This window comes from Gopherus evgoodei, chromosome 14, assembly GCF_007399415.2.
Source record: "Gopherus evgoodei ecotype Sinaloan lineage chromosome 14, rGopEvg1_v1.p, whole genome shotgun sequence".
NCBI lineage: Eukaryota > Metazoa > Chordata > Testudines > Testudinidae > Gopherus > Gopherus evgoodei.
Window position 1 is genome coordinate 11197443 of NC_044335.1, and position 288358 is coordinate 11485800.

Sequence of the window (288358 nt, forward strand, 5' to 3'; positions counted from 1 at the left end):
AACATTTTCATAAAAATATATTCTTCAGTGAACACAGTCAACTTGAAACCTAGTCAGTTTCAAGAGAGTTCTGGAAGTGGTTCTGGATCCCACACCTCCCCTTACATCCCCTTCCCCAATTTTAGTGGTTTTTCTCTCTGGTTGCTGTGTTAAAGACCCACACAACGCAACAGGATATCGATCAGGGAAGAGTGGAGCTGGCTCCCACAAAGCATTCCTGAATGCACCAAGAAACAGAAAGGGAGGCGTGTTTTCCTCTAATCTCCTTCAGTCAGAGATCTGGGGTGTCCCCTGGGGCAGCAGTAGGTGAAGCAGAGTTCAGACAGAAGGGGTGGGGGGGTATGTTAACGGTGCCCACGCGGGGTTATCCTGTTCCCACAACCTAGTCAGGGCTGTTGAGGTGGACTGAGCGGGGCTTGGGCTGCCCCACTCGGGGCTAGCGCTGGGTGCAAACCCCGCGCTGCTTTGGCAGCACCGCGGTGGCTGGCTCAGCCTGAGGGAGATTTCAGCCCCCAAGGCAAGGGGCTGCCTGCAGGGCCTCCGCACGCGCCATGGGGCCGTACTGGGCCGGCGGTGCCACAGCGGCCACTGGTTGGCTATGAGCGCGAACCCGCCTCTTCCCCGCTCCGCGCCGCGGCCAACCCCTGCAGCAAGCGGGGTGGGGGCGGTGCCAGGTCACTCCGCACTCTGATTGGCGGCACGGAGGAATCGGGTTGCGATTGGTGGGAGCAGTTAATTCGCTGCGATTGGCCGAGTTCCTTGAGGGGAGATAACCTTTGATTGGCGAAATGGGACGGTTTCCGATTGGTTAGTGGCGGGCGCTTCGGCCTTGTTGCGGTGCGCGCTGACCTTGGCGCCTGGGGGTCCCGGAACCGCAGCCATGGTGGCGTACTGGAGACAGGCCGGGCTCAGGTACCGGCTGCTCGCGGCTGGCCGCGCCTGCCTTATGCCCGTCTCTTGCCGGGGAGCCTGGCTCGGAGCTGCCTCAGACGCTGCTCGGGCAGCGGCGCCTCCGTGGCCCTGAGCGGAGGCTCTCAGTAGCCCGGGCGAAGGTGTGCGGTGTGGCCCTGGGCTGTAGCCGCCTGGGGGCCAGGCACGGCGGGGAGGAGGCCCCTGGGGAGCCGAGGTTGGGAGCCGACCTGGCCGCTGCCAGGCTGGGGAGCGGTCCCGGCTCGTGGCACTGGAACAAATTCCATGGCGAGGTGCTGGAAGCCATTGAACGGAACTAAACCCTCTGTGTGATGGAAACAATTTCAAGCACCTGGTTTCAGCACCCTGGTCTCGTGGGGCCAAGGGCGGGAGCCTGTTTCGGCCGTGCGATCGCACCCAGGGTTGTGGCTCAGCGGGCAGGAGGGTGCCTCGCTGGGAAGGGCGCTCTGCTGCAGGCCCTCACGTAGGGAACTGCCTAGAAACATGGCAGTACAGTTCTTGGCAGCACCTTCGCCCGCTCCCAGCAGACCTAGAGTCCCTGGAGCGGATTATGTTAATTCTTGGGGGTCCACCTGTTTTTCATCCTGTTTGTTTCCTCTTTTTCAGCTACATCCGCTATTCCCAGATCTGTGCCAGTGCTGTCAGAGCAGCGATGAAACCACAATACAAAGCTGAGGCAGAAAAAGCTGCTGTGGCCACAATAAAAATAGTGAAACCTAAAAAGGAGTAAGATGTAAGTAAATAGCATGGGAAGGGTTTTTTGGATCCCTTATTATAGGTTCTTAACTTCTTCTCACGGTGGTATTGAGGATCTTCTCATATTACCTTTCAGGTTAACAACAATCTAAAACCTGCAGGTAGTTTGTGCAGAAAGTGTAGCCCAGATCTTGGTGCATAAGACTGGTTGCATAGGCTGTTCAGTAATATGTTGGAGGTGTCTGTAGATTTCTCGGACTACCGGTTGGCTCAGTGATAGGAAGAAACTTTAATTTCAGCTCAGTAAAATGAGATCCTCTCGGCCTTCAAACAAGAGCTTAGGTTGTGGGGACTTTTAGCTCTATATGTGTCTGGTTGGGTTAAACTGTTACAGGCGACTTAAAAGCTTTTAGCTTGAATAGCAGTCTTTTTTTTTTTTTTTTCCTTGTTTCTCCAGTTCATTTGAACAAGACCAAGCTATTGATTTGGTCCCTGAACTCTGCCACCCCACACTGCTACCCAACCTAGCACACAGAGCCAAAGTTCATTCCTAAATAACTCTTCCCCAGATGGTTATCAGGCAGCTTAATCTCATCTACATTGTTTTTCTGTTGAGGAAATGTTTTGGGCTTGTGAAAGGTGGCTCTATTTGTCTCTTCACTTATAAGGACACACACTGCAAGCAATTAAAGAATTCTGAGTTTTTCTAGATATCTATGGACTGGAATGACTATGGATAAGAAATCTGATGTGTACCTGTTGGTTTAGCCTGGCTAGTCAAAACAGACCAAAGACTATGTGAAGTCGTGTCTAGAACTGCAGTCTGATGGGGATATCTATCTTTCTCAGTAAAGATGCCATGTTTTTCTCAGCATCATGGCCAAAACTCCCATTGTATTTATGTTGATAGGAACCATGTCTGCATAGTGTCATTCTTCAAGAAGTTGGAGCAATATTTTCTAAAAATTTGCAGATAAAGGTAAAAACTGAAATACAAACAGCTGAATTAGGATCATCTGTTACAAATGTTGACAAAGTAAATAACTTCAGTAGTCTGTGTTTCTCTCCTCTGAACACACAGGGCTAGATTTACAAATGGGGGCACTCACTTGGGAGGTGGGATCTCCTAGTTTGAATCCCTGAATTGGAGTGGGATTTGAACAGGTGAGTGTCCTAACCACTCAGCTGTCAGATATCCATGGGTGGGTCTCTTTATGTTGAAGCTGTTCCATGTTGAATAAGTCATTGTTCATTGAGCCAGTGAGAGAGAGAGTGACTCTCTAATTCAGTGGTTAAGGCATTTAATGGGATGTTGGAGAGTCATGTTCAAGTCCCTGCTTCAAATCAGGGGTTCAAACCTGGATCTCACCTCCCAAGTGAGATAATTTATCAGTCAGCCCCCAAAATTGCTGTCCCTTTGTGAATGTAGCCTGCAGTAATTTCTCAGGGGCCCTTCTGTGTAGTCTTTCTCTACCACAGGGATGACCACTGGGTCAGGAGGCTTAGCAGTTCTAAAAATACAGGGCAGAACTTTTGCACTTGAACTGAGAACTCTTTTCCCACTCCCATTATGAATAAATACTACCCTTTCGTTTAGAAACAAACGGCAAAAACTAACATCCTGTCTCCTTACAGCAAATGACTTATTACATTCTTTAAATCTCTCATAGGATTGTCCCCGTGATGAAGTGTATGGACAAAATATCAAGTGAAGACAAGGTCATGGGTCTGAAGATGTGCAGTGTAGTCTCTTCATGTTAGCTATAAAATCTTCCTGCATGTGTAAGTCAACATGCTAATAAACAGCTTCTAGTTCACCATGACCATAACAGCTACTGTGGTTTCTCTTTGAAAGCATGAGTTACTATCTTCGTCTGGGGCATTTACTTTTACTTTTGTGTGAGAGACAAATTGTTAGATTTTTTTCTTAAAGGAAATTTGAGTAGCTTTTATATTGGAAATTCATGCACCATCTAGTCTAGATGGCTTAATTACTGCAAAATGAGTAAAATAGTGAATTTGAGGAGTTTAATAAAAGCTGAGAGGGGAAGAGTGAGTTTGTTTTTTTTAAGTTGGACTACTCAACTACTTACTTTCTGTGACTAATGAACATCTTGGAGACTGGTATTCAGTCTTTACAAAAAGGCATCTGTCTCCTTTGAGGTGCTCACAATAAATTTGTTCTGTGATACGCCTTCACTCCCAACAAGTCTACTACCAAAGCCCAGGGATACCAAAGTTGACATTCCTGGTATTTTGAAAGTGAAAAAACCACAGGGAAAAAATAAAGGCACAAATCCAGGTTCTTCACAGGTTTCCTTTAAGAGGTGATGTTCCCAATTCACTGTAAGGATTAAACAAACTTCTACATTCAATAAATGGTACGTTTTTGGATAGATTAACAGTTCTAAAATGTGATAGCTAAAGACCAAATTTCCCTCTGAAGATTAGAGCTTACTTCAACTTAACACTTGCTACAGTCTTCTATTGACAAGTGTCATAGATGTGTATGGAGAGAAATGGAAACTATTCCATTAGGGTACTTTAGCTTCCCCTGAAGGGATTTCATATGTTGAACAATACTCTCATATCTTGGTCTGAAGGGAGCTCTCCTGTTTCTCTGGATTGTCCTAAAGGGTGTTCATAAGTAACAGTAACAGCATTACTGTTTTGGAGTTTGGCACCAGCAGGGTATCTGGAAAATTATGGGTATCTTGTACATGGTATTTTTTGCCATGCTTGCTGAGTCTTTCTTCAGGGTACATATGTTTTATGGGGCAGTGAGAAAGAGGCTATGGGGAGGAGGTTTCCATAGTGGTTGAGTGGCCCTACCATCTATCAGCCAACCTTTTCATTGTAGTTACAGGAAACAGTAAGAACCCACAGTGTTCCAGTAGAAGGTGACAAAACAAGAATTTGACTAAAAGTGCATCTCATGTTTTTTGTTACTGAAATCACAACTCTGACAACCCCAGTACTAAGTAAAGTGCCAGAGGTTTTTTGTACAATTCAGTTACTATCTCTTCCCCTAGTGTCTAGTTGTGTAGCCTCTAAAGGTACAAATATAAGTGTGTGTGCATATATATAAAAATGTAATAACATCTGATGCTCTGGTCCTATCTTTAATCCTTAAACATTTGTCAGCACTCTCACATTACTGTGTGGGCAGAATAACAGGAAGTTGGGGTACACATCACAACCAATTCTATGGGTCATTTCTTGTAAGTTAACAAAGTGTTACAACTGTCATTACTGTAGGTCAAAGGATAGGGTACTCAAATGTGTTCACCAAAAATAGAGCGGTATGGGAGTACAGGGAAAATAGCAAACAGCAAAGGAGTCTCACAGCTAGAATGTAGCTCTCCTGACTGCTGTGGACTGTATGGCCCACAACTTTGCTAACTTGTCTTAATTCAGATGAAGTAGATACAATCCATCTAAGATTCTGACTTCATTCAGCTATTCCTGTTCGCATAGAATGATAGGAAAATGGAAATAGCATAAGCAGTATTGTCACTGAGTAGAACAATTAGTTTTCATGAAACAGCAGCATCTTTAAAAGGAATTCACAGTGTCATTGAGGCTTTCATACTCCTAACTTGTTACTTATCTCTTTGCTACAGGAGTCCTTTCAAAGTTAATCATTCAGCAACAGAATGTGAGCTATGTAATATTGTCCAAGTTCAGTTATACAGAATAGCTGGTTCACTGGGTGTGTTCACTTAGAAAAGTTAATTATTTCATCTCCAAGCAAGTGGCAAAGTTAGAGTTTGAAAGGATGGGAAAGAAATGACCTAACAAATTTGTCTTTGCTTTTTATTTTAAATAATGCATAACTTCAAAAAGCTCAAATTTGGCTGGAGCATAAACATTTTTTGTATGAGATTTAACTTTTAATGAAGCACATTTGATAGACAAGGAATATTTTCAAAAAAGTTTTGTAAAGTTATTAGAAATTATTTGAGGAAAGTGTTACATATTCATTTAAAGTGAGGGAATGATTCAGGAAACATCAAAACACCACAGTAATAGTTGCTATATTATAAATAGTGTTGAATGGATAACATCACCGCAATGGCTAACAACAGGATGTGTCAGTGAGATGCATTGTTGTTTTTAACTTTCCTAAATTTTGTAAACTGAATTGTGACATTGGAGTTACATCTCAAACTAGCTGCAAACCATTCTATTTAGTTCACTGTGTGAAACAATAAGAGGGAAAGTTATAAATACCCTATATAAAGGGAGAAGGAGGGCACCAAAATAAACTTCTAGATAAAGTTCACAAAACTATGAGCTAATACAAACCACTCTAAACATTTAATATAAAAACTGTGAATATAAAAAAATCTTCCATAATATAAAACAAAAAGAAAGTGATGCTATTGGTTAATACTCTTTCAGTCTGTTAAGAAATGTTTTAGAAGGTACCTTCAAACTTTTTTCTACACTCCTTAACAAATACTGTTTCAACTTGATGGTTGGAGTGCAGAACAAAATAGGTACATACTGTTATATCCTGATAGATAAATACACATGTATGCTCCTAAAAATCACAAATTCCCAAATGTAAAGCCTATATCTGCATTTATCTGAGAATAAATAAATGTTATGACAGTTTAGAACATATTACACGAGCACTCATTGTCATGACTTTTGTCACACACAACACACTGTTACATTCAGACTCGGACTATACCATTCTAAAAGCTAGTAAATTGTGAAGATGGCTGACACAGTACAACTTGCTCTCATGGTTGTTATTTTTGTGGGGTTTGCTGTACTAGCCATTGTTTGAGGAAAAGGCACCATGGGTGTTAATTTCAGTGTCACTATACTTCATACTCATATACATGAGATATGCTTTGGTTTAATATAGAAAAAAGTAGATACTTTTAAGAGTTCTCCCTTCAGATATGTAGGTGAGTATTACTGCTTTTTTTTTAAATAGAGTGTCCTTGTATAGTGTTCTGATATTAAAAATCTTTTTCAAGTGTATCTTGTTCTTGGCTAACTTCCACTTCTACCTCTTCATATTCATCTACCTCTACTGTGGCATCCTGATACTGCTGGTACTCAGACACCAAGTCATTGGTGTTGCCTTCTGCTTCAGAAAACTCCATCTCATCCATCCCTTCTCCAGTATACCAGTGGAGAAATGCTTTCCGTCTGAACATAGCTGAGAACTGTTCAGAAACTCTAATGAAGAGCTCTTGAATGGCTGTGTTGTTGCCTATAAAGGTAGCTGCCATCTTCAGCCCTCGTGGTGGTATGTCACACACTGCCACTTTCACATTGTTAGGGATCCACTCCACAAAGTAGGCACTATTTTTGGTCTGGATAGCCAGCAACTGTTCATCCACTTCTCTGGTAGACATCTGGCCTCTGAAGATGCATGCCACAGTCAAATAGCGTCCGTGACGAGGGTCACAGGCTGCCATCATGTTCCGTGCATCAAACATTTGTTGGGTAAGCTCTGGGACCGAGAGGGCTCTGTATTGCTGACTGCCTCGAGCTGTCAGTGGAGCAAAGCCAGGCATAAAGAAGTGCAGGCGAGGGAAAGGCACCATGTTCACAGCCAGCTTCCTCAGATCTGCATTGAGTTGACCAGGAAAACGGAATGAGGTGGTGATGCCACTCATGGTCAGGGACACCAGATGGTTGAGGTCACCATAGGTGGGGCTGGGGAGCTTTAGGGTTCTAAAGCATATGTCATACAGAGCTTCATTGTCAATACAAAACGTTTCATCTGTGTTCTCTATCAGCTGGTGGATGGACAGTATGGCATTATATGGCTCTACAACTGTGTCTGATACTTTGGGTGAAGGCACTATGCTGAATGTATTCATAATCCTATCAGGGTATTCTTCTCTGATTTTGTTGATGAGGAGTGTGCCCATACCAGATCCTGTGCCTCCTCCAAGTGAGTGGATGAGCTGAAACCCTTGCAGACAATCACAGCTCTCACACTCATTCCTGACCACATCCATTACACTGTCAATCAGCTCAGCTCCTTCCGTGTAATGGCCTTTAGCCCAGTTGTTGCCAGCACCTGAATTACCTGTGAACGTAATTACAGAAAACCATCCACAAATTTATCAGGCCAAATGTAAAAAGACATTAATAAGAATGCTGCCAAATACTGACGTAGAAAAGCCATAGGACAAATGACATAGTGGAGAGACATCATAACTGCCCACAAATACAAAAAAAGATGTTCTAAGGAAGCCAGTGTCTAATTACTCCTTAGCTAATGGGAATGATGTGCATTTGCTGAATCTGGGAAAACTCAGGTTGGAAAAACTCTAAAATATGCAGTTGCACACCTATCTTTCACATTCAGTTCAGGAAAGAGTCAACAAACTGATTTGTTTCCTCCAAAATTGTTAAGAAGAAATGGAATTTCCTTATTTTGCTATTTTAACACAGTTCTGAGGTTAGTTGCTAAATTCATACAAAATTACTACCATTTTCAATAGTAACCACAATTCTTTATTACATGCTGCTTACACACTCAAAGTTTCCAGTAGCACTAGAACAAGTTGCTGCATTTCAAATACAGACAAAAAACAACTGGGAATTATAAAACTTTTTCAGATACAAAATATCTATGGCTCATCCCTTTTGTGAACCCGGAACAGTTCCAGGGTAAAACTCCTGTATCTTGATTTTCAATGACCCTCTAAACCTTTCCTTAATTGTAATACCCTAACTAACTGTGACTAAAAACATTAAGAATGTTACTTATTCCCCAGAATGTTATATTTTGACTATGGCTTTATTGGCATACTTTACAATTTAAAAAAAAAAAGGTTTTCTCTTCCATGTTGCTGTGAGAAAAGAAACCTACACACAACAGAGGAAATATGGACACTGACTATATACAAAGTGGTGTCAAATGCAAAAAGTTAACTGAGAAAAACAGAAATTTGTATCCACTTATCTCTTCCAGTCTTTGTAATTTTAGGTGTTAATTGCAACATTTTGCACACTATTTTCTAATTATTTGACTTCTTGACATTAGAAAGACCAATTCTGCCAAGATATTGAAAAACTTGTTTTGAATAGGATGTTTTGCTTAGCTTGGCAGCTGGGGTTTTAAAGACCCACTGGCATTTGTATGTGAAGGTACAATAAAAATGATTCCATGAAATATTTTGTTTTAAATTCCAGTGCAAAGTGCTCTGTATTTTTTTTGTTTGTTTTGTTGTGTTTTAACATTCCCAGGCATTTTAGGGACCCCAATCACTGCAGTATTGCACTAGCTGAAGAAGGCTGAAAAGTCAAATTGACTCATTTGTTTTAAATGAATTAAATGCATACAGTAAATCAGAATTATTAGTGAAGAGTGAATCAGATTTTAAAAATTCAGTTTTAACACTTTAAGTTCTTATTACTATCGCAGACACAAACTTAAAAAAAAATGTGTGGCTATAATCTGTCTCCCTCTAACACTATTGTAGCAATTGTGTTAAGAGTGAATACTTTTTTGCTTTATGTAGGGATGCTTTTAAAAACAAGCAAACAAACAAAACCAATATATTTTAGGGAACCCCTGTGTTTGGGATTCTGGGTCTGTCAACCTTCATAGTATCCCCATAATGTCTTATTTATATTATTAACAACATATTGCACATACCATGAATAAAATTGTCAGGTCGAAAAAGTGGGCCTATTTTGCTGGATCGTACACTGTCCATGGTTCCAGGTTCCAGGTCCACCAAGATAGAACGGGGCACAAACTTCTTGGCTGTGGCAAAAGAAAAGTAAGAATAAAGGGACAGGTAGCCAGGCAAAAATCTTACCCCCATCACATCACATTTCAGTTTAGCCATTTCAGTCAGCACATTCTACAAAAATTCTACATTCTACAATAGAGCAAAGTGCAATCCATGCTATTGAACTGATAGTCCCTTCAATAATTACAGATTGTCACAACCTGGAAAAACCCTCATTGTTCAAGCAACATTGGGCCCACTCCTGCAGTGCTTACAGGGAAAACTTTTGTTGATTTCAGTGGGAGTTTTGATTCGTAAGAACAAGTTAGGACTACATGATAGGAAGAGAAGATACAGGGTGGTATTTTCTAAAGCACCACAGTGACTTAGGAGAACAATTCCAATTGGAAGCAATGGGACTTGTGCTCCTAAAACACTGACTTTGAAAATCCCACGCCTCACAGTGTTTTTTATTTTAACTCTCTCATGTTGACTTTGTAATCTGCTCAGCCAACCCATTAAAGACCCTGAGCACTTACAATGAGCTTCGTTGAAGTACACATTAATTCTCTCAAGCTGCAGTGGTGAATCACCATGGTAGTTCCCAGTGACATCAATTCCATGTTCATCACTTATCACTTCCCAGAACTGAAAAAGGAAACAGGACTAAAGTAAGCACTTCTTCATCCCACCATTTACCTATAAACACTGCCACAAGGGGGAAAGCATCTTACCTAATACAAGCAGCCTAGTATGAAATGCATCAGAGACATTAATAGCAGAACCAATAAGTGCCACACAAAAAGTCAACAGATATGTGTTTACAGTTCTAGGGATCAACTGCGCAAGTTGCATAAAGAAGGGCATTATAGTCAATTGCAAGATTCCCATTGATTTTGAGGGAAGTAGCCGCAGGCCCAGCCTGTATGATCATACGCAGTAAGGGTCTTTTGAGGATTGGCCAGCACTGAAGTGAGTATGGAGGCATTCTAACTTACTCAGACAGGTTTACACGTTACAGCCAGAACGCTGTCACCCTTTCATTAGGTGTAGCTTGCATACTTCACAAGCCAGGCGGATGGGACCAGTTAGCTACATAAGTGATCATTTCCACAAGCAGTTGCACACACAGTCCAAGGAACTGTGCATGTGCATTAGGTCTGCAGTTGGGTTTGGGTTTTTCTGAAAATGCAGACGAGTAGAATAAGGAGTCTGGCATAGAAATTGACACAGATTCTGGGGCTGCAGAGGCAGAAAATGCATTCAAGAGTTCAAGCTTGAGTTTACATTCTGAGCCCTTTCACTTTTCCTAATGACGCATATTTAATTTTAGTAATGCAGGTTTAGCGATGCACATTTAAGAGTGTTTGGATCTGGAGTTTGCTTCTGGCCCATACCATTTAAAATAAACACAGCTTTCTTGTAAGAGGCAGTCTTGAAGGCAACATGCTCAAAGCATACAGGAACAGCTCATCAAAAACCAAAATTAGTAAAACTCCTATCTAGACCTCCATTCCTAGCTCCAGCCCTGGAGTCTCTTATCTAAGCAGCTCATTACAGCAGTGTTGATGCAGCCACACCCTCTGTCATGAGCAGGCTATTTTAATTTTAAAGGTCTCTTGCCTTTAGCACACAACTTCATTTTAAATTTACAACTATAACACATCTAGATGATGGCGCTTATGTAGTATGAGCATTTTGCACCAACATTACTAGAGACCAGCAGTTTGCAGAGCAAAGTTTCTGAGCATGTGTGTATGTGTGACAGAGAGAGAGAGAAAAGTGTATACACCTTTAAAAAGCCACATTGACTTTTTCATTCAGAAAATATTTCCTCTTGGGCTAGTCCTGCATTTCCCAGGGAAAGAAGTCAGTGGGCATTGTCGATGGGCGAGAAATCCAGGCCCAGGCTTTCTGTTTTGTCCATCTGCTAAAGAGCTCATTTTTCTGAATTGTCCCACGTCATTTTGATAGACTCCTACTAAAGCGAAAAACTCCTGCAAAAGTCATGCAGCACAAACAGTATTTCTCCCATTGCCTGTGCACACAATACATAATCATTTCCATCACAGCCTATGACATAGGTTTATGCTTAAATATTATTTCTTTCTTGACATACAAACAACATAAGTTACAGTCACAAGCAATGGCAAGAACCCTAACACTAAGTGATGACAAAATCACTTAAAGCCCCTTGGCAGTAAAACCAAGATACTTTGCAACCTCTTCATTAATATCATCCTCATCTAGATTGCTGCAAAGAGATGATCCCTGCCTATTCTGTCTACTTTTGATGCCATCTATCACTGCTGCATCTGCGCTAATGCTTGTATTTAATTAGAGGGGTAATTAAAGTATAACATTTTATGTGCAGGATATGAGACTCAACGGTTATTGAAAAATTAGCCATCTTATACCCTATAATATGCTTTAACAGCAATCTTTATGAAGCTATTTCCAGGTTATGTATCTCTATGTACACATGTATAATCTCAAAACTAGTTGAAACAGTTTATCTAAGGATTTTTTTAATTGCTTTTGATCTGAACTCTGTGGTGCTTGATGGAGTTGTTATGTAAATATAAATATACATTTATTTGTCTTTTGTAACAGGAGTTTTAGACTGGAACCTTAACTCCGCTTTCTGTCAACCTGGGAAAATTCTACTCACATGTTTATCCTGGTCAAGTAATTTTTTTTTATGGTCAAGTAAAATACCTTTTAAAATAAATTATTACAATCAGCAGCATATTGCATGTGGGAGTAATACATTATTTGTCTTGATTAGTACATCTGCATGGGAACTTTGCAAGACTGGTATAAATGTTTATTGGCAGGATTGAGTTCCCTTGAATGCTGATAATCTTCACAACCAAATCGTCACATAACTATTGCAGATGTTTTATGCTCAGCCCTTGCATTTGCCCGAAGAAGAAGCCCGTTGCTATTACATTAAAACCTACACCTTCACTTCTCATGCTTCTCAAGCTGCCTATGAACAGAACTCCATGATACTCCACATCAATCCGTATTTAATCACTCCTGTACTGACCATATGGGCCCAAGCCATTTGCCACTAATGATGGTTACTGAAAACAATTCTCACCTTAGCTCCAATTTGGTTTCCACATTGGCCAATCTGAAGATGCACAATTTCACGCATTTTATGTAGCCTGGAAAGTTCAGCAGCTACAGCCTGGCTCAGTCGCTGGAAGAAACCCTCTCTCTCCTGCAGTATCAGCTACAGCCACACTGGACTCATTTCAAAAAGGCCCTTTTTTATACTGATGACGCTGTCACTCAACCAAGCAGAGGAGTATCCACCCCCACACGTTATGCTCATCTCCGTATTAACAAAGCCTGCACACATATAGCCAAAACTCCCATTCACTGGGCTTTCTTCCTATGTATGGAATGTAAGATCAGACGTACGTTGCAGAGTATGTGAAGAGGAAGAATTTGCTTCTCCCTCAACTAACATTAAGTCTGTGTGGCATGTGGAATGTGTCTGTTCAGAAACAGAGGCACTAAAAGTGCATATATTCCATATTGAAGGAGTGCAACTCTCTTATCTTGTCTGCTTTAGACACAGAGGCAAACAAATTCAAGCCAAAGCCTCAGCTGTTTGTGAACTGAAGGTGTGATTGTTAAATGCCACAGCCTCTCATCAGTCTTCAAGCAAAACTCCCATGGATTTCACCAAGAGCTCCATGCATGGATTGATAGTGGGATATTGCCCATAACTCACTAAAATATAGTCCTAGCGCTACGATACAAATCCAATCCAAATATAAATACAAAATACAAGCCTGAGCAGCAATGAGGATGAAAGCTAAACATCTGCCAACACCAGTGCTATTTACATCCCTAAAATGATGTTCTGAATAGAACTAGTAGCCACGAGTTTATAGCAATATTCTGTTTAAGAGAAAGGGCTTGAGTCCATAAGACTTAGCTGCTTTCACCAGATGTTACACATAGGCCTCATAAAAATCATTGCCAACTTAGAAATGTGTGTGTGTTTCCTCACCACAATTAGTTCAGGCAACATTCACGACCAATAGTGACCTTCAAGCATTAGGCCTCTACTCTCACAACTCAGCCACACCAATTCAGTTCAACAACTTTATCAGCCTCAGGGCATAACACAAAGAACTGAAAAAAAACCACTTGGCAGTGCACACCCTTAACTCTGACCTTAATAATGTAATGAAGTTAGCTTAAAAATTACAGTTTTAGCCTCTTCATCTACTATACCAAGGCAGGGAAAGAACGGAAGTCAATTACATACTCAGCACTGCTCTATTTTTGCCTTCATTTCTTTTGCCTGCACCTCTCTCTCTCCACACACTCCACCCTGTCCCAGCAAGTATTTTATATTTTAACTTTGTAATTGTTGGTCACCCTATGAAGCACTTTGGGTTACAGGCTGAGGCAGCGCATGGGGTGTTTTGTTTTATTGTTATACCTTGGCTTGCTATAATCCATGTTACACTGCCATGAAGTGCTGAACATTTGTACGTCTGCTGCGAAAGCCTCCTTATAACACAGGGACATTATTGCTTCCCACGAGGAATTTGGCTAGGAAGAAAGACTAGTATGTACCGTGGAATCTACCATCAAAACAGAGGGAGAGAAAGCCTGGCCCCATTGCAGTTACTGATAAAATACAGTGTTCCCAAGGAACACTGGAAATGCTTCACTGCATCAAAGAACCAACATAACTCCAACCAGTCCCATGACATAGGGATGTCCCCTGCAGATAGACACAGGTCTGGTATCTCAGAGCACCAGATGGCCCAGCCAGGATGCTTTTGTGAGTTTAAGACGGCTTCATTATACATTAGGCACGTAGTGCACTTCAGTGACATGCTCCTTTCAGTCTCCAAGTAGGCCAGAGGAAAAGAACTGAAGACACATTAAGATGATTCCTTTAAATGTCTATTTTGAATAAACACAGAAGACCGGCATGGTGAAAGAACTTGGCTCATTGAATGAGGTTCTAGTAATTTGTTTTATCACATTATGGAGAACTATAAATAAAAAAAGCCAGTCTAGAGGCCGCCTGCCCCCACCTCCCCACAAAGGAATATCAGCCTAATCCAGACTTCCCCACCACAAAAGTAGTGTCACTCTTGCTAGCTGCTAAAGAAAGAGCCAACAGAAATAAGACACCGAGCCAAAAAATGCTCCCAGAACTACAATGTACAGGGAACAGAGCACAACTTCTATGTGCACACATCAGGCATAATGATCCTTTTGCCCGTAGAACAACCCTATCAACCTTCACATGCCTGAGAATTCTAATTCACCCAGCAATTACTAACGAGAGCAGTAAGAGGAAGAATGAACTCTTTCATTTGTTCTTTAGAATGGGGTAACTGCATCATTTTTCAGCTGCAGGCGATCCTCTAACCATTCTATTTTAACAGGCAAGGAAGTTGTAGCATGTTCACCTACTGCTTCGTGAGTATTTTCTATAGCTGGAAGAATGATGGAAAAATTATTGGTGAATTTTCTTTTGCATTGGAAAGCAAATTTGAATTTAGTATTATATATTTTCTGTTCACTTCCTGAAAACGTTCAAACATTCAACTTCTACTGCTAGGGTCGGGAGGGTCGGGACCATGGGGCGGGGGGGGGGTCACAAAGTTATTACATGGGGGGGGTCACAAGTGATCATCCTCCACCCCAAACCCTGCTTTGCCTCTACCATTTATAATGGTGGTAAATATATAAAAAAGTGTTTTTAATTTATTGGGGGGGGGGTTGCAATCAGAGGCTTGCTATGTGAATGGGGGTCACCAGTACAAAAGTTGGAGAACCACTGTGATAGGAATATTTGCAGTCAAGTCTCAAGTGGCGCTTAATTACAATCAGTCATCCAGTTAGGGCAAAGAATCAACACTGCCTGACCAATGCACTTAACTTACACGGCTGCATTGTAAATCATTACAATTGGCTAATGAGTGGCACCCAAGAATGAGTTGCTGAAGAAATTGGCAGAATGGGATTGAGTAACACACACATTTGAGAGTGTCACAATCTTTTTGAGAACAATTCCTGAGCAAAGAACAAAAAAAGTGAAAATAAATGATTCACTGCGACTCATTCAGCCATAGTAAATATATTTTTCGCTAAAGATACCTGCCTGACCCCCATTTGCCTTTTTTTAACAGCTTCGAAATACAGCTTGGATATGTTGTTGCCTAAGGCACAAAGTACCTTCATACCCTCAAATATGGAATCGTTTAAAATGCACTTTTCTGTAATTCTCCATCTTTAGACAAACAACTCTGGTTTTTACCCTGACATTCCTTGGCTGTTTGGCAATGTCAAGCCTGTTTAATAATCCTAAGGCATTCCTTATCTGCCAATGTCGTACATATGTTACCATTGATAAGCAGTGGATGTTTTCAAGTGCTCAGCAGCTCTAGCATGCGGGAACATGGCTGAAGTGTTGCGTCTCTGTAAATATATTGACTTAGTTTAAGTGAATGTAACAAAGCGCAGGGGAGCGCTGTATTGGGCATTAATATTATCAGCCCACTCCATGTTTCCACTCTCTTTAATATAAGTTACATAGTGACAAGGCATAAAGATGCCCCCCCCCTTCCCCTGGCCATCCCCAGCATTGTAATCATTAGGGTGCAGCCGTGAGTGCCAGCAAACAAGCTACTCTCTGGCCTCATCCTTGGCATGCCTGGATCACAACTGAGGAGCTGGAGAGGAGTGCACTATAATCTGGGAGGCTTCTTTAATCCTTGGTTTATTTCAGGGATCGGCAACCTTTGGCACGTGGCTCCTGGCCAATGGGGGGGGGGCCATGGGAAGCCATGGCCAGCATATCCTTCAGCCCACGCCACTTCCCGCGGCCAGGGCCGGCTTTAGGCCAATTCCACCAATTCCCCAGAATCAGGCCCCGTGCCTAAGAGGGCCCCGCACTCAGTGAGAATCCCTTCCCTGGCTAGAGGCGCCTTTTTGATTTTTACTCACCTGGCGGCGCTTTGGGTCTCCAGCGGCACTTTGGCAGCGGGTCCTTCACTTGCTCTGGGTCTTTGGTGGTACTTCGGTGGTGGGTCCTTCAGTGCTGCCAAAGACCTGGAGTGAGTGAAGGACCCACCGCCGAAGTGCCGCCGAAGACTCAGAGCACCGCCCGGTGAATACAAGCCCCACGTGTTTTTTTACAGGCGTCTTTTTGTTGTTGGTTTGGTGTTTTTTTTTTAGTCATCCCTGTCGGGGTCCCGTCGAAACTGTTCGAATTGGGCCCTGCACTTCCTAAAGCCGGCCCTGCCCGCCGCCCTCATTGGCCAGGAGCAGTGAAGCGCAGCCAGTGGGAGCTGTGATCGGCCAAACCTGTGGGCACGGCAGGTAAACAAACTGGCCCAGCTCGCCAGGGGACTTACCCTGGCGAGTCGCGTGCCAAAGCTTGCCGACCCCTGGTTTATTTGCTGAGACTGCCAATAAGAAAGTCGTTGAATAGTCATTCTTATGATGGTGTGTTGTTGGGGGGGAGGGCGGGGCTTTTTTATTTTATTGTGATGGGACTGGACGGAGGCCAGCAAATAATTTGCATTACAGGGCACAGAATGGCCACCAGCCTGTAACCAATTCTAGCCACACCTGAGAGGGGCCCTAATGCCATTCCTGGGACTGTTACAAACTGTATTCAGCCCTTCCATAGCGTGTGGCATCTTCAAAGCCTTTTACAATACCTATTGAAAGTCAAGCCACCATCTGTTCCACGTACAGAAAGCAGGTCATGCTGCACCACAGAAATGAAACTACTTGTTGCCAGCACAAGCTGTTTGCCTTTGAAGTTTCTCTCTCGCAATACAGTTGAGGTTAGAAGAACAGCCATTTACTTTTTCTGCAAAGTCTCCTCTCTTCAGTCAGGCTTAATGAAGGCATCAGCAGACTATGCCTTAGGGTAAGATGGGCCCTGCTTCCTCATGGACAGTTTTAAGGATCTCTTACCTTCACCCACATTTTGGGCTCTCAACAGGCATTTTCATTGTGGTGCACTAATTACATGACTGCCCGGTAAAATTTTAAAGAACATCTAAATAAACAAAGGGCCTAAAACCCACTTTCAATAGTGACATGAGCACACAGGAGCTCAGGGTCATATATTTAAAAGGATTCAGGTGCCTCCACAGGCAGCGTTTTGCCTACTGTGGGTGCCAATGACGTTTTCAATGCTGCAGCTCAGGCACCACCTCACCACCGCCCCCCCCCCTCCGGTGCCTCAGTACCCTAGATGCTTATGTTTCTGTTAGTTAATTGGCATTTTCAAAGCAGCCTCAGTGCTCCAGCCACCCCCAATGAGCTGCTCATAGCTGTAGCCCAAGCCCAAGACCCCGAGGCCCCGAAGCAGAGTTTTTTAAAAGAGGCAGGCAAATACCTATCTTGCCACTATCCAATCACAGGCATGCTCTCAACATGCCTTCAACCTGACACCTGTCTGACCTTGCAGCAGGCCACTGACTGGAGGGCACAGAGGCAGCATTAGCACCTGCACAAAAGACAGTCAGGGCACAGTGAAGCATAAGGCAAGCATTAGCGGGGTATTGTACATATGAGAGTGTTTTGGCTGCTAGGGCATGGCCTACTCAAGTGACTGACCTGACCAAGGTGGCATATAGAGTTTGCAGCTGAAGATCCTGAGCAGAGGGAGGAGCTTATTTCTGGTGTGTCAGGCACATTTACCAAATCAGTTATTTAGGCACCTAAATCCCTCTTCCCTTCTTTGGCATTTTAGATTAGATGGCTCTCCACTTAGCTGGCTGGCTTTTGAAAAGCCCTTTCTTAGGCACTTAATTGCCCCCTTGCACTCAACAGGCAGCTGCTTAACTCGGGGGGTGAAAATTCCAGTAGGCACCAGGTCACCTAGGGGATAGGCATTGTTCCACCTAGCCAAGCAATGCCAAAAGCCCTTTAAAAAACTGGCCCTCATTTGCTCGCAATTGGATTATGGCTTGTGATTGCTTGGCACTTTTGAAAACAGGAATTAGGCTTTTAAGTCATGGTAGGGCTTTTGCAACTTTTCCATATATATATATATATATATATAAACTCTCAGGCCTTCCTGTGCTAGTACGTATATCAGGCAGGCCCGAGTGGTTAAAGAAACCACATGGCTAACAAAACTGGACATGCCTGCGGTCATGCAGACTCTGGCTACAGTTTACCAATGTGGTGGTTTGTAGCTCTGTATTTCCAAGCATTTCCTGCATCGTTTCATACATGAGGGGGCCTTTTACCTGGAATTTGTCATCCCTTTAAAGCATTTGTCCTAAAGCAGCTGCATGTGTATCACAAGCCTTTGTGTTGGGTGCATCACAGCTGGTGACTCATCTCCGTATGCCACGTGTAGCAGATGCTATTTATTTTCAAAATCAGTTTTAGTTTTAAAGAAGTGTGATGTCCAGGCTGAGCTGTCAGGTATCAATCTTAATTAGACGGCAATAGAGGTGGATTTGTGAAAATTCTAGCAGAGCAGTTTAGATAGAGGCCAGAATGTCCCAGCTACCACGGGCTGAATGTGGGGAGTGGCTAGCACAGAGATCTGAGCGGTCTCACCAGTACGTTATCTGCTCAAAACTGGCACAAGAGAATGATGACCAAAAATTGTTACTATCTAATGGCTTTGGTGACTTATATGTAGTACATTTCACAACTCCTAGCACCTAATGGACAGGTTTCCATACCACCAAAGAACTGGGGAAAACCCACTACCACAATTGGCCCCCATGTTTGTCAGCTCAACAGACAGGACAAACACTGAACAGCCATGGAAATGGACCCCTCAGAGATGCTCACACCAGGTTAGCGTTAAGCCACATCAGGGCACTGGAGTGAGCTTGCACTGCCATTACCAGCCTACATTGTACCTGTTCTGTGGTTCAGCAGAGGATTTCAGTCTCCAGGGCTGGCAAGATGGCACTTTTCACTTAGAAAAATAATTGTTAGGCATTTGTGTTTGTACCACTGTGTGTCAGCAAAATGTGCAATTTAATTTAATTCTCCAGAAAGATGTGTCACGAGATGTAAAAGTTGCACAACAGTCAGAAATGCACATAAAAATTGCACAACTGATTTTGCTTCTGCTTTCGGTTCCCACCAAGAGCTTGGTCAGCACTATAAAGGTAAATCTAAACTGCACAAAACTCCCCCTCCCGCTGTGAGGTTCAGAGACTCAGTCTACAGACTGGGGCTTGTGGGTTATGCTATGGTGTTTTTAGCTGGAAATACCCTAGACGTTCCTGCTTGGGCTCCAACACCTCACCAGGAGGGGAGGCTCTCAGAGCCTGAGCTGAACATCTCTACACTGCCATGTTTAGTGCCACAGTGTGAACCTGAGTCTCCAGACCCGGGCTCTGAGACTTGCTGCCACAGGGTTTTTGGTTTGTTTTTTTTTCCCATGTAGACATGCCCTCTGTGATTTAGACCAGTACTGGGTCACAGACTGTAAGGCACTGGGTCATGGCGGCTCTGGTCAGCACCACCGATCGGCCATTAAAAGTCCCGTCGGCAGTGCTGCCCGGCTAAGGCAGGTTAGTTCCTACATGTTCTGACACCACGCTGCGCCCTGGAAGTGACCAGCAGCAAGTCTGGCTCCTAGACGTCGGGGTCATGGGGCTCCACGTGCTGCCCCTGCCCCAAGCACCAGCTCCATACTCCCATTGGTTGGTTCCCAGTCAATGGGAGCTGGGGTGCGGTGCCTGCAGGCGAGAACCCCGTGGAGCCGCTTGCGTCTCGGACTAGGAGCCAGACCTGCTGCTGGCTGCTTCCAGGGCGCAGTGTAGTCCGCCGTGCCAGGACAGCCACTCATCTGCTGACCAGTAGCCACCCAAGGTAGCCTGCACCCCAATCCCCTGCCCTGAGCCCCCACCAACCCAGAGCCCCTTCCTGCACCCCAAACCCCTCACACCTGGCCCACCCCAGACTCTGCACCCAGAGGCGTGACCCCCCCTCCTTCACCCCAACCCTTTGCCCTAGCCCTGAGCCCCCTCCCACACTCCAAACCCCTCATCCCCAAGTCCCTTGGGTTGTGGGCATCAAAAGTTTTCTTCAACTGGGTCGCCAGAAAAAAAGTTTGAAACCCCCCCGTGTTTGGACTACGATCCTGCGAAGATTTCAACAGCATTACTCTCAGTACATAAAATTAGGCACATGCACACTTCGTGCAGGATCAGGGCCTTAATGGAAATACCTCTTAAAGAACATAGTTAAGGACAGGGCTGGCTCCATGGGTTTTGCTGCCCCAAGCAGCGGGAAAGAAAAAAAAAGAAGCAGCCGCAATCAAGATCGGTGGCAGCTCTGCCGCGCTGCTTTATTCTTCTATGGCAATTCGGCGGCAGGTCCGTCCCTCTGAGAGGGACTGTACCCGCTCGCCCCTGCCAAATTCCGGGACATCCTGCGTTGGCGCCCCAGGGACCTGCTTGCTGCGCTGGTGCATGGAGCCAGCTCTGGTTAAGGAGTTACACAGGCAGGAGCCTCAGTGTTTCTGCAGGCAGCCTGGGGGCAACTGACCTTGCCAGTGAAGTCTGTACTCTGAAAAAACATCAGACCACAGCACAAGGCACTGTCTGGGCAGATCCCAAACACTCCTGCAAGTTTATTAAGAGACAGGCTCGCAGTATGATCACTGAAGGCGGGGGGAGGAGAGGGGGGACCCGGCTGCAGAGCTCTCAGGCCCCCATTCAAAAGGCCTGCAGGTGCCCGGAACTCCCGCAGGGGGCAGGCGCCTGGTTGAGCAATCGAACAGCGCCGAGATTGCGGGGGCGCCGGGCGGTGCTGCTGGGCTATCGGGGGTCGGGGATTAGCGGCGAGGCCAGCGCAGTGCCAGGCGCTAATCCCAGGCGAGCCACCGCCCCGGCCCCTCTTGCGACACGCGCTCGCAGCCCACTCCCGGCGGGCGGACCCCGGGCCCGGCGCTTCCTGCGCCGCGGGTTCTCGTCCCTCCCAGCCCGGGGCGCAGCTGGGGATCGGCAGAGCCCAGCCCCTGGCTGACTCAGGAGCCGCAACCTTCCCTTAAGTGCTGGCGCCGAGGCGGGGGGAACCGGCCCGGCCGCGCAGGAAGCAGCTGCAGCTCCAGGACCGCGGCGCTGAGCATGGCCAGGCTGCCCCAGCATCTCCTGCTGCTGCTCTGGGGCTGCCTCTGCCCGGCCTCCGACGCCGGCCTCTACTTCAGAGAAGGGCAGCACTGCTACAAGCCGGCCCCGCGCAAGCCGCCCGGGCTCAGGTGAGCGCTCGGCCCCGCCGCGGGGGGCGCCGGCTGGGTGGGGGCGAGGGGGCCACGTGCCACGAGAGGCGGCTCCTCGGAGCCGGGATCACGGAGAAGCCGCTGTCAGCCTCTCCCGTGCCGGGAACGGCCCAGGGGCGCTGCCCGAGCCAGCCAGGCAGAGCGCAGCAGCCGCCCGGAGGAATCAGCTGGGGGTGAAATCCTGGAATGTCATTGCGCACGTGCTGCCGAGACCACCCCGGCCCCTCATTACTGCACCCGCGGGCGTTGCCCGGCGCTGCCCGACCCGAAATGGCTCCTAGTAACAGCGGAGAACTCCACCAGCCCAATTAGTTTCGTTAACATCCGTGCTCATCCCATCCCTAGGGAGGTGGGGAAATGGGGAGTCTGCAATTAGCCCCCGTTTCAGCAGAAGGGCCAAGGCTTCTCTAGGGGCAAATGGCCAGGACCCAGCTCCTCAGAGGGAATTTGGTGCCTAAATACCTTTGAGGATGTGGGCACAGGGTGACTATTGAGGGGACAGGGATTTGCACTGCTGCCAAATTATTCCTTGATACAGGACTCCTGAGCATTGCAGAAGGGAGACAAGAAATCCATCCTTTTGGTTTTGAGAGTAGAACAAAAACAGCATGAAGCCTGGATTGTTTAGGGTGACCAGGCAGCAACTGTGAAAAATCAGGACAAGGGGTGGGGGATAACAGGAGCCTATGTAAGAGAAAGACCCGAAAATCAGGACTGTCCCTATAAAATCAGGATATCTGGTCACCCTAGGATTGTTTCATGTGAACTCCTGTGAAGGGCTGCATTGGCCAGGCCTCTCATTTCTGATGTTAATCCCAGCTGTCTAACTGATAGCTGTTTCTGAGCTAACACTAGTCACAAGACCATATATAGAAGGGCATTAAAGGTCATGGTGGCTAGAACTATCATGTGACCTCAAGCTAGGATGGAAATTCTCATACATCATTGTGAGACTGGAAGCTTTCCCCCCCCCCCTCTGAAAATATAAAAATCATCTCTGGGAAACAGGCTTAACTCTTACTACTTTGTTTCCATATAGAACCTACCCTCGACCTCACGAATACCTGGACATCGCTAAACTTCCCCCGAGCTGGGATTGGCGAAATGTAAACGGAACCAATTTTGCCAGTACCACTCAGAACCAGCACATTCCTCAGTACTGTGGGTCTTGTTGGGCTCATGGCAGCACCAGTGCCTTAGCAGGTACTTGTTACTGGGTATCTGTTGTTAGTGGGTACTGTTTCCTTGGCAGCCAGTCCATTTTCAGGATCCCTCGCATTCTGAATCTCTGATTTGGGGGAGGGAGGGTAATCTTCAATTTGCAGAATTATCAGCACTATTCGGGGTTGTCACTGCACAAGACAAAGGGCTTAACTCCTAAATAGCTTTGAGTATCTGGGCCAAGGTACCTGCCCTACATAAGACAGGGGAGAGGGTAAGGAAGATACTAAAGTGAAGGCAGGTTTGGTGGTAGCATATGTTGTGGGAATTCCCCAACTGGCAACTGAGGGGAACTTTTTTTCCTGGAGGAATGTTCCATTGTGGCAGGGGTGTCCTCCCTTGTTTAGAATTATACACAGATTAAAAAGGAAAAATTGGAGTGATTAAAACACATTTAGCAGAAGGGACATTGCTTGTGGGGTGGGAATGTCACACGCCTTTCACTGTACAGTTCTCTTCTCCCTCTTGCATTCAGTCACAGTTAAGCCCCAAAAGCCAGGAGAAGTAGGTAGATAAATTATTCTAGCAATACAGTGAAAACCGTGATATAACTGTAACTTCCCTTTTTGGGTGGGGGCAGCAGCTCAGCTGGAGTTTTGCTTTCGGTGGAGCAGTTTCTCTGTTGCCTCTTCAGGGCAACAGCAGCAGTGGGACAGATGCACGTGGGGCTGGGAGCACGTTACAGTAATTCCCCACTTAACATTGTTTTGATCTTACATCCCTGCTCAGTTACAGAACATGCTCCATTTAAAGTTGTGCAGTGTTTCACTATAACATCATTTGGCCACCTGCTTTGTCCACAGTTGGCAGCCTGCCCATCAGCTTCCCTACGCCGGTCCACACACAGCGCCTCCCACCCACCAGCAGATCCCACAGATTGACACCTTCCCTCTCCTCCTGCCCTTGGCAAGCAGCTGGCTTGGGGTATTCAGGAGGGAGGGAGGAGGAGCAGGAAGGACTTGGTGTGCAGGCTCCCCCTCCCTCCTCAGTACTGTAGTGTATGGCAAAAGAAAGGGGGCAGGGGGGAAAGAAGCAGGTTAAGGGTGGGGGTTTGGGGGAAGGGGTTGTGGGCAGGCCAAGGGTTGAGCCCTCCACCTCTGGGAAGCTGCTGCTGCACAATGTGCTTCTCCTAGCCTACAGCACCTTCAGCCTCCTCTTGCCTGCAGTGCCAGTGAGCTGTGCCTGTGTGGGGTAAGGCAGGGGCACCTCCCAACTATAGTAACTGTACTTTATGGCAAATTTTTCCCTGGAACTTAAACGTCCCCATTTACATTCATTCCTATGGGGAAATTGGATTTGCTTATCATTTCACGTGGTCACATTTTTCAGGAACCTAACTACAATGTTAAGTGAGAAGTTACTGTATACAGGTTGAGCGGACACACTGAAGAAGTGGAAGTCTCACTACCAGTCACTCAGGGAAACAGAAGTACAGGTTTAATTGCTGGTGTATATGATGCTCTACAAAACACATGCAGATGCCTGCAGAGTTTCTGTTAATCTGGATAGATATAATATATAACCAGTGTCTGAGGTGGAGAGTGGTACTAAGTATAAGGGAGGAACAGAGAGAGGTGCAGAACAGAAACTAGGTTGGAGGCAGTAGGAGCTGCTGGGGAAACTAGTTGGGGACAAAGATGGAGTTATGAAGAACCAGGATTTTAACTAATCCAAAAATGCAGATACCCAGGCAGGGCTTGGTGACCATGTAGATCAGAAAGCTGGACTTCAGTGTAAACACAACTGAAGTTTCTGACCATCTTTATTTACAGTTTTGAGAAAAATTAAAGATGCCCAGGACATTAAAAAAAATCAAATATATCAAAATTCCTTAACTTTAGTAACAGAAGGGGTGTCAAATCTCTGCTTCCTTGCTGTCACTGGCTGACTAGGGAAGTAGAGTGGAAGCTTTCTCAAGCCTCAGGTGAAGCAGTGGGAGCGTCTACTTTTCATAAAGAGCTCTTCTCACGCATCTGAGAAGAATTAGAATGATCATTCTGATTAGGTTGGCAGTATTACCTAAGGATCATGGCCTCATCATAGTAAGCATTGTACAAATGCTTCTTATAAAGTCCCTTCCCCTAAATAACTCAGTCTAGCAGACAAACAAGTGGGAGAGCAGAGAAAGCAAGGAGGTGAGAGAGCAAATAAGGGTAAACCAGGCAAGTACAATTGGGCATAAACTGTCAGAAAATTTGGCCCTTGGTCTCACTGCTGCCTAAATCTATGCAGACTTGAGATTTGAGAGCTTAGCAGAACATCCCATAGACCTGGGATCTACAGCCAGCGTTACTGGTGACCTGGGGCAAGTCACCTGACCTCTCCGTTTTTCCTTTATCTGTAAAATAGGGATGGTTATACTTCCAGGCTTTTGTAACGAGCTTTGAGATCTGTAGATGAAACATGGTATAGAAGAGCCAGGTATTATCATTAGTTACACGTGAGGGCTTTCATAACTGGTAGAGGATGTTAGGATTTATCTAATTAAGGACTGAAATGAAACATGTTCATCCATATATATCTGCCCCTGAAGCCAACTCTGAATGGAAAACATTGGCTGCACCTGCAAAACATACAGACACCATCATTTTGCCCACTCCGATTGGTTCATGGTGTGGGCACCTAGCCATTCTGTTAGCATGAACTACTGTAGGCTTTTGCACCCACATCTGTCTGCAGATATTTAACAGATGTAGCTAAGGAGACATAGCTGAAACATTTGGCCTGTAATGAGTTACAGACAACAGTAAAACTAACAAGCACTAATTATTTATTCTTTTGTTATTACCACAGACCGCATCAACATTAAGAGAAAAGGTGCTTGGCCTTCTGCCTACCTCTCTGTTCAGAATGTTATTGACTGTGCCAACGCAGGGTCCTGTGAAGGTGGAGACCACACAGGTGTTTGGATGTATGCTCATGACCATGGCATTCCAGATGAGACCTGTAACAACTACCAAGCCAAAGACCAAAGTATGGCAACAGATTGCAAACCTTCCTAGCTACGACTCACTCTTATTTGGCAGGGTTTGGTATTCGCTTTAAAGGAAATTAAATATAATTTAGCTAACACATCCATTTCTTTTTCTGCTTCTAGCTACTGCTGGCTGCTTGTGAAGCACCTGCTATCTAAGTAGGAGCAGCAGATTCCCTTAGAGAAGCTATGTTTGGGTTTTTTTGCACCAGAGTCAGACAGCATAGTGTGTTGCCATCATGTCTGAACAAGCATTCACCATGCAGGCTGCTAATCTGAACTCGCTAGGCACTGATGTGCATCGGTGCTTTCATGCAGTAATATTTAGAAGTGTCATCTTAAGTAACCAGAGCAGAACTTCAGTCTATTATACTTACTTGCAAACAAATCCCTTGAGTTGTTTCTGTAGCTCCACTGAAGCAATTTAATTATTTGTATACTGAGACACTTATCAGGAAGTAATTTTTATAACCTACAATTGAAAAGCATGTTTGAAGGCTGAAACAGATAAATAGCACATAACCTTGAAAGATTATTGACTGCGGAGGCCTTAATTAGCAATCTGAACTTGCAGCTTTATTTAACCTGAAGAAACAGTTTTCTCTGCTATATTTAATCTTATAATTATGGCCCCTCAAAAGGAATTAATTTTTTTACATTATTTCATTGAATAATTAAACTGTAAGAAGAAAAACACTAGCTTGCAATGTTAATCAAATGTCACTGCTTCTTTATAGCATGCAAGAAGTTTAACCAGTGTGGAACATGTGTTACCTTTGGGGAATGCCACGTGATAAAGAACTACACCCTCTGGAAAACTGCTGACTATGGCTCTGTCAGTGGGAGGGAAAAAATGATGGCAGAAATCTATGCCAATGGTCCAATCAGGTAAAGACAGTATCACAGGGTAAGAGTTATCCTGTTAATTTTCTTTTAGTTGTTCCCAGTTTATCCCATGAAGTTTGCAGAGCCTCCTTATGTAGCTCATTGAGCACTTCTTCACCAGAACAGGCCTTAGCTCTGAAGATTATGTGCTAAACTTTTGCAAGATATATTATGATATAGACCCACGTAGGTTAAGAACTTTTCATTTGAAGTGAAAAGTGGGTGATGGATACTGTTCTCCTTTAGTCTACTATACAATTATTTTTGAATGAGAAAGCTCTTTTTGCTTGTTACAGTTGTGGCATAATGGCTACTGCACAGCTGGATGCGTACACTGGAGGACTTTATGCTGAATACAACCCCTCTCCTATGGTGAATCACATTGTATCTGTGGCTGGCTGGGGTGTGGAAAATGGAACTGAATACTGGATTGTTCGTAACTCCTGGGGCGAACCATGGGTAAGGAAGAGACAGGAGGGATGTGCTCAAAATGATTGCAAAATGAAATGCATTTTTAAAAACTCCAGAAATTTCTATATCACAAGTTGTACAACTAGCTTGTTTATAAAAAACTAAGTTTCCCTCTTAGCCATAGGAGTTGTCTCAATCTATGATTTTTAATACAGCTGTCAACTAGGAAAAAAATCTAAACTGAATGTAATGCTACCCCACTACAAACACCACCACAATGCAATAGCAGGCCAGCCTCTGTGCGGTGTCAACTCCGCAAGTCCTAATGCTGCGCTGATATGTGTATGCAACTCCCATTGAAGCCAGTGGTAAATAGCTATTGGAACCATATCTCACAAAGCTATATTTGGCTCTGGATAGTAGCATATGGAAATGAATTCCTGGCTGGAAACAAATGAGTTTACCAGAGAACCGCTATTTCAAATAAGCTCGTTTTGTAAATCCCACTCAGACCCTTTGCAGGGATCTGCCTTCACCTCTAGTCACCCTTGCTCTGCCCAAAGTACACTGCTTATGAGACAGAAGTTACTGTGTTACTAATTTATAAACCTTTTGCCAATACTAATGAAAATTAATTTACTATAGGGTGAGCTGGGCTGGCTGAGGATTGTGACAAGCGCATATAAAGGTGGAAAAGGAGCCAAGTACAATCTCGCTATTGAAGAGGATTGTGCCTATGGGGATCCTGTATTACCTTGATTGTTTCTTGATTGGGGTACTTTCTGGCTTTGAAATTTTATTTCCCACCCCCCCCTCCATCAAGGTGTGTGTGTTTTTTGTTTTTTTTTTTAATTAAAAGGCAGTTTAACTATTCTGTAGTAAAGAATGACCAGGCAGTTAAGAGGAATTCGCTCAGATAACCATGATGTTTTAGAAGTGGAAAAACTGCCTCTAAATTTTTAACTTGCACTGCATATTTAAAAGCAGCTGTTAAGATAAATTTGCTTATCCTCTGCTTTGTGTGCCTGGTACTTACCAAACAACATATCAGAAGTTATAAGTACAAATCCTCTCATTGGAAAAATCATTCTCACTTGTCAATATTTAATCTGAAGAAATATATAAGATTTGTTTTACACTTGTAACAAAGGAGGTTTTCCTTCTAGTACAAACTTTAAAGTTTGCTCTAAGCAAGAGGTAGTGATTTCTTCTAAAAATTTGGGTTTAGACTTGCAAATTATATACACAAAGTAAATATCACTGAGCTACATAAATACAGAAACCGTACTGTTTTTTGTTCTCTATTTTAAAACTGTGTCCTGTAGTCATTCTATTGTTTCACTAGTGCATGTCTTGCACTGCAGATTGTCATTTTTATCTGATTGAAAATGATGCAACAGTAACCAAACCTCTTTAAAACTACCGGAAAATGTTTAATATAAGCACTGATTGTTATTGCCTGATACTTTCTTTACTCTAATTCTAGGCTTTGGTATTTGAATGGCTGTGCTATTTTTCTGTACAAGGACAATGACAGGTGTTTTTTTTAAAGGGGGGGGGAATGGGAATAGGGTTCTAATAAGATATAGCTTTTAACATGTGCTCTTACCATACAAGAAAAGATGGTATGTTATCTTCCTCTTTCTTGCTACTCAACCTTATGTGCCTAGTTCCCTAATGGTGTGAATTACAACCCAAACCATATCAACTATTAACTGAACCACAGTTATTAAAATGACATTGTTTCTTATGTGAAGTGATTAGAGGGTGCACAAATGGATTGTTAAGAGTTAAATGGAATTTGTTTCTCAGCATTAACTTAGTGTGACCTATGGCAGCCTCTCTTGGCAGGGCACAGACAAGGTTTAAACAGACTCTGTACTTTAATTAAATGCCAACATGAGGTGCCAACGAAGGATGGGTGAGAGAATAGAGCCACCTTCAATGATCACATATGTATATGAGTGAACTAAGGACACCTACAATTGCACAGAAAGTGAGTGCCCCATGTCACCAAGGGTCCTGCTCTTGGACTGAGATGCTAATCAACCACAACCTACTACATGTTGCAGTATGTACTGAAGGTCACATTTACCTAGAACAGAGATTAGGGTCTGCATTTCAGGTACTCTACAAGATAGCAGTGAGCTACAGACTTCTGTTTTCCATTTTGGCAAGTTAAGAAGAAACTGATCTTCCAATGTCTTAAAATATCTCTAATTTCAGGAGCCAGCTGCTTTTTTGTTTTAAATGAAAGTTTAATTGTTCATCTGTGACCTACAAGTGAGGAAGCATATTACTCATCTACAGTTGTTTCATTGTGACATGGGCTTTATTTTACAAATTATTAGCTCCATCACTGTCCCGCTGGTTTCTAACACCCGTGCTGCTGCTGCTTTGATAAAGTAACACCAGGTCCAGTCTTTACCTTCAATCTCAGAGGGAGAGTTTTAAGGAGGATAATGAGGTCATTATCCTGATGTTTACAGCAAGCCCCTCCCAATCACAAGGGGCAGGAGAGGACAATGTATGACAGTGCCTGCTTGGAAAGTTAAGAGGACAATGGAGGTCAGTCCAAGGCCGGAGTCAATGTCTCAATAGCAAATCAGAGATGGTAGTAGGGTGGCTATGAAAGGCTTTTAGAGTAAAGACAAACAGCTTTGTTTGGTGAGACAGAAAACCGAGAGCTTATGGAAGACTGCAAAGAGTTAAAGTTGGGTGTCCCTTCTACCTACAATACTCCCAGAGGTGCCTGAAGCCTTGTACTTTAAATGTTGACAAAGCACTTTGGAATGCTCTGGCACCAAGAACAAGGAAGCACTAGTTATGCAAAAGATTCACCACCTTTGAGCAATGGGCCAGTGTTATGGTAGTAATAAACTAGAGTTGCTGCAGCAGCACTGAGACTGATTCCCCCTTAGGAAGCACTGTCCCCCTTACTCAACTACTACAGATTACAGTCTGATAGAGAGTCCCACTTGTATTGGGAGAAAAGAAGGTTCTTGCAGTTCTGCAGAAGAGTCCACAAACAATGGCAAGTTATCTTGTGTATTAGTGCACCCATGCCTGCGGTATCTCATTACCAGAGACTCATGAACACATTTGGCTACTTTGAGGGCTTGGTTTCTTTTTATGAATGTCACTCTAAACAACAATTTTATGCCCCTTGTTAGTTACAAGTGCAATTTATCTGGGTGAAATTAGGGCATATAGATATCAACATTCCTTAAAATAGCATGGCAAGTTTGGCTTCTCTGTGCCCCCATTTTTTTCCTGCACATGTTTGTGTGCAAAATAACAGAACACCCCACACAGTTATGTTTTAAAAAAATCAGGCTAACCATATAAAGCATAAGAGAAGTCTCTGTCAAAGTACTGTTTATAAAAATATAAATTAGAATCTCAGTGTGTTTATTTCCACAGTTCGTCTCCACACTAAATTAGTAAATGCTAAAGTAATAAAAAAAGCTACACCAAGAATGTTTAGATATATTCAGATAATTTAGCTACAGTCCCAACTGTGACATGGTAATGAAACTTACCAGTAATGTTTAACACATCTATTAAAAAAAAAAAAAAGCTAGAATTCTGAACAAGGCTGCTTTTTGATTTGTCTCTCAGTACAGAACTAGCCTTGATTATTACAACTCAGTTTGTGTTCCACAACACACCTAGTTTTTCAGAAGGTAATTTTGTAGGATATTCAGAACACTCATCTGTGGAACGCAATGACGAGAAAAATCATCCTGGGTTCTCCGCAGCACAGGACTAATTGTGTGCTCATCAAATCACACGATCAAAGCCTGCATCATTCAGGGTTACAGTCACTAGAAAAGTGGTGTGCGCACACGCACGTGTGTGTGCGTATACACACACACATATATATATACACACACACACGATCAGTAGAAGAAACTTCTACAAGCTGTGAAAGTAACAAAACACATCCTTGAAATATGACTATTTCTCATGCTGCTCTTAGGCTGGCAAACTGATTTTTGTAATAAAAATATCCTGAAGTATTAATCCTTGTACGGACTGACCCTTTCCCAAAGATGCAACAGAAGATCTCCAGAACAAAGTTCAAAGTTACTGTGCAATATGAATCAGCAAGCATCTCTACACTTCTTCCTTGTTGGCTGCCACTGTATTATCCAACTAGAGAACCCTACTGGTGGTGGGCATAGCAAAGAAGTGATTGTCCATAACCTCAGTATTCATGGTGCTCTGCATTCTTGTTTTTATCGCTTCCTTAGTTCACCATAATGAAGTTAGATTTGCAATGAGCTTAAAAAAAAAAAGATTTAAAAAAATTGTTCAGCATGTTGTTTTAGTTATAACTGCTTTCATGTGCAATGTCTACATTATGTAATTGATTTGTGACAACTCACTAGGTTAAAGTCTAGGGAACAGATATACCCTTTTTGTTCTCAGGCGTGAGTGTGCTATAGAGGCAATAGGAAGGGACTTGCTCTGCTATGCAGCAGCCTCTCTAGAAGCACCAGTGAAGGACTTTCAAAGGAAGTCCCATCTAGCCATCCCTGATTAACAGAAAAATCTCTCCACATGGGTCTTTAAGAGGAAAGGGAAACTAGAATGTACACAATAGTGCCTGTATAATATATTCTATTAACTGTAATCCCCCTCCCAGAAATATCTTCAGAATGTAAGGGCGTACATAAGGGAGTGAGGGTAACAAACATCTTACCTATGAATTCTGTGACAGGGTCATGTTCACCTTCTGTTTTAATAGTGCCTGCAATGCTTTCATTCTCTAAGATTGGAAGGAAAAGCTGCACAAAGTCTGAGGTATATGGAGGAGCAATCACATCCAGTACCTGAGATGTCAGACAGAAAACTGGGGGTTACTTTTCCAGTTTGGTGATTGGCAGAGACAACTGATTTGTGTTACCCTCCTCCCTTAAATCAAACTGTTGGTATGTTACTAATTCACATTTCTTTCACACCACCTCTAGTCTCCAGCCATACTTCAGCCATGTGCTGCCTCTAGCTTGCTGATGTTGCAGACAAACCTGTTTAGATCACTACGGGAACTCCTGCCCTCTGAAAACAGTATGCCATGTCCTAGAGAGCGTCCAGTGTTAAGCATATATCTCAGAATCTGATGTGTCTTGAAATACGGGTATTTGTAAAAATCAGCAGTTTGGATTAGACTATTGGTAGAAATTACCAACGGATATAAAATCTATATTAAATCTCATCTGGTTGTGCGTTAGTTGTCCCTTTTCAAAGCAAAACCAACAAAAAAAGCTACATGAATAAAAGTGAGCAGCTGACCTCAGTAACAAAGTATCTAATGAGTGAGATGTCTGTGTCTAGTTTCTCCAGACATTTGCGGATATAACCGACGACAGGTAGGACATATCCTCGACTGAGTAAGTGAACCATTCTGTCCAGAAGGGTTTTCTTCAACTCCAGCTGAAAAGACGAGAGGAAAAAAAGCCATGCATATGAATCAGAATCACCTAAAAAAAGGTGTTATTGTTCATCCTTATCATTTCAGTCTGTCAAGTAACTTTTTATGATGACACTATATTCTTGAAGCAAGTTCCACTGGGAATGTTGGTGCAGCAAGATCAGTCATCATGAGTCTAACTAACAGATAAGGAGTAACATAAAGAACAAATCCTTTAAGTATCACCTGTTCCATGACATCAAGCTGGGAGTGTTCCGTTTCAAAAAGCTTGACAAGAAGTTGCAGAACTTGGGGGTGAAGCAGCTGATGGCATGTGCTGATCTGCAAACATGAGGCAGTGTTAGGATCACCAGTACTTCTACTTTAAAAGACAGTTATTCAAGCAGGCTTACCCTTATTTTCAGTTATTGATCCTGTGCTCAGTACAGAATTCTTCAGGATTGGAGGTGTACAACTGCTATTCATCCCTTTGCGGGCTAGAGTTGCCAACTCTGGGGGATTTGCTCCAGGAAATCCCATCTCATGGTACCAAGCAGTTAACTTGGGGTACTGAAATGGATTAATCTCAGTAAATTTACTGGGTTACAGTAAACTGACTGATGTAATCCAGTGTGAGACTTCAACGGACTTTGGATCAGGCCCTTAGAATCATTCCACTCACAAACCTAAATATTGCCATTATCATCACCACCCAGTAACATATCCCTTAAGGTCTTACCTCGTCTAGTAACGCCAGATGCACTGGAGTGTGATCAGTCTGAAGCTGAAAATATCGTGGTTCTGACACTGTCCAGTCCACCCACTTTAATACACCCATTGCCACCACAGGAAACCTAAACAGAATAAGCTCCATTAGACAAACTGATTTTAGATACTCCATCCTAAAGCGTGGTCTTAGTCTTGCCTACAATCAGCTGAAAGTTTCATATTTAACTTAGATTAGAATTAATACTCAGAGAGGAAAAGAAATACTCTTCCTGCTACCAGCATGTTCACAACAGGCTCCACTGACAAAATAGAAGGAAACACTCAGCCTAGAGAAATTCCATTTCCGTTCACAAGGATGCTCCTTCAGCAGAGAATGATATGTCCCATACACAGTGGGCAAGAAGAGCTTTCTCCACGTAATGTACTTTAAGGCTGAGCAGGCCCAAGAATGTTCCAGTCAGACTATTCAACATCAGCTGTCTAAGACTTGGGGAAGGACTGGTGTGTGTGTGTGTGTGTATGTGTGTAAGGATTGTTATGCTGAGAAAGATTCATTAGGTAGGAAAAAGTGACTCTGGTGTGACTCATCTCCTTCCAGCTGTACAAATGCAGAGTCTTCTACAGTACAGAACATTTCAGTTTGGGGAATGGAGTAATAAGATGGAGGTAGACCAAGCCGACTTGATTACAGGTTGATCCTGATGAGGTATATTTGAAGCCTCAATGTTGCTTACTCCTTGCAAATGTGGCCATGAGACAGATCTTTCACATATCTGCTCAGAATGATGATACTCCTAATACTGCCCACAAGGAAGCAACTGCTCCGGAAAAGTGAGCTGTGAATAGAAATGGAAATAACTTCCCAGTTCAACATTCCCAGAAAAAGTCTTTTTGGGCCTAGTTATCTATTCAGAATACAGCAATTATGTCAGGACTTATTACTGAGAAATACACCTTCCCAGGAACAGCAATTTTGAAGAATGAAGGAGTTTCATAAAAAATACGCAGCTATATTACATAATACAGAAAGGAAAGAGAAGCAAGAAAAAACAGACAGAAGCCAACATCTAAATAGCTATCCTCTGAAGCCAGGGACATGTCTAGCATTATGAATTACAAAACAGAGCGAGTTGCGGCTTTCACTATTTGCTGCCTTTATTACAATGTAAATTGTACTTCCTTGTTAACAGAAAGGAGTTTCAGCTTAGAAATAGACTTTCTACCTACCTGATGCACTGATAGAGGGTGCTCAGCTCTGCAACCAGTTCTGAAGCTCCTTTGTTTTCGTTGCAGCACAGATTGTGAACCGTTTCAACAGCTTTTGAAGTCGATTTGAGCTCGTCTTTGTTTATGCTCACTCTCTTGTTCTAAAATATTTCAGAATTAAGCTCTGAATGCAAGACTTGTGAATTTACAGGAAATCGTTGGCTGTTTAGGGAAAGACTTATTATATGATGCGTCTCACATAGCTTTACCTTTCTCAATGCTGAAATCTGTATATAATTTGTGAAGTTACCAAAGTACAGATGACTGTAAAGTACTAAAAATATTATTAAAACGATTATTTTCATAATTTTAAATTAATGCATTTGCTTCTAAAAGTAGAGTTCAGATTTTCTAGTACAGCACAGACCTGCATTGCTACTCTAAGATATAATGGCAAAAAACCTCAAACATCTAATTCCAAACTTTTACTGTACTGGCCTAATCTACAGAAGACCTGGAGTTCCCATTTTTTTCAGTTGGAGCTGGGGATATTTAACTCCTCCAAAAAATCAGGTGCACACAATTTCAGCCTAAGCAATGATGGAACTTAAAACAACAAGCCTGGATTTTCCTTAAGTATATTTACATTAATGCATTAACTTTAACTTCTACATAGTCAAAGAATCTGATATTACCTTTTTCCATGTCTCCACTACACTGGCTGCATATGCTAATATGTGGATATATTTGTGTTTATGGTCCTGATTGATCTTAGCACCTGGTTTAAATAGTGACTGCATGAAAAGGTCCAGAAAGGCAGGTACTCGAATCTGTGAAGGAAACACAGGGTATCATTAGTGCAACAGATTAAAAAGCACCACATAAATATCTGCATCTTGTGTACACACAGAGAATAGGATACAATAATGCATTATCTGCTTAGTGATAGACCAGACGGTTTAATGGGTCATATTTTTAAAGGGGCGCAAATCAAAGTGCTGGCACAAAGTGGAGGGTACAATGAGTAGCACTGAGAATACTATTTAGGTATCTAAATTTTCCTGTTTTTTTACTTGAACTCCATACATAATCAGGTAGTTAGAAATCTAAACAGTGTAATTGCACCTGTAATTAACTGTGCCCATAACAGACTGGGGACACAAAATTATGAGTCACTTTTTACACTCTGACCTAATAGATCTTTTCCATATTTAACTTTGGGGAAGTGTTGTAAAAGCATTCTTAATTAGATGCTACAAATAGCATGTTCACATTTCTGTATCCCTTAATGAGAGGAGTCTCCATAATGAGTAACAGTGCTAGCAAGGGGCAGCACTTATAACTCTCTTGTTTTGGTGCTTGTACAGCACCTTGTGCAATGGGGCCTGAAGCCCTGAGTAAGGCCTTGAGATGATTATGTTACAGAAATAAGAAGAAAAACTGAACAGTATAAAGAGGTAACTACGAACCAGTTCTACTGGAGGTGGGTCCATGCTTGTAAACATCTTGAACAGGACTGTGATGTCTGCTGGATTCAGAGCTCCTTTGGATAACATGGCACCGAGCGCTTGACATGCTCGAGGGTAGGAGGCTGCAGTACCCAGGGCTAGAGTGATCTGACTAGCATCGTGGCCTCTTGGTAAAGAGCAAGACACACATGGGCATTATATTTTTCTTAGGAAGAAACTGAAATGTTAATTTTAGCCTCAGAAACATATCGATAGAATAATCAGTGTTTGTCACCTAGTGTGCAGAAGACAGCCTTAAAGACTGAACCCTTTCCTCAGTGAGGCCTTGGCTACACTGGCGCTTTACAGCACTGCAACTTTCTCGCTCAGGGGTGTGAAAAAACACCCCCCTGAGCGCAGCAAGTTACAGCACTGTAAAGCGCCATTGTAAACAGTGCCCCAGCACTGGGAGCGTGGCTCCCAGCGCTGTAAACTTATCCCCTTGGGGAAGTGGAGTACCTGCAGCGCTGGGAGAGCTCTCTCCCAGTGCTGGCGCCGCAACCACACTTGAACTTCAAAGCGCTGCCACAAGAGTGCTCCCGCAGCAGCGCTTTGGAGTTTCAAGTGTAGCTAAGCGCTGAGATAATACTAATGTGGCTACAGTAGGAGATAAGAGATTTGCATAGGATATTTTAACACGTTTTACACAGTCAGAACATCGAAATTACTTAATTCTTTCATAATGGCTACTTCAGGTATCCCAACACAGGAAAAAGGGCTTGTTTGTTGCTCTGTCGATATTTGTTTATTGACCACACCTGAGCAGCTCTCTTACTGTGCAGCTTTATCCTACTATGAGCAGGATGAAGACATTTAGGAATTCTCTATTTCAATTTGTGACATCATACTTTTACCAATGAAATTCTGCTCATGTGAGAGAGACAAATTAACAAGGACTTACTTCTCGTGAGCAAATCGCTGAACCTCCTGAGCAATTCTGTGCACAGCAGACCCACCTTGCTCTTCTTGGGCTAATATGGACATCATAGACTGAGCAAAGAGATATGTGTGTTCTCCATGGCAAACCATTTTCTGTAAACACATTCAGGGAGATGTTATTCGCCAGTGTGAAAAATCTGGCTCACCCTTCAACAAATATATTGCCTTAATAGCAGCAGCAAGGGTTAGTTATGGTGCTAAATAACTAAGTAAGATGTAATGTAAATGGAAAGGTGATACCATAGAAAATCAAGTACAGAATGACATCCTTGTATGTGATGCTATTCCAGGACAAGCTACATCTAGAGTTCCTGCTTCACTTTATTACCCAACATAAAAGGTTTCTTAGAATTCTCTCTCCTTCACCTAACTGACAGATCTCCTGGATGTCCAGTGTTTCTCTTACTAAATTTAGAGAATGAATTAGCATTAAGCTATCCAAACCTCACATGCACTTGTCACAGTTCAGGACAACTGCATCTGTATTTTCCCTCAGTGGTACCCCAAGGGTACCCACCCTCAGGCATCCCACTCCGCATCTGTTGCCTCTCTTGGATGGACAGACATGTCTCTATCCCTTCTGACTGGGGTATTCCCAGGCCTCAGCTCCCTTGACTTTACTGTGTAATTCCTAGCACAGAAAGGTTGCCCTAGGGCACCTGCATGCTCTCTCTTCAGGACGGATAACAGTACAATTGCTTGAGATAAGTTACCGCACAGTTCTTTCTAAGCAAGCCTACTTTATTCTTAAGAGAATACCTATTAAAAACAATAAAAGACACACATGCTAATAAGATTACCAGAGTTCATCCCAACTTTCACATGGGCTTTGGCAAATGCAGTCTTTTAATACCCCATCCTAGGGGCATCCTTGTGGTTACAAGTTCATCAGAGCTTCAGCTCAGAACAAGCACACAGTCTTATGAGGCCCCAGTAGGCCAAGTCCTTCCAATCCTCCCCTAAGCACTGGGACCATCCATGAACCAGGGGTCCTGTCCATTTGCTGGAACAGGAAGAAGGCCTTGATGCAGATTACACCCCAGGCTTTTATCCAGAAGTATTTCCTTTGTCCATTGGTCCCTGAAGAATCCAGTATGAACTAGTATATTTATTTCTCTGCACGAGCGTAACTTCAAAGGGTTGATAATGGAGGAAGTATATGAACCCACCCTCCCTCCTACTAGGGAAGGTACATACACTGCCACAATACAAACACAACTGCATTTTACTACAATGTTCCCAAAGGTGTTAACCCTAATGAATGAAGTTTAATTTAGTAACAAAGCAACATCAGCAAATTCCCAGTCCCAGACTTTCCCCCAGAAACGTGCATCTTGTACTGCCCAGTCCTCCCCTGGACAACACAAATTCATATAACATCTACAATTTTATTAATAGAAAATGATATGCACAAATCCCAAATGGAGTTTCCCAAACACTTCAATCCAAGCACTGTTGGATGCTGAGGAATTTCTAAGAGTTGCTGCCTTGAGCACCTGCCTTACAACCAACATCCTTCTGGGTCTAGATTTTCCAGAGCACTACAGTTATGCCAGGTCCTGATACCCCCGCTGTGAACTGATAGCATGTCAATCAGGACACTGGTGATACTGCTGAAAGCATAATGGGTTCTAAAATTCCTGCTAGACTTCTGCACCTTCAAATTATTCAGATTAATAAACCTCAAGAAGTGTCATCTCAGTGGCCAATACAAACCTGGTGGTCAAGACTTTGAACGGTATAAAAGCTATTTTTGATGCATAACTCTTGGTCTACAGTTTTTTCTGGGGCCCCATAAACAAGGCTGCATAACTATTTCACAACATTTTGAAAATACACTGAAGTTTCTACACCATCACCAAGGAAGCAGAGAGATTCTTTCTGACAAAAGGTAAAAAGACACTTACCGCAAACTCTGGGAGGTTCTTCTCAAGGTTTTCTTCCCCTCCATCTAAAATTGTAGCCAGAGAAGTACGTAGCACTCGAGAAAAGACTTCTAATTGCTGACATGCTGTTGATACACTGGTTATTTCCCCTTGATAACCAGCATCAGATATAAGCTGTAAAAACAAACAGCACTTAGAATGATTTTTGTAGCTCAGCGCATCTTAGGAAGATTGGGTGAAAATACACCACACAGAATGTTAAATGAGTCTCTGCATACTCTCCATGGAATCCAGGTAATACAAATAAATAATCATCAGCATCTAGACACTGACTGAAAAATATGACGGTAACAGGACAGGTGGATAAACCCAAGTCATATAACATTCCCTGTACTTTCTGAAAGGGAAAAAGATAAAATGTCCAACACTTAATATAAAACAATGCCTTTCCGTTCCTTCTCAGAGAAGGGTTTTGCTAATGTCATCAGCTGTTAAAGCAAAGTTAAAGCAGTTCATATAAAATATAAGAAACACCATGAACTGAATTAAGCTTCTTAATTAAGTGTTCTCATCGCTATCTGGGACCACTAAGTTACCTGTAAAACCTTACACAAAAAAAGTTCACGGAGGCAAGTTCACACAGGCAAGCCAGGAGACTATCTACTTCTTGACACACTACAAAAAGAGGTTAACCCTTGGTCAGCTGTTCTATAGTCTACACGAAATGGGTTGATGGTCAGTCTCCCTTTATATCACAAAAATACACCATAACTGTTGGCATCCCTGCAAGTGGTTTAAAGGAGGAAATCAAGAATTGGTCACCTGATACTTAGTGATCCTTCTAAAAATAGGGTGAGATATGCTGTGATGAAACTTGTACTGAGGATATCTGTACAAATACCTGCTCTTCACCTAACCAGAATGCTATAGATTTCAGTACCTTATATTTCATATCACCAAGCTCACTTTAAAGAAGTACCACCACATGGCAGTCATAAGGAGGGTGGTTTAGGTTGCCTACAAATGAAATGTAACAAATTACTATTAAAAATGACACATGTATATTACTGTCTTTGATCCTTGATTTAGTTATGTCAAACTAAAAAAAATATTTTTAACATGCAGTCTGCAACATTCTTCCCATAGAAAATAGACTTTTAAAATGCACAGAGTTAACAATACAATAAATAGTATTAATATGAATGCCCAGAGACTGGGGAAGGTTACAGTTGGCATGTTATGGAAGAAGAATTAGAAATCATCGTTTCAGTAATAAGCTGTTTATTAGACTCCAGGATTGATTACCTTGACAGTAAAATTAAGCATCAGGCAGTCTGGATGGGCTTCAGCCAGTTTGTAAAAAAGATCTCTCCATGTAGGATGTGCTATCATTTGCTCAAGCCAGGCTGGAGTCTGCAAAAATTACAGTGACAGAAAGAAATACTGCTGTACAGTGCAATAAAAATCCTGAATTTAAACATTTATAGAATTCAACAGATTCCACTTCTTAAGCTTATCCAGAGTAAAATTTTTACATGAATTATTTCAAGAGTCTTGAAAGAGAAATAGCTAACTGGAACCTTGTAACAAAATAAAATGTATTCAGCTTTGAGCAGTTTCCACTGTCTAAGTGAACCTACAGGGCTTCTCAGATATGCAGAGTAATTTTAAGAGAGAGCTAGTTTTAGTAAAGTATTAAAGAGGAAGCTACAGCTTCCTTGCCCAGTATTTGAATCCAAGGGCCATATTTACCTTGGTCTAAAGAGATATAATCTCATAAAGCTGAGCTCAGAGACATTATGTCCAACAATTGCAACCCTGAGTTTGGCCACTGAGCAGCTGGTTTGTACTTGGCCAGGTGTATTCTATGTATTACCTCGCCTTCCTCTGTAAAGATGGAATCTGCTTTCCGAGGGTCAAAGTGTTTGATGAGTAAACTTTTCAAGTGGTTTTCTACAGTTTCCTGAACCTGCACTGGCTCAACACCTGCAAGGAAGAAAATGTCACTAGGTGGAATCTACACTGTCAGAGTAGTAGCAACTCCTTGTAGTTTCTCATGACTATTAGAATAATAGAACAGAAGTCATCTAACAAATTAACTAAGAGGCAAAAAGGGAGACAGTATTCAAAACCCAAAATAGGCATATCAAGCAATATTAGATCAGATATGAAGGATTTAGGATTTCTCTTTCCTAAACACAGACCTACCAGCTGTATTACACAGGTGCACACATGTGCAGGTTATACTAATCCTTTTCTCAACTTGTCTTCTCCACTCATGTGAGCAAGCTGGGCACTGACATTTAGAAGACAGCTAAATAGGCTAATAAGTATGTTTCAATATCTTGTCTGCTCACAAGAAAGCATATGGAGAATAGACAGTGAACCTACATAGCTACAAACTAAAAGACAGCTGCTTCCCATATGACAGATTCAAACACATGCCCACCAGCCTTCCAAGTACACCTCTACTCCAATATAACGCTGTCCTCAAGAGCCAAAAAGTCTTACCGTGTTATAGGTGAAACCGTCTTATATCGAACTTGCTTTGATCCGCTGCAGCGTGCAGCCCTGCTTCCCCCCCCCGAGCGCTGCTTTACCACGTTGTATCCAAATTCGTGTTATATCGGGTTGCGTTATATTGGGGTAGAGGTGTATCCTTTTGAATAATGTGTAATTAAGTAACCAATATCTGTACTGTAATTACAGTGATTTAAAAAATTTCTAACAGTGTGCATGTATTCTTTTCACACTAGTTACATTTGAATCTACCAAGATGTAGATTTCACCCCTTCACTACACCATGGCAAAGATCCAGCAAAAATTTACACTGTGAACTTGCCCCTTCAGAGGCAGAGCTGCAGAAATCCCAGAAGGTTTGACAGTAAAGAATTTCAGTCTCAATCAGTACTTTTGAGAACTACATTTACAAAACTGTATATTTAACTGAGCCACAAAAAGCAGACTGCAACTAAAATGTAGTTAAATCAATATTAATTATGTTATGCTATAATAAGATGTTAGGTATTTCTAGAGTATCTATCACAACACTATCTAAGCACTAGTCTCTTTACATGGGATTAAAATAATAGACGGAAAGCAGAAAGTCTAATATACAATAGCTCCTTTCATACTACAGTTTTAGTATTTTAGTGTTCATCACCACACTACCTCACTCATCCCTTGGGTACAATTGTGTTCTATTAGACAGCTGCCACATCATTACACAAAAGTGGAACTAAAAATATATTATCAGGTATATCAGGATTCAAAGCAAAAAAATGAATTTAGTCATATATTTAGGTATAGAATGGCAACTTGGACATCAACCACCTTTTGGGTATGATCAATGTTATATCTGCCAACAGTTCAGAAGTTTCTGATGTATAAAGCAAAACTACAGCCACATGACAATGTGAGACCACCGTAGCGTACCTGTTTGAATGAGCCACTCTGCCAGTAGATTTACAGTTTGTGCCACTGCAGTATAATTCTCTGACAGCAGTTGGATAACATTTTCTGGAGAGCCACCTGCCTGGAAATACCTGACAAAGGGATTAAAAGGGGGCAGGGGCAGTTATTTCAAAATTAACTGAAGAAACAGAAAGTATTCCACCCCTATGTAAAGGCAGAACAATGCACTCAGGCATCATTTTCAAACTCTCTGTTATATGCAACATATTATCATTACATATCAAAATCTTTTATACTCACCTTTTTAGAGTGTTAAATATAGAGGGCTCCATTATATAATCTCGAGTGGAAAATTTATGCAAACATTCTTGCTGGACTTCAGCATCATCTTCTCCTTCTCCATACTCATCATCCTGCTGTTTACAAACACAAAGTCAGAGTGGTTATTTCTCTTTTACATTTGCTTTTTTTCTACTGTGCTAGTTAACGTTTTAAATATCTTTCTTGTTGCCCATAAAGGTGCATATACATACCATGATTTCCTACAGCAAATGCCTTCTACAGCAGAAAGCACAACCTCTTAACAGAGTTTACTTCAACACCTACCACATTTAGGGGGGAAATGTATTTTTAGGGGGAAGCATGTATTTTTAGGAAAGTGAGCACAATCAAACCTTAAATAATAGTACAACTGTAGACTCAGGGCATTAAATTATAAATCTCTTGGAGCAAGACATATCTCTTTCCTTTATACATTTTTAGCGTCAACTGTGAAAAAAATCCAGGCACCAGAAGCAGCCATCAAGAATAGGAGTTTTTTAAATGTAACCCACATTTACAGTATTTGCCACGTGAAGGGGGACGGGCAGGGTCTAAAGATCAACCAAGGTTGCCTGGACCTCAACCCAAAGAAGACAGGGGCTCAAGAGCGCTCAGGTTTTGCCATCAAAAGGGAAACCATATATTTTTTTTTTAACTCCTGAAAATCACAGAGGGGAAGCGCTGTGCCTGCTCTGACCATGCCAATGGGCGAGCAAGCAGGAAGCAGGCAATCAGACACAGCTGGGGAACACCCAGGGCACAACAACACACCCTCAGCGTGGCAAGAGGGGAGAGCCTGTGCTGCTGTGCGCAACGGCAGCTGCTTTGGTGATGGAGCCGAGGGACAGGGCAAGGGGAGAGTCAGCCTCTGGGAACACTTCATACCGGGGGGGGGGGGGACAGAGCCCCCTAGCCAATTCCCGCCTCTGCTCCCCCTCCAGAAGGGATCTCCAGCCGCAACCCCTCAGCCAGGCTCCACCCCGCGCCCCCTCCAATCTTCGGTTCTGCCCCCCAGACTGCCCCCCCTCCTCATGCCTCCCCGGCTCGCCCTTCACCCCCCGCCCCCCCGCGACTCCGCCTCTCACCGCCCCGCCATCCGCATCGTCCCCCCACTCCGCCGCGCTGCCGCCAAAGTAGTCAGCGTCCTCCATGGGCTCCTTCGGCTGCGAGCCTCCTCCGCCTGAAACCCCGCCCTCCGCCGGCGGACCCAGGCCTGGCCCAGGAGGGGGCGGGTCCGGCTGGGCGGGGAGAAGCGGAGCAGGGCCTGGGCTGGGCCTGGCGGCGTTGGCTGAGGCGGGCGGGCCGGGGCTGCGCGCGGTGGGGGGCGGGGCTGTGCGGCCATGAGGAAGCCTCCTCGGCGCGGCGGGATCCCGGCGCTAGCGCCCGACGGTCGGGTCACCCGAGTGGCGCGGGCCCGGGGCGCCGCTTTCCGCAGCCATTGCTGGAAAGGGCCCCGCGCTGCTGGCGGGCGCAGACTCCATGCGGGGCGCTGAGTGCGCCACGCCGGGCCGGAAAGCTGCCGCCTCAGGGCAGCGCGCAGCCCACCCCCGGTGTCTCGGGAGGCCGTGGCCGCCCTGCCTGCCTGGGCCCGGGAGCCGGGGCGCCGCTGAGCCGGCACCGATTTCCTTTTCCGTGCAGGACGGAGCCCCAAGCTGGGGGACCCCACTGCTGGCCGAGCTGGTTCGTCAGCCGCCGGGTCCTGGTGGTTGGGACTCTAGCCAGCCCCGCGCGACGCGACGCGACGCGTATTTTAAAACATTGTCCCCCATTTATCCAGCTAAATGTTCCGAGTTGGGCAACCCCCAGCCTCAGCATTTCCTGACAGACATGTTCCCAGCTGCAGGAAGTTAGGGGGCGGAGGACAGACAGTGAGCTGCTGATAGAAAACCAGGGGGTCTCAACCTTCCCTGCAGTGCGGCTCCCCGTCTGACAACAAAAGCTACTAGGGGACAAACCCTGAACCCCACTGCCCCATGCAGCTACACGTGGGCCAGGCTTCAGCCTCGGGTGGGGGGCCTGTAACCTGAGCCCCACCACCCTGAGCGGTGGGGCATGGGCTTCAGCCCCAGGTCCCAGCAAATCTAATGCCAGCCCCGGTGACCCTGGGCCCAGGGTTTGAGAACTGCTGTAGTAGACATTAGATGATTCAAAAAGTTTAAAATTTACAACTGTTAAATGATCAATGTCACGTCAAAATATACAAAGTATGTATCTTTAAAATCAAGTAAGTTCTCGAGCAGCATTTTTCTTTCTTTGCCTTCCCATAGATGATGATCATCAATAGCAATATTTTCTCTTGTGTTCGTATGTGTACTGTGAAATTGATGTTTACCAACGTTCGCCCATAAAAACCAAATCCTTCCAAGCCTACATGCGGGGTTTGATGGAGCAAGCCACAGGTTAGTAAGCCACAGGTCTGTGAATATCATGAGAGTAAGTTTGGAAGATCAGCCATGAGCCCACTTCTCCAGGAATAACCTCTTGCCCAGGAGGTTCCCAGCACCTCACAGGCTCAGGTACCTGATCAGAGATTGTTCAAACAAAACCTGGGACCCCCTGCCCAGTGATCTTTGTCTCCCAGCCCACTGTTCCATTCTCCTGTGCCATGCCAGCTGTTTGTGTAGGTGGTGCTGCTATTATTCTCCAAGAGGTTGTGATCCAGGATTTACACCCAAAGAGAATTGTGGGTGGAGATTGTGTGTTAATAAGGAGGAAAGAGACTAGGATACAGTTGGACCAGATCCACAATAAAGGGAGGGAGACTCCAAATCTCAATGGTACTCATCCTCATGATTCACTTTCTACACCATGCATCACTGAAGATGGGTCCTTAACATCCTATTATCATTAGTGGGCTCAGGAGTCTCCTGCAGTTATAGATGTGGCAGCATGGTGTGAAGTGGCTCTAAGTCTTTACAACAAGCACAGAAGAAATTATGAAATAGGATAATTATTTTTTGAGAGGGGAGATATGGGTCTATGTCCTCCAGGGGGAATTAGAATTCATGTCCAGTGCAGATTTCTTTGCTTCCCCACAGAAAAATGACTCTGATAAGGAAGCAAAGGGAATCTGCAAGACTAGGCACACACTGCTCCCTAGCTGCGCAGGTACATCATGTCAGGAACCTGCAGCAACCAGCAGAAAGGTAAATCACTGCAGGGCTAGGGACATCTCAGCCAGTGACTCCTACCCTGAGCCGGGATCAGCTGCTAGTACTGGCTGGGCTGGAGGAAGGAGAGAACACGACTTCCTCTTTCCCTGCATGGGGTGGCTGGGGCTGTCAGACCCACTCCCAGAAACTTCCCCAGCTGCAGGAAGCCCAGCATCCTCCCCTGCTTCCTGCTCCCTTTGCTCCTCAGCTGCGGAGAGAAGGAGTCAGTGTATGGGGAGCTGCTCCCCATCTGCCCAACCCCCATGCATCTGGACCTCCCAGACCCAGACACCCTGAACCCCACTAGCCTTCCGTACCAAAATCCCACCCCACTGAACCTCAACCACAGAGCTCCCTGCACTCAAATCCCCACCCTGATGAGCCCACCCCCTGAGCCCCCACATCTAGACCCCCCCATGACACTGAGCCCCAATTAGTTCCACTCAGATCCCCACTCCACCAAGCCCCACTCCCCCAGCACCCATACCCCCTGCTGAGACCCCCACACTCAGACCCCTCTGCTGAACCCCAGCCACTTTCACCTGGAAGCCCCTGCAGAATCCCACTGCCCCTGCACCTGGAACCCTCCCAACAAGCCTCTGTGCATCCAGATCCCCCCTCACCTAGACCCCCCACTGAGCTTCCTGCACCGATTGTCCCACACAGAATCCTCTCACCCCACACTGAGCCTCTCCGCAGTTGGATCCTGCCTGCCCCACATCTGGTGCGCCTGGCACAAAGGAGCAGGGCCCCAGGGTGTTTCTGTGTCAGAGTTTGGTGCAGCCTCACCACTGAGTCCGCATCCCCAGAGTGGGGAGGCTGATAAGTGATCTCCCACCTTCGTGCAGCCAGTGACCTGTGCTCTCCACTGCGATGCTGGAGCCTCTGCATTTATTTATTGATAAATAAAACTTGCAGAATTTTGAAATATTGTGTGCAATTTTTTTTATTTTTTTGGCACATAGTGCCCTCTGGCATAATATACAGATGATTTATTTGTAAATATGAGTTGCATTGCATTTCTGCTGTCTTATTTATTCAGGGTTTCCTTTACTGGATACTATGTAAACATAGGTCTGCCTCTTTTCTTGAAAATATTTAAAATATTTCTATTTAAACCATAATTCCAGTTACCATATATTTAATAAAGGGGGAAAAGGAGCTTTGATGCATCTCTTCTACATAAAAAGTTCCTCATGTTGCTTTCCTGAAGTTCCAGTATTCACTGCCTCTATAATTAGCATTTGTTTTGCTTAGGGAATTGTGAATGTTTTACATACTTGCTGGAAACAAATGGTTTCTCTCTTTCTTGCTCTTTTAAGCATGTTTGTAAAAGCCACTAGTTGGTAAATTATGGGTGAGACCATTTTGAGCACAGGCAGATACAAATAAAATGTGAAAATGAAAGACTGGCACAGTAATGGCGTTTTCCAGTGTGGGGTGTGTTTGTTCTTTCTGTTCCAGTTTAAGTGATTTATCCCTGGTTACAGTTGCTACCAGAAATTGAAGGCTAAAGGCACAATAATATTAGCACCAAAAATTAAGCTAGATGTCAGTTAGAAGACAGGGGGGAAAGTAGATACACACTACAGCTGTGAGTTAGTAGCAACAGCTTCCTATTTACTGTTCTTTGAAATGCTGCAGTGAAATGGGAAAGCTAGTGATAAGTTTGTTATTAAATATTTATGTTGTGGTTGCATATAAACACTACACCAGGTTAGGGCCTAACATGTAAACAATTCTCCCCCCCCCCCCCTTTTTGTTAACATTAGGACATGCTCTATATGAAAGACATCCATTTGTATGATCTTATGGACATCAACTGTACATCTTGTTTACTAAATTAAAAAAAATACTTCCTGGTTTGTCCTGGTAGTAATAAATCATATTAAGACCAGAGATCATGTATTCTACAGCCATGGCACAGAATTGTGTTCCAGAGTCTGAGTCTCTTGTGTGTTTGCATGGTCTTTTTAAGGTATACTTCAAGTATTTCTGCATGTGAATAAGACCTTCCAAATGATAATCAAGTGGTAATTATTGCCTTCCTGGATGTATAGAGAGCCCAAAACTGTAGCTCTGAAATTGGAATTACTCTGCTCATTCATTTAATCTGATGTTACCTGTAAAGCCTACAGAGAACATCTTAAATGTCAACACTTATAACTGTTTCACTGCTCAAATTATCCTGCTATTGTGATCTCCTTTAGCCACGCAGAGCACCTACCTGTACAAGGTATGTATCCAGCAAATGTTTTACTCCCTCTCCATGCACACAGTAAACAGTGTAGATCAACCTTTGTGCTGACTCTTTGAACCCCTTATAGCCCATGTCAGAATTTGGCCCTCTGATGTTTAGTTCAGATGTACAACAGTTAATTGAATGAAGGTGATGTGGAGTGCTAACCTACAGAAATCGGCCAACAGTGATGCCAAAGTGAAGGGAAAAACTGGAACAGCTGCACCAGGAAGAGAATAAAAAGGCAGGGGGAGAAGGAAAGGAAGAGAACACAAAAACTGAGATGAAAACTAATCAAACTGTCTTTAAATAAGGCAAAGAGATGAGTATTATCAAAACTGAGAGCATGTGAGAGGGTATACAGAGTCCCTTTGTTCTAGTTCAGATTGACTTCCTTTCTTAAGTTGTATAAGAGCTTATATGTGAGACATAGGAGGATGAGGGTGTATTCTGGGGTTTGGAGGACAGCCCAGAGCATAGCTGATTAGTTAAAAAATTATTTATTCAGGTTCAGGTTCTCTTTAATAGGAGAGAAGGAAGTACACTCTCTTCCATGCTAGTCTCCATTTCATGAACTCATGTAGTGAAAGCAAAAGACCTGTCCATAATTATTTTTCAGTAGGACCCGCTAGAGATGCACTCCCTGAAATATCCAAGTGATGATAAACTGTGTTAGTTTATTCCATTTGCAATTTTGATTGGATGAAATAGTTGTTTGCATGTGCCCTTGAACTGGGTGTAGATTGGCCGTATGGCACTTCTCCACAAGCACAGCTGTGTTTTATTGGTGGGCATTTGCAAGAGTTTTGGGAACAAAAGTTCTAGATGAATATAGGGTAATATCTCCTGATCCTGCCAAGGAGGAAAAGAGACCTCTTCACAAACACAAGGACTGACAAGACTGAAGCAAAAGGAGAAAGGAGCAGGCCTGTGTGATACTGTTCTTCACTTGCGCTGACATTGCTGTCTTACTCTCCCGCAGCCAGGAAGCAAAGTAACAATTCAATTGTTAACGCAACACTGGCCATTTTTATGAGAAAAGATTGGGAGTAAAATGACAGAGAGACCCTGGAGGCCAATGGAAATCTCACTTTAGAATAAAGAGCATGTTCTACTCCTGAGGACACTCTGCACCAAAAACTTAAAAATTCTGTGTACAATATTTTAAAATTCTGCAAATTTTACTTGTCAGATAAATATGGAGGCTCCAGCATGGCACTGGGGAGAACAGTTCACTGGCTGCACAGAGGTGGAAGATCACTGTGCAGCTCCCACCCCGGGACGTGGACTCAGTGGTGAGGCTGCATCCAACCCTGACAGAGCGCAGGAACCTGGTCTGCCCCAGAAACACCCCAGGGCCCTACCCCTCCATGCCAGGTGCACCAAGTGTGGGCAGGCAGGCTCAGCAAGGATTCAAGTATGGAGGAGCTTAGTGTGGGGGAATCCAAGTGTGGGTTGAGAGGGTTCTGTGTGGGGCAATCTAGGTGTGGGCAACTCGGGGGGAATCCGGGTGCAGGCGGATCTGGATGCACAGGGGCTTGTTGGAGGGTTCTGGGTGCAATGGTAATGGGAGTCTGCATGGAAGTCCAGGTGTAGGTGGTTGGGGCTCAGTAGGGGGGAGGGTCTGGGGTGTGGAGGGGATAGAGCTCAGAGGGGGGTCTGAGTGTGGGGTCCAGATGCTGGGGGTGTAGGGCTCAGTGGGGTGGGGATCCGGGTGCAGATGGCTCATTGAGGTGGTCCAGGTACAGGGGGAGTGGTGCTCATGGGGGGCGGTTCTGAGTGCAGGGGGGGGAGGGGAGGCTCAGTGGGAGGGTCCGCATGCATGGGGATTGGGCAGATGGGGGAACAGCTCACTGTATAGGGATCCCTCCCCCTGCAGTTGAGGAGCAATGGGTGCAGGAACTGCGGGGAGTTTGCAGAGCTTCCTGGAGCCAGGGGAGAAATCTGTGGGTGGGTCTGACCCAGCCCTGGATGCCATGCAGGGGAAGAGGAAGTCCCATCCTCCCCAGCCCAGCTGGAACTAGCAGCTGAGCCCAGTGCAGGGTAGGAGTCCCCTGCCCCACAGTGATTTACCTCTCTTCCAGCTGCCCTGGGTACCCAAAACAACCTGCTGGGGAGGATGGCATGACAGCTCTCCTGGCTTCCCTTTACTTCCCCATCAGAAAGTCATTTTTCTGCAGGAAAGCAAAGAAATCTGTGGGGGAAATAAATTGTGTGTATGCGCAGTGGTGCAGAATTCCCCCAGGAGTAATGCTCAAACCACAGCTTTTGGTACATTTCCCTTTAGTCAGGTGGTAAGCGGCACCTGACAGCAGTGAAAGGAGAAGAATGTAGCACCCATCTAGTCACTGAGGTTAACAACATGGAACAATTCAACTTATGGGAGTGGCACTAAGCAGTGGGCAAATGGTACTTTGTTTTTTGGAAAATGGTATGGGTATATCAAGCCCAAGTTTTGTTTTCAGTCTACATATATTTTAGTTGGTGCAGCCCCAAGTAGTTAACAGAAGCAATATCTGTGCCATATTTGGGTTATCAGATTCTAATGCTACCAGTATCGCTGCTGAGCAGATTGCGCTGTTGTAACCAACTCCTGAGTGCTGAAATTCTGTGGGTAGAAAAGGCAAGTGCTAAGCAGCAATGCCATATGGTAGCACAGTTAGAAATGCCCCATTCAAGCTCAAGCAGAAGTGAGAACTCCAATTATATCTTCAGTTCTGGTGTGAGTCGTTTTAATTCTATCTCAAGGTACATGGCACACCTGAGCTGTATGGAATAGTTGACTTACAGTATAGAAATAAGACATTTCTATACTGCACCTGAAGCTACTCTAGCCAGGGCAAAGACAAGAGGCAGATCCTCCAAGAGTAACAAAAATGTATGTACCCCTCATGCTTCATCAGCTCACTTGCATGTTGTGTTTATAATCCAGAATGGTGTGCAAGGCTGCTAACTAGGACAAATTTTTGGAGGATGGTTGCAAGACAGCTACTATGCTGTCCCATCTAATGGAAGGTGCAGGAAAATCAAGACAAGTTATTCTGTACAAAAAAGGAAACCAAACACTAAGACTTCAAAGTTCAGCCTGATCAGTACTCACAAACAGAAAAAACCCCACTTCAGTGCCTATATACCACATGCATGTGTTTTATAAAAATTATTTAGATAAGGTAACACTGGTTCAGAATGGCTACAAGAAGGCTGCATTTTGCTGGTGGGTGAAGTGATCCCTGGATATATGTAATGAACCATAAAGCACTTTGCAGACTTTTTATCTTTAAGATATTCTCATTACTAGAAGACTTTCACTGCCTTAGCCTTTACTGTCTGATGTATTTCAATCAAGAATTCCAGGTGTTTCTCTGGGTTGTAACTAAGAGGTTTTTCCATACAAATGAGTAGCTGTTATGATACAAGTTATTTCTATTCAGGGCTGGCTCCAGGCACCAGCAAACCAAGCACGTGCTTGGGGCAGCACAATTGCAGGGGTGGCATTCTGGGGGCAGCAGTTGTGCTCTTGGAGGTTTTTTTTTTTTGCTTGGGGCAGCAAAAAACCTAGAGCTGGCATTGTTTCCGTCATCTGTATACACTGGATTTCAGTTAAAATATTACAGTCCTTTCACTATGAAGAGGAAACTTGGATCAATTATTAATTTATATAGAGACAAATTATTTGCATAGGCTCCTAACTTTGGCGTTTTACTGTGCGTCATGTTTCTTGCTTCAAACACACCATGCAAAGTAACATGATTATTTCTGTAGCTATTTGGAAGAGGTCCAGGCTGGCATTTTATTCCCACATGTTAAGTTTTCTGCTGTAGATTAGACAAAACGATAGAGGATAAGCAGCTGCTTAACTCTTTTGGTTACTGCAGATCAGTACCCAACACAATCTATGTGCTCTGAATACAAACAAAGCAAGTAGACACAGGGCCTGGATAGAAGCCATATAGATTTCAAAATACAATCTTTAACATTAGAATGCACTGTGCAACAATGACTTGCAAATTATGCCTGTATATTTCCACCCACAAATAATTGCAAATTATTTTATAGAACTCCAACATGTAAAATACTGCATCTTCAATGCTCTAAAAGACACATACAAAAATGGAAGGGATGGTTGGGGAGAAAGGGGCACACATGAAAGACCCTTTTTGAATCCGAGCCATGAGAGTGAAATTCTTCTTTCACTGATGTTAACGGGTTCCTGTGGCTTTGAAGATAACATTTACTCCTTACTATGCACAAAAGTTTGGTTTGTCCCCATTCTAGGCAGACATGGAAATTTACGAATGAACTTAAATGAAAATGTGGTCTGTATTCTTGGTCTGTGGTACTGAACATAGAGGATAAATTCATGGCTGAGCTCAATAATGCAGGAGTCAAGTTGGCAGCTGTTCGTGGAAGTTGCCTGCTGAGTCTGGAAGGAAGTAGGGGAAGGTGGAAGGACAGAGTGATTTACCTCACTGCACACCAACCACTCCGTCTAGTTAATTAGTAGCAATGACACTCTCATAAAGAAGGTTCTAGTCCTCCCTCAGCCAACAGGATAGTGGCAAGAAGGAAGTGGCTAAGAATTGGTGGTTATATATAAGGGAATAATAATGAGGGGGAAAGATGGTCCCAGAAAACCAATGAGGGAATGGAGACAGGATTGGAGAGAGGTATTGGGAAACAAAACAACAGTAAGTCCCAGTCCAATTGTCGAAAGTGGATGCATTTTAAAATGTGACTGTACTCTGACAAGTGACGCTACAATGTTAGCAGAAGGACTGTGTGAATCTTATTAATTCCATATATAAGTTCAGTATACAAGTAAAAATGTGTTTTCCTTTAAATGCCAGTCCTGCAAGGTAAGCTCAGTTATTTCTTGCTTCTATTGCATCACCATAAATAGACAAGAATTGTCTCACTAGAACAAACCAATTATCCATGTAGTGCAGTAGCCAGGAGCAGATGGCAAGGTTCAAGAAACCCAGAGACAGTACCTGAAAAACCCACTGAGAAGGGAAGTGTCTTCCTCACCCTTATCAGTTAGTATTGACATTTGCTTTGAAGCATGAGGGATGATCTTTTTCAGCCTATCTCATTTTAAACAAGTGTCTGGATTGTACTGAAGAGGTTTTTCCATGCAAATATGTAGCAGTTATGATACAAGTTATTTCTGTGGTAGTTACAGTCATCTGCAAACACTGGATTTCAGTTAAAATTTTTACAATCCTTTCACTTTGAAGAGGAAGTTTGCAGAGCCTTTATCAAATTCCACCAACCTCTTGGCCTCAATCATTTAATGTAGCAACGAAGTCCACAGGTTAGTCATGTGTGGTGCAAAAAGTTATTTCCAATAAATTAAGTTTTACAGGTCAAATTCCGCCCTTAGTTACACTTTTGCAATCTCTCTGTCTACAGAGGGCAGAATTAGGCTCTGCTAGTGGAACTTGGTTAACAATGCAGTTAATAATGCACAAACCAGAACAGAATCGGTTCTTTCTCCCACAGCTGTACTATTGTATTCTAATAGATTCCTGTGCCATCTTCAGCACCGTGTTATTAGGATTCCATAGCACCCAGGAGCCCCAGCCATGCACCAGGGCCCCCTTGTGCTAGGGTGCCGTACAAACACCCAAGCACCTTCCAGTAGTGCAACAAGTGACATGACTGAATATGTCACAGGTGCTTCCTTCTCTCATCCCCTCCTCGGGGAAGAATTGTGCGTGCAGTGCAATTTTGTGGTTTTTATTAAATGTGCATGCTGCTCTGCGTTTGTTAGAGAGAGGGCAGGTTGAAGAAATGAGCTTTGCTGTTGGGAGGTGGCAAGGTCTATGATGGCACTAGGTCTGCAATTCTGATGTTTATTATTTTACAGCACCTAAGAGTGTCTTGGGCATTTTGTAATAGAGAGAGAAAGACATAGCCACTGTCCCAGAGAGCTTACCGGCTTGTTGCAGACATGAGGCAATGAATGGGAGTAATAAAACAATACAGAGGGTTTGAAAAGGAAGGACTGGGAAGATGTCAGTGAAAGCTGTATCAACGTAAATAAACGGTCACTAAAATCTATATATGGCTTTGCTGGCTCATATCTTGGAGGTATAAATAATGTATATTTCACACACACAAACCATAGGTTTAGGACCAAATCTTCGTTCCCTACAGAAAGCCCAAATAAAGGGGCTTCGCACAGCAGATCTCAGATGTGTGTGCATGTGTGGGAATACCATTCCCCTTCTGCCCCCCCACAAATCTTGAGGTCCCTGATGTGTGCACCTCTTAAGTAGGGTGTTTGGCCAGTGGAGAGGTCTGTTATATTTAGAGCTTCACAGTCAACACACTCTGTTCATAGTCCCCATAAGCATTCCCAGTACAGGTTGAGAATTCACCCAATGACAATGATCAGGACTGCTGTCCTCTGGGGGTGACAATTACAGTCATGCTATAATACCTAAACTTATTACCTAGGCCTTGCAGGAGGATTCAATAGTCCACAGCAGCAAATGCCGTCACTAGATCCAATGTTAAGAATAAGTGACATGAGCACTTTCAATGACTGGATCTTAATATTAAAAGAAGTTTTTAACTCTTTATATATTTGTATTTCTTTATTTTGATTACAGTAACAGAAAATTAATTTTCACCTTTTTTTATATATAAGAATGAACAATACTCAAAGCATTTACTTCCAACGTTCCTAGAGAGGAAAACCAGGGACTGCACCAAAGTCAAACTTTAGCTGAGTGACCCTTTGCAGAAAAAACATCATCTCCAGGCTTTTTTCCCTTAGGTCAATAAAGAGCAGGCAAAGTGAGATAAGAAAGTCAGCCTCAGTGTATCAGTTAAATTGTTACTAAATATTCTGAGTTTACCAGAACCTGCAATTTGCCAACTATGCTTTTACAACTCTGAATAGAAATAATGTTGATGTCCCCTTGGCCTTATTGTACTTTCCCATATGCACTGGTGTTTTTCAAGGTTTCAGTGCAACGTTTAATGTTGCATTATAATGAATGCACTTAAATTTACCTGAATGTCCTCAAGAGTTTTAATTTTCCAGTAAATAAACAAACAGGACTTCCCCTCTTAATTGCACAGTTATTTACATTACCTTTCTTTCATAGTGAGGCTAACATGGTCCAGAGGAATAAGCTATGGGTGGACTGTCAAATGCCTGAGTTTGAATTCCGACCCTGCAACCAACTAGCTGTGTGGTCTTGAACAAGTTACCATACCTGCCAGCCTCAGACTTCCTACTTCACAGGACTGTTGTGAGGATTAATGTCTGTAAAGCACTATGCAAGTGCTAGGTATTGTATCAGAGAGCTGGATGGGAGTGTGACCAACCTGACTTCATGCAAGACTGGGAAATATTTTTTGCAAACTAAAGCTTATCAGGGAAATAAAAATAAAACAAAAAACAAACTCCAAGGAGAAGAGCTGATTTCATACCAAAGTTTGTCTTCCCTTTATATGTTTTCACACATTCCACCCTGGAATTGTTCTCTCTAACCTAATTACCCCTGCCCTCACCTCTCACCAAATTCATTTAGTAGAAGCTAGTATTTCAGTAATCAGTAGCCCTTTAAGACCCAGTCAATACATTCAAATAGACATAAGGTTCTAATAGCTTTCAGATCCACCAAGAAAATACAGCAGCATCAAGTTAGGCTAATAAGATGTGGCTGAAGGGCTCTTCCTCTTGGAAGAAAAGCTCAAGATTAAGCACTTTTTTGACTTTGAGATTCACAATTTAAGGGTAACACTGCAACATGAAGACAATTTGCTAGGTAACTGGGAAATATTTTAAAACAAGGAAGTGGGGGAAGAGAAAATGAGTGGCCACCGATTAGAGACGAAGCAGCACGATTATAATACCTCTTTAAAATGTTCAAGTTAACTATTGTTATATACTGTAAATTGCTAAACAACAGAACCTCACCATACACCCAGGTACTTTTCAAATTGAATCCATGTTACCTAATACCAGAGCAAGCACTAATCGATCTCTCTCTGTGTTAGCAACAAGCTTTCAACTTGGATATTTTGTGTTTTTCAGTCATGTTCCTTAGTTTAGGGCATCCTAATCTTTGTAATGAAATAGCCCCCATTGCCTTGGATAAGTTTTATAATGATCCAAACTTGAGAAATTTACACTGAGGAATTAAAAAATCCTCCCATTTTTTTTTCTGCCCCTGACAAGGGCATTAAATGCCTATTTAGCATTTTCTCCAATTCCTTTGATCCTTGATGGGGCTATCTCCTGTTGTCTTTCACAGCAACTGTGGAAAAGAAAGAGGCACAACCCATTGCTATTCCCAAGAGCAGAGCAGAGTAGAGGTCTATGGGGTACAATATTGAACCAAACAACCTGGTTGCGGTGGAACTCTAGGCACAGGTATGTTATTAACATGCTATTGTGCGTACGAGCACTGGGCTCGCAGAGCCTGTTACACGTGTAACTTTGCAGCCCAGCATGGCTCTAACCTGTGGGAATGGAAATCAGGGCAAACTCCAGAGCCTTTAATGTAATCTGTTCCTAAGACGCCCTTTTGGAGATGGTGCCTTCAAATAAACAGCAGAACTCAGATTATGACTACTGAGAACCATCAACTCTTCCCAAGATACCTGCATTGTTTCATAGAGTTCTAGGTTTATAAAAGGATTGAGGGGTCTTCATCCATCAGTCTCTACTGGGGTTTTATCACTTCCTTCCATGGAAATTCTCCTCGACTTGGCAAACCTAGGAGCGGTAACAGAGTGAAAATGAATTTGAATGGGAATCCCTTCAAAGGGCCCTCAATCCTGCGTTCGCAGGACTGAAGTGGTGCTCAGGATCCTGGTGGGACAAACTCGGTTCTCTGGCTGCTCCTCACTCTGGAATACTGCTTGTACAAATGATACAAGCGAATTCTTACATGAGACCAAGAGCGGGACAATTACAAAGAGAGAGAAATACCATACTTCATGTTTTATAGCCAAATGAAAGTCACCGGCCCACAAACATTTAGATTATATAACAAATCAACAAAACCAAACGAATTCAAAGCACCACTAGCCTGCGCTCAATCTGTCCTTATTCACGCCTTGATGAGGCATTGCAGAGGTTTGACATTAGCACAGGGTAGTTATTACAAGACATTTTTAATGCAAAAAGAACCAAAGTGAGTTAAGGAAGGAGAGGAGAAGTGTTCAAGCCTTAACTTTTGAAATTCTTTGCATTTGTTCCAGCCTCAGAGTGCAGTTAGCGCTATTTGATAATCTCACTCAACACATGTATTCTGGGTCACGTTTTCAGACTTTATTGACTGAAGTAAATTTTTGCTGCTTTTCATATGAGCAATGCAGAGCCAGTGGGACGGAAAGGGCTGTGGATTCTATTCTATCTTGTTCCTCAAGACAACTTGTTTACCAGCTTTCAGTCAACTACATCTCACTGCATAGGTGTCTCTCAACTTTTATCACTGGTGATTATGCACAAGATGGAAAGAACCGTGCTTGACTTCCAGAGCCCTGGCCAAATTTGCAGGGTTGGCAGACAAGTAAAAAGCCATTTTTCCTAAGTACCAAGCACATTTGATGCAGAAATCAGTGATAGACATGGACACAGAGCCCCACAATGTCACTCTTTGAAGGACTGTGCTTTAAACTGTGCCCATTTTAGAGTAATAGAAATGTAGTGCTGGAATGGACCTCAGGAGGTCATCTAGTTCAGCTCCCTGCACTGAAGCAGGACCACGCACGGGTGCCGCGTAATGGAGGCTAGGGGAGGCCAAGCCTCCCCAAACCTTGCACTGTCCGGGGAAGTAGGGGCAGTGGCAGATTACTGCATGGGCCTACAGGGCCCCAGCCAATTTGGAGCTCCCAGAAAAATCTCCCCTCACCATAGCTCCGGCCTGGAAGAGCTCTTGCTCCTCCAGCCAGGGATCTTTTCCAGTCTTTGGGTCACAGTGGGGGGATGACCCAAAGGAACAAGTAGAGGGCAGAGCTGTGGGGGAAGGTACGGAACGGGGGAGGGGCTGTGGGGGAAGGTACGGAACGGGGGAGGGGCTCTGGGCTTGGAGCTCCGGCAAGGTCTGATTCTCCGCCACAGTCCCTGCTGGGACCGAGAGCTAGACCTTAGACAAGTTCTCAGCCCCACTGCCCCCTCACTCATGGCCCTAACCGAGCTCTCAGCCACCCCCACCCCTGCCTTGGCTGGGGCCACGTGGGGGGGCTGAGAGCAGTGAGTGGGGGCCTGGCCTTGGCCAGAAGAGGGGGGACAGGGGGCTTCACCCACTACCCATGGGAGCCAGTAAACCTAGACCACCCTGACAAGTGTTTGTCTAACCTGTTCTTAAAAGCCTACAATGACAGAGATTCCAAAACATCTCTCAGTAACCAATTCCAGGACTCGTCTACCCTTATAGTTAGGTTTTCCCCAATATCTAACCTATATCTCCATTGTGCCCACTACTTCTTTTCCTACCCTTGGTGGACATGCAGGACAATTGATTACTGGCCTCTTTGTAAAACCTTTAACATTAGAAGACTGTAAGTCCACCCTCAGTCATCTCTCTTTTCAGTTTTTTCAGCCTTTCCTCATATGTCAGGTTTCCTAAACTTTTTATCATTTTTGCAGCTCTCCTCTGGACACCCTCCAATTTGTCTACAACTTTCTTAAAGTGTAGTGCTCAAAGCTGGACACAGCACTCCAGCTGAGGCCTCACCAGTGCTGAGTAGAGTGGGACAGTTATGACCGATGTCTTATATACACCACTCCTGTGAACAGGGCCGTCCCTACGGGGAGTGCATGGCCAGGGGGAAATCAGCCCCTGGCGACTTGGGTGCCCACTCTGCATCGGCGGCTGGGCTTAGCCTTTGGCATGCAGGGTAGCAGCCGAGAGCCTGGGGGTGCTGCAGCACCCCCTGCACCTCCCGTTTCTGTGCCTGTGTCCTCTAGGACCGACCTCACTGGCCAATCGCTCCTGCCCGCAGGGCCCCCCCAAAGCACAGGGTCCAGAGCGGTTGCCCCAAGTCGCCCTACCCAAGGGACCGCTCTGCCTGTTAATACATCCCAGAATGATATTAACTTTTTGACATTAGCCTGAATGACATTGTTGACTCATATTCAATTTGTTATTCATTGTCACCCCAAAATCCTTTTCAGTTTTGCTCAGCACATTAAAAGTAGACAGGATGAAAAGCAGTTTTCACCATTAATAAAGAAATTTAACTGAAAATACAATTATGTACAAGTTATTATGAGCCCAATACTGATGGCTGCCATTTACTGACCTGTGTATGACACTGACAGAAAGATACTCAAAAGCAGTTCCCATCCTGCTTTAACACTGACCTAGCTTTCATATTTAATACTCAAAACAAACCGATTAACTTCATTTTTGGATGGAAACTAGTTCTGTATGTTATGCTGGAACTCCCACCTTGCCAGGTCTCCAAATGAGGTCAGTTTTTGGTGTCAGGGCTTTCACCAACTGAGAAATCCCCTTTGTAACTTATTTTATTTTCAAAAATTTTTCTAAGTTTGTTAAAGCAGAAGAAGGTTCCTCCCCCTAACGCTGAATTTCAGAAACACCAAGCTGAGGAAGAGGGGTACAGTTTTCCTCTCTGAATGCAATGAAATTTTGCCTATAAATATATTTCATGGTGGTATAAACACAACATACCTTATGAAGAAACAAGGGTCTGGTTTCGTAAGTTGCTGACTGCCCTTGGCTGCCACTGATGCAACTCTATGTGCCTGATTCTGCTTTTTAAAGTTAACAGGAGTTTTGTCATTGACTTCACAGGAAAAAGGATTCAGTGCTAACACTGCCAACGTGGATAAAAACATGTATTGTACAAAAAAGCATAGAAGGGGGTTTCTCCTCCAATGTAAGTTGTATTATTTGATAGCTCGTAATTATTTTATCTACCTTCAGCATTTATATAGCACCAATAACCAATCGTTTCATTGTTAAGGCACTGAACTGGGACTCAGATGACCAGGGTTCCTAGCCCCAAATTTGCAACCAGCTTCCTCTGTGGTTTAGGTTAATCATTTCATTTCTCTGTACCTCATTTCTCCATTCGTAAAATAGGGATTTAATACAAACATCCCACTTCACAGGAATGTTCATGGTTATCAGATGCACAGATACTACCGTGATGAGCACCACAAAAACACCTATAAACAAATGATAAATCTATGCATAGATTTATTGGTTAAAAAATATTCTGCTGCAGGTACCAATTCTGAAAGTGTGCAGTGTGAGGCAACAGGAACTAGCTCCGGTTCCTCATGTTAGTCCCCATTCACACATTTTGGGGGAAATCCTGGCCCAGTGAAGTGAGTGGGTAAGAAAAAGACTCCCATGGACTTCTATCAGGCCAGGATGTCACCCTCTATTTAAAAAGGTCATTGTTGATGCTGTCTGAGCTATCTGGATTTGTAGGGTAAATCTTCCACAAATAGATTATTTCCCTTAACAGACCATAGAAAGCACCTCTGGAGACATGCCTATTGACTGTATCACACTGGCTGGTGCACATGGACACTAAGTCCACACTGCTAAAAGTCCTTGGGTTGAAATAAGTTACTGCAAATGCACAGTAGCTGATTTTGAAACCACAACACTGCTACAATTTATTATCATCATTTTTACAAAATACCCAAAGTGATCAGGTCATATGGTAGATTACTGACTTGCCAAAGGTTATGTTTTAAATCAAAACCGTTTGAATTATACAAGTGCCAAAAATATCTTGAACCAATCTTTTTTTTTTTTAAATCAACCCGTCCAATGAAACAGTTGTATAATTTAAAACAGAACCAAAAGTTTGTGTTGGAAATTGTTTAAAAACCAACCCTCCAAATCATGCTGGAGCAGAAGCCTTGTATGGCAAGATTTAGCCTGGGGCAATTTGGTGCCAAGGTATAGACTCCCCCTATGGGTTTATAATGGAAATACTGACACAACCTTAACTATAGTGATGCGAACATGCCCCTAAAACACTGTATTGGTTTTTATTAATAGAAGTGGTAGTGTTTACATTTGCAGGTATCTTACACTTCAGCATCAATGAATACTGAGTAGAACGAGCAAAGTCTTGGATGTAAGGGTCAGAAATGCCCAAACAGGTGAATGAGACAAAAGGTGAAAGTCCTCAATTATGAAAACAAGTTGTTCAAATAAATAAATGAGGGACGGGGAGAGAAAATAATAAAAGAAAATAAATGCAAGTGTTAAGTTGGAATGGTTCAAATAACTTCAGTTGATGGCTACTAAATTAGAGAGAGAAGAAAACACAGTTACTAATTAAATAGCAAGCATTAAAGCTTTATGGTTTTGTATTAAAAATAAAAACAAAACAAAAAAAAGAAAAGCTGTTAAAAATAAGACTTGCGTTTACTAGGCCACCAAACTGCATGGACTACTGAAGAAACTAATAAAAGGCAATACTGAAACATTAAGACACACACACACTCCATAAATGTGCAACCTGACTTTTCAGTACATTGCCTCTCTCTCGCTCTCGCTCAAAAAAAGCATCTCCTAAACATTTCCATTCATATAAAGCTTTATAGGAAAGTTTCTTAAAATGGTATTGTCTTAGTTACATATGCTTGTATATCCTTGTCATTGTCAGAGGAAGGAGTTTGACATAGTTTCTGTATTTTCAAGAGGAGGTGCTTTCTTTTTCTCAGCTCGGAGATTACATTCCTTACCATTAGATTCCCCCCCTCCCCATATATAAATTTGGTGCTTCCACTAACTCCCTCCAGGCATAAAAAGATAAGGGTTGGCACTAAACTTACAGATTTTGGCTTCTGTAACAAAAGTTAAGGCTCGTTTTATTTTATTTTCTTTTTCATCCCACTTTTACCTACCTACCTACCTGAAACCCCAACCCTTAACCTCCAGGTAGTGATTCCAATCTAAGAATGTGAGGGCTATTTTGGGTCAAGCTCTTCTACCGATTCACAAGGTTCAGATGGCAGCTTTCCAGATTGTGAACTGGACAGACAGGTTTTTCAAATCTCATTAGCAATTGCAGCCAAAGTTTCAAGACACCTTTGCGTCTTCTGAAGGATCACTAGTCATTTTGAACCAAGTGGGGAATGAGATATTGCCAACACTAAGTCCTTGCTTTCTGCATGTGTGAAAATGGATTAGGTGGTTAATTTCCTCATTAAATGAAGCCACAAAAGCAACAATAACAAAAAATTCTCAATTCTGCATGGTTACAGTTCGTAACATTAAAAAGGCATCCAGTACCTGCAGCAAATCTAGCCACACAGACATTGCTCACCACACCCTAGCATTAATTTAAACTGGACCTCTTCCCAAATAGAAATTAACGTCTTGTGAAAAAAGCTAGTGTGAAAGGAAAGATAATTTTTAAAAAATTCACTGCGTTAGATCCAGATTGGTTTGGGGGAGTAGGTGGGAGGGAGGGAGTGGAGAAGGGCATTTGAGTAATATATGCTAACACTGTTCTAGATGTGTTATTACAGCTGTAATTTTTGACTTTGTACAAATTGTACACGTAGGTTTAGACACATGAAAAAGTAATACACTCACAGAGACATAAAACACCTAGGTATAAAATATAAAGCAGTGTAGTAGTTACTAAAATTACATGCTCTCTTATTGCTACAGTGATTTTTGCTCTTTTTTCTTTTTACTGTACCACATGTTGTTCTAAGCATATAATTTGCATAAATTATTCAAGTTTAAGAAAAAATCCACACATCTTCACTTTAAGCTACTTATATAGTTAATATAAAATAAAAAGGTTCTAAGATATCTCTTTATTAAAAGAGAGATAAAAATGTCATTTGAAACTGGAATTCAGTGGCCAAATCCAAGGGCGGTGTACACCGTATCATTCTTGTAGTATTATGCCCATGCAGGATAGCGGAGTTTGGTGGGGTATTTGGCCCAGTCTACAGATGGTCACCAGACCTGCATGATACCTATGTGTTTGTTTTTGTTCTGCTTTTGCAAAAAGGACTATGAATGACCAAAGACTAACATTTATAATTTGTAGCAAAATTTGGTTTATGTAGAAACAAGCCATGTTTTGCATTTGGATAGAGATTTAAATGAATTAAAGCTAAAAATTAAAAAGCATGATGCTGCAACATCTGGTCACTTGTTGAAGACCTCACTTTTAAAGTGGTTAAGTTTGCACAATTTGTACTTTTTTTTTTGTTTTTTTGTTTTTTACTAAACAGTATTTTTCCTTCTTTTATAAACCAGAAAAACTAAACTACAGATAAATTTTCCCTACCTTGAGCTAATGCTGCAGATAGGGTTGACAAAGCTGTACAGCGCAATCAAACATACTTACATCTTAGCTCATTGTACAGGTACAGCCATAATCAAGGCACAAAGATCTTCTACAAGTTATTTTTTCAATAAAGTTGTACAAAATAATACATTTTACAGTCTGTACAAGAATAATAATCCAGCAGTAAAATAAAAAAATGAGGGCAGGGAGAAGAAAAAGAAGGGAAAGACCGTGAGGACTAAAGTCCAGATAATGATTTTTATAGCTGACAGGATCATCAGTGGACAAACAGAAAACAGTGTGTGGTTAACTCTTTCTGCAATCACAGGCCATACGCAGTTCAATTCTTAACGTCCATGGTCATCTTAAGACCACCAAGACTGGATTTAAAAATACCCTTCTGAAAGGTAGCGGTTAGTTTTTGCACTGTCTAGGTCTGTTGTAGAATTGTCAGTATTTCCGTTCAAAGCCACATTACAGTCAGAGAACCAAACTCAAGTGTCTGTCTTCAAACTTGGTCTGTGACTTGGCACCTTCTTTTGTCTGATGCAGTGAATGGATACAAAGTTGAGATCATGGGTTATATGATTATGCCCACAACAGTGCTAAATTACCTAAGGTTTTCTCTCCGCCCCCCTTTTTTTTTGTTAACTATTTTAATTTTATCCCCAATCCTTTCAGGTGCTCCACATTCAGAGCCTTTAATTAATTAATTAATTTAGTTAACAACAGTGTTAGGGAACCCCCCATGAAAATGGCCTTTAAATTTTAGGTGCCATTTCAAACTGTCTGAGGGGGACACAAGCAAGCTTAGAAGTGCTGCTATTGTCCAGCAAGGAGAAAAAGTTGAGGGGTGCAAATCAGAGGGAGACTGCAACAGTTCTCTTCCACCCTACGTGGGCAAGGGTTTTTTTTGTTTCTTTTTTGTTTTTCTTTTTTTTTTTTAATAAGGAATAAGGAGTCCAAAACACAGAAAAAAGTGCTCTCCATCACAACAACTCATATTGGCGAAGGTGCATCCGTTGAATAATGTCCCGACAGTCATTGAAAACCCTCCGGATGTTTTCTGTATCCACTGCACAGGTGAAGTGAGGATAGCAGTAATGTCTTCCATCTCCACTTGCTGTGCTGATTCTCTGTAGGAATAGTACAGAGAAATTGTGTGTCAAAATAAAACTGTCTGGAAAAATTATGCTCTCAAGCCTCAGCTGAATGTTTGTGAGGATATTATGTAAGTTCTGAGACAGGGGTTCTCAAACTTCAGTTGTGCCACGACCCCCTTCTGACAACAAAAGTTACTACACAACCACAGAAGGGGGCACTGAAGCCTGAGTCTGCCCTAGCCCCGCTGCCCTGGGCGGTGAGGGCCAAAGCTGAAGCCCAAGGGCTTCAGCCCCAGGGAGGGGGTCTGTAACGTGCCACTGCCCAGGCTTCAGCCCTGGACTGCAGCTAGTCTAAGTCAGCCCTGGCAACCCCATTAAAATGGGTTGCAACTCACTTTGAGAACTGCTGTTCTACGGTGAAATATGGACCGCAATGAAGTCAGTGGCAAAACTCCCATTGACTTCAGTGGGATCAGGTTTTCACCCCAAGGATTTAACTTGAGGGGAACTAGGTTGCATGTGGAAAAACTGAGTATTTGGGAACTGAAATGTAACTACAGAGAGAAGATAACTTCACCGATTCACATTAATGGGGAAATGTATGTGCAGGTGGGGGTGGGACTTGGCCCACACCACTCCCATAGTGAACTTCTCCCTGTGTGTGAATTTTGCCTGTGTGTGAATCTTCAGCTCCTCTTTACAAACTACACACAGTCTCTCAGTATTTTTTTGGTTCTGGTGTAGACGAGTCCCAATTTTTATTGCAATGCTCAGTATCCCTAATGACACCCAATTCAGGTACTTATTGTACAAATACTTAAGCAATTGTTACTAAAACTAATCAGCAGGCTAAAGAGATGATGGGAACGATGCAGGGAAATATTAATATTCAGCAGATAATATACTGATTTCAACCACAACTTCCTTTAGAAGTGACGTAGTGGATGAAATCTTGGCTCCCACTGAAGTCAAATGTGAGTTTTGCTACTGTTGTCAGCACCCGTTATCTCCCATTTGAGAATTATGGATTCTCAACAATTATTCTAATCATTTAACTGTGTATCTTGTTAAACAAATGAAAAGTAGCTAAAAAATCCAACACCTTTTAAACCTCTAATTGGGTGTATTCCATAGCACACAGGTTAAATATAAGCCACTGTAAGAACAGGAAAACAGTTCTGCAATATTAAAACACAGTTTAGCTTATGCTGGAAAAACGTACACAGAAAAAAGAAAATACTTACAAGAAATTCATCTCTAATAAAATACTTGGCCCTTGTAACTCTGGGATCCTCACCAGGCTCTGGTGTTGCTGGTTAATAATAATAATACAATAAGCATTTGTTAAAGTAGGAGTTTCATAGTAATGATTCTGAAAATCGTAACTTACCCACTGACCATCAACTTTATGAACTAGTCTTTGTTTTCTGTGCAATTGCAATTGAAACAATTTTCTTAACATAAAATATTATAGTGCTAGTCTTTAATATGGTATCTAAAGCAGTAAGACTCCAGGAAAGCAACAAAATATGATGGTATCCATAATGTCAGGAATGGGTCAGAATGTAAGGATATATTAGTGCAAACACAAGCTTTTGTGAGGAACTTACAGGTAACCTGCAACACCATATCACCTCTAATGCCATTGACTGGGTTAAGTTGTACTACTCTGGCTGCAGATAAAGGAAGGCTGATGGTCATTAAAATGAATGAATCTGTAACAGGTATATTTATTTTATAAGTAACCGCATAATATGAGATGGAAACTTCCTTAGAGAATCTCTTTAAAAAGAAAAAAAAAAGGATCATTAAAAAGTGCTGTCACACACAGAAAGGGTGTTCCCATGGAATCTTGAACCTCAAAGGACACTGCTGGATTCCAGCACTGCACTGAGTAGTCTAGCAACAAAGTGCGTAATAAAATGTTGAGATGCCTATGTGTATGTCGAACAGATAATGTCCTTTAACGGGACTGCAGAAATATTTAAATTACAATTTGTCTGAAAGATACTGAACATTCTTTCAACTTTAGAAATTTGCTTGTTTGAAAGTTTATCTGAAACGTCCAATAAATGTTACATACACAGTTAACATACACTATAGCCCAAGGAAGTGGTACTTCGATGATATAGGTTTATTAAAAAGATGAGAACAATGTTCTTACCATCCTCTGGTGTAGTGTAGCGAGCAAATTCTGGAAAGTAGTCTTCAATTTTAGATTTCCCTGCCAAAACTTTCTCTGCTAGCAAATCCTGTTTATTCAGGAAAAGAATTACTGAAATGGTCCGTAGCCACCTATAGAAAATTGAAGCCAAATATTGTTAGAATATATGGCTAAGCTTAAACATCAATAACAAAAAACATAACACACTACACTTTAGAGAAGTGGTTTTCAAATTATGGTCCGCAGACCTCCGCAGGTTCACAGACTATGTCTAAGATTTCCAAAGGGTCTGCACCTCAATTTGAAATATTTTAAGGATCTGCAAATGAAAAAAGGTTGAAAACCACTGCTTTAGAGAATATAGTCATATTCTGTACTATCATAGTTTCTCTTAAGCTTAGTTTATTTTTTCCCACTATTAGGACTACCATTTTCCCAATACTGTGTAGTTTTTTTCCATTAGATTTTAATACTGTGTGTTAGTATTCCATGTATCAGGTTTACAGTGGTGATCAAAGGTAATGATTGACTGGGCCATGTCAGAAATAGAAATGATGCACTTTATACCAAAGATTAACTTTATCAATATAACAGTGTTACTAATGCATGTGAAATGAATGATGAAACTTCAATTCATGGACCTGTTGTTCCAGATACTCTTGAAGAGGTTTAGTGCTTCTTGAAGCCGATTGGTCTGATTATCCTCTCGTATAACCATGTTGTAGCTACTGCTGGCCACCACAAATATGATCGCAGTCACATCTAAAGCAAGAAACAGCCAGTAGTTAACATCAAGATCCCGATAAAAATCTTCAAGAACCCCAGAGTTCTATGAAACTGTAAAGCTTCCAGCTTCACTGAGGTGGCGATGGGCTGGCCTAAAATGATTGCCTCCTGCTTTTTAGGTGTAAGAAATAAGAAAGAGGAGGAAGCATAACAGAGGCAAGTGGGAAGTCAGAGGACTGAAAGGGATGCAGGATACTGACGGGGAATGAAAAAATAGAAAAACTATAGAAAGAGAGGAAAGAACGATCAGAGACTGGAGAAAAGATTGAGAAAGAAGAAGTACAGAGAAAAAGGGAGTGAGTTTTAAAAGGAAAAGGAGAATGAAAAGAAAAGAGGGAATTAAAAAGCTAAAAATCAACTCTAGGGAGCCACTGGGAGAAGACAAAGCAAAGATGCCTTTGGCAATTGCTTCCATGGCAACAAAAGGCACAACCACTGAAATCACACTAGTATGGCCCCTTCTCAAAACCTTTTTCTAAAATGCTATTCCTTGGAGAGATGAGAGGAAAGATGACTGGAGTAAAGGTAAGGAAAGAAAACAGAAGGATGAAACAAGAGTCACTGTGAATTCATGGCTCCAGTCTTAATTCCTCCCACTGCATACTATACCTCTCAGAGGGACACTGCCTCTTTCCAGGGAGACATTCACAGAATCATAGAATCTGAGATTCTATGATTCTATGTGGCTGTGCTGCTCCAAACCCCTCATACTGACTTCCAAGCTCATCTGCCTCAGACATCAACAGCAGGAGAGATGAAGCAGATCGTAAGGAAACAGGAAGAGGACGGAGCAGAGGTGAAAACTGAACGGATCTTTTATTAGTAGGGCAAAAGGAAACATTGCACAGCAGTCCCATGCATATCCCATTGCTCAGATGATATTATGGCGGCAACTGTAGCTGAATAACAAGCAAGTAAACTATGTTCTCTCTATTTAGCATCTTCCCTCTTCTATGAGCTCATTAGCACTGATCTAAAAAGGGGGAGAGGAATTTTGTGAAATTAATTTTTTTAATGGGAAAAATGGAAGTCTGAAAATTTTTGACTAGATCTAGCTTTACAAAATTATGTGCACAAAAGAAATGCTTCACACACAACTGATATGCAGACACCTCTGGGGTAGAATGCAGCAGCTGTACAAAACTCACACATATTAGGTTCAGGACACAAAAAGGACTATGGACAATTTAAACTACCGGAGGAGTTTACGAAAGACTAGATTACTCAAAAGGGATTTTGGCCAGGACACAAAAAAATTGTTAACAGTCCAGCTCTTGCAAAAAGTGCATAGGACTTTTAAGTGCCATTTTGCTATGTTAGCATTCTAGAGGAAGGAGCTTACCAACAGTTTTTCCCAGCAAAGTGGTTAGAGTTTTCCTGGTCAATTTAGACAGGGCCTAACACATTCTATAGGATTATTTTAAAAGCTGTCCTACAGAAATACCTAAATGCCTAAAGTGCAACAATTTCAAAACTCAGTGGAAAACTATGAGCAGTGCCACTCTGGACCACAATTTTACAACTTATCCAAAAGCCAGAACCTCCAAAGGGCTCCCCAGCACCTGACTGCAGCAATGGTTCATTGTTAACTTGGAAGAGTGGCACCTACTAGGTCAGCAACATAGCTTCTCTTACACACAATAATGTGGCATTTTAATTTGATCACCCGTATTTATGCTACATGTAGCCCTTCACTTGTTAAGACAGAACAGACAGAGTTTGGAAATGAACTGTCATGTCTCGGGCAAATCACAAAAAGGAGAATTTATTAAATGACAGCCAGATGTTTGGGGCTGCAGAAAGTTTGGACAAACTATTTTAAGTTACCCAGCTTGCTTTCCTTCCCACCCAAATTTTCACTCAAGACATTCAAAACATTTACAATAGATTACACGATGATACAAATTCCAGCCAATCTGTCTGTTCAAAGAGACACCGTATGATTCCAGACAACTAAAGAGGACAGGAGTTAAATCTCCAGTGTTATTTACATTAAAATATTGCAATGAACTTTTATTTTTTAAATTTTGTAAAAAAAAGTCAATTCCAAATCTTACCATTGAAACATTGGATCCATTTTCGGCGTTCATCTCGCTGCCCTCCAACATCAAACATGCTAAAGAGGAAAAACCCTTAGTCATTTACTGTACAAAAACACCGCTGCTCTCCTGACTCTGACATACAGTATTTGAAGTAAGGGTAAACGCTGTTTGTGAACACAGCATGTAAACAACCCCAGGCCTCCCATTTTTCAGAACTTAATGAGACAAAGGACTGCCAGAATCTGCAGGCAGGAGTAAAACCCTATTCGCCAGTGCAAAGAGGCTTTCACCCCAAAACGTAATGTAGTACTTTTAGGGCCTGTCTACATGAAAAGTTAGTGTGTGGCAAGCTGGGGTGTAAATCTACGGCACACAAGACAACTGCACATTAACTGTCCGTGTGGATGGACCCTGCTACTGCGCACTAAAAGTTTTACAGTTCTGTTTGAAATAGCAGAATGTCACAGCACGCTAATGAACTTTTAATATGTGGTAGCAGGATCGCCCAGTGATTTAGTGTGCTATACATTCATACCCTGGCTTGCTGCTCACCAAGATTTCATATAGACAAGCCCATTCCCTCATTTGCACTAATAAGACAAGAAAAGCTAGAACTGCTGAAGCACATCACAGCGTTCTTATTTGTCCTCACTGATCAAAGAGACATTTAATAAAACTACTATGATGAGAGGTTTCCTCACAGAGATACTGTAGATCTAGGTTCAACAATATCAGATTGATATTTAAGAGTCAGCATTTTTGGGTCAGGGCCATCAAACAACCGTTAAGCACCACCTCCTTATAAAGTGGAAAAGGGAGGAAAGTGTGCATCTTCTGTTACTCTGATACACACCTAGATTTTGGACAGCTTGGTCAGTACATTGATTTTAAACTTTTATTAAATACAGAACACGACAGACCTGGAAGAAAAGAAGGCACGGAAGCAGTTCAAAGAAAAAAGTTTCTCTCTGTTCTTTTATATTTAGCTAAAACTAGTTGACAGACACTCTCCAAGAGACAATATGAAAGGCAACAGGAAGGAGAGGAAAAGAAAACTATAGGAAACCAAAACAGAATTAAAAAGGCAAGCAGAGTTACAGACCAACTCCAGAGTTCAAATGAGAGATTAGTTCATGACATGAAGAGATTTGGGAAAAGAATCTAGGTAACAGCTCAGATAGTGTTATCTGTGGGTATGTCTACACAGCACAAAAAGACCTATGGCAATGAGTCTCAGGGCCTGGGTCAGCTGACTTGGGCTTGCGAGGGCTTGAGCTGTGGCGCTAAGAACAGCGGTGTAGATATTTGGGCTTGGGCTGGAGCTCAGGCTCTGAAACCTGGTGAGGATCAGGGTCCCAGAGCTCAGGCTCCATTTTAAGCCTAAACATCTACACTGCAATTTTATGGCCCCGCAGCCTGAGCCCCAGTCAACTGATACAGGCCAGCCATGGGCATTTTATTGCAGTGTAGACATACTCTTAGTACTGAAGCAAATACAAGATCCCAGAGTACAATTTTAGGTCCCAATCTTAAAAGTGAGATATGTACATGTAGGCCCCATAGCCTACACCAAGTGCCACTGAAGTCAGGAGGGCTCCACTCAGATGCAGTGGCCTGTACAGATTGGGACCTAAGTGACTACTTTAAAAAACTGTGCTCTGTGGCGCAAATTGCATGCAGTTTCCACTGAGAACAATGAGAGCTGCAGATCGTTACGAGAGGGCAGAATTTATAGAATAAAGTGGTTTTTGTATACGCTTTCTTTTAAACGTGTGTGTGTACATATCTTCTCTTAACTCTACTGCTGAGCAATTACAAAAAAAAAACAACAGACATGGCCCCGTTATTTTAATATTATCCACAAAAGTGCATTCTCTGCTTCCTCTCCTGGCTTCGCATAATCAGAGAAGACGATCCAAATGCACAAGACAGGTATTTTGGAAAGCTAAAGTGCGATATACACATTTGTTGTCAACAAAACAGTATCCATTTTAATATCAGCTGCATTAAAACAGAAGAAAAGATGTTTGCCATTCAGAAAAAAAAAGAATCCGGAGGAAAGTTATTTTCAGGCTTATAGAAAGATAGAGTAAAGGAGAATAAAGTTATCAAAAAGCGTTATCAAAACATGTGGGAAAAAACCACCAGTTCTTTGGCATTAAATCAAAAGCATAAAAATGTCGGCCAATTTCCATGGTGTTTTTAAACCTTAAAATGTAAAGCTCCTAGACAGAAGTATCTGACAAATACTTGTTTTCCGTTAAGTGTTAAATTCAGCAATAATGAAGGAGGATACTTACTGAAAGTTTACTTTGTCCACCTGAAACTTGGTTTCAAAAATTCCTGATGTCAAAACTCTGCATCTCAGCAGGTCCTAGAGTACAAGAGAGAAAGTCATTTTATTCAAAGCAGTGATTTGATTATTCTTCAAACCTCCAAATTTGAAAAGAAAATATAATAATTTGCTGAGTGCTGCTCTTGTACTCAGTGCTGTAGAGAAAGGAAAATGTATGTGAAGTTGGGAGAAGGCCCCCAACCTAAAAATTTGTACACATGCTTAACAAGCATTTGCACAATCAGGATCCGAGTGCCAAATCCCTGAGAACCAATGAACATTTGCAAAATGGCAACTGCAGGTGCTGAGCACCTCTAAGGATGTGGCCTTCAGATCTACTAAATCTTGTAAGAGTTCACTGAAGGTCGGACGTTCAGGTGATGAGCCACAACTTCAACTGATTTACAGAGGGGCAGTGAGTGCTCAGCACCACCTTTAAAAATCAGACTATTAACTTCTGAGCATAAGACAACAAAATTGTCAGGTGAACAGTGGATGGCTTCGTCACACAGCAGTGCAAAATAACCTACATTTCTGTTTCCTCACATGACAGAGCAACGTGCCTATAGTGAGGGATTAAGACTGAGAGGCTACATGGAACAGGCTCACTTTGAGAAAAGAAGATGCTTAACATGCTGATACAGTGGTAACAAAATGTTAAGCTTTCCAAAATAGATAACTGAGCACACTCTGCTATTTGCTTATCCTGTATCTTGGTGAAGCATAGTTAGAGACAACAGATGCCACACAGCAATTATCATCCCAAACATGACATTTGTGTTAAAAAAAGGAGCAACAATCTACCACATAACCAAAATTATTATGGCTTTATACATTCAGGAATGTATACCTCTACCCCGATATAACGCTGTCCTCGGGAGCCAAAAAATCTTACTGTGTTATAGGTGAAACCGCGTTATAGCGAATATCCGTGATCCGCTGGAGTGCGTAGTCCAGCCTCCCCCACCCCCCCGGAGCACTGCTTTACCATGTTATATCCAAATTCGTGTTATATGGGTCACATTATATCGGGGTAGAGGTGGATTGGGCTGACATTCCCCAAAGGCTACCCCCTGTCTCCCACTGGAGTTCCTTTTAAATCAAACATGGCTCTTCCCATAGGGTTTCTTTCTCCAGAGAAAAGACGGTTACTCACCTTTGTAACTGTTGTTCTTCGAGATGTGTTGCTCATATCCATTCCAGTTACGTGTGCACGCACCGCGTGCACGTTCGTCAGAAGATTTTTACCCTAGCAACATTCGGTGGGTTGGCTGGGCGCCCCCTGGAGTGGCGCCACCATGGCGCCAGATATATACCCCTGCCGACCCAACCGCCCCTCATTTCCTTCTTGCCAGCTACTCCGACAGCAGGGAAGGAGGGTGGGTTTGGAATGGATATGAGCAACACATCTCAAATAACAACAGTTACAAAGGTGAGTCATCGTCTTTTCTTCTTCGAGTGATTGCTCATATCCATTCCAGTTAGGTGATTTCCAAGCCTTACCTAGGCGGTGGGGTCGGAGTGAGATGTGGCAGAATGCAAAACTGCTGAGCCAAAGGCTGCATCATCTCTAGACTGTTGAACCAGAGCGTAATGCGAAGCAAAGGTGTGGACCGAGGACCAGGTAAATAATAGTAATAATTGGAGATATACCAATCTCCTAGAACTGGAAGGGACCTTGAAAGGTCATCGAGTCCAGCCCCCGGCCTTCACTAGCAGGACTAAGTACTGATTTTGCCCCAGATCCCTAAGTGGCCCCTTCAAGGATTGAACTCACAACCCTGGGTTTAGCAGGCCAATGCTCAAACCACTGAGGTAGCTGCACGACATATTTCCTGGATTGGTACATGAGCCAGGAAGGCAGCAGATGAAGCCTGAGCCCTGGTAGAATGTGCAGTGAGATGGCCCGAGGGAACATGAGCCAAGTCATAACAAGTGCGGATGCATGCCGTCACCCAAGAGGAGATCCTCTGGGAGGAGACAGGTAGGCCCTTCATTCGGTCTGCCACTGCGAAGAAGAGTTGGGGCGATTTACGAAAGGGCTTCGTCCGTTCGATATAAAATGCGAGCGCCCTACGGACATCTAGGGAGTGCAATTGTTGCTCCCATCATGATGAGTGCAGCTTTGGGAAGAAGATCGGAAGGAAGATGTCCTGATTGATATGGAAGGCCGATACCACTTTAGGGAGGAACGCTGGGTGTGGTCGCAATTGCACCTTGTCCTTGTGAAAGACAGTATAAGGTGGGTCCACCGTGAGCGCCTGAAGCTTGGAGACTTGTCTGGCTGATGTAACGGCTACGAGGAAAACTGTCTTCCAGGACAGGTATAGCAGCGAGCAAGTTGCTAATGGCTCGAATGGTGGAGACATAAGTCTGGTTAAGACCAGGTTGGGGTCCCAGGTAGACGCAGGGCGGCGTACTTGGGGGTATAGGCGCTCCAAGCCCTTGAGGAACCTGGAAACCATAGGGTGTGAAAACACAGAGCGGCCACTCTCCCCTGGGTGGAAGGTAGAAATGGCCGCCAAGTGCATCCTCAATGGTGATACCACTAGGCCCTGCTGTTTGAGAGACCAGAGGTAGTCCAGGATGGTGGGGATCGAGACCTTGGTGGGAGTAACATTTTGCGTTTCGCACCAGCAGGAAAAACGATTCCACTTGGCCAGATACATAGACGGAGTGGAAGGTTTCCTGCTATCCAGAAGTATTTGTTGTACTGAGGCAGAGGAGCGTAACTCTGACTGGCTCAACCACGCAGGAGACATGCTGTGAGGTGAAGGGACTGCAGGTCTGGGTGGTGAAGTCTGGCGTGGTCCTGAGTTATGAGGTCTGGGAGAAGAAGAAAGGTAATTGGGGTGGCTATCGACAGGTTGAGCAACATGGTGTACCATTGCTGCCTGGGCCATGTTGGGGCGATCATGATCAAGCGAGCTCCGTCCCTGTGGAGCTTTAGCAGGACCCTGGGAACCAGCGGGAACAGTGGAAAACCGTAAAGCAGTTGGCTCGTCCATGGTATCAGGAAAGCGTCCGAGATCAAGCCTGGGGAGAGACTTTGGAAGGAGCAGAACATCTGGCATTTCCTGTTCTCACAGGAAGCGAAGAGGTCTATGCGGGGAAATCCCCACTTCCGGAAAACAGATGAATAATGTCCGGACGGATCGACCACTCGTGAGAGTGGAAGGATCTGCTGAGTCGATCCGCCAGAGTGTTCTGAACCCCTGGGAGAAAGGACGCTACCAGATCTATCGAATGGGCTATACAAAAGTCCCAGAGTTGAATGGCTTCCTGACAAAGGGGGAAGGACCGTGTCCCCTCTTGTTTGTTTATGTAATACATGACCGTTGTGTTGTCTATGAACACTGAGACACAATGGACTTGCAGATGCTCTTGAAACGCCTGGCACACAAGGCGGACTGCTCTCAACTCTCAGACACTGATGTGCAAGGCCAGCTCCTGAGATGACCAAAGGCCTTGAGTGCGAAGATGTCAGAGGTCAGCACCCCAGCCGAGTGATGATGCATCCATCGTCAGGGCCACAGAAGGCTGGGGCGGATGGAACGGCATTCCTGCACACACCAGGGAGGGCGTCAACCACCAGTCGAGGGAGCCTAGGAGTCTCAGGGGAACCGTGAGGATCCTGTCTATATTGTGTCTCCCTGGGTGGTATACAGAGGAGAGCCAAGTTTGAAGGGGACATAGGCGTAGCCTGGCGTGGTTGTTCAAGAACGTGCAGGCAGCCATGTGACCCAGGAGGCCGAGACAAGTTCGAGCCGAAGTGGTTGGGAATTTCTGTATGCCTTGTATAAATCGATATCATTGCGTGAAACCGCAGCTGTGGTAAGCAGGCCCTGGCGAGACTGGAGTCCAGAATGGGCCCAATGAACTCTAATCTTTGTGTGGGAACCAGAGTAGATTTCTCTAGGTTGATCATCAGGCCTAGTTGGATGAATAGGTCCTTGACAATGCCCATGTGCCGCGTTACTTGGGTCTCGGAGTCCCTGCGAATGAGCCAATCGTAGAGATACGGGAAGACATGTACGTGTTGACGACGGAGGGAGGCAGCGACTATGGCCATACACTTTGTGAACACTCTTGGGGCTGTGGAGAGGCCAAACGAAAGGACCGTAAATTGGAAATGTTGATGGCTGACCACAAACCTGAAGTACCATCTGTGCGGAGGATAAATGGCAATGTGAAAATACGCATCCTTCATATCGAGGGCGGCATACCAGTCTCCAGGATCCAAGGATGGGATGATGGTCCCCAGGGATACCATGCGGAACTTCAACTTTATCAAGAACTTGTTGGGTCCCCGCAGGTCTAGAATTGGTCTGAGACCTCCCTTCGCCTTGGGGATTATGAAATAGCGGGAGTAGAACCCCTTGCCCCTCAAGTCCTCCGGTACCTCCTCTATAGCTCCCATGGCAAGGAGGGACCGTATGTCCTGCAAGAGAATTTGCTCATGAGAGGGGTCCCTGAAAAGGGACGAGGATGAGGGTTGGGGCAAAATAAACTGAAGGTGGTATCCAAATTCTACCGTGCGTAAGACCCAACGATCTGAAGTTAGTTGGGTCCACGCAGGGAGGAAAGGGGAAAGGCAGTTGCAAAAGGGAGGGAAAGGATCCTGTTGCAACTGGTACGTCGCCCTCAGGCGCGCCTTCAAAAGTTTGGTTTAGGTCCCGCGGGTGGTTTGCCGGGGCCGTGATTCTGACCCCCTTGGGGTCCAGACTGCTGTCTACGATTGCCTCGGTCACACCTCCTGCCGAAGTCCTGCCGTTGTCTAGGAGGGGGGTAAGGGCGCTGAGGCTGAGGCCGGAAGGGTCTGCGCTGAGTGCATCCCGAGCGAGCGTATGATCACCGTATTGTCCTTCAGACTTAGCAGTCTTTTCTGAAAATAGGCCCTGACCTTCGAAGGCAAGTCCTGTATTCGAATGCTGCAATTCATGTGGAAGGCCTGACACCTGAAGCCATGATATTCACCTCATGGTAATTCCTGAAGCCAGAGTTCTGGCCGCAGAGTCGGCTGTGTCTAAGGAGGCCTGGAGAGAAGTTCTCACCATCTTCTTTCCTTCCTCCAAAAGGGCCGCAAACTCTTGGCGCGAGTCTTGGGGGATTAGCTCTGTGAATTTCTCAACTGCCGCCCAGGTGTTATAGTTATAGCAGCTAAGCAGGGCTTGTTGGTTTGCCACCCTGAGTTGGAGGCCCCCAGCAGGGTAGATTTTATGCCCCAATAAATATATGCGCCTAGCCTCCTTTGCTTTTGGGGCAGGGGCTTGCTGGCCATGGCGCTCCGTTTTGTTAACCGACTGGATGATGAGGAAGCAGGGTGTACGTACAGGTACTCGTACCCCTTAGAGGGCACCATCTACTTCCTCTCAACTCCCCAAGCTGTGGGCGGAATAGATGCTGGAGACTGCCAGATGGTATCAGCCTTCGCTTGGATCGTCCGAATAAATGGTAAGGCCACCCTTGTGGGAGTGTCAGCCGACAAAATATCTACCACCGGGTCCTCTATCTCAGGAACCTCCTCCACTTGGAGGTTCATATTCAGAGCCACCCGTTTCAGGAGGTCTTGATGTGACCTTGGGTCAATTGGAGGAGGGCCCAAAGAGGATGTCCCCGCCACCGCTTCATCTGGAGAAGAGGAAGAGGAAAGGCCAGGGACAATCGGGTCCTCCATTGTCTCGTGGACTTGGGCGACATCCGGCTCCGGTGGGACCTGAGGCTCTGGTGCCTGAATGGGAGCGTCCTCCATAGCCACAGGAGGGGGGCGGCTAACAATAGCCTCCGGTACCTGGTGCTCCGACGGTATGGAGCGTGATGGCACTGGAGGTCCACCTTGGGTTTGGTGATATGCCCAAGGCATCCAGAAGGACCACTGATGAGGTCCTTGGTCTTGAGCCTGGGTCTCTTGAAAGACACGCCTGGGAACATCTAAGTCACGGTCCTGTGCATAAGAAGCACTGTCCGCATGGGATGACATAGATGCATGGCGAGATGGCCAAGGAGGAGCTCAAAAACCCTGAGAATGGTCTCCATCCCTGGGTAGTCTGTCTGTACGCTGCAGCGGAGAGCGGTACTGGGCGCTATACCAGTACCAGGAACAAGACCAGGACCTGCGACTGGAACGGTGCCAGGAGGTCGACCGGGACCTCAAAGCTCGACACCGGGAGCGGCTGCGAGAGGTGCAGTGCTGTGAGTGGTGCCGGGAGTTTGACTGGTACCGAGAGTATTGGGCTGGTGAACTGGGTCTTGAACGGTGCCACGAGTGCGACCGGTACCGAGATGGAGAATGGTACCTGGACTGCGAGCGGCATCAGGACCAGGATTGGCGATGGGACCGAGAACGCCGATGGGACCGCGATCGTGATCAGTGCCTCTCAGTGGTGCCGACGGAGGATGGTCTCAGTAGGGCAGGCTTGCCTATGGACTGTATAGCCCGCACCGGCGGTGCTGGGGGTTGAGGCAGCGCAGACTCCATCAGTGCAATCAGTTCCCTTGCCGTAGAGAAAGTCTCCGGCGTGGAGGGAATAGTAAGCTCAACCATGGCGCATGCCGGGGAGCTGTCAGGCACCGGATTCGATAGCTCTTGCGGGACCAGAATCGACGGTGCTGAAGTTGTCGGTGCCATGGCAGTTGTTGGTGCCGGGCGGTCCGACTTAGGCGGGTGCTCCAACTGCGGCGTGGACACGGAAGCCGCAGGAGTCTTATGTTTTTTTTACCTGCGGGGAGAGGGAGCGGTGCCGAGCAGACATCTGGGCAGGTGACGGTTGGTGCTGAGGGGCATTAGCACTTCTCCCCGGTGCGGATTGTCCAGCGCTCGGTGCCGATGGTGGAGGAGTAAGAGCTGCCTCCATCAAGAGCTGTCTAAGACGAAAGTCCCGCTCCTTTTTGGTCCGCAGCTTGAAGACCTTGCAAATGCGGCACTTATCTGCGAGGTGGGATTTCCCAAGGCACTTAAGGCAGGAGTCGTGAGGCTCTCCTGTAGGCATCGGCTTACGACAGGCCGAGCAAGGTTTGAAACCCAGTGAACCGGGCATGGGCCCCGGCACCGGGTGAGGGGAAGGGGCTAATCCCCAAACCCCTCTTAACTATATACGCTAACTATGTTAAAGAAAATAATAAACTAACTGCAAGTATAAAAATTTGAACTATATACACAATAACAATGAGAAAACTACGAGTAGCTAGGGAGGTGGAGATCAGCTAAGCCGCGCTCCACTGTTCCAACAACCGACACGGGCGGTAAGAAGGAACTGAGGGGCGGTTGGGTCGGCAGGGGGATATATCCGGCACCATGGCTGACCCACCAAGTGTTGCTAGGGTAAAAATCTTCTGATGAACGTGCACGCGGCGCGCGCACACCTAACTGGAATGGATATGAGCAATCACTCGAAGAAGCAGCCAGGGGAGCACTGATTAAAACCAAACTGTCAAGTCTGGTATTGAAGCTCAAAGCAAACACAAAAAGCTTCTTCCTCCTGAGGTTCCCAATTCTCCCCAGAGACTAGAGGATTAAAGGAGATGTAAACAGGAAGAGCTCTCCCAATCACTTGGGGACACTTCCAGTTCCTGCCTCCATCTGCTGTCTCCTGTTATCAGAGAAAAATGTGCTTATTTTCTGCTTCTCTTCCCAGTGTGTCATGCTAGGGAGGCCTAGACGCCCCAGCATCCCCTGGCACTACACTTCCTAGAAATGCTTTTGGCAGAGGGGTTGGGGGTCCTGAACTTGCCCACACTTCCAGGCCTATTCCCAAGCCTTAAACAGACTGCAACCTGGATTCTCTCCCAATCCCAGGGTTGCTAAGTCTTGCAAGAGGAGGGTTACGAGGCTCTTTCAGACATTGGGCTGCAATAACCTTAATGAAGTGGCCTTTTATGGAAGATTTCTCCCCTTCTTCCCAATACCTGGCTACTGGGGAAAGACATGGGGCTCACGTTATTATTGGTAAGAACTAGGAACCCAAATGATGGAATGTTATGTGAAATAGATTTTTAAAACTGTGATCATATTAGGGTTTTCCTGTAGACACAAAAAAAACAATCAGATCCCCAGAGCTGAGATAGCTATAAAGTAGGAAAGTTGTGATACTGGCCTACATAATAAGCAAAAGCCACCAGAGGTGTTTTGTATGGACTGGCAAGCATGTAGAAAGCCTAAAGAAGAGGTTCTCAAACTGTGGTCTGCAGACCACTTCATTCAGGTGGTCTGCAGATAGTTCCTTCTAAGGTGTGCACATGGGCTTCCACAGCAGGGGAGAGACTACTGATATTAAAATATGAGTTGCGTGCTTTTATTTGTAGAACAAAAACATGTTAATTATTATTTCAGATTTTTTATATAGCATTTTTATCCAAAGCGCTTTACAATAGTTAGCTAGCGGAACAAACAACGTTTGGAAAGATCATTAAGTGGTCCACCAAGACCCTAAGCAATTTTAAAGTGGTCTGCAAAAAAAAAGTTTGAGGATGACTGGCCTAAAGGGTAATTAACATAGAAGCGAATAAATATAGAGAGGCTTCAAATAAATTAAATCTTGAAAGTTCATGTTCTATCAGGAGACATAATTTTGAATTTGACTGAAGATTTTTGAAATCCAGGACTTAAATTACCATGGTTACTAATCTTGGTATTACTGGGACTGTACTGGGCACTGTTACAAATGGATCTTACATTTGGACCATACAGATAAGACCATAAGAATGGCGTAGAATATTAAAAAACTGATGAGTGCATTAAAAGCCACTCCCTTATTGCACTGATATTATATTAAAGAATTATAAATTAGTCAGTGTTTAAACTTAAAGAGTCACATTGCTAGACGAAATCCAAAGGTTAGACAATACTGTTAAATCGTTAAACAAAATGGCTGCATTTTACAAACCCTTCTTTAACAGCAAATTGTTGCAAACTTGCTAGTTTTCTTGAACACTTATATTAGAATATTTCAACATGCATATATTCTAATTAGATCCATTTGTTAGGAATGATAATTTTAAAATAAAATTCTCTGATAATTAAAACGTTAAATATGAAAAAACTAGAAGCTGTCAGGCTCTAGAATCAGTGCAAGTTTAAAAACACAAGTAGCCATCTTCAAAATGTCTGAAGACAAGCACTACTCCACCTGGGCATTCTCCTGCACATGTATGAAGCTCCATCAAAGTCAATGGTCCTAAACAAGCAAATAATTCAGGGGTAGGCAACTTGCGGCACACAAGCTGATTTTCAATGGCACTCTCACTGCCTGGGTCTTGGCCACCGCTCTGGGGGGCTCTGCATTTTAATTTAATTTTAAATTAAAACTTCTTAAACATTTTAAAAACCTTATTTACTTTACATACAACAATAGTTTAGTTATATATTACAAACTTATAGAAAGAGACCTTCTAAAAATGTTTAAATGTATTACTGGCACGCAAAACCTTAAATTAGAGTGAATAAATGAAGACTCGGCACACCACTTCTGAAAGGTTGCCGACCCCGACATAATTAATAATTACACACAAAGCTCCTGCCATCATTGGCCTCCAATATAAAATTGAAACATTAAATTTATGATTTTATATCTGCAGGCTAATCTCTCTGCAATTCAAAAAGAAGCTTGTCAGATAATCTGTTTATTTTTAATACAAATAATTGATCTCAATTAAAAAAAATTGTTTTTAAGAAACTCAGCTTTTAGAAGGAGAAATGAATAAATTCACCCCCAAGTAATCTCAAGAGCAAAAGATGCAAATTGGTCTCTCCTCATCACTGTTGCTTGAAACAGTCCTGGGAAAATTAACGCTGCAGCTGCACCGTTGTAATGTGCGCAGCGTGTAGCCACTCTTTGTTGCCGGGAGAGAGTTCTCCCAGTGACTAAATAAAACCACCTCTAATGAGGGGCGGTAGCTTTATTAGCGAGAGTGCATCTCCCACCGATGAAGCGCTGTCCACACTGGCACTTTTTGTTGTTAACACTTGTGTCCTTCAGGGATGTGTTTTTTAGGGTGACCAGATGAGAGACATGAAATATCGGGATGCAGGTGGTGGGGGGAGGGAGCGGGGGAAAACGATGGACAGAGCAAAACAAACCCAAGAGCAGGCAGTGGAGGAAAAATAAGAAAACAAAAAAGAGCCGCTAGAGCATAGGAAAAATTAGTGGGGGCTGAGCACCCTGCCCCCCTGCACCAGCTCGCCTCCACCTCCCCTGAGCTGGCAGCCGCATCCTGCTTCTCCCCCCTCCCTCCAGCGCTTGCGCCACCATACAGCTGATTAGCGCAAGTCTGGGAGGGAGGGGTGAGGAGGAGGAATGTGGCATGCTTAGGGAAGAGGCAGGGCCAGGGCAGGGATTTGGGGAGGGGTCCAATGGGGCAGTGAGGGGGCAGGGCTGGGGGTGGAGCAAGGGTGGGAATTTGGAGAGCGATCCAATGGGGGAGGGAGGGGACATAGTTGGGGCGGGGCCAGAGGGTTTGAGCCCCCTCCACCTGTGCACTGGAGGGCAAAATATCGGGACAATCTGCGTCCTGACAGAACGTCGACCAGGATATGGGACAAACAAGTAAATATCAGGACGTCTGGTCACCCTAGTGGTTTTTTCACACTCCTGAGCGACAAAAGTTTTAACAACAAAAGTGCAATGCAGACATGGCCTAACATTTTTGGCTACTTTTCTGTAGAAACTCACGTGCATGCTTTATGGGACTACTTGTGCACAAAGTCAAGTGCATGTGCATTGTGTCTTGGGATTGGACGTTTGGTCCTCAAACGAAAGCTCAAATTATTTGCAAACTAAACAAAAAGTTACAATCCCTACACTGACAAAAATAAATGTTGTTGCAGCTGTGTTGATCCCAGGATATCAGAGAGACAAGGTGGGTGTAATATCTTTTACTGGACCAACTTCTGTTGGCAAGAGAGACAAGTTTCTGAGCTACACAGAGCTCTTGAGATCTTGTCTTTTTCATAAACACAACTGGTCCGATAAAAGATATTATCCCCACTTTGTCTTAAAAATAAAGCACACTGACAAAGTTGCCTACATACAAAGCTCTTTTCCGGTAACTCTGGAGAGACTATTAGAAGAACCCTGAAGGGACTGCAGACTACTAGAGGAAATTAGATGAAAGGGTGATTTTAGAAGGGACAAAGAAAATCAGAGTTGTAAGTGGGTAAAAGTCAGTCTGCACTTCTAATCCTTCCTGAAAACAGGGGTTAGATAAACTGAGCATTCATTAAATTTCAGATCATCATCAACTATTGGAAAACTTACAAATCAGACATGACTACACTTATTTTATGACCATTCAATCTGGTAGCTTGAGAAGCGGTTCTCTCCTAAAGAGAAGGGTCTGCACCTGAAGAGGAAGCAATCTGTCAGAATGCTCTTTTTTCTTTTTGTGGTAATAAAAGACTGACTTTTTTACTCCTTCAACCCTGATACTGCCTTAAGATCTACAATGACAGACCCCTATGGCCCACGTGGAGTCCACTGGAACTCTACACAGGTACAGAAGTCTGCCTCCATGGATCCAGTCACAGGATCGTGTCCTTAATTTATGATGAACTGGCCAGTTCACATAAAGAACCTTATTGTGTTCAATATGAGTTAAAGGGATTGCAACAGATTCTAAAGAAATAATCAAAGGCTATTTTGATGTAGGGAAATGTTTAGAAGCATCAAGTACTGTTAGGGAAGCCATAGTAATAGAAAGCTCTATCAAATCCTAACAAAACATGTCCTACTACAGACCTCTGGTCCACTGGAATGGGATTCTTTTTGAAGGAGAGGGTGTTGATTCTAGTCTATCCATAGCAGCCTGACCTTTAAAATTCATTAAGTTGTTTGACTGTTTTAGTAGAATGTGAGAGCTTTGTTGTTCTGCTGTCTAGATATCTATTCACTGGGACATACGTGATAAGTCTTGTGAGCAATTTTTGGCCCTGATGCTGCTGTCGGATCCATGAGGGTAGATCCCTGAGCGCATGCAAAGCACTGGACATGTGGACCAGGGGCACAGGAGCTCACTTGTGTGGATCCAATTGCAGGATCAAGGCTTGCTTATGGGCTTGAGTGTTTTAAAATGGATGCTGTTGTTGAACAGCATGTTAATAAATAAAACCAAGGACTGCCACATATTTTGCTTATATAGTTAAAGAACAGTTCAGATATGTACCGAAAAACTGACAACTGCTGATACTTGGCTTCATCCAGGCTCCTATGCATTATGGAGTAGCAACTGGTCCATAGTTTGTTATAATTAGGTTTCCCTAGCCCAATTAGTTTTACATTTGCATACTCTACCATAATGTTAATTTAAATCTTAGAAACTGAAGCTGTACTTTAAGCACATTTAGCTGTACTTTAAGCACATTTAGCTGTACTTTAAGCACATTTTTTTTTTTTTGGTAAATAATAAAGTGATTCTGCATGCAAGCGGGCATATTATAAAAACAGGATAACTTCACTTTCATTGGGCAGAACATGTCTGGAGTTTAGCTTCTGCTAGCTCTGGATGCACTGATCCAAGCCAGAAAATGGGTGTCATTTGCAAAGGAAGTTTTCCCAGTGCTACTAACACTTGCCTTTAATTACAAAACACTGGGTCAGACGACATTTTCACTACAACAATACCATCCTGCTGAGAATGCTGTTTTAAACTGACAGACTATTGACTGGTAGGCTATTCTGTCATCTGGTTTAACAAAAGGCAGTCCTCTGATTTTACAGGTAACATGTATGGAAAAGGCTGGAAAGCTATCTTTAACTGTCAGCAACGTGGCCCATTGCTTTATGTAGAGAGCTAATTTGCAGTGGTAGCCAGGAGGACTGAGAAAGCATAAACAAAATTTAAGTTAAGGAATATCTATGGCAGTTATTCAGCTGGAGGGGGCTGACTTTACGAAGCTCTAATTCCAATGGTTACAAGGGATGGCTTTTACTACTAGAGAAGTTTGACCTTTACTTTAACCTGGGCAGTTTTTCTCGTCATAGTTCCTTGCTCCTGATACACTTGAGCTGAGATCAAAGCATATGCATGTAAACTTTATTTTCATTGCAATGTTAAACATCATACAACACAGGTTGGCATCTACAATGGAGACTGCAGCTATCAACTTGACAAAAGGAAGTTAAAATATATATTGTGAAATTCAAAGCTTAGTTATTCCTGGCAACGGGAAATAGATAGTGGTTGGGTTATAGAAGTTCTTAATATAATTTTACTCACCTGGTCAGATGGTGTATATTCATTTTGTTTTACTATGTCAATCTTGTCTAGAAAACTGGGGAAAAAATTAAAATGTCATTTTTTGTCATCAAATACATTAATGATCTCTAAAGTTAAATTACAACTTTTGAGTAGGCTTCACCTAAAAGATAGGCTATCAGGTGTTTGGGTTTCCCCCTATCCCCCAGTATCTTACATTTCATATTTACAAAATGCTGAAGTGATGTAAATTATTTAACATATGAATGGCACTGCATCTGCAACAGCAATACAAAAAGAATTGCATTGGCTACCACTATCCAGCAGAGGGCCAGGAACACAAATTTAATCGACTATTCTGATAATCTCATTACAATTTTCACTAAAACAGTTTCATTGTTAAGAAACACACATGTGGTTTTATTTTTTCAAACCGTGTGGACAAATATCTATATCTAAACATTAATATAACTTGTGCTATCATTCTCGGCTATCCCCAACATTAGAACATTAGGCAAAGTATTTCTTTCATTGCATTTAGTTATTACAAAAGTAAGACATGAACATTGTTTTTAAATCAAACTTTACTACTTTATTTCAAAAGAATGGGTGAAATCCCTGCACCAATTATGTTGCTAATTAAGTTAAGAGTAAAGTAGGACTGATCTGTCCTTTGATTGTTTGCAGAAGTTCTTTTAGTTTACTTACCAGAGTAGGTAATGGCAGATTAATTAGCCATAATGAGATTTGTATTACTCAAATTGATTAATACAACTAAAGAAGATAGCAATGCTAACGTGGTCTTTAAAATGCCTTTAGCAGTAATCATTCCCTCCTGATTTCCTTTCATTTTAACTGGAAGCAAAAATCCCAGGATGCTGCTTTATTAATTACTTGTTTCACAACAGTTGCAAAATGCTCACACATTTATCAATAAAATGCCTTAATATATATGTTTTATAGCCCCACTAGCACAGAGATAAACAGTGGATGCAGAGAACAGGCTCTAGTGTATACTGACACTAATGCAGCTCAACTATATGAAAATTCTTCCCTCTCAGCTCACCTTTCACAGATACTCAATGTTTGTGCCTACAGCAACATCCGGATTTTATGCTACAAACTTCTCCATATCACACCTGTCATACCACGTGGGTATCCAAGCTACACAGCACTTATACAGCCTCCATATTAATATTACCAAGAGGCCTGAAAATACCTTTGCAATTAGCTTTTCTGGTAATTTACTACAATCTAGAAGCACCGTGTTTTTGAAAGATACCACACAGAAATTCCTTCTGACTGAATTCCTCTGTCCATAGAACAGGAATAGCAGAAGCAGTCAAAAGACAAGTTTTCCCCTCCCGTTCCTGCACACTCTTTGAACAATGCATTTCAACCCTCATCTGGTTGACCTTCTCTAGGGTCAAGAAAGTATCTCAGTCTCCATGCATATTTAATCACTGATCACTCTGCTAAGATTACAAATAGGGCCAATTAGCACCAACTCTAACACTGGCTTTGTGAAGTAGACATTGTGCACTAGGAAATGGACTAAAATGATCAATTGCTTCCACAGGCCAGTGAAGAATCACCAGCAATGAATTTAGGTCTCTACTTACCCATATCAGACTTTTATATATCTCCAGATTTCCAAGTTTAAAACCACTGAGCTATATGTTAAGAAGCAGTGGTAGCATTATTAAAAAAAAATTACACCTGAAAATGAGCTCCTATTGACAATGTTTTCGCAGCGATACAGCTGAAGACGGAGGTAGAGCTAGAGGCAAGGAAACAGAGCAGTAGAGGGAAACTTGTATTGCTACTGCTCATACTGGATTTGTTCTCAAAACTTCCAGGCTATTACTCAAACAACATGTGATGTTTAAAGTAAAAAAGAAACATCATTTCAAAAAAATGAAAAATCAGGATGTTTAGGGAAGACTGTCTATGGATTCAGACTAGACAAACAGTCAACAGGTAATAAAGGCATTCTGCTTTTAAAACTGCAGTCTCAGGAACATGTGGTGACAATGTATATTTCATAAGCAGGAGGATATCTCATGCAGGAATTCTTGCTATGTTATGAACGCTGTTATATTAATCACCTATGCAACTTTGAAACATCCCAGTCTTTCCACACAATATACACCTAAGTGTAACATTTTATAGTAAGCTTCCACAAACTCTTTTTTACTTTCATAAGAACGCAACGGGTTTTGGAAACTCTGACAATTAGAAAACAACGAGAGATTTCTAAAACCTGGAACTGAAAGTACAAACCTCTTACTGTTGTTTATGCAGACTATTTTTAGACCTATGATTTCCTTGAAAAACACCAGCCACATAGGAGAAGCAGTAATGTACGGGAGATGAATTCCAACAGCTACATCCATGCCAGGTAAAATAAGTTTGAATGTAATAAACATTTCTTCTTTCCCCAAAACAAGTTCCAATAGTCAAAGTTTGATATTCAAAACAATACTACTTTAGAGGAAAGCATGTAATTGTGTGACAGTTACCAAAAAACCTACAATCATCCTTCCAGCAGCATTTTTGGAGGAAGAGAGCAAAGTGTTAAATACAGAGCTCTCCTTTCTGTGCATATTCCACTTCATGAAAAGTGTTTTAGAGACCTTAATTCCCAAGACACACACAAGAAAATCATACTGATTTATAGACGTCTGATGCATATTTGTAGGGACACCCCCAGAACTGACTGAGGCTGCCTATCTGCAAAATTAAGGCGATATTTGCAAAAAAAACAAACAAAAAGAAAGCCAAAACGGCAGTGGAAAAGCTATCATCTCTCCTGTTGTAACTAAAGTGAGGATGTGTGCTTTTTTTTTTGGGGGGGGGGGGGGGTAGGAGGAAGTGAAGGGAGCTCAGAAAAGCTCACAGTATAAGACCCGGAGAATACAGAGTTACTACAAATCAAGACTGATTTCTTTTTGAGTATGCAATTTATCAGTAAAAGAGATTATACCCAGTGGGAGTAAAACACTTTCAACTTGGTTTCATTTTAACATACGAAATTAATGAGTAATTACAAATACATACAAATTTATCGTAATCACTATTTTTCTTTCTGAAGTTCCTTTCATGATCTGTCCAAAATGTGAAGTTTTGGGTGAGGACATTTCAGTGCCAGTCTGCATTCACTACATTCACTACTAGGGTAGACAGGTACAATTCCACTGATTCCAGAGGAGATGTGCCCATTTATGTCAGCTCTGAAAATGTATGTAAACAGATTTCATCTATGGGACTTCAGGCTGGAGACAGAAAACGTAGGGATGACATACGCCTTCCAATTTACTGGACAACACAATCTGCCGTGGAAGAGAAGTTGGGAAGAAATTTGTTATGGGCTCTGGGATGTTTAGAAAGACAGAGAAAGGTAGCTGTGATGAAATAAACAGCAGAACCGTTGCTGTGTTTCAGAAACAAAGGAGCCAAAATCCATCAAGCTAGATCTTGTATCAATAACAATTTCTGCTTCAAACTACAAAAACAAACACTGACACAAAATACAAAACTCAAAACTACACTGCCTTTTTCCATGCTGCTTTTGCTGAGACTAGAGGAGGAAGTTATTTTCCAAAAAGCAACCCTGCCATTCAGTCAGCAGTCATTTCCACTTCTCACTGGGGGCCCAAACCTGCCTTGGACCAAGTTACAGGATTGGGTCATTGCTCTGCAAAATATTCTCTCTTTGGCACAGGTGACCTTTATCTACACTATTAAAAAAAGTGCTAAGAAGCAGGGTGGGAAGTGTTAAATAATTTTAGTTAATTTGCAGCTAGCAAAACAAACCAACCGACTTCAACAGAAGCAGGAGCAGGGCCCTAGTACAGAATCAGACTTCTGTCTTGGATATTAAAATTCATTGTATTAAAACTTAAAGGTAAACGAAGATGACCTGAAACAAAACCAGGATTTTTCCTCAGACCTCCTCACCTAAGGGAAGAGAAAGGACACACAAAATGTAGGAGACATAAGACACTGTGAACCATCAAATTCCCTTCCACTTTTTAGGCACTGTATTTATTAAACAAAACTCGGACAGAAAGCTGGCACAAAGGTTCCTTTTCTGCCCTTCGTGCTATAGCGTAGGGGGACACAGTAAGTAACTGAATCATTCACTCCGAAGACTGTTCCACATTTTAATAAACCTGACATTCCCCAAGCAAGATAAGATTTCCAGATAAAAGGACCTACTTATTTCCATTCTCTCTTCAGCAGCTCCAGAGTTTAAAAATGATCTGTTCAGAAATCTTTTCTGTTACTACTGTGTGTTCACATTTGGGGGTCTAGATTAGCAAATGAAGATGGAGAGCTATTAGAATAAGTTCTCCTTACTTTCCCCTTCAGAAAGATTTATAAATCGATGTATAAAACCCCATCCCATGCAACCACTTAATGCCACGCTTTTTAAGAGCTGGACAATAATCAAAGTGCGTCTGTCTCCTTGAAGATTTCCCCTACTGAAGAAATAGAAAAAAAACTTGCCAACCTTTTCAGTAAACAGTAACTTGAAATTTTAGTCTTTGCAATCTGATGAAGTGGTTGACAGACAAGCAAAAATTCTGAATCTCAGTCTAAAAGAGGCTTTTGTTCTAATCAAGGAGAATATAGCAAAGGTCTCCTTCAACAGATCACACATCTATTTTCAGAGAGGCAAGTTTTATTCCTATCGGATACTATTTTGTGTAAAACCATTACCTCAGTTTACAAGCAAAATGAAACCAACACTGACTTCTTCCTAGACCCCCTTCTCTGACACATTAACCTCCCACAAGTTACCACTGCACATGATGTATTTCAAAATATTTCAGTCTCAATTTTAAACAAAAACTTTTATTTGAAACCTGTTTCTTAGTAGTAGTAGCACTTTGGAGTTGTAAAGCTCCTTTCATCTGAGACTCTCAAAGAACTTTACAGATACCAAATCAGGCTCAGAACACCTGCCTCCCCACCCCAAGGTAAATATTAGTCACTCTCTTTTAAAGAGGAGGAAATCAAGACACTGAAAGGGTAAAAGAGCTGCCCAAGGTCATACATCAAGCCAGCAAAGAACAGATTCCAGATCTCCACTCAGTCTTGTGCTTTTATTACTCCATTACTATTCTGAACTAATCACAGTCCTATTTGTCGTGGTAAGGGGCACCTCCGAGGGAGCAGTCACAGTTCAGTTTCTGTTTCTGAAAATGAAACCATTAGTTGTTTACTGATTTTACCAATGAAGGGCCTGATCCTGCAGATATTACCTATGCAAACTCCCATCAAAATCAGTGACAGTTTTGCCTCATCAAGCACAGCAAAATTAGGTTCTAGTGTCATTTAAGAGAGAGAAAATAAACTGCAAATTAAGTTCAACGCTAATATTATTTGGAAGTAACATGTGCCTTTCTTGCTCCAGAACAGATCATCACCTTTTACAGTACTTTGAATTTTCTGCCTTTTGTCTCTATACTATAATTTTGTTATTTAAGTGTAGCTTTTTAAAAAGCAAAAGTGATGTAAATATCTGAGAATTGAAATTCTTTCCTCAAAGACTTTGTCTATTCTGCAGCTACAGAGTTCCAAGTTACTGTATAACTACATAATATTTTTCTTAAAGAGAAGTCCAAAATTTTATGTACTGTAACTTGAAAGTAGACTCCCCTTCCCATTCTCCAAACACATCCAGAGGAGTTTCCCAACTCCCGAAAAACAAGGACTGCAACACTGCTAAAACCCCAGCTTCTCACCCAGGTCAATATGCTGACAACAAATCCAGGGCACCAGGTTTATTTGCAGCCGCAAGCATGCACATGTCGGCAGTCCCTCCGTTTTGCCTATCCTTTCTACTCTTGGGAGCAAGCAGGATATTGAATAATACAAGAATCATATTCTTGAAATTGGTGGAAGAGGTTTCCTGCATATTTCTAGTACCATACCTATTAAGAGAAACAGACAAGGCAGGCAAGTAGAGGATTGGTGGGATATGGAGGCAAACAAAAACGAAGCTGCTGGCATAGTGTTAGATCTGCTAATCTTTATGGTGTCTCTGCAATCATGCATAGAATATAAATTCAAACCTGTCATGCAGTTATGATACATGATATTTCCTCAACATTTAGTAAAAAATCCAAAGAGGAAATACTAACGCTAGGCTGTTTAAAGTGAAATTTTCAGATGTTTACTAAGATGGAATTTTTCAGATTAATACAGGTCATGCAGACATGTAAAAATTCTTACAGATCTTTAAAAAAAACTTCCATGTACACACAGTAATATTTAGAAAACTTAGAATGAAAGGTAAAGAATCCCACCAAAATCTTATTTTTATGGGCCTATTAAAATACTTGTAAAACTGTATTTAACAACACAAACAGAACTGCTTTCAAATCAGAGGCACCCAAGAAAGCATTTAACGAATCTTGTACTTGTATAATCATGAGATGAGAATTGCAGTTAAAAAAACAAAACAAAAACGTGTTACTGGGATGAGATTTTACATCCAAGTTCTCAGACCCATTAGGGCATGCTTAAAAACAGAGATTTATAATGGAAAGCAGCTTTTCTACAACAGTGCAAATAATGAAGTTGTAATAAACCAAAAGAGACAATTATTCAGTAAAAATAGCTCCACTAAGCTAGAAATATATTTCTTTATATTTCCAGTTCTGAGTCATTTATTTATTAGGATGATCGTTATTTAAATGTACATTTTACGGAATCATGCACAGGTCAGAACACTTAAGAATCCAAACTTTAGAATTTATTTATATAGAATATTTGAGTGAGTGAGTGTGTATTACATAAAAGTGGTTCTGAGAGAAGAATCAGCTTTAATTTCAGAATAACCTCAGAGCATTCCAGCCACTTGGAGGCGGAGGGGCACCACTGGTCTAATTTTGAAGCAAATAATGAGAAAGCTGAAAAGTATGACTCCATATATTTGGAATCATCTTGCGGTAATCAAGGTTACAGTTCCTTATATGGTGTGGAGAGCACAAAGCACACACGAAAAATTTAATATTAAAACTACTGGATATGAAGAACTACAAAACTACAACTATCGTAAATTAAACCATTACTTTTGTGTTGCCACAAAAAAACAACAAACCCTTCCCTACAAACAAAAATGCAGCTTGGTTACGTGTATTGCTTCCTAAACTGCATAATTAAAACCGTAACCCACAAGAGGCCAGAGGACCTAAAACGCATTTTGTTTCACTACAGGCAATACAAAGTAGAAAATGCATGCTTTCCAAAAACTGCCAAGAAAAGAAAAAATTGGGAAAAAGTAGGAGAAAAGGAAAGTGTATTTAAAGAAATTGTGGACATCTTTTTTCTCTCTGCCTGTCTAAAGTTAGTCTGGCTTAGAGGATGCACTAACTTTCCCAATCAGTTTTACATTACAGCACAAGTCCAGAAATAGCTCCCAGCCGCCTTGGCCTCTAGCACGGTTGTCATGACAATGGAACCACAGTTCTATAAATAGCTCATCAGCACCAAATCTTGTGAGACACATCTGGAATGGGGCCAGCCTAGCCCCAGCTTGACAAATAAAAATAGGCACAGGCAGTTTGAGAAGCTGGAAAGGTACAATGCATCTCTCAACTCATACAGAGACAATCAGAGTCAGGTAGAGAAACAACTTTGATTGCTTTTTAATGCAGGATTGTATTTATGGTAGGTTTATAAAAAAAAGTTACAGTACTAAAATGAAAGCTTCAGTCATGCTCTGCCTCAATTTTCCATTTTTCCCCCCTCGTCTGTGGCAAACCATGCCACTTTAAAGACTAACCATACAATCACTTGCCTGTGAGGCCTTTTTTAAAAAAGATTTTTGTATATTTTCTTTAAGGTTCTGGCCTGAATTCAGTAAGTTTCTGTTCTTACAATAACTAAATGAGAGACAGGCAGACATTATGTGTCTGGTGGGAAAAGGGCTGCAGCACCTAGCACTAAGTCAAGTCACTGGGAATTACAGGTGCTCAGCACCTCTCAGGATCATGTATTTTGCAAGCTTCCTCATACTGCTTTGCCACCTCCCAAGTTGCAGCACTTTAGCTATTCTTGTTCTAGTTCTTGCAAGCAAATACTGCCACTTTGTTCCAAATGGCATGGAGATTTCTGAAGGACAGATATATAACAGAGACTAGACTAAGATCACAAATTAGTTTTACTTGCAACTCAAGTCAAATCTGAACTCCTGAATTCAGAGGTGAAACGCAAAACCTTTAAGTCCCTGCATACCATAGTTCTCTTCCCTATGCCCCTATTTGACAATGGCTGCCTTTAAAACATCCATTTTCTTTCATTTCATGGACACATTTTTTATTTTTAGCAAGCAGTCTTGATCAATCCATTCAATTATGTCCAAATTATCTATATGGGCACAGACTTGTGTCAAAAACGTTAGCTGGTTTACCCTACAGCAAACATTTCTACAATCACGAGATTCAGCTACCAGCTGATACACCAACAGTCTAGGAATAAGACTTACGAGTTATATATAATAAATGATTTCACAGAGATCAGAAACAGCAGCTATTGTGATGTAAAATAGGCAAGAGAGATTAGATCCATTAATGAAATAACCACATTTTATACTATAATCAAGAAATGAGACAATTCACAAAATATAAAGTCTTAGTAATTCATCAAAAAACAATGAGGACTGCAGATGTAATCAAAGTAGTGCAGCTGTAATAAGCATTTAAACCACGGTAAAATATCTTCCAAATGCCATAAAGACACGAATACAAGCATTCAATGCAAACTGCACCATCAGCCCACAGGATTCCTTTAGGTCCCTACATGGATATTTTCATTTCTAAAAATTGTAGAGTAAGTTCCATCCAGACTCAAATATATATAAGAGCTCCCCTCCCCCAATTAACCACATATATTTTGTCCGTTTGCCATTTGAACAATGCACATTTCAGAAAAAACAGCACATTTCATAGAAATTCTTTAGAAAGATGTACTTTGAAACATACATGTTACATATAATCCAGAATTTCCATTCATTTATTCTGCAAAGATACTCCAAAAGCTTGAGATTGGTGTAAGTGACGGAAATCAATGCCAAGCTTCATCCAGCATGAATCAGAAGACACGATAAAGAATAAAGGAACATTTTGCAATGTTTTACTAATTCAGAGTGGAATCTTCACTCACAGAATGCCTAAATTTCCTGGCTTTGTGTGGGTGAAGCACAGGAGAGAGAGTGATGGATGACAGAGAAATTAGCTCTGTAGCAGCGCACCCATGGCTGGTACCTAGAGCTGGGCAGGAAATGGTTTTCCTGTCTTGTAAATATTTGAATATGTTTACCTTCCCGAATCAAGATGAAAAGTCACAATCTAGAAAATGTTAGTGAATCTAAAAAACTCCTCCTCCCCTCTTTTCAGTTCCATCAAAATGTTTGCGTTTTTATTTTGACTTTTTTACTTTTAACGTTTTTCAATCTAATTAACTTAAATTTCTGAATGAAAAATCATTTTGAGGCAGAAAACTGGATTATTTTCTGGTTTCCAAAATAAGAAAATGAAATAATTATACAATTAAAAATTTTTGTCAACTTTTTTGTTTGTTTGTTTTTTGGGGGGGAGCCAGGGGATCTGTAAAAAACAGCCCTGTTTCATGACATTTTGGCTCCGACAAACTAGCATTTTTTGATGGAAAATGTATTAGTTAAGAAATCCCGGACTAGCTCTACTGCTACCCCCAGCCTGCAGTCTGTGAGCAGTCATACCACCTCCAGGCTACTTGTGCAGCGTATTCAAGCTACCAGATTCTTGCTTCCCCCAACTCACTGGCCTGCCCCACTATTGCTCAGGCCATGTTTACAGTACAGATGCTACAGTAGCACAGATATGGTGCTACACTAATGCTGGTGTAGCACCAGAGCATAAACGTTTCCTACTGTGACAGAAGGGATTTTCCCTGTCACTGTAGACTATCAACCTCCCCAAGCGGCAGTATCTAGGTCCATGGACACATTCTAGCTGGGGTTAGGTTGACTTACCTACAGTACTAAAGCGTGTCAATTCTGCATGGTACATAGTTAGGTAGATCTAAGTGTAGACCTTCTCTGCAGCATACAGGGGGAGTGGATGCCTCAGCTGTTTTTCTGGTCCTCCATGCTTTCCACTAAACCAGGGCAAATTTAATTCTAGATGTTTATGTCCATTTTCAGTGTCTTGGCCCCTTTCATTATCCATCTCCCAAACCAAACATCCTCCTCATAGCCCCCCCTAAATAAACACCACAATTAAGGCTTCTCCAATTGCTTCTATCCACACCTTTTAAACTTGTAACAGGCATTTTAGCATTCTCAACTATCAAAATCAACAGAGTGTTTAAAAACTTACTACTGTATGCCTGCAAGGCTCACTCATCACTGCAAGCCTGCATATGTCAAATAACTTCAGAACAACCCCTCACCCCACCCCAAAGAATTCCTTCACCAAACCAGCAGAAAGCTTAAACCAATCCAAGCACACAGAGTGCAGAAATGAAAGGTAACGGTATGAATGAGATCATGGTGTCATGATTCAATTCCTGGGCAAGCCTGAGGCTGGAACACTATGTGTTAGTGAGCGGTGATGAACATGCAGCAATCTGTTAACTCGTTTTTGTTTTTTTAATATAGCGTAGTCCATCATGTTTCCTTGTTTTCTTCTTGGTAGCCTGAAGTGTTCACAGATCAAACCCCAGGACTTATTCAAGTCTGGAGACCCAAAAACACTTTTTTTTTTTGTGGGAAACCCCTCTTCTCCCTGAATTTTGACCAGTAGGATAAAAATAGAAACCAGTTCTCATTCCTGATCCTTATTCTGACAAAAACAATCAAAACAGCTTCTCTGGCACAGGTGCATCCAGAATACTATTTCCTTGGACTCCGCATCCCTCATCCCAGCCAGTTATTTAGATGTAGGCCTAAGAAGAACTCAAAGTGCTGTGACTTTGTACAAGTTTTTTCTCCCTTTTTAAAAAGCAAGCTTGTTGGATGGCTCACCTTAGTTTATCTAACTCTATTTACCACTTAGTATGGAATAAAATGACAGAGCTGAATTAACGAGATCCAATTACGACTCCTCCATCCCTTAAACAGGCCACATGTTAATTTGAGGTGGAATGCAGGGCAATGGCATATATTTATTCCTAAGTAAGGCTAACTTCATGATGTTCACGAGAGAACTAAGAACAGCTACAGTCTGTAAAGGTTGATAGCATTTCTAGACTGCTAAGTGCTCATGTTCAAAACTGTCTCTATGAAATATCTAAGCGATTTCTGCCTTTCTTGCTATTTAATGTGATTTTAGCTTTGTATAACTCTGACAAAAACTGTTGTCTAGAAGAATGAAATTCTATAGGGATGCCTGGAAGACCCATGACTTGTTCAGTTATTTCACTGAGAAGGCGCATATGCTAAATACTACAATTTGTACTTTTATATGAGTAATTAAAAGCAACAGACTAACAGGTCAGCTTAATACTGTATGTTAATCAATGATACAATGAATCTTGCTTTTATGGTCTTTGGCCACCCTCAATAGCATCAAGCTAGAAGAATTAGGGCACTTGTACATGGGGAGTTAAGACCACTTAACTAAAGGTGTGAAGTTAATGCTGTAAGTTAAAAAGCATTAAACCCCCATCTGAATGGTCAACAAGAGCATCGACATGGAATTTCATGCTTTTTAACTAATGTGCATTAACTTCACACCTTTAATTAATTTGTCTCAACTTTCCTGAGTGTCAGTGTGTAGACAATCCCTTAGTGATCAAGTCTGGCTGACCAAACATGGATCTGATCATAAACACACCTTTCAATCTTTTTGCATTCCTGTTTCACACATGTTTTTGTCCCACCTGTCTGCTGGAAGATGCTTACCTGAAAGGCGATAGGTGCTTAATGGTGTTTTTCAGCTAGGAACCAAACATTTACTGGTATGATGTCAGCTAATATGTTTTGTCTCACCTTACTCCCATAGTTTTATAATGTTGTACAGCTGCTGGATTGTTACCTTCTCTTGCTGAGGAATTTGGTGAATTTTGAGACCACATCTCTCCCAGCTGTAGTATGTATTGGCCATGATAGTATCTTTCTGAGTGTAAGGCCACACAGTTATTCGTGGACTGAGGATGTGTGGAAGAAAGAAGCAAGACTGTGTCACAGAGATGGCTTATTTGCACACGAGTTGAACTGCATGGAGGCTGAGCTGATGGGGAACTACTCTATGGATCTTCAGAGCCAGCTGACAGATCAGTGTGCCTGTTGTAGGCTGTCCATGTAGTGCCAAAACAGATTAACATGTGTCCTCTGGTGAAGTCTACACACAAACTTGTACCAGTGTTTTAAAATTGATTTAATTAAACCAGTGCAAATCCCTGTATGGGCACTCCTAAACTGGCTTAAAATGAGTGATATTGATGTATCTTAAGTTGGTAAATGACTGATTTAAATTAAATCAAAACAATTCATTTTAAATCCAATTTAGAAGTGTCCAAACAAGAATAAAATCAAATTAAAAACACACCTTTAGTTAAACTGATAATGACCAGCAATGAGATTTGGGACACTTCATTTTTAGGAAGACCACAGTCTGTGCTATGCAAAATGTGTTTTCCTTTATTAGAGGCCGCTCTAAATAGTTAAGAAATAGATTAAACTGACAGGATAGCCTTTGTGTGTTAACTATTAATAACTAAGTATTTATACGGACTTTGTCCTCATAGTCTTTAGCTCCCTCCAGGGCCATCAAATAAGTAGAATTATTTTCCCCTCAGCATAAATATTTTACCACATCAATACAATCTTTTAAAATTTAAATTAATACATCTTCTAAAACTCCATGCAGTAGAGAAGCCAGAGATTTCTGAAAGGCAAACATCAGATTTTTACAATGTAATTTTTCTGATAATTTACCACGAGTAAGGCGACGATTCAGTCATGCAGGTCAATGCAGTCACGGATTCCGTGACTTTGCCAGACACTCCATGACTTTTACGGCTTCAGCAGGAGGAGCGGTGCGACTGTGCACCTCCGCCCTACAACAGGGACTGGCTGGAACAAGGACCCTGCATCCCCAGCCCTGCGGCTTCCTCCAGGGGCTGCAGCTGGGCCAGGGGCTGCAGCTAGGGCCGTGTGCCCCAGCTCCGCAGTGTCCCAGGCTTGTCGGGGGCTGCAGCCGGGGCCACACGCCCCAGGGTTCGCAGGACTGCAGTTGGGGCCGCACATCTGAGCCCCGCAGCTGGGCCAGCTCTGAAGCAAGGGCTGGGTGTCGTCCCCGCCCCCATGGCTGTGCCCCCTGCTGCAGCCACTGGAGTCAGGACTGTGCCCTCTGCCATGGCGGAGGTCTTGGCCTATCAGTCCCTCCCTCCCTCCATGGGACTCTTTTCCTCCCCCTGGTTATTTTTAATAAAGTTATGATAGGTCACAGGTAATAACGGAGCCCATGACCTGTTTGCGACTTTTACTAAAAATAACCATGAAAAAAAAATCTTAGCCTTAACTATGAAATGATGTGGCCGTTTTACATAACAGAGAGTGTATTTTTCTAGTGTCCTTCATGCAGGTACCAGAAAATGCAGAGTGATGGGAAAGGTAACACCGCAGAATTAGATGCAAGTAGAAATGGAAACAGATTGGGTAAAAAGTTGATGTTTAAAAACAGCGAAGATTCAATGAAGCACCAGCAGACTAATTAAAACAGGTGAGTGAGAAAAGAAAGGAAGATGTTGTAACAAGGAATGGAAGAGGAGAGGAGAGGAGAGGAGAGTTTAAGTTCCACTTAAGCTAAAATGAACAGGAACGTTTAAAGGTGAAATTTAAATAGATGAAGTGACTCCTTTCAGGCAGTTGGAGTGATGTCCTGAGAGTGTATCCAAGAATTTACTGTGGAAAGGGTGAAGGCCAAGACTGGAGGAAGGAATTCAGCAAGCGAAGGGGCTAAGTGAAAAATAGATCAGAAGTAGTCATAACAATGTATACTTCCATGGCTTTTCCCATTCAACGGCCATGAAATGCTCTATAGACATTAAGTCTCACAACACCTCTTTGAAATGGGAAAGTATTATTCCCATTTCACAAATGAGTCAAACAACACAGAGATTCAATGACTCAAAGTCAGTGAATCAGTGACAGTGCTGGGAATAGCCTTTATTTCTCCTTACTCACATGTGACAAATGTAGTCTAAAACCCAGGTTCCCTCTAGGCAAAGTTGCACGGTGTCGACAGAGAGAGTTCTGAAACGTGGGAATGGAATTTTGAACTGCAGTTATAGATAACGAGGGAAATGAGGATGGTATAATTTCACTTTCTAGGGAACAAGAGAGAGTATTCTGAACACAGAATTCTGGTTTCCCTAGAAGATTAGGAATGATTCAGAAATTCAAATAGTTGACAGGACAGGTCAAAGTAAGGACAAATGATGGTCATGTTCTGGAAATGGTCTACTTTTGAATATACTTAAATACAAAAGTTCTTCAGAATTATATATAAAGTTATTCAATATATTTCAAAATACAGCATGTAAATTCAGCAGAAGGTAAATGTTCATGTCTTTGCCTTGCAAGTCAACATCAAACTTGAGGTATTATATTTTCAAGTAAAATTCTTTTGCAAAAAGTCAATAATTTTGAACTGTTCTTCTCATGGGAAGCTCAAATCCACATCACATCTTCATGCCAATCCTCATATCCCCAGGCAGTTGTTGGGACTGGAATGGCAGTAAGTTCCTTTACAGAAACAACCTGTCGATACCTGTTCTGGAGTTGATTGCTTAAACAGTTCACAACAACTCACATTTCAGTTTTTGTTTTCCTCTGGGGCAAGCTACCCATTTTTTCTTTTTCAAACTTAAGAAAAACAACTCCAGGCCTCTGCAAGTGGAGACACAAAAATTGGCATCTACCGTTGAAGCTCCTACAAAAGGTTCAATGCTCTAGAATTGAATCAGGATATAAAATTACTATCCTTCCTTCTCACAAACAATCCATTTGGCCATGCAGGCCAATACCAGAGACAGATTAAAAACCTGATTTCTAATAAAATTTATGGCAAGTAAGGTACAGCTCCAAAACTGATTTGACAAAATTTAGTATCTTTTAGAGAGACTCAGGCCTAGCCTTCTTTTCTTGGGTGCAAATGCCCTAAGACATTTTCACCTGCCAAATCTCTGACTTTTTCAGCCATAAAATAAATTAGATGCACAAATGAGAGCACTTGCCCCTCTGCCTGTTTTGTACCCATACTCATGTAGACAGAGACATAAATATTCAGGTTTGCACCCATACTCAAAGGTGAGGACAAAGTTGCAGGTGTAAATTTTGAGGGCACAACCTGCATACACGAAAGAGAGACCAGCCGTCTGAAAATTTACAAAATGGTTTCACTTTGATATAAACTTTAACATGTAAGTGATAAATCCATCCAAACTTTACTCTTCGTAGCTCATTTAGATACCCTTTTCATGTTCCTCGCTTCTTTGTAGCAGCAAAATCTGACAAACAACCAAGCTCTGGATAAAACCCTCTGCCTTCATTCAGGGAAGTTATCATGAATAACTTTTAAAGAAGGTGATAAGTTCCAAAACTGTTTACAAAAGTATTTTGATAAGCTTTTAATTTTAAAATTGCAGTGGAAACTTCACAGAATACCGAAGTTTTACAGACACATACTGTCCATCTGCTGGGTGTGGCATGTTATGCCATTTTTAGAATAAAATAGATAAACCATTTTAGTGCCACTTTTTCGCCCAGGTTTACTGGTTGAGAGTTTATTCTTAAACAAAATTGCCATCAATTAATTTTTCAGATATTTAAAGAAAACCCATCACTTTGGTGTAGGGTTTTTTTTTGCAGACCAGCTACTTGTCATCACGACTAAAACAGCAGGGTTTATCCAGATATGAGCACAGGGAACGTAAAAGCCCTGACAAGGCACTACTTTAGCTTTCCTCTACTACCTCTGAATCATGTTCTTGATTTCAGCATACAGAGGGATCTCCATTGTGATTTAATGACTCATGCATGAGGAGGCAGATGCCACAAAGACTGGAGCAGAGACAGTGTTACAGTTGGTATGTGTGTGTAGGGGGAGGTGTACACAGACCAGGAAGAGGGAGGGAACTGGAGGGATTGTTAAAATCCCCGTTCTCAAAAACTTTAACTTATCTACTTAAGAAAAAACGATATAATGAGGGAACAGTAGAGAGTATGGCCCTTTCAAACAAACAGTGGTTTTAAATTAGCAGTATGGTACCTAGTTCCTATACTGACAGGAGTTTTATAAATACCTAGGTAGATCAATAGATAGAACAGAATCCCACTGAAAGATATTCCCCCAAAGTTTCAGTAAAAACTATTAAAGACATTAAAAAATAAAACACCAAAAGGGAATGGATGGCTCACAATAAGGGCAGGAAACTGAGCCTTTTACTGATCAAAATGTCAAGTGCAGATTTATATCAAATATCAAAGACAGTGGTTCAGTGACCTGTATGAAATGATCTAATGCTCTCAGTACGCACCAGAGAAAAGCACCACCACATCTGGCATCCTTGTTAGCAGACTCAGAAGGCTGAATAGGCCCTGGAAAATTCACTCCCCAAAACATGGTCCCTCCAGTTCAAGGCTGAATCACACCGGCAGGTGGCATAAGAGTCCTGAACGGAAACTACCTGGGCTGTGCTCAAATTGGGTGGTTACGTGATGATGTGGCATACTGGTGGCACCCCTCTCAAGCTGCCTTCTTGGTCCCTAAAAGCTCAGCTTTCACGTTTTTGTTTTTGTGTTTTTTTTTAAGTAAGTCACTAGCTGTTGCAAAGTAAACCTTGTAAATGTGATCCATGTGCAAAGCAATGCTGCGACATCTGCCTGAGTATGTGGAGAGGGTGAAACAGCAGTTCTGAGAGGTATGAACTGCCTTCATCTCAATGGATGTTAATTCAGAAGCATCACTGACTATTTCACTGCACGGCGGAAGGAAAATGTATTATAAATATTTACATAATCAACTATGAGTAAAAGCTCATTTTAACATCACAAGTAGGTGGACTTGATACATTACAAACACTTACGTCCCCCCACAGTAAAGAAGCAGTCAGTCGCAAACTGCCCAGCAGTTTGAGCCCCTTTAAAGGGAGCCAAACCTAAGGAGCCCCATAGAGTTAATAGGTGGGAATTATATTAGCAAAAGACTGAAGGTCCAAGGAGCTGAGAGGCGCACACATGAGCAGCTTTTTAACATCCGCACAATGTGAGAGCAATGTCTCATTTTAGCATCTGAAGTGGGTAAAGGTTGGAAGAATACCCCTATTTTTGTTTTCCTTCCTGATTTCACCTCTGCTATGCTGTATGTTTTCTGGGGCTCAGTATCAAGAGATGCTAATTCACCAATTTGAATAAGGAATAAGTTACAAAATTCAGATTAAAAAACCCAGAATGTATTTACTGAATGGAAAATCGGGCTGATAGGCAGCAAGGTAATGCCAAAGTGGAGAAGGATCTGGGCAGCAGGGGGTCTACATTCACTAGTTTTACCTGTGAAACAGACCCTCCAAATTCTCTATCTATACTCTTCCAGACACAACTGCAGATGCTATGAGGAAGCTCTAAAAATCTATTCAAATACTTGACACGTCTAAGATTTCCCTCACCAGCACCCAGACTTCCAAAGCTCTCTCCATCATTTCCTACTCCCCTTCTTCTTCTTCAAGTCCTGACCCTTAATCATCTCCATCTTCAACATAACAAGGAAAAATTTAAGACAATCTAATGACAAACTGAACAGAACTGGCCATTATAAAGCAGTGTTCAAGAATAACACCACATTAACTTCTACCTAGACAATCAAAGGTAAAATCTCTTTACAATATCTCATTGCAGGGAAGCACTGCTAATTCCACAGCACACTTTAATATTGCAGTGACAGCACTGAGTCTGAGTCCAAACCACAGTGGGAAGCTTGCACCCACTGCTTCCAGGCCCAGAGATGAGATTACTACTAATCAGTTCCAAGTTATACTAGGTACTTCATAGATCTACTATACCAGACCTCGTGGAATGATTCAGAATTCTTCAGACTCTTCTGGTCACCTATTACTCTTATACCTGTAACTTAGCATTTGTGTGATCTACAGTGCAAAAGACAATTCCAGGATTTCCATTTGTTTTCCATTACTATAATGAGAGCTTCCGGATTATGGTTTAGATTCTAGATGAACAGTAGGGACTCTGGGGGTAGGAGAGAGTCAACTGGACATATACAGTAGAGAACTTCTTTTTAAAGGAATAAGTGATTCTGGATGAAATGGAGTTGTGTTACACCATGCTATACCATATTATATAAAATATTATTAAAATACTACATATATCATTGTAGCTTCACTTAAAATATCAACTTTGACCACACTGCAGGGTTTTGACTCCTCTGTAGAATTTCCTATAGTTAGAATGTAAAATTATACTGCAGCAAAGTATTAAAAACTTTCCACAATAAAAGAGTTGACTTTGAAAGCAACAACTGTAATGTTAACTACTAACTGGTATTAATAATGTGCAACTACTAATTATAAGAGTTTTTGGTTCCATCTTTCCTTTACTCTCCAAATCTTTTCCAGCACAACAAGGCTTTCAGTACCTTGAACATACTATCTGGCCTCCAACGATGATGACCCTGAGAGTCAGTGCCAAGAAGAGGCCTACCAGGATGTGCTGTAAGGGGCCCCGTTTTTCATCTTCTTCTTCTTCAACATATCGAGATGCTATTTCTTATGGAACTTTACTTATCTTTGAAACAAACCAACCTCATGCACAGCAAGTTCTGTGGCTGGAATACCAGCATGCAGATACGAAGGCTGAAAGTCAAGATGCCAGAGTAGTTGGAAACCACACACCTCTCTAGAAATCTGTATTTCATGAGGAAGAAAATTAGATGTAAACAAAAGTTTAAATGCAGCATGGTAAAAACATTTATTGCATGGGGAATTCTGTCTTGCATATCCACTAAGAAGAAAATAATATTCCTTCCCTTTAATTAAACAACTTTAACTTCCAAGACTTACATTTTAATAATAGGTCCCACAGCTTTTCTTTTTAGCACAGGAGACTGGCTACTCTGATTTTGATTGGGGGTCACAACATTTTCTTGACAGTGACTCTAAAAGCCTCCTATTTGGAGAGGGATGGCTCAGTGGTTTGAGCATTGGCCTGCTAAACTCAGGGTTGTGAATTCAATCCTTGAGGGGGCCATTTAGGGAACTGAGGTGAAAACCTGTCTGGGGATTGGTCCTGCTTTGAGCAGGGGGTTGGACTAGATGACCTCCTGAGGTCCCCTCCAACCCTGATATTCTATGATATTGCTGTTGGTTTTTAACTTCCCTATGTGCTAATGTAATCATATGTTATTCTATAAATATCACAGGTCTTGTGTAGTCAAGGTTGGAAGTACCACAGAGAAAAAGCACCATGATGGGAAAAGTGTGATTTTTCTGTTGCTTTAGCAACTTCTAGGCAACAGTTTAGAGGGAATCTCTGAAACATGCTGAATTAGGCAACTATTCTTCTGGTTTCAAAAATCCTGATATTAATCAAACTCAGGTAAAAATGGAAGAAATAGCTATTTAGGTTTTTAAGTACTAAGAGTACTTAAACAAAATGTCAGCCATTCACAAAACCTTTTTCATGATGAGACTGTTCCAGAGAGAGTTTCCTACCTTTGGTAAAATATGTATAGAAGTCTAACCAAAATCTGTAATGTCTCCTCCTCACACTTAAGGCTAGTCTACCTTGGCAATGCTAAAGCGCTGCCGTAGCAGTGCTTTAACGTGCCTTGTGTGGTCGCAGCACTGGGAGAGCTCTTTCACTTTAAGACTCCGAAGTTTAAGTTGCTGCTTTGAGGGAAAATCAATTTGGTATTCCTCAGCAGACATGGGTATGTATCAAAAATTAATGTATAGAGCTCTCTCAGCACTCTAAAAAACCCACCTCCACGAGGCGCGTAGCTCCCAGCACTGGTGCACTGTCTACACTGGCGCTTTATAGCACTGAAACTTGCTGCACTCAGGGGAGTGTTTTCTCACACCCCGAGCAAGAAAGCTGCAGCGCTGCAAACTGCTAGTGTAGACACACCCCGGAGTATTCTTCTTAATACTCTCTCTTGGGTTGCTATTAGAAATAAAATGTTAGACAGGAGAGGATTTCAGAAAAACACTATTAAAACACGAATGTTGCAATCTATCAATTCTGTAGTCCATACTTTTATAAAAGGGACTTCTGCTATTCCAGATTTTTGTATTCTTTAATAAAAAAAATTGATGTCAAGTAAAATTCAGTTTCAGACCAATAACTATCTGATGCTCTATGCATCTATCAAAGTGGTGATTAAGTGTCACCCCCTCTATCTTAGACTTTACATTTTTATTTAAATTACATAGAACAGAATAGAATGGCGCATGACACCTTAACGGGGGAGCAGATACCACATCTCCATAATAATGGTAGGTAAATCATTTTATTGCTATAGTTAAGGGAAAACTAGTTTTTTGTTAAAACATTTATTACAAACATTTCTTTCATCCCGTAGTAAGGTGATTAGACTTAATGGATGAAACACTAATCTTTCACTTTAAGACTCCAGAGTTTGAGCAGCTGTCTTGAGGAAAAATCAGTTTGGTATTCCTTAGCATGTGTGTGTCTGTATCACAAAACTAAAGTAAACAATTTTGACATAATTAGCAGTCTTCTCTTAAATAAGGCCCAGGAGCATGCTCTTATGGAAACAATCACCTTTCACTTCTTTACAGAAAGTCAGGGCTGAAACAGAGATACATTCTTGTTGCTACATGCAACAGCAAAGATCCTATCTATTTTTAGTTCACTTTTTCACTAAGAAAACAGCTGGGAGCCTGACAAAAATACTTTGGTGACAAATTTAATGGTTTGAATTTTAAAGTTATTTTTAAACAAGATTCTAGTCATCTTTCAAAATAAGAAACATGGTTAAGCAGCACTTGGGTTACTGCCTGATAAGTCTCTGTGATTCAATCAGAGCAAAACTGGGAAACTTATCAACACCTCCTCTGATCCTCAAGCTGGTTGCAGGCCAGCTTTTTTCTTGAATGAAAGCAACTCTGCTTTGACCTGCCTTGTTTTCCATTCTCCCTTCCCCCACTCTCACCTTCCTTGTGCAATGCTCCGTATCAGCTACAGAATTAGTGATCTACCTGCGCTGAATACGCAAACCGATGTGGAGATCACTGCTTCTGGAGAAAGCTTGTGAAAGCTTGAAATTGCATTTGGTAATAAGCTGGGTGGGTCCTATGGTAGTTTGACTCTGTGGAGCACGGGCAGAAAGTAAAGTGTTCTAGCAGAAATGGGGAAGGGTCAAGATCTCCTCTATGAAAGCACTCTCTAAAAGAATGCAAAGGAATTCACAACTCACAGTCTATTGATGTCTATAAAAATATTAACGGCCTACATAATTTACATTAAGATGAGGATATTAGCACTAATCTTACATATATTGTTATCCTCTAATCTTCAAATCTGCATTCCAATCTACTGCTTTAAAAGCAAACATTTTAGTAACATGTTCATCTGATAGAATATGCTCATGACTGTTACACATATTTTACTTTTACTAATAACTTCACTTACTGATACATCAGGTTACAAGTATCAGAGGGGTAGCCGTGTTAGTCTGGATCTGTAAAAGCAGCAAAGAATCCTGTGGCACCTTATAGACTAACAGTTACATACACCATACATCTAATTTCTGCAGCGAGTGGTTAGCCACAGGAACAATGATTACGTCAGAATATATTGCTACTTTGAATTCATTTGATATCTTATATCCATACATTTCAAAGCACTTTGCAAATATGAACCTCAACACTTTTGTGTGGTAGGGAAGTATTATGCCCATTTTACAGATGGGGAAATTAAGGCACAAAAAGGTTAACTGGGTTACCCAAGTTCCCACAGGAAGTCTGTGGCAGAGCCAGGAATAGAACTCATCTTGTGCCTTAACCACAAGTCTATCCTTCCTTCCTACTGCACATAAATATGTACAGTACTAAGGCACAGTAGGAATGAAAAATTCCAGTTTTCATATTGTACTGGAGAACTAGGTAAAATAAAGATCAGATCACTGCTGAGACTCAAGCCTGAGGATAAAATATCAAGAACCAAGTAAACTACTATGTTCATAGTTTGTTATAAAATTACCATAGGCAGAAAGTTGCCTTAGCAGTCACTAACTTTGCAGATGCCTAGAGTACTGTCTTAAAAGTGTTATTCAAAGATTTTGGAATGTCTATACAGGAATAGTTAAAGTTCAGTTGTGGCAGCTTGATAGCTAGTGAGATAGATAGGCACTGCATTCCACATACGGTCTTCAGTAATTTCACAAACACTTACTGTCAGCATTTACAATACATGAAGAGAAATAGTAAATTAACTCCAGTTGCCAGGATTTTAAGTGTACATGATTATATAGTGATCACTTTTCAGTTCCGAAAATGATCTAATTTGAATAACTTTTACACAAGTTGCTATAAAAATGTGGCAGTACTGACAGGCCACATGATCAGGGCTAGATATAGCTCACCACAGGGCTACGCCCCTTTGATATGCCCTCCCACATGACCCAAAGCCCTCCCCCTCCCCCAACTGCAGCAGCTTTGGTAAAAATAGCTCTCTGCTGGCTTTTGCTTTGCCTGTAGTTTACATAAGCACTCTGGGGGAAGGGGACCCTTGCAGTGGATCTAAGGTACTCAACAGCCTAGTTGAAAATTTCTTGGGTGGCTGGTGCATTTTGAATACAAATTATAGAGCAAGATTGTTGGATTTGGCCTTAGATGTGCTTACTTTTTTGCAATATTAGTGTATCATACACATAGGTTTTATAGTAACTGTAATTATTTATTTTCATGCAATTCAGATAAAAAAATGAATTTATGTTTATTGGTTTATATTACACATTGTGTTTTAAAATCCCAGTAGCTATCAATTCAGATGCTGCCCACAAAACACTGAAATGGGTAACATAAATAATGCTTATTTAAAAATTAGCTATCAAATTTTTTCTTTACCAGCTAATGGTTTATCTAAGATTCATTTAGACACGTATTATAAATAGTATTTTTCGATTTTTTTTAACCTGATGAAAATGTTTTTTCTCATGTAGAAGCGAATACAGTATATGGCATTACAAAACAGTTTTTTATATTTCATACAATACAGGTCTGATAAACTTATCACACTTCATTTTAGTCATGTTTCTTTTTCTTTTTTTTCCCTTTTTTTTTGTAGATCTGTTCTTTTTTCCCATCCCTCCAGTTTTCATCCCTGACTGCTCCTCCAACCATCCCACCTTTCGAACACTCCATTTTTACACCCTTATTTCCACAACCATAAAAACGTCATATCAGCCTCTCCCACATAGCCACTAGATGAATTTCCTTCAAAAGCCTGTCAGTACAGCTCCTAGTCCTGCCACCGAAAGTGTTACATAACAATCGAAGTGCTTTCTCACCCTGGGGACTCCATGTGCAGCATCTACAGTGCTCCTCCCAGCCCAGGGAAAGACTGGGAATCGAACCCGGCTCTATCACATGGCATTACAAAGCACTGCCAACAGGCCTGGCCTAAATTCATGTTTGTGTCAGAAATTTTCTATTGCATTTTACCTTTGGAATACTTTTAGATTTATTATGTTTTTTTAAACAGATATTTTATGAGGTTTTGCTGTCTCTCTCTTTAGGTACTGGTTTGATAAATGCATTCCTTCAATTGTCTTCCTCCCTCTCATAATGTTCCTTCTGTATCAGCACACCAAAAGTAGCAAGAGCTCTCACGGAAGCGCTATATTCTAAAAGATGTAGTGCTCCCTGAGAGTAAACATCAGAAATGACCGATTCCAAAGGCAGGCAAAAATTACTTAGCGCTATTCATAAACAATGTCAAGTAAACTGTAAAATTCTAAAAATATCACTGTCACACACCTGTTCCACATTTGCTGCTGTCAGAGTGCTTTGTAAAAACATACCACTTCAGTAAGCTATTTCCTGTCAGAGCAGCATTTGCTCTGGGCCTTTCACAAAACCACCCAGTCCTAAATGGAGAAACTCCCTTGCAGGTCCCCTGTATGAAAAGCTGATTGTTCCAGCCAATAGAATTCTGCAGTTAACATCAGCGGTCATGACACTTTAATCATAGTGGAGTCGACTAGCCTATCATCAAATCCACTCAGCAAATACGAGTCTAGCTATTACAAAGGTAATGCAAAAATGACGCAGTCAACTCTGCACTCACTTTTTGCTTCCTCAAGCATTTATTTATAACTTATAACTACATTTTATACCTACAGATTTTCTTTCCAACAGATGTTGCCTTAGTACACAGCTGCAGAGACTTTCCTTTTTTTCCAGTTTCTTCTATTGTGCCGAAATGCTGCTCCCCGTCCAGATCCCTCCCCAACCTCACAACTCGAAACAACCTCACACAAGGGTTTTAGTTATACAAAAAGAGTTAGTGAGAGAGAAGGGGGGGAAGTGAAAATTAATGATCAGGAAGCAATATTAAAGAAAGTTAGAATAGCCTCATTTTGATTTATTTTAACACTCAAGGGAGCTGTGGTTTTATGCAGGAATAGAAACCAAAGTCCAATACAGTTTTTAAAAAGATTTCTGACAATTTACATTTCCAATTATTATTGAAAATGAAAGAAATTAAATTATGCACTAAGAGAGTTTTACTGATTTTCTCAGCTTTTTTTTTTTTACACTATTAAAAGTTAACAGAAGCAAAACAAATCTATTGAAACATAGTGGTACCTCAAAAGCAAGCAACTAAACACTGTATACAGTTTATAGAAACACCACCACTTCCCTCCACTTAACCCTCCGACATGTCATCCTAAGTAAATCCATTCCAGCACAGACTGAACACAAGTTTTCTTTTACAAACAGAGGAAGCAAATTAAAGGAAATTTTTAGCACAGAAAAATAAAAATTCAGCATAGAAATAATCTATTTTCTTATTGGTTTAAATTTTATTTTAAATGGTTGTTTCTTTTAAACAGAATATAATTTTCACCAAATACCAACTGCAGAGAAAAGTTACATTTCTTACTCTCAAGTTATACAGATGCTAATGCATGTTCTTTGGAGGGCAAACTTTACAGCATTCAGCTTATGGAAGACATATTTCACCTATAATGTTACAGTTTACTCTGCATGCATTTGATTTATTCAGAACATTACTTGCATGTCTTTTAAATCAACATTTTAAAAATGTATTTGGTGTCAGAAGGACATAAATCTGATGCTCATGAAAAGGAAAGACTAACAACATCTGTTAGAGCTAAGTATAGTGATGGCAAGCACTATGAAATTCCCTCATTTAGCTCTATCAACATGTCTCAAATCTCTGTGTATGGCACATGGCTGCTTTTTGACCCTTAAGCTTTTCTTGTCATGAAAATGTCAATTATGCCATTTTATTGCCAATTGTAGCCTGGTACTATGATGAGGTACCTACTACAGGGCCAGAATCACAAAACTCAACTAACTTCTCCTGGTGATGTAAACTAGGATTTTAAAAACATGAAACGCTTTTATACCAGCTCACCACATGCACAGCTCACTTGGCCAACAAATTCTTTAACAGTTAAATTGCTACTTAAAATAGTTACTAAAATCTAAAGATGATAAAGCCTAATTCATGCTGAGTCTAAATTTACTGACTTAATAAAGTTACAAGGATGAATTCAGCCCATTAAATCTTTATTAAGTTTTACAATCATAAAACAAAATAATTAAGTAGTACAACGTTTGATACATAAGAGTGTTGCTTTATATTGTACAACTAAAAATGCAACATGAATTCAACGAAGAATTTATTTTGAGTCAATTCTGATTAACTATTTAGTAAGAACTTGGAATACATCCATCAAATCACACATTAATGGATTATTCTTATAAGTATTGGACATTATAGTTAAACTGAAAATAGTCAATAAAGCCTCCAATCTTCACAATTTATTGTCAACCTGTCAAGAGTTTTACACCATCTCTTACAGACCCCAAATGAACTTTATCTGCGCTGACAAGTTATAAATTTAAATTCTTCTTAGATGGCCACTGAGTAAATCTGTCTTGATTGCAAGTTAAAAAATACTGGCTTTGCAAAAAAGAAAATATTGTCTAACTGAAATGTGCTTGCCTGAAAAAAAAAAAAGAAAGAAAAAAAAAAAGAAATTTGTCCAAGTTCAGCCCCCTACCCCTTCACTCCCCTGTATAATTATTAGCACTTTGGTAATACACCTCTACCCAGATATAACGTGACCTGATATAACATGAATTCAGATATAAAGCGATAAAGCAGAGCTGGGGGGGGGGGGACGGACGTGGGGGGCTGCGCACTTTGGCGGATCAAAGCAAGTTCAATATAACGTGGTTTCACCTATCATAGATCAAAGCAGTAAGATTTTTTGGCTCCCGAGGACAGCGTTATATTGGGGCAGAGGTGTATATTCCATTGGTTTATATCAGGGGCTGGCAACCTTTCAGAAGTGCTGTGCCGAGTCTTCATTTATTCGCTCTAATTTAAGGTTTCGCATGCCAGTAATACATTTTAATGTTTTTAGAAGGTCTCTTTCTATAAGTCTATAATATATAACTAAACTATTGTTGTATGTAAGTAAGGTTTTAAAAATATTTAAGAAGCTTAATTTAAAATTAAATTAAAATGGAGAGCCCCCCGGACTAGTGGCCAGGACCTGGGCAGTGTGAGTGCCACTGAAAATCAGCTCGTGTCCCACGTTCGGCACACGTGCCATAGGATGCCTACCCCTGATTTATATTCTGTAGCTGAGTTTGCATCTATGTACACCTCTACCCCAACAGAACGCGGGTTCGCATACAACATGATGAGCTCTGACACGCTGCTCTGAGCAGCGTGTTAAGGGTGTTGGGCCAGGCCGGGGCTGAGGAGTTTGATAAGGGGCAGAGGGTCTCGGGGGAAGTCAGTGGCTCCCCCTCCACAGGATCTGGAGGGCAGGAGCTGGGGGAGGGCACTTTTTGGGGGCCCGTAGTCCCAGAGTGGCCCAGAGGATTAGCGTGTCGCTTGGGGGAGGGGGTTGGGGAAAGGGATCCCCCCCACACTCACCAGCAGCAGTGGAAGTGGAGCAGCCTGACCCCAACCCGCTCTACTCCGCCAGCTCCCAGCCGCAGCGCTCCGCTTCCCACCGCAGGTGAGTACAGGAGGGCGTCCTTTCCCCAACCTCCCCGCACTCACCGGCGGCGGGAAGCGGAGCAGCCGAGCCCCAGCCAGCTCCACTCTGCCAGATCCCGGCCATGGCGCTCCGCTTCCCGCCGCTGGTGAGTGCAGGACCTTTCCCCAGCCGCCCCCCAGTGACATGGCGGGGGCCAGGGCAAGGAAAGCAGAGCAGGCTGGGGCCACATCGCTCTGCTTCCCGCCGCAGGTGAGGGGCGGGGGGGGCATCCTTTCCTCAACCTACCCACACTCACCGATGGCGGGAAGCAGAGTGCCATGGCTGGGAGCTAGCAGGGTGGAGCGGACTGAGGCCGGGCTGCTGCATTTCCTGCCACTGGTGGTGAGGGGTGGATAGGGGTTGGAGCAGGCAGGGGATGGGGAGTTGGGTAGGGGGTGGGATCCTGGGGGTGATTAGGGATGGAGGTCTCTGGACGGGGCAGTCAGGGAACAAGGAACGGGGGGAGGGTAAAGCAAGTTTGATATAAGGCGGTCTCACCTATAACACGTTGAGGTTTTTTGTCTCCTGAGGACCGCGTTATATTGGGGTAGAGGGGTATTATTAAGGTGCTCTCTTCACAAAAGCAACAAAGGCCAATCTGAAATCTGCCACTCTCTCCAAAAGAGTGTAAGTCCATTGAAAACAAATTTACCAATTGTCTTCTCATCCTATTGCTCTCATGTTGATAATTTATGGAACAACAAAGCAAACTTTGGGGAAGAAAAGCATTTCAACTAAAATACAAAAGCCAGCTAAGGTTAAACCACAAACTTTGAGCCATTTTCTAGATTCTTTTGTATGAAACTTCAAAAAGTCTCAGTAAATTTCAAAGGGCAGATTTGTACAGTCCCATTTACCAAATGCTACCAAAACACATGGTTCATTGCAGATATAGGTTGGTGTGGGAAAAGTATGCAGTAAAAAATTGCAAATATTAAATACTGTATCAGAGCAACTTTCACACACCAATAATACATACTGTAGTTTTCTTTAAAAGTTTAGCTCTAGATTTTTTGTCTGGAATAGAAGTCGCAAGTGTTTATTCACATGATGTCATTCATTGTACTATTCATACTCATCAGAACACTGCAAACCATGTAGTTTGGGGTCGGGAAGAAATTTTCCTCCAGGGCGGATTGGCAGGGGCCCTGGAGGTTTTTCGCCTTCCCCTGCAGCGTGGGGCACGGGTCACTTGCTGGTGGTTTCTCTGCAGCTTGAGGTCTTCAAACCAATTTTGAAGATTTCAATAACTCGATCCTGGGATAGGGGGTGTTATAAAATTGGATGGGTGGGGTTCTGTGGCCTGCCTTGTGCAGGAGGTCAGACTAGATGATCAGATTGGTCCCTTCTGACCTATGAGTCTATGAGATGTAACCGTAATATTCTTTATCAAAAAATGAAATTTGCCATTTTTACCATGAAAATCTATCATCTTCATCAATGACTCATGGACGTCTTTAAATATATATTTCTAATACCTAATTGTACTATTTTAACACCATGTTAATTTTATGGACATATGCAAGGTCATGAAGAAAAATGGGTATATAACAATTTCACTTTAATCTGTAGAATGTTAAAATCCAAGTGAATTACTTTCAGTACTGTATCGTTCAGTTGGCTATTTTCTGTACATTGTATCTTTTCAAAATTAAAATTTAGTGCTTACTCATATGATCTCATTTTTCATAACATCACTTTGATTTTAAAGTAGCCTATTAAAAGTAAAGAGAGTGTTAGATACAGAACATATGCTGAACAAATGATCTTCCAGATTCTCTATATATTCTTTAGCAGCCCAAAATTTTATTGTGCTTGTCACTTTGGCATATATGTCACCAGCTGACTCCTTGTGCCTTTGCCATTCAAAACAATCTTGAATGTACTCCTTTCTTTTACAAGGGAGAAAGTCTTTTAGAAGGGAGAAAGTTATTTGAACAAAACACTTATGGCTCTACCTAGCCCCAAAACAAAATGCAACTCTACTAGAGAATTTAATTTGAAAACCTTTTCTATTCAAATAAACAGTTTTTTGTAAATGTACACATGCAACTGCACACCTATTCTGTTAACTCAGTTGCCATGACTTTGCATACATATTAGATATTTGAACATGCAAATGGATATGTAGGTATGACTATCTGCATGAGCAAATGCACTATTTGCATGTGAAATCATTAGAACCTACAGCTAAAATGAATGCTCATTTTTTGAAAATCAGGCACTAAGCATTTTGATGATAGCTCATCCTTAAAAGACACTGGGGATTACTCAGTATTAACACTTTGGACAATCCAGTTTCCAGGGTTGCAAAGTGCTCCAAGGGTGTGCGATGATTAGGAAAAGGGAGGATCTGCTTGGAAGCAGGGCCAGGTTGAGATTCTTAAAAGGAGCCAGTTCCAACCCAATCTCTTTGTTCTCTCTCTCCAAGAAGCATGCTTCACAGTGCAGGTAGACAGACATGCTATTTCTGCTTGAGCTGTCATACTAAAAATAGCAGTGTGGTTGCAGTGACATGGGCAGTGGCTTGGGCTAGCCACCCACGTACGTACCCAGGGGATCAGGCAGCCAGCCCAACTTGCCACCCTTAAGTTTGTTTGGGGATGTGGACCACTACTTTCTAAGCAATGAACAGGGGTAGGGACGGGGCTCCAGTCACCAGTTACCTATCTGTGGTGGTGATCATGTGCTGTGGATGAGGTAGGATGGCCTTGTGGTTAAGGCACTGGACTATCAATCAAGAGTTTGGGCTTTATTCTCAGATTCCACACAGACTCCCTGCGTGGCCTCGGACAAGTCACAATCTTTTTGCTTCAGTATTCCATCAGTAAAATGGGGATAATAATATTTCCCAACCACCCAGTGACGCTGTAAGGATATATTCATTCATGTCTGAACAGGGGCCATAAAGCCTCTGCCCTGTTTGAAAGAATATTGTACGTGACACATCATAAGTAGCTCACAGAACTGTGTCAAGGCATGGGACTCAACCAAATCAAAATGGTACTAAACAAAGATGAAGTTAAAAATAGAGCCATTTTAATAAATACTAAGAAAAGGAAGCTAGGCTAACACAAAGTGGCCCCATTAAGCCAGGTATTACCTGTAAAGGACTGACTTTCAGCAAGGAGACCCACTGTTTATTGGCAAGAGTGAGAGAGAAGCTTGTAACTAAGTGCAGTCAGTGTGGAGGAGGATTATCAAGTAGTAAACTTGGGGGTTTTAACTGCCTACCCTTCGCTACTGGACAGACTCAGAGAAAACAAACACAATAAAACCATAAATTAAAAATAAAGAATTACAACACCGTGACAAATTAAAAATAAAACCCTGATCCGTGCCTGCTGGCTTTTTATCAGCCGGTGCTATTATGCAGAGTTACTATTCTGCACTTTTCCTGCTAAAGCAGTTAAAAACAAATGAATTTTTAAAAATTATTATTCATAAAGTTCTCCTGGAGTTGCCTGGCTCATTTTCAGGCCATTAAAGTAGCTCTGCTGGTGTTGAATTACAAGAAACGTGTCCTACTGTACCTACACTTGCAACCCCCCCAGCTTTCTCCTTCTCTGAAATGGCAGACAGCAGCAGAAGAAAACACAGCAAGGCATTCAAGCAGGAAATAGCGTGAGAACAGGCTCTCTCACGCTACTTCCAGCCCTTCCTGATGTTGGAGGACTGTGAAATGGCTTGCAAATAGCTTCTCTCACACTATTTCCTTTTCCACTCCAGTCAAAACTAGGAAGTGTCAGCTAAGAAATGAGCACAAAAAGCACACTATTAAAATGAACCAAAAATCAAATTGTAAACAAGGTACCCTAGGGCAAGCCAAAGCTAAATAAACCAGAAATTCAAATGTTTGAGAGCACAGTCCACTGCTTAGAATTGTGTAATGTCACCAGGAAACTTCTATTCCCAGGCTCTGCCTCTCACCTGCTACAGGCCTGACCCAAAGACCACTGCAGTCAGTCAATCATTCCATGGATTTCAATGGGCTTTGGATTAGGCATTATGGGATCCTGAGCAAGTCACTTAAATCCTTTGTGTCTTAACTGATCCTAGGGGTGACCAGATGTCCCGATTTTACAGGTACAGTCCCGATATTTGGAGCTTTTTTCTTATATAGGCTCCTATTACCCCCTGTCCCGATTTCTCACACTTGCTATCTGGTCAGCCTAACTGACCCTGTAAGAGGAGAACATAACTTATTGTTCCTATCCTCTCTAGAGTGTTTGTGAGGCTAAAAAAGAGAGGTCCTTGGATGAAAGACATTGTACAAGTGCTAACTATTATATTACTATAAAAGAGCTTAGGTCTGTTCTCATTTATAAAATGGTTCACCCATCTCCAGTCATAAATGAAGCTTCTCTGACTGACATCAGCTCTAAGAGTTCATTATCGGGTACAGTTTTAAAAGACTCCCTGAGCATGATCCAAGTAGCCATTAAAATGGTCACCAGACTGGATGGAGTTTGGGACTAGAGTTTGAAAAAACTTTCCCCAATTACCTCAAAGAATCAGAAGTCACGGCAGATCTATGAAGTAGCCCATGGTTTAGCTGCTACTGGGGCTATTTCTAGTATTACACATACAAAAACTAAGCTAAAAGAATATTATGAAAGTTGCAAAGTCAGGCACTCAAAAGCTAGGAAACGAAAATTATGGCTGCCAGTGCAACCCGAATTTGGCCCCCTTGTATATAAGTGTTATGATACCGTCATTAATTACACAATTGCATAGTATTTTTTCACAGGACCTTGCCTCATTTGGTGCAAGGATAGATGGTGTTTGCTTCATGAGCATCTATTCAACACTTGGTTTTTCCCTCATTGTTCAATGTGTGGTTATACATACTGCACACTTTTCAAACCCGGCTGCATTGAAAACAGAATTCATTTCCTCATGAGCTTTTCTATGGTGCTCATCACTAAGTCCTTCACAAACTATTAAAAAAATATTTTCACAATACTCCTGTGACATGAGTGGACATTATTAATCTCATTTTACAGATGGTGAACTCAGGCACGGAGAGATTAAGGTCAAAACTATCCACTAATTTTGAGTGCCCAATTTGAGATGCCCAGGAAGTGTTTTTTCAGAGTACTTAATGTTACATAGAACTTTATATGTTCAAAGCACAGCTCCCATTACTTCAGTTGCATCTGTGAGCACTCAGCAAATGAGACTCCACAGTCTCTAGTTGGGGATCCAGAAAATAGAACACAATTAGTGATCATGTGTGAAAAGTTTAGCTTAAGTGACTTGACTAGCATCACAGAGGCTATGGTTATGTCTACACTTAAAATGAGACAGCAGCATAAGCTGTGCTGCTGTAGCACTTCCGTGTGTGTAGACACTCCCCACAGTGACAGGAGGGGTTCTCCCATCGCTGTAGTTAATCCACCTCCCTGAAAGGTGGTAGCTAGATCAACAATATTCTTCCATCAAACTAGAATTGTCTAGACTGGGAGTTAGGTCAGCATAGCTACATCTCTCAAGGGTGTGGATTTTTCACATCCTTGAGAGAGAGACAGTTTGTCTACACTGGCACTTTACAGCGATGCAACTTTTTCGCTCAGCGGTGTGAAAAACACCCCCGAGTGCAGCAAGTTTCAGTGCTGTAAAGCGCCAGTGCAGACAGTGCTGGTATCTACGCCTCTCGTGGAGGTAGTTTTTTTAGAGCACTGGGAGAGTTCTCTCCCAGCGCTCTGCTGCGACTACACAAGCCGCAGCAGCACTTTAAGGTTGCCAGTGTAGACGAGCCAATAGTTATACCAGTGTAAGTTTCAATGAAGACCAACCCTATGGCTTCACTGCGGATTTATCTTGAATGATCTACACTCAAGTTAATGCCTCTTGAGTTAGTGGCCACATTGCAAGTAACACTTGGCTGCACAGAGTGGACTGGATCATCGCACAGAATGATTCTTTCAGCAAGTGATTGCATTAAGCAGCTGACAAGTTGTGCCAGCTAGCTCAACATTTCTCAAATGCGGCCACCAAGAGCTTTTCTTGTGACCACAACCTCCTGGGCAGTGACTCTGGAGGGGAGGAGGGGAAGTGGACCCTCCTCCAGGGCCACCAGCACAGGTTGGTCCCATACCCCTCGTGGAGCCACAAGCACTGGAAGAGTAGGTAGTGAGTGAGTAGCCTTTACGGGGCAATGAGGCTCCAGCTTTGGGCTTCAGCGCTGGGGTGGAGAGCGGAAGGCTTCAGTCAAGGGGCTTTACCCCAGCCACGTGACAGCTGGTGCTGTCAATTGGCTCACCACCACCCCTGCATCACCACTGGCCCTAGCTGTCTCCCTACCCACCTCCCCATCCAGGGCTTAATTTGTCCCCTGGCTTTCCAGGGTTGAGTAACTCTGCTGTGAAAATTGATATTTGTATGTTTGTTAATATCACTTTTCACAGCCTCCCAGGTAGCTAATAAGTCTGCTGTGAAAAGTGATATTAACAAAAACCACTTTTCACAGAAGCAGACTTACTAGCAAGTCTTTTTAAAAAGGAAACCAAAAAAGCAAAAGCAACAACAAAAAAAAAAGACAAGAATGTGCAAAGCACCTTATTTGTGTTTGTATTCTGTTTAGATCCAGTAAAGAATAGAGACAACTGTACATTATGTTTATTATTGAGTCTGCAAAAAGAAACTCTACGTAAATAAATTTGGACATGTATATTTATTTGTTTTTTCCTAAAGTTAATTAAGTATTTTAGCAAAAATTGTAAGAGTGCAGCCACCGACAAGAGTTGGTGGCTGCACTCTGAGGCCACTAAAAAAATTGTGGTGAGAACCTCTGAACTAGCTAGCTGTGGCCTATACCTCCTGATGGGCCAGCCAACACAACGTTCAAGCAAAGGGTTTTTGTGCGTGCACGGGACTCAAGTTAGGATGTCAGCATCGGGTTGCCAGGTGTCCAGTCGAAAAGAGAACCTGGCAGTGTCCAGTCAGATGTATTGACTGAACATTAAAAGTCCTGTTACTGTTGGGGGAAGGGGTGCGTGTGTGTAGGAAGTCACCCAGCTCTGAAGTGGCAGCTCCCGTGGCAGCACGGATGCATCAGCTTTGGCCACAGGTGGCCCCTTCAAGGAGCATGGTTTGCAGGGCTGCAGCGGAAGACAGACTGTGGGGAGCCCATGGTGAGCTGCATAAGGGGCTCCCAGTGGGCATGGAATGTTCCCCAGGAGGGAAGGAACACAAGCTGCTCTGTCAGCTGGTGCTTCCCCTGTCCACGCTCTCAGGCAGCTCCAGGGCAGGGAGGGCTCAAGCAGGAAGGGCAGGGGGCTGCAGGGCAGGTAGCACAGAGAGATGCAGGGGGCAGCTAGGCAGGAGAGCTGTGTTAGCTCATCAGTAGGGCTGCCTGGCTGCTCCCATGCAGCCGCAGGGCTCTTCTGATCTGTGCTCCCAGGCAGCCTGCTGGAGCTGGGGTTTGCAAGTCCCTGGAGAATGCTCTTGCTGGAGCTGAGGTTGGAGAGCAGCAAGAGATGGGAGGAGGCTGGGAGAGGAGTAAGTGGGGTGGATGGGGCTGGTTTTCAGACTCCATGTCAGCAGAGAGAAATTGAGAGCACAGGAGAGACTGTCTGCCTGATAGCCAATAGTAGCCCACAGCTGCAATGGCTCAGCTCTACACCGACAAATGCCCAGTGCAGAGGGAATTTTGAGGGAATTTAACTGCTGAAATCTAAGTCGGCTATTGAGTGCAGTAGAACCTCAGAGTTATGGACTGACCGGTCAACCACACACTTCATTTGGAACCAGAAGTATACAATCAGGCAGCAGCAAAGACAAGCAAACAAACAAAAAGTAAATACAATATAGTCCTATGTTAAATGTAAACTACTACAAAATAAAGGGGAAGTTTAACAAAGATTTGACAAGGTAAGGAAACTGTTTCTGTGCTTGCTTCATTAAAAAATAAGATGGTTAAAAGTAGCAATTTTTCTTCTGCACAGTAAATTTTCCAAGCTGTATTAAGTCAATGTTCAGTTGTAAACTTTTGAAAGAACCACTGTAACATTTTGTTCAGAGTTACAAAGTTTTCAGAGTTATGAACAACCTACACTCCTGAGGTGTTTGTAACTTTGTAACTCTGAGGTGCTACTGTATGTGCAAACTGCATTTTTTCAAAGACTTAAACCTTGGCCAAGTTTGGGCAGATTTCACACGGACTCCAAAAGTCGTATCTCTGACGTAAAGACCACCTCAAACAAGTTTAAAGTCCTGCTCTAAAGCATGGGGGTGACAAGAACTTTTCAAAAAAACCCAACTTTTTAATTTGGGTAAAACAATGCATTTTTCCGTAGTCCTGCTCTTAGAAATGGCTGAACGTATTGGATCAAATTTTGCCCAAAATAATTCAGCCTGAGGCAGACACTTGGAATGCAAAATTTCATACCAAATTATTAAAGTTTGGCAAAGTTATAAGCAACTGAAAACATGGTCTTAGCATGGGAACTATCTGACAACTTCAGTAACAGCTGGTTTTAACAGCCCCGCCTATAATAGCTGAGCCCTAAAACATTAAAATGATTATTCAGATTAGTTTTAGGATTGTGTGGGATAAGATTGCATTTGACTAAAAACACTTGCTATGTATACGGCACATTTTCTGAAGTGGGTTTAAAAAAAAGATTAACAATCTGTGTGGATAGCTTGATTAGTCAAAAGTCTCCCCATGAAAAAATGGTAGCAATTACTGAAGTTTGATCCTTGAGCTCCTAGACCATACATTAACATCTTAATACATTCCTTTTTTATATATATTTAGACTCAATGTTTCCTACTGTATCCAGTTTCACAAAGTAGATATTAACTCATTCACAAATTACAGCAAAATTAATGGCCCTGCTGAATTAACTCGATATACTTGTGTTCTGGAATTATGTGGTTTTGTAATATATTTAAGAGAACAATCAGTGCAGCTTGTATTTTCTGATAACAAGACAGCCCTCCAAATGAAATTATGCCCCTTAATGGATTTTATTCCTTATAAATATTACACAAACTGCAAGTTAGATCGATGTAAAGACTGCCTTGAAAATTAGTGAAAGGAATCAGTCTGATTAATCAAGACAACGCATTACAGTAGAACCCAGAATCCATACCTCAAGGGTCTGCATGTACAGTGATCACCCCAGTTCTGAAAGATTTAACAGCAGAGGCTGTAGTGAGGACTCATATTACTAAGATTTCACTACTTTTACAAAATGCACTTCGGAATATTGACTAGTACACTAAGCATTACAACTATGTTAAAATAAACTATAAATGTCAAAATCAAAGAAGAGAGGCTCAAGATTTTAAAAGGTATTTTGGCATCTATCTGCATCTTTAGGCACCTAAATACTTTTTCAAATCTGAACCACAACAATTTTGTTATGTATTTGTACAGTACCAGGTAAAATGGGGCCCTCCCCCCACAGGTGCTAACTCAATACATATCATTAATACAATGCAGTGAAGCTTTATTACAAGACAAAACCAAATTCAAGCTACGGAAATGTGCCTTTGATGCTGCAAACAAGTACTGAGGCAGTAAAATGGAGACAATGAACCTTACATTCTTTAATATTAAATAGTAATGTGTATTTTTGAATAAAAATGCAGTTTTGTGCTCTTCATGGACTAGATAGGAATGTTAAATCATCTATCATTGCTTTGAGTTTTCTGTATTCTATATCACTAGTCAGAAATAATGATAAATATTACAGTGCAACTTCTGTAAACATTTCTATTTTTTCCCCCAATGTGAATCTCTAGAATATTCAAGGACAAGGAGTCCTATTTTCCTCCTCAATATAGTTCCCTTCTCACACCTACAGAACATTCCATATTGAGTGAAACTGATGAAAGCTCCCAGACCGCACATTTTCTAAAAACAGAACTGAAAGTAACTAGTTACTTAGTCCAGTTAAGAGAAGGGAAACAGTCTCCATCCTACTCCCCTAAAACTGCAAGCATTAGTAAGCAGGATGTACAGTAAAGCTCATGATGAGTAGAGGCAGCTACTCTTTCAAAATCAACAGGGATGCCTCTATGTTGACAAATGTTATTTACTCTCAGCAAACCTGGGTATAGTTTCAAGCTGCAAAACTGGAAGGGGGGTATTAAAAGCAGAAGTGAGGGACAGAAGACAGCAGAAGACTTGTTCTTACAGTTAAGGTTAGAGCCTTGTGCCTCCCAAGCAGTTCTATGTAAATTTCATCATAATGTGTATTTGGGTGGTGGGGAGGGGGAAGAGAAAGACAGAGGCAGTCCAGGTGCATTAAATACGTAACCTACCATGGAAAGATGTTGAAAAGTTTTTAAATAGTTAGAATAAAGTAACTATAGGGCTTAGCTGCTGGACGTGCATGGAAGAGAGATAATACTCCACGATACTGATGCCTAGACAATCCAGTGAAGCATGCTCTAAAAATATGACTGATTAGATAAGGGATGGGGCTTCTTTCATGGAGACGGGAGAGGCAGCTAGGATAAGCACCTCTGCTCTACACATGGGTGGGCTCTTCTTGGTCTGTGAAAGAGTGTGAGTCTGCACATCCCAAAATCTCTTGCTTTTCAACATGACTTAAGACTAGAAGTAACATCATAATTTAAAATCTCTCTGGAACCCTCTGCTAGAAAATAGCTATTCTTTCTCTCAATATAGAGAATCAACTGTCCTCTTTAAAAAAAAAAACCCAGAACTATGAAAGGAGAAACAAAGTTATACAGAAGTAAGCCCAGCCAACTCCTCAGATTTTTCCACTAAAAAAAAACTAGAGAGAGAGAGAGAGAGACTAGAGGGGCCAAATTATTTCACTTTTTAATTTCTAAAAGAATGAAGGTCAGTCTAGGCCATGGGGCAGGGCTTAGTCTTTCCATCTTGGCAAGTTACGGACAGGCAGATGGATTCAGTGGGAAGAAACAGAATCTAAGCCCCGAACCTAGGAAAAATAAAGCTCAATTCACGCACCATTACACACAAATTGCTGGCTTGAGGTGTGTCTCACCCTAGTACAGAAGGCCCACCTCTCTGTAGCATTTTAACCTTCATTGTGCCACTGTGCAAGGAGGCATGCACATGGGGAGACCATGCAGGTCTGTCTCCACACTCCCTCTGCACTGCCAAGAGGACTACAGCTCTGGCTCCAAATCAGCAAGTATGAAAGGAAAGGGAGGAATCAGAATCTGCCCCCAGAAATGCATAAGAGGGTCAATGGAGGGGGCAGTGGCTGCTATGCTAGCTCACTGGCTGGAACAACAGCCATGCAGGGGCTAGATCACAGCCTGCCCACTGACTGAAGGCAGATGCCATCCTCTCAATCTCCATTCTTCCTGCACAAAGGCTGTGTGTGGGCTTTATGCAGGCTTTGCACAGGGATGGGTCAAGTTCACCTTTGATAAGCAAAATTTTGGAATGCCAAATACATAAATTTCAAGTTGATTTCTTCACTGTTACTGTATAGAAAAACTAAAAAGCTTGGTTTTAAACAACTTATGAAACCCAAGTTTCCTGTATCTTGCAAACCCTTTTGTATATTAATACACTACCTGCAAGAGTGCGAACATGCTTATTAGTAATCTATATATAAACATATATAAATAAAAGAATTAGACTGCTCTTGTAAAAAACAATTAAGTATTCACCAATACACACTTGGAAGCAGTCCTAGTGAAGAGGACTATGGTAAAAAGTAATACACATTTACAAAACACTCAATCAGCCTTAGAAATAGATAACTGCCAATTTCTATCAACAAAATTGTATAAACTTAGGGTGTGAGTGGCTCAGAGGAGACAGAAGTCACTGAACCTTTTAAAAAAGATTAACTCTGGAGGAGCAAAAAAACATCGTGGAAACTACATTTATTTTGAAAACCAAAGATGATTAATAGAATTTGTATTATTTAAATTCAGTAGCGCCCATTTCTTGTTTTACTCTGGCAGTTTTAAAAAGCAGAAAGCGTTTAAAAACCTTGGATATTTTCTCTGAACAAATTGTCTCTTAGAAGAGTAATTTAACTGTAGAATAGAAACCTAACGCCCATTACCATTATTAATGGTTCTCTTCACACTGAAACCAAAATAGTCCTCAGTGGTGGAATCTCTGTTTTGTCTTTGGTGGGTTTCTTTTATTAGTTTGTTTTAAGTGTGGCCATTGGATCAATCTGAAGATAATCAGTCTGTCATTATAATTTTGCTAAAAGTAATTTTTGATACTTTTCTAGAAGATTCAGTAGCAATGAGGTATGCCGTGATTTCAAAGCAGAGTTAATTTCTGAGCAAACATTTTTCAGTATCAGCATTTACCCTTTGGTTCTAGAATATTAAAAATACTGAATAGTGCAGTATCAAAAAGCACCAAAAGGAACTATAACTAACAAGGACAAAATTCTTTATAAAAAGAACTGCTAAAATGCTGCAACAAATTCTAAGTTAAAAAACAATGTAAACGTTGAGATTACAGAATAAATTAAAAACGAATTGGACAATGAAAAATAGTCTAGACAAATTTCTGTAATTTGTCACTAGTGGTCAGGTTTTATTTTTAGTTCAACAACCCATGCTGTAAAAATCAACATTCCATTAGATGGAGCAGGATGGTAAAACCATCAAAGGCCATTCCTGCCTGCTGACCCAACACAAAGTCCATGTCCAGGAATCATGAACAATTGCAAAAAATCTTTTAAGTTGTCTCCTGAGTTTTCATCTTAAACAAAAGATAAAACTGTTATCCCACTCCCATACAGAGCAACATGACAGAGGGAGTCCAAGTTCCTAATATTACCTACTTCTGCTAGCAGAAACAGGAAGGTAACCAAACACTACCAGAAACATGGTTTTTACTAGTTGTTAGTAAGGACAGAGCAACACTTTAGGCTAGAGTATTATACATCAAACTCAAAATCCCAAACCTCTAAATATTTCTTGTTGTGCAGCAAATAAACTTACAATGAAACCACTTTAAGTGACGACATAAAGGACTAGAAAAATATCAGTAACCTAGAGGAGGGTGGTCTAACTGCAGGTCAAACAAAATCGTATTAGAAACATTGTCATAACTTTACAGTGGTTTCTTAAGACCCAGAACCGTGCAAGAGTCATGGTAGGCAGACTCTTTATAGCAAAGATAATTTTAGACTTACTTTTGGTCTGAGGTAAACAGAGACATAAAATCATATTTTACTTTATCTAATGCTTTTAAACTTGTGAAAGACCCAGTCCTAAACGCAGTCTCAAGCACTCCCGACCACTGATCGTTATATGAAATGAGATGCAACTGTTTCCTCAATCACAAAATCTTGCTTTTGACTTCTACCAAAAGCTAAAGAGAATGATAAGACTCCAATATTCATAGATGGTACCTTTTACCTATAACTCTTCCAAATAAAAAAGGTTTCATTATGCACTCGAGAACTAGATGTTCTGGTGGTCCCTTCTGGCCTTCAACTCTAAGACTATGACTAAAGTATACGTAATCTTTATAGAAAACAAACACAGTAAAACTACTGAACTTCTGAACTCTGCTATGAGTAAAGATCTGCAAATTTGCCTCCAGTCTCTTAATATCCCTATAATTATTACTATACATAGTAATATTAATATGGGAGTGGAGTGATTCCCATTCTGAAGTCTGTATTAACTATGCATCAAGCCACTGCTGGTGGCTCCATCACCTTCTTTCTAGTTACTAAATTGCATTAAAAAGCTACAAATAAAGTAGATGTTCCTCCCAGTCTAACTTTTCCACATAAACAATTGCTGATGCCTCAGGGATTTTATCTGATTGCCAGTGGACAAGGAGGTGCAGTCCAAGTGATTGTCACTGGAAAGGAAGGGGACTGGCTTTCAGACACACCGTTAAGACACAGTTTATCTCAGGAAAAATTGAGTCTTCTATCAAGACTGCTTAAAGGGATCTCCAATGTCTGCAATATAATTTGTCTTTAACATGTAAAACTACCATTACCTGACTAACTTTAGTGGTCCCACAAGTGGCTGATTAAGACAGGTTTCACTGTATAGTAAACATTTATTCTTTTCATGGGATAGAATGTGTGTGTCAGGAAACAAAGTGCATTCTATCATTTGCAAATACTAAAATTATAGCTATTGACAATATATATCAGAACAGAAGTACTACTTACTACTGTGCACAATCAATCAATTGATATTCATTAGACCTCTCGTAGCAGGCTTTCACACCTTCATCTTGCCAAAGTGTTTTTGTATGTTCATAAAACTCCTGAAAGCAAAACAGAGGGGAAAAATGTCAGCACGAAAAGGAGTATATACATATAAAGAAAAACGATTATGAATGCTTTATAATCATGAGAAATGAAACATGCTTAGTGCTAACTTTAGAACACAGCTAGATTTCTATACCATCTTGACTTTAGACAATCTGATACACTGTCCTTGAACTGCTTTGTCTGTGGGCACAGATCATGTTCTCATACATGTGCAGCTTTGAGCATGCTGTTGGTACTTCCCAATATGTACCACTAACTGTTTGGCAAAGCTTGCTCCTCAATTTCTCTCTTCCGCTAACTCTTGGTATTACCTTCCCTGTGTTACTTAGTTCACCATTTTCAGGGGCTAGCACATTTACATTGCCGAGTGCCAAGTATTCCCCCTCCCACACACAATGCATACATACCTGTAATTCTTATGTAAAGTAGAGACCACATCCTTGATTTTAGACACAAGATGCAGAGGCTCAATAACAAACTAAAATAATTTAGAACTCTTGGGAAATCCACAAGTCATGTGACCAAAGGGCGTACATAGAATATCACCACCTCTGTCAGCTTCAAACAAAAAAAAAAACTCCAATTCACAGGAAGTGACGGAGTGTGGATCTAGGTAACATTTTCCAAAAGCACTAAAGTGACCATTTTCAAAAGTGACTTAAGTGCCTAAGTCCGGCTAACTCTCAATGAAGTGGGCTCCCAAGTGCCTATGCCACTTCTGAAAATGGGAGATAGGCACCTAAGTGATTTAAGTGCATTCAAAAATGTGATTCCCCCTAATATAAATCACTATCTGCAGAGAACAGGAACTTTCTTTTCCACCAGCAGATCCATCCCTGAAGATTACAAAGCTCAAAAGATGTCTCTTAAAAAAAGAACATTTGCTTTTGTAAATAGCAAGATATCAGGAATAAAACCTCACAGAGATACCTCAACCAAAAGCCTAGATTAGGAGGAGTATGAGGTAGGAAAAGATGTCATAAAAAGTAAGGTAACAGAAACATACTTCTGACATCTGTCCCCCCAGACTCTCAATATCTACAAGTAACAGTGGTGGGACACTAGCCCCACCTACTACTTTCCATAATTTGACAGTCTGAACCCACACACACTGCACCAGGGACATTTCTCAAATCAAAACAGAGCATGACCAATACATTAGTAAAATGATTCCATGCAACAAGACAAAATCCTAATTAATAAAATATGTATGGTAACAAATAAAACCCTCCCTCCTAATAAATGTACTAAAAATAAAAGTACAGTATCTTCAGTACCTGTACACTTCAACTATCTAAGAAATATGTATCTACAAATTCCAGTTCTGCACAATACGGGTATAATAAGGAACTAATGGGGAAAAGGAGAGAAATAAACAATACATGCTATATTATGTTCTAAGTCGATAGTTATGCAGATACCTGAAAAGTATTTCCACACAGACCTACAAAAGAAGTTTAGAAAACAGTAACATCCCATCCCAGAATGCAGACGTAATACAAATTGGAAAGCATGTGCTATGCAAAAACACTGACACTTTTTCCAAAAAGACCCTGAAATAAAACAGTGCAACGGACAACCTCTTTGTCTTAAATTTTATTGTATTTATTTTTAAAGTAAAAGGAGAGCGCAGATCCAAATCTACTTTCTCCAAGAGATGATTCTTAACTTGTAGATTATGTTGACTGATTCTACATGCCAGTGACAACTGATTTCCCTGCTGTGTAAGTGACCACGTGGAAGGACTGTTTGGACACCGTTCAATACCTACTCTTACCCAAGCAGTAAGATCTTGTACTGTCATATGTGCAGAGAGTAAAAATAAATAAATAATTAGAAAACCAACAACAAATGGCCGAATATCTCGTTTGAACAACAAATTCCAGGAACACAAGGCCTCCAAAAGTCTAAAATGCATAAGGGGTCACTCTCCATCTCAGTCCATCATTGTAACAACAAGAGGCCTGAAAATTTCAAATTCCTTGAGGGAAGGAATATTTGCTGTGTAAGATATTTCAGGAGATGGATCAATGTGATTTACCTGAAGACTAGGTGGAAGTTTTAGGTAGAGCAGAAAGCAGACACTTGTTGGGCAGAATAGGGCTAAAAGGGAAGGTAATGCTTGTGCTTTGCACTGGTTTCCTGTTTGCTTCCAAGTGCAATTCAACATGCTGACTGTCTCCAAAGTCTACATCTCTCTATGCCAGGGACAAGCAACCTATGGCACACGTGCCAAAGGCGGCACGTGAGCTGATTTTCACTGGCACTCACACTGCCCGGGTCCTGGCCACTGGTCCGGGGGGGGGGGTAGGGTTCTGCATATCAATTTAATTTTAAATGAAGCTTCTTAAACATTTTAAAAAACGTTATTTACTTTACACACAACAATAGTTTAGTTATATATTATAGACTTATAGAAAGAGACCTTCTAAAAATGTTAAAATGTATTTATTATTGGCACGCAAAACCTTAAATTAGAGTGAATAAATGCAGACTCGGCACACCACTTACGAAAGGTTGCCGACCCCTGCTCTATGCTATGCTACTGCTGACTGGAATATAATTACTAAACCCAGAGATGGGCAACAGAGAGCTTGTGGCTAAGAGTTACCACCTCTGAAGCCTGCTTGGCTGTTCATCTATCAGAATAACAGTGTATCAAAGAGCAGTAAATTCTATACCTGATTAACACACATTCAGTTCCTCAATTTGTACACATACTATGCACAGATTAGATACTACGGGGCCACATTCATCCTGTGGAATAATTTATTTATCCAATCAGAATATTTTTTTCGGTCTTTTTATTTATTAATGACTAATAAGCTAATTTCCACAGAAAGAGGTTCATTATGCCGACCTCCTGAAAATAAATGTTTAAAAAAATTAAAGGGGAAAAATAAGAATTCTAAAAACTTAGTTTTGAGGCATTTAAGATGGGCCATAACAAACACTGGCTCCCTTTCAAGTTTCCCAAATCCGCTATGATAAAAATATTTATTTTACTCTTTTCCTCACTTAAGGGTGATATATTGCCTGAATTTAAGGTCTGTTTATAGTTTTGGAAGTGTCAGCAATCCACTCAATTTAAATAATAATTAAAAAACACAGACTGATTCATTTATGTTCAAATGTACACAGAAGTACAGAGGAATTGCTCTTCTGGGTTTCAAATAAGCGGTGATTACTGGAAGGTATCTATATCTCAAGAATGATATAATTGGGCTACATCAGACTTCTAACATCTGTAACTTACAAAATAAATTATCAAAGGATTTACAGGATTTAACTTTTTGCAGTGTAACAACAGATGTAAGCACACTGCATTTATGGATTAAAAGCACCATACAAGAACTAGATATTATTATTGTGCCAGAGTTAAAGATGACATATGTTACTAAAATGGTTTATAATCAAACACATCTCCCAGGAAAGCTCTATACTTCAGTGCACCTGCCAGAGACATACTAAAAATACTATATGAAAAAAGGCTTTCTGCATGTGAAAAAATAAGTTTGAACTCCAGCAACTTTACATGTTTTATATATAATCATATTTCTGGCTTCTAGCCCAACAAAGAATTTTTGAATAAACTTAAAAGAAACAAGAAACCGATTAGTAATTTAAGTACACAAACCACTGCACACACGACTGTTATAAATAACCATAGACTTTTCTCTCTATCAGAGCTTTTAAGCAGTTGGGAATTAATTTCCTTAGACTGGTTATTCACTGGCTTAGGTACCATATTCCGAGTCACCTTTTCTGCAAGCAGAACTGCATATGACCTTTCAAATAATCATTGTACAGTTGTTGGGTTTTTTAAAATTACATTTTCCCTACTTCTTGTTTAAAGGAAAGAAATGTCTCTAACTAGCACTGCAGTTTTAAGACACCATTGTTTGGATATCTCTTCAGGAGCTCTGCTATGGAAATGGCAGTTTACCAATGAGCAGAATATTCCTGTTTCATGGGCATACAGCACATGATTAGGTTATATCCTCCCCAGAAAGATACGTCAGAAGTACCTCACATTCTTATACTGTCCATGTGATAAAACAGCAGCCGTATCCAATTCCCAAAGTTTTATTTTAGGACCTCTGCAAAGAAATTCAGCTTCTTGGTTTTGCCAGCTGAAATCCCCTTTCAGCCAATGCGTTTAATTACAGCTCTAACTGTTCTAGTATCTTAATGGTCATCATAGAATCATAGGACTGGAAGGGACCTCAAGGGGTCATCTAATCCAGCCCCCAGCACTCATGGCAGGACTATTATCAAGACCATCTGCCATTTGCTAACTGGAAGTAGATTTAGCAGTCCAGATTTGCAGGCCAGAAAAATGTGCAGGTCTAATCTGCACACGTAACCACCCTGAGTGTTTGTGCAATTGTGGCAAGCAAGCATCTAAATGAACTGTCAAGCACACAATCACTATTGGGTGTTCACTCTTTAGTAATTGTGCACACAAACTAGACACATAACTGTGCACTCATTTTTGAATTTCCCCAGTGGTGTAATCCTAATCCTCCCCGCACACTTTTTTTTCTATGGGGGAAGAGATCTTTAGAGGGCATGGAAAAGTTTATTCAGAGAATGAGGTTAATTTTTTTCAGCCTTTTTTCCCCCTCCCCCTTAAGTGTTCATGGAACAAAAAGCCAAATTTGACATCAACTGGTGTTACACCTAGGAAAGACTATGGGATTCTAAATATTAACAGTTTTAAAATTAGGTCAAATTCAAAACCACAGCTGTCTCTCTAACATGAAATTAATCGATATTTGAAGAAAGAAATAATTTCCTTGCAAAGGAAAATGCAGGTGGGATACAAGAAGCAGGAGAAAGTTTCAATCAGTATTATTTCAAAAATCTCTCTTGCCTCTCGTTAGTTCTTTTCCTCCTCCCAACCCTTTTGTGTGCCCAATTGTCAGTAAATTCTTAATTCTCAGTCTTGTTTTCATTTCTCCTACCCCATGTGTTGCCCTCTGATTAAAACTTTGTATTTTCTAGGCTTTTCTTATTTTGATGTTTCCTTTCCCCTGGTCCCAAAAACTTGGAGTTTATTTTTAGTTATAAAGCTGTTCACAGTGCAGTGAGGGAAAGGACTTGTTGTCCAAAGTCCCTGCTGCTCTGGTTACCTGAGAAGAAAGGAGGAGAAAGAGAAAGATCGATTTACACGTTTGTGTAATTTTCTCACAGCTGAACTCTAATTGCCCTAACAGATTTGGGATAGCTAGCCCAACAGTTTGGTGCACATTTAGTATTAAAACAGATTTAAATAATCCAACAATCCAATAATCTTCAAATATGCCCTAAAATATTAAGTTTCTTTTTTTTCAGATCAGCAATCAGCACAAAAATGAACTAAAACACAAATTTACAGAAACTTCAGCAATGCATAGAGCGTCCTCAGGCGCTGCAAATGTATGTTTGTATTAGGAGAGAAGAAACAGCAGCTTAATGAAAAAAAATGTATTAGAACAATGAACCTCTGTTGCATCTACCCAGGATCTTAACTTTATGTTCCAACACACTTTTGATCTTCCTCCCTCACTCTTGCCATCTCTCCCACTAACTTCTCTTGTCCCAGAGTTTTGTTACCTTGATGCATCTCTTCAAAACAAGCAACAGAAAAACAACTGAGGAAATACAAAACTAACACAATTTTACTGTACTTTTTACCTTGTATTAACTGCTTAGCTGCTGAATGATTTACCAAGGCTGTTCAACATGTTCTGTTCCAAAACTGTTCAGTGTTCTTTCTGTTTATTTGAAGTCCGTGCCAAAGAATGCTCAGTGTAGAACTTACCGTAATCGTGGACAGAAAGGACCACAAGCTTTTTGAGATTGTGGCAAAATTTACATTAATTTAATTCTCACGTATCCAGGTCTCATACCTATGGGCAGGCTGACCTTATAAGTTAACTCTAGCCTCTTTTCACCCTAAGCTGTCATCCAGGGACACTGATGTCCCACTTTGGCTCACCTGAGCAAAACACAACCAAGAAGTTAAAGGGGCAGTGACACACACTAACCTGTAACATGCCTAAATCTCATACCTCAAGGTTGGAACCTTCCACAGTTGAACCTACATCAGTCCCCCCATGGCTGGCATCTTAATTAGTGAGAGAAGGAATCCCCCCACCTCCCAAATGCACCAAAAGTGATAGGCAATAGACTTCCCCTATTAATGATTTAAAAGTCAGTCAATTCTAATACATTGCACTTTTCCAGACCCTTTCAACCCAGAACCCTAACGTGCTTTGCAAATATTAATAGATTTAGTATCAAACCCTGTGAGGAAGGAACCAAGGCACAGAGGTTGGATAACTTGCACAAGATCCTAGAGGAAATCTCTGGCACAGGTAGGAACAGAACTCCTGGACTCCCAACTCCCATTCTCATGTCTTACTCACATTTTATAGTAAGGGCTTCTCAGGAGGACTATTCATCACAGCAATTAGGTCTAAGAGCAGCAAGGAACAGAGGAAAGTAAAAATAAACCATGAAAAAACCTCCCTGGAAACTCAACATGGAAGCAATTTAAAAATGGACATTTTCCAGAATAAGCCAATGTAACCACGCTGAAAATAACCAAAGCATTTCATACTACAACCAGGATAACCTGGTGCAGGACAGAAACACGATAAAATAGTTAAGCACATAACTGAATACCACTACTCTTACAGGAAGGAGATTAGGAGCAGCTCCTCTTGTCATGATGTTATAAGGGGAGGAAAAATAACCTCAGATCCTTGCCCTACAACTGCTTTTAGGACCAGCTTTCTAGGTTAGAAAGCAGAAAGGCTGAGTCTGGACTTAACACCCAATCAGTGATGTGGCCTGCAACAGTGTCCTCATGGTGACGTATCCTACGTCCCCAAGATAACATTTGGGTCACAGTAGTGGGAGACAGGTAAATGAGAGACCCTCTTCTTCATTCTCCTTCCGGTCATTTTAGGCAGGAAGACTGGTCCAAATTAGCAATAAAATATTTTAATACTGCAGATTAGTCTTTTCTGGTGTCTGTCCTGCTAATCTGAACTGCACCCAGCAATATTTCTGCAATCTTTTTAATATGGTTATTAACTGTTCACGTGGGATGGAAAAATAATTCAAGTCCACATTCCTTGAACTTTATTGGTGTTCCAAATCAGGACATACAATAAATAGTGAGTAATAGATTACTGTATTAGAAAGAATTTTTTTTGTTTTGTTTTGCCCATATGGGGCAATCTTTTGTCTTGAGAGCATCTCAAAAAATCTTCAAATATTTTGGCCTCGATTCTGATATCGCTTACACAAGTGCAAATCAGGAGTACCTCTTTTAAGGCAAGAGGTGTAAAACTGGTGAGAGATGAGAACCAGACACAGGGAGTAAAACTACGCTCTACCTTTGTTAGAAAACCGCTTCCATTAAAAGCAATTGATTTGAGTTATTTAAAGCATGTTAAATGGTTTCTTAAAACAGATTTCAATCTTTAAAAATTACAACAGATGCATTTTAAGGATTCTGAAATAATCTTTAGTTTAACGAAACCATCAACACGAAGGATGCATGTAGCAATAATAAAGGGTTAATGAAAAAAACTGGACAAAACCTTAAGGTCTCATTTAAGTCACAGATGTTTGCCTGAGGGGCAAGATAAAGTTGGAAGATATTAGCTTAAGGAAAATATAAAATTTTGCTACATATTTAGGTGAAAAGCAAAAACCAACTAGCCTCTGTTTGCCAGAAGCTGGAAATGGGCAAAAGGAGATGGATCACTTGATGATCACCTGTTCTGTTCATCCCCTCTGGGCCACCTGGCACTGGCCACTGTCAGAAGACAGGATACTGGACTAGATGGAACTTTGGTCTGACCCAGTATTGCCTTTCTTATGTGATGTTCTTAAGTCACAAGCTTTTGAGTTACAATAATTCTGATTTGTATCTTCTATAAAAACAATGAAATAGGAATCAAAGTAGCCAAAAATTACTAATCACATTTTGTAGTAGGGAAGTTTCCTGGAAAGAAATAGCCAGGAGACTAGTCCGTGCACGTCTAATTCTTGCTTCCTGCAACGCTGATTCATCTGTTGGCACATTCTAATACAATATACTGTATGGCAGTATCAATGCAGGTTTTTTCTGCACTATATAATGAAACCGTTTAAGAGGACTAAAAACAAACCTGAATGACATTTTAATGAGAGATAAGACCCCATACTTTTATAACATCTAAAACTTTAGTCCAAAAGTTACCTGTATCATTGGACAACTACAGTAGAGCTACCAGCCTGTGTTAACTGATTAGAATAGTTTTCTTCATCCCATGTAATTTCTCACTAAAATGAATTGCCAGTTGCACAGCACACATCCAACCTGTGGTTGAAATGGTGTAAACTATAGCAGAATTTCAAAACTACTGCTGACAACATGGCACACCTGAGCAGGATGAAGAGAGATTTTCTTGAAAACCATGAGCATAGTTTGGGGAAGGGGGTGGGGGGAGACATACTGAAAGGTGAACTGTCAGGCTGGAGGGAGGTTACTAGTGGAGGGATTGCAACTGCTTTGGAGGACAAGGTCAAAATTCAAAACGATCTGGACAAATTGGAGAAATGGTCTGAGGTAAACAGGATGAAGTTCAATAAAGAGAAATGCAAAGTGCTCCACTTAGGAAGGAATAATCAGTTTCACATATACAGAATGGGAAGAGACTGTCTAGGAAGGAGTATGGCAGAAAGAGATCTAGGGGTCATAGTAGACCACAAGCTTAATATGAGTCAACAGTGTGATACTGTTGCAAAAAAAGCAAACGTAATTCTGGGATGCATTAACAGGTGTGTTGTAAACAAGACACGAGAAGTCATTCTTCCACTTTACTCTGCGCTGGTTAGGCCTCAACTGGAGTATTGTGTCCAGTTCTGGGCACTGCATTTCAAGGAAGATGTGGAGAAATTGGAGAGGGTCCAGAGAAGAGCAACAAGAACGATTAAAGGTCTTAAGAACATGACCTATGAAGGAAGGCTGAAGGAATTGGGTTTGTTTAGTTTGGAAAAGAGAAGACTGAGAGGGGACATGATAGCTGTTTTCAGGTATCTAAAAGGGTGTCATCAGGAGTAGGGAGAAAACTTGTTCACCTTAGCCTCCAATGATAGAACAAGAAGCAATGGGCTTAAACTGCAGCAAGGGAGATTTAGGTTGGACATTAGGAAAAAGTTCCTAACTGTCAGGGTAGTTAAACATTGGAATAGATTGCCTAGGGAAGTTGTGGAATCTCCATCTCTGGAGATATTTAAGAGTAGGTTAGATAAATGTCTATCAGGGATGGTCTAGACAGTATTTGGTCCTGGCATGAGAGCAGGGGACTGGACTCGATGACCTCTCGAGGTCCCTTCCAGTCCTAGAGTCTATGAGTTCCTCAGGGATCAGTTTTTGGACCAATCTTTTTATTACTGACCTTGGCACAAAAAGTGGGTGTGTGCTAATAATGTTTGCGGATGACACAAAGCTGGGAGGTACTGCCAACACAGATATCATACAGGAAATCTGGATGACCTTGTAAACTGGAGAAATAGTAATAGGATGAAATTTAATAGTGGAAAGTGCAAGGTAATGCATTTAGGGATTAACAACAAGAATTTTTGTTATAAGCTAGGGACTCATCAGTTAGAAGTAACAGAGGAGGAGAACGACCTTGGAGTATTGATCGATCACAGGATGACTATGAGCTGCCAATGTGATATGGCCGTGAAAAAAGCTAATGTGGTCTTGGGATGCATTAGGCGAGGTATTTCCAGTAGAGATAAGGAGGTGTTAGTACCATTATACAAGGCACTGGTGAGACCTCATCTGGAATAGTGTGTGCAGTTCTGGTCTCCCATGTTTAAGGATGAATTCAAACTGGAACAGGTACAGAGAAGGGCTACTAGGGTGATCCGAGGAATGGAAAACCTGTCTTATGAAAGGAGACTCAGAGAGCTCGGCTTGTTTAGCCTAACCAAAAGAAGGCTGAGGGGATACATGATTGCTCTCTATAAATATTTCAGAGGGATAAATACTGGGAAGGGAGAGGAATTATTTAAGCTCAGTACCAATGTGGACACAAGAACAAATGTATATAAACTGGTCATCAGGAAGTTTAGACTTGAAATTAGACAAAGGTTTTGAACCATCCGAGGAGTGAAGTTCTGGAACAGCCTTCCAAGGGAAGCAATGGGGGCAAAGAGCCATATCCGGCTTCAAGGCTAAGCTTGATAAGTTTATGGAGGGGATGGTATGATGAGACAGCCTAATGTTGGCAATTAATTGATCTTTGACTATTAGCGGTAAATATGCCCAATGGCGGCCTATGATAGGATGTTAGATGAGGTGGGATCTGAGTTACTACAAATAATTCTTTCCTGGGTATCTGGCTGGTGAGTCTTGCCCACATGCTCAGCATATTTGGCGTTGGGAAGGAATTTTCCTCCAGGGCAGATTGGCAAAGGCCCTGGGGAGGTTTCGCTTTCCTCTGCAGCATGGGGCACGGGTTACTTGCTGGAGGATTCTCTGCATCTTGAAGGCTTTAAACCATGATTTGAGGACTTCAGTGGCTCAGACGTAGGTTAGGGGTTGTTGTTGTAGCCCTGAAAATTCTGAGGCTAGATACGGAAGGTGATACAGTAACATGATAATACACCTCTATGTCGATATAACACTGTCCTCGGGAGCCAAAAAATCATACGACGTTATAGGTGAAACCACATTATATCGAACTTGCTTTGATCCACCAGAATGCGCAGACCCGCCCCCCCCCCGAGCACGGCTTTACTGCGTTATATCTGAATTCATGTTATACCAGGTCACGTTATATTGAGGAAGAGGTGTATTTAAGATTCCTAATTTACATGACAAAGAAGCATGCTTAACTGCTTTTTGTTTTACTTACTAGGAGATGCTTTATTCCTCTGTGAACTGTGGAGAATTCTCCAATACAGTGAATGAATAAGCAACAGTTTGAGTCTACATATATTTATTTATGGTAGTTTAAGCAGACATCTGGAGGGGAAAAAAAAAACTATTTACAAGTGAGACAAAGAAACACAGTGTTCCACCCAGGAAAGAAGTTACTGAGATAAAACACTGGATGAGAGCAAGGGTAAGCTCTATTCAGTAGTGCAGAGTCCAATCCAGTTAAAATCCTCTTTATAATAGAGGGCTTAGACAAATGTTTGGTAAATTAAGTAATGGCATCCAGGTGAGCTAGTGTTCTATAAATGTCAACCAGAGAAAGTGTTAAAGACTTAAGAACACTTGAGGTTGAATGTTTCATTCTCTCTCTCTCTCTCTCTCTTAAATATAATCCTCAGGAGACCAACTCTAGGCCTGGGAAAAAAATAAGAATCCAAGACCAGGCTCTTGAGAGACATTTTAAGGATCAAGTATTAGTAGAAAAAGAAAGAAAAAAAACTGGACAAACTGTCTGAAAGGCTTTGTTCCCTCCAAATATAAATACCCAAGAGACTTTTTTAAATGTAGTTTATGAAGCTATGTTTTACAGGCATTATGATGTTGGCAGGGCAACTGAAACCATGACACCACATTTGCAGGAACATGGATGCATAACCTTACCTTCTCTTTGTAAAATATAACGTAAGGTGGATCTGATATTAGTACTGCTTATTTACTGATTCCAGCTAAAGTCAATGTTACTTGAAAAAAAACTATTAAAAAGGTGTGTACAGCAGTTACACAATGTTGTGGTTAAAACTGGGATTCAGTTTCGTTAGGACAAAGTTCAATGTCCCATGAAACTACACGTTTCATAAGAAGAGTTTTAAATAGGTCATCCCCTAGTAAACCTAGTGATTAAAGGTCAAACAAAATCACGTTCTGAGCTGTAAAACCATATTTCAGGAGACATTTCTCTTCCAGATTGTTTAGTCTTTAGACATAAAAATAACCCCAAAACCTTGGTTGCAAATTCCCTTACTATCAAGACCTGTGGACCTACAAAGTTTACTTTTGTGAGAGTCAAGCAGCACTGTTGCATTCCTCTTACACCTCGGTATAAGAATACAGGAGTTCAGAATGCCAGTAAGGCACCCTGACACATTCCAGCAGAAACTGCAGAGGTTGATTTTTCTTTCTAGGATAAGCAAATACAAGAGAAACAGGTTTCTTTCATTCTATTCTGATTTGAAATCAAGTGGAGTACTACTGATGTTAAGGCTACTCAGACTAGGAACCCAAATGATCCTCGCCCTTTGGTAGTACCACTAACATTTATGGGATAACAGAATACAAGGTTTAATTAGCTGCTCATTTGGATAGGAAATCATCCACATTCCTAGATGGTGTGAATAAGTGCTAATTATTGCTTGCTATTTCAGGGAAAATGTGGTACTGATGCTATCGCAAAGGAAACACACACCTACAAATAGTTTAAGATATTCTCAAGTAACTGGCATGTATCCAAAAGTGAACACAAAGCTCTGGGAGGGGCCAGGGTACTCAGCACTTTCTGTAAGTGAAACATTTTCAGTGAGGATTCAGTCCCATTATCAATAGTTTTTCATGCTTAGAAACAAGCAAGGAAGATGAACTATTTTGGACTATTGCCTGCAGCACCATTGTCCTCACATTTCTGGTAACACAAGTTATACTGGACTTGGCTGGAAGGGGAAGAGTGGGTGGTGGGAGAGGAACTGTGTTCCAGAAACGCCTGTGAAGTTTAAAAACTTTCATTTTCTCCTTTGCTAGCATTTCAGAACCCTACTGTATTCAGCACACAGTTCTGTAGCCATTATCTGCACAATGCCTTTGGTTAAAAAGGGATCGCTGGCACGGTCATGTATTTCCCTCCCCCCCCCCTTCCCTCCTCAACAACATACCACACAGGCTGCCTTTGCTGCTACACAAACCCTGAGAGCTTTATTTCTCTTCTGTATGTAACCACCCATTAAAAACACCAACCTCTTTCTGAAGAGGAGGAAGAATGGACTCGTGGTTAAGGCATTGAGCTAGGAGTCAGGGCATTTGGGTTCTATTCTCTGCTCTGCCAGAGGATCACTGTGTAACCCTGGGTGAGGCACTCAACTTCCCTGCAATTCTTTTCAGTAATTATTAACACTTAGCCATACAACATCCCTCATTAAAGGGTTAAATTCCTACAAGGCCCTCTGTACTACTTTGGCTCTCATGGCACAGAAGAGAGAGGCGAGGGACGCACTGCAAAACCTCTGAAAGCGTAGGTTTGAGAATGCTTTGAGATTTTTGAGTTTTTTAAACTGGGGATTGGGAAACTCCTTTAACATCAAGTCAGTTAGTTGCTTTTTGCATTGTGTGTGCTTGGAGAGATGTAATAAGTACATGGTAAATTTTAAAATAAATACTCAAATCTAGTGATTTTATCTGCCTATGTAATTGTGGCAAGCCATAATTCAAAACCATGCACTGAAGGGAGAGGCCATAAAGAGGCTGTAGTGTAGCCCTGCTGACACCTTTCAGGTCAGAGAGAGAAAAATCTATCCCCTCCCACAAATCTCCACATTGTTGCCTGCACAAAGTGCAAATTTGGTTTTACGCAAGAGGTGAATTTCATCTAATGATTCTAAACTACTGAGCACTGTACCATCTACTCAGATTATCCTTTACTAAAATAGATTATTTTAAAATCAACGGCCAGTGATTGGTTGGCCTAATAGTAAATCCAACAGTAGGATCGAAGTTTAAGTTACCTTACACAGTAAGGCAAATGTGGCTTTTAGCCACTAATGAACCTGGCTTCTGGATGCAATTACTACTCCATAATGTTTTTTTCCTCCACTGGACAAAATGAAAAATGCTTTGATACTTAGAAGATCCTGTACATTGGTTTATCTGCAAGGAGGGAGCAAAGGGAGTTACTTTAATAACTGGTCAGCTGAAGCAGCTAGGCAGAGATCATCAACAGAAGAGCAGGGCCGGCGTTACCACTTAGGCGTCCTAGGCAATGGCCTAGGGCGCCAGAATTTTTTGGGGGTGCTATTTTGCGGGGGGGGGGGCGCACTTGGGTCCAGTGGACCTATCGCAGTCACGCCTGCGGCAGGTCCACCGGAGCCTTTAGACCAGCGGACCGCCCGCCGGCATCACTGTGGCAGCTTCACCGGAGCCTTTCCAGCAGCGGACCGTCCGCCGGCATGACTGTGTTAGGTCCACCGGACCCGCGGGGGACGGCTAAATGGCCGCCCGCCTAGGGTGTCAGAAACCCTGGCGCCGCTCCTGCAGAAGAGGGTAAAATGAAATAATGCACTTTTTTTTTTTGCAAATTAAAAAACAAGAAAAGCCTGAGGATCTCTCTCAAACCATCCTACTCACTTTTTTCTGGAGAGAAATTCTAAGTATGCATTACTCAGAGAATGGTTTGTATGACAAAGACAAAGCGCGCACAGTTTGGAGGAGAGGAGTAAAAAAAAAAAAAAAGCAGCAGCAGCAAGGACATATTGAGGAGGAGCAGGCTGCCTAGTTTTCCTTGCAAGCCAGTGAATGTTTTATTTTCACTTATCCAATGAACACTGAAAAGGAAGGAACAACTTCAACCTTGGCTTCCCATTTTACATCTTGACAGAAAACAGAAGATGATGAAGAATAAAAGTGAGTTTACACAACGTTATCTACCCCTCATGTAAGCTCATGAGCAAGTCTACAATTCATAAGTAGAGCTCAGCAAATCCATGGATATCCGCAGACCATTTTTGCAGATAGTGGATTGGATGCAGATACAACCACGCAGGGCTCTACTCACCAGTGGTGCCTGGCTTGTGGCGCCTGGCTAGGGCAGCCCAGGATGTGCAGTACGCTCAGGGCTGGAAGCCAGTGGCTTGAGCTAGCTGGCAAGCAGGAGTTGGGACTATCCAGCACCCACCTCACCGCACTGCTTCCTATCCAGCAGCTCAGGCCCCTGAGGCAGCACCAGTGTGCCCACCACAGCCCAGCCCAGCAACACTGGCTGTGCTTCCAGTCCTGGGCCCGGCCTACCAGCTCCCGGGCAGCAAGGCGTGGGCCTGGCCCTAGGCATTGGAGCGGGTGGGGCACCAGCACCCCACCCCTCCACCCCACTGTGATGCAATGCCCTCCTGCTACCATGTGCCATTGCTCGCAAATAACCAGGAGCAGTACGCTATGCGCCACCCCTTCCCCTCAGCCCCCCACCTCGGGCCGCCCCTTCTCCTTGAGACCTTGCCCCTGTGCGGCTCCTTACCCCCAGTCACCACCTTCGTGCTGCCTCTTCCCTGCAAGCTCCTGCCCCCCTCCTCACACCCTTCCCCCCCGCCAGCCCTTGTGAGACAGCTTGCTGTTGGGACACGGATGCAAGTAAAAGACGGCTAGCGAATTGCAGGTTGATACTGGCAGATGTGGATCGGATGCAGATCCATGTTTTTGTATCCACGCAGGGCTCTATCATAAGAATACACAGGTCTGATTTTTAAAGAGAGGCTCCAGTCCATGCAACACTCTCTGTGCCTTCATTTGCATCCATGACGACAGTATGTGTGCCCAAAAGAGGCCAGATAGGTAGGTATCTAGGCATTAGCAGGTGCAACTATAAGTATAAAACATGCACATGAAGCTCATGTTTCTACTTTTTAAAAATATCTCACTGTCAATGTACAATTTATTACTCCCATATGTAGTTATAGCTATCAAAATGTTTACACCCTACCTTGACCTTAGTATAAGCTGTTCAAGCTATATGCTTTCAGCAGCGCTATACAGGTGATATTAGCATCTGAAAGTATTACTGTGATGTAGGATAACTCAGAAGTTTGCTATGGAGGGATTTAAATTAGAATGCTCTCTTAAATCTAATTAATGTTCATGACTCCAAGTTACAAAGGAAAGTATTAGGTCCTGCTGCTTTTATCCGGATTTTCAGAATTCAAGCATAAACACCCATTAGAAGGCAGTGTTGTGCTAGAACAAAACAGGTTTAAATTATATGCATAGTTTATAAAAGAAATGGAGATGCTTTTACTGATCCTATCAAGGGGAAAGGAGAGACCTAGAAGGTGTTCTGACTTGGGAACAGAACAGTTTCTTGGGAACAGAACAGTTTCCTGAGTTTAGCAGAAAGCTTTGAGAACTTACTAGTTGGTTTTCTGGAGAGCAGGAATCTATGAAAGATTTGGAAAGTGCACAATGTAAACAATACATAGATAATCTAAGAGAAATAAAGCTGGCTGCACTTTATCCACATGGCAACTCGTGTATGTCCAGGGCTTGTACAAAATTTTGCTTTAGAAAAATCAAAATTCCAGGCTCTAACCAGCATGTTCTTCTACCTGTGCAAACTTTTATTGCCACATGAAGTCTAACCAACTTTCATTGGGACCACAACAGGAGTGAGGTCCTGCTTGTGGATTCATTTGCAAGGTTGAATCCTGAGTGTTTACACATTTCTCTAGACTCAGTTCTAACTAAAACTAATGCAACTGTTCTTGTTATATTCCATTCCAAAGACCAATTTCTCTCTTTGTAGGGAGTTCTAGAGTTTATATCTATTTATTGGGGAAATGTTTCAATAGCTTTCTGAATTTGAGATAGTAAGCGAAAGTGTGCAAAAAAACCACAACAGACATTGTGTACAATACCATAATGCTAAAGAACAACAATTTTAAATCTAGCACTGAAGGACATGTACAAAAAGACAGTGATATCAGTTAAATTGATATTTACTTAACATCAAATAGCTTGCACTTTGACATTTAGGTTTTCCTTTAAAAAAGTTTTTATAAAATCTAAGTTCAATAGAAATGCTGATGACTTTAAAAAATAAAATTCACCTTCAATACTGAAAATGAATTTTAATTTTTAAAATTCTTCAAGATTTATTTAAGGCGTGATTAGCAACATGAGCTGGGAAAAAGGTTTTTTCTTTCTTTTTCTTAACTGCATCATTTTCAACCTGACAACACCCCCTTTAAAAGAATAGCATACCCATAAACCAGTTTGTAGGTCTTCTCTATAGAGCTAAAGATCTTGCTGAGCTCTTGGAGTAAACACTTAAAATTTCTGTATATTTTCAACATGATTCAGCTGACACTTGCTTTTACTTCAGTGGCAATTTAATTGATCTGTTCCTACACTTTAAAAATTGTTTTGAGAAAAGCAAAGCAAATTATACCTAAATTTAAGGCACTACTTCCTTAACATGGATTCAATCCTAAATAGGAACTCATGAAATTGCAGGACTGTGGGGATTTACTGGGTGTGCACACAAATTTATGATATTAAGCATCTCATGCACTATTTAAATAAATTAATAAAGAGCAAAGTACTAAAAATAAAGCAGTCGACAACATTGTACCGTACAAGTTTTTCACCATCATAATTACTACAGAAGTGATATTTGCACAATGTCATATAAAAAAAGTGCAGAATTTTTGGTGGTGTGGTTTGAGAAACTGTTAAAAGGTTTCTGCCAAACTGTGTAGATGCCTTGCTGAGAACACTGCAGCAATTGAAGGGCATAACCGTACAATTTTCTAGCTGACAATATCTTAAATTTATGTACCAGATGTTATTTTATGGCATGTGACAAATTAGAAGCTAAGTACTAATAGTGTCCCCAATTTCAGTGCAGTTTGAATTGCTGGTACCGGCAGAGTCTTTGGATCATTACTAAATTGAAGGCAGGGCTACACTCATTCCTGCAGCAGCTGCTGCCACATTTATATAGCAGCTAAATCTTTTTTTTTTTTTTTAAACTGAAGAACTAGAAAGTATTGTAGCAAACAAACCAAGCAACCAACCACTGTGTAAAAAGCAATATTGTCAGAAAGGCTATTTATATCTTATAATAGGTCACATTTCATATCTGTTAAAAAAAAACAAACAAAAAACAAGTCCTGTCTTTTTCTTGTTCAGAGCTGTATTCAAAGTTTCGAGCTGACAGCAAAATGGTATTGCTCTTCCAAAAGATTGTATTAAATATTTATACTCAATGCAGGCTTCAAGAGCATTTCTGCACTGCATGAGTGGTGCATTTTGCAATGCAAACCTTCTGCCTTTTTGACTCGTTAACAGTGGAAACCAGATCCCAGCACCTTTTGTTACAACTGAAGCTTATTAGCCAAATGAATACAAATCTAAAGGCAAAGCTAGGAAATTCTCAAAAAAAAAAAGTATAGCATCAGGCAAACTAACAAAGCTGGCTGCAATGTTACTACAGAAAGGGAAAAGGAGATTAATTATAGAGCAGTGGTTCTCAAACTTTTGTATTGGTGACCTCTTTCACATAGCAAGCCTCTGAGTGGAACCCTCTTATAAATATATTTAAAAGTGTTTTTAATTTAACACCATTATAAATGCTGGAGGCAGGGTTTGGGGTGGAGGCTGACAGCTCACGACCCCCATGTAATAACCTCGTGACCCCGAGGGGTCCCAACCCCCCGTTTGAGAACTCCTGCTATAGCGCATATCGGCAGAGAGCTACTTTGCTGGAGATCTTGTCATATCTTTTCTGACAATAAATTGGTTAAAAAAAATGTCCTGTATATTGTAGACTGCATTGATAATGTAGTAATAGATTCAAATGTTTCCTGTTTCATGGACCTAGTAAAATAGGACCTATTCTTTCATCTCTGAAACACATCAGAATCTCACTAATTCAAAGAAGTGACTAGGAAACCCAATGCAGCCCACTCAATTCAGTAAATTAGGCTCTAATCCTGCGAAAAGTTATCACGAGGTGTAATGCATACTACTGAAAGTGACCAGTTGAAGTCAGCTACTACTCACTACTGTGCACAGTGTGCATTATCATGAATAGCAGTTACTTATCATAGAACCTCTCCCAGTAATTTGCAAAAAAAAGTCCTAGCCTCTAATCTCTCCTCATATGGGACCCATTCCAAAACCCTAATCAGTTTAGTTGCCCTTCTCTGAACCTTTTCTAATGCCAGTATATCTTTTTTGAGATGAGGAGACCACACCTTGTCATAACATTTTCCCCAGATCTGGACCTTAGCGTCCAAAATATGGGTGCTAGCATGAAAACCTCCAAGCTTAGTTACCAGCTTGGACCTCGTAAAGCTGCCACCAGCCAGGGATTTACAGTGCCTGGCTCACTGTGGTCTCCCCAAAACCTTCCCTGGGGGACCCCCAGACTCAGATTCCTTGAGTCTCACAACAAAGGGGAATAAACCATTTCCCTTCCCGCTCCTCGCTCCAGGTGTTCCCTCCCTGGGTTCCTGGGGAGATACACAGAAGCAAGCTCCGTGAATCTAAACAGAGGGACTCCACCCTCCCTGTTTCCAGTCCTGGAAACACATGAGAGAGCTAATCTCTCTTCCCCCTTACCCAGAGGGTATGCAAAGTCAGGCTTAGTAACTCTAACACAAGAGATTTTCCCCCTGACTTCTTCCTCCCACCAATTCCCTGGTGAGCTGCAGACTCAATTCCCTGGAGTCCCCACTAAAGAAAAACTCCAACAGGTCTTAAAAAGAAAGCTTTATATAAAAAGAAAGAAAAAATACATAAAAATGGTCTCTCTGTATTAAGGTGACAAATACAGGGTCATTTGCTTAAAAGAAAAACAATGAATAACCAGCCTTATCCAAAAAGAATAAAATTTAAACATTCCAGCAACTACACACATGTAAATACAAAAGAAAACAATATAAACCTTATTGTCTTACTATCTTGTAGTTACAACTTGGAAACAGAGATTAGAAAGCCAAGAGATAGAAAAATCACTCTCATAGCCGAGACGGTCAGACCCAAGACAAAGAACAAAGAACTCACACCCAAAACTTCCCTCCACCCAGATTTGAAAAAGTCTTGTTTCCTGATTGGTCCTCTGGTCAGGTGTTTCAGGTTACTCCTTTCCAGGTGAAAGAGACATTAACCCTTAGCTATCTGTTTATGACACACCTGCATGCTGTATTCAAGAAGTGGGCATACCATGGATTTATATAAAGGCAATAAGATATTCTCAGTCATATTCTCTATCCCTTTTTTAATGATTCCTAACATCCTGTTTGCTTTTTTGACTGCCGATGCACATAGCGTGGACGTCTTCAGAGAACTATCCATTATGACTCCAAGCTCTCTTTCCTGATTAGTTGTAGTAAATTAACCCCCATCATATTGTGTGTATAGTTGGGGTTATTTTTTCCAGCGTGCGTCACTTTACATTTATCCACATGAAATTTCATTTGCCATTTTGTTGCCCAATCATTTACTTTTGTGAGATCTCTTTGAAATTCTTCACAGTCTGCTTTGGTCTTAACTACCTTGAGCAGTTTAGTATCATTTGCAAACTTTGCCACCTCACCGTTTAACCCTTTCTCCAGATCATTTATAAATAAATTGAATAGGATTGGTCCTAGGACTGACCCTTGGGGAACACCACTAGTTACCCCTCTCCATTCTGAAATTTTACCATTTATTCCTACCCCTTGTTCCCCGTCTTTTAACCAGTTCTCAACCCATGAAAGGATCTTCTGTCTTATCTCATGACAACTTAATTTACGTAAGAGCCTTTGGTGAGGGACCTTGTCAAAAGCTTTCTGGAAATCTACGTACAATATGTCCACTGGATCCCCCTTGTCCACATGTCTGTTCACCCCTTCAAAGAACTCTAATAGATTAGTAAGACGTGATTTCCCTTTACAGAAACCATGTTGACTTTTGCCCAACAATTTATGTTCTTCTATGTGTCTGACAATTTTATTCTTAACTATTGTTTCAGCTAATTTGCCTGGTACTGACAGATTTACCGGTCTGTAATTGCCGGGATCACCTCTAGAGCCCTTTTTAAATATTGGCGTTACATTAGCTATCTTCTAGTCATTGGGTACAGAAGTTGATTTAAAGAACAGGTTACAAGTTCTGCATTTTCACATTTGAGTTCTTTCAGATCTCTTGAGTGAATACCATCTGGTCCCGGTGACTTGTTACTGTTAAGTTTGTCAATTAATTCCAAAACTTCCTCTAATGACACGTCAATCTGCGACAATTCCTCAGATTTATCACCTACAAAGGATGGCTCAGGTTTGGAAATCTCCCTAACGTCCTTAGCCGTGAACACTGAAGCAAAGAATTCATTTAGTTTCTCCGCAATGACTATCGTCTTTACGTGCTCCTTTTGTCTCTCGATCGTCCAGGGGCCCCACTGGTTGTTTAGCAGGCTTCTGATGTACTTAAAAACATTTTGTTATTACCTTTTGAGTTTTTGGCTAGCTGTTCTTCAAACTCCTTTTTGGCTTTTCTTAATATATTTTTACACTTAATTTGGCAGTGTTTATGCTTCTTTCTATTTACCTCACTAGGATTTGACTTCCACTTTTTAATTCATTAGTATTCAGAATTTTATTTGTATTTTGAAACAGGCTGTTTGTTCTTATCCTGTAGTTCTGGCTTGTCAAACTCAGTTCAGGTAACAAACCCATGAGGCTAACTGGATTGTTTGATTATTCATTAGAAGGGCTGTTTACTGAGGAGGTGGTGGAGTGAAGAAATAAAAGTGTACAGAGATGACATCAGAGGCCCAAGCATCCAATCAGATCAGCCTCTGATAGTATCTGGAGCATGTCTTATTGCTTTTTAATAAACGTGGTAAAATTTTTGTGTCACAACACTTTGCACTTCTATAACACCTATCAGCTGAGCATCTCAAACTCCTTTATAAACACTAGTAATTTAAGCGTCACAAAAAAAACCCTGAGATAGACAGATACACGTATTTTATAAATGAGAAGAATATGACAGAATAGTTGACTTGGCCAAGGTCACACAGCAAGTCTGCGGCAGAACCAGGAATAGAAACCAGAGCTGCCCACAAGACCTGTTCTTTAACGGCTACACTATGCTCCCTGTTGTCCATAGATACCCCAGACAACAGTTTCTCTGTTTTCCAGCTCACCATTAGTACGTAGTAGAGAATATGTTTTCCCTATCTCCACCCTCAAAATCTATGAGATTTAGAATGGTGTGAAGATGACATTCCAGTTTAGAAGTGAACAGGTTTGTCACTCTACCATATGATTACGGAAGAAGACGGGCAAATGACAGTCAAGCACTGTGTTGAACCTGGTAACCTTTCAGACGCTACCTTTGTAACTAAGATATCAATAAAAATTCTGCTAGCACGTACTAAGCTTTTTATGACAATCATGTACAGTGTATAAGCAGATCTAACTTTTCTTTATTTTTTTCCTGCTGTACCTTAAATCATTACTTCTCTGATCTGGACTAAGTTGGACTGTTCTGTCTAGGAAAATATTTACAATTCTTCTTTAATTAGAAATTGTAATGGAGAAGAGTGGAATTTACTGTTGCGATGTCGGTCCTGCACTGGGGGATGCTGACTCAGAGATCAACCCACATTTTATTTTGCAGATCCCATGAGTAAGCAGGACTTCAAAAGGTCATAGGATTAAGAGGGCAACAATTTATGACTCTTTCCACACAGGATTAATTTTCCTTTCCATACACATACAACAAATGTTATTGGGAATTATAGACATATATCAATGTAAGCAGAAATCTCAGCATCGGCAAGTGTATTTTGCTGGATAAGAAAATCAGTTACACTATATTTGTGATATTTGGTATAGAAATTATAAATCAATTACATTTGTTAACTATTTTCCTGTGCAGATAGTTCAGAGAAGATCATTTCAAATCCTAAGTAGCAGATAATAGCATGCACGTAGAAAATCTTGTTTACATTTTCTTAAACTTCCTTTCTCCACAGATTCCCCAAACTCCTTCAACAACCCCTGCTGCTCTGGTACAGAATTTAAAAGGGGATCTAGAATTTTTAATATCTAGTTAACAGAAATTATGTCAAGAGAGTTTAAATGACTTTTCATTTAGTTAAAAAACACATCTGGTCAATTATTAAGTTAAGTACAAACTTAGAAATAGCAAGCAAGAGTGCTGCTTTATAGCAGTGATACTCAGACCGTGGCTCTTGAATGCGTCTCCTGAAGTGCAACTGGGAAGAACACATTTGGTAGAGATATGGCAAGAAGAGCGAATGCAACATTTTCAAAGAGATGAATGCAAATGAATGCGTACTGCCATCTTCCCCAGGTAACACAGGGAAAGTCTATTCAAGACTGCCACAGCATGAGAACAGTTTGTTGCAAAAAGTGCATCCAGAACTCTGAGAAGTCACAAAGTGCATATCTTCCTGTACTTAAGATTTCATTTGCTGCAAAACAGCTTAACATAATGTGACTGCTTCAACTACAGACTCTTTACACAACTGTAAGTGCCCAGTCAGAAAATACTTTTGTGGGTCTGCAACCATGGAGACTATTACTCCCGAGGGAATTCAGCACCAAAAAAGTAAAAAATTGTGCACCACCTTCCCTCCCCACCAAAAAAAATGTGCACATGGTATTTTAAAATTCTGTAAAATTCTGGAAATTTTATTCATCAGTAAATAAATGTGGAGCTCCAGTATGGCAGCGGGGAGCATAGGCCACTGGCTGCACAGTATGGAGGTGGGAGATCATGCTGCAGCCCCGCCCTCTTGCTCTCCCAGGGACATGGACTCAGCGCTGATACTATACCCGACCCTGACAGAGGACGCAAGGGCTGGGCCTGCTCCAGAAACACCCCGGGGCCCTGCCCCTCCACACCAGGTGCACCAGCAGGCAGGCTCAACCCAGCACTATCCAAGTATGGAGGAGCTTAGTGGGGGGGAGGAATCCAGGTGTTGGGTAAGAGGGTTCTGTGTGGTGCAGTCTGAGTGCAGGTGGGTCGGGGGGGGCGGGGTCTGGGTGCACGACAGATCTGGATGCACAGGGGCTCGAGGGGGGGGAGGGTGTGCAGGTGAAGGTGGTTGGGACTTGGCAGGGCGGTGTGGGGGAAAGGGGCTCAGCGGGGGGGTGTCTGGGTGCTGGGAGAGCAGAGCAGCAGGTTGGGGCTCTGGGTGCAGCTGGTTGGGGCTCAGGTGCAGGGGGCTCGTCAGGGTGGTCTTGGTGCCTAGGAGGTGGGACTCGTCAGGGTGAGTGTTCAAGTGCAGGGAGCTCAGCAGAGGGTGGTGTGGGTGCAGGCGTGAGGGGTCAGCAGGGGTGGGCAGGTGCAAGAGGTGGGGCTCAGCGGGGGGCAAGTCTGGGTATGGGGATGTCCAGATGCATGGAAGTTGGGCGGACGGGGGAGCAACTCCCTATATAGTGACCCCTCCCCCCACGGCTGAGGAGTGATGAGGGCAGGAAGTCGGGGGAGGATTTGGGGGATGGGTCTGACTCGGATCCAGCTGCTCCATGCAGGGGAATTGTAGTTCTTTCCCCTCCTAGCCCCACCGGGACTATCAGCTGAGCTCAGCGGAGGGTAGGAGCCACCAGACGGGGTGTCCCCAACCCCCTGCAGTGATTTACCCCTCCACTAGGGGTGAAAGTAACTTCACGGATTTACTGGTATGCAGGGTCCTGGGCAAAGTGTGGGGCGGTGGCTCTGGGCCCCCAGAAGGGGCGGGGCTGGGGCCAGAGTTCCCCAGCCAGCCCTTCAGCACTGCCTGGCCTGCACCGCCTGGGGCTCCCGGTGGCGACTTAAAGGGCCCAGGGTTCCAGCTGCTGGTGCGGTAACAGCAGCGGCAGCCCCGGGCCCTTGAAATTGCTGCTGGCGTCCTGGGATACCGGTGGCCAAGAGCCCCAGGGTTCTGGCTGCTGCCAGGAACTCCGGACCCTTTTAAATCCACAACCCCCAGGGCAGTTGCCCCTTTTTCTCCCCCCCCCCCCCCCATCAGCAGCCCTGCTGGTACAACCAGCTGTGTACTGGCAGCCACTTTCTTACCAGTACACCATATCAGACCGGACCGGCTTACTTTCACCTCTGCTCTCCGCTGGCTGCTCCGGGCGCCCACCACCATAGTTGGTGATGGGGGTGCAGAAATCCCCCTACAACATATGGGGATCAAGAGTAAAAACATCACCTCCACCATATTTCTAGTCCACCACCACTCTGAACTCAAGCTGGACAGAAAGACAGTCAAGATTATCTGAAATAGTCACTGAATTTTCCCCAGGCCCATTTTCACATCTCACTGAAACTGCAGAGGAGCTATTCTATTGTGTTGCACCAAAAGTTAATCAAGTGCACCAAAGAAACATACTGATGGAGACCATATTCTATTTTGACTGACCCCACCCCGGGAACACTATTGAAATAGCAACATGGACTGGTTTGTGTTTTCCATTTTAACATACTCTACAACCTCAAACATAGAGTTGTGATGTTCTCGCAGTTTTTAAGCACCAGGTTGTCCCCTATACAGCATTTATTATTCTGATTACATGGAAAATGAGAGAATATCATCTAATCTTGGGCAATTCAGTTGGTTGAGAGATGACAGTACAGGGAATATGATGGGTGAAGTAAAAGCAGTCCTAGCACAAACTCAGTAAGATCTCCCACTTATTAGGTTTTTCGCTCAAGCCACAAACCAAACATTTCTATTTGCTACATTTTCAAAGTAGCCTCAGTGATCAACATTTATCTCATGCTTCATTTCCTCACATCCCAACAAAAACCAAATTTCTCCTCATTATTTACTTTTTCTAATGACCGAACCATACATTTTCTAAAAGATTCAGGACAGAAAAACAACTATTTAAATTATTCAGTATTTTTACAATGCGTCCACAGGAAGAAAAATCACACCAATTCTAAGGCTTATCATTTCTATTTATCATCAGCTCTGTTATAATTAACCTCTTCAGCTACCTTGACCTGGTTCACTTTGATTAATAGAGCATTTTTGTCAACTTACTCTCCTTCCCTAAAATAATCATGCTGATCATTGTAAATTTAAAACCATAAATTCCTACTACAGAAAAAAAATCACCATTCGGTTTCAAAATTTAAACCCTGGTTTCCATTATGTACTTTTCTATTCACCTAAAGAAAATCCAGTGAAGGACTTCAGGGTTGTCTTTTTACACACACGCACACACACCCACACCCAGAGTAATCCAACATCCATTCTAAGCAATTTAGAAACCAATACGTAAAACTGGCTGCTATTTAATAAAAAGGAAAAAGTTCACAAATTAGAATTTTTCCAAGCTTCACATACCATCAAGAAAAGTGGTTTCTACCTCTTCCCACATTTTTCACAGAGCTAAACTGAGGTCTTATATTACTACATAAATCATATTATTACATAAGCCTTCATTAGCTTTATAAAATATACAACGAATGCTTACTAGAACACTATGAAATACAATGGGGTTTGGTTAATTAATTAATAAATAGCTCTTCATCTTTTAATCAGTAGGCAAGATAACACAGTTTTAAGAATATAATCTATATCCAATATACTTATATAATATACCTGGGGAATATGCTAAAACTGGTAAACAGTTTTAGCATATTCCTCCAGTATATGCATATATAAGTATACAGCAGCTGCACCCATTATATTACTGTAAAGAATAAGTTAAAGTACATTTGCCAAATGAACAAGGAGTATTTCAACTGATTTTCAGATTTTTGTTTGGGTTTAGTTTAAAACACATGTACAACTGACTTGATCTTGGATACTTCAAAACTGTTGTGAACTTCTGAGCACTGATAAAATGCTTCTTACTGTGACTAAACAGAACACAGGGTTTTGAATCTCTTGATGCCCGCAGGCAGCTGCTTTTGCTGGGCAAAAACTACAACAAATTCATGGAGTATCTAAAGGAAACCCTTATAATCATTAAATGGCCAGAAACTTTCTAATTAATAGGAATTATTTTGGTACTGCTGGTTTACACTATTTTTTTTTACTTTGGATTTCTCTCTTTAAAAATGTTTCTAGAGTTCATAAATAGTGCAAATTTTACAGTCCCTGAAGGGTGAAATCCATTGTTCATCCCCAGACATGGTACCAACATGGCCATGGCAAGTGCTGGGCTTCCCTCAAATTTTGTCTGGAAGCAACACGATTCAATCTTTTTTCTTTGCTTGAGGCTGCCCAAAAATGTGTGCCAGTTATGATGGAGGTTCTTAGGATGAGGACTGAAGCCTCTCATTTCTCGTAGGCCACAGAACAGTCCATCAGATGACTACTCGTGGTCACTTCAGACCCAGACTGGGTTCAGACTGGAAACTTAAGAGTCAACAGACTCCCACGTTCTTTTATCAATCTCCTAACTCAGCCAGTCCCCTTTTAAAATTTAGATATTTGTACATTCAGATTTCAGAAACTATCTGCTGAAAATATGCCAAAGACAAGATGTTGGATACAGTGCTATTCAAAACACACTGAAGCTTTTTGGATAAGTGGCAGTAAAAACAGAGAAGTTTCTCTCTTCAGGTTCATAGCTTCAAGAGGGTCTCCTAGCCTCCTGCCACTAGAATACAAGATACACTGAAACAGGAAGCAAGGATTACAAAAATGGGGATGTTACTGCGAATTAAGTACTTTAACTGCTTACTGTCAGCTGGCCAGATCGCCTGCCAGTAAATGCTAATACAAAACCCAAGCACTTGTTTTCAGGAAATCTAGTTGTCCATTACCAAATGTGCTGAATTTTTAACTAAGTCACATCACCAAATACACTGTCCTCTTCTCAATTTAAGGTCATGTTTAAGGCTAAGATTTTGTCACAGAGATCGGTGATTCCGTGACATTTTCTGCTTCAGTCCCTGGGGGCCCCCTCAGGGATCCCTGCTGCTGCCAGGGAAGGGGTGAGGGGAACCTGGAGCTCCCTGCCACCACAGGGAGTAGGTGCTGGACCCCACCTTCCCCTCCCAAAGCAGGGCTTAGGCTTAGCCCCATTTTGTCTCAGTTGTTTTTAGTAAAAGTCAGGGGCAGATCATGGGCATTCGTGAATTTTTGTTTACTGCCTGTGACCCTACTACAAAAAACTGTGACACAATCTTAACCTTAGTCATGTTTAATAAGACACTGCAGTATATCAAATTTATTCCCAACTCAGAATCTTGGGTGTTCCTATGTTATGTTTAAGACACATCTTTCCTATAGCTCAGTACATCAGTGAATATAAATTTTACCTTTTTTATTCATTTTTCTGCTCAAGCCAGACTGCATGGTCTAAAGAAACTTTAGTTCTAACACGATTCTACCAGTGACAAAGAAGTGTGCGGTCTTAGGCAAATCCACTTAATGTCTCATATCTCTGTTTCCTCATTTACAAAAGGTATGTTATGAAGATTAGCTAATGAATAACGTAAAATACATAAGAACGGCCATATTGGATCAGACCAATGGTCCATCTAGCCCAGTATCCGGTCTTCAAACAGTGGCCAATGCCAGGTGCTTCAGTGGGAAAGAACAGAATAGACAATCAGCGAGTGATCCATCCCCTGTCATCCACTCCCAGCTTCTGGCAGTCAGAGGCTAGGGACACCCAGAGCATGGGGTTGCAACCATGACCATCTTTGCAAATAGGCATTGATGGACCTATCCTCTATGAACTTAACTAATTCTTTTTTTAACCCCATTATAGTTTTGGCCTTCACATCTCCTGGCCACAAGTTCCACAGGTTGACTGCGTTGTGTGAACAAGTACTTCCTTTTGTTTTAAACCGGCTGCCCATTAATTTCATTGGGTGACCCCTAGTTCTTGTGTTATGGAAAAGGGTAAATAACATTGCCTTATTCACTTTCTCTACACCATTCATGATGTTATAGACCTGTATCCTATCCCTCCCTTCTTAGTTGTCTCTTTTCCAGACTGAAAAAAGCCAAGCAACCCAAACACCGAAAAGTCATGTGCGTGTTAAATTCTGTTTATCTTTGACTCAGCACTTAGGAAAACATGCGTTTTCCAGACCACCTGCAAATGAGTACTTAGAAGATGATCACAGGAGGTGAATTCAAATGGGAAGGTGCTCAGCGTCTTGCATTATCTGGCCCTAAATACCTATAGCCCTCAAAGGGCGACTCTATATTTTGAAGACGTAACATCACAAGTGTCCTCTCTATTATGTTTCTCCATCTGCTTACTTTGCAGTTTCTGCATATCCTCATAGAAAATCCAGTTCAAACACCACACTGAGAGCAGAGTGTCTGGATACCAGCTGGAACATGAGTTCCAAATGAGCAAATGAGAAAGAAAGTTGGTAGACCCTAATATGTAAAATAGTATATCTATTATTGCATTTAAATACAATTAAATATCATCACTACTGCTTCAAAAAAAAACCCAAAATTTCTCAGGTGTGATTACTATCTTGTTAAAAAAAAAAAAGAAGAAGAAGAGGGTGGAATGTGTTGTTTCAATGTGCTACTGCTAGCCCCAAACACCGTTAAAGAGTCAGAGGAGGTAAAGTTCTGCTATATTTGGGTATCGATACTGCGTGTGTCTGGGGGATAAAGCGATGTACAGAAAAGGACAACGTGTGGGAAGGGTAGAAGGAAAAAAAACATATTGGGGATCTTTTACATTCTCCCTTCCCTCATCGAGGAGCGACGCCAGGGTTTCTGGTGCCCTAGGCAGAATTCGGGGGGCGGCATTTTGTGTGTTCCCCATAGGGTGCGCGGGAGCTTCCGATTCTGCTCCCATCACACTGCCGAAGGACCCTCCGCCGAAATGCCGCAGGTGACAGTGGCAGTCACTGAGCTGCTCAATTGCCTGCTGCTGTTTTTCGTGGCACGTCGGCAGAAGGTCCTCCTTTGGCAGCGCAACAGGAGAGGAACCGGAAGCTACCATGCGCCCTGTGAGGAGCACGGAAAATGCCACCCCCCGAATCCTGGCATCCTAGGCGACCACCTAGGGTCGCCTAATGAAAGCACCGGCCCTGCCCTCATCCCACAAAGATTGATACTGTAGCTTTCTCAGGTTAAAATAAAGTATTAACTCCCATACTGTGTCTCTTCTGTGTCTAAAATGAATTCAAACATGTAGGCATGAGCAGAAAGTAAAGATAAATGAATAATTTGCTTTTAGAATCCTCTTATTTTTTCTCTGAACTAATTACAGATTTCATTTTTATTTTAAGTTTATAGTAATTTACAGTATATATATATATATAAAAAAAGAGTAGTAAGTCAAGGTTACTGCAGCATACACATACAGTGAAACTGGCATCTAGTTGCCTCTTAAAACAGTTTTAAATGATTTTAGTGAATGACAACATTTATCATATAACCAGGATCTGCTTAGCTGTACTGCATAACTTGCAAACCAGAAGGCTGAGACTTCTCTCTCCCCACCTACAGAAAATTGTGGGCTTTTTGGAATTTTAGATTTTGTGTTTGTGTGTGCTATCTGGTGCATTTAAAGCCTCTACAGTACACAGAGTTTGCATTATTCCTACCAAGACATTCACAGACCATATATTTCAATTACTATGCTCAGGGAGTTAACATCTTGGGACATCCTCAGTCTTAAATTTATTTAATTCACGTAATTAATATACAGGTTACATTTTTCAGGTGCCAGTGGAATATAACCTACACTCAAATCAGGTCAGCTGAAACTACAGTTCATATCATCACTGGGGATAGAACCCGCTAACGGTATTTGTCCAAGTTGGTGGCTAATGGAAATCCAGTTTAAAACCTCAATTTTTCAAACACTTATATACAATATCCTTAACTTATTTAAATATGCCAACTGGCCTACTCACAGAGCATAAAGTTAAGCATGTACATATGTTTTTGCAGGATCTGTACTTAAAAATCAAAACCATTTCTTTGCTCAAGAAAACGTGAGAGTTCCATGAAAGCATTTGTAATCACCCTAAACTGGTGATTTGTATCCCTAACCTAGTGTGCGTCACCTTCTGCCTTAGAAATATACACAAAAAGGCTCTTGTCTGGAGATGAAATATCTGTGGACTTGGTTAGATTTCCTGCCTGATTTCACTCACCACCAACACAAGAGAAAGAGCAGATATTAAGGGAGATGGCTAAAATTAGTAGTAGTATAACAGGAACAAAGTGGATGATAATCCTTTCGTTCCCGCAGCGTCGGAGCAATTCCAACAAAAAGTGTTTTCGGAAGCTGGAGAATGGAATGTTAGGCCCCAAAGCATCAGTGATAGCTGGGAAGCCCATTTTTGGGAGCTGGCACTGGAATGTTTAGTCCTGTACGAAACCTGCCAGCTGGGGGCAGTAGGCAGCTCAGTAAGGAGAGAAACCAGAAGAGGGGGAGGTGGGAAATTTAAAAGAAGCTGTTGTCCTAAGCTCCGATGGATCAAGTCCCATTCTTCCCTCTCACAAGCTGATAGAGATAAATAACTGGGGCTTCACAGCAGTTAGCCAGCTTAGAAGAAAAACAGTCCAACTGAGTGAGAGGCAGGAGAAGTGGGCCAGTGCCCTCAGTACAAAATTGCTCAGAACACCAGAGTTCTTGTCTCTCTTTGTTCACACTTCCCTATGAATGCAAGACTGAAGAGGTTTTCCAGACTTACTAGTGTTAACATTCTCTGGGGAGTCTGTAGTCTCAGCCACAAGTGTGTTCGCATCCCAAAGTAGAGCAGCTGTCTCTGGGGGTTCATATCCTATATTGACTGATCAACCCTTTCTTTTCTGTGGGACTATCCATGACTGACAAGTCATCACCTGACAATCAGTTTTCCTAGGATTCTGACAGCCCCACTGTATCTGTGGAGTGCCAGATGTCTTCAAGTCTTGGCAGTGGATCAGCGTCAACAGAACCCACTTGCTAGTCTGTAACCATCACAAGAATGCAGACCAAATCTTACTATGAAGCTGTTAGGGCATAGCATCTAGAGATGTCTATATAACAGTCAAGACACCATTGACCACGGCTCTTGCTCCTGCCAAGGACACCAAGCGTTGCAGTTGTATAAATATAAACAATGGCCTGTCAGTAAGTCAGGTGAATCAATGCTAGAAGAATCAATCATATCTTCCACTTCTTCAGTACCTTCCTTCCATTAAAGATCCTACAGACCTCTACAAACATTAATGAATTAATCAGCACAATAGCCTTGTGAGGTAGGATTGTATTAGTTCCTAGAAGAACTCTCCTTTTTATGAGAATTTGAAACCATCACAAAACTAAAATATTGTTAAAATGGTTCATTTAATAATGGAAGCGAGGAGAAGATCGTTAAATAAGTTCAAATACATCTCAAAGCAAGTAAGATTGCTTCTATGGATTCTACCCTGCTCTAAAACACGAAGACAGCTTTTATCCTGGATGAATATAGCACATACATTCTATTACTAAGGGCCATGGAACAACCCCCAAAAACACTTCATTCTGTGAATGTGTCTAAACTTGCTGGATTTGTAAAGAAACGTTTCCTAAAAATTGTATTTCTATAACTAATTGCCTTCAATCCAGACTGTTAATTTACTCAGCTCTTAATCTGTAAATAAAATAAGGCAAACTTTTGAGGTCTCCTGACTGATTAGAAAAGGACCGATCCATTTATATTGCCAGAGAGAATAGCAAACAAGTATTCCATATTATATTGAGCATGTGTCCCTCAAAATAAGCATGTCTCAAAGCCACTGAAAGGAAATTCTATATTTATGAAAAAAAACACACAGGATATTCCAAATATATAAAAGGAATCTCTACTAACTGTAGGACTGAGAAAGGGTCCAGATGAAAGTTTTTCAGGTTGTGACTGGATGAAAACAAAACAGGCTGGACCTCTTGATTTTCTTCACTGTATATTGAACACACCTTAATTTACACAAATGTGCACACGCATTGTCAGTTTATTCAATTATCTACAGTTCCCAGAGTATAAAACTATCGCTTGCTTCAAGAAAAAAGTCACAAATATCACTAACAGGAAGAAAACTGAAGCCAGCAACAAGCCAAAAGAGAAGAGTCCGATTTAAAAATCAGAGGTTGATCACACAGAATCATAGGAATTTATCACATTATTATAGGTCTCAACCTGAAGCACCACAAAATGCTGGTCTTGGTGAGAGCTGCAGGCAGCAAGCCAACACAAGAGTGAGTGGAGAGGTAATGCTTTGGCCCTCAGAAATACTTGTATTTATTGCACTCAAACTAGGGAATTTTTGTAGCACTGAATCACAAGATTTTTCATTTCACTATAAAACATGTGAAGACATACTAACAATATGAGAAGTAGTTTTAAATTAAAATCTCATGTGGATTCACTGCTTTACAAAAATTGATTGTTTATGCTAATTACTCCAACTACTTTGGTATTCTTACTATATTGGCTTTGGCGCAAACAAGACCTTACCCCGCCTTTCTGATTTAGTTGACCTTTGCAGGTTCTCTGGATTGTGAGATCACAGTGCCAATCTCAATATTGGAGGACTGGTCACTAGTGACATGTTCATTAGATACAAGCTATGTGAGGACATTTTTTGTGTAAGCTGACTGATGCTGGAAAATTATTGGCAGCAATAATAGCTATAAAATGTCTCCATTGCTGAATTTGCAGGCTAGCTGGTTTAAAATTTTTTTAAAGCTTAGATGGGTCAAAATCTTGCCAGGGCAAGCTATTCCACATCTTCAGGACTTCTTGCACCTTTCTATCAAGCATCTGGAGCTGGCCATTACTGGAGACAAAATATTGGACTAGATGGACCCTAGCTTTGCTACAGTATAAGTAATACATCCTTCTCTGGAACCCATGAAGTATTCTGAATCTTGCCATTGGAATTGCTGGCATAACACTACAACTAAGTATCATATGCTATGAGGTAATTAACAAAACTGCCTTTCCAGTGGTTTTCCAAGTAATCAGAAGTAGCACCTTGTATTTTTATGGGGCTGCTGAATGTCTCCAAGGTCAAGTGACAGCGTTAGCGAGTCAGAGGCAGCAGATATATCCTCAAAAAAACAAGTTAACTAATTATACCTTTTGTTATTTACTCTGGACTTGCTCTAGCTTTAAAGCCATGAGCTAGGTTTAATGAGGTTCAGGGAGTGAGCAGGGGCAGTCCGCTAGTGAGAACTCTCAGTGTAATTCTGGATAGGTTAGCTGTGGTGGCATGTTGGCAGGAGTCATGCCAGAACTCTGCCACTCTTCCAAAAGGTAAAGTATACATTATCCCCTACATTAGCTCAACACTGCTGGGTGCTGAGCTTGACCCCACTCTATCTGGATAGGCTGGTTTGCAGCTGTGCACCACCAGAACTGCCCGTCCTACACCCCTAGATCAGTGGCTCTCAACCTTTCAAAGCTACTGAACCCCTTTCAGGAGTCTGATTTGTCTTGAGTACCCCCAAGTTACACGACACTTAAAAACTATTTGCTTACAAAATCAGACATAAAAATACAGAAGTATGACAGCACACTATTACTGAAAAACTGCTTATTTTCTAATTTTTCCAATTATAAAATAAATCAATTGAAATATAAATATGGTACGTATATTTCTGTGTATAGTATTTAGAGAAGCACAAACAAGTAATTGTCCATATGAAATTTTAGTTTGTACTGTCTTTGCTAGTGAGTTTTATGTAGCCTGTAGTAAAACTAGGCAAATATCTAGATGAGTTGATGTACACCCTGGAAGACCTCTGTGTACCTTGGTTGAGAACCACTGCCTTAAGATTGTGGCTAGCTAAATAAGAGAAATGGGGAAGAGAAGAGGACTCCTGGTCCTGCATATTTTAGTTGTGTTACTATATATTTTATTTAGTTAAGCAACACAAAAAGAAAACCAAGAGGAATGTGTCATTTATATGGATAACAAGAATAGCACTAGCTACTATGGCTAGCTATCAAAAAACTCGAGAAGGGGATACAAAACCACATATTTAAGTGTTTAAACTATCTCTAACTATTAGGGATCAGGAGATCTTCATGAGGGACAAAATTATCCCACATTTGCCTGCTGGGGATGGGGGATGTTTGCACCTCGCCCTCAGCATCAGGTACTGGCTTTTGTCAGAAGTTTACTGGTCTTGATGGACCACTGGTTTTACCCAGTATGGCAGTTCCTACGTACCTAGTAAAGAAGGCTCATTGAATTGCATGATATTCTTGTAAACATCGACTGTGATACAGGGTGAAAAATAATCATCCACACAAAAAGCACGATTATAACTGAAGAGGAAATGTACTTACTGCTGAGAAATCAAAGTCTATCTGGTTAGCTAAGTTTAAGATATAATCGATTCGAAACTGGTTCTCTGGATTGGCTAGCTCCACTGGTGGTGCCAAATTGCCCATTGCTGTCACTATTGTCTGCAAAGAAAGGGAAAAATACCCCACATTTGTTACTGAGATAGTGGTTAAAAACAGCGTTTAGAAGCAAGACACAATGGTTTGTAGACTTACCTCTATAGCTTCTTTAATATTGTTTTTAATATCCTGAATTTTCATTTTTTTCTCCCTGTAACCAAGGAAACATACAAATTAAATTTATGCACCACAAAAACAAAAGTTTTTGAAGCAGAATGCAAATGAAAAAAGGATTTCATTAGAACAAAACATACAAGTGAGATGCCTGCTTACTCTCATTCAGTCACTGAACACATTTGTAGTTAGACCCCCACTATCTTACCTGTTCAGGAAAACAGATTTTGATTTCAGATACATGTGTTTAATCATAATAAACCCATATAAACTTATTAAAATTGTAGTCTTAGATGGAGAGGAACTCATCTTAGTGCTACTATGGACATTCTATTCTTTACACTCAAATCCAAACCTGCTTGATCTACAGAAATACCTGGAAGCGGTTTATAGATGACCGGAAATGAAAAGATAAAAAAAGAGACAAGTTACCAAAAGTAGAAACAACCAAGAAAAAGCAAGGCAGACCAGGGTAACACGAAGATTTAAGGGTGAAAAGAAAATCAGAGAAGAAAATGTCTGGAACAGACAGCTCAGACCAGAAGGAGATATACAATTTAACTACATGAACATGCAAAGTATAGTGCGGATAGGAGGGCTAATCTATTACATAGAATTACCAACATAATACAGGGGTCAAGATGGGTGAGATAATATATTTTATTGGGCCAGCTTCTGTTGGGGAAAAGGACAAGCTTTCGAGCTTCACAGTGCTCTTCTTCAGATCCTGAAGCCACTGACTAACAAAATTACTCTCGAGGTAAATCCATTAGGTATGTCATGTAATGTATGTCATATGCAAATCTGACCACAAAAACTTTTTTAATATTAAATGTTTAATATTACATCAAATGAGATGCATAGTCAACATATTAAAAACACCTGATGTAACCATGACTCTTAATGCAGTGAAATGAAACTGGAAGTATAATCAGCAATCAGGAATGCAGAAGAGCTGAAGGAAAAATACTGCTTTAACAATAATACAGGCAGACATAGTTGGCTGGGGATGGATGGAGAAATCTGTTTATAGAATAAAACATGAATAAAAAGCCTTTGAGGAAGACGACAAAGTCCAAGAACACACATACAGTGCACTAGCTGCTTGCCACGTTGCATTTTGTGACTAGCTGCAGGTCTGGAGGTAATTTTTCCTACAGCTGCTAGGATCTGATTGTGGTGCGAGCGTTGCACTTGTGGACTGAAAGAACACAGCAGCATTACGGCATCTTGCACTGAGATGCCATGTACCTTGAAACAGACAGGCAGAGTAGTGGAATTCTAGCATCAAATAGATGTGAAGACTCAGTTGGGTTGGGTTCCTAGTCTACCCACAGACCATCTGATTCCAAATGTACTGTATTTGACAACTACCAGTTTTTGCTTCAGGGATTTGGCACAACTGATGGGAACAAAGCAATGAATCAGTAGAGGCCAAAAGCACTGAATTAAAAAAATAAGTAAATAAGGGAAGGAGAGGGGGAGACAGAGGCCTGCTCTCCCTCTTTTCCTTTTCATTGTCCTCCTTTCATTTCTATTCTTCCTTCTCCCCACACACTAAAGAGATGACAAGGGATTCCCTCCTCCTCCTCCCCCATTTGCCCCTCCCCCAAGCACACTAACATTTTACAAGACAAAGGTAGGTACAAAAATGCTATGTGGTTAATGCAACAATCGCATTAACCACCGTGACTTCCCATTTTTAAAGGTTAGTGTTCTTACTGAGTAGGGTAAACATTAAACAAAACAATGCAATGAAACTGCTAGGGATAAGAGAAGAGGGAAGGCAGGAAGCAAATGGTAACTGACTGAAACTTCACAGTGAGAGACTTTCATTTACTCTGGTTTGATTTTGTCCCCTTTATTCAAAGAGGCCCTCAACCTGCAAACATACGCAGTTCTACTGAAGTCAACGGGACTCAAGTTAGACATAGGTGTCAGTGTTTCTGCAGGACTGGGATCAAACAAAGAATGGTTATACTTAATTATTTTGCCTTATTTTGGTACAGCATTAAAAAATCTAACAGGTTTAGGTGTTCGTTTGGAAACAAGGTGGAGACTTATATTGATCTGAGGAAGAGCTCTGTGTAAGCTCTAAAGCTTGTATCTCTAGCCAACAGAAGTTGGTTCAATAAAAGATATTAGCTCACCCATCTTGTCTCTAATATCCTGGGAGCAACACAGCTACAACAACAATGCATACAATTAATGTATATATGTTTTTTTTTAAAAAAGGTCATCTATAATTACATTCTTCTCCAAAACAAATGAGATTTAGAAATTTTTCTCAATATATTTGCTAAGTGTGCATTCATGAAAAATTCCCAAATCAGACTACAAAAGCTCTATGTTTAATATTACATTCAGATTTTCATCACTTTCATATTTACATTCACAGATCCTCAAGCTATCAGTATCACAATAAAGTGATAATAGATTCTGAAGTAGTGTAAAACTCCTACAATTAACAAATTGCTAGGTAATCATCACCATCTTTACTACAGGAATACTTCATCCCCCTATATGTGTTTTTGTTGCCATGGCCCTGTGGCATGTCCTATAAACAAAGAATCTTATTACACAGCAATGAATGTATCATCTCATTTTGTATTTTATAATGTTTACTAAGCATAAATTTTCCATGGCAATGAGGTGCCTCACTCCTCAGGAAACTCAACATGCTCATCAATAGTTCCGCCAATATCTGATGTACAGTGCAATTGTTTTTAAAAAGTGCCACTTAGTACCAGCTTTTATTCAGGGATTTATAAAATATAGTGAATTCGTCTCTTCATATAAAAACACCATTTTCACAAATTATACAATTATTTTTAACCTACTGAGTTCTGAAACCACCACCACCGAATTATTTTTATAGGAACATTGCCAGGTTAAAAATATTTTCCGATTTAAAATATAAATACAAGAGGAAAAGCTGTTTAAGACAGCTCAGATTTTAAAAACTAAGATTTTTAAAAATCACTTACATCTCACCATTAATGCTGATTGTTTACTTGTGCACAACATTCAACTTTAAACTGAAAACATGTTAGTTTGTTTTAATTTTTGGCTCTTGTGTGCTAGCTCAATCCCAAAACTGCAAGGGAATGTTTATATCCCAACAAAATCTTTTCATGGGATAGATTAGATACAATATCATGGAAACATTCATGTTTAATTTACTGACAGCTCCGTATGTCTTCTCCACCTCTTGTGGTATACATAAATTCATGCAAGGATTAAAGGCACCTTTTAGAACTCAGTTTATACCATGGTTTGGGCCAGTCCGCACAGTCCAGAACAAAGGGCTAAATTCTGTTGTGGGGGAACAGTTTGAACAGTAGTTATCAAGCTCTGTTCTGGCTATTTAAAAGGCGGGGGAGGAGGATAGGGAAGCTGCAGCCATTTATCATGAAAGCCACTAAAACCTGTTTGAGGAACCATGAAAAATATTATCTTTAATTTCAAATAGGGAAGAAAGTCAAAACACATATCACCTTAAAGCTCAATCCTGCCTTGAAGTCGAGGCTTAGACCCTGATTAGAAAAAACATTCCTATTCAGTAAAGCACTTCATGTGTTTACGTGCTTTTCTGAATCAGTGCCCTAATGATCTTCTATTAAAGAAGACGACTACTTTTTTTTAGTTTTGACTTTATAATGCTTTATCAAATCCTACATAGCCAGCAGGCTACCAAGCAAGTTGCCTTTTTGTAGTCTGATTTAATTGTCACTTTTACTGCATTTTAGAACCCAGGAACTACGTGAATATCCATCTGTAAACTGGGTATAGGGACCTTTTGAAAAAACTTACAACTTCTGTATTAATATTTCAATCACTTTATTGGTGGCAGCAAAGACCAGGAAGTCAGTTCGCTCTTTGCGAACCAGTGTACACTTTGCTAGGAGGAGGGGAAGAAATCAGACTGTTAGCCTGAAGGCATTAAATAAAATGTGCTATGGTAATTATTAAAACGTGGTCACATTAATAAAACGTGTGACATGATAGCTCTACTGGTTAAAATAATTGACAGAACAAAGTATTAGTTTCAACCTCTCATTAATCACATGTTTAGTTAGAACTGCTGGCAGGTCAAGAAGTCATGTACTGTACTATGAAAGAATGGGTACAGTACTATCGGTGTTAAGAATACTAATACTACAAAGAAAAAACAAGTTTAGAATTAGATACTACAGTGTTTTACTCTTTCTACGATTATTATTGAAGATATTATATAAAGAGACACGATAAATTAAAAAAATAACACTTTTCTCCATATGGTATGGCAGGTCTTCAGTGAGACTGCTGGAAAAGAAAACCCAAATCCTTCAGAAATTCAGAGTCACAAAACTATTTTAATTTAAAAAAAATAAAATCCATTACAACCTGCCACCATCATTTCAAGGTTCACAAAGTACCTAAATTATTTTTTAAAAGTGATAGAGAAACATTTTCCCAATAAAATGGGGACTGCACAGCAAATTTCATAGCCTGATTAGAAAAACATTTTTAGTAACCAAACGTGTTATAAAAGATGCAGTGAAGAGGTGATTACAGTGCTGTTTGATGTACTATATATGGGAGTCAAAGTAAAAGCCTTTGATCGGAGAGTATATAACAGAGAAACACTTCTAATGAGGGTGAAGTGTATTTCTGAAAGTGAATTATGATGCTAGTTAATCCAAGCATGAAGACCACCTAAAGCAGGGACGTGCCCTGAAAAACATAATGCACTTAGGCCTACTGTAATGTGAGTACAATAATATAAACCTCAGCATTGCTTATATAAGCTATGCTGACATTCATTTTTAAAGGATGTTTGCTTTTTTTTTTAATTTCTGAGCATGCCTTAAAATCTGCAAGAAATAAATAAAAGCGTCCTAGGCATAACACATTTCCTTTGCTTGTGAAGTGGTGGTATGCCTTCAGTATCATTAATGTATTATTTGATCAACAGCCAGCCTGTCCAGAACCCTGAAGAGATAGGTAGGGTATCTGACTGGAAACAGGAACTCTTCCTTGTGATCACTGGGTCCAGATTACGTAACTTTTCTTAAATAGAGAGTTAAAAAACACACTTATTAACTATTCTAGGATGCTGCCAATTTACTGTAGCTGTCAGGCTGCACTATAATTTACTAAATATTTATATGACTGCTGCAAACAACAAACAGCGAAATCCCTTTACATTTACACTGCCAAATGCGACAACCAGAGGGATAGATACTTGGTTTTAATATAGCTTATTAACTGCCTTTGGCTTCCTCTCAAGGTTGTTAACAGCCTAGCTTTTGCCACTTACAGTGGTCAATGTCTTAGGCATTATTACATAAATACCTCAACTTCTGAAACAATGACAAAATTAGCTCACTGTCCTGAATTCGCTTACATGACCATTCCACTAACTTGTGGGGGTGAAAACACTACCAATTTGTACCTGGCAACACTATGTTTCCAGTTAAACAAACTAGTTGCCAAACAAAAACAGTATATATAGCCAGCATAACTTATAAAAGTACCCAAAAAAGCAACTTCACTTAGCTCTCTATCCCACTGGAAAAAAAAAAAAGATATGTACTTGTGCTAATTAACCGAATATCAATTTGCTTTCATATTTTACAAATGAATGGAAAGGTTGAGAGCCTTTGGCAGTGGAGCACACCCCTCTTGCGTTTTTACAAGAGCTCGTCACAATTAGAAAGCAGAAGAGTAGCCTCCTGCAGGTAAAGCTTAATCCCTATCATAGCACTCATTTAAAAATAGTATAATTTTTATAGTCTATATAAATACAATATTGTATCAGCTGATGTGCTTTGAATCTGAATTTACTATAGCTGTACATAGTCATTTTTTCAGCTACACTAATGTGCAAGTATATTTCAAAGGGAAATCACGCCTCGCCAATCTACTAGAATTCTTTGAGGAGGTCAACAAGCACGTGCACAAGGGGGATCCAGTGGATATAGTGTATTTAGATTTCAGAAAGCCTTTGACAAGGTCCCTCACCAAAGGCTCTTAAGCAAAGTAAGCAGTCATGGAATAAGAGGGAAGGTTCTCTCATGGATTGGTAACTGGTTAAAAGATAGAAACCAAAAGGGTAGGAATAAATGGTCAGTTTTCAGAATGGAGAGATGTAAACAGTGGTGTCCCTCAGGAGTCTATACTGGGCCCAGTCCTATTCAACATATTTACAAATGATCTGGAAAAAGGGGGTAACCAGTGAGGTGGTAAAATATGCAGAGGATACAAAACTACTCAAGATAGCTAAGTCTCAGGCAGACTGAAAAGAGCTACAAAAGGATCTCTCAAAACTAAGTGACCGGGCAACAAAATGGCAAATGAAATTAAATGTTGATAAATGCAAAGTAATGCATATTGGAAAACATAATCCCAACTATACATATAAAATGATGCGGTCTAAATTAGCTGTTACCACTCAAGAAAGAGATCTGGGAGTCATTGTGGATAGTTCTCTGAAAACATCCACTCAATGTGCAGTGGCAGTCAAAAAAGCAAACAGAATGTTGGGAATCATTAAGAAAGGGATAGATAATAAAACAGGAAACATCATATTGCCACTATATAAATCCATGGTACACCCACATCTTGAATACTATGTGCAGATGTGATTGCCCCATCTCAAAAAAGATATATTGGAATTGGAAAAGGTTCAGAAGAGGGCGACAAAAATTATTAGAGGTATGCAACGGTTTCCATATGAGGAGAGATAAATAAGACTGGGACTTTTCAGCTTGGAAAAAAAGATGACTAAGGGGGAATACGATAGAGGTTTATACAATTATGACTGGTATGGAGAAAGTAATTAAGTGTTATTTATTCTCTCTCATAACACAAGAACTAGGGGTCACCAAATGAAATTAATAGGTAGCACATTTAAAATAAACAAAGGGAAGTATTTTTTCACCCGATACACAGTTAACCTGTGGAACTCCTTGCCAGAGGATGTTGTGAGGCCAGCACTATAACAGGGTTCAAAAAAGAACTAGGCTATTAGTGTCCATAGCCTCTGTTTGCCAGAAGCTAGAAATGGACGACAAGGAATGGATCACTTAATGATTACCTGTGCTGTTCATCCCCTCTGGGGCACCTGGCATTGACCACTGTCGGAAGACAGGATTCTGGGCTAGACTGACCTTTGGTATGACCCAGTATGGCCATTCTTATGTTCTTATGAATATTAACAAAAAGTATATTAAAATTTATGTATTCCTCCTATGAAAAGGTGATAAAAAGTGAAATATGCATGTTTGAGTTTGTCTAAAATATATCCAATATATACCAAACAATACATCTAAGATCTACAGGTCTAGGACTATAGTCCATGAAATTCATCAGTATTACGAAGACAATAAAATTAAATTAGGGTACATATTTACAGAAATTTCCCAAGTTACTTTGTGATTCAGCAGTAAGCCAAGTTTTGCAGCCTGGTTTTACCAAAATTCTTCTGTTATACACATTATGATAAAAGTCTAAAATCCAAGGAGCTCTCTGTTTTGAGTCAAAGTACTTTCTTTTATAAACACAAGACTGAAACAATGCAGTAGGTTAGTTTAGTTTACCAGCAACCCTGTCTATTTGATATATGTGAGGTCGCCAGAGGATGAAAAGGTTGGACATACAAGTAAATGAAAAGGAAAGAGGAAGAAGAGATTGAGAAACAGTGCATAGGAGAGATAAAAGACACTCAATAGAGAAGGGAGAGGTTTAAACAGAAGAGAGGAGATAAAGGTAAAAAGAGTCAAGGTCAGAAACAGCACTATGTTAATGCACACAAGGGAACTTTTAGTTCATGCCAGCACGGTCTACACGGGCCAGTGAGCATGCAACACATTGGTGTGCTTTAGAAATAATACCCTTCTAGCGTGCACCACTGTTCTGTGGAGACAAGCCCTCAACTATTATTTTACTAATGACACCATGCTTATGCATCAAAGGTGTTGGGAGACAGCTCACTGATCAGAGCATATCCCTGCTGCTGCTGGATCAAAAACTGTTGTTTCCTTTTCCTATTCTATTTTCTACTTCTGTTTTCTTTCCTGTCCTACAGAAATTCCCTTCCACTAAACATTCTGCTCTCAATCTAAGGATTTTGCTTTTCTCTTTTTCATTAGTGATTTTAGATACCAACTATCTGCCTCATAGGGCTAACAAGTTCTGAATTGTTCTTTTGTTGTCCCATAACAGTGTAAATTGGAACCTGTATTAGCTAGATTGTTCAATTTCTCTGCTCAATACTCAATTATAAATAATATCTATTTCAAAAAGATGTTTGAATAACTTGTTAAAATATATTCAGATTTAATACATGGTTAAAATTGATCATGACATCAATTTTCAAATGGAGCCAGCTTCAAGTGTCCTGAACTCAGCTGAACATCAAGTCTCACCCAAATATGTACAATCAGCTGCACAAATACATAATGTTGCCTCTTTTTGATCCGAGTAGCTCATCAAAGTTTGGGCATTGGGGATGTTCCTGCTTGGAGTAGAAATTGGTCATAGTCTGGTATTTCTTCAACACAGTTTTGTTTATTAACAAGAAATGTACAAAGTCCTGCTTCTCCAAATGCTGGAGTAACCAAAATTCTCGTGCCACAAAATAACTCAGCCACAGGTTATGGGCCTATTATAGGAGTGGGTCGGTGAAGTTCTGAAGCTTGTGATGTTCAGGTGGTGAGAGTAAATGATCACGCTGGTTCCTGTTAAAGTCTATGGGTAACAAAAGGAGCAGTTTCTTAGCTCATAGCCATGAGACTCTTAAGCCAGTGGACCCAAAAGCTCTCTATGTAGCTTTTTTCAGGGTCAAACTTTAAAAAACAAACAAACAAACAAACAACCAGGCTGCTGCTTGCCTCTCTTCCGGCTTCTTAAGGCTTGCCTCTATGGTGGAGTAATGCACTTTACACAAGTGTGATTTCTAAAGTACACTAATGTGTTGCACATTAAACTAGCCCAGGTAATCCCAGGTGCTGTGCTTTAACGTAATGAAACACGTAGGGAACCATTAGTGAGCACCAGTAGGGTCTACATGGACCACTTAATGCACAACACATTAATGGGTCTTAGAAATCACACCTGTTACCCCACCGTGTAGACAAACCCTGGCTCAGTTTCCAGATTGTCTTTTCTCAGTTTCAATGTGTTCTGTCACCCATCTCCCCTCTCTTCTCCAAACACAATATGCAGCAAGAAATCCCTTCACCCTCTCAGCCCAATAGCCCAAACTCCTGAGCAGGTTGGATTCACAACCCCCCATTTTGGGTTAGGTGTTGACAAGCAAGGGCTTCTTAATTCATGCTGTGCATTTAAAACTCTTTGGTAAAGTATAAGCGATTCTCCAGCTAGAACTTGTCTGTGTGGGGATGTTACCTCAGATTACTTTGTTCATTTTTAGGAAACAATATTATTAACTGTCTCAAAATGAAGTACATCCAACATGGATTATGCCTGTTTAAAATGGTACTTCTATTGTTAATCATTATGTTCATACAACTCTGGGCTCATTTGAATTAACCTTGCAGCATTCTGGGAAGATATACCATGGTCCAGTGTTCCATAGTTCAGCAATTTCTCGCAGTGCACTCTATGGGGTGCCCTCCAGAACTGACAGGAATTCTGGGAGTTAGAGTCAAATTAACAAACTCCTAAGATTACTCTCCATGTCTGTAGTTTGCCAGTGCCATTTGTAAACAGCTATCAGGTAGCATGGACACCACAGTGCCAAGTGCAACTATCATGATGGTCACTAATACGAACAGGATGATGCACACATATTGGCAGTCACACAGCTGGATGGATTTGGCTTGAAGGCTTCGGATGCCGCAATGATATGGCTACAGGTGGAGGAGAAGCAGGAGGATGAAACTGAGCAATTACTTCTGCAGGGGCATTTACCTGGCACAGCTTTAGCTGGTAGAGCCATACTTCTGGGCTCAGTCAGTCAGTGCTGATCGGTGAGACAGGACACTGCCACAGAATGGGGATGACTAGCAAGGGCACATAATACTTACTGATAGAGCTCCGCATCTGCAGCATTTTCAGGCTGGCTGCCAGCAGAGCTGTCCTCCACAGCTGTTTCAGTTTGCTTGTCTGCATGAGATTCATGTAATCTCTGAATCTGCTGTGTCGTATATTTCTTAGCTGCCCAGGAAAAATCTCCTGTGATCAGACTCCATGGTATAAGTGGGGTCACAGTTGCCTTCTGTGGAGTCTTGGGTGCTTGGCATGCTGTCTTGGCGCTTGCTGTGTTGTCTGGGTTGCTTTCTTGATAATTGTCCATCATATCATTCTTCGGTGTTGTGGTGACATTGCTTGCAAACATGCACTCCCAAGCGCCAGCATTTAAATGGAGAAGTGACAATCAGTCATGACCCTGGAGCAGTGGAGGGCACACAAGTACAAAGACTGGCCAATCCTGGTGTGAAGCAATGCAGTATGGGACAACAGTGGGAGGACTGCCAGCAGTAGAGTACTTAGGAGTGAGTTTAAAAGTTGCAGGCACAAGTATTCATGGAAATTCATACGTAAGAATAACTGGACAAGAAAAGTTCTTACAAACACATCCTATCAGGGAGCAGAGAGACCATACCTTGTGAGTCCTGCGGCACCTTATAGACTAACAGACATTTTGGAGCATGAGCTTTCGTGGGTGAATACCCACTTCGTCGGATGCATGTAGTGGAAATTTCCAGGGGTAGGTATATATATACAAGCAAGAAGCAGGCTAGAGATGACGAGGCTAGTTCAGTTAGGGAGGATGAGGCCCTCTTCTAGCAGCTGAGGTGTGAAAACCAAGGGAGGAGAAACTGGTTTTGTAGTTGGTGTGGCTGATCTGGTTAGGTCCTGTGATGGTGTTGCTGGTGTAGATATGTGGGCAGGGTTGGCATTGAGGTTTGTTGCATGGATTGGTTCCTGAGTTATAACTGCACACTGCACCATAGTAACTCTAAACTTCAGGACCAGACTTCTTTGAGAAACTGCTGAGCTTCAGTTCATCTACAAATTTGACACCATCAGCTCAGGATTAAACAAAGACTGTGAATGGCTTGCCAACTACAAAACCAGTTTCTCCTCCCTTGGTTTTCACACCTCAGCTGCTAGAAGAGGGCCTCATCCTCCCTGACTGATCTAGCCTTGTTATCTCTAGCCTACTTCTTGCTTGCATATATATACCCACCCCTGGAGATTTCCACTATATGCATCCGACGAAGCGGGTATTCACCCATGAAAGCGCATGCTCCAAAACGTTTGTCAGTCTATAAGGTGCCACAGGACTCTGCTGTTTTTACAGATCCAGACTAATACGGCTAGCCCTCTGATACTCAAAAGGAAGATATAACCAAGATGCTCCATCCTATAGATTCTGTGGTAAGTTTCTATAAGTCCCCTGCATTCTGCTGGAGACTGTGCAGCAGTTTCAGATGGAATTTTAAAAAATTCCAAGTTTTTACTGCGCATGAAAATTAACAGAACAATTATTATATCACCTCTGCTATTTAATTTTATCTTAAAGTCAGTTTATTTTTCACGAACCCTTTTTTTTTTAAATGTCCATGTGCTACAGAATTCAGCGTTCCCTTCTGTAATGCAGTTATGTTTTAGTCATCAGGTAGAAACAGCTGCATTAGGGATGTGAACTTCTGGCACCTTGAACGGTATGGGAGGCAGTTTTAGAGGTGGGGGATAAACACATTAGCTGGAATGAAAATGATCAGCAATTAAATAGTTAATGTCCATTAAAATTGTACAGTTATATTTCAAAGTTAACACTCCATTGAGATGAACGGAACATTTCCTATTTCTCAGAGCTGTTTTAGGCTGTCAGCACACTCAAGCAGGCATCACTGCTTTCTTTACCACCGAGCGCCTAGAAACTTGATTTTGGAGCACAATTCTGAATCAAGGCAGGATTCTGCAGTAAATTCCAAGGATACATAGTTGCAGAGAGCAAGGGACCCTAAGAACAACTCTTACAAAGTTTTTTTTTTTTTTAAATGCAAAAATGCCTGAATTAGAGCCCTGTGCAGGACTCGCGTAAAGCCCTGCAGTGAGACTGGGATCTCGCAGGTCCCTCAGTAACCACTGCCATAATAGTGGGAGAAGGATTAAATAACAGTCCCGCACAGGGCTCTAGCCTGAGCCCTATTTACACAAATGCTTACAACCCCAATAGCAGTGGGGCAGTTGAAAATTAGTACTAGTTTTCTTAGTGTTTTGAAGGCCTAGATTCATAGCCATTCTTATTAACATACTCTGACACACATGTAGGTGTTAGTATCTTAAAAATAAACTAGTGTCTAGCTGTGATTTACATGGACACGATTAAAAAGCTGGATATCATTAAAAAGCTATGTTCATTAAAATTACAGATAAGGCTCTGCTGTTGTTTCAATGAAAACAAAAACCAACCAACCTGTTTACGGGGAATTACTACTCAACAATGCAAATTCATTCTCTGCAAAAACTTGGCAGGTAGGGTTATAGTTTAAAAACTATGCATGTGCATTTGTGCACCCAATTACTATATGCAGTTATTGTGACTGCACATGCAAATCATGTTTCCAGCATGCACAAATGAGGTAATTAAACATGCAAAATAGGCATGTAAATGAGCTGTTCTGAAAATCTGGCCAATAAAGTTCCGGCCCAAAATTCCAAATAATTTTATAAGAAAGAAATCCATAATGTGGACAAGATGATGACAATTTTGGCAGATATCCAGCGAAACCCTTTAGCACACGTTTAACTTTTAGCCCATGAGTAATTCCATTGACTCTAATAGGACTACTCACGTTTAAACCTGGATGGGACTGGGGCCACAGCATTCAGCACCTTGCACATCAGCCCTTATTACATGGGCTATGTCAGAGGGGAAAATAATAGAATTATCCAAACGTTAGCTACTGTATATGAACATTATTCTCCATCAAAAATTATAAAAACCTCAGAAAGCAAAACTTAACTGTAAGTCAAGCACATCTCTCTTCATGTAAACATAGAGATATGGGCTATTCTACAGACTGGGAATATAACCCAAGAATTTAGTCATAAAACTTTACATAAAAACTCTCATAAGGAGGAGGTTCTCATATCTCTGTTTACCTTTTACAGCTCAGTATTATTCCCACATTTTCCTAATTAGGCTATCTATACAAAAATGGATACGTTCACTGGAGGGAAGTAATCTTTGACAAATTAAGCCTATTCTTCTAAATAAAATAGTAGCAAATAAAATCAAAAACTGTTTGCAATACAATAAACTCTCAGACATTCCTTGCTTATATAGATATCAAGATAATACGTCAAAATGAGTCCTCCCCCCAAAAAAAGGTGAATTTAGGAAAATTTTCAACAGTTCAACTCTGATCTACTGTTGCCTCAAGTATTTAGCACAACCAAGTTATACAAACTCCTAAATATGTAAACACAATATGTGAGGACAGTCATATTTGAGTAAAGGACCAGATGTGTTTGTATTTTTATTTAACAATCATTTTGATCAATTCAACACTAAACATGCATTACCAAGAACGTACCGCATTAAGATTTTCTTGTTAGAAAATTCTATAAAACATCGAATAATAGGCTGCTTTGCTGGTCTCTGATCAGCACTCTCTAGAATGCTGTACATTTCTGCTATCCAAATGAAGGTGGTGAGATTTTTACCATATTATAGAAACAGACTTTCTAAAAACATAAATAAAAGAAAATGGGACATAGTTAACTTACTTCCGTACATGACTACCAAACAATTGTTTTTGTGTAGGCCCTACATTATATCTTCTGCAACTTCCTCATCAATGGAATGATACACTTTTTAAAAAGAACTTAGAATTCAGAGACAATTCCCTCAGAGTAACATATAAAAATAGACTGTCTAGAATCTAAATTAAATTATTGATAGACTCCCTGTAATTCTGGGCAGGATTTTCCATTAGTTAAAACAGTGTATCACTCAATTTACTCTTCATTCCAATACTACTCTTTTTCCAATTTAGAGGGTGTTTTTTTTAAACCATTTATTTATTTAGGGAGTTTTAACAAGGTTACAAGTCCCTGCCACGTAGCTATAAAAGACAATGCAATAATCATTACAATGGTGAGCTTTTGTTCAAAGAAACATGAGCTACCTGCTACTGAAAGTGAAGCCGCCTACCCTCTTCCTCCCTATCCCTTCCTAAACTCCAACACTAATTGTGTAAGCAGTGAAGAAATCTGAACTGAACAAACAGTTGCTGAGATTTTTTGTGATTCTGTAATTAATGATCCTACCCTACCTATTCTCCTACATCTTCGCAGATAATCTACACTTGGAGCTAGGGCTGTGACTCCCAGTTTGCACAGATATACTTGTGTTAGCTCTCACCAAGCTAGCATGCTAGAAAGCAGAGTAGCTGCAGCAGCATGGGCAGCAGTGAGCAGAAGCATGGGCTAGCCATCCTGAGTACAAACCTGCCTGGACCCTATGTGTATGTCTACCCTGCAATTAGACACCAGTGGCTGGCATGTGCCAGCTGACTTGGGCTCACAGGGCTCAGGCTAAGGGGCTGTTTAATTGTGGTATAGAAGTTTGGGCTCAGGCTGGAGCTCTAGCTCTGGGACCCTCCCACCTTGCAGCCCAAGTCAGCCAGCACAGGCCAGCTGTGGGGTTTTTATTGCAGTGTGGACATACCCTGTGGGTACATATTTGGGGCAGCTAGTCCATGATGCCTCTCGTCACTTTCTGTGCTACTGCGGCTACGCTACTATTTTTAGCATGCTAGCTCAATGAGAGCTATTACGAGTATCTGTCTATTCAAGCTGGGAAACACGGCAGTAGCCACTTACCACAGAACCATTACAATAGTATCTGAATACCTCACAACTCCTCTACGAGGTAGGGAAGTTCTCTTATCCCCAGATGGGGAACTGAAGGACGGACAGATTAAGTGGCTTGCCCAAGGTCACACAGGAAGTCTTTGGCAGAGCAAGGTTTTGAAAGCAGGCTCAAGTCTCAGGCTAGAGTCTGAGCCAGTGGGCCATCCCTTCTTTCTTTCCAGCGAAGGTGCAGACATCTGCTTCTTGCAACTTTCACGGCTGTCCAGTTTCCAATGATTAACTGACTAAATCTAGAACAAAAATATCTAGACTAAACACCCCCATAATTTGGAAGAGTTTGGAACATAATCCTAAAGGGAGTTCAAAACCATTTTTCTTTTTTATTCAGTGTGATATGACCAAGTTCTTGTATAGTCCTGAGCACTCAAAATTCCTTGCCACTTACAAATCTGTCATTACTATACAAAAATGAGCAAGTAACCCCCATTCCAATTTAGAGAGAAAAAACTTGTGTTCTAGCAATGCTGGATGGAGAATCCTGAAATTAAGCGTAACACTTGGGCAACATCTACATCAGGGGTGGGCAGCCCTTTGAAAGTAGTATGCCGAGTCTTCAATTATTCACTCTAATTTAAGGTTTTGCATGCCAGTAATAAATACATTTTAACATTTTTAGAAGGTCTCTTTCTATACATTTATAATATATAACTAAACTATTGTTATATGTAAAGTAAATAAGGTATTTAAAATGTTTAAGAAGCTTTGTTTAAAATTAAATTAAAATGCAGAGTCCCTTGGAGCAGTGTCCAGGACCCAGGCAGTGTGAGTGCGACTGAAAAATCAGCTCATGTGCCATAGGTTGCCTACCCCGATCTACATTATGAGCTAGGGATGCGATTCCCAGCTCATATAGACGTACTCACACTGGCCAGATGAGAGCTAGCAGAGTATAAATAGCAGCGCAGCCACAGTAGCATGGGCAGTGGCATCACAGCTTAGCTGTGCCAAGTACAGGCCCACCTGAGACCCATGGGTACACACTCAGGATGGCTAAAGTTTTCAAAAAGGAGCCTAAGGGAGCAAGATGCCCTACTTCCTATTGAAATTCACTGGGAGTTGAGCACCTAACTTCCTCAGAGTCTTCTGACAATCCTAGCCCTATATGTTAGGAGTTGCTCATACTGGTCCAAAGGATGTTTCAGAGATGAAAATTGTGGGCACATTTCCTTATTATGTTGTTTCCATATCTTTATATAGCATGGGTTTGTCGCGGTCAAGCGGATGCAATTTCTTGCTTACTTCTGGGCAATAGAGAGCAGCTATATTATGATCAATGATACAGGAGAATTTAAAAAAAAACAAAAAAACACAACAACAACGAGATGGCCAGCTAGTCCCATTAAATAGTCTTTGCAACCCGAAATCAAAACTTTTGTACAGAGATGTAGGTCTAAATATGCTGATTCTACTGCTGTTAAGAAACACTCCTCTTCATGAGCTAACTGGTGAAGCCATTGTTGCTACCACATTTTTACTGAGATGAGGCAGCTGGATAAGAGGTCACACAAACCTGACAGCCATCAGCTATGCTCAGAGTGCATTTCTCGCCACAGGAGGAGTTCTGATACTTGTGAATGGTTCCTAGACAAGCTACCATGCTGGATTACTGCTGGGGGAGGGATCAAGGATTGAACAAGACTTATAGCAGGTGGAACTCAAGCTGCCATGCAGGTCAGGCATGAACAGGCCACTCATCATATTTTAGAAACTATCATTTCTTTAAGGAAATTTTATCTGCAATGACAGTTAGATGGCACAAGCCAACTCTCTTAAGCCAGAAGCATCAAAATGCTTCTACTGTTGGGCAAAATTCATCCCCATGCATGTGGCGATCACAAGGGCTACTTAAGTTTCAATTAACCCTTATTTTGAGTGCCTGAGTGGTGGTGGCCCTCTGTACAATGGTAAGTTTCATCCATTAGACCATTCTTGTCCCTGTTTAAAACATCCTGAAGATCTAGGTACAATAAAGTTAGTTCAGTTACAAATAATGGCCACTAACATAGTCAAGATGAAACATGCCACATCCTCTGACATGTAAGAGGAGAGACATAATTGCACTTAAACTGTTAAGCAGCAAGTACATGAGCAAGCACAGTGTTCAAATGTGTTCTAGAAGAGTCGAGAGAAATTTGTAATTATTAACCTCAAACTATACAATTGAGAAGGTATATTTTTTCCTGGTACAGGATGCAGTCATCTTTAAAATCTCAATTCTGATTTTTTTTAAACCTACTACTGTTACAAGTAACACTTAAGTTTAATAAAACCGAAAGAGATTAATGCAGAAAATTCTCTAGCTTTTTAAATTGGTTCTTTTATACATTTGACTGCACGTTTTAAAGAGTCAGTTTCATTCTTTTCTCTGAACAGACAGCTTCTCCTGTTTTGTGTGAGTCTTTTGCAGAGCACCAGAGAAATTTTTTTTTTTTAAATAGGAAAATCTGTTAGTAAAAAAACAAAAGGGGAGGATGATTCTGGAACTGGTATAGTAAACTCTAAACAAGGTTTAACTCTACATTTGTAACTGATTAGATTTAAAGTTGATGCAGTTCCATTGATACATCTCATGTTAAAACAAAACAAACCAAACAACTAAACTTCTATGGACACAGATCTCTGAAGAGGAATTCAGAAGGGACAGACAAGACAGCACACTGGGAAACCAATACATTTACTAATGGATCCAGAGCCAGCTCTAAAACTTGAGCAATGAAGTGGCAAAAGAGATTCAGTTAAAATAGGGCATTCCGTTGGAGAAATATACATAAAATCAGAAATTTCCACTTCTGAGAAATATGTAATATGTACAAGCTCTATCTTTCAATTCAAAAGTATAAATTATTTGTAAGAAATAATTAACATACTTTCTTTTAACATTCAGTAAACCTTTATCATACTAAATAACGATACTCTCACAGTGGAGTGGCTCTATAAGCTAACGCTACAGTCTGCGGAGCTCAGGTTCTCCAATGTGTAAACTGTCTAGCTAGAATTAGGGTTGCCAGGTGTCCAGTTTTCGACCGGAATACTCAGTCAAAAAGGGACCCTAGTGGCTCTGGTCAGCACCGCTGACCAGGCTAAAAAAGTCTGGGGCCCCGGAACTCCACACACTGACCCCGCCCCAAGCACCAACTCCGCACTCCCAATGGCTGGGAACTGTGGCCAATGGGCGCTGGGGGGCGGGAGGGGGCAGTGCCTGTGGGTGAGAGCAGTGCACGGAGCCTCGTGGCCTCCCCACCTAGGAGCCTGGTCTGTTGGCTGCTTCCAGAGATCAGTGCTAAGCCTGGACGGGCAGGGAGCCTGCTTTAGCCCTGCTGTACAGATGACCGGGAGCTGTCTGATGTAAGCCCAGCCCTGAACTCGCCCCCAATCCAGAACCCCCTCTTGCACCCCAAACCCCTCATCCCCAGGCCCACCATAGAGCCCGCACCCCCAGCCAGAGCTCTCACCCCCCCCAATCTCCTGCCTCAGCCCAGAGCCCCCTCTTGCACTCCAAACCCCTCAGCCATAGCACAGAGCACCCTCCTGCATCCCAAATCCCTCATCCCCAGCCCGACGCCAGAGGCCTTGCCCTCTCCCTCCCCCCACATCCCAACCTTCTACCCCAGCCCAGAGCCCCCTCCTTCACCATGAACCCCTCACTTTTGCTCCACCCCGGAACCAGCACCCCCATCCCAGAGCTCATACTCTCTCCCACACCCCAACCCCCTGCTTCAGCCCAGAGCCCCCTCCCATACTCTGAATCCCTCTGTTCCAGCCCAGAGCCCCTTCCTGCACCCCAAACCTTTCATCCCTCGCCCTACACCAGAGCCCACACCCCCACCCAGAGACCTCACCCCCTCCTGCATCCCAACCCACTGCATCAGCATGGAGCCTCCTTCTGCACCCTGAACATCTCATTTCTGGCCCCACCCCAGAGCCTGCATCCCCAGCCTGAGCCCTCACCCCCTCCCATACCACAACCCCGAGCCAGCCCAGTGAAAATGAACGCGTGAGGGTGGGGAGAGCAAGCAACGGGGGGGGAGGGGAGGGATGGAGTGAGCACGGGCAGGGCAAGGGTGTTTGGTTTTGTGCGAGTAGAAAGTTGGTAACCCCCAGCTAGGATTCACTTCTCATGTAGCAAGTGAACAGATCAACCCCTTATATTGTTATTGTTTGCACTTGTCTGGTGAACTGGATATTTACCTTTTTTGGGAAGGCTGCCCGGAAATGATATCACAAGACCAGTTAATTATAATAGCTTCCCTGTGTCCAGGCTTTAAACCATACATATTTACTTGGGATACTTGTTTGAATAGGTGATATAGCCTCAACATAAAAGAAAAAGACAGCCATTTTACCTATGAAGTCCACAAGTCAATTAAGCAGGAAGAACTCAGAAACTACAGCAATGAATACTAGTAGAAGCAAACCTAGAAGACGGGTAATGTCCTCTAACCACCTTTCGCTCTGGCTGCTCCAGTCACAGTCCCTTTTTGGCAATATTTTCAAACACTGGTCCAACTATTCCACAACAAGAGGTGGCAAGCCTGACACCGTGAACACCAGATTTCAGAGGGAAAGTGCTCTAGTATTAGCCAGTAGGTCAGAAACCTCACATAAATGGTTTATTTAAATGGCCTTTGTCACTGGGTGTTCTAAAACAATAGTTCTTAAATCTCTGGGTAGCATGGCAGATTTCAGAAACTAGCAAAATGCACAGCCAAGAATTAGAGCCCTAGAACCAGTGGGCCACAACAACAGAGCAGAACAGTTGTCATAAGAATAGCATGCCCCCCTGGAGTACGTTCTTTAGAGGAGCCCCAGTTGAGGGAGTCTCTTCCCCAAGCAATATGCTCATATCCAAATTACAATGAAGAAAAAAAACTGAGATATCAAATGGATGTCAGTCTGTTTTCTCTTGAATACAATATTTCCCTCACTATTAACACCACAGCAATCTTGCTCCACAATTACCAGTTGAAAGAGTACATGCTATGGGCTATGGTGATTCTACTATTCTATATAGTAAAGACCCATGGAAGCAGTGAAGGTAAATAACATTTGTAGACTGCAATTTGCTTCAAGGACACATTGCACCTCTCCTTGAGAAGGTTCCTTATTATTTAGCAGTTCTCAAACAGAACACATCATAAGCAACACTTTTGTAGTACTTGATCAAACAGGTGAGTCATGAAACCTGTAAAAGTATTCTAACATTTACATAGAAATTTTAGTTCTGATGAAAGAAAATACTTTCATTTCTGACAACTTCAATGAAATAGTCAGTCATTCTGGGAAATCAACTAATTTTAGTTATGTTCTATTACTGTACTATTTTTGGTTACTGGATACAGTTTGATTATTTAATAATCCTGAAAGTCAAAAATATTCCCAACGCTAAAACAGGCCCGAAAGGTTGATTTTGGAACAGTAACAATCGGATTGCAGCCTGGGATCCGTGTTCCATTTTTCCTGCCCCATTGGCAAGTAATGTTGTGGGTTCTATCAAGAATCATAAAAGTAAACATGTGCTGGCATCAATGTCTGCAGTATATGACTGAATCATTTACAAATATTCAGATTACCAGGATTTTAGAAATGGCTAAAGTTAACGACATGGACCCTGATCCTACAAGGTAAGGTCCCATTGGTTTCTGAAGCCACCCTCTTCCCTGGGCTTCAGAGCCTGAGCTCCAGCCCAAGCTGCAACTTCAAAGTGCTAACTACACAGCTATTTTTGAAGTGCAAGTGCAAGTGCAAGCCCTAGTAGCCCAAGTCTATCAAACCAAGCTGCGAAGATCACTTCCATGGACTCCAAAACACTGTGTAGACATAAATAGGTCAAATTCTTCCCCGATTTCAGTAGGGGTTGTAGCGATGACCCTGACTCAGGATCTTAGTTTTTCAAACACAATACAGATGTGCCTGACCTAAATACTCTAATGTCCACTGTGGTGCCCATTCAATTAAACTCCACAGTAGGAGGGGGAAAAATATATTTATGATTTAGTTTTACATTTCCTTTTCTGTATCACAGCAAACTAATTTTATCTACAATAGCTTATGCGGGCGTGCACTGCACTGGACACCAGCAAGAGTCTGCAATTATGGTTTTTAAGAGCATAACTAGTTCCAACTGCTAAACTTTTAGGTTAGCCTTGACTAGATCAATGGATGTTACAAGGTCTCTTCTTTCAGAGAATTAATTCTTGTTATAAAGTGCCAGGCATTGGATTTGCAAAGCACTGTATTTACTAAATATATTTTCTAAACTCCTGGCAAACATCAGTGCAGAGATTTCACGTGGACAAGGTCTCCTCACAAGGGACGAGGTTATTGGCAAGCTATCATCTTAGAGGTGGTGACACTAACTTGCCGAGCCACAGTTCAAGGTGATGAGCTAATATCACAGCAGGGTCTGTCTTTAATGGAAGTTTTCCCCCCCCGAATCTACCACTCTCTCTAAAAACCTCTCATAATCCTGTTCATAAAGTTGGAGGGACATTACAATGCTGTTATTTTATGAGCTGCCAGTATCCTTTCATCTCTCCATTAGAAATCTGTATTATAGTCAAACTGCCTTTCTGCTTATTGCATAGTTGTTATCTTCTCCTTCCTTAACAGAGTTTGCCATTGCTAACGGAGATGTCTTGAACAAGGACATTAATTATTTCCTTCAGACAACTGTGATTTCTTTCGGGATTTAATCTATCTTCATCTGTATTTATAACATTGAGAGAAGAGTAGAATCAATCGGGAAAGAGGAGAAAAACGATATTGGGAAGAAAATATGTTGTACAAGCATTGTGTAATAATTCTATCTAATCATGCAATGCTTATTTTCCAAGTTATTTAAAATTTATCATAATTTTTGCTAGGCAATTTAATATTCTAATTTTACAATTTTGGAAAAGAGTCATTTATAAGTTCTTAACCCTTTCATTTATAGGTGATGATATTTTAGGATATTTTAAGTATCACATCTAAACAGACTTGTTTTTTAAATAGTTGCCTTTTATCGCTTTTTCTTGAAATCATTTCTTCCTGTATGCAGCCTCTGCTTTACTCTTGCACTACTCCGTCCCACCACCTTTCCTGAAATAGTCTAGGATCCCAACTAAAATACACTCACGGCTTCAGAATTCTGAGAATCAAGCCAATGTTTACTGTGAGCAAAGGACTGGGGATAGAAAAATGTGGCGTAATGTTATAAACTGAAGACTTGCCTACATCTGTTTAAGTAATTATTTTAGTCAACTTTACTTGACCAGCCCAGCATTCATACACATGCAATTCACTAAAAACAGTCATGCCACCAGGACTGTGTTAATGGGAGGTCTAGAGATAATTACATTTGCTAACTTTTTTTTTGAAAGCTCACAAGGAGTCAGGTTTTCATTAAAAATTGTTTTTAAACAAATATCTAAAAGGCTGATCCTATGCTTCTTGTAGAGTTATTTACATCTGTGCAAAGTGGGGACAACCCCAGTGCAGAACACTACTAAGCTGGCTTGGTTTCACTTTACATCTTTTTTGAAAGGTGCAAGCGACTACACAAGGTACAAGACAGTCGAGATCACAAAGCTTAAATCTGTAAAGCGGAAATATATTCCAGCAAAGCTAAGCACTATATAGTTCTGACCAAAAGGTGGATTCAAGATCATGCAAAATTTAATAGCGCAGTTTGTTGAAAGGTCTAGAATTCACAGTTAATGAAGTTAAGAGGAAGTCTTCTTCAATTTACTATACACATCACCAACACTGGGTCTACGTAAAGTTTTTATACTGGTACATCATCAGTTAGGGCTGTGATTTTTTTAATGATATGGGAGAGGGAATAAATTATACTGACAGCAGCACATTTATGCTGGTATAATCATATTCACATTAGGAAAGTTGTACTAGCACAGCTGAAGTGAAACAACTTGTGTGTCTAGGAAAGACCTAACATTTCTACAGGAAGGTAAGAAAAATAAATAAGTTACAGTTCACAGTGAGATAGTATGTAATATAATGGGGTTTTGAGGCACTAGAGAAATAGCTTTCTTGATGTTTAACCAATATGCATTAATCAGAATACACAAATTCCATTATAAGCTGTCCCGTTACAGTCACAATTTACTATTTGTATATTTAAATGCACATAATTGTAGAAAAACTTTATAACAGAAGCCAGCCATTCATTAAAACAATATCTCAAGAGAATGTGGGCTCACTATGAAAAGTTATTAAACAATAAATAATTTAACAGTACAGGTTGGACATATTTATTGATCCAATTCGCTGCTGCACAGGCCATTGTGTGAGTACAACAACAGGAGCAAGAATCTGTTGTCAGAATCTGATCCTGCTTCATTTTACTCCCATGAGGCTCCATTTGGTCACGAGGCTTTGTCTATGCACAGCAAACAGCTTGCAGGATCTGGGCCCTATTCATTGTACTCAAGCATTTATGCAGAGAAACAAAATAAAGGAAATACCTGTGGATATTTTTAAAAACTCATCTAAAAAGGTCTCTTTAGTTATTAATCCCTTCATTTTATATTAAGAAAAAAGGATGAAATTGGTAAATGTGATTTTTAAATCTGTTATGAATCTTGTCTTCTACAGATATTCTACTAGTTGAGGTATTTGTTGTTGTTTTCAAATTTCCTCCTAGTACCCAAAATTTTAAGTTGACAAAAATTTCGAAGTACTTGGAAGAGGGGTGTGTGTGTGTGTGTGTGTGTGTGTGTGTGTGTGTGTGTGTGTGTGTGTGTGTGTGTGTGTGTGTGTGTGTGTGTGTGTGTGTGTAAAATAGCACTTTACCAGCAGGGGGGCAATGAGGCTCAAAAGCTGCTGCAAAAGCGGGAGTCAGTCAGCATGGTGATGCTGACTCATCCCCAGAGACAGGAGGGGCTGGGGAAGCCCCCTTTTCCTGAACCACGTGGCACAGCACCCACCCTCTCTCCCCTGTAGCAAAATACCAGGTTTGGTCAGGACCTGCTGTGGGTATCACACTAGCTGCTCCTTTCTAGGGGGCCTGGGAAAGAATTTTTTTTCCCTCCCCACCAGTTGGCCTAGGTGAAGTGGAGTTCACCTTCCCCACAGCAGGTTCAGGGAAGTCTTTGTTATGGTGAGTAGGGAAGTGTCTATTCTGTCACAAATCATTATGTAAGGGGTGGGGTGGATGTGCAGTACAGTAACTCCATAGGGAAGGTATACACTGACAGGATAAATGGCGTAGGAAAGGACTTAAAAAGGAAGCATTGGTTAAAGGAGAAGAACAGGGGTGGGGGTTCCTATGACTGGTATGGCAGGGAGACAATCCCCTTTTCTCATAGCCCACCTTAACCCTTCTTTGAGGCAGGGGAGGGATGGTAAGGTCCCAGCAACGGGTTGGCTTGGGGGACTGGATGGAAAAAAACAGCAGGCTGGCGGAAGCCCCTGAAGGCAGATATTGAATGAACATGGATTATCTGCACAGTATAATTTTTCTGTCCTAGGTATAGTCCCAGACATCTAATAATAAAGTTGCAGACTGATTAAAACCACATCAGGTGTCTCCTCTCCTCCTTTTAGTATAGCCAGACAATTGTCAATGTGTATTTAAAAAAAAAAGGCTATTCCTATTCTGAGCTACCCAGGAGTTCAAATAAAGAAATGGTGTACTTTAAAAAGGGAAGCTATTTCTCAGCCAGAGGGCAAGGCACAACATTTTGGCAATTCCTGCCTTGGAGTGAAGACTGAATTGATTTGTACAATGAAAAGATGCCCTTTTATCAAGAGAAAATATAAAATTTTGTCAATTGGATTGAAGGACTAAGAGCCATTTTCCAAGAGGATCCTTTGGCAAGTTACTCTAGGGAGGAATGAAGCTCTAAAGGGATACAAACAGTTTAAACTCCCTATTTGGAGATTTAAGTGGACCTGGATGTGCATCCTTCTCTCAGCTTTGTTTCACCTGTGTAAAGGAGGACATTCCTCTGAAAGATTCAATTTCTGCAATTTATAATCTGGCTTTGCTGAAGAAATTTAATAGAAAAACTAAAAAAAAACAAAACAAAAAACACTTTTATCTACCCCTGTTCCACAAGCACATGTTCTTAAACAGGTGAACATTAACAATACTTAACATGCAGAAAGGTGATGTTGCAATACACAAAGACCCTCGTTTGATAACGTTTTAAAAGCAAAAAGACAATTATGAGGTGGTCTGATAGTATGTCTAACGAAAGCTGTAAAATTTAAAGAAATTCACCATACTGATCTCTGCTGCCTCCCCACTGTACCTGGACCCAGTATACATCATGGTAAAGAAAGTGATCATCTGCAGGGCCTGCATTCTTTAAATGGAATTAAATGTTCCAAATTATGTATTTGAACAGGTTATCTGCAGTTAGTGCTAATGAAAAAAATATGAGCAATAGTTCATTAAAAAAATTAAAAATGGAATCACTCTAAGCCTAGTAAAAAACTCACATTAGGACTGAGATTTTTCAAGTGTTGTATAGATACTGACTAGTTAAATCCTCACAACTTTCCTAGGAGAGCGGTTAAGTATTAAAGTACATCCAAGGTGTGGCATTATTTCAGTGTAACACATGCCTTCTGGCAGCTTATGCTTACATAATTATGACTGCTTCTCCTATCAACTTCATTCTTGTGAGGACAGACTGAGTATTCAAAAACACACCCAACCATGACAATACTGAACTTTACAAAATGGCATGGAATTGACGGAGTAATCCTACTGGACAACTAGCAACAGGAGCTGTGTACCTGGAATATGAAACCATGAACTGAAAAATTAAAATAACCATAGTCATGCTGAATGGAGATTATGGTGTACAAGTTTGTAGGTTGTGCCTCAGAGAACACGCCAGGTATCTATTTGACTTCGCCGCACGTTTATTATTATTTTCCCATTAACAAAGAGAGAGGAGAAAAAAAGGTCAACTGGGTATTTTCACCTCAGGCCATCAACTCTTACATCCAGTCATTAACATACAGGAAACGCTCCAAGTACTGATCCTCAATCATTACGTATCATCATACTGGGGAGTACCTTACTACACATCTATATTGACATCGTAAGCACCAAATTTCAAATACAATTCCTTGCAATTTTAAAAGTTCTTCGCAGTATCAAGAGATTCTATGGGTACAGTGAGGTCCACCTTTGGGCCAAGCTGATATCTTCTGAAATCCAGAAGCTGCAATTTAATAACTTCCTATTTTTCTGCAGCTTAAAGACATATTCAGGGCATTTTAGAATATTAGTAACAACGTACTGAAGACTGAGGAGGAAATAAGTTGTTGGCACCCAGCCAGAGGTTGTCATGTAACACCAAAGATTCTTGAAGGTAGAGTACTTAAAGAATTCAAAAAAGGTTCCTTGCATTAAACGAGGCACCACTATTCTATTTCTCCTAAAATTATACAGCCCCTATTTGGCTCTGTAAAATGTTTACAGGTTTACTCCTGGGCTCCCACAATCCAACTATGAGGAACAACATTCAAATGGTCTTAAGGGGTCAATCAAATGAGGTGATTTTCACTGAAGTCACTGGACACTCAGGATCTTGCAAGAATGGCACTAAGGGCCAGATTTTAAAATGTATTTAGCTGCTTAAAGATATAGAAAGATGCCTAGTGGGATTTTCAGAAATGCCTACGTGCATAACTCTGACTATAAAATTTCTGCCTAGCTGCTACTTGTATCTTTAGGCACATAAATACCTTTAAAATCTGCCTTTTAGTATTTTTAAGCAAAGTACAGTTAAAATGTTTCTTTTTAAAAGAAAGACTTACAGAAATATTTGTACAGCAATTTGATCACTTCTTCCACAGCCAATTTTCAGCAACCAAAGTTTGAAAGCAGATGATTTAACTAACCAAACTGGATGTATGAGTTGTAACTGGAACTGAAAGTTACACTCCAAGAAACCTAGATTAATTAGGTTTCCTCCATGGAACCAGCCATGGATCTGTTATGAAAAAGCATTTAATGCCCAGACAATACCTTAGTAGCCATTTTTATATACACATTTACAAATGAATAAAAGAAAAATCTACCTTTGGAGGAGAAATTCAAAAAGGCGACAGTATTTATTAATTTCTAATTGGCTACCAATTTTAGGGAGATATAAAGCCATCTCAAAAAAACAAGACAATGAAAAAGCAACCATAAACAACCCAAAAATAAACATGTCATGTATTTACATTATATTCTCCAGAACCTCCTCCATTTTTGCCACAAAGAGGATTTCCACAAACTAAATGGATTCACCTCTGTTTTGCTGAAACTAAAGCCAGAGAGTTCTGAATCTGCTACATTAATTTTGGTGTCATGTTTACTTTGTACCCTAAAATTAAAGAGAGTTTGCAGTCACACTTTTTATTAAGTTCATCCATAGTTATTTTATAAAGTGTTAAGTGACTAATAACAATAAACAATGTATTAAATTGTATATCTAGATCCTGCAAAACTATGTTGCAAGCATGCTCAGAAATCTTGCTTCCCAGATAATCATCAACATTTATTTTATTTGGTTTTAAATGATTCAGAGTGCAATACAACAGTTCTAATGGATAACTTTGTTAACCCAAGGAGGCGTTAACCCTAGGAAATATCATATGGTATGGTTCTGGATCCATGTATTAACAGCAAGAAGAGTAACAGATCACCGGCTGACTCAAATCCACCAAAATCTGCTACTGGCTGGTAATACACCATCATTCTCTTATCCTAGGGCAAACTAGATCTTCCCTCTTGATTATCAATTGTTCCTTGTTGTCACCTCAGGCCTGCACATTCATCAACATCTAGATGGTTTGCAGTTGGATTATTATTCAAAATATAAAGTGCACGCCTGGTAATCTCAAAGTATCTTCCATAATATCTTTTATTAGACCAATTTACCTCACTCATCTTGTCTCTCAAAGAACCTTCCTAACCTTCAAAATGTCCGATTTTTACAAGCTCGCTTATGGGGGATGCAGAAGAGTAGGAAGCTGTGTTGTCATGAGATGCTGTGAATTTGCATTAGATTTTTGTCTTTATTTGTACGACTGATGGAAAGATTCTCATATTATATTGTTTCTTTCTCACTCGAATCTCAAAGTCAAAATGGAAGCTTCTTGTCAAAAGTGCCTAACTGGTCACCCAGCATATAAATACAATCATGAGACTTAACACAAAAGGTGCACAGCAATGAACGAATGCCACACTGTGAAGGAAATACATGGCTGGTACGTATTTCTCCCTTTCACAGACATGATGGTACAGCTACACTGTGATAAAAGACCTGTGCCATGGCAGTGGTAGGCCCAAGCTTGGACTTCAGGGCTAAAAATTGTGAACAATTTGAAATACGTTGTGTATTAATGATTTGCATACAAAATGAATCTGACTTCGCTACTTCTGACTCATATAGAGTAAATCTCCTCTTATTATATTGATTCACAAAATAAGTAGGACTGTGCTTTTGACACCACCACCTTAGAAAGTGGATTGAAAACTAAGGCATTCAGTCAGGAGAGGATGAAGTGCATATTCTCTATAGTGAAACTTCCGGGGCAATTTAATTTGCTATATGATGACAGTATGTTACTCAGAGTTCCAAATCACTGGATCAGAATTTGCTTTTTGTTTTTTTTAAGTTAAAAAAAGCAGAAAGATTGTTCACGGGTGAACTTATTTTTTAGTTTAATTCCGAGACTTTAAATTTATTAAGCTTTAATTATGGACAGGGCTGGTAGCAATGGCATAAAAATGCAGATGCACAAGACAGCTGAATTAAGGTTACACAGGCAACCTTAATTATGGCATTTCCTAATTTCTGACTGCTTGACTTTACAACCTTAATAATGTTCTTTTCACGTGGTTGTGTGTGTGATGATTATATTCATTTTAATTCAAAATAAATAAAACAATACAGGCCCTAAGATGATATAACTGCCAGTTCCTGCTTAAACCAGCTCTTTCAATATCAGCTTCAGCTTTCACCAAGCTATCCCTGTCTCTGAAGGTTTAGAACACCTGCTGCTCATACTGAAGCAGTTTTCCACATAGGAGATGGTAAGAATATAAAAAATAAAATAAAAAATACTGCTACTTAACCAGTAGAGAAGTGATTCTCAACTTTTTTTTCATTTGCAGACCCTAAAAAAAATTTCAAATGGAGGTGCGGACCTCTTTGGAAATCTATTGTCTGTACATATATAGTTGAATTCTTTTCAGTCAGTTTTCAGTCAAAGTTTTTTGCAGTTTCCAAAGACAGTCTGTGGACTGCCATGAGTCTGCAGCCCACAGGCTGCGAACCACTGAACTAGAGCACTGTCTAGCAGTACAGGCCCTAAATTTCACCTACATACCTCTAGTTAATGTTCTAGTTGGGAAGAGCTTCTGGATTCTAAACATTTTAAATGAACTGCAGTATACTATCAGTTTAGTAGTCTCAGTTAAATTTGTTCTGCAGCTGACATCAGTGATGCTAATGCATCAACAAAGAAATCAACAACACTCTCCATGTTAATTTAAAGCTCAATTAGAAACATAGGAAGTCAATATTTGTCAAATAAAGAAATACACAAACCAACCACTTTCCCACCCCTTGGGACTGAATTCTGCTCTCAGCTGCACGAAGAATAAAAGCAATTGACTTCATCTTTCACTGAAAGGAAAAAATACCCCTTTATTAAATAATCCTATGATTGTTTATACAGTGCTTTGAAAATATAAAGCACTACATAGGTGATAAATATTAGCCGTTTCAGAACACCAGTTCCAAACTTTCCACTGTCCATCCCATCTCTCATGAAACTCATCATTCACGCCCATCAGAAGGCATCTTATTTTCAACAACACCACTCACTTCATTTTTTAATGTTTCTGGATGTGCAGAAGTACTGTTGAGGTTGCCTGGCAACAAGTGAAACATATCAGAAAAAGAGAGGGTCCAGAATGAATGGAATAGAAAAATAGCTGCATCTAGTTTCACTACAGGAAACTAAGGCCCCCCAAATGTCACCTGCCAATCTAAATTTTGCTCAGTAAAGCAAAGATCCGGCAATCTGTTATGAATGAGGATAGACCCATATACATACAGCGTCCAACTGAAGTAATCAATAGGACTCCACATGTGCATTCATGTCCACCCACACAGAACAAATTGCAGGATCAGGGCCTAACTTCCACTTGCCTTAACAGTAACAGCAGTTTAGAATCCTGAAGACTAGCCCACTACGAATCATTGTGCATATTACTTCCAGGAGTAACGTCAGTATTTAATAGATATCCTGGGGTTTTCACTCCCAGATTTAACAGAAGGGATGCTATGAAGAAGTCTATAGTTTTACAAAATGAAGAGCTGCTATAGTGATTCTGTTTATGACCCGAATGACTAGGACCTTAATCTTCTTTTGGGATGGCTAAGGGAAAATAACCCATTGCTGTTTCAAGTCTATACACTTGATAGCAAAAAGTAATTGGTTTTAAAAATGTTCGTTTCTCATGGCAAAGGTCTAAGAATGTTTCTTCCTTTTATCTCCACCTCTTTTTTCTTCCTTCATTCCTCTTATGTTTCCAAGGCACCAGATGTTGTAGAAAGAAAAGAAATTTGACCACAAAATTCTGCTCATGCTCTTGCAACATACTTTGAGGTGCTACAAAGAATGCAAAATGGTCAAAACCACTTTACTAAACGTAATCATTTTCACATCTCTTCTACCTTCTTACCTTCAACTGTGGAAAGGATAGGATCACTGGTCTTTACATAGCACAATGAGATCCTCTGATGAAAGACATTAAGTAGGAATTAAGTATTACTTCCAGGGCTGTCCAATGTAGGTAAAGACAAAACACAGAAGCAATATGGAATACTCTAGATTCTCATAAACCTTAAGTATCGGTAATAAAATAAATGAAGGCAAATAAAGCTTGATTTTTTTAAAAACAGTAATCTCTTTTGCATCACATTTCTATAATACTTTAAAATTTTTTCTAGATATATTATAGGCAAGACTGGTTTATTACTAAGGTTGCCTGACAACTCTTTACTGCAAAACTCTGTTTTCAGTTGCTTGTAACTTTGTACAGGCTGAAATTTTCTTTCCATGCCAGGTGTCTGCCTCAAGCTGATTTTTTCTTCTGAAAATTTCAGCCAGAAGAGTTCAGCCATATGAGTTGAGGCTGGAGAAGATATGTTGTTTTTCAATATTAAAAAAAATTCTGGCAACCTTTGGACAGCTCTAGTGCCCCCATGCTTTAAAGCTAGGAATTAAAATACGGCAAGATTGGTGTGGTCTTTGTGTGAGGGAAGTGCTTTTTGCTGGCCCTATTAAAATCCACCCAAATTTGGCCAAGGTATTAGCTTTTGGGGGAGTGGAGAATCTCGCAGTTTGCACATGCTCAGTTGAGACTTGCTAGAGTTTAACTATTAAAAGCTGAAGATTCCCTCACTGAACATGCTTGACCCTCACATAACTCCTACTGCAGACTGCATATGTGCCATCCCTACAATGTGACTGAGCATGCTCCCTCCAGCCAAGGCTACAGGGACAAAGCTGGACTTTCCCTGCGACAGCGGCTGTGGGCCAGGATGGGGTTGTTCACAGAACAGACCTGTCCTTGGAATGAATCAGGGTTATGTAGTGAAGGAGATTTGTCTCTAGGTAGGGACCTACCAAATTCACAGCCATGAATAACGCACCACAGATTGTGAAACCTGGTCTCCCACCATGAAATCTGATCTTTTATGTGCTTTTACTCTATATTAGGCAGATTTTTTGGGGAGACCAGCATTTCTCAAATTGGGGGTCCTGACCCAAAAGGGAGTTGCAGGGGAAATCACAAGGTTTATTTTAGGGACGATCGTGGTATTTCCACCCTTACTTCTGCGCTGCCTTGAGAGCTGGGCCGCCGGAGAGCGACAGCTGTTGGCCAGGTGCCCACCTCTGAAGGCAGCACCCCATCAGAAGCAGTGCAGAGGTAAGTATGGCAATACCATACTGTGCCACCCTTATTTCTGCGCTGCTGCCTTCACAGCAGGGCAGCTGGAGAATGGCAGCTGCTGACTGAGGGCCCAGCTCTGCAGGCAACAGTGCAGAAGTAAGGGTGGCAATACCATACCATGCCATCCTTACTTCTGCGCTGCTGCTGCTGGCGGCAGCTCTGCCTCCAGAGCTGGGATTCCAGCCAGCAGTCGCCGCTCTCCAGCTCCCCAGAATGCAGAAGCATATAAGTAAGAATAGCAGCGCATAAGTAAGGGTAGCAATACTGCAAAAAACAAAAAACAAAAAAACCCATAACCCCAAAACCTGACCCATAACCCCACAACTCCTTTTTTGGGTCAGGACCCTTACAAATAAAATAGCTGAAATCATGAAATCTATGATTTTTTAAATCCTGTAACTGTGAAATTGGTAGGGCCCTAGCTATAGAAGTTGAAAGGTGAGTCATCAATGAGGCAGGATTCCTGTGGGAAAAACAGTTGATTATGTACTTAAATGACTATAAATATTGCATGTGCACAATGGGGCCAACTTAAGGTTGCATAGGCAACCTTACTTCTGGAATTTACTAAGTTCTGACTGCTTGACTTTTCAACATTAACAGTGTTCTTTTAATGTAATTTTTTGGTAATATTTATTTGTGGTACATATTTTTCCTTGATAGTTCTGCCTATTCTGAACCAAGTTTCTTCCTTTGAGTCAGCCACCCAAAACGGTCATGTCTTACAACTCATCAGTTTTACTTTTAAAAATAAAAAAGTTATCTATTTTTCTCAAACTATTTTGTTACACTCAGATTTGTCTAGTGAAGCTTTAGCCTTTCCTACCTCAAATTCTGAAAATACAAACTCTTAGAAATAATTGAAAAACACATTTTTGTCAATATAATTCAATCACTGACCATTCAGCCAAAATTACAAAAATGAGAGTTATTGCCATAAATCAGAACCTCCACAAGGCTGAGCAATATACTTAACATTTCTTGCAGCAAGTGAAGTACAAGACATAGGAAACAGTGTACCTAAACGGACACTGACCTATGGGGATGTTTTTTTCAAACCTTAAAAATACCCTCCTGTTTCACAAAATAGATGAAGGGGGCAGGATGTCTAGAAGTCACAATGGACCCAGAGCCAAGTACACCATTCTGATACATAATGGAGAGCAGAACTGGCCCATGGATTCTACTGCCAGCTCTTCCACCAACCTACTGAGTGACCTTGAGTAATTCACTTATCCTCACTTTATGGGTAAGAAAACAGAAGCGCAAAGAGGTTAACACTTACTTTGCATTAAAAAGTGCTTTGAGAATCTTACAGATCTATATTACTAGTATGTATTCACTTTACAGATGCAGAAAATAAAAAAGTACAAAAATTATATATTTAATATGACTAAAGTATTTTTCAGTTAACTGATATTTGAAACCTATTGCTTTACAGTTAGGGAGTTTTGCTTATATTTTAACAATATTATTACATACCAGATATATATTTGGGTCTTTACTTAAAATGGCTGTAAAGAGTTGAGCTAGAATACAAAGTATCTAAGTTATTCTACCAGTCACTCGATGTAATTAAATTAATTCATGAAATGAATTAAGTAGTTTCATTTTTCCACAGTATTGACATGGTAAATCAAACTTGGCTACCATGTTTATTTTTAAACTACTTAAATCAAGGTTAAAAAAATAGATATACGCACAGTTTGCTGAACTTACATCGTGTATGCAAGTGTCCCATTACACCGTCTATAAAAAACCGAAGGGAAAATAAAAAACCGAGAGAGATAAAAATAGACCATCGTCCCATATGCGAGCCTAGGAAAGCAGCCTACTGCAATCAAAACCACAACATTCTACACAAATGTTTTCTATTGAATCTAAACATTTTCTAAAAATTTCTATTTAGAATCAAAATAATCTCTTAATAGCTGAAGTACAACATTAAAGTTTATTCGTGTGCATGTGGAACCTGTATCTAGGGACAGTATTTGAATCATAATAGTTAAAAAGGCAGTGACAAAATCATAAGAATAAATTGTATGGAAAATCCCTTAGCTAGCTATTAGGCTGCTATTCAGGGCTAAATGTGATGTCTCCCGAGATCATCCGAAGTCTCAGAAGGAAGATTCCACACCTCCACTGTTCCATTAGCTCAGTGCTCCTGGGAGTCTACAAAAGGTGCAGCAGGGACAGATGATTATTTTCTCGTGTCTCGACTAAAAATACAAGCGAACACAGTGACCTATTTAATAACCCTTTGGAGAATACAGTAAACAAAGAGGTAGCTAATCCATCAGGTCACAATCCTAATGCAAGAACATCTCACACAAAGCAGAATACCTGGTCAAGATATGCCACAATTATCTTGTTCAAAAAGTAGAGAATTTTGTCCAGTGGCTACCAAAAATGTATGTGTAAGTACTGTTGATTGTAAATAACTAGGCCAACTGTAAAGAGCACTCAATTATAATTAACTATGTACTTAGATCTAAATGCAAAACATATAACTAATGATTAAAAGGGGTTGCTATTGTGAATGTATTAAATTAAAGTCTCATGTGTGCACCAGGAAGTCAAACCTCAACTATATGAATAGAACAGGCGATATTGTATTATTCTGGGTAAATGAGGGAATTTTCAATGCAATTAATCCTTATCAGCGGACATGCCCTTGTTTTAGTTACTGAGATTTTTGGATGATTGAGGTTTGACTGTACAATTTATTTATTCTTAGCTCTGTCTCAGTTCTTCATTAGAGATGTGGCCTGCACAACCATTGTGATAGATAATAAGACAGAATATATCACAATGCCATTATATAAAGCCATGATACACCAACAGTTTGAATAGTGCATGCAGTTCTGGTCGCCTGCTCTCAAAAAAGATATTAGAATTGGAAAAGGTGCAGACAAGGGCAACAAAAGTGATTAGGGGTATGGAACAGCTTCCACAAGAGGACTGATTAAAAAGACTAGGATTGTTGGAAAGGACAGATATGATAGCGATCTACATAATCATAAATGGTATAGAGAAAGAGCATGAAGAATTATTTACCCCTTCACATAATACATGAACCAGGAGTCACCCAATGAAATTTTTAATAGGCAGCAAGTTTAAAAACAAACATAAAGCATGTATTTCTTCACACAATGCACAGTCAGTCAACCAGTAGAACTTGGTGCCAGAGGACGCTGTGAGGCCAAAAGTATAACTGGGTTCAAAAAAGAGCTAAATAAGTTCACAGAAGATAGGTCCACCAATGGCTACTAGCCAGCATGGTCAAGGATGCAATGCGACGCTCTGGGTGTCCTCAAGCCTCTGACTGCCAGATGCTGGGTCTGGATTTCAGGAGATGGATCATGTGATAATTGCCCTGTTCTGTTCATTCCCTCTGAAGCACCTGCAATTGATCACTATTGGAAGAAAGAATACCGGGCTAGATGGACCATTGTTCTAACCCAGGATGGCTATTCTTATGTTCCCCTAACATACAAAGGCAAGACATGTCTAAAAACAAAGATGGAGATTAATCTCAGCAGGCTCCGCTCCATATTTGACTCCAAGGCATTAAATTATGCTTGCCGCTATCTTCGAGAAATCCTGAAAGGATGCACAAAAATTGAAACCAACATGTTGGTGAGCTTTATGGCAATTTATTCCCTCATCATCATCATCAACACTGAATCCACCATAAAGACCAACAGAAATGGTATAATACAATCATATAATCACCCTCAAGTTTGAAACTCCTTGTGTACAGAACATACCAACCAATGCAAGAAGCCAAGCCATTCAGATATTTAGTTTGAAGGCGCATACAGTAAAGAGATTGTATTGAAGAATAAAGCATCTTTGACAGGATAAGCTCACTGGAATTCGAGAAACAGATTTTCTCCTGGGAAAATTCTATGCTTGATTAAGGACATAGAGAAAATGGAGTTTCTGCTGAAACATGGAGGGACTCAAAGGGTTATAAAAATCTGAATGCATGGTTTCAAAAGTAAAAATGCAACACTCCATGAGGCTGGAAAGCTCAGGAAGACTCTGTCCATGAACAAAAGTATGATTTTTTCCAAACAAGAAATGTCAAGAAGACAGCAATTTTAACTGGGAAAACATTTGTGGGAGAGAGAGAATGAATCAGATTACCCTCTGGTCTGCCCATTTAAAAGGGTATGGACAAATAAAAAGCTAAGGACATTCATGGTAAGATGTTGATGAGACAGGAATTGAAACCGGGCACAGAGTCTGTGCCACAGAAGGAATATAACAAGCAGCATGTTGGTCAAATTCTTGAGAGAATGATAAGAGGCTGGTAGGAGGAAGCAAGACATGCAGAAATTTCTTCAGGATAGAGCTTGGGATATGAGGAGATTACATGTAACTCTGGTATGACTCTTTTCTTTAGCTCTGTGTTTTGTAGCCGTATTTGATGATACAGCTTTAGATTGTTGTTGTGCAACAGATTAGGAAGACAATATTCCGCTCTACAGTTACTTTGCAAAAATTTACTGTCGGGAATTATGGACAGGGGGACAGGTAATTTTGAAAAATAAGGTTACATCCCGTTTAGACCCTGATATTTTCTGAGTATTTTTGCTCCAATCAATCATTCTCAAAGAGTTCAAAAACATGTTTTGAATTAGCTACATTTTTACTGCAGCTGTAGGTGATTTTTTGGTATGGGGGAAGGAAAAGGAGAGATCCTTGGAAAGTCATGAGATACAGACCACTGAAGTTTGTTTTAGTTTTAACCATTGGCAAAAAGTAATTAACAAAAAACAAAGACACACACAAAGTCAGTTCTAGAACAGTTTACAATTTATTTTCAGCAGACATTTATCTTTAAGGACTGTTTTATTTTTCCTTTTTGCTTCTCAGATGATATCAGTCATGCTTATTCCACTATTTGTAATCATAATTATCGCTCTCTAGAACTCTAACACCAAAGCTCTGTACTAGATTGAAAACTCCCTATGCATACTTAAAGAGCTTTAGTGAAATTTAAACCTCAAAATTGAAGTGACAGCAAATGCTATATTTTTGTACAGTCCTCCTAATATGCAATAAAGACCTAATAAATCAAGTTGCTTGGGATGTATGTAAATATAGTTTAAAGGAAGAGATTACCATTGCAGTTTATCAGAAAATTGCAACATTTAAATACAAGTACAAAAGTCGAGTTACAAGGCCAGGAACAATAATTCAAAAGACAAACAGTTCTTTACTTGTGACAATACTAACTGGCAGTGTAACTACTGTTTTACAACAAGGATTCACCCCCCACCCCCAAATAAATAAATTTGCATAGTCTGCCATCAAAAACGCGGTTATTTGTTCATATGCAACCAAAATCTAGCAAATTTTCTGAGGGAGAATGAATCACCAAGACAATCAATTTGCAAATAAAACATTCTTTCAAGCAATATCTTTTTAAAAAAAAAAGAAAAAAAAAGCCTGAATCATTTCTTCAATAGTGTGCTTTAAAACTAAAGCCTTTACACAGCAGCATGATTCTGATAGAAATAGACAGGACTCTCCTTTTTAAGGAACTCTCAAATGTTAGCGAGTCAGTTGTCTGCATGTTACTGTATTTTAAATGAATACAAATAAAAAAAATTCAGTTCAGTGTATTTGACAATTCTTAGGGCCTGATTCAAAGCCCCCTGCAGTCAATGAATGGGAATTCTTCCACTGACTTTAGTGGGCACTGGATCCAGTCCTTACAGACTTATGTTCATTTCCAAAAGGACATTAGTGTTTGCAGACCAAATTAAGTGATGCACAAGGCAGACGCTATGAAGTATTGGCACTTCCAGAAGGATGGCCTTGGCATATGGATCATACTTCTCCTACTAGGAGATTCTCTTGTCCAGCATGTGTAGTTCTTTCAAAGAAAGTCTCCCTCCAACTCAGAATTCAAGAGCCACACAGCACCCGCTTTCAATGTTAACTTTCTAAGAATATGAAAGAGAGAGAGTTGATTTGGAAGTCAAAGCCTAAAGGCAATGACATAAACAACTGCCCAACTCAGATTGCGACTCAAAGGCTAAATGTCCTTCAAGAGCTCCACCAAGAAACATGAAGGGTATGTCTACACTGGCAGAGTTACATCGCCGGCAGTTACAGTGCCGCTCAGACAACGCTGAAGGAAAACTGCTGTTGTGTGTTCACACTGTCAGCTGCCTGCGCAATAGTGTGTTCACACTTGTGGCACTTGCAGTGGTATTCGGAGTGGCAGCTATCCCACAGAGCACCTCGTTCTCTTCTGCTGCTAAGAGTTGTGGGAAGGCGGAGGGGGTCGCGGGGCATCCTGGGTCCTTTCCCAATGCCCAGTGATGCATTACTTTGCATCCCAGCAACCCACGTGCTTCCATCCGCATTTGGCACCCTCTTTCAATGATTTGTGTACTGCACATTCTGCCTCTTCAGTCTGCAGGGATGGATCCCACACTGTTGACCAATATGCTGCTCGCCTTTGTCATGAGTGGCAGTGGAGTTATTCCTTAAATTACAAAGGCAAGACGAGTTTGACATTGATCTTGCCACATGTAGTAGCTATGACACGAGATTGCCTGTGGTGGTCACCGAAGTGCTGACCACAGTGGAATGCCGCTTTTAGGCTTGGGAAATAAGCACTGAGTGGTGGGATCACATTGGCATGCACGTCTGGGATGGTAAGCAGTGGCTTTTCTCATCTGAAAGTTCTGCAGCCACATTCATGGGACCGTGTGATGAGCTCACCCCAGTCCTGCGGCAAAGGACATGAGAATGAGAGCTGCCCTGTCACTGGAGAAGCGCTTGGCGATTCCACCGTGGAAGCTGGCTTCTCCAGACTGCTACCAATCAGTCACTAACCAGTTCAGCATGGGAAAGTCGACTGTTGGGCACATGTTGATGAACATGTGCAGGGCCATTAATCACATCCTGCTCCAAAAGACCATGATTCTGGGCAATGTGCGTGACATTGTGGATGGCTTCACACAAATGGGCTTCCCTAACTGCGGAGGGGCAATAGATGGCATGCATATTCCAATTTTGACACCAGACCACCTAGTCACTGAGTACATTAATTAGAAGGGGTATTTCTCTATGGTTCTCTAGGCGCTTGTGGATCACCATGGGCATTTCACAGACATTAGCACAGGCTGCTCCAAAAGGTACACGATGCATGTATGTTTTGGAACACTGGCCTCTCAGGAAGCTGCAAGCAGGGACTTTCCTCCCAGACCAAAATGTAGGGAAGTTAATGCCATGGCTTATGAAGCCCTACACGGACCACCATGACAGCAGCAAAGAGCGGTTCATCAACAGGCTGAGCAAGTGCAAAACAACTGCTGAATGTGCCTTTGGCCATTTAAAGGCTCGCTGGTGCTGCCTGTATGGGAGGCAGGCCATGGCCGATGACAATATTCCTATGCTTATAGCCGCGTGCTGTTCGCTACATAATATTTATGAAGGGAAGGACTGCTGAGGCTCAGTGCCTGGAAGCTGAATTTGAACAGCCAGAGACAAGGGCTATTAGAGGGGCACAGCACAGGGCAATAAGGACCAGGGATGTTTCGAGGCAGCAGTTTGAAGCTGAAATCCACTAATATTTGTTGCTATGCTCAGGAGTGCAGTGCTTGTAATGCTAGCAGGTGATTGTGATCAGTGCAGACGATGCACTGTTAAGGTTTAAGAAAATTGTCTGTTGCTTTGCAGGGCTTTGTTTATTCCATTAATTGAAAGCTAAGACTGCTTGCAAACCGAAACAATTCTTTTATTAAAAAACAACAACCGCAGGAGAGACACAAATAACAAAACCCCTCCACACTGTTGGGGGAAAGGAAGGTCCCAGGAGGAAGTGGGGTCCCAGGACGGTTAAACATTTGTGTACGTCCAGGTATCATATGCAACCTTATCCTTTGGAGTACAGTGCAACAGGTACTGTACTTCAGCAGGGCTAAACTGCAGCGGGATGGGTGTTGAGTGTAGTGGGTAGTGGGAGTCCGCAGGGCTGGACTGTGACAGGGCAGGAGTAGAATACAGCAGGTACAGCCTGGAGCCAGGAGGTTGATAAGTGTGTGTTGGTGTCTGGGGCACATTGGAAAAAGTTTTGCGACAGCAGCTGCACAGGAGAGCAGGGGTGGAGCTGCTCAATTTGTAGTGCTAGTAACGACTAGAGTGTGTCCACTTGGCGCTCCATAACTTTTAAAAACCGCTCCATGGCTTCGTTCTGGCATGCTGCATTCTCCTTTCAGTCCCTCTTCTCGCTGTCCCGCCACTCCTTCAATTCTTGTTTTTCCGCCATGGAGTACAGGAAGTCCTCTTTAGTTCTTCGTGGTCACTTCCTGATTCTGTGCAGACATTCAACTGGCAATAACAAAGGGGGAGGCTGGGCTCCCAAGGTCATATCTGCAAAGCCAAAAATGCAAAATTTTACATAAAGCAGTATTGTTTACAACACACCAACCACTGACTCAGTAATTTAAAACACAGCCACTGTTCACATACCTGTCACTATCTGGCTAATCCCAGGCAAGCGCACGTGAGCCACAAGACTCCGAAAATGGTGAGTAACCGCAGGGGCAGGGGAAATCAGTGTTCTAGGGCTGTACTGTACAATGGGCATGTGGCTCTTGGGGACAGCCAGTACTGTGGGAGGGGCCTTATAATCATTACTGTCCCCACACTTTCCACAGGCTGTGATCATTATGGAAGATACCTCGCTGCTGAGGTGAGCAGGAAACCAAGGAAGGGTCTTCTCCAAGATGGTAGCTTCCACCCTGGCCCTTATGCAGCTCACCCGTGTGCGGCAATAGTTCCCTCCCCCACTGCCACCACCACCACCATCAGTGACGGCAGAGTGGCGCAGGAAAGTTACCCTTAATGGGGCAAGAAACAAAGCAGCTCTGCCAAAGAACCTGTGGCAGCGGATTGCTCAGTATCTCCATGAGAGTTTCCTGGAGATTTCTGAGGCATATTCCCGTGAAGTGTGGGAGTCAAACACCACCATGTTCTGCCACTCACACTAGGCATGTGGTGGTATGCGCATCATACAGACACAAGCCTGCTTTCTGCAACTCTCCTGCCCCCAACAACTGCTTCAGTGATTCCCAAAATCAAAGCCACTTACCAGGGGCCTCCTCTCCTGTTTGCGCTTCGCCAAGCTCCAACAGCTGTGACTGGCTAGCCTCCTCCAGGGTAGAAAAGAGCTCCTGGCTGCATGCATCTCTGAGCTCCGAGTCATCCTCTGCCTCTGGGTCCCCCTCCCCCTCACTATCCTCGTCCAAGATTTCAACCTCCTGGCGGAGTACGCTCTCCACTGACAAGCGAGCCACTGAAGTATCCACAGCGGCCTTCGCAGTGGTGATGGGGTCTCCACCGAGTATTGCATCCAGCTCTTCGTAGAACTGGCAGTTTGTGGGCGCAGCACTGGAACGGCAGTTTGCCACCCGTGCCTTGTGGTAGGCATTCCACAGCTCCTTCACTTTGACTCTGCACTGCAGTGTGTCCCAGTCATGGCCCCTTTCTGTCATGGATCATGAAATCAGTCCAAGGCTATCATAATTCCTAGGGCTGGAGCACAGCTGGGACTGGACAGTCTCCTCTTCCCAATGCTGATGAGGTCCAGCACCTTGGCATTGCTCCAAGGAGGGGATTGCCTGATGAGCTGAGCAGGCATGGTCACCTGTAAAGATGCACTGTGACCACTGCACATTTCACTGAGCAAACAGGAAGGGGACTTTCAAAATTCCCAAGGAATTTAAGGGGTGGGGCTGATGGCTGTCACCTAAGGGCAGGGCAGGGCAGGGCAGGGCAGGGCAGGGCAGTAGAGTTCAAACCGATGACCAGAGAGGCGAGAACAGGTATTGTGGGACACCTCCTGCAGGCCAAACGCAGTGCTGTAATTGACTAGGCTGTCTACACTGGCACCGTGGCACTGTAGCCCCAACACAGAAAGCTGTACGTCTCTCATCAGGGTGGTTTTGCGCACTAAGTAGTGTGGCTGTGTGTATACCTCAGGAGTTACACTGCAGAAAGCTGCTTAACTGTGCGGAAACTTGCCACGGTAGGCAAGGCTGAAGAGACAAGACTGAGTTTTGCTGTCTCTCTAAAACAGTGATTCCTCCTCACCCTACAAATTAAAATGTTTTCCATAAAAAGTTCACCTTAACACAACGTTCAGGTTCCTAACAACTGAGTTTTTTATTTAATCAGATATAATTGTCTTCCATCAGACTGAAAAAAATCAAAGACAATGTTCAGCTTTTATAAATAGCGTTGTGTCCATCGCAAGACATACGCAGGACAAAGTTTTAATCACAATATCTACTCAGCTGATACACTGCCAGTTTATTATTATATTAAGTAGCCTTATCGAAAGACAACCAAGTTTATTTTTAAGAAAACATTTATAATACAATAAACTGAAAAATTCTTCCTCCCCTATTGATTCACCCCGTATCTCACTTTCCACAACACAGGCCCCCCTATCAAAATCCATGACTAATGTTCAGCTGGAAAGAGACTTTTGAAAATTCTTCAAGAAAACCGCACAGTCTCAAACACAAACACAGAGTTTGCAGGCTATTTCCCCTAAATGGCTCAAAAGATGAACAACTTGTGAGTTTTACTTGGCCACCAGAAAAAACTTTTCTGTTGTTAATAGGAAGGAATCTGCTAAAGTCACTTTATGTTTCCTGGCAATGCACTGACAAAACCATTCTGAAAAAATGATTCTTGTACACCATCTGAAACAAATAGTGAAGGCACAGGAACAATGTTTGCATGTGTAATATCCTATCTGTAAGGAAGATTTCCCTCTTCCTTCTAAATGACTTAGTTATAATTGCTATATTCTTTCCCTTTGTCTTGGTTTATTCTGTGATTAAAAAAAATAATAAACCAAGACCAACATTTAGAAAACAAAATCCCAATAATTCTTATACATCAACTGTTCAAAAATGCATGTCAAAGGATAGGTTTAGAGAATTAGCTAAAGATTGACCATCTAGCTCCCCAGCATATGCAAGGGGAAATCGGTATTGTGGACCAATTTACTTGTAAAATCACTTGTTTGGATCCAGTCTGGGTTGACAGTGACTATACAGTTTTTCACTCTGTCATTCACTGGCTTATGTGAAATGATTGAGATCTAGTGGACCAGTGTACAAACAAGGATTATACTGTGTATCAGATAATATCTCCACATTCCCTCTAACTATTTTAAAATTGGGTGTGGCGAAGAGGACAAAAAGAGAACGTTCCAAAACTTTAGGGGATTAGATAGGTTTATAATCCAATTTTATTTTGAAAAAAAAATTGCAGTGAGGAACTCAAATATAATCTGTTTGACAGCCTTCAAAACTAAGCTATTCAATTCTGTTTCACAGAATCATAGAAATGTAGTGCTGGGAGAGACCTCAAAAGGTCATCTAGTCTGTCCCCCCACGCTGAGGAAGGACCAAGTACCCCTAGACCATCCATGACAGGTGTTTGTCTGACCCGTTCTTAAAAACCTTCAACAACCGGGAGCCCACCACCTCCCTTGGAAACCTATTCCAGAGTTTATCTACCTTTATAGTTGGAAAGTTTTTCTGAATATCTCACCTAAATCTCCCTTGCTGTAGATTAAAGCCAATTACTTCTTATCCTACCTTCAGTGGAAATGGAGAACAACAGATCACCACACTCATTATAACAGCCCTTAACACAGTTGAAGACTTATCAGGTTCCCCTTTGGTCTTCTTTTAGCAAGACAAAATATGCCCAGTTTTTTTAACCTTTCATCATAGGTCATGTTCTCTAAACGTTTATCCTCTGAATTCTGTCCACATCTTCCTTCAAGTGTGGTGCCCAAGACCTGGACGTAGAACTCCGGCTGAGGGCTCATTAGTGCGGAGTAGAGAAGACCAATTACATCCTGTGTCTTATGTACGACACTGCTGTTAATATACCCCAGCGTATTAGCCTTTTTTGCAAATGGATCACACTGTTGACTCATAGTCAATTTCTAGTTCACTGTAACCCCCAGATCCTATACAGCAGTACTATTGCCTAGCCAGTTATTCACCATTTTGTATTTGCGCATTTGATTTTTCCTAAGCGTAGGACCTACACTTTACTGAATATCATCTTGTTGATTTCAGACCAGTTCTCCAATTTGTCAATTTTATTTTGAATTCTGATCACAGAATCAGAGATTCATAGAAATGCATTGCTGGAAAGGACCTTGAAGGGTAAGCTAGTCCAGCCCCCTGCGCTGAGACCATCTCTGACAGGTGTTTGTCTAACCTGTTCTTAAAAACCTCCAGTGCCAGCAAATCCAGCACCTTCCTTGGAAACCTATAAGGGTAGTTATGCTCTGGAATAGTTGGGAACTTTTCCTAATATCTAACCTAAATCTATCTTGCTGCAGATTAAGCCCATTACTTTTGTCCTACCTCCTGCGGACACTGAGAACAACTGATCACTGTCTTTTTTCCAAACACCTCCAATCCTGTCCTCCAAAGTGCTTGCAACCCCTTCCAGTTGGTGTCATCTGCAAATTTTTTATGCACACTTTCCACTCCATTACCTCAGTCCTTAATGCAAATGTCGAATAGTACCAATACCAGAGACAAGGCAGACCCCAGAGGGACACCACTAGGTATGTTCTCCCAGTTTGACAATGAACCACTAATAACTACTTCTTGAGTATGGTTTTCCAATCAGCTGTGTCCCCAATCTAGACCACATTTCCCTAGTTTATGATACTGTCACGTGGGACTGTGTCAAAAGCCCTACTAATAATCAAAATATATATTATATCATATCTACTGTTTCCCCCGTTCACTAAGCCAGTTTCTCCTATTATCTTTAAAAATAATTTGCATTTCTATCAAGCTTTACATAAAGTGCTTTAAAATATTAGTAAACTAAGCATGAGGTATTTAAGAATTATCCCTATATTATGGGGATACTGAGGCACAGAGGAGCTACTTGATCTATCCATGGCCTTGCAGCAAGACTGACTAAGCCAGAAATACAACCCAAGTCTACTAACTAGAAAGCCATCTTGCCCTTATTATCACTTTTCCCAGTTGATTTCCTGTGTTTCTTTTTCAACACTTAATTTCCAGCATTGGTTTAATTTCTGTTTAACTATTTCAATCTCTCTTTTTAATAAGGCTTTTCCAAATTGCCTATTCCCCATTTATTCCTCCCTTTCTGAAGTCACACATGATAGCGACCCTCCCTCCATCGCCTGTCAACCTAAGCTGTCAGCAAAACACCATTTTTTAACCCCTAAATCAACCCCTCCTTCTGTCTGCCCTTGTCGTCATCTCCATTCAGTTTGCTCCCTCCTATTTCAATGAGGCCGATATATTAAATCTTGCACACAATGCTTCCAAAGGACGATCAAAGTCAAAGAGAGAATGATCATATCAGTTTCACTTTATTACTAGTTGCTGGAAAAATGCAACATGCAGCAGCACAGACCTGCTCCTTTGCAGTATTCTTATGAAAATACAGTTTCAAAATATTAAGGAGGGAGGGAAGGGAAGTCAAAGGCTTCCTGCTATTACGTGCCAATTTTAAACCTTTACTACATCATAAAGGGCCCCACTGTTGGCAGTCTTGTGGAAGCACAAAGGATTTGGTTGGGATGGTGTCTGAACTATCTTTAAAGATGGCTTCTCCTAGTCAAGGATGAGGCACAGTGGAAAGGCAGCATGGGGATGCATGTACTCCCAGTGCCCGTGCTGTAACTGCTGTGTGGATATGTCAGTTCACAGGGTGGGAGGGATAGCTCGGTGGTTTGAGCACTGGCCTGCTAAACCCAGGGTTGTGAGTTCAATCCTTGATGGGGGGCCATCTAGGGCAAAAATCTGTCTGGCTATTTATTGGTCCTGCTTTGAGCAGGGGGTTGGACTAGATGACCTCCTGAGGTCCCTTCCAACTCTCATATTCTATGAGCTCTGGACGCAACTAATACTTTCTATAAGAATTGCAAACACTTATGCCAATGCAAAACCACATTCTATTATAGACCATGTCCTGCTTCCCCAATATCACAGAAGTGGTTCACTCACACCACAATGCTTTATTCCCCTCCCTCACAAAAGGAACACATTTTTTCCCTCTTCATAACCATAATTTGATTTTTTTTAAGCAGTCTTTGCTGTAGTCACCCAGCTAAAAAACTTTAACCACCCTCAAATTCACCTCAATGCAGTTAACAATTAAACATCTTAATTACTTGGAAAACCCTCACTGTTCTTCAAATAACTAATTAGCTAAACCAATCAAGAATTTGAATTCCAGAAGGACAATTTTCTAGTTTGGTGAAAAATAAAATAAATATTTCACCTAGTTAAATAGGCAAAAGATTTCTAGAATCTGAAAAGAAACCAGAGTATACAACTTTTAGATAATGTTTTCACCTCTTAGCTCAGAGAGCCGAGAACACACAGGACTTAAGGCCAAGTTTAGCTGAGTGCTCAGGTACAATTACTTTTGATATACAATAGTGATTTTCAACTTTTTTTCATTTGTGGACCACTAAAACATTGCAAATGGAGGTGCAGAACCCTTTGGAAGTGTTCGACTGTCTCTGGACCCTCGGGGGTCCGTGGACCACAAGCTGAAAACCACAAATATGGAATAAAGGCAGAATACGAAAATTGCTGCGGAAAACTAGCACACTTAGCACTGGAAGTTTAATTAGCAAAAATTAAAGATATCTGACCAAAGAAAAAACTTGCACCACCAAGATACCTACTTCATTTATTCTGAACGCACATGCGGTGTTTTTGACAAGATATACTTTCATTCTGCTTGTATCACATGACCACAGAGGTGACCAAATCAAGGGCATCCAAGTTTTCAACAGTACAACCAACCTGGATTTCTTGTAAGCCACACCATTAACCTACATCACTGGAAAAGATTTAAAACCACATTCATACTAGACAGCAGAAGGGCTTCCAATGGACAATTACACTAATGAATAACTCCTTACTTAAAATATATTACAGCATTTACAAACAACCTATAATAAGAATAAGTGCCAAACTGGGTCGGAGCCAAGATCCATCCAACCCAATATCCTGTCTCCAATGGTGGCCAGTACCAGAGCTTCAGGGGGAATGTACAAAACAGGGCCGTTGGAGCAATCCATCCCATCTTCTACTCCTGGCTGCCTGAGGTTTAGGGTCGCACTAAGCATGGGATTGCATCCCTGACCCTCTTGGCTAATAGCCATTGAAGGACCTGACATCCAAGGAACTTATCCAGTTCTTTTTTGAACCCAGTTATACTTTTGGTCATCACTACATCCCAAGGCAATGAGTTCCACAAGTCATTCATCACATCTATTTATTTTGTTGTTGTATATGTGACTGAGTTTATCCTTGACTTTTTGCTAATGAGACTAGTATGATAAATAAGAAAAATTAATGTTTAATTTACCAGGTGAGAAAACTAAACCCCTACTTATATATTGAAAATCTGGCAAGGAATCAAGTGGGTATGTTGCAGCGGGATGGGCAAGAAAGAAGGAAGGTGTAGGGAGCAAATAACTCACTTTAAGAAAGATATAAATAATTTAAAGGAACTAGTGTGTAATCTGCAAGATCCTCACCATGCTTAAACATATCTTTCCCCCTAACATTTGAAGGGTAAGTTATGATTTATTTATTCTTCTGGTAGCAATTAAAAAAAACTTAGATGCCACACAACATGCTTTTTACACATTCTGTATGCTTTTCTACTGTAGTTTCCATGTAACTAAACGTCCCAACACTTATTAGTGATAGAGGGAATGCATGAAGGCAAAGTGTCACTCATTACTCACTAGCAACATCTCATTTGCAACCATTAATATCTTTAGTAGATTTAATCTGTGTCGGTTTTATGGGCCAATTTCTGAAAGATACCCATTAATGTCAACGGAAGTTACAAATGCTGAGTATTGCAGATGCTTAGCAATTCTTAGCATCTGATCCTACGTCACAGTCAAATCATACAATCCTCCACCCCCCTGACTAACCAAATTAAATTAATGAAGATTAATCGCATGAGTAAGATTTTGCAGGATCGGGCCCTTAGGCAGAGAATGTTGTCTTGGATAAAGAGAAAATATTCTTTACAAATAGCAGGTCATAGTGTAGGATGTTATTTATTGTCAATCAGTCTAAACTTTCTTCCAAGAGAATGCGTACCTTATGCTGAAGTAGCGTTTGGGGATTAGAAGGAAGTATTGTCCAGGTTCTTTGGCTGGATGTTTAGCTCAAACGTTCTTACTGAAGAATTATCTACTGAAAAACTAACTAATCCTCTGAGACAGAAGAGTCACATACTAAATTATGTTGTCTGAAAGTCAAAATATCACACAATTGAAAAATATATTATCTTCGGAAAAAAAAGTATAATGAGGATACAACGCAATCTAACAAAAAGATGCTGGGCTCTGAAATTCTGATGCCCAGAAATTAAGTTGGAATAGTTGTAATTCTAAGAGCACACACCTTTCTCAAGCACACACCTTTCTCAAGCAGAGATTGTCTATAAGCATAAACAAAAGCCAGGGGGAATCTTTATCTCCCCCCAGTAGAATTAAGTGAAAAATTAGAAAACAAAAACCTCTCTCGACCAAAAGGTACAGTTAATGGTACAGAAGACTAATTGTTGTTAATAATAACAACAACAACAACAACTTGATATAGCATTGAGATAAAGCTGCAAAGTTGTTTTTAACTATATGTAAAGTTAAAAACTAAATTATTGATAAGAATGACTTTTTATGCCTAATACTTTCCCCATCAATACTGCCAAATAATTTCACAGACATAAATAAATGTAAACACAGAAAGCTTTAAGCCACAGGATTTAACACACACAGGAAGAGAAAGAAAATCAAACCTAGAATCCCAAAACCTCACAAACCAGAGTATATAATGAAGATACTGAAACATAAGGTCCTTGTTCGAAATAAAGAAGACTGCATTTGTTTTGTAGTTTAGAATTTAACATGAGAAAATGTTTACAGCAGCATGAATCAATGTGCTACAGCAGAGGTAAATCAGTGTCAGCCATGTTATGAAAGAAACTGCAGTGGAAAAAAAAATCTTAGTCTTAATCAAGTTTGGTACACAGAGCCTTGATAAAATCATTGTATAGCAATGTCACTTATTTATTACGAGTGTCTGACTTCTTCCAGATAAACTGCACATAACACTGATTATTCCCATCTAAACATACACAGCTAAATTCTCGAAGTCATAACATTAAGAAGGAAATATACTGGATATATCACAAAAGCAACCACTATTGTATGGTACACACTTCTTAAGGTATGAAGTGAAAAAGATGAATGCACTTACTCAGCATTAAATCCATTCACATGTAAGATCCTCATCTGTTTGACTATTGTGCTTTTACCAGATTCACCAGCACCTAGAAAATGAAAGTAAATCAGTTTCAGAAGGAAGCATGAGTGATGCAGAAGCACATAAGAATCTTCTCTTCAGGAGCAAAATCCAAAAAATTTGGATTACTCAGTACAAGAGTGAAAAGTGAAAGAAAAAAGTAACTGCCATAGGAAACTGCAGACATGGCTAAAAATAAATGTCCAGTTCCAGTCATGTGTCAGAGCTGAAACTTGGAAGATTTCACCGTCCATTATTTCTAGTGTCAATGTTAAAAGCAGGCTGGCGGTTTGGAGGAAGAGACAGGGCAACTTTAAAATGGGGGGGGAGGAGAACGGGAAAAAACTGACAAGTTTAAATCTTCTCATTTGGTCACCACTTTCTTGGTGTAAAGAAAGGTCGAGTCAATTAAATCCACGTGAAGCAAAAACATTTTTCAGTTAGATCCTCAAAATTTTTGAGCCTTAAAATGTAGCTCCTGTCATACAAACACTGAAATTTAACCACTCAATATGCAAAATATGGACATTGTCATCTGAATAAGGAAAGCAGTCCCTCTGACCCCTCCACCCACACATCTGCAGAAAAGCTCCCTCCTCCTACCCCAGTCTGCATCCTGTAAGAAGCCTCCCCTATTCTCTCCACATGCTCCAAACCGCTCTCTCTCGCCTGCGCGCACACACACACACACACTCTCTCTCTCTCTATGGGTTGCAGAGAAAGCTCTCTCCAGTCTGCATCCTGTAAGCAGCCCTTCTTGTCTTCTCCCACCCCCACATACACCATGAACTAAAGAGAAAGCCCCTTCATTTTAGTCAGGTTCCTATAAGCAGTACCTTTCTGGTTTTCCCCCACCCTATGCACTGAGCCTAGGCTATGGAGAAAGCCCCTTTTCTCCCATTCCAGTCTGCACATTGTACCCACTCCTCCTGCATACTAAAGGGCTTCAGCAACAAAATCCAATTGAGCCATCCACACATTCAGATCGGTGGCTCTCTGTGCAAAGCAGACAGACATTTTTTGCAGAGTAAAACCCCTTGTCCTAGTGAATTATACACATAGATGCTCTCTTTAGCATCCTTTGGCTGCTTATTTTCCCCTGCCATAAGCCTGGGTCTCACTAAGAGAAAGAGCATAAAGACCTTTGTAGGATGGGTTCATGGAAGCACAGTTTGTGTTTCTAGGATGCCAGGCCTTCCCTAGCACACACTGCCAGCACAAGCCTCCATTTTGAGTCTCACGTTCAAAAGTGCATTTTAGTAGTTATATTTCAAAATTTGTTTTCTGACAGAGACACTCACCTCTGCCCTCCACCATAAAAGCTGGATTTTTTTTTCATCCAAGTCCTTAATAGTCCTGCTCTCCTTCCAGACAAGCCTCTTTGGACATTTTGCTGCCCAGATGCCAAAATCTTTCACCTCTTTTCTCCCCTTTTCACTAGTTAAGAATATTTTCTGTCCCTAACTTTGCATCTAGGTAACTACCATATCCCCCCAAACAACAAAAAGCAACCATGCCATCTGATAAGACAGGGAGCAAAACCAATCAAAAACATGAACATTCCCAGTTAAAGCAGAAACTGGGTAGTCTCCACAACTGGAAATAACCTATGCATTGCAGTGAATGTTGCATCTGCTGAGATACTTACACAAAGAGTAATTAATAACAGAATTTCAACTCTAATGCTGAATTTCCTAATGATTGCCTCAGACAGATTTTAACGTCCAGTTTCTTAATTTCCTTTTCTAGGTTTTATTTTTTAAGAGTAAAAACAGAGTATAATACGTGTAATTGACATTCCATGGAGTTAGAGGCTTCTCTGGACCAGACAGAACATCAGTGGACCAAGCTGAAGCTTTATATATTTCTCTGAATGAGCCCATTCCTAAAATGTGTAGCTCATTATGGAGCAACAGGGACACAAAGGCCCCAGTACTGTGAATCCTTACATATGTGCTTATTAACTTCACCACCATGGGCAGTCCTACTGATTTCAGGAAGACTACTCATGATAGTAAAGGTAACCATATATAGGTTTGCTGGACAGGGGCCTAAGAACAGTGTTATCAATCCATCAAATGGAATGTATTTAGGTACTCTGTATTATTCTTAATATTTTCTCAACATACTGTTATTATAACATTTTGCACTTAGAGTTTCTCATTTATAGATTTCAAGTGCTCTACAAAAGTGGATAAGCATAAGAATAATACACTGATAAAGGCATTTTAACGTTAAGGTATGTGTGTTATGGATTTCACATAAATACAGGACAGCTACTGTTTTAAATCTCAACATCTGGGTCATTCACATTTAAAAAAACAAAAACAAAAACAAAAAAAACCAACCAACCAAAAATGAAGAGGCCTTATAACTATTATAAAGAGCCTACAAGTTTTCATTTATAGATATCTGAGCCATTTTTTTTTTTTACCAAAGACAAAAAGCACATCACAACCAAATGTCTTCTATTTTTTGAAATCTTGTTGCTTACTTACACAAACTAATTTGATTGGATTTTCCTGTGTGAATATTTATATAATGGTCAGTCTCCTGAATCTCTGGCCGAAATTTCCCCGACAGAAAGTCAAATTGTACTGAAAAGAGGGGCCTTCTATGGGAATGTTGACAGACTCTTAAGCATAGTGGATGCTACAATAATTCTTCTGGTTATTTCTCCAATTATGCCAAACCTCTTTTCTTCTTCTAAATCAGCACTTTAAAGATTTTACTCATGAGGATATCCAAGTCTGCACCCCTCCCCCAAAAATATTAAGATGTCATTTCGTAACAGAACTGATTCAATTTTACCCAGGGCCAACCTCTCCTCCACACAAAAAGAAATCCTTAACACATTCACAAGGAATACACTCTACAGTGACTGAATTTACTAACATCTCATATTTACATCTCATTTTAAAAACATTTCAGAACAATATGCCTGTCCTAGGTACATTTTTTCATTAATATTTTTATTGTAATTTGGGGCTTTCACCACCCTGTAAACCTCAACCTGTATTTCTAATTGTATCTGCTCAAAAATACCACATATGCAAATAATCCAGTCTTAGATGTTAAATATGTATATAGGACCAAGCCATAAATGCTCCCCAGAACACACATTTAACTAGATTTGCAACAAGAAAATAATAATGCTAACAAACATGACAGAGGAGAGAGTACATGTCCGTGACCCTTTGAAAAACAGCCTGTTTCCCACCACAACCCTGATATTACACTTCACAGCTTCCCCACCACAGATATTCACACACACCCAATCCCTTTCCTTGTTCCCCTCAAGGATTAACATCCCTTCCCCAGCCACTTCCCCATCCTCTTTTCCAACACAGTATCTCTTCTTAAAAATCCATTTCCCATCTCTCTCCTCCACAGCCTGGCTTGTAAGGTGCATTTCCCTGTTCCCATTCCCTATTTCAAAAAGGGGGAGTTCCTCCAGATCTCCCTTCCCCTCCCACAGCCCAACAAGCCCATTTAATTCCTCCTTCCCCAACAGTAAGTGGGATCAGTGAGTCACCCTGTAGACATGCTCATCCCTGAATAACTGCTTCCCCCACTACTCCCTGTGCCCTCCCTTACCTATTAGGAGGAGCCTGGGTAGGCCTTGAAGATTTACTAGCTCTTTCTGGACAGCTGTTTTGCCCATATCTCCCTCTAGGCTCAAAGCCCTGATCTTTCCCAGCCCCCAAGACCCTTACCCAGACCTATTTATCTTCCCATAGCTGCTTTCCTCCAGACTCCCTCTCTCATCCCCAACTGCTTTCCTGCACCTGGCACCCCTTTAAACAGGGTCAGGTCATCAGGACCCAGTGAGCCTCCCTACAGACCCACTTGTACCTGAGCTTTCCCCAAGGCCTCCCCCAGTCCATTACCTGCAAGAGCTCTTATCTATTTCTCCCTCTTTCCCTCCTCCCAGACCACTCTTCTCACGGGCTCCCCCAATGGATGGTGCTATAGACCTGTCTCTCCCATGTCCCCCAAGCCTTCCCCTTTACTCAGTGAAACTGCGTGGTGCTGGAGAACTACTTCCCACAACACCCCCTCCTCCTGGCCTAGGGCCACTCCACCTTCCCCAGGGAGAGTAGCCTAGACCTTCCTCCCAGCCACTCTGTCCCCTAACTCCCGAGAAAAGAGCCAATGGGTGGGCCCTACACACCCAAGCCAGGCCCCTGTCATCTCAGCCCCCACCCCCAGAGCAGCCAGTGCATGGCCCTACAGGCCTGTTCCCCCTGGCTCCTGTCTCCCAGGGTCCCCCTCACCCTGTAACAGAAGCGGTGCATGCTCTACAGACCTGCTTCCCCAGGCCCTCTCTCCAGCCTCACCCTGTAAGAGCAGCCGGTGGGTGGCTCTACAGACCTGCTCCCTCAGGCCAGTCTCCCAGAGTCCGCCTCACCCTGTAAGAGCAGCCGGTGCGTGGCCCTACAGACCTGCTCCCTCAGGCCAGTCTCCCAGAGTCCGCCTCACCCTGTAAGAGCGGCCAGTGCATGGCCCTACAGACCTGTTCCCCTAGGCCCCTGTCTCTCCAGCCCCACCCTGTAAGAGCAGCCGGTGGGTGGCTCTACAGACCTGCTCCCCCAGGCCCCTGTCTCCCCAGGGTCCCCCTCACCCTGTAAGAGCAGCCGGTGCCTGGGGGATCAGATCTGTGGGGCCACGCTCCTGTATCCCCAGCCTCTCGCCCATAAGAGCAACGTGGTCCTATAGATCTGATCCCCCAGACCCGTCTCCCCAGCGCACCCCCTACACACACACACACCCCCTCTAAGAGCAACCAGTGTGTGGTTCTACAGATCTGATCCCCCAGGCCCCCGTCTCCCCAGGGCTCCCCTCACCCTCTAAGAGCAGCCAGTGCGTGGCCCTACAGACCTACTCCCCCAGGCCCCCGTCTCCCCAGGGCTCCCCTCACCCTGTAAGAGCAGCCGGTGCGTGGCCCTACAGACCCCAGGCCCCCGTCTCCCCAGGGTCCCCTCACCCTGTAGGGGCAGCCAGTGCGTGGCCCTACAGACCCCAGGCCCCCGTCTCCCCAGGGCTCCCCTCACCCTGTAGGGGCAGCCGGTGCGTGGCCCTACAGACCCCAGGCCCCCATCTCCCCAGGGCTCCCCTCACCCTGTAGGGGCAGCCGGTGCGTGGCCCTACAGACCCCAGGCCCCTGTCTCCCCAGGGCTCCTCTCATCCTGTAAGAGCCGCCGATGCGTGGCCCTACAGACCTGATACCCCAGGCGCATCTCCCCAGGGTCCCCCTCACCCTGTCAGAGCAGCCGGTGCGTGGCCCCTACAGACCTGCTTCCCCAGGCCCCTATCTCCCCAGCCCGCCCCACCCTGTAAGAACAGCCGGTGCGTGGCCCTACAGATCTGATCCCGCAGGCCCCTGTCTCCCGAGGGTCCCCCTCACCCTGTGAGAACAGCCGGTGCGTGGCCTTACAGATCTGCTCCCCCAGGGCCCCCACTCCCCAGGGCGCCCCTCACCCTGTAAGAACAGCTGGTGCGTGGCCCTACAGATCTGCTGCCCCAGGGCCCCCACTCCCCAGGGCCCCCCCTCACACAATAAGAGCAGCCGGTGCGTGGCCCTATAGACCTGCTCCCCCAGGCGCGTCTCCCCAGGGCCCCCCTTACCCAATAAGAGCAGCCGGTGCGTGGCCCTATAGACCTGCTTGTCCTTCTGCAGCTGCTTCTCGATTTTCTTGTTGGCTTCTCGCTGCGCCTTCTCCTCGTTGCGCTGATCCTCGGTCTTGCTGTTCCCTAAACAGCCCATCTTGGGGAGGGGGCGGCAGGGGAGACCAGGGGAAGGGAGCAGGAGGCGGCCGGGGCTGCTGGGGGGAGGGAGGGAAGGGAGGGAGACACTCTCCCGGGCTCCCTTCTTCTTCCTCCTCCTCCTCCCCCCCCTTTACTCGCTGCTGTGGCTGCCGCTGCCCAGAGACATGGAGAGAGCAGAGCCAGCCAAGGGGGGGGGGGCCGATGGCGATGACTTTGCTGCTGCTGCTGCTCAGCCGGGCCTCCTCCCCAGCAGCTGCAGCTTCTCCTAACTCTCCCTCCCAGACCCACTCCGATCCCCTCAATGCACCTTTCCCGAGGGGAAAAAAATAGGGGATCTCCGCACCCCTGGCTGGATCACCGGTTAGTTCGGATTAAAAAAAAATCCCTCTCCCCCCGTTTCCCCTCCACACACACGAATCCAGTTGCAGGTCCACCTCCTACAAAAAAAAAAAAATCCTCCTTAGATCCAAGGCACAGGCTCCAGCCGGAGAAACCTCCCCAAATCCTGATCACAGAGAATCTAGAAATGTCTCCTCCTTGCCTCTCCCCCCTCTCCAAAGGGCTGAAGCACCCAAAGGGGTCAATCCAACCCCCAGCTCCCTGCTGGATAATAAGTCCCTTTTCCTCTCTGGGCTGTGTGGGTTTTCCTCTTCTGCTGCCGCTGCTTCTTCCTCCCTAATGGTGGTTTTTCCAGTCCAAGGCCCCCCCTTTTTTTCCTTGCTGCTGCTGCTGCTGCTTTTTCACATTAGGTTTCCAGGCTGCTGAATCCTTTGGCTTCTCCAGCAAACAGAGGGAGTGGGGGGCGGAGAGGGGGGGAGAGAAGTAAAAGCCGGTTTGGTTTCCCCCCCCAAGCAAAACTGGCCCCCCCACTAGCGGGTTTTTCCTCTAGTTTATTTTTTCTCCTCTCTCTCGCATTTCTCTTAGCGAGAGAGGGAGATATTTATTGAGATCTATACAGAAGGGAGAGAGAGATGGGGTGGGGCAAGCAAGCTCACACACTGAACCATGGGAACTGAACCATTCACATGATACCCAAACGTCAGGAGTTGCTGAGTAGAGGCGCCCTCTTCAAACCAAACACCCAGGGAGGCACCGGGTCCCAGAGGCGAGATGTGGGGAGAGGCAAGTGCGCTCTCTCTCTCTCTTATGCGCCCTTTTAATTGCCCCCCCCCGTGTTCTTCACGTTCAGAAGTTTGCTTATTTAGTGGCTTGGCTACAAAACCAGTGCAAGCAAGTAGAACAGCAGAATTTTCCCTTTACTGGGCAGCCTTGTTTGTCTGACATGCAAAACCAAGGTCCTGAGTACTTGTGTTCAGTAAATCCCCCAGCCAGTTTTGGTATGTGAGCTTTGCTGTCTAGTCAAGTTCCAACGAAAGTAGTACCTTTCTACCTCTTAAAAATTCCCTGCCAGTTTCAGAAAAATTATTTTATTTTTCTTCCACCATCCTGATTTCTTTATAGTGGTGCAGTGTAAACAGCTACTTGTTTCCCTGGTAAGCTCACCATAGTAGGGGCCTGTCCTGCAAACACCAGTACATATTGCTTCCTGCAGCCTACAGGCCCACTGAAGTAGTTGTAGCCAGATTGGTTTATCCAATTTAGGACTAAATTATCTTAATTTTATTCATTCGTATCATGTTCTAGGCCTGATACTGCAAACAATTTAGTACATGCATAACTTTAATTACCTTAAACTTAATAGTCTTATGGAAGGACTATTCATGCTTAAAGTCAAGTATGTGCCTAAGTGTTTGCAGGATTGGAGGTTTAACTATTCAATTAAAGTTTATAAACTTTATTCCATACACATTTTAACTAAGCCGTTCATGGGGAAAGAGCTGTCACTTTATAAATAAAATACTTATTAGAGAACATCAAACCAAATATTTGTATTTAAATATCTATTTGTACATGTTATTGGTTGATGAATTTTAACTACATAAGGCCCATCCTGCAAACACTTAAGCATATACCTTTACTGATGTAAGTGATTCTGTGTGAGTAAAGTTACTCAGCTAAATGTTTGCCACAACACTCCCATATACTTTAATCCTGGAAGGAGCTCAGCATAGGCAGAATCATCTCCCTGCAGGCCTGGGACCAGAGGCAGATGTTTAATTTTAAGTATGCAAATAATTCCACTGAAGTAAATGGGACTACTCGCATGGTTAAAGTAATATTGCTGGATTAAAGCTTCAGACTACAGTGCATTACATTCTGTCTCTTATGTATATGCCTTTTGTTAGCTAACCATTTCTGGTTTATTTTTAAAAGATTTAAAAAATAAAAATACCCTACCCAAAGCATGAGGAACAAGCATAAACAAGTAAACTGCACTTGCAGTTGGAAAATAAAAGTTAGTGCCTTAGTGTTTCTTCTTGTAAAATACTAGTTCCCAACATTTATCAAAAAGGGATTTGTTTCTCTAAGGTGCTCATCCTGTAATCTGGCTGTGCAGAGCCTCACAGACTTCAGTGGGGCTTCATGGAAAGGAGGTATAGATATGTTTATGCAGAGCAGCTTATAAGGTCAATGCCAAAGAGTTATTAAAAAAAACAACAACATGTCACTGTAGCCCTGATCCTACAAACAATTGCACATCTATTAACTTTATGTTTTCATGTGCAAGAAGTTAATTCCTGAAGGGCTTGCAGGACCAGGAACCATTTTTGCAAAAACCCCTAAATTTGTGCTCCCTCTGTTGGCTTCATATCAGCAAAAACTAGTCTCAAATATCAGTTTGGGGTAGGTGCTAACTGAGCTTCTATATTAGTTACCACTATGTTCTCTCTGTGATTAGTGAAAATGTATGTCCGCCATCCCAAGTAAATTTATTTATCCTCCTTTGGAAAATTAAATTCTGCATAAGAAAATTCCAGTGTACATCATCCAGTTAAAATAGTGGCAACCACTTGCAGTAACATAGTTACTTGAATACAATAAGCATCCAGGAAGTCATCTTGACCTATTAGACTGCACCTATTCTGTTGTTCTTACTCATGGGGAGGTGGATCTGAAAGCACTCATAGGTCTGGAACAGAATACCTACCCAACCTGAGGCTTTGGAGATTTTTCAGGGCTTTTGGTGATTCTGTTGGTGTCAATTGTGAAAGTGACAAGGAATCTGGGCCTTGATCCATAATCCTTTGAAGACAATGAGAAGACTCCTAGAGACTTTACTGAGCATTGGGTCAGGCCCAAAGAAGACCTCAAAGACTTGTCTTGAATTCCCAAGGCACAGATTCAATTGAAGCAGAAGATATATACTTTTCCTAGCTTTTATTATTATTATCAGAAATGTATTTGGAGTCAATTTATTTTCAAACAAATGCCAGTTATATAACAGTATTTGCAGTGGGGTGGTGGCCATATGAGCCAGAGTAAAATTTACACTGAAAATAAAGTAAAAATTAGGGCTGCCAAGCAATTAAAAAAATTAATCACAATAAAACAAATTAATTGTGATTTATCGCACTGTTAATAATAGAATACCAAGGAGTCTAGTCACAAATTTAATTGATGCATTTTTTTTTAAATGAGCATCATCAGCATGGAAGCATGTCCTCTGGCATGGTAGCTGAAGCATGGAAGGGGCATATGAATGTTTAGAATATCTGGAATTTAAATACCTTGAAACGCCAGCTACAAAAGTGCCATGTGAATGCCTGTTCTCACTTTCAAGTGACAGTGTAAACAAGATGCAGGCAGCAGTATCTCCCATCAATGTAAACAAACTTGTTTGTCTTAGCGATTGGGAGAATAAGAAGTAGGACTGAGTGTACTTGTAGGTGCTAAGGTTTTGTTTTTGAGTGCAGTTATGTACTAAAAAAAATCTGCATTTATAAGTTACACTTTCACGATAAAGAGATTGCACTTCAGTACTTGTATGAGGTGAACTGAAAAATATATATATATTTTTGGATGTTTTCTACATTTTCAAATATATTGATTTAAATTACAATACAGAATACAAAGTGTACAGTGCTCACTTTATATTTATTTTTATTACAGATATTTGCTCTGTAAAAATCAAAAGAAATATTATTAGTATGAGGTGAATTGAAAAATACTATATCTTTTGTTTATCATTTTTACAGTGCAAATATTTGTAAAAAAATAATATAAAGTGAGCACTCTATACTTTGTATTCTGTGTTGTAATAGAAATCAATATATTTGAAAATGTAGAAAAACATCCAAAAATATTTAATAAACTTAAATTGGTATTCTATTGTTTAACAGTACGATTAATTGCGATTAATTTTTTTACTCACCGTTAACTAAAAAAAATTAATTTAATGAGTTAACTGTGATTAATCAACAGCTCTAGTAAAAACTCATCAGTTTCCCATTGTAATAGTTATGAAGAGACTGCAGAATTGTCAATATGTTCCACCTTATGAAGAAGGGGAAATCTGCCCTCAGCATCAAGGCGCTTTTGTATTTTCTTTGTCATCAGTCCCTTCCAGATTGGGGGAGATCTTTAATTGGAGCCTCAAAGTACTCATAAATGTGCACACAAATATGATCCTAATTGGAGGTGGAGACAGAAAAAGGCCAAACAACTTCCCTGGATGGAAAGTGTGGTAGAACATTCACTGACAAGTGAATCATTGCTGTGAAATTGTTTGCATTTGTACCTGATGGCACTGATCATTGTCCTAAAATAAAATGTGAATTATGTGTGTGCTGAAATGACCACAATGATCTGTATATCTGGAGCAGCTGCGGGACAAAGGAATTGTGAAGGGTCCTTGTATACTGCATACCTGTGGCCTTTGGGGTGTAATTGCACCTTGGGCTATGGTATTGGATAAGAAGGATGTATTCAGCTAATTTACAAAACTCCCATTGATTTACAGTGGAACAAAGACTTGGCCCATTGTATTAAAACTGGTGCTCTCTTTATTAAAAACAGTAAAAAAAGAACTATCCAAAAGTGTGTATTCTGTGATCACATGACATTTGTATTAGGGACTGTTCATCATTTATCTGAAAAATTATGTCTTTTTCACTCACTGCAGGCCTAGACATGGGGGAGACAAAACCTATTGACCTGGTCCTGCACTGTTTAAGTTAATGGGAGATCAGGTCCTATATGCATTAATTTGTGAGACTGGGCTCCTTTTAGTTTTGACTGTGTTTCACACTTTCAGCTAAATATTAAAACCTGTTGATGTTCCTTCTGGGTCTAAATACAATGATAGGTAAAAGCTCCAGAAGAAATGTTATATTGCAACCCAACATTATCCCATTGCAGATTCTTTTTTACAGACTAAAATAAACATTTCCAAGGAAACTGATACCTCTGCTTGGGTCTAGATTTAAGGATTTTGAGGGGTGGGGCATGGAATTTATCCTGGTGGCAAGACAACAATATTCTGTCAAGGTGGTTTACACCTGAAGTTAAAAATTGCTCCAAAGCAGCGACAAGAGGATCTTTGGAAATTAATAACATTAAAAGACCACCTTTGTACTTAGGAGATTGTGAGAGGTTTGTGTGTTGGTAAGTTTCATATAATACTTTTCATTATATTTGATAGATTTGCCGAATTCAATTTTTTGTCTATTACTCTACCTTGTCTTGCATTCTAATGAAAATTAATGAGTGATTTTATCTTTTTTGGAAATAGGTATTACTGTTACGTTGTCATTCACATCTCCTAACCCTGATCCTGCAAACACTTATGTGCAGACTTTATTCAATTGAGTAGTCCCACTGAAGATCATTACCGATGGAGACTATACTCTTTCTAGCTAGGATAGCAATATAGTTTGATTTATGAGGTCTTAGAGACATGTTGCTATAAAGAAGTAGTAGGCTGCTGATGACAGTGAAAGTGAGAAAGTACTAGTTGAAATGGACAAAGTCAACTTAACAACTGCACTTCTGTCTGCTGAAGATTTACAGACAACACCTATGGATATTACAGCTTAAACAGACTAAAAGAAAAACACAAGTTTTCTCTATTTTAATGTGTTTACTTTGCACATTTGGCAGGACACTGTATAGCCATTTTCACTCTGTTTTCTGTGGACAGTCTGCACAGTTAGTTTTTCTTGTTGTGTGTGATATGAATGAACATGTCATGGTAACAACCACATAAATTGATTTAGAAATAATCCAGGTGCAGGTGTAGTTCTTGAAACTGCTTTAATTTATTATTTTCTGAACTGACTAGATTTTAAGTTGACACTGTCTCTTTCATATCAGCTATTTAATTCTAAACCAATTTTTCATATGAACAGATACTTGGGAAATGTCTTTCCTTTACTCCTTTTTCTGACTGGATGGACAGAACCTTTTGGGTCTAATTCTGATCTCACCTTGGTTAAACTCCACTGACCTCATTAGAGTTACTCTTGACTTTCACTGGTGTTAGTGAGATTAGAATCAGGCTCTCTGTCTTCAAATACAAATTTTGGGCCAGATCTTGGGAGGTGCTGGGTGCCCTCATCTCCCATTCAAGACTATTTAGATTTTATGAGTGTTGAGAGGATTAACAGGAGACAAAGACTGGTGTCCTGGGAAGGAGGAATGGTGATGATGTAACTATCCTTTGTTCCTGTCTCTGGGATGGAGGTAGCCTATTTGACATAGCCCATTCACTATGGGGACATAGTGCTCAGATGACAATCGGTTTGTGTATATCTTAAATCCATTGCTCTTATGTTCTAGTCATACTTTTGACTCTCTGATTCAATTTTGACTCAGCCTTAAAATAAGTAAGCTGTAAACTTTGTGTGTAACCTTTCAAAGAGTTCAGGAGATTTCTGTAAGTAACCAGCTTTCTTGGTCTTACAGAGAAAAGGAGAAAAGTCCTTAAGTTATACAGTACTGATCCCCCTACAAAGAATGAACTAGACATCGTTTAAATAAGGTATCCACATCTGAAAATGTTCTCTAGCTCATGCACCTGGATCGCCTCTACTATCTTTAAAAAATATAGAACCAGTCCACTTGCAGGACTGTCACTTTCTCTTGCAGTGCGGCAACGTGGGTCGATGTACTGGAATGCTGATCCCACAAAAGTATGATCTTGAGAGGAAGAGAGGATGATCTCTTCTTGTAAAACACCTGTGAATCTGGAATTCTCCCCCACCTAAACATATAATGTAGCATCATGCAAGGCAAGGCCAGGCCTAAACCCTGGTTCCTTTTTTAATACCATTCATTGTATGGGAAGGAAGGATGCAGATGCCTTCCTTTTTTTCTGCTCCACTCTCGGGCAATGTTGTTTTCAGGGCCTTATTATTTTCTAAAGGATTTATAGTATTGGGGGAAATAATTAATTAACACAATTATATCCAGTGGGTACCCAAAAAAATTTCACTGGTCCTGAGCATCTGGCAGGATTGGACCTTGCGAAGAAATAAGTTTTCCTTGGGAGAGGTCCACATTATGCTGCTGCCCCACAGGTTCATGACCCTAATGTTCCAGTGGGTCTAAGAGAATTCCCCCTTGTAAAAATAGGGAGCATCACTGGAATCAGTGGAATCTTTCAACCAGGTGGCACTTTTTAAGGGCACCTAGTGTATCTCTGAGTGTGTGCATGGACACTCATGTGTTGATTAGAGATGTTTTCTCTCTTCTGCAGGCTGTTTTTTTTTTAAATATAGCATGATAAATAAAACAAAAGCATAAAAGGCCTATGCTCTTTGGTTAAGACTTCAGTAAGGCTGAATCAGACCTACAATTCTCAAGATGATTAATCCCCAGTAAACTTGGCCTTCCCGCCAGTCTGAAGCGCTGACTAATTAAGGCTATGATTTAGACTCATATCCATCTTTTATTTGCCTTGATTAGTTCTGTCATAGCCTGAACAATTCCTAGAAGGAGGTCTCAAAACGCATGAGACCCCAATGGCCTCTTGCAGCTTACATTTCTGGTAAATGGAGCCATCTTCCATCATGCAAAATCCTTTGGGATCAAAATTAACAACATCTGAGTGATAAAAAAGTTTCAAAGTCTCCTGCTTGCCCTTTGACATGGTAAACAAGGGACCCCAGAGCAGTGGTTCTCAACCAGGTGTCCAAGGCCCCATGGGGGGCCATGAGCAGGTTTCAGGGGAGTGCCAAGCATAGCCAGCATTAGACTCACTGGGGCCCAGGATAGAAAGCTGAAGTCCTGCTACCTGGGGCTGAAGCCCAGGGCCCTGAGCCCTGCCACTCAAGTTGTAGCTTTGCAGGAGCCCCTGTGGCATAATCCCCAGGCAATTGCCCTGCCTGTTCACCCCCTAATGCCAGCCCAGGCTTTTATATGCAGAAAAACAACTATTGTGGCAAAGGTGAGCCTTGGAGTTTTTATAGCATGTTGCGCAGGGGCTCAGAAAGAAAAGGCTGAGAACCCCTGCCCTAGAGTAACCTCGAGCCAGTTTAAGGGGAACAACTAAATTGAGCCAAGCAATAATCTAATAAGGAAAAACAAAGCAAACTGGACATGGAGCTAGCAGCCTATGCAAATTTTTGTCCCCTGCAGTCACCAGCAAAAAAAAAAAAAAAAGGTCAACAAACATTAACAGGCAAACCAGGTCAAAAAATTATCCTCAATGAAACCCAGGTAGATCAAGAAACTATCATCAAGTAGAACGACAGTATGTCCTATCGAATAGGAAAGAATCAGGGTGTAATAAAACATGCAATGGCACTAATGAACAAATAGCTGTACCATCAATATTCTCCCAAAAGAACAAACTGAAAACACTTTCTGAGTACACCAAAACAAACAGAGCTAATCGGAAATGTTTCTCTCTCCAGTAGAGCAGAATTTTCCATACAAAAATTCTAAACCTTAAGTTTAAAAAAATAAAAATAAAAAAAATCCCAAAACCTACTTATTGAATTGGCCACAAGATTGTTGTTTTTTTGAAGTCCAACCCGTCCCCACCTTCCAAACTGCTCTTTAACCAGGGCCGCCCAGGGGGAAAGGGAAAGTGGGATAATTTGCCCTGGGCCCCACAGGGGCCCCCACAAGAGTTTTTTGAAGCCCCTGGAGCAGGGTTCTTCACTCGCTCTGGGGGCCCCGGAAAACTCTCATGGGGCCCAGGCCCCCGGAACTTCTTCGGCGGCAATTCAGTGGTGGTGGGGTCCTTCTGCCCCAGGTCTTTGGCAGCAATTCGGTGGCGAGGGCCCACTTAATCCTCTGGGTGGCCTTGTCTTTAACTAAATTAAAACACGCTGTAAGGAATTCAGGATTATGATAATAAAAACACAGAATTATCGCCTTTCATTTCTACCTTCACCCATCTTCTCTTTTTGATTATTTATTTATTTTCCAACCATTCAGGCATTCAGCATTGAACTTTGTAAAAAGTTTCTTATGAAACTGCAGCACAAGTACATCCTAGTGCTCCAGGCAACACATGTAACATGTTGCTTTCAAAGGGTGGGATCTGAGAGGCAGATTATGAGTCTGAGTTACAATTTCATTACCAGTTTATTCTTTAGGCAGTGCACAGTTTAGTCCTAAATAAAATTATTATTAATTACTGGCTGGGCATTTTCATTTTATGGAGTGTAATAGGAAGGGGTATAAGAGGATTTTTAAATAGAACCTGGTACATTGTCACAGGTTCTAATGTGCTGTAAAGTATCTGCCACTTTTTATATTCTAAATTCAAACTGCCTTCATAGAATGCCAGGGTTGGAAGAGACCTCAGGAGGTCATCTAGTCCAAACCCCTGCTCAAAGCAGGACCAATCCCCAGACAGATTTTTGCCCCAGATCCCTAAATGGCCCCCTCATGGATTGAGCTCACAACCCTGGGTTTAAGAGGCCAACGCTCAAACCACTGAGCTATCCCTCCCCCCAAACTATCACACACAAAATAGCTGATATAATTGCAAATATGTTTTAGTGTGGCAAAGCTATAGTATTCTCAGTACCAACCACCATTATTAAAGGTGACCTGCAAAGGAAACCGAATTGAGTTTTTGCTGTTTTTCTTAGCAGAGAAAGCCTGAAAAGGTTATCTAAAAAAAATATTTTTTTTCCTGGCTTGTTATTTTTACGTTAAAAACTAAGGCCCCTATCTTAAAGCTGTATTCATACAGCACACAAATGCAGTTCTAGAACTGGTGCTTAAGTTCTTATCTTATCTACACTGATTTTTTTCTTGGAAGACTCTATGGATAACTGGAGATTTGACAGGACTATGATTTCAGAGGTGCCATGCAATTAAACCATGAAGTCAATGGAGAGGCAGTGCAGTCTAGTGGATAAAGCACTGAATTGGTATTCAAGATACCTGGGATCTAGACCTAGCTCTGCCTCTGATCTGCTGTGCAACCCTGGGCACATCACTTCCCTTCTCTATGCCTCTCTTTCCCCTGCTGTCCTTTGTCAGTTTTGCCAACTTAGATTATAAGCACTTCAGGGCAGGGACCATTTCTTCTGACTATGTACAGTACCCAGCAAAATGAAGCCTCTATATCTCAGTTGAGATCTTTGGTCACTACTGTAATACAAATAAATAAAATAAATAATTATTACAGTGGGAAGTGATCTTTATTAGACTGTAAAACTGATTTGTTTTTTATTAATACCTATTTAACTTAAACAGTTGGGAGAACGATGGCTTTGTTAAAGTTTCAATGCTCTTGTATTTCAGTGATGGTCTCAAAAAACTCCCAATTCTCATCTGAGCTCCCAACATTTCCATACACTTTATATATTTAAGTAACCAAGAAGCAAACTTTTCTTTTTGGAAATATACACACACACACTTTTCAGGCCTTCTTTATCCACCATCAAGAAACAAACAGGGCAGAAACCCAATGGCTTTTTCTTTTACAGGTCACCTGTTTGCTTTATGCTCTTGGGTATTGTAATGCAGAATTTGTTTTTCCATTGCTCCGTGCATGCTCTCTTGTCTAAGGAAGAGTAGCCTATCCACTTCTGAAGCAATCAATTTGTTACAGCTTAGGCTACACCACGTAAACATTTATCAAGTTTCATAGCTGAGAGCCCAGTCCTGGCAGGCACTGAGCATACTCAGCCTGAATGAACTTCAATGGGAGCGGAAGATTCTCAGCACCTTATAGGATTTGGCCTTTAGTTACTAGGCCTCTACCCTGCTCCACATAAATTAATGCAGTAATACTGTATGTGTAAATCACCCTCTCTTCTTCAGTCTATGGGGTCACTGTATTTGTGCTAGTAAAGAGCTGTTGATAGAAATTCATCCCTCCCTGCACTAATGCTGAGGAATCAGGATTTGTGTAGGGTATCAGAGGGGTAGCCGTGTTAGTCTGGATCTGTAAAAAGCAACAAAAGAGTCCTGTGGCACCTTATAGACAACAGACATATTGGAGCACAAGCTTTCGTGGGTGAATACCCACTTTGTCAGATGCAAGTGAGCATTCACCCACAAAAGCTTATGCTCCAATATGTCTGTTAGTCTATAAGGTGCCACAGGACTCTTTGTTGATTTGTGTAGGGAATGCTGCAAAGGTGAGGACTCAGATGGAATTCACAACCCCACCACCCCCTCGGGTGCAGCAAAGCCTCCAGGCTTCTATGCCAGCCTATAAACCCCTCTGTGTGTCCTCTGCATGGTTTTGGAGTAACTAGATTAGGGCGACCAGACAGCAAATGTGAAAAATCGGGACGGAGGTGGGGGTAATAGGAGCCTATATAAGATAAAGACCCAAAAATCGGGACTGTCCCTGTAAAATCGGGACATCTGGTCACCCTAAACTAGATTCAGGAAAGTGCAGGTGCAGAACAGGCTCCTGGCAGACTCCTTCTCCCTAATGACTCCTTCTGCTGCGGTCTACTTGAAACAGCGTTGAGTCCCCTCTGGCATACGAGGGAGGGACAGTCCCATGCTCCATGCAGGGTTCTGTCACTTGGCTGCATTTCATTTACATAGCCACACATTTATCCTGAAATATTTTACCTTTGAATTTGTGAGTATTACTGAGGAAGACACTAACTCCATGTAAATGACTGGTCAGGAAGGCTTCTCCCAAGGATGGCTTCCAGAGGAAGATTTCAGCAGCCACATTATTTGTTTTGTTTAAAATGATTTCGGTCTTGACAGTGTCTCTGTACCAAAGCAGCACACGTGCTAAGCATGCACAGCGCTGCCTATTGTGAGGCACACAGAAAGGAACAGATTTAATTGATTTTGTTATTTGAAATATCTTGTAGCTGCAGGGAGAATCCTAGCCAGCAAGCTGAAATACAACCAAGCTTTTAGAGGACATTTTGGGGCCTAATGTCCCTGCATTGCCTTTTTAGGATTCAGCCATGACTTTGTATTTCTAGGCCTGTTTGGCCTAGCTCATGCATGAGCCCGCGTGTTATTATTACTAGAGCTGGGAGAATGCCACACAGCATTTTCCATGAATATACACTTGAATGAAAAGAGTGTTCATTTTCCCTGAATATTCTAGTGAGTGAGTTTATAGACAGTCAGGGCCGGCGCTACCATTTAGGCAGCCTAGGCAATCGCCTAGGGTGCCAGAATAATTGGTGGGCACCGTTTGGCCGGAGGGGGCGGCAGGCGGCTCCAGTGGAGCTGCCGCATGGTGCCTGCGGAGGGTCCGCTGGTCCCAGTGGAGCTGCCGCAGTCATGCCTGCGGGCGGACGGTTGGCTACTCGCGCGGCTCCGGTGGACTTCCCGCAGGAACCACTGCGGCAGCTCCACCGGAGCCGTGGAGCGCCAGACCCTCCACAGGCACCACTGTGGCAGCTCCACCAGAGCCGCGAGACCAGCGCGCGGGGCGGCGAAATTGCCATCCGCCTAGGGAGCTCAAACCCCTAGCGCCGGTCTTGTAGACAGTCTCCTCAAAGACAGACTCTCTCAGCCTGGGCACATGACCAAAGGATCAGAGACAATATTTAAGGAGAAGGTCCAGCCTCTTCCCCCCAGCCATGGATTCTGTAGAGAGTTCATCATTCTTGTGAGTGGGTTGTTGGGAGATGGTCAAAGCTGATGGTCCTAGATTGCTCTGTGTCAGTGATCCTGAGGCAGTCATTCAGTAAAGCCGCTACTACAAAATGGATGCTGTAATGCACAATGGAAGTTGCAATGCAAGATGAAGGTCACCCTGCAAAATGAAAGTTACAGTCAGGGGCGGCTCTAGACATTTCGCGGCCCCAAGCACAGCGGCATGCCACGGGGGATGCTCTGCTGGTCGCCGATCCCGCGGCTCTGGTGGACCTCCCGCAGGCGTGCCTGCGGAGGGTCCATTGGTCCCTCGGCTCCACCGAAGCCGCGGGACCAGCGGACCCTCTGCAGGCATGCTGCCGAAGGCTGCCTGCCTGCCGCCCTCCCGGCAACCGGCAGAGCGCCCCCCGGGGCATGCCACCCCAAGCACGCGCTTGGCGTGCTGGGGCCTGGAGCCGCCCCTGGTTACAGTCAAAATGTAATTCACAAAGCAATGGAGCTCACAACATGGCACTACATCCAGTGTCACAATCACAGTGCATCCAGGACGACCAGATTACAGAGAGAAAAGGCAGGAAGGGCTGCCTGTCTAGTGGATGTTGACCAAAACAAGACTCTCAGGAGAGGCGAGATCAGACTATATGGGGTGTGTTGAGGACTGGGTTCTTTTTCAAAGATCTGTAGCTCTCTAGTGCTGTTTAAGAGTAAAGTGACTATTATTGCTAAGCCGTGCTGTTCTGCCACCTTGTCCCTAAAGGAGTTAATTAAGAAGTTCAGAGTGCCAACAACACTCATGCATTTTGTAAAGGAAAGTGTATAGCTGCAGAAGTTGAATGCGCTGGTATCCACAATTATATAGGGAAGTGTCCTATTTGCCATGGGTCAGTAGATTTTTTAATCTCTGCTCAGGTATATATGCAGCTGTCATGTATTCTATACATATGTGAAAGACTGACATCTTTCTAGATAAAGTACAGCACAGTGTGGTTGTAGCTCAATTTGTCTTTGTTTCTTGCATGTCAGGTGTAGTACATTTGCTAAAGCCCCATGCACTTCCAACTTGTTTGGAGACTGTCTAATCCAGTGGTTCTCAGTAAAGCGAACACATAACCCCAGGGATATGCAGAGGTCTTCCAGATGGTCTTCAACTCATCTAGATGTTTGCCTAGTTTTACAACAGGCTACATTTTTGCCTAGTTTTACAACAGGCTACATAAAAAGCAGTAGCAAAATCAGTACAAACTACCATTTTATATAGACAATGACTTGATTATATGGCTCTACATACTATACACTGAAATGTAAGTACAATATTTATATTCCAATTGATTTATTTTATAAATTATATGAAAACAAAGAGAAAATAAGCAATATTTCAGCAATAGTGTACTGTGACACTTTTGAATTTTTATGCCTGATTTTGTAAGCAAGTAATTTTTTAAGTGAGGTGAAACTTGGGGGTATGCAAGACAAATAGGACTCCTGAAAAGGGTACAGTAATCTGTAAACATTGAGAGCCACTGGTTTAATCAACTGATCTGTTCCCTATCTTGTATTCCTTGCCTTGATCTACACTTGCTATAGTAGATGTATTGAAGCCTGATGGCTATAATATACCTTATAATTTTTTGGTTGGGGAGGTGGGGAAGGCTACGCTGAGTGAATGAACATACATTCTGTCAGCATAGCTATAATCCTAAAATAGAATTAAATTATTATGATGCTCCTACACTCTATACCCTTTACCCATTCTAAAACAAATCTTTTGCTCTGATCCTTTTTAGATTAACTACTGAACTATAAGAGGAAATATGGGGCAAATGAGATGATCTGATACAGAACGCCCCCATATAATTTTTACAAAAACAATATATACCTACTGGAATTCATAACCTATAATGCCTCAACTCTTCTGTACTCCTTTACCATACAAATTTGTTACCATCTCTTAATATGTATGTATGAAAATAAGGGTCCACCAGGCTTAGGGTGACCAGACAGCAAGCGTGAAAAATCGGGACAGGGGGTGGGGGGTAACAGAAACCTGTATAAGGAAAAGACCCAAAAATCGAGACTGTCCCTATAAAAGACCCTAACCTGGCTGTGGGAGCTCTGGTTTTCTAGTTAAATTCATCAGGGCCAATGGGAGAGTAAAGCAAGAACACCGACTTAGCAAAGGATTTCCTAACCACACACATTTTACTCTTAAAAAAGCACAGTAGAATTACAGATCTATGAATTCAACCCACCCTAGTCTGACCTCACCCTGTCTGCGAGTCCTGGTTCTGGCAGCATCTTTAATCAAGGGAGAGTCTCTTGCGTCTTCACTCTCTTCAGCAAGTTCTGCTTACAGGTGGTGACAGAAATTTAGCCCCTTTCTTAGAAACCTCATCGAACCTTTCTTTTAAAACTATCTCCCTCCCATTCTGTCCAGGAGTTCCTTGCTCCAGCCCTATCTCTCCTCCCACACTGCTTCTTTGTCTTTTGTCCCAAGGAACTGGGTTAGTCATTGAGAGCCAAAGTCAATGGCCCTACTAGTAGAGAACTCATTGTTCCAGTAGGGAAGAATAATTCAATTAAATGAGAGAGCTAGCAAGGGCCATTATTAGTCCTCTCTGAAGTGCCCCACACCTTATCACCAACACACAGTCTCTAGAACAGACTGAGTAAGGATTAGGCTGGTTTTCAGCACAGACTGCATATCTGAGTCCAACATGGACATTGCAACACACAGTGAAGATTGCAGTAAAGGTTACAATCACAAAATGGTGTTCACAAAGCAAAACGGAATCTGCAATTTAATACAGCCATATCTCCAAAATGATCACACTATCAACTACTATATTTATCTTTATTAAAGCGTTTAGTCACTAAAATACATTTTGTTCTTTTTAATACAGATTTGTACAAATATTTCTATGGATTCATCTTTGTTTTAAAAAAATCTATTTTTTCAAACTACATTCCAATGTAAGAACATTTCACTTTACCTGCTTTACATTAATGCTATCATGAAAGGAACCTCTTTGAAGTTTTCTTATTAGAAAAGCTTTAAAAATTAAGCAGTCTGAATTATTTTTCTATGAACCATATAATCTTCTTAAGCAGTAAAAAGTTAACGAACTCAAATGATTTTATTGAAAAAATTGATAAAGAGAGCAGACCAGATTCATGTCTTGCTGTCCTACATTCTCTCTAAATGTAACATCTAACCCTGGATTCTTAGAATTTTTCATGTTAAAGTTTATAGTCAATTGAGTTTGGCTTTTATATCAGAAAGTTTGTCATGTAAATGTCATTCTCTAGCTGTAACAAACCCAGTAATGAATATGATCCACAAGAAAACGTACATTTCAGCAACAAATCCAAGTTCGACCCTGGTACTTCAAAACACAATCACATTTGATTCATTGTGTAAGAAAACTGTATCTTGGAGATGCTGTATGTTCAAAACCAAAAACACCAGCACAGGTTCAATATATTCTGGCTTCTGAATTGTTAAGCATTTTGTGTTATTGTCAAAGGGACATGGCCGATTACTTTCAGGGCTGGCTCCAGGTACCAGCTCAGCAAGCAGGTGCTTGGGGCAGCCAAGGGGAAGGGGCGGCATGCCAGGCTCTTTGGCGGCAATTCGGCGGCAGATCCCTCAGTCCCTCTCAGAGGGAAGGACCTGCTGCCAAAGTGCCACCAAAGAAGAAAGTGGCGCGGTGGAGCAGCCACCAATAGCAGCTTTTTTTTGGCCACTTAGGGCAGCAAAAACCCTGGAGCCGTCCCTGATTACTTTCTATAATTAATTGGATGCGAGGTTTTGTTTGTTTGTTTTTCAGTAGAGTTATCAATTCCTTAGCAGAAATGGGGTAAAGAGTCAATGCTGGGGTTTCAATTCCAGGCTAGTTTAGGACCAATGTTCCAATTTAGCTTCAATGGTTATGGCACCAAAACTGCATGAAGTCTATTGAGATATCACTTCCATCCAAATAAGAAAGAGAAAATAGGCCCTTTCTGGTTTTGAATCCAACCCAGACCCAAACCTGGGGAGGCAGGTTCTGATCCGCAAATTTAAATACAATCTCCCTTTGAAATGTGCAGAGACTCCACATTAAGGTGCCATTTTGGGCCTCTCTTCGTTGTTTAGTAATACTTAGTTTAACCCATTTTCATTAGACAAACTGCAGTCCCCACCCCCATTTCCTGTAGACCACAAACCAACATGGCTTTTACTTGTTTATTTCTTTATTTGATTTCTGCTAACCTGATTTATGGTGCCATGAATGTTGACACCCCATGAATCTCAGAATAGTGGCTGTTAGTTAACTTGTGCTCCCTCTACTGTCTGACTTGCTTTGCAAAAGCATAACAATACAGTGAAGAACTTTTTAAATTTCTTGGTGACAAAGAAGTCTATTTTATTTTTAATTTTAGAACAAAAGGTTATTTGCCTGCAGATTTTAGTGATTGCAACAAGGTCCTAAATTAGAATCTTCTTAAGATTCAAGAATATGTATCCCTCTTTTAAGGCCTGCATAGTGCAAAAACAACACGCATACAATTTCGACTGAAGTCCGTACTTTCAGAACGTTTGTCTTCCTTTTCTGACAACACTGTGAGGAACAAAGGGATAACGGTCCTGCTCCAGCTGAACTCAGTGAACAGAACTGGGCAATATGTTAGCTAATAACTATGGACCAGATTTTCAGAAGTGCTGAACAGCCAGGACTCCAGCTAAAGTCAGTGTAAGCTGCAAATACTCAGCCCATGTGCACATCACGTCCTTTTATCTTGATTATTACGAAGATTAGACCAAATCCTTCAAAAGGGAGCAAAGCCTGAGTAAAAGGGCTGCTGTGGGTTCCAAGTTTCAGCATGCTGGTATGCGCTAATCACTAATGCTTGGACCCACTACTGTTTGACAAGCCTACGCTCCCCTAATTCCCTTTGGAATACCTACCTGCAAACTGTACATGAACAGTGCACATGGCAGATGTGAAAACCCTTCTGTGATTCCTTCACCTTTGTAGCAGCAACACAGACTTTCCCACTGCTTATGGGAACGGATGTGCCCTAGTCATAAGTTCTGAATCTGGCTGAACAGTTCTTGGATGCAAGATTCTGACTGGAGACTCTCTCTCTCTTTTTCCCTCCTTTAGAGCCTTTTGTGGCCACACTACCCAACTTGCAGAGTGACTTCTGTAATTCATAGAAATATTTGCAAAAATGTATATCCAAGTCATTTTTATCCCTTCCTCCTGAAGTAATATTTATTAACTAGAACCAAACAAATCAGAGCAATTTCAATTTTAACTCTGAGGCTAGGCAAGAAAAGACGGTTACTCACCTTTGTAACTGTTGTTCTTCGAGATGTGTTGCTCACATCCATTCCAGTTAGGTGTGCGCGCCGCGCGTGCACGTTCGTCAGAAACTTTTTTACCCTAGCAACTCCAGTGGGCCGGCAGGTCGCCCCCTAGAGTGGCGCCGCCATGGCGCTCTATATATACCCCTGCCGGCCCGCCCGCTCCTCAGTTCCTTCTTGCCGGCTACTCCGACAGTGGGGAAGGAGGGCGGGTGTGGAATGGATGTGAGCAATACATCTCGAAGAACAACAGTTACAAAGGTGAGTAACCGTCTTTTCTTCTTCGAGTGATTGCTCACATCCATTCCAGTTAGGTGAATCCCAAGCCATACCTAGGCGGTGGGGTCGGAGTGAGAAGTCGCGGCATGGAGCACTGCAGATCCGAAGGCCGCATCGTCTCTTGACTGCTGGACCAGGGCGTAGTGGGCAGCAAAGGTGTGGACCGATGACCAGGTCGCTGCCCGACAGATTTCCTGGATGGGCACACGGGCGAGGAAAGCCAGCGACGACGCCTGCGCCCTGGTGGAATGCGCAGTCACCCGTCCCGCAGGGACGTGGGCCAAGTCATAACAGGTCCTGATACAGGACGTTACCCATGAGGATAACCTCTGGGAGGAGATAGGAAGCCCCTTCATGCGGTCTGCTATCGCCACGAAAAGTTGGGCGGATTTGCGGAAGGGCTTGGTCCTCTCCACATAGAACGCGAGAGCCCTACGGACATCAAGCGAGTGGAGCTGCTGCTCCCTGCCTGAGGAGTGAGGTTTCGGGAAAAAAACCGGAAGGAATATCTCTTGGCTGATGTGGAAGGAAGAGACTACCTTGGGGAGAAAGGCAGGGTGTGGCCTCAACTGTACCTTGTCCTTGTGGAAGACTGTATACGGAGGGTCTACCACCAGAGCCCGGAGTTCCGACACCCGCCTAGCTGAGGTGATAGCTACTAAAAAGGCAGTCTTCCAAGAGAGGTAAAGCAGGGAGCAAGTAGCTAACGGCTCAAAGGGGGGTCCCATGAGCCGAGACAACACCAAGTTAAGATCCCAGGTTGGAACAGGGAGTCGGACGTTAGGGTATAAACGTTCCAGTCCCTTAAGGAATCTAGACACCGTCGGGTGAGAAAAGACCGAGCGACCATCCGCACCCGGGTGAAAGGTGGAGATAGCCGCCAGGTGGACTCGCAACGACGATATCGCCAGACCCTGCTGTTTGAGGGACCAAACATAGTCTAAGATATTGGCCACCGAAACTTCCATAGGACGGAGATTCTTCTCCACGCACCAACAGGAGAAACGCTTCCACTTGGCCGAATATGTCGCTCTCGTGGAAGGCTTCCTGCTGCCCAAAAGCACCTCCCTCACCGGTGTGGAGCAGCGCAGCTCAGAACCGGTCAGCCACGCAGGAGCCACGCCGCTAGATGGAGCGACTGCAGGTCCGGGTGACAGAGGGTCCCGTGCTCCTGGGTAATCAGGTCCGGATGAAGGGGCAGGGGAACTGGGTCGGTTATGGTCAGGTCCAGCAGCATGGGGTACCAGTGCTGCCTGGGCCACGCCGGGGCCACCATGATCACGTGAGCTCTGTCCCTGCGCACCTTCAGAAGGACCCTGTGGACCAGAGGGAATGGGGGAAACGCATAGTACAGGTGGGTCGACCACTGAATAAGGAAGGCATCCGCTATCGACCCGGGCTCCCTGCCCTGAAAGGAGCAGAACGCCTGGCACTTCCTGTTCCCTCTAGACGCGAATAGGTCCACCCGGGGATAGCCCCACCTCCGGAAAATGGAGAGGGCGACGTCCGGTCGAAGGGACCACTCATGCGACAGGAAGGATCTGCTCAATCGATCCGCCAGCGTGTTCCGTACCCCGGGGAGGAAGGAAGCCGTGAGGTGAATGGAGTGGGCTACACAAAAGTTCCAGAGTCGCATCGCCTCGTGACACAGGGGAGAGGATCTGGTGCCGCCTTGCTTGTTGATGTAGTACATGGTCGTCGTGTTGTCGGTAAACACTGCGACACAACGACCCTGAAGCTGATGGCAGAACGTTTGACAAGCAAGGCGGACCGCTCTCAACTCCCGCATGTTGATGTGCAACTCCACCTCCTCCTGGGACCACAGGCCCTGCGTTCTCAGGGTCCCTAGGTGGGCCCCCCAGCCTAGATCTGAGGCATCCGTTGTCAGGGACACCGAGGGCTGAGGTGGGTGGAAAGGGAGTCCCGCACATAGTACGGACTGGTCTAGCCACCAGGCTAGAGAATCTAACACCCTTTGGGGAATTGTGATTAGCGTGTCTAGCGGCTGTCTTGCCGGCCTGTAATGATCGATGAGCCACAACTGGAGGGGCCTCATGCGGAGCCAAGCGTAACCGGTCACAAAGGTGCAAGCCGCCATGTGGCCTAACAGGGCTAGACATGTCCGCACTGATGTCAAGGGGGCTGTCCGCAGTCGTTGAACGATCGCCGACAAGGCCTGGAACCTCTGCAATGGCAACAAGGCCCTGGCCACCGTGGCGTCCAGGATGGCCCCGATGAATTCCACCCTCTGCGTGGGAATCAGGGTGGACTTGTCCGTGTTTATCAAGAGGCCCAAAGTGGCGAACAAGCCGGTGATTACGCGGACATGGCTGCAGACCTGTTGTTCCGACGTGCCCCGAATCAACCAATCGTCCAGATAAGGAAACACGTGGATACGATTGCGCCGAAGATGCGCCACAACAACTGTCATGCATTTTGTAAACACCCTCGGGGCCGTGGATAGGCCAAATGGGAGGAATAACAAGGAGAGCTAGGGACGTGGAGGACAGCTATGCCGCGCTCCACAGTTCCAACGACCGACACGGTGGTAAGAAGGAACTGAGGAGCGGGCGGGCCGGCAGGGGTATATATAGAGCGCCATGGCGGCGCCACTCTAGGGGGCGACCTGCCGGCCCACTGGAGTTGCTAGGGTAAAAAAGTTTCCGATGAACGTGCACGCGCGGCGCGCACACCTAACTGGAATGGATGTGAGCAATCACTCGAAGAAGAACTTAAAGATCCTACTGCACTATTTGCAAAATATTAAATAGAGCGAAATATAGTAAGCAGAATAGGTTAGAACAGGGGTTCTCAACCTTTTTCTTTCTGAACCACCTTCCCCTTATGCTATAAAATACCTGTTGCACAACAACTAGTTTTCTGCATATAAAAGCCAGGACCAGCATCAGGGGGTAGCAAGCGGTGCATTTGCCTGCAGCTCCACAGGGGGCCCACCCCTGCTTGAGTACCCACTGGGTTAAAACAGTTGCAAAGAGCTATGCCATTTACATAATTTGTCCAATTAGAAGGTTAGGTACTATATGGAGATGTCTGAAATATTTTGGGCCTGTGCTGCACTTGTAAATAGGTGATAAACCCATCTTTCCCGTAAGTGATTCAGCAGCAATAAAGTACTTACTGTTATTTAATGATGCAATGGTTTAAAGACTTGACTACTGTACAGTGTGTAATCTGACTCAACAACAGACAATACATTGGACTGCAAGGCCATTCAGAGAAAAGAATAATAGATTTAATCTCTGTGTTTAAAAAAATAAAAGGAAATATTCTGTTACTCTTAGAAAAGGAAAACCTGTAAGAAGAAAATGAATAAAGTAGGAGAGAGGTTTATTCTATCATTAGGGATGACAATTTGGGTCAGTTTCTTTTATAAACAACAACATTATTCCAATAAGTAGTTGAATAGTTATTCCTCTTGGCAATTAGGGATGAACTGGAATGGTTCACATAAGACTATATCTGAAATGCACATGAAAATAAATTCTAGTAAAAATAAGTCTTTAAGTTGTTGTTTACATTGGCAAGTAACCAGCTGGACTATAAAAGCCAATGGCACCATTGACTACCTTACTTATTTTACAACTGTTACACTAAATAGGTGTTTTAGAGACTCAGTTTCCTCACAAGAGATACAGACTTTCTTATGGGGCTTAAAACAAAGAGAATCAGATTTTTGGGATCGATTTCCTGTTTATTATTGTACTCAATTATACTTTAAGGATGAAATTTTCCCTTTCTCAAACAAAACACAAGTGAGTGCCACTCTGTGGCAAGGTGGCTCTGATTTCCACTCATCTGAAAAGCCCACTGTTTTTTGTTTTACTGCAGTGAAAATACTCAGTGAAAAAATCCTCATAAAGCCTTTATGAAATGAAACTCAAAACACCTAGTATGTGATTTGCTTTGTAAGCATAGTTATTCCCCAGACACACAAGAGCATACACCTCTTGTCCAGAATGAAAAACTTGCAATTCTGTAAGTCAAACACAGTAACCAAGTCCCACCTCACTAATTAGTTAGGCCTGCAATTCTTCTGTATCTGCTTATAGATACTCATGCACTTTAACCAACTTATTTGCTTTTTCAGCACCTAACTTCTTATGAAGCTTCAATCAAATTAGTCCTAATGTGCTAAAAACCCAGTGCATTGGTGCTGAGCTGGCCAGACAGGACCATACATTTTGAGATGAGCATGAATCCTGTCTATAAATTCTTGACAATATTTACATTTTACTTCAGAAGAAGTATATTTGTTTACAGTCCATTCAGTCATTTGTTTCCTACCACCTCTTTCAACTTTATGCATGCATTTCAGAGAGACTTCAGTGCACATGAGAATCAGGCCCACAGAGTCAGATACATTTTTACACTGATGTTTGGTAATTGCAATACATTAAACTCCAGTTTGTAGCACTGGTCAGCAGGTTTCACGTTTACTACAATTAGAATGAACAATACCAAGCAAATCCAACACTATGAAGACTTAAAAATTAAGATGAGCAAGACAGCTTTCTATAGAACATTGTATGGGACACCCTTCTCACCTTCCAGAAATTTCTAGATTTTAGAAAACTAAGCCACAAACACTAGTTCACAACTTCATTCCTTTCTCTTCAACAATCTCTGACAGTTCATTCCACTCACTAGCCACATGCCTCTTTAATCACAGATGTAATAGCACATTTCCTTTCTCTATCCTTCTGGGCAGCTTTATAACATTCTTGTTGTTTCTAAATAATAAGGCCATTAGAATCGAATAGTGTGGGGGAGGGTGTGGATATATATAACACCCTTTTAAATATAGGATGCATTCATGTAAAACTTTTGCAGTGAAACATTTTTTTACAAAATTAAAAAAAAAGCCACCTTATTTTAGGCTTCTATTTTAAAAAATTACACATATTCAATTATAGGCTCCAAAAATGCATGCCTAATTTGTCATGCAACTGCCACAATAATGCATGCAGTGATGGCAACAATACGTGCAAGTGAGACAGTCCTGAAAAGTGGGCCCTTTATGGCTGGCATTACAAATTAATTGTAGATTTCAGACTATAAGACAGGAAGTCACATTTACAAGAGCTGAACATTTTTAATACAAGTGAATAAAGTATCAAATGACAAAGAGGGCACATTACCAGAAAGCAGGCAGAGGCATGAACAGTAAATTCCTGTAGATTCCATACAGCTACAGTGAAATACAGGAAAAGAATTCCCTAGCATACACTGAGAACAGTGGCATAAATAAATATAGTCACAAATATATGATTGGTCTTAAATCATTTTAAATACTTCCTGGCAAATAAATTCTGGTAATAAAATTATAGTCTTCAAAAAATTCTAAATGGGCTATTATTGATGAATCGGGACTTTCTCATGATTGACCGGTGCTCTCAGAAACTTGATGTAGGTGTGAGAGGTTTGCTGAATTCAATGGAGCAGCCATTGCTTTGCTGCACTTTAAGAAATCTCAACTGTAAAATATAGTAGAACCTCAGAGTTACAAACACCAGAGTGACGAACTGACCAGTAAGCTGCACACCTGATTTGGAACCCAGAGTACACAATCAGGCAGCAGCCAGAGACAACTCCCCGTCCCCCTCCTACCCCCTCGCCAGAAGCAAATACAGTACAGTACTGTATTATATGTCAACTACTAAAAAAAAAGGAAAGTTACAAAAAAGATTTCACAAGGTAAGGAAACTGTTTCTGTGCTTGTTTCATTTAAATTAAGATGGTTAAAAGCAGCATTTTTCTTCTGCATAATAAAGTTTCAAAGCTGTATTAAGTTAATGCTCATTTGTAAATTTGAAAGAACCATCATAAGGCATTGTTCAGAGTTACCCACAGTTCAGCGTTATGAACAACCTCCATTCCCGAGTTGTTCGTAACTCTCAGGTTCTACTATACTGATGTTATGTCACAGAAACATCAGCATTAAACAAGTCAATTACACTCTTCAGGAAATGGTTTCCTGAACTGACAATTCAAAATGACACATTGTTTTGCATGATAGTCATGGATTCTACCTAGCTTCATGCGTTCAAAGATGCTTATGGTTTTGGGAGCTAAATTCAGCTATCTGCTTGTAAAATGCACTTTTCTGGTGCACATCTTTTTTGTAAGTTGTCACAGGGTTGGGTTGGCCCATGAGTAAGTATTACAGAAGGAGCTGAACAGGTTTCTGCAATTCATTCTGATAATCTTTTCATACTGAAGCTAGCTGAGCAACTGGAACTTGCTTTTGGGGTAAAAATTTCAGAAGTGCCTGTGGGCCAGATTTCTAAATGTAATTAGCCATAAAATGGGATTTTCAAAAGCATCTAGGCAACCATGGGAATTAGCACTGAAGCCTTTTTGAAAATCATACTTTCTGCATCTTTAAGCACCTAAATACCTTTAAAAATGTGGCCTACATGATTTAGGAGCCTATGTCCCATTTTCAAAAGTTTCTTAGGCATGTAGGCTCCTAAATCACATGGCTGCTTTTGAAAATATTGCCCTTGGTCCAGTCCATGGGAGTCTTTTACAGAGATCCCAAAGAGGGTGAACATTTATTAGCATTCATTTCTCTACTTGCCCACTCCAAATCAGCTATCAAGCTTTCTTTTTACTTGGGAAGATGTTCTACAAGCTCTCACAATGTACAGACACTGTGCTGATTCCCAGTGGATGCTGGCAAGTGTTGCAGCCTAATATTGTGTGAATCTGTACACACAACTGCCTGTTTCTATGTGCAGAGACCTTACAATGATTTTAAAGAAACACCTATGACTTTTTATTCAATGACTGTGCTTGGAATTTGTTCCTTCATTCACTTTTCAATCTTCTCCTGTTCCATCTTTGTGTCTAGAACTAACAGTTTTCCTGTGGACAGAGTGACAGTTTTGCCTTTAAGCCTTCAATTAATATCCTCTCATTAGTGATGTATTACATTCATTTAGACATGCATGTACAGTTTTGCATTTGCCACTGCAGGTTTATAATGAAAATGATGATTATATCTGAACTCCCCCTGTTTGCTTGCAAAACGTGAAACACGGATAACGCACACATGTCTGTACAAAGGTCCAGTCTTGCAAACACATGTGAGCAAAGGGCCCCACGCCCAACCCCAAGCTAGGCGTGTGTATGCCATTGTACAGATGACTGTTGTACAAGAAGTGATCCGTACTCTTTCCCTTTTTGTAGTTGTGCATCTCCTTTAGAAAGTAGGGAAAATGTCAGCCTCCACATAGCTCTTGCCATGTTCAGAATAATGAATTCAGGAAATAGCAGTTGTAAATGTATGCTTCCAAATCAATAAATATGCTGTATAAAATTAGTCTGTCCCCCTATTAAAAAAGAACACCTTCCTTCCCCCTCACAAAATTACCACCACACATTTTTTCCTATCAGCTGCCCATTTTTCTCACAAAGCTACCATCTTCTGCTTTCTTACATATTCATTGGTTTCAGGGATTTATGTTTCTGCTGCCTTGTCAGATTACAAATTTCTTTCGTGTTAATTAAGCTGAAAAAAATTGAAAGAATGTCACTGACTCTACAAAGAACACAAAACAGACTTGCTTGAAAAGCTAAAAATAGATTGTTCTGTCCCAAATATGGACTGCTCAGTTTTCAAACTATTTGTACAATGTGAATTAATTGCACATGGCCAATTCATCTGTTTAGATCGATGTGACAGAAATGAATGTACTACTGCAATTGACTAAGTGTGAAGCCCTTTCAGGTAGCTGGGTCATGTCGAATAAGGTGGTGGCATGTTTTTAATTTTCGGAAAATGCAACTTGGCAAATGGTCTGTTGATTCGATGCTCTCCCTCAATAAAACAAAACTGAACCCAAACAGCTGAGATTTTAGATACGAGGCTGATGTGCATATACAGAAAGCTACTAGCAATCTTTCATATATGTTTCTAGCATCCTTAGTATATGTATGAAAGCAGTTGCACTCATCTAGCTAAAAATAAGCTTTTCTGTAAGATACTTAAATGTCTCTACTCACATCATTAAGATTATTTATTTAACCTTTTTTAAATTATCAGATTTTTTTTGTCTTCTCTATGCCTAAATATTTCCATTAAATAATTCTATAACTTTTCTGTGTTTTCTCCCCAACAAGAAATTAAATAAATAAATAAAAACTTCAAGAAAATCTAAATGGTGGGTGACAGTCAAACCTGGCTGTTACTGCTGTATCGCTAGTTGGATTTTCCAAAATATCGTGAATCAGGCAAGAATCCATATATTTAAAAACTATGAAATAAAAACATCACTAAAATAAAATGTACTGTTCGGGAATCAAAATGATCTGTACCAGTACCAGATCTTTGCAGCAGATCCTGCCTAGCAGGAGTCCTGCTTTATGCTGAAAATTAAAAATGTTGTCTGGAATTCCTCTAAATACTGCCAAGCAAGAGAAACTAAATATCACAGAGTCACTTCCTACTCCAATGTCTCTCCTTCGCAACGTCACTACTTCACATTCCCCAAATGCTCTTCGTAGCCTTACTTTCTTGAAAAATGTTGTGCAAAGGTTAATACAATACACAAAGGACCTGTGCCAACAGGGTGGTAAGAAAACCTCCCAAGAAGCTTCAGATGGCATTTTATTAGCATGCTGATAACATCACAGAACTAATGTTTTTTTAAGGGAACATAATGTGTTTGGAACATTTTCCAAAGCTGCTGTCTACATTTTGAAGCATTTATTACAAATTGAACTTTTAAAATCAAGACTGATATCTTTTAAAAGTTACACTGCAGCTCAAAATCAGGGCTTGATGCAGAAATTACTGAGTTTCTGTTATGTTGTGTTATGCAGGAGATCACGCTAGATGATCATAAAGGTCCCTTCTGCCCTTAAAATCTATTGATCTTTTCCCCTTATTGCTTCTCCCTAAGAAATGCTTCTGATGAAGCGTGTGGATATTATGTGGCCATGCTAGTTGTGAGAGGGGGACTGACACCCCTCTTTTCCTTTCCACCATGCCCGTATTTTAAATTATGTTGCTATTTGGGGCCCCATTCAAATTCTCATGTGAAAAAGTTGGTCTCTAAGTAATACAGTACAAATTATATATTGCACTGCAGCTGCTTTTCAAGCTAAAAAAAAGGAGTTAAGGAAGGCTATTTAAACAAGAAATAAATTCTTTGTGCTGGGGCTGAAAATATTGTAGGGTGCTGCCCCTTAAAAAGTGAACTCTGTCCTGTACTTTTCCAGTGGTTAGTCTTTATTACCTTGAAATTCAGGAGGTCACTTTCATTGGAGAAGCAGACAATAAAGCTGCTGAATAACAGCTATATTCATAAAAAGAGAAGAATGGACTAGTTCCCACCAGTTCTGAACAGGTCCAAATATTAAGCCCAAACCTTTCTGCAGGTTCAATTTCTCTTTGTGGTGTTGGCAAGTCTCAGGGTTTTATGTTTCTCTTAATGCCCCAGCTTCTGGACTCATGTGATTAAGTGAGACCAGCTTTCACTAAAACAAAAAAAAAGAAAATTTCTAGCCCTACTGGTTGCAGTGAGAAGCTTGCAATTCTGCGTCCTAAAGATGCAAAACCCAGGATGCAAATAAAACAGACCCAAACAACCTTATTATTATTTTTTTAAAATCCGGATTTTCTTGGGCCTGACACTTTTCAACACTTGGTGTTGGCAACATTGCACTTTGTCTAGGCATTTGCTTCTCCCCTCACTCACAATCTAAGGCCTCTTCTTCCACCAACAAGTTATTTTCCTTTACAGGAGCACAGGATACAGCCTCATGCAAAGAGCCAAATGCGACGTTGTTTGCCTGGGCAGTGGCTGCTCAGAAGCTCCTATGCTCCTGTTATTCCAATCCCTGAATTGAAATGGTGACTAGGCCCCCTGTGTAACTCCCGCCCCCAGTCCCCCGGTGGTTTATGGCTCTAGTCCATGCTGACAGCTCTACCCACTACCCCTATATTCCCACACTTTTGCTAGACTATGCAGAGTTGGGTGTAACTACAGCTGGCAAAAAAGCTAAAAAACTTTCCACAGCATTTTTGTTTAGGGTATTGGTTTGTTTGTTTTTCAAGTTTGAAATTTCAAATAAAAACTTTGACTTTAAAAAAAAATTTAAATTTGTGTTGATCATCTCTGTGTGTATAACCAATCTCTGTTGGGGCTTCCTGCTTCCCCACTCTGCAGCATCTGTATACAGTGGAACCACCACAGGGTACGGGGCCCAACTCCCCTGGGTGAATCCAAGCCAATATGGATGGTGCTTTTTAAAACGGAGGATGCTAGGACTGCTATGTGGATATGATAGTAAATTTGTTTATGCTCCAGGGCTGCTCCATGGCCTGAGGCATCCAATGTGTCCTGAGGTCCTTGAGACTTGGAGGAAACCAGATAATGGGTTGTATGTACAGGGAAGAGAGAGCTGGAGTCAAACTGGGCACAGGGAAAGATTTGGATGGATTGAAAAAACAAAACAAAACAGAGGCACAGAGAAGAGAAGGCGAAGACCGTAAGTGCTCCAGAGAAGAACCCAGAGCTGATCTGAAGGCCGACTTTGCGGCCTACTTATCACTGGTCATAAATATGCCAGTGTGACTCAGCATTCTCGGCACTGGGCCAGAAGGTCCCAGGTTCAAATGCAGTAGCACTAGGGGAGGGGGTGCTGCCTGCTGAAAGGTGCCAACTTTCAGAGGAAACCCTCATTGCTAAATGTTTTTAAAATGCACAATTAAATTCCCTACAGGCCTTAGCAAAGGGCACATCCTTATTGGTCTTTGCAGCAAGGAAAAGTCTCAACATAAGGACAAATCCTGCTCTTTCTCTTGAGGGTAAACAGCAGCAGAGCTGGTGCCATTCTGCTCCATGGGGAGTTTTGGGGGGAAGGAGGGGTGTCACTCAGCCAAGAGAGCCTGTGCATAGGCAGTGGAGGCTACTGTGCCTAAATTATTGGGGGAGGGGAGTATGGGGGAGGGCCTTGAATATCAAGTGGCATGCTTCAGTTTAAACAGCAGAAAGATGTAAGGGAGCCATATGACAGAAGAGAGATAGGCCCTAAAAATAACATAGCACCCAGTCTCCCAATCTCCACCTCCCACCCCCAATTCAAGCAGTACAGGGCTGGGCTCTGTGCTGTCTCTATCATACAGGGGGTTTTGTGGGTGCAATATGCAGTTAGTGCTACATTTATGCTTCGTATCTGTAGAGTATCACACTCTGTGAGGTTCCCGCCCCAGAGGCAGGAGAGCAGGGATCACTCCAAGATTTGGAGGAAACCTTTGATCCTTTTGCTCTGTTTTCTGTCTATTTGTGGGCCAGATTAACATGACCAATATATCAGTTCTCTTCAAGCAAAGAGGAAATTCCAACCCACCCTAGCATCCTTGTTCAGAGTTTGTGCCTGTCAATTTGGTTCAGTTAAAAATCAACCACCACAAAGTGTTTCAGACTGATGGAAAATGATGATTTCTAAGAGCACTACAGTATTTCTGCTTTGTGTGAGAACTATGCAGTTTTTGCATTATACAGCACAACACACACTCTCAACACTAAAACAACAATTTACTAGTCTCTGCCTTTTTCATGTTTGCATTCAAAAGAAGCTCTTGATTTATTTGCATGGTGGGTGATAACAAAAAATTAAATTTTGGTGGGTGGCACAAGCAGGATTGGTCAAAGCTATCTTTTTAATGGGAACAGCACCAAAGATGGCACAAAAAGTAACAAGACAGGACATTGCTTTCACCCATCTCTGATCCAGGAGGAAACTGTGGCTTGGTGCAATTGCTTTGTAATTGTTTTCATATTTACTAGGAATCTAAAGTGTGTGCATGGAAATCTGCACTTGAAATGGGTGTAGAAAACAAAGGGAATCTGCACAAGCACTTGAAAAGGAAAAGGAATTGTGGATTTCTTATGGTGGCATGGCAGATTCTGCAGGGATCCAATCCTTGCACATGCACAAAGAGACCATGTCGCTTTCTCCATCTATTTTTGTTAATATTTTTGCTATTTCTAAAAAGTTATGGTTTGCAGATAAAGCAAACAACCTCTGAAAGGAGCATCACTATCTGAAACAGTGACAGCTGTGTCATTTGGGGGGAGTATAGCTTAGTGGTTTGAGCATTGGCCTGCTAAACCCAGGGTTGTAAATTCAATCCTTGAGGGGGCCATTTAGGGATCGGGGGCACACACACACACACACACACACACACACACACACTAGTTGGGAACTGGTCCTGCTTTGAGCAGGGGATTGGACTAGATGACCTCCTGAGGTCCCTTCCAACCCTGGTATTCTATGATTCTATGAACTATTCCAAATAATGGATTAACACAATACCTTGTTATCTCCCAGAAAGGAGACAAATATAGATCTGCATTGATAGACAGAAATGGCTATTGTCAGGCCATAATAAATCAAATATCTTCAAAGCACTGTCAAGGTAAAGGAGATGTTTAAACAGACACAGTCCTAGAGCAGGCCTGGGGGAAAGATGGTTACAGAATATTCTATTATGTGTGCAAAAAGGAAGTCACACTTTAGCTGACACTTAGCTCATATTCAGTCCTTTGAAACTCCCAGCAGTGTGTACTACATGTGGTGGTGACCACCAGGTCCCTTGCCTGCATGTGGTCCCTGTGCAAACGTGAAAGGGTGACAGCCTTTCCTCGCCTTGGGCTACACAGAGGTGTCAGCTACAATGGCTCCACCGGATGGATGCCACTGTCCGCATTAGTTTACTTGACAGGGCCACGACTCCTATTCCCTGTACACCTGACACCAGCTGTGCTCTCCTTGTGCCAGCCAGTGCTCCAGGAAGGGAGTGTGCTTCCCCAGGCATGAGTCTACATGGCGCTCCCATGGGAGCAACTCTGCACCTATCCCATTGGAGGCCATTAGCGAGCCCATTAGGTTCATTTCACTGCTTTCACTGGCACAGTTGGCCAGCTCATATCTCACACTCCTGCTTCCCATGGAAATGCAGGACTCCTAAGGGATAGTTCAGTTCCCACAAATACAGCTTGGCGTTTGTTTTATTGTTTCCTTGGGGTTGCTGCAAACATCTCAGCATTCTGAGGGCCATTTTCCTTTTGGAAGGATCTGGTGACATTTGCTTTGCATTTTCTCCTCTGACTGTCTGTAAAAAGCTTTACTCATGGCAGGAGAGAGCAGACTTCCTTTGCCAAAAGGAGAAAAGCCAATTAGACAATAAGGCGAAACAGAAGAGAGACATGTTATTAACAAATAAACAGATATAGAAAAAGTAAGCCTTCTACTTACTGGGTAACTGAAAATCTGTAAACAGTTTCATGTAGACATTGGTACAACTCATCCTTTCCATTTTTACTGCACTCTTCATAGCTTCAGTCCACAAGGGGTAGAGCCTAATCTTTGCACAACATGCTCAGAGAAGAGCTAATTACATCCAGAGGCGGCTCTAGCTTTTTTGCCACCCCAAGCACGGCAGTCAGGCAGCCTTTGGCGTCTTGTCTGTGGGAGGTCCACCGCTCTTGTGGCTTTGGCGTACCCGTCGCTGAATTGCCGCCGAATCCGCAGGACCGGCAGACCTCCCGCAGGCAAGCCACCGAAGGCTCCCTGACTGCTACCCTTGCAGAGACTGGCAGGGCGCCCCCTGCGGCTTGCCGCCCCAGGCACGTGCTTGGAGTGCTGGTGCCTGGAGCCGCCGCTGATTATTTCATGGTAAAAATTTGGGATGTAAAAGTTTAACCGGTTAACCGATAAGCTTGATGTTTATCAGTTTCTATTAACGATTAAACTCCGCCCGGGGTCCCAGCTGCCAGCCTGGCTCCCAGAGTACCAGTTGCCAGCCCTGCGTCCGGGGTCCCAACATGCATGGAGTCCTGGCTGCTGCCATGCACCCGGGGCTCTGCGGCCACCCTGGGCAGAGCTCCAAGGGTGGGGCAGCAGCTAGGATCCGTGGTGCAGGGTCAGCAGCCGGAATCCCCGAGCACGAGATTGGCAGTGGAGACCCCCAGGTGCGGGGCTGGCAGCGGGGGATTCCCGAGCGCAAAGCTGGCAGAGAAGCCCCTCCTAAAATGCAGGGATGGTGCAGCACCACACATACCCCTAGATCCCCGGTTAAATGTTTAACTGCGTAACCGATATAATTTTAATTGATTACATGATTATTTACAGGGTTATTTACATCCCTAGTAAACATGCTGCAGGAGCCACTGATGGAGCATCACTGAGATTAGCAAAAGTGGAGGAAAAAAATGCCCGAGAAACCTAGCACAGACTCAGGCAAAGATATCAACAAGTAGAATCAAGTGGTTGGGGGTGCAAAACTGAGAGAACGCACAGCGAGTCTGACTGTCCAAGAGTATGGGCCTGATTTTCAGAGGGGATGAGCACCCCCAGCTGCTATTGGCTTCAGGTCCTATGTGCCGGGGGACACTGCAAGCATGACAAAGTATCTCACACTGGAGATGACAAAGTATATCATACCTGGAGAGAGGTTTCCAAAAGGACAGCAACCAAGCTTACAGAACGCAAAGCATAGACCTGAAGGATGATTTCCTTTCAAGGACAGTTGACAATTTACCATCTTGAACAGACTGCAGCATCTTGGAATTTTAACAGCACTAGATAAATCCAGGAACACGTAAGACAAAGACCACACATCTAGGTACCAAATGCCTAACTGAAAACCACATTATTTGTTCAAATTAAGACAACAACAGAGAGAAAGTTGAAATGATACTTCATAGATTACACTAATCATTTGATTCCTTGTTGCAAATGCTTAGAAGACATTGCAGTGAGAGAAATGTTTTCACTTGACAATTTGCAATGTGTGTTTCATTCATTTCTTTCCCAAGTCACCACAAGAAGGTGTAACAAACAGCTCAAGAGAAGGCAAATCAAACACATTAAGTCACTTTTCAGCATTGGGATCTTCATTAAAAACCCACAAAAATTAGTTTTTCCTTTGTTTACTTAGGTAGCCTTGCACAGGGTCGGGATAAGATTCAGCATTTGCAGTGCCATTCTGATGCTCAGCAAAGGGGAAAAAAAAAGTACATTACTTACCACTTCAGCATTTTTCCGAAATTGCCAAGGAGTAGGGATTTAAACTTTCCCTCACCAGCATTTTGCTTGATGAGTGAAAGTTTAAATTCCTGCTCCAGTAGCTTTCTCAATTGGAGGAAGAAAACTAGATCTTAGCCACAGAAGAACAGACTCAAGAAGTGGCAACCTGTCATTCATTTTCCATTTAGGTTTGGCTCTGAGCCAGTGTTAGACACTGGAAAGTCGAAGCATCTCCAGGATTAATAGAGGGAGAAGAAAGGTTAAGGATTTATTCTACTCCTTACACATTTATTGCTTCTGTTCTGACTGAAAGGCTTGATCCTTTGGGACAGGAGCTGCTATTTGAAAAGGAGGCAATGCAGCTTAACTGCAGATCACAGGAGTTTTAGAGAAGGGGAAAACAAAGAAAGAAACACGGCAGCCTCAAGGCTTTCCAAAAGGGCTGAGTGAGGACTTGGGACTTCTATGTGTCCATTGGTCCCAGATTTTTTATTTTAAATACCAGTTTGGTCATGTCCAATGTAAATGAGTTCTCATGTAAATACTAGGAACTTTTAAAGACAGTCATGTGCTGTTGTATTCTGAAGTCATTTATATATATTCCCCCCACCCCACAGCCCCATGTTAGATTTCCCCTTCTCTGCAGTTTAAAAAACAACCTTGCCCAATTGCTTCAGGTTTTACCCAGATCAGAAATGTCTCCTCTGGCTTGAGATTTCACATGAAAATGTTCATGCCAAATGGAGTTTGTTCTTTAGACACAGCTGGAGAGAGGGGATTAAAAATAGACCTAATAATAGACAGCTGGTTCCATCTTTAACCACGGAACCATGACTATGACTCCATAATAGCATCAACAGTTTTCAAAATATGGGTATTGTGATATACAGAACACTGAAACTTCATGGTCTCTGCTAATTCTCTGCGGCTGCATGGTTTCCATTTTATTTTTCCAAGCAACTAATTCTAAGTCTGGGATTTTAAATTTGGGAGCACCAAGCAGCTGCTGATCTAAAGTGGCAATTTTGATACTGGCTGCTGCATCTTTTTAATTTCCAGCCAGTAAGAACATACAATGTTCTCTCTTATATTGCTGAGTAGATCCACAGTCTCACAGGTATTAAATATGGTTCATGATAAATATGTTGATGATAACAGCATATAGTGAGATGGAACACGCAAACAAACAAAAACAAAACAAAAAACAACAAAAGACACAAAGGAGCAAAAAGTTACCAGATTTCAGGGGGTGGGATGGGGTTGGACGAGCCGCAAAACAACTGCATTTATGCAAGTTCATTATAAAAAAAAATACTAGGTTCTCAATCTGCTTATGCTAGCACTTCTATTGCTGGACCAGTGAGCCAAGCTCGCATCAAAGGAGTGTTTTCATTGCAACCCCAAATCAACGGATAAACATCAGGATAGCCACTAACAGCACCACAAGGTACTTCAGAACACTTGTTGGCTTAGAAGTAGTGTAGGCCATTAGCAGGCCAATGACAGCAAACCAAGGGTATTAAACATTTTAAGAAAAGCAGCTACTGTATGATTTAATTTAACTTGCTTGATACAGTTACACTCTAGGGAGAAGCAATTCCTTTGCTTTTGTATTTAAAGGTTCAGGACCAGGTATAATTTGGGCAGGGAATGGACAACTCTTTTGTACCCTACTCTGTAAGGTAAGAGTTCTTTTTTGTAAGTTGACATGTCCAAAGGAGAACCTGAATCTCCAAGCAAGTAGTCCCAGAAGGAAGAAAGGTTGTCCTGTTTCTTCCCATTCCTCACTGTAACCAACTGTAACTTGTTGTGTGTTCTCTTCTCAAAGTGCACATGGGTGAATGTAGCCAAAAGCGGAATTTAAGCAAATCAGTATCATCCCCCTTTTCAGCTGTCTGATGTCATGTACAGAAAAAGGAAGAGAAAGACTTTATTTTTAGCTTCTGATCAGGCATACTTATCAATTCAATGCATCTAAGGTTACTAGCTTGTGTGGCAGGCAGTAAGTAGTTAGATTTCATTTATCCATATATCCAGGGCTGCCAAACAATAACTACATCATTGGCCTACTAGAGTTTCAATAATCCTTGTAATGTGTTCTTATATAGCGGTGATGAGCTTAGTATAAATCCTTACATAGGCAATTATAGATTTCCTGACCAGCACATTTACCATTGCAACCTGTTCTCTTTCAGTCCTGAAACCCTTTTGACCAGACCATCAGATGCACCATATTATTGGGTGGTTTTATGATGGAAACAAATATCCACTGGGTACTATGTCACAATGAAGCCCCTTTCCACCCAAACAGTACTTAAACCCAGAGAGTTAAAACATGAGCTCAATACAATGCCCCACTACACTACACTCATTCCCACAGTGGCACACTTTTGGGGATGATTACTGAAAATAAAGTGGGCCTCTTGATATCTATAGCCATGCCTTTAGGTAATGTCCACTGTCAACTACTACTCCTTGACTCATGCAGACATGGCCTCTAAATCTACACCATGACTATCCTGTTATCTGTATATGGCATGAATGGATAAACCACACAGACCTGATCCGAGCCAAATTCCGGTTAAATACAACTGACTAACACTCAAGTATTCCATTCACCAGTGCCTCATTGCAGGAAGGAAGATCCCAGCTGGCCCAGCAAAGGCCTCCCTGGGCCTCCTCTATGGTCTGAGGGCCATTAGAAGCTGGAGTCAGGGAAAGAGGTGCCCCGTGGCACATAGTGCCAGTCTCCTTATCTCTTCTGTAGGAATAAGGGACAGCTGCTGCCAAGAAGGAAGAGAACTCCAGCAGTAAGGATTGGTAAATAGGCTATTTGTTCTGGGGAGTCAAATGTTTCCTGAATATTAGTGTAACCCACACACCTTCTGGGTGTGGTGTTCTGTCCCATTTAATGGCACTGAGACCACTGCTTAGAGAGAGAGATTAATGAGTCTGCTCCACAGCCTTAGCAAAAGTTGTACTAAAGATCTCTCTCTCTCACACACACACACACACACACACACACACACACACACACACACACACACACACACACACACACACACACACACACACACACACACACACACACACACACACACCACTTAATGCCCCAGTTGTTTGGTTGGTGTCCAGAGATCAGCACCACTATCACACAGGGCCAGATCCTACATGCCTACTTTAACTGGGAACTTTGCCTGCATAAGGGCTGCAACTAGGCTTTATAGTTAAGACTAGAAACTACTGTGTTCTGGGTACTGGCATGCAAAAGATCACAACAAGCATCCAACTTTGCTTATAAAATTCCCATATTCAGCACAGCCACAACAGAGAGCTTTAAAAATCAGAGCAGGGTTTTCCCATATATGGGAAAGCTGACCTGCTGTGCAGTTCCTCAAGCAAAGCGTTATGACAGGATAGCAATCTGATCCTGAGAAGTCCTGCCTGCTTGCAACTTCTGCTATCTCCAATAGATGTGAAGTGCTCAGCACTGAATTATGACACGTACTTAAATGAAGCCAAAACCACAAGGATTTGCAAGAGAGCATGCAGTCAATGTATTCTCTTATGTTGGACTCACTCACCTGCATGACTGGTAATGGATCAACAGGGCTGTTAACTTCAAAAGGCTGATGTTTTTAAACCTGGCTGCCTAAACTGAGGCTCTTAAGTCCCTATCTTTGCACCTAAATAAAGGTGGCCTGATTTTCAGAGATGCTGAGCACCAGCAGCTCCCATTGGATTTGTGGTCTTACCACACTAATGAAAATCAGGCCACTTTAAATTTAGGTGCAGAATATACAGACTTAGGAGCCTAACTTTAGGGCGTCAGGGCTAGAAATTTTGGCCAAGATGGACAAACCACAGTTGAGACTGTGTGTGGTCAAATTTCAAGCTGCAGCTAACTTCTGCAGCTGAGAGATGAACTCCTGAAATCAGTCCCTTATAATGGAAGTGCTAGTAGATTCTTAACTACAGCTTCACAAAAAATATTTGAATAAGTAATGTTTATGCAGGTTCCATGAACGGAATCACTCACAAAGGCTTGAGGAACTGTGTCTGCTTTCCCAGTTGATGGGCTGATTAATTCCCCTCCTATCACCAGCCTCCCGCAGCAGAGTTCCCCCACACAAAGCCTGACTATTTAGGGAAGGGGAATTTTATCCGACCCATCATCAGTGATTTCAATATTTCTATGCAATTAACAGTCTATTTTAAATTCATATAAAGCCTATAGAAATTGATAGCACAGCGAGTGAGGGGAAGCCAGTTACCTCAAAGACAGGAATTTTATACTGATTTTGAAATGTTGCCTCTCAACAAAAAGGAGTGCTATGAATACAGATCTCTTATATGAATTTGGTACAATAAAGTGCAGGTCATTCTAACTAAACCAAATAATGCATATGCTCACAGAAACAAACCTAGAATAGGAGAGCCCATTCACAACCTCTTAAAGCAGAGCAGGATGGATATGGTGAGAAATATATTGAAGCATTTCTGGTTGTACTGAACAGAACCGTCCTCTCAATAACATTGGGAGATTCTTCATTTGTTGGCAGGGGATCTCCTGTAATGATCCCCAGGAGTCTGTTTTTAGTAGACATATACTGCCTTAGGGAGAGATTTTGGAGTGGTTTGGTAAAATGTCAATGATATCTGACTATATATCCCTCCCTCCCCAAAATCCCAAATGACAGCAGGATTTACAGAGCATAAATGATTTGTCTGAGTAAGCACTACTAATCACCAAATAATTATCAATACATATTTTTCCACAGTGGTTAAAGCCATGTGGATCAATCATCTATTATTTTAAAGTTTCTAAAAACACACTTTATACACTCTAGGTTTCAAAAATCTGACTGTTAGGAGTTTAGGGTCTGATCCAAAGCCCACTGAAATCCATGGGAATTTTTCACTGACCTCGGTGGGTTTTGGATCAGGTCCTAGAGTAGTTACAGTCCATCACGCAAACTCTTACACACATCCAAGGATTTACTGAGAAAGACTCTGAAAGAACTCTCAGGAAATCAGAACTTAGAAACTGTTAGTTGCAACACAGATGAACAAAACAATGTCACAACTGAGAATGACACTTCAGCCTTAACTATCCTAAAGTGCTATAAGGCTTTTCTGTAAAGTTTGCTTCCATGCCTAATAGCAAAAATTAGTTAAGGATGGATTGCTTGGTTTATGTTTGAATGTTTTTCTTTTATCAGACTGCAGCGTTACATAGTTATGTCTGTTAATAATCACACCCGTGGTTTTAATGTGAATTAACTTAAGAGACTCTTGTCTTTTCAATTTGTGAAAGCATCAAGGATATTTCAAAGACAATACTTTTAAGATGTGCAAAACAGAGCTGGGCTACCACTGAGAGTTCTGTCCAAGGCTCCTTATTCCTTCACTTAACTCAGGAGAGTACTGATTATTTTATTTTTAAGAGGGGACCAGGATCTAAACCTTCAGTGAGTTTGGTTCTGCAAATACTATAAGTGACCAGTGAAGTTTTCCAAACCACCCACAATTTTCTCCTTGTCTACTGTGAATTTATAAAAACGAAGTGCAATATTAGTATAAAAAGTTACTTAAGGATTTGTTCCTACACTCCTTGCACACAAAGAGGATAGGGGAGGAAAGAGGTTGATCTGTGAACACAAGGAAAGCAGGATGAGGACTTGAATGATTATCTGTCAAAACAGAGTTCTGGGCAATTTTTCAAGATAGCCATCAGTCTTTTTAAATTAAGGAAGATAAGTGCATGGTGGTTTCGTGGTTTGAACAATCTCAGCAAACATGAGTTGACTCCATCCTCCTCCACCAAAATCAAATACTATTTTCCTTGTTTGAATTTATGAATTTTGTCTGATCAAAAATTATAAGGGGACAATCTAAAATCCCCTAATTAGTATCTCATTGGTTACACTGCTTCCGTTATTTAAAAATGCAATTTTAAAAACATATAAAAAGTGAAACATGCTATAACTCCCCAGAATATTGGTCATCTTTGTGTATATGGGATTGAGTTTGCTATTTTCATCAACTGGATGATTCTGGTATTTAATTTTATCTTTAGATTTTAAACGTTTAAATGTCTTTGTTGTAATCAGCTTGTAAATTAATTGTTTTTCTCATTTTAAATTCATAAACAAATTCCTATTAACAGTAGATTTGCTACTACATTTTCTTTTAAATGTAGTCATTGTTATTAAATATTTAACACTGTGGATGTATATCACCTTCAGCACAAAGTTGATCCTTGTCCAAAGAATTTATAAAGATTACAAAAAAAAATTGTGAACCAATTTTATATCAATTTTTAGCCTCTATGCATTTTAGCACATTTTAAAATTACATGGACTACATTAAGTATCAGTTTGATACTCATCTCATGTTTAACCGAAAATCTGATCAGCTATAATCTCATTAGGTATAATAGGATTTTATAATTTCTGTAATGAGATTACAGAAATATCTGTATCTAAAAATAAAAGGAATGTCTCCATGATTTTGATGAAGGAAAATTTTAGCTATTCCTAAATTGTTCTCATTTGGATCTAAAATTCAGACTGACATTTTTATATAGTTCTTTAAAAAGATAGAGATATATTTTGAACTATTACAACAGAAAATGAAGGGACTCCAGGATTTCAAACATCCCATCTGGAAATTTGTTGCAATAAATGTGTTGTGGCTTTTCTGTTATTTTAGTTTTGTTTTTTCATTTACAGTTCAAAAATTGAATGGAGGGGTATTTTTCCTGGCTACAAGTCCAAATATCAAAGGAGTTATTCAAAATTTACTGCTTCTTCTTGCTCATCTTTTACACTCCCTGCACAGCAGGCAACAGACAAAGTCACCAGGAAAAGAATAAGTTAATTTCATTCTTTTAGAGACATACAGAATTGTATTTATTTCCTTAGCAATTTCCTTATGAAGGGTCACCTCTCTGCCAACTTTCTAGGACTCAATTCTGAATCCTTGTTCTAAAACTTCTACTGATGTCAGTGTAATTTCTGACAAAGAAACAATGCAAGATCCTATTTATAATAGGATAACAATACTTTCTGTCTTCATGACTAAGAAATAAAGCATTTAACTCCTACAAAAATTGACTCATATTTTACACATCTCCCCTGATTTACCTTGCTATATTTATACCAACATACACCTCTGCCTCGATATAACAGAATCCTCGGGAGCGAAAAAATCTTACTGCGTTATAGGTGAAACTGCGTTATATCAAACTTGCTTTGATGGACCAGAGTGCGCAGCCCCCCCACTCCGTCCCCGGAGCACTGCTTTACCGCATTATATCTGAATTTGCATTATATCAGGTTGCATTATATCGGGGTAGAGGTGCATTAAATTAAAAAAAAACCCACATAGTTTATCTAGCTTCCTAATTATAACTGTTCTCCATTCAAATTATGGTGTTACCTATCATGTGTGTTTCCATCCTTATATTTATGTATTTAGTTTTTTTATTTTTAGGATTTTCATTTTTACTTTGTTAAGTGTAGAGGCCATTTTAAAACTACATATTGGCATTTTAATCCTTTTCTGTGCTTTTACTGGATGAATTGTTGGACTTCATGCTGAACACCTTGCCAGCTGCAGAAGGTGTTTACATATTACTGTTATTTATATTTTAACCTGAAAATAGCAGAATCACAAGTTTGACTTATATAAATCTCAGACAGATGAAAACATATAAATTGTGGAATTCTTTTACTCTAAAATGACATAATCCCAGCGGTTAACTCTTAGTTAGCTGTTTAATTATCAACATGAAAAGTAGTGTAAACTGTGTTCTAAAAATGAGAAAAGTAAAAATCTGGGAAAATAATCTGTTATTATGCACAGGAGAGAGAATAACTCAAACAGAGAACACTAAGAACTTTCTAGCAGAGTGACGTTAAAAATCAGACTTATTTCATACCTTACTGATAGGCACCTTAAGGTTACAATAGCACAACAAACAAGATTACAATTTTTATTCTAATTTAACATGAATATATTCCACAGCAATCCTATATTGATAATACAGTTTATGTATTTTCAACTGTATACAATTTCATAGAATATTAATACTAAATAGTAAATATTAAGAAATCTTCTCCATTCATTATCATGTATGTACCTGAATCTTTACATTTTTCATCAACTGCCTCTCAAAACTACATCAGATGTTAAAGTTCCTATAATTTATTCGTTTTCAGAATCCCAGGAGAGGAATTTCAGAATACATTTTACTTTATTTCCCCCTCTTTTATGCAACAGAAGTTGTAGACTGGAAGAAAGTAAATGTGAAAAAACCCCAGCAACTTTGCAATAATGATTTCTGGAACAGCCCACACATTATAACCAAAAATCTGTTCAAGATTAAAGGTGGTCATGATATTTTTCAGACATCTAGCAATTAGTCAATTATTGTTAATGTGAACAAATTATTTAATAGGCAAAAAGCATTTATGATTTATATAAACCATACCAATTTATTGAGTCTGGAATAAATTAACACATCCATATATTTCTTTGCTTACTGTGCCAAGCAAAGTTTGTAATATCCTTCCATAATAATATTTTGATAGGAAAGTGAATGTTCAGTTTGGATTTATACACAGAAATTTCTGCATTCTGTTAGTTGTGCTGAATCTAGTATGTGATGATCAAATTAAAAAAAAATCATCAGCAATTTAATTAAAATAAAAAAGACATAACCAGGTAACAGTTTTAACTTAATACAAAAACATTTTTTTCTATTTACTTTATAGTAAGTGAAAGCACTCTTCTGTTTTTAAAATCACACTGCTTGAAGGAATTAGTTATACTTCATATTAATTATATTTAAACATCAAACACTTTAAACGACCTAGAGAAACAAGCTGTGGAATATCGAAGACTTAAGAAAAAAAGCAGTTAAATGCTAAATTCTTAGCATACTAAATATGATTAAGCTTGATATAACATACACACAAAATATGACAGAGGTTTGTAGAAAAGCATTTGACAAAACACCTTTGGTGATAATCTCAGGCTTTTTAAAAAAGTTCTGATTAAACTCAGCTCTTGAATCAGTCATCTCTGGAGGCTATAGTAATATTTCAACAAAGTTGTGTGGTCTGAACTATCCTCTAGTTTTCTTATTAATGAATATATATTTGTCTGATACTGTACAAACGAGATACATGAACATCTTAACTATCCTGCATGCATAGATCTGTTTCTAAATAAATATACCAGAAAAAGAATTGTGACTGAATTTTATTCTGAGAAGGATCTGTGCTCTCTCTGGTCTGCAAAAAGTGGTCAGGACATTTTGTTTACTATTGACTAGAGTTACCATGCTAAGCTAAAAGAGGTACTATGATTGATTAGGAAGTGAGCTGCTCCAAAGTCAAAACAAAACACTTTCAGATCCGCCAATGTCTTTCACCTGGGTGATTAAAAGGGATTGAATGCTCTAGAGGTTTTGGTAGAAAATTAAGAAAGTTACTGTAATTTCTAAATTAAACAAACTTCACTTTTCTCCACCCCCAGTCAGCTAGAACAGCTTCAATAACAGGTCTATCTGTCTGCGATTCTAAATATTTCTGCCTCAGTTATCTAGTCCAGTCAAAACAAGCACCATGTTTACAGTCAGGGCTGCGAGAGATTTCAAAAAAGCTGCAAATCCTTCCACACTCATCACAGCCAAGAATATCCTTAAGTCCCCTGTCTGTCCTTAACTGAATCCTGCCCATAACCTTCCTGATCCATTTTCTGGAACCACCTCATTCCTTGATCCCTTAATCTCCCTAGTCCCCTCAGAAAAGAGGGAGTCAATCCCCTGCTCCAAAGAAAAGAGTATTCAAGGTCTCTGCATCCTTTTTCTATCACACAGTTAAGTGGCTTCCCTTTTGCCATCACACAAGTCTCCTGGAGAAGAGCCTGCACCTTCTCATCTGTAGGAAACACAGTAGAACGCCATTGCACCTCAAAACCTCCCTTTGGAGGAGCCACAGGGGAAGCTGCTGCTCTTAAGATTCACAGATCTGCAAATCTGTTGAAGATTTATAATCCATTGTCTGGCAGCTTGTGGCCAGCACAGGGGACGTTGGAACAGGAAAAGAACATTCAAAACTGGTTTGATAAAAGCAAAAGAAGGTCTTTAAAAAACAAAGAAACTCAGTAAAAATGAATTAAGAAAGAAAAAAAAAGGAAAATTCTAATTTGACTTTCCCAATCCCTGTGCACGAGGCTCAGCAAAACGGGAATTTGCCCCCCTCACTGGCATGGAGTCTCAAAAATAAAATAAATTAAAAATTAAATTAAATTAAAATAGTCAAAACTCATTCTCTGCCATGTACAAAGTACTGAAGTCTGTCATTCTACAGAGGAATCTGCCTTGGGATTTCTCTCTACAGAAGAAATAGGAAACAGGGTAGGAGTGGATGAGAAGGGAAATGTTCCCAAGAGAGTTTCACAAGTTACAGCACATTTATTTCACCAGATGCTATTTTTAAACCAGCTGTTGCTATTTTTATAAAATGTCAGTGTTTTCCATTTGCTGAACTCTGTCCTCATCTAGACAGCCCTCTGCTCCTCCCCCCAAAGCTCCCCACCCAACACACACTTTCAGTCAAACCAGCCCCACACAACCTTTCCCCCATAACTACCCACTCACCTACCCACACTCCCTCCTCTCTCACACACACACACTCCCCCCTCCCAACTGTCCTCTAATACCCACACCCTCCTCCTCCACACTTACTCTCCAACTTCTCCCAAAATGGCCCTTATTCCTGGTCTTCCTCCCCTCCTTACACTTCACCTCCACTCCCCACCATTCCCTAAGTGCTTTCATTTCTACTGTGCATTAGATCTGGCAAAGCTGCTTTCTTAAAACAATATTTGAAAAGCCTGTCTTCACCCTCCCCCTTTCCCCTCTTCAAACCCTCCCCCCTCAACAAAAAACAGTTGTGCACAGTGCAAAGTCCAAGCTGGATCACCCAACAAATCTCCTGCTTTAGCTTCATTCCTCTCCAAGCACATTCCTGCCAAAGTGTGGGAGGGGGAAGGGAAGAGAGAGCAAACAAACGCGACTGTTGCTAAGTTTTGCACTTTATACCCTTTTATATTTACAATCCTCTTCAGGCTAAAAATAGCAACACACGATCCATTTATAAGTGGCCGGACGTGCCCTGGAGCTGCTGGCGGGGCCCTGCCTGATGCGGGGAGCTTTTTGCGTTCTTTCTACCTGAGCTAATTCCGCATTTAAAGGGGTCAGACAACTAACCTCCTACAAAGCACACATTCAAATGACTAGCTTCCGGGGGGAGATCAGACCCTTAGGTCCGGCCTGCACTTAAACGTTAGATTGATCTAGCTATGTGTTCAGGGCTTTGAAAAATGTTTGCACCATAGTTACGTCAATTTAATCCCTGGTGAAGACGCGGCGAAGTCAATGGAAGAAATTTTCTGTCGACCTAGCTAGCACCTCTTGGAGAGATGGATTAACTACACTGATGGACAAACCCCTTCCATCAATGTAGCTGTAGTATAGACATCTCCTTAGGATAACGGAGGTAAAGAGCCATCCCAAACCTCCCAAGTGAGTGACCAGGATCCCAAATGAAGAGCACACAAAATTCATACAGAATGCTTCAAAAGCTGTGGGATTCATTCCTTCAGTATAATGACCTTGTTCCATAGCTTTACACTTCCACAATCTAATTATTTCTGATGTTAAAAGACGGGGGAAAGGAGCGGGGGGAGAGAATCACAAATCTGTGTAGAATGTAAGTAACTTTGAGTCTAAAATGAGTGATGGCCCTTGAAACAAGAGGTTTGGTCAGTTCCTCTGCAAGTAAAGGATATTTCCCCAGTTAGACTGATCAGATATTAAATATTACTATTGCCTCTAACTTTAATCCCTGCTAGTGCTTTATGCACACGAATTTAACTCTGGTAAGCCTCACAGTTGGTCTGGGAGGTAGGTATTCCTCTCATTTTACAGAAACACAGAGGACCAAATTAAGAAGGAGTGTAAATTACACATCAGCAAGTGAGTGTAAAGGAGCATAAATAGGTGTGAGTTACATATTAACAGGCTAGAAGACTGTTAGAAGAGGTTAGAGTGGCTTATCAGTATTGCCAACCCTGTGTGTGCAAAAATCCTGAGTCAGACCCTAAAACATTATGGAAGTATTTTAAGCATGAGCTTAAAACACCAAAACAACCCAAAAGAAATCCCAAAACAAAATCAATTGGGTAGTTTTTAATTTATCCTCTGGCTTTAGATCTTTAGGGTGTACTTGAGTCATATTTTCCATCCTTTTCCTACAGCCACGGAAGCTAGTAACTTGCTGACTCCAGGAGCTGTGACATTAAAAAACTACTATAATTAGACCTATATAAAATTGCAAGAACTGACAATGCTGTAACCTTCATTTACACCTTTTAAAGCTTTTGCATTGGGTTTCCTGCTACGCGCCTCAATTCTTGATTCTCAGGAGATAAATCACATTATCTTAGTCCTTGTCTACAGAGGAAAGTTTTTCACTCCATGTTTTTCTGCTATAACTATATTAAAAGAGTATGTCCACACTGCTTTGTTTATGCTGGCTTAAAATACTTCCTGTGTGAATCATTGCGTCCACAAAGCTCTGTGCTTTTCTGACATAACAACCCAGCACTTTAGATAGATATCCCATGGAGCAACATTCTGCCACGAGACTTGCATATTCTGGGATTTTTCTCCCAGCACGTTCTGGGATATCTACCAGAATTCCAGGACTTTGGGTCAAACTAATAAACTCCCATGATTCCTTTCCTGTTATCCCATAATTCATCTGGTTTTAACAATCCAGCACCATTTTCAAATTGCTGTCAGTGTTTCCTTCAAGCTGCCTGCTGAATGACATAATCCCAGAGCCATGAATACAAATATGGTGCTCCAGATATATCAACAGTCACACAACCAGATGGCTCTGGAGTAGTTGGGAGACAGCCACCAGCATAGCTGCCATTATACTGCACAAATACTGCTAGAGGAGGAGAAAGAGGAAGAGGAAGAGAAGTACTGTGGTGACAGCACTGAGCAGTTAATTCTGCATGACATTTTTCTGGAGCAGCTTCAGTGGGCAGAGCACCACTTCTGAGCTTGGCCAACCAGCACTGAATGGCGAGGCAGGACAGTGCTGCAGAACTGGGATGACCAGCGGCAGTATCTGGACTTCAGAAAGCAGAAGCTGCTTTTTTCCAAGATCTACGCAGCGCTCACCCTGGAACTGCAGCAGCACATATACCAACATGAGAATTCCCCTCAGTGTGGAGAATCATGTGGCCATCATCATCATCGGGAACCTTGCCATCCCTGATTGCTTCCAGTCAGTAGCTAACCACTTTGGGGTTGGTAGGTCAACTGTCAAGGTTGCTGTCATGATGGCTGTGATGCTATTAAGAGGGTACTGCAGCTCTGTTTCATAAAGCAATGCACAGGAGGCTGTTGATGGATTTACATGGTTGGGATTTCTAGTTGTATAAGGGGGCCACTGATGTGATATAGGTACCCGTTATTTGTCCCCTAGCCCCTGATCCCCGGGCTTCAGAGTTCAATCAGATCTTGTATTCTCTTTCCATTGATCACCACCATGGTACATTCACCAAAGGTCAGGAAGGGTCCATGCTGCCAGGATCTTCAGAAACTCACTCCTCTTTTGCAGACTGCTCCCTGTACTTCTCTCTTGTTCTTATCCTGGAGCATGAGGCCTTTCCTCCAATTTTCTGTGTTCTTGGCCTGCTCTTGGCATGCTGTCAGCAAACACGTCTTCCCTCATCCAGTTTCTCTCCTCTCATAGGCTTCCCAGGCATTCAGGAACTGATAATGCCCCTTTCTGTGAGGGCCGTAGCATGTCAGATGATAGGAGAACAAAGAAGCAATACAAATAGTTATTATAATACTTACTGGTTGAGGTCCCCTCCACAGCCCTGTCAGACTGGCTCTCTGTCTGGGTCTCAGGGACCTCCTATGTACCTGGGTTTCTAGTACAGGGTTTGGTGTGCCAAAGAGATTGTGGTGATCCAAGGGAATCCCTTCCTCACTGCGTTCTGTGGTTGGCCCTCCAAATTGTCCACAACATAAAGGGATTCCATGATGGCTTCCCTAGCAAAAGTCTGGTCAGGTTCCTAACAGAATGCATAGGCACTGGGAGCATTGCTGGAGGGCTTGTTTTTGTCCCGAGCATTTTTATAATTCTGCCAGAAATGCTTGGCTTTGGTACAGCCCTGAGCCTTGTCCTGGGAGTGCCCCTTCTCCTGTGTTTGCTCCAATAGCCGCACAGATCTTCTCATCCTGGTAACGCCTGTTAAGACAAGGCTGGATGTGCTCCTCTCTCCAGAGGGCAAGGAAATCCAGACCAAAACTTGATAGGGCTGTGCACAAGCACTATGTATGGCTGTTACAATGGACTCCTAGGTAGCTTAACTTGCCATGAACTGAAATCACAAGAGGGCACACCTGGGTGCGTACCAGCATTTAAACAGGGAAGTGACAGAGTCATGACAACCCCACAGCAGTGGAGGACTCACAGGTAAGCAGACAGGGTGCGAAGCAATGAAGTGTAGGACAGCCACAGAGAACTGCCTGAAGCGGTAAAGTTAATTAGAAATAGGGATGCATCCACATGGACCTTATACCGATATAACTCATTCCAGAATAGAGAGTGATGTTGCTTCCAAAGCGGATTAATTAAAGCAGGATAAGATACTAGATAAATAAATTTATAATTTAATTTAAAATTCTGGAAAAACTGAAGCTGTACCAAAAAACCTCCCCCACGTAGACAAGGCCTTAGACTCTCTCATGCTCACTTACTAACCTGAATCTTGCAACACTTTTCTCATTACCTGTATATTTCACTCAGATAATTCAAGTGGCTTGCCTGCTTAGTGTCCCCAAATGAGTTTGTGGCAGAGCTGGGAAGAGTATCTTGATCTCATGCTCTTCAGAACTGTGCTCCATCTAGATGATCTTGGCCAAAAGGTGAAACACAAACTTATCTGTAGCCATTGAAGGAAACAATCAAATCCTTACAAGCAGCAAGAGTTTCCATAGCACTGTCACAGAAAATCAGCACATAATCATTTGTCAGAATCCTTTCCCCCAATGTCAGGCACAACACTAGTCAGTTGTGGTTAGGATTGTGTCAGGAAACTTGACACTTTACAATTGTGTCAAACATGATAACATTTTGTAGAGAAGAAAAGCTCTCATCTGTGGTGGTGTACAATTCAAGATAATTCCACTCCAATGCACTGCAAATTTGCACAGGCAGAGTTGAGAGCAGAATTTGGCCCAAAGGCTCTAAAGTGTCCCTATTTCTTTCTTTAAAGTTTAAGTAGACGACAGTGGCCAGAAAGTGAGGCCTGTTACCACCAGGCAGACACACCTCTGCAGCATGATCCCCAGGCTATTTAGTCTAAGTTCAATCACTGAACTTTTAGATTTGTTTATTTTTCAAGATATTTTAGCCAATTTTATTTTCCTCTTGAGTCAAGCAATTAAGCTACATTCAGATTCTTTCCCCTCCCCTTTCTTGTACCCACGGTCCTGTAGCTGAGGTACCTTGAATATTAGGGTACATTCAACCCTTCTTCCAGAACAAATACTAACAGCAGAAGGTGGTCTAAATGTTGCAATTCTTTATTCTACAAATGGATATCACTAAGGGGAATTTGTCTTTGCAATTCCATATAAAGCTAGGCAAACCCACGCATTAAAACTGTATACAATACAGATTAGCACAATATTACAGCCTACGTTCCTTGAGGTATCTTTACACAGTGGCTCTCTAAAACTTAGGGACATTATTGTTTTACATACGTGAATATTATTAGGAGTGATTCCCTCTGCTATCTCCAATAGCCCACATATTCATTACACCTTCAAATGCAGTGAGGATCCAGGCTAGTCATTAGTTGCTATTACTGCATTGCACTCTAGGGAATCACTGTCACAGGATTCACTTCTATAGCCAATTGTGTACTACTTTTTATTTTTAAATAAAGACAAAATTGTAGGAGAGTTGACCTTCTTGGATCAGCACAAGCTGGAAATCATGAGGAGGAGGCACAGCCAGAGTGAGGAGAAAGCAGATTCTACAGAATATAGCTGGCATTCTGTCAGCCAGGTAAAGCCACTTCAACCTTGGAAATGACCATGAGCCCTATTGGCTAGAAAGTCAGGGACTGAGCCTGTAATTAAAGGCCCCTTAGTACAGTGATGCAACTACTGATGAACAGGGTGGGAGAGATGGGATTTTACCAGACAAAATGACGGTCCAGTAAGCATGGCGAAGGCCTATACCAGGGGTCAGCAACCTTTCAGAAGTGGTGTGCCGAGTCTTCATTTAGTCACTCTAATTTAAGGTTTCGCATGCCAGTAATACATTTTAACGTTTTTAGAAGGTCTCTTTCTATAAGTCTATAATATATAACTAAACTATTGTTGTATGCAAAGTAAATAAGGTTTTTAAAATGCTTAAGAAGCTTCATTTAAAATTAAATTAAAATGCAGAGCCCCCTGGACTGGTGGCCAGGACCCAGGCAGTGTGAGTGTCACTGAAAATCAGCTCACGTGCCACCTTTGGCACCCATGCCATAGGTTGCCAACTCCTGGCCTATACCATTTTAACAATACTGGTATAGGTAAAGGGTACATTTGGATACAGTCAAATTGGTAAAAAGGCGCTGTGTGCTAGGACAGCGGACGATGCTCACCATCTTGCAGGATCTGGCCCTTTGTCAGGTTGGGTGGGTGAGCAAAACTCACCCGTCTGGGACCTCTCTTCTACCCACCTGCCCTTCCTACCAAAATCTGTAAGAACAGAATCATATTTACAACACAGCAGTTTAAAAAACCTGAACAAACCCTGAAACCACTATGTTTTCTTTTGCACTATTGTTATTATTTAAAAATAGCTTTAACTTTAAAAAAAAAACACAACATATTTTTAAAGGAAATTTATAGAAAAAAATAAATAATTTGTGCTCTTTTGTTGAGACTGAATATACAGAATCAACCTGGCATGAGATTTTATAGCAGAATCGTAAATCTCTGCAAGTTTAAAAAACGTGGCTTATGAGAGAGACACTGGCAGACCTTTAAACTGCAGGAGCACTTGAGGGCGCTGCTGTAATAAGTTTCTCTCACCCAGTTAGCTTTGTTAGGAGCTAAATCCTTCTATTAAATACGAGTTACCCTCCTTAGCTGCTACTTACCTTCTTGCTGTTACAGAGTGCAAGAGTGTTACAGTACGCAATGAACAGAGAGAGGTGTGTTCTAGCATTAAACATTCAAGGTTAGCACCAGTTATCGTTTAAAATATTTACACAAGGAAGTGATAAATTGGGGGAGGAAGAGAAAGCAGTTCAGGTAGCTTTGGAATGACAGTATTTTTCTTTTCCAGATTTTATTGGCCCTTCCCTGCAGGAAGTACAAAGGAGCGGTTTTTGTGCAGCGCGCTAAGATGGTGTTGGGGGACCGGAGGGATGGAAATCACCGTCTAACCCCGAGGGTTGGCCTATGGAGCAGGAATAGCTGCCAAGGCTCCTCTGTACCCAACTTTTGTGGGTTTGGGTTCACTGTGGCTATGTGATTATCATCACTCTCTCCACAGCTGGAACCAGTGGGGAGCCCCCCCAGCATCATGGTGAAGAGACTCCACTGCCACCCATCTACATCCCTCCCGCCGCTGCCATGTCCCTTCTCCCTCTCTCTCTCTCCTGCAGGGCAAAAGGACCTGATCCAAGAGAGATTTCCCTGGATCAAGTTGTTAGTGTTCCTGTGTCACCACAAGTTTTCCTTGTGCTAGGAAGAGGTTAGTGGCTTTCCTTATTTCATTAAATCACTCCCCCTTGCCCACAAGCCTCCCTGCTCCAGTCTGAAGCAAAACCTTGCCTTTTGAATTAGAAACCGTCTTTTTATTTAAGTAAAGCTGTAACTTGCCTGCCTGACAAATTGTTCTGTTCAAAAGCTCTGCAATTACAATGTTGCATTTGATAGTCCTGTGATAAAGAAGGAATGCTCTCGTATTTAGTGCTATTTCTGAATTTTTGGCTCAACAACAATTTTCACTGTTGCACTTTAACTACTGCAGTTTTCTTCAGCACAAATATATTTTGCTATATAGGAAAAACAAAAATCACAAGAAAGCAATTTTAGGGAATGGAAAATCTGCAGAAATCCACCAGGAAGCAGTATCTCTATTTAAGAGGAGAGTTGAGAACACCAGCTGAAGTAGGCTCATGAGCATGGACAGAGGTTCACCTCAGTTTGAAGCCAATTTAGCTTCAATCCTCCAAACACACATGGAAGTAAAGTTAATGCATGTAAATAATCTCATTGACTTTAATGGGACTGCTTACGTGCATGTTTGCAGGACGAGGCCTATATGGTAAAAGAAACAAAAAAAAAATGTAATGGAAACAGTGTGAATGAAGCTAGTGAAATGAAGGCAATGGAAGCAAGCTGTCACAGAAGCCTCTATCACTTAGATTTGCAAGGTCTTAAATATCAGAGGGTAGCCGTGTTAGTCTGGATCTGTAAAAGCAGCAAAGAATCCTGTGGCACCTTATAGACTAACAGACGTTTTGGAGCATGAGCTTTCGTGGGTGAATACCCACTTCCGAAAGCTCATGCTCCAAAACGTCTGTTAGTCTATAAGGTGCCACAGGATTCTTTAAGGTCTTAAATGAAACAGCATTCCTTTAAGTACTCATGGGAGGTGTGACAGATATTGCAATTGCATACAATATATTTGGGGTCCATACTGTATTAAATCTATCAATACTTATCTGTGATTGTGTTCTACTTCAGGGATAAAGTTACCACATCTCCTACAGAAATTAAGAACAATGGAAGACGATTAAGGTGAATCACTGAAACTAAACTCTAGAGGGGTATTATCCCCTGGAGAGGTTTGCATGTACTGGTTCAAGCTGAGTTTTCTAGAAACTTAGAGACAAAGAAAGGGCTTTTGGTATAAAAAAAAAGTGACTGTGTGTTGACCCAGGGCCTTCCTTCTGATCCAACAAACAAACAGGACTTTCTGTAAAATGGGGGCCCCAAACCTGGTGGAAGGTTTGGAAAGACTTTGGCCCCATAGACCGATAGGTGACTCCTGGTATATTCGGTGTTTGTTTAAATCTGTTTACTGGTTTTTATTACGTTTTCTCTGGAATACTTTTAGCTTAAAAATAAAGGCGCTTGCATAGAAATAGAAATATGGTAACTTGTAGCAGTGGGCAATACACTGTTCACAGCTTGCAGAGAGAAAGCAAAGCACAGGTGCTGGTCTTTGGTCAAACTGTCTTGCTGTGGATATTACAGTGCAAGCAAAGGAAGCTGTAAAGTCTTAAAATCCATTCAGAAGGTAGTAGGACAAGGATCCCTGCCCAGAGATAGGGGATAGCTGGAGGCATGAGACCTCCTCGGAGACTGGGAACCCCTGGTGGTGATAGTGGTGGGGGAGATACAGGTGCTGAAAGCTGGGACAACAGGGGATGGATCATTCAATAAATATCCCTCTTCTGTTCATTCCCTTTGAAATATCTGGAACTGGCCACTGTTGAAAGACAGAATACTGGGCTAGACGGAGCATTCATTTGACCCACTACTATGGTTATCTTATAGTCTTATGAAATGGTGATAGTAGGCTGTTGACCATATCAATCATGCTAAGCAAATAATTCAAACACTTAAGACTTTTTTTCCTGGAACAAATAGACTCTGGCTATTTTGATATGGACAGTCTCTTACTTAGGACAAATTGTCTGCGTGGGAGACAAAAATCAGCTGATTAAAAACACATAAAAACCCCCCATATGTATAAAATTATCACAGATCCCGACAGTTAAGTTGCAGACAACCAGAAGTATCTGTCTGGGTCAAAAACGAACAATTCTAGACATTCTACCAGCAAGCAACTGAACTGCTCACAGATTTTCAGTGCCGGCTTAAGCTGGAAAATATATCAATACTATTAATCTAGTCTTCTCAGGTCACAGGATAGAAAACTTCCTGATGATTTGTAGTTGCAGTATTAAATAGGGCTTCTTTGCATCAGTTGCCAACTGCTGTACCTACTGCAATGACCCAGATGCATGTTCCTCTAATAGAAAGTTCTAATACTTTCCATCCATTGTCAATCAATCAAGCCATTTGTGCTACTTCAGCACGGTATGTTTATTCTGATTGCTGGTTTCCCATAGACTTTTGACTAGTCTCTTTAAGAGGCAGCTTTCCTTAGCCTTCAACAGGAAATCTAAATCACTGGACATATGCATGCCAGATTACTTAAGGCATCCCACTCCGAGTACTTACAATGGATTCACTCCAAAATTTTCCAGGGTCACACGATATTCTGTGATGCAATTTCCCAGTCAAGGAACGTTTTGGAGCTAAATCCTTTGCAACCCTCCATCTGGAGGCAAAGTTGAAGAAAGGGCCTGGTAAAAAAAAAATCCTGGGATTTTTGCTGGGAATCAAATTAACCAAAAATGCGGTAAGATCTACCCAGATAATGTACCTACAATGTAACTTTTTTAAAAAATAAAAAGGGCTGTAAGACATGTTCTCTATTTTTTTAAACAGCATCACTGTATTGTGCTGCTTCCTGCCCTCTGATGGACACTTCTTGCTAGTACAATTTTTAGACACACTAGGTCAGCAGTGTAGATGTATCCCTGAATTATTAGGCTTCCAATTAAAAATGCAATGTGGCCAAGTTACAGTTGCTGTAGGAACCATAATGCTGAGTTATCGGACTCTTGTTCATGTAAAATCTTGGAGTTTTGTATTCATGTAATTACTGAATTGTTCGTACAGTATGTGGTATGCTCTGGATTGCTGGTATCTCCTGTGTTCTTTCCTAGCCAAAGCAATACGTGACAATAATATGTTACTCTCTCTATATTCAGACATCATAGTCAACAGATGGACTACAAACAGGCATCATCTGGGATACAGTGCATCGTTCTGACCACAGAAGCTAGGCAGCCCCTTACCACACAAGCAAATCTCTGTTAGCTGTAGTAACAGCTGTAGTTCTGTAGTATTGAGGTTTATTCCTTCTTTGTTGTTCAGGAGGGACAGAGAATTCTTATTATCTCTGAGCAGGGCTGACATTCAATCCAATAGAAAAACAATGGAGACACACATGCTAACCAGCAGATTGTGTCACCCTGTCATGGGGCGCACCACTCACTGCTTGAAGTGCCTCCTGCTGGTCTCTCTGAGGATTAGCTCTTTCAGGTGACACCCTCTTCTGTGGTTCCCACACCATCATTCCAATTCTGTTGTCCGCCGGCAGCCCCTCTTGCAGCCTCAGGAACCACAGCATCCTCTTTGTGGCTTGTTCTTCTGGCTGTGCCACTATCTGCGTTTTCCCCATTCCAGGGGTGGGGAAGTATCTCCAGTTCTATAGTCCAGCCACTTTCCCAGTGGTGGAGGGGTCCTGGCCCAGGGACCCTGTGGATAGCAGCCTCCTGATGCCTCTCCTTAATTTCTCCACCAATGCTGCTTCAGTTCCCTGGGCCACTTCCCTATGACCCTAGCACCTTCTTCACCTTCTTTTCAGGGCCTCCAACCAGCATGTTCCAGTAAGCAGCCAGGAGGTCCCTCTTGCTTCCCCAGCTTTTGTCAGCAACTTCTCTGTCCAAGGTGCTACCTTCTTGCAGCCTGCTAGGAACACTGTCCTCTCCCCTCAGGCTCCATGCAGCAACTGACTGTCTCTGACCCTGCAACTCCAGTTATGTAAGCCAGCTGGACCCTGATTGGCTGCTTTTCACGGTGAATATCCCATCACATGAATTTACCCGGGGGCAATCATTTCAAGGCATGACTAACCAGGACCATAAGGCCCCTCCTGTTTGAGGTGGTTTTTTTTTTTATTTTTTCACCACACGCACACGCAGGATGATAGTCCATATCTGCTCAACTGATAGGAAGTAACTGAAGAATAGAAAGCCTATTCCCTGAAAGCAAGGACCACTAAGCAATTCATTCCAATCACAGACTAGATTTTGGCTAAACTCTGATCACGTACAGGGAGGAAGTTATCCTGTAAATGGAGTTGAGTGTCAGGAAAAGGGGAGGATTTGAAATGCAAACTGCAGACAAAATTAATGGGGCAGGAGATGGGGAAAGTGTAAAAAAACGCATGCTAACAACGGAAAAAGAAAAAGGACAAAACAAAACAATTTCACACACCCCCAACTAGCCAACCAAACAAAATGACCCTTCCCCCAAATGAGGAATGGAAATTCTAAAAAAGCTGACAACATCCTGCTCCATGACATTGCTCTATTAGACTTAGTGCTGTAGAGCTAAATAAGTTTCGTTACAATTTGCAGAAGATAAATGCTGCTCACTTCTTGTTCACAATGTCATCTGAAAGTGAGAATAGGTGTTCTCATGGCACTGGTATAGCCGGCATCACAAGACATTTATATGCCAGATGCACTAAAGATTCATATGTCCCTTCATGCTTCATCTACCATTCCAGAGGACATGCGGCCATCCTGATGATGGGTTCTGCTCAGTAACAATCCAAAGCAGAGAGGACTGACGCAGGTTCATTTTCATTATCTGAGTCAGATGCCAAGAACAGAAGGTTGATTTTCTTTTTGGTGATTTGGGTTCCGTAAAATCCGCATCAGAATGTTGCTTTTTCTGAAAGCATGCTCCACACCTCATCCCTCACAGATTTCGGAAGGCACTTCAGATTCTTAAACCTTGGATCGAGTTTTGTATCTATCCTTAGAAATCTCACATTGGTACCTTCTTGCATTTTGTCGAATCTGATGTGAAAAAGTGTTCTTAAAAGAGATGTGCTGGTCATCATCCAAGACTGCTGTAATATGAAATACATGGCAGAATGTGGGTAAAACAGAATATGAGACATACAATTCTCCCCCAAGGAGTTAAGTCACAAATTTAATTAACGCATTATTTTTTTGAAATGAGCATCATCAGCATGGAAGCATGTCCTCTGGAATGGTGGCCGAAGTATGAAGGCACATACGAATGTTAGCAGGTTATGTAACAAAATCTACATTTGTAAGTTACACTTTCACGATAAAGAGATTGCACTACAGTACTTCTATGAGGTGAACTGAAAAATAGTATTTATTTTGCTTATTTTTACAGTGCAATATTTGTAATAAATAATATAAAGTGAGCACTGAACACTCTGTATTCTGAGTTGTAATAGAAATCAATACATTTGAAAATGTCAAAACATCCAAATATTTAATACATTTCAATTAGTATTCTACTGTTTAACAATGCAATTAATTGCAGTAATTTTTTTAAGTTAATCACGTGATGTTAACTGTCATTAATCGACAGCTCTAGTTTAGATTCAAAATAAAACAAGTTTATTTAATTACAAAGAGATTTTAAGTGAGTACAAGCATGAGGATTAAAGTCAGAAATGATTACAAGAGAATAAAGATAAAAAACTTAACTAGCTAGACCAGTGGTTCTCAAACTGGGGTGGCTGCTTGTGTAGAGAAAGCCTCTGGTGGGCCGGGCCGGTTTGTTTATCTGCCGGGTCTGCAGGTTCGGCCGATTGTGGCTCCCGCTGGCCACGGTTTGCTGCTCTAGGCCAATGGGAGCTGCTGGAAGTGGCGGCCAGTATGTCCCTCGGACTGCACCGCTTCCAGCAGCTCCATTGGCCTGGAGCAGCGAACCACGGCCAGTGGGAGCCATGATCGGCCGTACCTGCAGACCCGGCAGATAAACAAATCAGCCCGGCCCACCAAGGGCTTTCCCTACACAAGCAGCGGCCCCAGTTTGAGAACCACTGAGCTAGACTGAGCCACACTGAGCGTAGGTGCTAGAACCTTGTAAAAATGCAGATTACTGACTGCTGACTCATGGTGGCAGAAGGATTTTGTTAGCTCTAACAGAAAATGAACAGAGTGGAATATTAATCTGGGCAGAGGGGACTCGGGACTAGGACAGTGGAGTTCCTGCATAGAAACCCTAAGAAGAGTCAAGTTTAGAGGAAGAAAGGTTAGGTAAGGTTTCTTTTGTTAGTCTCGGAGTTACCAATAAAGCCAAACCCCAGGGAAGGGGTAAATTTGGACTATATTTATTGTGCATGTACTCTTCATGGATCCAGTGGGAAATCCACCTGATTAGAGTGGTATTATTAGTAATCCAGGTTTCAGAATTTTATAGGCCACTGGTAAACACACAAATCTCATCTTCTTGGTTTGCCTTTCCAAGGACCTTTTTGACATCGAGTGATTTAAATTTATATTTCCAGTTCTGAAAAAGGCATTCCTGTCTTAGCTCACAACCAGAAACATACTAGTAGATTTAAATAAATAAAAAGCACAGCTATTGAGGGATGGGGGAAAGAGAGTGATGGGAATCCATTAGGGAAGGACAAATCAACATTCCCCCTCACCCCTCAGGAAGACACTTGCCGGACAACCCGGGTATCAGAGCTCCAAGATTCTGGAGGAAGGGATCACTCACTGCATTATCTAAGTCTCATCTTTCAAAACAGAAAGTCTGAAAGAAAACCTGACACAGGAAACTACAGCCCCTCCCTAGCAACGAAGGCGGAAAGTCCATGGCCCAAAAAACCCAGCAAAACAGACTCCCTAAAGAAATGGCCTTATTTTCTTCTGGTCGCCTCACTCTGCAACATACCCTCAGGTATCTATGGTCGGTTTGGGTTTATTATGACTGTATATATTCCCAATCCCAAAGGCATATGAATACCATTGGGGGTAGTTACCTATGAAACAGATGCTCTTTGCTGACACAAGTGTCTATCTCTTTTCCTTTTCTGAACACCATTTCCTATGTAGGTGGTAAGAGCTCCAATTAGGGCTGAAACCTGCCTGGTCATCATTCAGAGTCCTGGTCTACTGTGGGCATGATTCTTTGCAGAGTTAAGTGCCCCAAAAGTTTGTAAGCACACCTCAGAATGATATTGGACAGAAGGTAGCTGGATGAGGATGGTCTTTTCTTGGGTTCGTATAGCTATCACCCATAGCCTACCACCATATCTTAGGCATCTTGATCTCTTGGATGCAATGGGATATGAAAATTGACAACCATTTTATCCATACCAAAGTCTAGTAGCACTTCTGGTGAAATCTTGTCAAATGCTTTTTCTGCTTTCTTGCGGCTCAATATTTTCTCCACTCCCTCTGTGGAGACATGCTGGAAGATACCCTCCTCACTTCAAGGTGAGACAGTTTGTATTGGTGCCGTTCCCTCTTTACTAATTCCCCAAACAGCTCATCTCTGTTGTTTTTTGCCATGTTAGGTAGGTGTGTGGCAATGCTGTTCGGGGACACTTTACACTGAAGTATAGGTAGTGGTGTCTGTGCTGCTCCAAGCTTTCTTATGAGTGACCGCGTGTTCCTGCTAGACCTTCTCATGCCTGTATTTGATGCAACGTCTTCCCAATGTTCCCTGCATGTCATCAGTGAGGGGGTTTGCTATCTCTGAGTCACCAGACCTTTCCCACTGCTTCAGAAGTTCTGCACATTCCTAACATAAACAGGGTATGTAAAAATATCTGCTAGGCTACTTCTTGATTCTTGACACCAGTGTCAATTTCAGCTAGTCAGGATCTGCAGGTTTTGGGGGTGGAGGGAGGAAGGGTGGTTGTGTTTAGGATTCCCCTGCTTGATTAGTATGTAATCACTATGTAAGCATATAGTAGAAACATGTCACTGCATTGGCACTGTTGCCTTATCCCTGGCTTCCCAGTTTCCAGCAATCTTTAAAATTACCTTGCAAAACTAGAAAAGACAGCACATCACTTGATTTTTAGCGGCCAAAGAAAGAACTAAACCACCTAAGTATGATGTAAAATGATCTTTTTTTAAGTATTGTTATTGTGTACAAAAGAAGAGGATTTAATTACAAATGACGAAGTTTAACTGTCCAGATTCCCCCCCCCCCAACTTTACTAAAACTAAGGTTTGGCAACTGTATTAGGGTTCCGTTGTGGAATCTTCTAAGCATTTCCTTGGAAAGACTTTACACTGGTACCAGGCAAAAAGTCAAAATCAACGATTTAAAAAAAACACGCCCTGTATAATTTCCAGGATTCTGCAGCATTAAGGTATACTTATGGGGGGGAGGAAGGAGAACTGCTTTTTGTGCTGTTTGACTTCGTGTATAAAGCTAGTCTTCAGACAAGGAAGTTTATATTTCAAATAATATTTTAACTACGTGTGGTCAAGCACATAACTTTATCAGGCTACCCTGCCTTTTCCCCCCCAGAGTAAACCTTGAACGCTGAATCTTAAAATATATCTGTTTGCAATATTATTTTTTGCTTAGATTTAAAGTAGAAACAACAGACTCACAGACCTTTACAAATAGGATTATTAGAAGGAAGCCCACAAAGCATGCATGTTGAAAATAAATTCTACTAAACTTGTGAAAGTAAAATTGACTTAAAAATACATTTCTTTATTTGGGCCCGAACTTGCAAATACTACTTCACATAAGAATTTTACTCATAGGAATAATCCCATTGAAATCAATGAGACTGCTCATGCAAGTATAGTTACTCTCGTGTGTGTCTGCAGAATCTGAGCCTTTCGGTCTGATCTGTTCCTTTCTGTTCCCCATGCAAGATGAGAACTCTCTGAATTGGATGTCATATTCTTTTCAGATATCTCTTACATACCTGTTTGACATGTAGGTTGCGTTTTTCACTTAATGGCAGCAGGGATAAGAGTAAGGGCAGAAAGGGTAAAATTAACTAAGTGAAAGGAAAAAGGAGATACCTTTGACCTATAATGAAGTACTGTTCCAAGGAGAATCTGGAATAGCAAGGAATTAACCTGGGTTAGGCAGAAGGAGCTTTCCACTGCTGGGATCTTTAAGCCCAGGAATCTGTTCGTTTTGCTTCTGTGAGCATCCATCACAGCTGACACTGCTGCCTGGTGAATATAGGTATGGGACCTCTAGAACAGTCTGACCTTCACATGCACAACCTAACCTGTGAGAAGAGAGAATAAAGGTGGCTCCCGTAATACCACAAGTATTCTAATTTTTTCTTTTTGGAATTCTGCTCTTTGAGAGAGTTTCAGATGAGCGCCTGAGAAGCTGTTATGTCTTTCAGAAATGTATCAGTCAATAGTCTAGGGAACAATTCAGCTGAAGGCAAAACAAGACTCTTAAAGAGAGGGAGATAGTTACTTGAAAACTGAGGCGATCTGCCTATAGTTGCCAATGGGGAGAAATTATACACAAACATGGTGGTTATTGGCCTGCTGAAGATAAAATCCCCATGCTTTTCTAGGGAAAAAAACCATTGGAAAAAGTCAGTTAAGATTTATTAAAACATTCACTTGGTATGCATATTTATTCCTCAGACTTAAAGACACACAACATTGTCCAAGATAAAAAGTTAGCAGTACTGCAAGTAAAACAAGAACACAATAAATCAATTCCCCAGAACATAAACTATTAGCTACCACTTTTGTATCTTCCCTTAACATAGGTGCTCTTTTTGTAGCTTGTTTTGGTTTTTCACCTCCTAACCTGTTATAGTCTTTGGACCAAGCCAATCAACGTACTTCAGACATGTTACTGAGCTGGCTGGAGAGGAATAAGATCTTTAAAAAAAAAAAAAATCACAATTCTGAATTCGACTGTCCTGTCTTCCATGAATTGCTTCCACAATTTCCCACCATTCTGAGGCTAGGAACTGCAAACAAACTTCTTTGCAAAGAGAGGAGGTAAAACTGAATCTTAAATTTTAAAAACTAGAAGAAAAGAACAAACCTTTGGTTTATGTTCCTCAGCCACATTTCCAACCACTATTTCCTGTTTCTTAGCTCAACACTTATGTTCTCCTTGCTTAGATTCGATCACTCATTAAATTTATTCTTAAGCTTTGTTCTAATGTCGATGTAGATTATGTTTTACATAACTAGGAACTCCTAGAGTGCAACAGCAGCAACACTGCAACAGTAGCATCACCAGCATATAATCTGTTAAACCCTTAAGAAACATCCTTCAATTGCTTTCATAAACTTAGTACAGAGTTCCTAGTTATGTAAAATATACATCGCATGTGACATTTTGATCAAAGACTTCCCCTAGTGCACAGCAGGAATTTCTCTAAAGTTATGATAATTATGATATGAGGGTGCAGACACACCCTCATCCTAAAAATTCCACCAATATCATTCGAAAGTTGATACATCCATCCTTCTTTGGAGGTCATCATGAGCCTGCAGAGTAACTTTTGACGTTTCACCAGGTATTACTCTCTCTCAACAGGGCTTAAATAGCCTACTAAACACTAACTGCACCTAAGAAATGCTTATTTTCTTCATTTTATTTCCCCACTGGCTAATGGCCTCGTTAGACGCTCTCTGAATTCCTAGATGTAATCTTCCACAATTTGGACACAATAGTCTGTTCAATGCATCGGCATCTTTTCAGATATAAATATCAACAGCATGAAGAATGTAATTTTTCCCTGCTGAGATGCTTGGAATTATTATTGGGCCTTTTGCTGGAAGAGGAGAAATTCAGCCTTACTTTTTCCTTACAGAATTCAGATATTTGGTTTACCTGCTCTCTGATATGATGGGCTAGACGGCTCTATTGAATTGCTAAGGGAAACTTGCAGAAGGTGTGGTAACATGACAGGCTCAGCTAGGCCACATACACAGGCATGCACTCACGCCCTGGCTCTTGCACACAGAATCCTCAGACTGTCCTAAAAGGAAGGTCAACAGATTTCGATTACTGAAAATCCAACTCATGTGAAGTTCCCAGCAGTTTCTCAGAAGAAAACACACACGAAAGCTCTGTTGTGGACAGCAATGTGCCTAAAGTGGCACACACAGATGACGCAAAAAAACCTGAGATCAGAGAAGTGTTGTTGGCAGCACAGCAGAGGGAGTCTGAATTTAAGAGGAACACTGTTTAAGCCTGAGTGGTTGCCAGTGTGGTGGAATGAGGAGATCTATCCCAGGACGTAATGGATGCCCATATGTGAGAACCCTTTTTTTTTTTGGTCCATAATCCTGTTCACAGGTGTCAGGATTGGTACATAAGAATACCATTTTTATAAAATCTGAAGCACAGAATTTTTACCAAAAAGCACAATTTTTTTCTCCCAACAAACATGATGGGTATATTTTTGCCTATTCTTTGTAAGGTATATCAGGAGAACTATTCTCCAAGGTTAGGATTCTCTCAAAGACAGATCTGGGGACTGTTGGTTTTAATGAGAGGAAGTACTTATAACTCTCTAATTTTAAAAACAAATCTAAATTGCATAAACAAAAATTAAGCCCTAAAAAATTAACACATTAATTAATAAAAACCAACTTTTAATGGAAATACGCACCCTATCCTCAATGAAAGTGACTTTTTTCATTCACTAAAATATAAATTTAGGCAATTCTCCATATTCTTAATATTCTTTGTACAAACTAAAATGAATTTTTATATGAGCAAGCAGTCCCTCTTCTAGGGCAATGTGAGAAAATTAAACACCAGGAAATCAAAAGAGGGTGCCAAACTATGCAGCAATTGATTATCAAACATTTTCAAGACAAATGGTATTTTTAGAAGACAGAAATCTGGTGGAATGCCTTAAAGTTTCTCTGGAGTGAAACACAAAATAAGATTTATTTTGTTTTAAAAAAGAGATCTCTACAGTAAAAAGATTCTAAAATTTCTTGCTTGTGTGGTATGCAGACCTGCCAAGTGTCAAACATTCAGACGACACAGGATTGGCAGCACTGACAGAAATGTGTGTGTCTTAGTAAAATGTCAAGCACTTCAAAAATGACTGACAGACACTCTTCCCTCTCCCATGAATACTGTTTAATTTAAGGGAAGGTTTATGGGGCTGGAATCCAGGAGCCCATGGATTCTGGTCCCACTTTTTTGTACTGATTGCTGTTCATACTTCAAAGCAGTTCACAAACCTTATTTTACTGACCAGCTATATATATCTCTCTACCTCGGAAACAGAATACAGATATCATTCCTCAATATTTTAGAAATAAAGTAATGAAGGTTGCACAAGATAACTTCAAACACAGATAGGAATAGGACCCAGCTCTATGACAGCACCAAGTCATCCTCTCAGCCAGACTTTCAGCTAAATGTGCCAAATGTATATATTGTATATCTGTCTACAACCAATACTTTAAGCACTAGATCATGCTGTTTCCAGAGTCAGGAATACAACTCAACAATCTTAATAGCCATCATTCCACTATAGTGTTACAAACAGTTTATAATCCACTGGCAAAGTTTGTCATGTCCTCCTTTGGGGACTAGTCTATATGGAGGATAACAGCCTGCAACTACTAAAAGGTGCTACTTTTGCTCAAGATAAAGAAGGCTGTGCTCTGTATCAGCAGATCCTGGGGTCACACCTATACATATGGAAACATGGCTATGTGATTATGCAATAATAAATCATAATTCATAAACACAAGGGGGAAATTAAGGTTAGAAGGGTAACCATAAATCTGGCATTTTTTAAGTTTTTGACGCTCCAAACTTTTTTTAAACAGTTTTTTTGTGGGTGTATATTCCAAGCATAGCATATTATTAACTAGTGTATATGTGGGACACAGAACCTCAAAGTAGCATCCAGAACCAGCTCTATGATATGATTCTGATATGTTTTATACATTGCTCTTCTGTTTGATTATATATACCAGCGGTTCTCAAACTGTGGGTCGGGACCCCAAAGTGGGTCACAACCCCATTTTAATGGGGTCAGCAAGGACCTGCATTCACTTTGCTGGGACCCAGGACTGATGCCTGAGCCCCACTGCCCGGGGTCGAAGCCAAAGTGCTTGAGCCCTGAGTGTGTGTGGGGGACAGGAAAGGGATGGAGGCTCAGGTAACATGCCCCCAGCCTGGAGGTGAAGTCCTTGGGATTCCCTGTTGCCTCAATGAGTTTTGAAAATGGGACACTGCACGGGGCTGGCACCACTGCTTGCTCGAACCTTGCCTGCTCCCTGCATGAGCTGACAATGGCATTGATCATTTGAGCCCTGTCTGCCCCCTGCCCAGGGCCAGCTTTAGGAAGTGCAGGGCCCGATTTGAAAACCCGGCGGCGGTCCGAGGTCTTCGGCGGCACGTCCTTCACTCGCTCCAGTCTTCTGTGGCACTGAAGGACCCAACGCTGAAATGCCGCCGAAGACCCGGACCACCGCTGGGTGAGTAAAAATTAAAAAGTTAGGTGCTCTTCTTTAGGGCACGGTGCTCTCTTAGGCGCGGGCCCGATTCGAGGAAATCGGCCTAAAGCCAGTCTGGGGGCCCTGCCTGAGCCCTGTCTCCCACCGGTGAGGGGCTAGCTTCACCGTTCGCCTTCCGCCCCCCGCACTGCACTTTTTTGACCAAAGTGGGAATTTTGCCCATTTACTTTTTGCCAGCTGATCAAGTGAGCAAGAGAAAATGGACAATGCTCACTTTTGCCAAATAAGTTGGGACAGCCAGTACAGGCTTAAAAAAAGGGACTGTCTCCAGCCAAAACGGGACGTATAGTCCACCAGTCTCATTTTTCCCACCCACACGTGGAATGAATTTGTTATGTGCTCCATTTTGGTGCATATAACAAAATTTATGTGGTAGGGGTGGGGCCAAGGGGGCTCGGAGTGTGAGAAGGGTCTCAGGGGCTGGGGCAGAGGGTTGGGGGTTCAGGGGGCTGAAGGCTCCGGCTGTGGGATCTGTGGGGGGATGAGGGGCTCAGGGCTGAGGCAGAGGGCTGGAGTGCAGGGTGAGGGCTCCAGCTGGAGGTGCGGGCTCTGGAGTAGGGCCAAGGATTAGGGGTTTGGGGTGCTACAGTGGGGAGACAGAACTTCCCCCCGCGCTCTCTCCTCCCAGCAGCATCTGGGCTGGTGTGGGAGGGGCACCTCTCCCCACCACGGCAGCTCTGGGCTAGGGCTGCGGGATAGGCGCCTCTCCCAGCAGGTCTGTGCTGGGGCTGGGTTAGGTCCGGGGCTGGAGGAGAGGAAACTCTCCCCACTGCAGCCCTGAGTGCCTGCGTGCCACTTAATAGGGTGCTGCACAGCCACGCAGCTTAGAGGGAACTTAGATGGTCACCCTACTTTTACCACTTTAGGAATCACAGGGCTGTCACATCCTGTATTTGTCTACAGAGAGGAGAAATGGAGAGGGACCTTTGTCAGCCCTCAGGGGAAAGGGGGAGTGTGCTAGGCTCTCTGTGTAAAATGTTTCTCCCAAATATTTTTAAGGAGTTTGAGCTAAACAGGTGTAGGGCTGCTGGCCTGTTTCCCCTTCCAGGAAGCACTACAACCACACCAAAGTCTCTTTCAGGCCCTTCCTTTGGAGGCACAGTTTATTAATTCTGATACAAACAACAAACACAAATTGATTGTCTGATTATTTGCTAAGTACGTGGAAGAAAATAGTAACAGTCAATGTGGATTTGTCAAGAATAAATTATGTCAAACCAACCTCATATTCTTCTCTGACAGGGTAACAAGCCCTGTGGGTGGGTGGGAAACAGTAGATGTGATATATCTCGACTTTTGTAAGGCTTTTGATACGGTCTCCCATTATCTTCTCATAAACAAATTAGGGAAATGTAGCCTAGATGAACCTATTATAAGGTGCGTGCACAGCTGGTTGGAAAAACATACTCAGAGAGTGATTATCAATTGATTATAATAAAGCTGGAAAGGCATATCGAGTGGGGTCTCACAGGGATCTGTCCTGGGTCCAGTTCTTTTCATAACCTGCAAAAATAATTTGGCTAATGGCATAGAGAGTTCACCTGCAGACGATACAGAGCTGGGAGGGTTGCAAGCAATTGGGAGGACAGCATTAGAATTCAAAACAATCTTGACAAACTGGAGAAATGGTCTGAAATAAATAGGAGGAAATTCAATAAGGACAAATGCAAAGTACTAGGCTTAGGAAGGAATAATCAATTGCACAAATGCAAATGGGAAATGACTGCCCTTGGAAGGACTACTGCTGAAAAAGATTTGCGGATTATAGTGGATCACAAACTAAATATGAATCAACACAGTAACACTGTTGCAAAAAAGAACATAATTCTTGGATGTATTAGCAGGAAGTGTTGTAAGCAGACATGAGAAAGTAATTCTTCCGCTCTATTCAGCACTGATAGTACGCCAGTTCTGGGCACCCATAATTCAGGGGAAATGAGAAGAAAGTCCAGAGAAGAGCAACAACAATGATTAAAGATCCAGAAATCACGTCCTATGAGGAAAAATTGAAAAATCTGCGGTTTTCTTTAGTTGTAGAATAGAAGACTGAGGAGAGATCTGATAACAGTTCTCAGTACATAAAAGGTTGTTATAAAGAGGAGTGTGACAAATTGTTTTCCATAACCACAGAGGACAGGACAAGAACGAACGGGTTAAATTTCAGCAAGGGAGATTAGATTAGACATTAGAAAAAACTTCCTAACTCTAAGGGTAGGTAAGCACTAGAACAAATTACTTAGGGAGGTTGTGGAATCTCCGTCATTGGAGGTTTTAAGAACAGATTAGACAAACACCTGTCAGGGATGGTCTAGACCTAGGGTTGTCAATTTTGGTTGGATGAATTTCTTGAGATTCTGTCACATAACAATCTTTAATTCCTGGAGACCCCAGGATAATCCTGGAGGGTTGGAAAACTCTATCTAGATCATACTTGTCCAGTTTCCCTGCACTGAGGCAGTTCCCTCCAATCCTGTATTTTTATAGTTGTATGGAAACAAAGCCATTCCTCTGACTAACACAGGCTGCAGAGGCCCAGACGCCTTTCACTGGGCACTCCCTGCTGCAGGGCCAGTCACAGGACTCAGCTGCCCTATCACAGTTCTCTTTCCAGCAGTTCTCTCGGTCCTTTATAGGCACCAATGGATCCCTTACCAGATGGGATTGATATCTGAACACGGCTGGCTGGCCCCTATGACCTTAAAGGGGCAGATCACTCTATTACAACAGGTTTTTAACCAAAACCAAACAAACATCAGCATTTAAATATTCCAACATCCTCTTCCTTCTCAGCTGCTTGCTTTTCAATCTTCTATGAGATCCAAGTCCCACAAATTCTCCAGTGCCCCAAAGAGCTCTCCAGCTAAAAAAGGGACAGTGAGATTTCAGATTTCTAATGTAAAAAAAAAAAAAAAAAAAAAAAAAAAAAAAAAAAAAACCTTTGCATTTCCCACACTCCACTTTCTTTTTCAAACAAATCTCTTTTTATGCCTCACAAAGTAGCAAAAACAGGACAAATCCACACCTGTAAACAAAAGCAAACTTCCCCATCTCTCATTTCAATGCCATACTTCAGCCCACTGCAACAGCTCAAAGGGTCACAACCAGAGTTCTACTACTGCATGCTGTCTAGTCTCAGTTTCTACCCAGGCAGCCATGCATCGGCCAGAGTAGCCTCTAGTTTACACTGGGGACCCCACTGATCTCAGGCCAGCCCCCCTATCTGGAGTAGCATACAGCCACATTTCCCCACTTCCTCCACCTCAGCTCGGAATCAGGATCTTAATATTAAGGCTCCTGTAGTAGCTCAGGAAGAAATTCAGAGAACTGGTAACTTTCACTGTAAAATTATTTTAATGATTTTCATTCTATGCCTTTGATCCACAAAAGTACGTTTACAGCCAAAAATGTTATAAATCAGAGTTCATAAGATCCATTTGGAAGCCAGCAGAATTTATAGATTCAGTGAAAGTAAAGAATGGGGATTCACATTTCGCCGCTAGTGTGAAAATTAACAGATGTAAAATTCAAGAGTCGGATGGGACAGACTGTACAGAGTGGAATGTTTACCTTGATCTAACTGTACTCCCCGGCCATCTGAGAGTGTTTGTTTATTGCAGTCCACGGCAACTTGACAAATTTAAACCTCTGAATAACAATGTCCCTTTTGTGCGATATTTATGCTCATCTTGGGTTGTTTGGTTTCTTCAAAAGGTGAAAACCACCCCTTCTGGACACAGCCCAGGTTAATCAGGGTTTGTGCACGGTATTAAGGAAGGTGGATAAATGCAGCTGCTTCTCAAGCCCTGAGCTGCGAAAACAGCTACAGCAACTCCTCGTTTCACCTAAAGGGCTTGAGTCTCAGTTGTATGGCCCCTTTATGTCGCTCGGCTGCATGAAGCATCAGTAAAGAGGTGGAAGTGATGCCTGGGGAATATTTCCCATGTTAGTGGTGTCCCCAGTTGACACAGAGGTCCTAAAAGGGCTGTATTTCAGCATCCCTTCCATCTCCATCTTAGAGAGTGTGGCAAGAGCACTGCTGTACTCCAGCTTTTCTTAGCTTGTGAATGGCCCGTAGGGGGCTACTGAAGCCATAGTGTAAATCAGAGTAGCCCTGAGGTTGCTCTAACTTAAGCTGGAGGCCCGACAAGCTTCTGCGCAGCCTGATAGTACAGCGAGTACCACTCATCCCTTCTCTCTTCTAGACTCTCCCACTCTTGAGCTGGTTTTAGGGCTACTGGATCAACACAGTTGGGAAGGCCCTCTAGCCCACTTCACATCTCCTCTATGGACCAATCTATCTGAGACTGGAATGGGGCACCCTTTGCAATGTGAAATGGGTACAGAGCTCCCTCTGCACCGTTCGAGCTCCCTGCCACAATGCTATCGTACAGCTTCAGTGATGCTGAGGATCATCCACATCCCAGTTGAGTCTCACCCTAAAGCTCCCTAGAACTATTTTGCCCCCCCGAACAGAAATCAGTCCCAATGTTGAAGTAACATTTTTAATTATAAAATGATTGCAAAAGTGAATTGACCCTCACTAATGCTTACATTGCAAAAACAAATGGTTGAATTACAACAGCCAAAATAACTCTCTCCTCACTGGGTATGCTAATAATAACAACAACAATAAAAAAATGGAGATATACCTAATCTCCTAGAACTGGAACGGACCCTGAAAGGTCATTGAGTCTAGCCCCCTGCCTTCACTAGCAAGAGCAAGTACTGATTTTGCCCCAGTTCCCTAAATGGCCCCTCAAGGATGAACTCGCAATGCTGGGTTTAGCAGGACAATGCTCAAACCACTGAGCTATCCCTCCCCCCTCCTAATGTTTCCAAGTTGATGGGCAGAAAACTAGAATTTGGGATCTCAAATTATCCAGGTCTTAACTCTGGTTTGGAGGATTCTGCTGTTTTGAATTCAGCTTTTGTCAATAAAAACCAATGTACCGATTAGAAAATAGACCCGTGCTCTCCACAAACACATCCCCCCTATTGTACTGGCATGAAAAGCTTTACGGACACTTCTCCTGGGCAGTAAAACAGTGGCCTAAACTTAAGTGATTATACAAAATGTAGACTTGACCCGAACGAGCTACAACCAGACACCACCACTAGGGAATAGAACATCCCACCTTAGCAAAACTTGCCAATTATTGTGCAAGTTTGAACATGACAGGGAGGTAGGCCAAAAACAGCCCTTCATGCACATCATTGATACTACCATTTTGGGGGGGGATTTAAGGCATCCAGAGGAACAGACTTTTAAATTCTTTTCTCCATAGTTCAGCAGAGTTAAAATTTCACCTTTTCTCCTTGTGAGTCTTACACGCTGGACAATCTGGAACTGGCATGGAGACCCTTTCTACAGCATTTAGAGGGTGTAGCAACCCCTTAGTTTGTGCTCACTTCACCTGTGGGCCGCCATTACTGACCCTCAGCAAAGATTGTAGGAGGTGAAGGGACTTGAACTGCAAGATACACCCTTTGGAGTGTCTTAACTGATGCATCATAAGCTCATTGAGCTATAGTGTAATAGTAACATGTTTTATTTCAGCCAGAAATAGGGAGAGGTAACAATGCATTTCAAGAATTAATCAATGATCAAGTTCAGATCTTAGATGTTTACCCGAAATATTTTCATCTTATGTTTCCTAACTCTTTTTGCCAGCAGGATTTTGCTGTTGTATTTCATGATGGTTTGAGAAATGCTGCTGACCTGTCTCTGCCTAGATAAAACAATCTCATAGATTGGATGTTGGCATTATCACTTCCCCAAAATAGGGTCAGGAAGGACTCCGGCAATTTCCTGTGGCTCTTCCTTAAACGGGCACCTTCATAGCTAACTTGTGGTTCATAGATGCAGATCTTTGCCTTTAGTTTGTTGGCAAATTTGGCAAATGTTGGCAAAAGGTCAAAATCATAATTTTCGGTCAAACTAAACATTTAAATTTCAATTACAAGTATTTTTAAATGATTTAAAAAAAAAGAAAAGAAAATTTCAAAATGAAAAGCCATATCAAACCAAACCATTGAAACATTTTGATTTTCTGATTTTTTGTAGTTTTTTTAAATGAAAAATTCAATGAAATTGACATGAATTAGTGAAACATTTAGTGTTATCAAATCTGCATTTTTAGCTGAAAAAAATTTAGTGGAAAAATTTCATCCAGCTCTACTCAGAACATACTGTGTACTTAACAAATAAGCTATCATCAGCGTCTTTCAACCCAACACGCTTTATAAGCTCATATACAACCTCTACACAGGGGTCACTATTACCATGAGGCTGAGATTCAGCAGCTGTTAATGGCAGGAAGAACCATCCTACAACAGTCTGGGGAAGGAAGTGAGAAATCCCTTTTCCACATGTCATTGCTCGGGGAATCTGAGGTAGGATGTAATTAGCCAGTGGACATAAGGAAGAACATGTTTATTCTTACAAGTAACAGAATCTTTAAAATGGACATATTGGTATCTTCAGCTGCACAGCAGAACAACCCCTAACACCAAACTGACTCAGAGAGAATTGCATCTTCTCCTGAATCACATATCTCTTAGCTATTCCCTGAAGATTTCCCACCCAGGTACTGTCTCAGGCTGAAAGCTTCTGAATTTCTGGCAGTCTGATGGGCAAAATCAAGCAAACAGACCAAAATCACAGCACAGCATGTTTCAGAGTAACAGCGAAGAGGTGGTTGTTGGAGTGCACAGAAATATACAGCAAGAATCCTAATTAGTAGATTATCTGAAATGGTGTCTTAAAATACATGTATCTTCAATGTGACTACACTGCAAAAATGTCTTTCTAGTCATGCCTCCAGGACTCCATCTCACAAACCATCCATAGTTCATTATGGAGGCTTACCAGGCTGAGGGGTGGGCTTCTGCTATTTTAAACATGTGCTCCCACAATTATTTTCCC

General features: G+C 41.6%; 5 protein-coding genes and 2 long non-coding RNA genes across 14 annotated transcripts; 4 read left to right on the forward strand and 3 right to left on the reverse strand.

Moving 5' to 3' along the window:
• Positions 1-813: 813 nt before the first annotated feature.
• On the forward strand, positions 814-3455 carry ATP5F1E (ATP synthase F1 subunit epsilon). The gene is made up of 3 exons (XM_030533645.1): positions 814-912; positions 1537-1663; positions 3297-3455. Exons 1-2 carry the CDS (start codon positions 881-883, stop codon positions 1658-1660), a joined length of 156 nt encoding a protein of 51 aa, XP_030389505.1. The 5' UTR covers positions 814-880; the 3' UTR covers positions 1661-1663; positions 3297-3455.
• Positions 3456-5428: 1973 nt separating this feature from the next.
• Positions 5429-12659, reverse strand: TUBB1 (tubulin beta 1 class VI). 2 transcript variants are annotated; one of them, XM_030533643.1, is made up of 4 exons: positions 12451-12659; positions 9884-9992; positions 9266-9376; positions 5429-7687 (listed from the first exon to the last, which is right to left on the reverse strand). In XM_030533643.1, exons 1-4 carry the CDS (start codon positions 12505-12507, stop codon positions 6603-6605), a joined length of 1362 nt encoding a protein of 453 aa, XP_030389503.1. In that variant the 5' UTR covers positions 12508-12659; the 3' UTR covers positions 5429-6602. The 2 variants fall into 2 exon arrangements, with proteins under 2 accessions (XP_030389503.1, XP_030389504.1); XM_030533644.1 differs by lacking the exon at positions 12451-12659 and adding an exon at positions 11137-11341.
• An 8116-nt stretch (positions 12660-20775) lies between these two features.
• On the forward strand, positions 20776-28960 carry CTSZ (cathepsin Z). The gene is made up of 6 exons (XM_030532842.1): positions 20776-21591; positions 22652-22815; positions 25627-25806; positions 26545-26695; positions 26989-27151; positions 27749-28960. Exons 1-6 carry the CDS (start codon positions 21461-21463, stop codon positions 27860-27862), a joined length of 903 nt encoding a protein of 300 aa, XP_030388702.1. The 5' UTR covers positions 20776-21460; the 3' UTR covers positions 27863-28960.
• NELFCD (negative elongation factor complex member C/D) lies at positions 27934-43745 on the reverse strand. Of its 3 annotated transcripts, XM_030532840.1 has the most exons (15): positions 43608-43743; positions 42502-42617; positions 42223-42332; positions 40664-40773; positions 40093-40200; positions 38809-38961; positions 36864-36994; positions 35924-36089; positions 35150-35284; positions 34476-34615; positions 33259-33373; positions 32766-32861; positions 32402-32542; positions 31812-31941; positions 27934-31390 (listed from the first exon to the last, which is right to left on the reverse strand). In XM_030532840.1, the coding sequence occupies exons 1-15, from the start codon at positions 43671-43673 to the stop codon at positions 31356-31358; spliced, it is 1752 nt and encodes a 583-aa protein (XP_030388700.1). In that variant the 5' UTR covers positions 43674-43743; the 3' UTR covers positions 27934-31355. The 3 variants fall into 3 exon arrangements, with proteins under 3 accessions (XP_030388700.1, XP_030388699.1, XP_030388698.1); XM_030532839.1 differs by having other exon boundaries at positions 27934-31941; positions 42502-42614; positions 43608-43745; XM_030532838.1 differs by having other exon boundaries at positions 27934-31941; positions 43608-43744.
• LOC115634878 lies at positions 39807-61425 on the forward strand. Its single transcript, XR_003996465.1, has 3 exons — positions 39807-39817; positions 49499-49503; positions 59250-61425. It is a non-coding gene; the product is annotated as an uncharacterized LOC115634878 (long non-coding RNA).
• Positions 43994-47711, forward strand: LOC115634879. The gene is made up of 3 exons (XR_003996466.1): positions 43994-44921; positions 45561-45668; positions 47653-47711. It is a non-coding gene; the product is annotated as an uncharacterized LOC115634879 (long non-coding RNA).
• On the reverse strand, positions 61275-217520 carry GNAS (GNAS complex locus). Of its 5 annotated transcripts, XM_030532848.1 has the most exons (13): positions 216426-217520; positions 210753-210825; positions 202109-202115; positions 161499-161549; positions 161286-161405; positions 126221-126318; positions 84826-84880; positions 71582-71655; positions 69297-69355; positions 67095-67215; positions 66454-66584; positions 65534-65601; positions 61275-64322 (listed from the first exon to the last, which is right to left on the reverse strand). In XM_030532848.1, exons 1-13 carry the CDS (start codon positions 216562-216564, stop codon positions 64176-64178), a joined length of 1143 nt encoding a protein of 380 aa, XP_030388708.1. In that variant the 5' UTR covers positions 216565-217520; the 3' UTR covers positions 61275-64175. The 5 variants fall into 5 exon arrangements, with proteins under 5 accessions (XP_030388708.1, XP_030388704.1, XP_030388703.1 ...); XM_030532844.1 differs by lacking the exons at positions 126221-126318; positions 161286-161405; positions 161499-161549; ... (1 more) ...; positions 210753-210825; positions 216426-217520 and adding exons at positions 103621-103722; positions 108820-108845; XM_030532843.1 differs by lacking the exons at positions 126221-126318; positions 161286-161405; positions 161499-161549; ... (1 more) ...; positions 210753-210825; positions 216426-217520 and adding exons at positions 103621-103722; positions 108351-108379.
• Between the last annotated feature and the right edge of the window lie 70838 nt (positions 217521-288358).

What these genes read in the sequence shown, in the direction of transcription:
- ATP5F1E (XM_030533645.1), top strand. Translation starts at nt 881, where the DNA reads ATGGTGGCGTACTGGAGACAGGCCGGGCTCAG. An exon ending in TGGAGACAGGCCGGGCTCAG is followed by an intron (nt 913 to 1,536) that starts GTACCGGCTGCT and finishes CCTCTTTTTCAG; the next exon opens with CTACATCCGCTATTCCCAGA.
- TUBB1 (XM_030533643.1), bottom strand. Translation starts at nt 12,507, where the DNA reads ATGCGTGAAATTGTGCATCTTCAGATTGGCCAATGTGGAAACCAAATT. An exon ending in GAAACCAAATTGGAGCTAAG is followed by an intron (nt 9,993 to 12,450) that starts GTGAGAATTGTT and finishes TTCCTTTTTCAG; the next exon opens with TTCTGGGAAGTGATAAGTGA. An exon ending in GTACTTCAACGAAGCTCATT is followed by an intron (nt 9,377 to 9,883) that starts GTAAGTGCTCAG and finishes CTTTTGCCACAG; the next exon opens with CCAAGAAGTTTGTGCCCCGT.
- CTSZ (XM_030532842.1), top strand. Translation starts at nt 21,461, where the DNA reads ATGGCCAGGCTGCCCCAGCATCTCCTGCTGCTGCTCTGGGGCTGCCTC. An exon ending in CTACCAAGCCAAAGACCAAA is followed by an intron (nt 25,807 to 26,544) that starts GTATGGCAACAG and finishes GCTTCTTTATAG; the next exon opens with CATGCAAGAAGTTTAACCAG. An exon ending in TATGCCAATGGTCCAATCAG is followed by an intron (nt 26,696 to 26,988) that starts GTAAAGACAGTA and finishes TGCTTGTTACAG; the next exon opens with TTGTGGCATAATGGCTACTG.
- NELFCD (XM_030532838.1), bottom strand. Translation starts at nt 43,673, where the DNA reads ATGGAGGACGCTGACTACTTTGGCGGCAGCGCGGCGGAGTGGGGGGAC. An exon ending in TGCTTAATTTTACTGTCAAG is followed by an intron (nt 38,962 to 40,092) that starts GTAATCAATCCT and finishes TTGTTTTTACAG; the next exon opens with CTTATATCTGATGCTGGTTA. An exon ending in ATCTGGCGTTACTAGACGAG is followed by an intron (nt 32,862 to 33,258) that starts GTAAGACCTTAA and finishes TCATGTTTGCAG; the next exon opens with ATCAGCACATGCCATCAGCT.
- GNAS (XM_030532848.1), bottom strand. Translation starts at nt 216,564, where the DNA reads ATGGGCTGTTTAGGGAACAGCAAGACCGAGGATCAGCGCAACGAGGAG. An exon ending in GCACCGGCTGCTCTTATTGG is followed by an intron (nt 210,826 to 216,425) that starts GTAAGGGGGGCC and finishes TTCATTTTCTAG; the next exon opens with GTGCTGGTGAATCTGGTAAA. An exon ending in ATGGATCCAATGTTTCAATG is followed by an intron (nt 67,216 to 69,296) that starts GTAAGATTTGGA and finishes TTCTTGCTTTAG; the next exon opens with ATGTGACTGCGATCATATTT.